We start from the raw sequence: 282,812 nt of genomic DNA, 5'->3' as shown, positions 1-282,812 counted from the left end.
CGCCGAAGGCTGTCTTCAGTGTCCATGGAGCTCTGGTCTCCAGAGTGGAGGGCAGGTGTCACTATCGCTTCACTGGAGGACTCCCTGTAGGAGTCGCTGTGTCTAGCCCTGACCTGTGCTGCGGGGCTCTCTGGTTACTCACCCTCTGAGGCCTGAGAGCAGACCTTCCAAAGTAGCCTGGAGGGACTGTGAAGCTTCTCAGTGGGCAGCATGCATGTGTTCAGTCACCCACTGAGGTCCAGACGGATGCTGTGTTAGCATCACACACCCAGCACAAGGCTAGAAAACACTCCTCCCCTCCTACACACACACACTCACACTCACACACACAGGTATCCATTCTTTCTCCACACAGCTGTGGCCCACATCCAGCAGAGACCAGTCTCATGGAATAGGGGTAGAGGTCACGAAGCTCTAGGAACCTTGCCTGTGTGCCTGTGTGCATGCTCACTCGTCATGTATTCCTCAGCACATGCCAGATAAAAACTGAAGCCCACGGCATCATGGGTCTTTCTCCAGGGCTGATGTAATAGTAGAGGCTTGTAGCAGTTGAGGCAGAATGGACCTTAAAGCCCTTTAGGTGATGGGAACTCACTAGAAAGCAAGAGGAACAGGCGGGGAGCCAGAAGCGAGGTCTGGGAGGACTTGAGTTACCTGGAGAGGGAGTTGGGACTCAGCTCTTTGGACAGAAAAATGGCTTTTGAGCTGGGAGAGGCCCTGGCTTTGGGTGGTATTGTGTAGCTGCTCTTTGCAAGGTGGCTGAGCTGGGAGAGGTGACCGAGTGGAGGGCACCAGAGTCTGTCATCCCAGCCTGGGCCAGATGTCATGGAGGCTTGGATTGGGGTGGATGGTGGCATGGGACAAGAGAAACAAGACAGGTATAGGTCTGCAGAGGCTCTCTGGGCTCCCCACAGTGGCCTCCTCCTCAGCACCCCAGCCCTTTCCAGGCTCATGTTCTTTCCTCCCTTTTTGGGCCACACTGTGTGGCACAGGGGATCTTAGTTTTCCATTCAGGAATGGAATCTGTGCTCCCTGGAAACGCAGTAACCATTGGACCTCCAGGGAAGTCCCCCAACTTTTTCAAGCATTCATGTTCATCCTTATTTATTTATTTTTGTGGGGGACTGAACCCAGGTCTCCCGCACTGCAGGCAGATTCTTTACCAGCTGAGCCACCAAGAACACTGGAGTAGGTAGCCTATCCCTTCTCCAGGGGATCTTCTTGACCCAGGAATTGAACCAGAGTCTTCTGCATTGCAGGTGGATTCTTTACCAGCTGAGCTATCAGGGAATCCCAGGCACTCAATAGATGTTTATTAAAAGAAAGATTCTTTAAATTCTATAGTGCTTTACAATTTTCTAAAGTTTCAGACAGGGTTTTTCCTGGTGGTCCAGTGGCTAAGACTCCGAGTTCCTGAGGCAGGGGGCCTGGGTTTGATCTCTGGTTAGAGAACTAGATCCCACATGCTGCCACTAACAGCTCTCACAAGCCACAACTAAGACCTGACACAGCTAAATAAATAATTTTTCAACAATTTCACGCATGTGACTTCATATAATCGCATAATAACCCTTTCCCTCCGCCTTTGTATTGCCCCTCCCCCTTCCCTCTCCCCACTGGTAACCACTAGTTGTTCCTATATCTGTGAGTCCAGACGCCTGTTCCTTACTCTCAATGACACATCTGCCTGCAATGCCCCTCCCCCTCTTCAGATGACACTCATTCTCATTACCCTGCCTAGACGTCACTCCTGGGAAAGGGCCTCTCTGACCAGCACATCCGAAGTCATCCTGTATCACCACCCCGCAGTAACTCTGTCACAACACAGCCTATATTTTCCTACGTATGTGTTTGGTAACACGTCCCCCTCTCTCAGAGGGTCAAAGGGCCTCCAGGGTTTGCAGGCTGGTTGGCAGGGAGGATGGGATGTCACTGCTGGAGGCTGAAAGGGGGACAGAGGAGCCTTGGGCTCATTCTTCATAGACACAGGAGAGATGGGTCTGTGCCATCCTTTCTACAAGTCCCAGCTGTGGACAAAGGGCAGGAACTCCACAGAGATGTCCCTTGGCTTCTTTTGAAAACTTGTTTCTCTAAGGCCAGAGCTCATTCTGGCCCCTGAATTCCCAGCTGCTGCTGCTGGGGAGCAGCTAACCTGAGATGGGGCGCAGCTTAGAATCCAGAGGAAGGAAGTGGGGGAGGGGAGAAGGAAGAGAGAACTCCCTGTGTCTTCCCCGCTCCCCATAGATGTCACTTCTGCTTGTGAGTTCCAGAAATGGACAAACAAAATACTTTCCCCAAGAAATCAGAGCATCCAGATAATTTCTGGGGAGCAGAAGTGGTGCACCCCCAATACTTAGGTGCCCCTGGGCTTGTTTCAGCCTGCTGCCCTGTACTCCAGGGGCGTGGCGGGGGGAATGGGGGTGGGGGGAGCATGTCCAACTGTGCTCGAGTGACTTGGCTCAAGAACCATAAAATGGTGATAGAAGCTGTCATTCCTCTCCTTTTGCCTTTCTCCAAAGCAGGAATCCTGGGGCCCCTGGGAACATCGGTTGTGGGCCAGCCCTGGCATCCCATGGCAGCACAGTGCCCAGCATGACTGCAGTTCTGACACGTCCACGCCAGACGGGCCTTTGCTGTCACCAGGTCTCAGGCTGCCTCAGGCCTCTTCAGCCTGCAGCCTGCAAAAACCCAAGAACTTTAGACACAGCAGAGCTTGGGAAGAAGGTGGAGCCAAGAACAGCCCTGGGAAAAGTATATGGGTGGAAATTTCCATGACTCTTCTGCCAAAGCAGAGGCTTCAGCTGAGGCCCAAGACAGAGACAGACCTGGGAGCTAGAAACCATCGAGGTCACAAAGGGTCACCCTTCCTCATTCTCCCAGATCTTTGTCACCAGCTGCCCCACCCTGTACCTGGGCCATAAAACTCAATCAGTTGTGTCCCCTCTATTCCAGCCCCACTTGATATCAGTCTCCTAGTTTCATGAGACATCCCACCACCTCTCCCTCAATGATACGGCCAGCCTCCCAGCCAGTGGAAGCCCCTGCTTTAGGAGCCACATCAAGGCCCCTTGCCTCCTGCAGGAAGCCTTCCCTGCTGAATGGCCCATCCGTCCTTTGGTCACCCGTGGCCATCATTGTCCAGTGACCTCCCCAGCACTCTTGTGATCATGCCCTTTGCTTAGTGACTCATCTGTTATCTTCAGCCATGGTCTGTGACTTTTATTGCTGTTTATCACTTATCCTTGAAAACACAGTCTAAGTCTTCCTATACCCCTGCCTCAGCTCAAAATAGTGGGCACACAGCTTGTGTAGCATCCACACAGAACATCCTGTGTGTCTTCCAGCTGGTGAGACTCTTGAGAGGTTCACCCCAGATTCCAACTGCTGGTCCCCAGGACTCATCCTCAACCCAAGCCTGCACTTCCCCAGCAGGAGTCCAGCACGAATATTTACAGACTTGACCTCTTTCCCCACTCCACCCCAACTCCTGTCCGAATCCCAGAGAGGATGAATGATGGGGACTCAGCCCGGGGTCCTGACCTTCCCTGGGTCCTGTGTGGCCATGCCCACCAGCCCTCAGCCCCAACCCAACAACATGGCAACATGGGTGTCCTGGAGCCAAGCAGGTGTGTCCTCTCTGTTCTTCCACTCAGTCAAAAGTCACCTTCCCTCAGTCCCCCAGAAGATCATGGATCTCTCCCCCTCTGCACCCCATCTGGTTCTATAACTCTTTGGCCTCTATAGAGGGATCATGGAAAGAGTGGCCTTGAGAGTCCCACACACTTGTTCTTAGCCTGGCTCCCCCCTTGCTGGCTATGCCCTGTTATGTGGCAAGTAAGTTAACCTCTCTGAATCAAGTTTACTCCTCAGTGAAATAGGGGTGATCTGTATAGTATTCCCTTCTCAGAGTTGTGAGGATGTCCAGAGCTTGGTATAGCGCCTGGCTCAAATGATGCACCCTGTAAATGGTGGCTGTCACCACCTTCCTTCCCCCCACTCCCATACTAAGTAGGTAGCCCCCTCCCAGATTCCCAGGTCTGACTGGAGCCAGGCACATCTCAGGAAGGGGTTAAACACTGCAATGACTTCATCCTTGCCTTGGAGGAGGAAGGAGGCAGAGAAAATAACAAAATCAGGCCAGAGACTGGGTGGAATTTTCCAGTGCTCATAAACAGGGCCATCTGGGTTGCTAACTGTGGTCACCATGGAAACGGTCACGTGTGCCTGCCTTCTGGTTATTCCAACCTGGCTCAAGGCCGATGACACAAGCCCCAGGCCTCTTCATTGGCTGCCACATTCTCTTGCCACCAAAATCTAGCAGGAGATTGGCCAAGTGCAGTTACTGGGCTGGAGTTAGACCTTCCCCACGCCACTGCTGGAACCTGCTGGAAGCTGTTGTTTTAAACCAGAGGAAGATGGAAAATAGGCTGCCAGAGATGTTGCCATAGCAACTGCTTTCCTTTCTGCTCTCTTAGGAGTTAATAGTTGACTTCTTTGTAGTTGAAGTACTTTTCCAAAGGCAGAAGGAGTGGCAGCCATTTTACACTGACTTAAGCATCTTCTTTGAAGGGGAATACTCTCATCATCCACAGTAGTCAAGGAATTTCTGAGCCTCTACTTATGGCTTTGGTTATCAGTCCACTCCTGCTTTCTTTTTGTGAAATGGAGTATTCATTCAGGACACCCTATCTTCTAGGGCTGGAGTAAGTTTGCAAATGGGCTTCCCTGGTGGCTCAGTGCTAAAGAATCCACCTGCTAATGCAGGAGATGTGGGTTTGATTCTTGGTCCAGGAAGATCCCTTGGAGACTGAAATGGCAACCCACTCCTCTGTTCTTGCCTGGGAAATCCCATTGTCAGAGAAACCTGGTAGGCTACAGTCCACGGGGTCACAAAAAGTCAGGCACGACTTAGTGATTATTTTTTTTTAAGTCTGCAAATGCTCACTGTAAACTGTAAAGCTCTGTGCACTCACTATGTGTCTTTAATTGACCAGCGTTGACATTAGTGTAGGGTGGAACAACCCTATGAAGTGGAGTTGGGGGCCCTACTGACTTGTTTAGCAAAGCCCAGAGCCTTGGGACCCAGGGACCCCTTGGAAGTCCACTTACTGTTCTGTCACTGGGACCATCAGCAGTTCACTTAACTTCCCAGGGACTCCCTTTCTCTTTCTGTAAAAGAATTCCTCTGTAGAGGACCTTGGAAAGCCCATTCTAGCTCTGACATTTCATGAATCTAAGTTAAAGGCCTGCCTGGTTGTTGCAATGAAAAGGAAGAAAGAGGAATGCATTTCTCTCTTTCTCTTTCCTAAGAACAAAGTAGATAAAGAGAAGTGTGAGCAGGCCTGAACATTCCAATTTTTTTTAAATTTTACTTTAACTGCTCCTAACTCTACATGTCTATAACTGAGTTTGCTTTTCTGCTCCCTAACTCTGCAGGAGCTATAATTCAGTTTTTCCTTTGACTCCATGCTAAATACATCCTGTATCTGGTGTTTACCCTTACAACAGCCTTCCCCTTGTAGTTACATATCAGAAAGGAGGCTGAACTGAACTACCAGACTCAATTACTAGGTTACTGATGCCAGACTATGACTGTCTTAGAAAGAATGCAAGGGGAAGACATCAAGATCTTATCACCTTTGTTCCTCATCACCGAATCCTGACTTCGAGCCCTTGCCTTATATAAGCCCCTAGACTCCTTATGGGGGTGGGGGCCACAATTCTTGAGGCATGAACCCTACTGCCAGCTGAGAATTAAAGCCACCTTTCTATTTCCTCCAAATTCTATTTTTTATTTGGCTTCAGTGCGTAGAGAAAGCCAAGATTTTGGCCAGCAACACGTTCTCCACAATAAATCTGTGGACCTGATCATCCCCACAGGAGGTAAAAACATAGGCAACTGCCGTACACCTAGAACTGTTTTCTGCGGCAGGCACTGCTCACGCCCAGTTCAATCTTCACTGCAGCCTTAGAAGGGAGGATCATTATTACAGTTCCCACTCATTTTACAGGTGAGGAAACTGAGGCCCTGAGAAGATAGGGAGACCCAAGGTCACACAGTAGCAGGTGGCAAGATTTAAAGCCTGGTGGTTTGGCAGCAAGTCCATGTAGCTGTCTTTCCAAGCACCAGCTGAAATGAAGGCAAAGACAACATGAGTCAATCAAAGAAGGTAAGACATTGGGTGGAGGGGACACTGGCATAGGGGTCAAAAGTCCTGGGCTCAACTGTGGGCTCTGCCATCAGGTCACTCTGTGTTGTGTAACCTCTAGCAAGTCACTTTTGCTCTCTTGGCCTCAGTTTTCCCATCTGTAAAAATAAGAGGTTAAACCAGATCTCTGAGGGCCTTTCTAGGTTAAATACACAGATTCTTCGAGAAATTGACCAAGAAGAGACAGGTGACACCCTTCCCAAGACACAGAGGAGACAAGTGTGAGAAGGCATAAAGCCTTCTGCAGCTGTGCTCAAAGGACAAGTCCAGCTCCAATGGACTGTCCACTAGCTTAGACCTCAACTTTTGAAAAACACAAGGTTTGGGAGGGATTGGTTGAAGCTGGAGCCCACTGACCAGTACTGGTCCATGGTAGTGTCTGCTGTGATTTTTGCAGAAAGCAAAATACATTCCATTTTGATTGGCCTTTATCAGAGATCCAGCCTTTCTTGCATCTTTGATTTGATAAAGTCCTTTTTCTTATGAAACGATGATGATAGCAGGCGGTAGCCATTTTGTTGTCATGTTCTTATTTGGTAAAAGTTGGCTAACTGACAAAAGGCTAGCCTTTTGTCAACATATCCAAATTTCTTGGCTACAATGGGTCTTTGCTGCTGTGTTCAGGCTTTCTCTAATTGTGGCAAGAGGGGCTGCTCTCTAGCTGCAGTGCTTGGGCTTCTCTTATTGCTGAGCACGAGCTCTAGGGCTCTCAGGCTTCAGCTGTCACAGCAAGGAGGCTCAGTAGTTGTGGCGCACAGAATTACTTGCCCCACAGCATGTGGGATCTTCCTGCGCCAGGGATTGAACTGGTGTCCCCTGCAATGCAAGGCAGAATCTTAACCACTGGACCACCAGGGAAGCCCAACATATCCAATTTTTAAAAACGTTGTTCAGCTTTTTGTTTTTTTTGGTGCACCACACAGCTAACAGGAGCTCAGTTCCCTGACCAGAGATCAAACCTGGGTGGGCCATGGCAGTGAAAGCCTGGAATTTAAACCACTAGACCACCAGGGAACTCCCTAAACATGTTTTATTGTGGAAAATTTCAAACATGCAAAAAACTAATATGAATAGTTTAAAGAATCCCTGGGTTAGGCAACTTCAAAATTCCTAACTGCTTGCCACTTTTGTCTCCCAATAACATGTACCCTGGGTTATTCTAGAACAAATCACAGACATCAAATAAATTCATATGTAAAATAATAAAAAAGATCTTCTAATATAACCATATGAGCATTTTCATACTTTAAAAAATAATGTACTTTTTAAATATTAGTCTTCAGATATATAATTTATCTCTCTGTTTTGCAGTTTGTTAGTTCAATTAGACATTGTACAGGAGGCAGTGATTCAAGACCATCCCCAAAAAGAAGAAATGCAAAAAGGCAAAATGGTTGTCTGAGGAGGCCTTACAAATAGCTGTGAAAAGAAGAGAAGCGAGAGGCAAAGGAGAAAAGGAAAGATATAAGCATCTGAATGCAGAGTTCCAAAGAATAGCAAGGAGAGATAAGAAAGCTTTCCTCAGTGATCAGTGCAAAGAAATAGAGGGAAACAATAGAATGGGAAAGACTAGAGATCTCTTCAAGAAAATTAGAGATACCAAGGGAACATTTCATCCAAAGATGGGCACAATAAAGGACAGAAATGGCATGGACCTAACAGAAGCAGAAGATATTAAGAAGAGGTGGTGAGAATACACAGAAGAACTATACAAAAAAGATCATCACCAGATAATCATGATGGTGTGGTCACTAACCTAGAGGCAGACATCTTGGAATGAGAAGTCAAGTGGCCCTTAGGAAGCATTACTATGAACAAAGCTAGTGGAGGTGGTGGAATTCCAGTTGAGCTATTTCAAATCCTAAAAGATGATGCTCTGAAAGTGCTGCACTCAATAGGGCAGCAAATTTGGAAAACTCAGCAAGGGCCACAGGACTGGAAAAGGCCAGTTTTCATTCCAATCCCTAAGAAAGACAATGCCAAGGAATGTTCAAGCTACCAAATAATTGCACTCATCTCACATGCTAGCAAATTAATGCACAAAATTCTCCAAGGCAGGCTTCAACAGTATGTGAACCATGAATTTCCAGATGTTCAAGCTGGATTTAGAAAAGGCAGAGGAATCAGTGATCAAATTCCCAATATCTGTTGGATCATAGAAAAAGCAAGAGAGTTCCAGAAAAACATCTATTTCTGCTTTATTGACTATGCCAAACCCTTTGACTGTGTGGATCACACACAGAAACTGTGGAAAATTCTTAAAGAGGTGGGAATACTAGACCACCTGACCTGCCTCCTGAGAAATCTGTATGCAGGTCAAGAAGCAACAGTTAGAACTGGACATGGAACAACAGACTGGTTCCAAATCGGGAAAGGAGTACAAGGCTGTATCTTGTCACCCTGCTTATTTAACTTATATGCTGAGTACATCATGAGAAACATTGGGCTGAAAAAAGCACAAGCTGGAATCAAGATTGCCGGGATGAATATCAATAACCTCAGACATGCAGATGACACCACACTTATGGCAGAAAGCGAAGAACTAAAGAGCCTCTTGAGAAAAGTGAAAAAGTTGGCTTAAAACTCAACATTCAGAAAACTAAGATCATGGCATCTGGTCCCATCACTTCATGGCAAATAGATGGGGAAACAATGAAAACAGTGACAGACTTTATTTTGGAGGGCTCTAAAATCACTGCAAATTGTGACTGCAGCCATGAAATTAAGAGACACTTGCTCCTTGGAAGAAAAGTTATGACCGGCCTAGACAGCATATTAAAAAGCAGAGACATTATTTTACCAACAAAGGTCCATCTAGTCAAAGCTATGGTTTTTCCAGTAGTCATGTAGGGATGTGAGAGTTGGGCTGTAAAGAAAGCTGAGCACCAAAGAACTGATGCTTTTGAGCTGTGGTATTGAAGACTTGAGATTCCCTTGGACTGCAAGGAGATCCAACCAGTCCATCCTAAAGGAACTCATTCTGAATATTCATTGGAAGGACTGATGCTGAAGCTGAAACTCCAATACGTGGCTACCTGATGCAAAGAACTGACTCATTGGCAAAGACCCTGATGCTGGGAAAGATTGAAGGCGGAAGGAGAAGGGGACAACAGAGGATGAGCTGGTTGGATGGCATCACCGACTCAATGGACATGAGTTTGAGTAGGCCCTGGGAGTTGGTGATGGACAGGGAGGCCTGGCGTCCATGGGTTCTCAAAGAGTCAGACATGACTGAGTGACTGAACTGAATTGAACTGAGTTCAATTAAGATCTTAACAGAGTCCAAACATTTCCTTTGATTATGTCTCTTAAGACTTTCTTATATTCTATAGGTTTCCCTTCCCCACTTTTTTTTTTTTTCCCCTTGTAGTTTATTTGCTGAGGAATCTAGGTTGTTAGCCCTTGGAATTTTCCACATTGTAGATTTTGCTGATTATACCCCTGTGGTATAGTGAGACATATTCTTCTGTCTCTTCTGCAGTTTTTGTAAAGAGGGGATTAGATCTTGATCCAATTTGGGTTTGTTTTTTTTTTTTTAAACAGGAATATTTTATTGATATCGGTAGCAATATTGGTGTTGAAAACATCCAATTTGGAAATAAAATTATTGACCGTGTAAGCCCAAAAGCTGAGAGCCACACTGTTTGGAAAGGAATTGGGTCCCTCCATCCCTCTTTGATTTGAGGTCTCACATGCCCCCGCGCCCCGGGTCTAGCCAGAGCCCAGAAAACCCCTTTGTCCACCCTGCAGCACTGCATGTGCTGAGTCGTTCTTGGCACCCAGCTCACTGCTGATGCTGCAGTGCTCTGTGAACAAGGCCTTTAGCTTGAAACGCTGCTGTCAAGAGCATCCCCATCTGAAGGCCTATGTGAGAAACTTCTTAGATATTAACTACCCGCAAAAAGTTTGCTTTCCCTGAGGAACTGGGAAACTCTTCATAGACAAGATAAATCATGTAATAAATACTGTTCCCTTTTCCTTTAGCTCTCAGGAAGCTCAAAGCCATAAGTGAGGCACAAATTTGGCAATGATAAAGGACTCTATGGCCTTTACCTTGGTCTTTTAAACTGGCCTGAACTTTCTCTGCCTGATTTTTCAATCTAGCTGCCTACCTATCTCAGGCTCACTGTATATTTAAAAGCTGACTCCAGTCCTTTGTGTAAAAAGTAGGTGTAAAGAGAAAATTTTAATATTTATTTGTTTGGCTGTGCTGGGTCTTAGTTGTGACACTCAGGATCTACGATCCTTATTGTGGTGTGAGGGGTCTTCAGTTGCAGCATGTGGGATCTAGTTCCCTGACCAGGGATCGAACCCAGGCCTCCTGCATTGTGCAATATGCAGAATGGGAGTGCAGAATCTTAGCCACTGAATCATCAGGGAAGTCCCTAAGATAAATTTAAAAATTAGTATCAGAACAGGATTTGGTTTTCCCAATTTCTAGCTTCATTCTTTTTATGATTCTAGAACAGAACTTCATTCATTCAACAAATACCCTCTACGCAAGGCACAACTAATGGAAATAAGGCAGATGAAAGGCAAGGTTTCTACCTTCATGCAGCTTATTTTCTAGCGGAGGAGTGAGGCAACAATCCCAGTGAGTAGCAGCAGTGTAAGTGTTCTGAAAAAGGTAAAGTGATGGGATAAAGGGAACCAGAGGAGGGAACCAATTTTAGATAGGGTAGACCAGGAAGGTGACATCTGAGCAGCAAGTCAAAGGATGAGAATGAACTGGCCTTGAGGAGAGATAGAGGAATTTCAGCTGTAAGGAAAAACAAGCGTAGACAGAGGAAGTCAGGATCGCAGAGATGTACTCTGGGAGATGGGCTGTTTCCCAATGGGGAGAGGGGGTTCCTTCCCCTCACCCTTGGGGAAGTCTCCCAGCATGGTCATCTGAAGCTCCAGTACTTTGGCCACCTGATGCAAAGTGCGGACTCATTGGACAAGACCCTGACCCTGATCCTGGGAAATATTGAAGGCAGGAGAAGGGGACGATAGAGGATGAGATGGTTGAATGATACCACGGACTCAATGGATATGAATTTGAGCAAACTCCAGGAGATGGTGAAGGACAGGGAAGCCTGGCATACTGCAGTTCATGAGGTCACAAAGAGTCAGATATGACTGAGTGACTGAACAGCGACATGGCTATCTGCCCTTGGCCAATGAATGTGAAATATGCAGCCGCCCTCCCTGCTCCTAGATTCCAACCACCACCTGTGTGAAAACACATGCTCACCTCCTTGTTTGTGGGTGGGGGCCCCAGGCCTTTCGACCTGTGGGCTTCACCTCAGACAGGCAACCCCTGCAATCCTGGCTTCCTGTACCACACGTTTGTCAGGATATCTGCTCTAGGGTCTGTGCTTCAAGGCAAGACCCGGTTTCCCCTGGACAGCCTACTCCACAGTGCAAAGCTGGAAGCTGTGGGGATTTCTCAAAGCTCAGGATTCAGCTTTCATCGGGCGTTGGTGCGTCAGTCATCACTAAACACCTTGGTCAAGTCCAAACCAGAAGAGGCTCTGCCTTCTCCAAATTAAGGAAGTGGAGGTCTGGTGGATGCTGATGAAGGGAGAGGCTGAGGGCTACTAGAGCAAAGAAAGTGAAAAGTGAAGTCGCTCAGTCATGTCTGACTCTTTGTGACCCTTTGGACAGTAGCCTGCACCAGGATCCTCCATCCATGGGATTTTCTAGGCAAGAGTACTGGAGTGGGTTGCCATTTCCTTCTCCAGGGAATCTTCCCGACGCAGGGGTCGAACCCAGGTCTCTGGCATTGTAGACAGATTCTTTACCATCTGAGCCACCAGGGAAGTCCTGTACAAAGAAGAGGGGCTTAAATCAGAGGGCAGAGCTAGGAGGGCTTCCAGGGGGAAGTGATCCACACACTCAGAAGAATCCTGGAACATCAACCACAAGGCTCGATTTTATCAGGGCTAAATTAATCCTCATTATCTAAACCAGTGCCCAGCCTCTGCCACATAGAAGGTTCTTGGTAAATATCTGTGGTGTGAATGAATGGGCAGGGGCTGTTAAGATCTTTCTTAGCAGTAATAGCTAGTGAGCACCTTATTACTGGGAGAAACCCTTTGGCCCTGTTGGATGGCCACTGGTCTGGGGTCCTGCCTTGGGGAGTGGTGAGGACCTAGGAGAGCCTTCTATCCCAGGGCGGTGTGATGTTAACTTTGAATAACCTGGGGTGAGGAGGTCAAGTCCAACAAAGCAATATACACAGAGACTGCAGGCTCAGTCCCCTAGACCCCTCTGCGTCCCCGCAGCCGCCGGCCTCGTTCACGCAGTCATGCCTCCCGGGCCCCCAGACTTGAGACGCGCCCACCCCTGCGCGGAGCTCATGCTGAAGATCCGCGTCAGGAGGGCGGCGGAGCTGACGTAGCTGCGGACGTGCTCGCGGGCTCCTAGGCGGGGCCGCGGGAGCTGCAGTTGGAGCACGCGCGTCACCGCAGCTGAGTGAGCTCAGCCCGCGGCTGCCACCGAGCCCCGGGGGGAGAAGGGGTGGAGGGGAAAGAGGAGAGGAGGAGAGGAGAGGGGAGGAGGGGGAGAGGAGAAGGGGAGAAGGGGGAAGAGAAGGGGGAGGAGGGGGGAAGAGGGGAGGAGAAGGAGAGGAGGGGGAGGAGGATCGGAGAGGGGAGGAGGACTGGAGAGGGGAGGAGGACCGGAGAGGGGGAGGAGGACAAGAGAGGGGAGGAGGGGGGGGGAGGAGGGAGCGCGGGCACCAGCCTGGTACACAGTTCCGCATATCCTCCTCCACAACCTGGGGCAGGCAGAGCCCCAGAGCACCACACCCCTCCTTCCTTCCAACACTGTCCCCCCTCCACCCCGCCCAGATTCCCTTGACACCCGATTCTCAGAGGCCGAGTGCCCTGCCCATTCACCCAGAGCCCTGTGCGGTTCCCAAAGCCTTTTCTCAGCAAGTGACAGGCCCCCCGCACGCTTGGGTCCCCCGTCTGAGGGAGGTCTGAAAGTGAGGCTGAGAGTGGAGCTGGTGGTAGAGGCTCGCAGAGAAGGCATTCCGGAGAGTGTGCTGCTCTGTAGCTGGGTGTAGGGCTGGCTCCAGCGTTCACCAAGGGGAGAAGAGGGGCTTGAGGGAGGGCAGTGCAGGTGCAAAGGCACCAGGTTTCCCAGTCTGTAAGGCCCAGGCAGAGACCCTGGGCAGAGAAGGGGCCTGGGCTCCTCCCACCCCACCCCGCCTCGGGATCTCTGGGTGGGGAGAGACACACAGTCTGCAGGTTGGCCAGGCCCCGACCCCACCAGATCCTCCGGTGGTTCAGTCAGAGTGGCTCCTCCCGTGACTGTCCCAGTAAACATCCACTGGACGGCTTCTAGGAGTCCCTGGTGGTGGTGGTGGTGGTTTAGTCGCTAAATCGTGTTTGACTCTTTGCGACCCCTTGGACTGTAGCCTTCCAAGCTCCTGTCCCTGGGATTTCCCAGGCAAGAATATTGGAGTGGGTTGCCAGGGGATCTTCTCCAGAAGATCTTTCCCAGGGATGGAACCCACAGACCCACATCTCCTGCACTGCAGGCAGATTCTTTACGTCTGAGCCTCTGGAAAATCTATTGTCGTGTCTAACCTGCCTCTGTGCAGGCTGGGGCTGAGACAGGCACCAGTGGGGCGGGCCCCCTCTCAACTGCACGGTCCCCTCGCCTCTGTTCCCTGGTCTGCCACTTGCTGGTGGCCCCATGTCTGAAGCCTGGCCAGTGTCTGAGTTGACTGGGAAGGAGGGGCTTATGGCGAGGGAACTCCTGGGTCCCGGTGGGCCTGGGTCTTTGGGAACTGCTTTTCCTATCTGCTTGGCCCATCTTGGTGTCTGCACAGTGTCAGGCGGGTACTGTGGTCTTGATCCAAAGGTGCAGTAACATGATTGGGGCAGGAGCACAGAAGCCAAAGGGTTCTCGAAGGACCCAGAGCTGGGCCTGGTTCTGGGCGGTGCAGGAAGGCCCCAGGGTGAGGCAGGGCTGCCCTCTGTCAGCCTGGGGCCGCCTGCTTCCTCACTTGAGCCTGACCTGCTGAGTCGGCCTCCTCCGCAGTCCCCTTTCCCCGCACCCAGGCCAGGGCCTCTCTCTTGTGCTGCACACCTCCTCCCCAGAGCCCCAGGCCATCTGCCTTCAGGAAACTTGCTGAACCAGTCTTTGGTCCTGTCCCACCCCAGCTTTTGAGTAAACCGGGCTTCTCTGGGTTTATTCTCCTTGTGTTCCTGGCTCACCCAGTTGCCCCCCGCCCCAGTCCTGGTGAATTCTAGTTTGTCCTTGAGTCTCGGCTCAGCCCTGCAGCCTCCTTGAAGACAGGAGTGAGAGTCCTGCTGCAGGGCTCCCTGACCTTAGGCGGAGGGCTGTCTGGTTCCTGCTCCCTCAAGGCAGGAGCACCAATGGCCCCAGAACTAGAGTAGCCTAGAGCGCTGCCACCAAGTGTGGGGACTTTACTCTCCACCCAGCGCAGACCAGTAGCTCTGCGAAAACTTGGGATCCACAGAGGTTCGCAGCAACACTCTGCAGTTAAGAAGAAAATTCAGAATTTGAAAAGGCAAAAGGATGACTGTCAGCTCCAACTCGGTGTGAAGCAGACTGTGAAGCTGTAAATAACTCTAGCAGGCAGAGAAGATGACCCCCAAGGTAACAGTGACCCCTGTGGGTCATTAGCCAGTTTGTGTGTAACCCAGCAATCTTACTCCAGCATTTTTGCTTTTGGTGCCGTCTCGCCAATTCTCTTTGAACTAGCTCTTCCACCATATGGGTACCTTCCTTAAGGCGTTAAGTAATCTTTGACACATACCCTATATTGAGAGTCATGCTTTTAACTTTGAAAATTATATACTGTGACTCTTCCAGAAACTGTCTAACCAAGATGTCCAAGCGGACTCAGCTGCCAGGGCCAATTAAACTTTGTTGAAGTGTCTCATGGGCTCAGCTGAGACGATGCCTCTCCCACCTCAGGCTTCCTGATGGCATCCTGTGATGTATTTATATTATTATTTATTTAGAAATATCCACCACTTTATTGTTACAAAATTTAAACAGTGCGGTCAAAGCCCCTTGGACCATTGTGTCCCGCTCAACCTATCCTAAAGTTGACAACTGTTTATATATATGATATGTAGATATCATATATATAACACAAATATGTCAGTGTGAAGAATATATATATACTCTAGTTTGGGTATATATACAGACATACATATATTAATGTACTGTATATATATATATATATACACATATACACACACATATATATATGTATATATAGCTATACAAATATATATACACCGTATTTGATACATGTGTGTATCACATATACATATATACAAATGTAATATCATTTTAGTGGCTGGAGATTTTCTTCTATAAAAGGTATTATTCTGAAGAATTATTTTGCAGCCTGCTTTTTCTCAAAAATAGAATTGAAAATCTCTTTTGGCACATAAGACCTACCTTATTCTTTTTAAGTGCTAACATGGCAACACAAACCATAAAATACCTAGGAATACATTTAAGAAGTATGTGACATTTCGTGTAGAATGTTATTAAAGATGTTGTTTTCTAACAAATTAAAACAAAGGGTTGTAATATTTACAACCTTGTAATACTGATAATTTTATAAACGATGAAATGTATGAAGCAAAAAGTAGAAGTACACACACACACCCTACCCAAGGCAACAACATTGTTTTTTCCCAGGTTCCTTCTGTACCTTCCTAAGCATATTTCTAGAACTTGCTTTTGGGGGTTGAGTCGGTTTCCTTCCAGGGAGCTGAAGACTTCTATAAATAGTTGTGATGCGCGTGGGCCTGCCAACGCTGTAACTGAGGCACCCGGCGCATTGGGAACCTGCGTCAGGGAGATAGTCATGGTCACAAGCTTGGAAGAGGCTTCCGAGAGTGGGTGGCGCTTTAATTAGGCCAGGAAGGATGAGCTGGTGGATAAGTTGAGCAGGGCACTGCAGGCAGGGGACTTGGTTTGGAGGTGGGAAAATCATTTCTAAATAGGAGATCCAAGGCCCACGGAGGCTGGGGGAAGTGGGGGGTGGGCGTGCGGAGAGCCATGGCCAGGACCACCGGACTGTGGCTCAAGGTCTAGCCCCAAGGAACCAGCAAGGTCCAGTTTGTGAATCTCCCGTGCTCCTCAGAGTGGGGGCCCACGGAGGAGCCCCTCTTTGCTGCACAGAGGGATAGTCTGAACCCTGAAGGGGCTTCCCAGTGTGCCGGCGCTGGAGACAGGCCGTCACAGAGATGAGTGGGAGCTAGTAGGCAAGGCAGCCTGGCCTCCCCTGCCTCTCCCATCTCGTCAGTTGGCAATGGATGTATCTGTTCTGAGTCACGAGTCCGAGTGAGTTCTGACCCCAAGAGTCTCCTGGGGGGGAGCGCACATTACCCTCTGAGGAGCGGGTGGCCGTGGTGCAGCTGGCAGCCTGGGCAGGGGACATCGAGGCCGAGCCTTCGCTCCCTCAGCCTCTCCACAGCATGGGAAACACAGGCCCAGAGACAGCTCAGTGAGGAGGTAGCACAAGCCAGTCTAGAGTTCACGTTTCCTGCCCCACAGCAGGCCAGGTCTGGGACGGGTCTTTTTTCTCCCCTCAGGACACATGCCCTCTCCGTTGTTTCGTGCCTGACGCCGCACGCCTGAGGCATGTCAGCACTGGTGCACTAGGTCCACGCCAAGGTCTCCCAGACCGCCTTGAGTTTCACCTGGAACTTCCACACCAGCTTAAGAGGCTAAGCAGAAAAGGCTATTTATTGAATTACGTTATTGAAAAATGCACAGGTGGTCTCCGCCTGGGGCAGAGCTGGCCCCAGGGCTCTCCAAGGCTCCCCACTGTGAGGCCCTGCTGTCCTCCAGGAGACTTCCTTCTCAGACCAGCCTTCTCACATCACTTAGCAGCGATTTGTATTGTACAGAAGGACAGGAAACGCTTGTTTAACTGGCCGAACAAGGATGTTCACTGTGATTTCCTGCTGTGGAATGCTATACCTGGAAGGACGCTAAAGGAGGTATTTCAAAGTTATCCAAATACTGGATTCATCAGACCCCCGGAGAGTGAAAGGGAGAAGCTGATGTCAGACTTTTTGGTGGTCGAGGGGTTAAGAATCTGCCTGCCAGTGCAGAAAACATGGGTTTAATTCCTGGTCCAGGAAGATTCCCCATGCTTCAGGGCAACTAAGGCCACTCCCCACAACTACTGAGCCTGAGCTCAGAGCGCCGGTGCTTGGCAACGAGAGAAACCACCACCATGAGAAGCTCGCACACTGCAACTAGAGAGTAGGCTCTGCTCACCACAACTAGGGAAAGCCCGCGAGTAGCAGCAAAGACCCGGAGCAGTCAGTAAGTCGATAAATGAAAAGCTGGTGTCAGGGTCAAAGCAAAACAGAGTCAGGCCGGAAGAAGTGCAGAGGGGGGATCAGAGGACAAGGAGAGAGGCCCAGGAATCTGGGTGCTGAAGTTCAGTGTGAGTTTAGGAGATGAAGGCTGAAGTGGGAGGAAACAGCAAGCAGCCTCTTGGCCCGGCCCAGCCCTCAGCCCTCAGCCCTCACTAGAGATGGGGACAGAGTGACCTTGACTCGTTTTCCAAGCTCTGTAACTGGAGGGCTGGGAGCACACAGACCCAGGGTGTGGGTAACAGGGGGCTTTTCTGCAGCTTGCTCTGTTCGTTTGCCTCGTGTTTGTATAGTACGTCTGGTTCTCGTGTGTTCATTTTCCTGCTGAGCCCTGCTGAAATATAAATGTAGGGAGTTCCCTGGTGGTCCCGTGGCTAATACTCCATGCTCCCAATGCAGGAGGCCTGGATTTGATGCTTGGTCAGGGAACTAGATCTCACATGCCGTGATTAAGAGTTCCCATGCCACAACAAAAAGACGAAGATCAAAGATCCCGAGACAAAACTGAGAGCTGGTACAGCCAAATAAATAAATAAAATAAATATTTTAAAAAGAGAAATTTCTATTGTACCCTGGGGTTCCCTGTGTCCCCTTGCTGTGAATCTACCCACTACCACCCAGCCAGGCAACCACAGGTCTGATTTCTAGAATTTCTATAAATAAGATCATAAAAAGTAGGCAAGTCTTCTGTGTCTGGCTTGTTTTTCAATATTTTTGAGATTCATCCATGTTATTACATGTGTGAATAGTTCTCTCCTTTTTATTCCTGAGTAATATTCCATTGTATGGACATACTGAAATTTGTTTCTATATTCATCTGTGATGGATATTTCGGATGTCCATTTGGGGGTTTTTATGAATAAGACCACTCTGAACATTCTTTGTGTGTAAGTCTTTGTGTGGATATGTGTTTTCATTGCTCAGTCATATGGTAATTATATGTTTAACTATAAGAAACTGCAAAATCATTCTCAATCATTGTGTTATTTTATAGTCTCACCAGCAGAGCATGAGAATTTTTGTTGCTTCACATGTTTGCCTGTGCTTGGTATCGTTCCAACTTTTTTTTTGGCTGCAAAATGCAGCTTGTGGGGTCTCATTTTCCCATCAGGGATTCTACCTGGGCCAAGGTAGTAAAAGCCAGGAATCTTAACCACTAGGCCCCCAAGGAACTCCTAACTTCTACTGATTCTGTCATTTGTTGCTAGATCCAGCTGAGCTTGAAGATGGAGGTTGCCTTTCGTCTTTTATGAAGGCCTAGTTGCTGCCCTTTTCTGGCAGTGTACTTTGAAAAGCTAGTTATTTTCCTCGGTATTCTTTGTTTTTTTTTTAATTAATAAAACTATACCAACAATGAGATGGCTCTTTGCATCAGGTAGCCAAAGTATTGGAGCTTCAGCTCCAGCATCAGTCCTTCCAGTGAATATTCAGGGTTGATTTCCTTTAGGATTGACTGGTTTGATCTCCTTGCTGTCCAGAGGACTCTCAAGAGCCAACTCATTGGAAAAGACCCTGGTGCTGCAAAGATTGGGGGCAGGAGGAGAAGGGGATGACAGAGGATGAGATGGTTGGATGGCATCATCAACTCGATGGACATGAGTTTGAGCAAGCTCTGGGTGATAGTGAAGGACAGGGAAGCATGGTGTGCTGCAGTTCATAGGTTTGCAGTCAGACACGACTTAAGTAACTGAACAACAACAATACCAATAATAGCTACACTAAGGGGTTATTTTTTTTTGGTGGGGTGAAAGCACAGAAGCAAAGCATCAGTACTTGGCACATAGCAGGTGATCAATAAACATTAGGCTCTTTCTGTTTTCTCATGTACCTTGTCCAGTGTCTTATTTATGCTGCATAATACCCCTGTATTTATGCTGCATTTTAACTGCATATATACAGTGATTTTTTTTCTAATTAATAGGCAGGACAAAGGTTAATATTTCTAATCAAAAACTAAAAGACTGAGGACAAGTTCAGTGACTCACTGAACGTCACACAGTGAGACTGTGACAGTAGACAGGCCAGGCCCTCCTGTGGTGGTTTGTGGATTCCCCAGACGTGACCTCATCAGCCTCTGGTGAAGTGTGCCACGCTGCTTGTCCTACACTAAGTGGCCTCTGCAGTTGTACCTTTGGAATTCTGCTTTTTAATTTCTCCCTGTTTTGAGTCTGGCAGCCTATTGCCTACCTGCAGCAATCCTGCTACTCGTGGTAATTTGTTATTTCTTAGTGGCTCTGGCAGGCTTCCCTGGTAGCTCTGCTGGTAAAGAATCCGCCTGCAAAATGCAGGAGACTCTGGTTCACTTCCTGGATTGGGAAGAACCCCTGGAGAAAGCATGGCAAGCCACTCCAGTATTCTTGCCTGGAGAGTCCCCATGGACAGAGGTGCCTGGCAGGCTGCAGTCCATGGGGTCACAAAAAGTCAGACACGACTGAGTGACTAAGCACGTGCGTGCGTGCACACACACACACACACACGCACGCACGCACAGTGGCTCTGGCTTTGGAGGAAATCAGACCCCACTTGATACAAATATATGTAAAACAGAAATCAGGAAGCTGTGAGGTGGGGATTCCAAGAGCTATGTTCTTGCTTATTTTATTTTTACTTTATTTGGCCACACCACGCAACTTGCAGGATCTTAGTTCCCCGACCAGAGACGGAACCCAGGCTACAGCAATGAAAGCAGTGAGTCCTAACTTCTGGTTGTTGTTATTCTTTAGTCACTCAGTCATATCCAACTCTTTGCAACCCTATGGACGGCAGCATGCCAGGCTTCCCTGTCCTTCACTATCTGCTGGAGTTTGCTCAAACTCATGTCCATTAAGTCAGTAATGCCATCCAACAATCTCATCCTTGTCATCCCCTTCTCCTCCTCCCCTCAATCTTTCCTAGCATCAGGGTCTTTTCCAATAAGTGGGCTCTTTGCATCAGGTAGCCAAAGGATTGGAGTTTCAGCATCAGCATCAGTCCTTCCAATGAATATTCAGGGTTGATTGCCTTTAGGATCAACTGGTTTGACCTCCTTGCTCTCCAAGGGACTCTCAAGAGTCTTCTCCAGCACTACAGTTCAAAAGCATCAATTCTTTGATGCTCAGCCTTCTTTATGGTCCAACTCTCATATCCTTACGTGACTACTGGAAAAACCATAACTTTGACTATATGGACCTTTGTCGGCAAAGTCATGTCTGCTTTTTAATATGCTAACTTCTGGACCACCAGGGAATTTCCCTATTAATTTTAACTCCTCAGAGGCCTTCAAGACTCCCTTTTGGGATGCAGGAAGCCCCCTGCTGGGTATGTAGTACCCTGCCCGGCTGCCTGATCCAAGCACAATCTTACCAACAGCAATGGAGCAGTCAATGCCTACTGAATAAGTAGTCTACAAGTTCTGAGACAGTGTCAGCTTTGATCTTGCCCCTAATAACACCGCCAACGGGCTCTCTCCAAGGTCATAGGGATTCTAGTCTCTAAACCCAGTGGACAAGTTTCAATGGCTGTGGGCTATGGAGAAGAAAGGAACCGAGGAGAAGGCCAGGGTCTTCGGTCTGAGCAGTAGGAATACCAGAACCACCTTCAACTGCAGCAGGAGATTTTGAAGAGAAAAATCAGCAGCTCTGTTTTGGAGTTAGGAAAGAGAGGTCTAGCGGGAGGTACAACTTTGGGAGTTAGGAGCACATTAACACCCATTTAAAACCAGGAGACCAAGAGAAATGTGCATCAGGGGAGGGAGTATAAATGAAAAAGAACAGAGCCTGAGGAGCTATATAACATTTAGAATTTGGGAAGTGACAAAGAATCAGAAAGGAGGCTGAGAAAGAGTTGCCAATGTGGTGAAAGGGAAGCAAAGGACATGTTTTCAGAGGAGGGGGACATCAACTGTGTCAGATTCCATTATTAACCTCCCCAAGACTGCCATGCTGGAGAGCTCATGTATAGCCAACTGGAGCGCCCAGCTTAAACCACGACCACAGCTGGTTTGCCATCATGAACATCCAGCCCAGCTAAGCCTTCAGACTGACTGCAGCCCCAGAAGACAGCTGACTGCAACCATGAGAGACTCCAAGAGAGACGAGTGTTGGCAAAGCCTTCACTGCAGTTTCTGCAGGAAGGAATGGGCAAGGCAGAACGGCTGGGTTTAGGATTGGTCACTGTGAATAATTTCATCAGGCTCTGAGTCACAGGGCCTGGCCTTGAGGTGACTGGATATATGGACAGTGGCCTAGAGTGTGAGAGCCTGATAAAGGAAGTGGTTGTGGGTATAGGCTCTGATTGGTTAGTTTATATCCCTCGGGATTGGCTAATCTTGGGAGGAGAAGTTCCTTTAGGGTCAGCACAGCCCCAGATGTTAGAGCATCAGAACACAGAAAATAAAATACATGATAAATACAGTGACCAACAGAATAAGACAGAAGCGACGGTGTGTCGCTTTCAAGATCAGGTTATAAAGATACTGTGTCTTTCTTCAGTGTGTTCTCTTTTTCTCTTTCACACCATTTGCTTCAGGAAAGTCAACTACCATGTTGTGAGCAGCCCTACAGATAGGCCCAGGTAGCCAAGGACTGAGGCCTCTTGCCAACAGCCATGTGTGTGTGCCATCTTGGATGCAGATCCTCTCATCCTGCTAAAGCCTTCAGAGAACTGCAGGCCCAGCTGACAATTTGATTGCAAACTCTTAAGACACCCTCAGCTGAAACCACCCTGCTAAACCACTCCCAGATTCCTGACCTAGAAATACCAGTATAATACTTGTTGTTTTAAGCCATTTCACATTGATATAACTTGAATGCAGTAACAGAAGACTAATATGTGCAGTAATAGCCTCATTTTATGGATAAAGGTAAAGCTCAAAGGGACAAGGTAACCAGATCAAGGTCAAGGAATGAACAAAAGACAGAACTGACTTGAACTCAGAGTAGGGCCTGAGTATATATACTATATGCATATAGTATATTGCCAACAAATATTTGTTGAATTGGCTCAATCATTTTTTTTTTTCCTGTTATCAAGTTAGCTTAGGGAATTCTCTGGCAGCCCAATGGTTAGGACTTCATGCTTTCACTGGCATGGCTTGGGTTCATTCCCTAATTGGAGAACTAGGATTCTGAAAGATATGTGGCATAGCCAAAAAAAAAAAAAAAAATTAGCTTAAAGTTGAGGTACAATAGTTATCAGTTAAAACCAACTATTATAAACATAATTAAGAGTCTGCCTAATTAAGTGTTACAGGTCCTAGGGACATCTGCTTTTCTTTAGGTGATTTGCTGACTCAAGTAAAGGCAAAGACACAGGCAAAGGCCTCTTTGTTGCCCAGAACCCAGTCTTATTTTGGGGGAATCCCAAGACAGATGAGAAAAAATAGGGTCTGAATTTGTCAGGGTACAATGAGGAGAAAGAAAACACACAGTAACTTGAACAGGGACAATTTCATATAAAGAATTAACTACAATGGGCATAAGAAAAACTCTAAAGAAAGAGCAGGTACAAGAAACAGCCACTACCCCCAGGGCTGAAATAGGTGCCTAAGGAAGAAGTTTCCCACTTCAGGGCTAAATTCACACCTGGTTGGATAGGGTATGGTTCAGGCTTATGGAATAACAGAGAAATAGCTTCTGTCACAGTGAAAGAATTTTCTGGAAATAGGGAAAGTTGTTCATGAGGAAGTGTCTCAGCAGAAGGATTCAATTATGTAACTGCTGGAAGCAGGGGAAGCTGCTGGTTCTTGGGGGCTGCTGACTGCTGGGCACTGCAGGAGCCTGGTACCTGCCATCCGTCACCCATACTGTATGAAACTGCCAAGTGAGCAGACCAGAAAGGAAAACTCCTTTCTTTGGCAATGTGCGTCCAGTGCCCTCTACCGACAAAGCTTAACATCATGCCAGGTGTCAAAGGAAAGATATTTAAAGGCCCAGATCCGTTTTTGGAGAGCAGACAACGAAGGATAAATTTGGGGCTGAGGCAAGAAATTGATAACAGCCACAATTTCATTCAAACAGCCACAGAAACTCTACAGCTCAGGTACATTTTGCTCAGGGTGTGAGACCAGTAGAAAAACACAAAAAATAACTGTGGTAACAATTTTTAAATTAAACACAGTATAAGCACATAACATACAAAATTTATAATACCAGATATTCCAAAGATAAAATTTAGAAATACACATTTTCAAATAGAGATCTTTAATTATTAAACATTTCTTTTATTAGCTGTTACTCCTTTGATTGGAACCAGAAACCTGACAACTTTTTTTTCTGCACCAAGATATCAATGTCTGGTCTCATATTTTGAACTTCAGTGTGTAGGACTGAATTCAATCTTGTATCCTTTAACTGGGAGCAAAATTTAGTTTTACTCAATTCCATGACAGAAAATAGCTGTTCACAGACATAGGTGCTTCCAAACATGGACAGAATCTTTGCACAATGGTTTCTATATCTAGGGTAACTCTTGCTAAGGGATCTATAGAATTCAGGTATCCCAATCTCATCATATTTAGTCTTCAGTACTGTATCACACTGCAGTTCAGTGACTTCCATTTGTAATTCTTTGTTAAAGCTCTCAATGTTAATTAAGAAAGGTGAGCTAAACAATGTGAGCTCATTTTCATAATGTTTGAAATCAAAAGATCTTTTTTGGGATGCAATGTTCAACTCTACAATTTTGGGGATGTAGATTAAACCATAACTTTTATTTCTGTAAATGAATCTCAATGTGAGCCAGATTGTTTACTGCCAAATGAGTATCCCAAGTTTCAGTTTTACTAGGAAAGACCAAACTATCACACGTTTGTGTAACTACTTGGTGAACGTCTTTGCAGAAAAGTATTCAAAATGCTTAGATGGTCTGTAATGTCACCCAAAAAGGCCAGACCTCTGATCCAATCTTCACTGGTAAGGAAGATTCAGCTGGGAAAGGGATTTGCCCTTGGATGACAGGAACAAATCTATCTCCTTTATCAATTCAAAAAAATCTCTTCAATACCATGCCAGACTAAGCCACCTTACTTTTGTATAGTAAAGGAGATTATCATATTGTATATCCAATTCCTCAAGCAAAACACTGAATTATCTATGACTGGAGCCATGAGAGTGTATCCAGTTCACTGTGTTAATGAACTACATCCATGACGTGTTCTAGTTTTAACTTCTTAGTATAAAACAATTCTTGGGGAATAATGCAGTGAATGGATTTAAGTTCTGCATCCTTGCAAAAACATTTTGACCTTGCATTAAAGTTTTACAGCAAGTCCAGTGTTATCACAGACCATCACAGGGGCACCATTGTGATCACACTTACTAATTTTGACTAGTCAACATCAAATTTTTTGAGACTTTTCTAAACATGCAAAAATAAGTCATCTTCAGATGCTGAGTAAGTCATAAAGTACTAGGTCCAAAAGTTCTTCAGTGATGTCAAAATTCTCAACACTGCAGATGAATATAATTAACTGGCTCATATCATTTATGTATGTGCTGTCATCAACTGCAATAGAAAATGTCACAAATGATTTATTTCACTTTTTCTCACAACTTATCCTGTAAGTTCTCAGCCATATCTTTTACTCCGTGAGCAACAGTGTTACCTTTGCAAACGCTTGTTTCTGTTCAAGTCACATGATTTCAGCTGCACTGGATAGACAATCTTTTATAAACTCACCATCTGTGAAAAGTTTTGATGCCTGGGCAATTTTTTCACTTATGTAAGTGTACTTCATAGCAGCATCACTTATTTTATTTGTATTTGATGATAAATGCTGTAGAAAGTTTAGTCTTTTTTTTGAGTACATGAAGTTTTTCATCATGCATCTTTTCTGCATACCAGTCAAAATTCTTACTATGGTTTGTTTCATAATGGGTGTCTTAAGTTGTATTCTTTTGACACAAGGTTTGGTTGCATATTAAACACACGGGGCTATTCTTTACTTCCAAAAAAAAATAGGCTCCTTTCCACTTTTCTTGAAACATGCAATGCCCTGGATCTGTCTTTCATTTTCCTTTTGATAGAGATACAAAAAGAGAGTTCATTTTTCTTTTCTCTGAGAGAAGCAGCAGCACAAACCTGCTGATAAATGGTAACTGACACCGTTTTGAGGAGTAACAGGGAGGAGGAGGGACTATAGTAAACTGGAGAGCCTTCCAAAGGGAGCAGCTCTTAATCAGGTAGAGCAGACTGTTGGTATTTGATAACACAGGTTATTGTCACCAGATCGTCCCAATTTCTGAAGCCAGATATTGCATTTTATCTGGAGAAGGCAATGGCACCCCACTCCAGTACTCTTGCCTGGAAAATCCCATGGACGGAGGAGCCTGGTAGGCTGCAGTCCATGGGGTCACTGAGAGTCAGACACGACTGAGCGACTTCACTTTCACTTTTCACTTTCATGTGTTGGAGAAGGAAATGGCAACCCACTCCAGTGTTCTTGCCTGGAGAATCCCAAGGACGGGGGAGCCTGGTGGGCTGCCGTCTATGGGGTCGCACAGGGTCAGACACGACTGAAGCGACTTAGCAGCAGCAGCATTGCTTTTTATCACAAAATGTGCTGGGTCATTTAGCTATTGTAAATTAAAACAAAAAATGTTAAGACGCTGTGCAGGGCAAACAAAATAAACCTAAGTCACAAACACCCTCTGGGCACCAGTCTGGGGCCTCTGTAGCTCCACTCACCTCCTAGCATGCGGCCCACCACTTCCAGGGTAGTCAGGGCTTCCACCCCACACTGGCCCACGGTGGCTTCATCCTGAGGGGAAATCTGCCAGAAGCACACCCTTAGCCTCAGGAGTGAAGCCCTCCAGGGAGGCTACATGGGACGAGGAAGGAAAGGGAGAGCCAAGAGTATTCTCTTGGGAAGCCACAGGATTGGCTAAGGGTGGATGGCTCAGTGATACTCTGTTATCTTTGCCTAGATCTGGACAACAGTTTCCAGGCCCGGTCAACTTCAAGAGTGTGCAGCTCCCGGCCACAGACAAGCAGCTGCATCTTGGCGACTGGAGGACAGAGAATAATGAGGTCAGGAGCTGGGCGAGGTAGGGGGAGGAGTATGGGAATCCAGGACAGTTCGTGGCTCTTAAGGGTGTTTGTGGACCAGACAGCAGCCTAGAGAGTCACAGAAGGGGCACGTGCCGGGCAAGCCAGGCCTCCTGGGATCCAGGGTAAGGCACTGCTTTCCCGTTCCTCGGAGCCCTGAAGACTTCAGTCTCTCAGGTTTCATGTTTCAGTTCTACCTAGATCTTACCTGGGACACTGTCTCGCAAGGCCGCCGTAACCGTGGGAACGGAATCCAACGGCTGCAAAGCCGGAGCAAGAACACACCCGCCACTAGGGGCGCATTGCATCACTGCCTCACGCCTTCCGCTGAGGCCACACCCCCATCCCATTCGCCACGCCCACCGCGATCCACGCAGGCGCAGGCAATGTCCTGGGCGCCCCACGGCTTTTGGAGGGCGTGTCCAAGATGGCGTCCTCAGTTCTCGGTCCGGCCTTGAGGAGCTGGAAAAGTGGCACCCTGCCGGGCTGTGGAACGTCGCAGATGATGGGATCTTAACCACTGGACCACCAGGGAAGTCCCCAAGTTAACGTATTTATAAAATATTCAGAACAGTGTTTGGCACAGAATAGATAAATAGCCTCTTGAATTAGACCTGTAATTCAAACGTTTGTTCAAATGCATCTCCTTACTCGAGTCCCACAGGTCGGAGAAACAGACACATCAGAGCCCAACCCTTTTTCCAACCTTGTTTGCAGCCCACTAGTCTCCCAGACTCCCGGCAAATTGAACCCAGTGCTTTTCTACCTCCAAGCCCCTGCCGCCTTGCTTCCTACTTGGAATGCTCTGCTTTCACCTGTTGAGTTTCTTCCCGTCCTTGGAGGCCGGTGGCTGAGAGAAAGGTGGTTGTTTCTTTGCTTCAGACAGACCCAAGGCCTGCCTAATCATGCTGTCATGGTGTGATCTGTGGTTGAGGGCTAGCTTGTGGAGCTCCTGCCCCCAGCAGCCTCCCACAGCAGCTCTAGATGAGGAGAGGGAGAGACATTCGGCCAGTGGGTGGGTCAGACTTCTTGGTCTCTGCCTTTTCAGGGATAGGGGATTAGGAACCTAGAAGGCTAGACTGCTCTCTGGAGGAAACCCCTGGTGAGGCCTGCCTGACCTTATCCCTGGCCCACAGCAGGACGTGGAGGGCTTCCCCTCAGCCCCGCTGGGTTTAATGCCCATCACCCACATCAGTGAGGTAATGGGGACCATGCTAGCCAAGGGCGGCTCCCTCCTGGCCCCTAGGGAAGGGCTTCTGAAGTTTGGCCAGGCAGCCAGCATGTCCCCTATATTACAGACAAGCTCAAGGGGCCTCTGAGCTGGGGAGAGATGCTGGAAATGTGACTGAGGGAGCACAGTGATTGGATCCTCGGAACCAGGCTCTGCCCTGAAAGGGCTGGAGGTGGGAACCCACAGAGGGATCAGCAGCAGAAGACAGGCTCTGAGGGTGGGAGGGGGGTTCATGTTTGGGAACGCATGTACACCTGTGGTGGATTCATGTCAATCTATGCCAAAACCAATACAGAATTGTAAAGTAAAAAATTAAAAATAAATAAATTAATTAATTTAAAAAAAATAAAGAAAAATAAATAAATAAATAAATAAAAGTGTAAAAAAAAAAAAAAAAGACAGGCTCTGAGTACCTTCAGGGAGGGGTATTTATGGAGACCCACCAGGAGTAGCCAGGCAGTGTGTGGGAAAGCTGCTGGTGGTCACTTCCTTCCTGCTTCACTAGTGGGGCCATTGGCTCTTCTGCTTGGTGGAAGCATGTATCCTAACCCAGCTCCCACAGGAGGCAACTTAAACTCTGGAAGTGGGTGTGGTACTCAAGACGGGGCGGGCTTTCCTCCTAGGCCAGCTGCCCCTACAGTCTCCTGAAGGAATGGCTGAGCCCCTGCCCTGGGCCCCGCTAGGTGGTGCTGGGCCCTGCAGAGCTGGCCCAGAGATGGGCCTGAAGGACAGTGCCCTTGTAGGGCTCTAGGGTGGTAGACCAGCTGTGGTGCCCCCACCAGTCTCTTCTACTTGAGAGCCCTCTCTTCACCCAGACATGGCAGCTTTGGGTTCTCACGGACCTGAGTTCAAATCCCACCATAGTTTCCCTGATGCCTCAGTGGTAAATGCGCCATCGCAGGAGATGCTGGAGACCCGGGTTCGATCCCTGGGTCAGGAAGATCCCCTGGAGAAGAGCATGGCAACCCGCTCCAGTACTCTTGCCTGGAGAATTCCCTGGACAGAGGAGCTTGGCGGCCTACAGTCCATGGGGTCACAGAGGGTCGGACATGACTGACCGTGCACGCACACATGCAAACTAAGCAACATTAGCCCTGATTTTCTCAACAACCCTGCAAGGAGGTATCACTGACTCCATTTTGGAAATGGGGAAACTGACTCTCACAGGCTAGGTTGGACTCAAGAGACCTAGTAGGTTCTTTTTGCCATGTGTTGGCTGCCCTCTGGCATTAATTCTGGTGCCTCTGTGCCTTTGCTCATGCATGCGCATAAGCCTGTCAGCCCCCACCAGGCTGATAGTGTCCAAGCACAGCAGGTCGCACAGCTGCTTTTTGCCCTTGCACCTGCCAAGCTTCAGATGGATGGGCACTTTGGTGGACATGGCGATCTCACCACCCAGGCCTGGACAGTCTGCTCATTGAGACCATGGCCTCCTCTGTCTCCTCTCACCACCCTCAAGAAACACCGTCTCCAAAGAGGGATTCTGTCACCAGAACTTGCCAAGGGGCTGAGGCAAGTGATGGCAAAGCAGCCACTGCTCTCATTCAGGAGGCCCAAGCCAAGGCCCCTTATTAAGGAACTCTTTTAACCAAGGCTGGCTGGCCCACACCCTTCTCTTTCCTAGTTCTGCCCCCATCATCCCTCCCCACACCCCACCCCAGGTTTGTAGCCTGTGTCTCCCTCAGGCTTGTCCAGGTATGGGAGCCCGGCTTCCTGGGAGAAACTGTCTCATCATGTGACTGGAGTTTGGGCTGAGACAGGGGCCTGGTGTTCAAACTGGGCTTCGAGAGCCCTGTGTCCCAGGCCAACTTGGCATACCTCCCCTCCTGCTTCCAGCTGTTCTCTATGGGATGCGTGGTGTTAAACGGAGAGATTATTGCAGTGATGGGCAGGGGCTCCCTTGGGAATCACAGGGTTTGACTGGAGCCCAGGCAGCCCTGTTCCAAGGTGCAGACTGTCGGCATCAGGTCCAGCAAAATGGGTTGTGATCCTCTTGACCTCTTGGAAGGTGGGAATGAGGGAAGTTGGCCAGTGTTAGGGGAGGGGCAGAGGGAAACTCTGAGGCTGAGAGATGAGGCACCCAACGTCAGCTTGTGTGGGGGCTTGCCTAGGGTCACAGCCGCCCGTTGGGTCCTCAGCTAGGGTCTCCTCGGGTCCTGCCTCCAGTCTCAGGTGCCGGGAGAGTGCAGGCTCAGGGCCGCTCAGGCTCCTCTTGCCTTTTCTGCACTGAGGCCTCCTTGTTGGCCTCTCTTCCCGCTCCCCAGGGCCACTCCACGACCTGCCCACTTCGGCCAGGCCTACCTTGTCCACCCAGCCCTTCCTGGCCCTCAGAGGCAGAGAGGAGGGCAGTGGTGAGTTCATCCCGGGAGCCCTGGGTGGATAAGGCCAGGTGGGGAGCACACCCTGGCTGTCCTCTCCTTCCCGTGTCCGCCCACCACACGTGGCCCGGGGGAGGGGGCTGCAACCCGTAGAGCCCTTGAGCTCCAGCCACCTTCCGTGTTTGCTCATCTCAGCCAGGCCCCTTCAGAGGATGAGGGGCCGAGTGGGGCTGGAGGGCTCCTGGGAGAGGCCCTGGGTGCCCCACCCCAACACCTCTCCTTTGGGACCACGATGCCTGATGAGGCGGGAAGGGCCTGGAGCGGGGAGCCGGAAGGAAGCAGGGACGCTGCAGGGACTCGAACCCCAGCCCAGCAGTGCCAGACGTGCCACCACCAGCGCCTTTTGCTTTTTCCTGCTCATTTTCTCACAGACTCAAAGGTGAAAAGCAAAACCTGGATGCGGCCATGAGCCGCATCCAGGAAAAGAAACACCTGCGGCGGCTCCGTGACCCCCGACCCCCCAGGCTCACTCCTCCCCGGACACCCGTTTCACAGGCAGAGCCAGGGGACACGTGTCCCCTGGGCTTCGCAGAGATGTGTCTCCTGTCGTGCTGCGCTGCACAGCATCCGGGAGCACGTGACATCCGATGGGCAGACCCACCCACGAGTCACAGTCCTGATATTTCTAGGACAGGGCCAGCGGTGACAGGATGTGTATGGGTACAGAAACCTCCAAGACCCTGAGACACTTGAGAAGTCACCTCTGCGTGGTAAGGCTGGGATGGGTGAGGAGAAAGGAATTTTACTTTGTTTTCTAGCTTTTCCATGGCTTGATTTTTTAACTCTATGCAGATTACTTTTATAATAAAAGACAAAAATCTTAAATCTTTCATCACAACAGGAAATCTAAGAGCCAGGGGAAACTTTGAGCACTCTGGCCTAGCACCAATGCCAAAGGTCCTGCAGATCTGCTGTGCCCCAGCTGCCTGGGGTCAGAGACATGCCCACCTGCCTCGCCTGCTGTCCTCCGTCTCAGCCATCGTCAGCTGTGGAATCCCTCCTGGGAACTGCCTTGACTGGAAGACGAAGTTGGAAGTACAGGGTCCCCACCAGTCTCTCCCCTCACCAACTCAGCGGGGCCTGCGTTCCGGGGCCCAGAGGTACAAGGGGCTCACTGTGGACCCTGGGCAGTACCTCCCCGAGCTCTCCCTCTCAGCCCCTTGCTCGCAGTACCCACTGCTCCCAGGCCAGGCTCTGCCTCCCCTGGCCCACGACCGGTCCAGTGGGTGCACCCCTCCCAGCTCCGTAATCTTCAGCCAGAAGTTCTGCCCCGGCCTCTCACAGGGAGAGGGCTCCTGGCCCCCTGCTGTCAGCCCTGAGGAGCTCTGAAGCCCCTTCCTTTGCAAAGTCCAGATGAAAAACTGAGAGGCTCAGAGAGGACCCAGACCTGCTCAGGGCCACAAACATCAGGCTGAGAGGTGTGAGCAGAGCTGAACCCATTCACACACACACACCCCACACCCCAAGGCCTGGGGCCCACCAAGTGAGCTCAGAGCCAAGCCTGTGGCCCAAGCCTTCATCCCCTCACCCACATCCCTTGTGTCCCTGTGCCTCTCTCTAGCCCATCTCCCCTCACAGCCTTCCTTCAACTCACCCCGCCAAACATGCAACAAAAGGCAGCACTTACTTATTGAAGCAGGAGAGAGAGACGTGCATGGCCATCTAAGTCCCAACCTGATGATGAAGCAACAAAGCTCTGACCTTAAAAGGCCCCAGAAATGGGGGTAGTAACACACTCTGCAAGATGAGCAAAGAGTTAATTTGACACGTTAGTGACAAGGCCCTCACTGTTTGTACTTCGGGAAACCCAGAGGGTGATCTACACAGGGAAACATGCCACCAGCTAAAGGGGTGAACATTAAAGTGGTGTCAGGAAACCACCACACACTCGTAGTGTGAGCAGATGTGAGCGCGTCACTGGCCACAGAGCCATCTGGGGGGCACAGGGCAGTGAGCAAGGAGGACTAGGCGACTGCTGCTTCCCTTTGGGGTTCCAGTGGGGAATGCAGGGCCATGAGGGATTTGCCCAAAGGCGTTTGTGACAGTCATCTGTCATCACAAAATGCTGGACCCCAGCTGCTGTAGCCCACAAGGCAGCAGTGATAAGTCTCCCACCTGGAATGTCCAGGAGCCTCAATCAGAACAGGTGCATGGTTTCAGAGGGTAACTGTGCCCACAACATAACCTGAAGTGGAAAGAGCAAAAAAGCTACCAATTTAACAATGTAAAATGAACACACATACATAGGCAGAAAGACGTAAAAATAGTTGCAAATTTCAGTTGAAAATAACTTTCCACAGGTACTTCAGTCAAATGCAAATGAGACATGGCCAGGCCGGGGGTGGGGTGGGGTGAAGGTCTGCCCTGTCTACATCAGACAAAGTGAATTCCAAGCAGGCAGCAGTCAAACAGGCAGATCTTGTTCCAGTGCTGCTGCAGCTTGGGGGAAGTGGGGAGAACCAGAAGAGGTGCTGAGAACGCAACCACACTCCTCACATGCAAAACCACACAGTGGATTTGAACCAGACCAACACACACACAAAGGGACTGACCCAGAACGTGGAAGGTATCAGAGAATACCTTCTTGAGTGCTGTGGAACATTTATAAAAATAATACTTTTAAGCAATGAACAAGGGGAACCATAGATTCAAAAAAGCAGTAGTGTTTAGAACTACTTCTCATCAGTTTTTCAAGTAACCATTCAGTAAATCACAGCCTGATTACCATAGTTTAAAAAAAATGTGTACCATGAAGGCAGGGCCAGTCGTCATGTTTACCTGTGTTCCTGGGGACCAGCTCAGGGTCTGGCCATGGAGATGAGTGTTAGAAGTCAAAAGCTGAAGGAGGCGACAGCGGTTCACTGCTTCTCTTTGCTGAATTCCCTCTCCATGTGTCTGCCAGGCCCCAGCCACCAACTGGCATGGGTACATCCTCCTGGGTGGCATCAGTAGCCTCTCTCAGACAGGTCCCACACCTCAGTAGTGGAGGGCCCTGTCCAAGGTCACAGGGATGACAGAACCTCGGGGCTGGAGCAGGACCTCAGGCCACAGCCACCCCGTGCCATTCTCCAACTCTTTCCGTTGTTAAACATGTGTGAGTCTGAACATGAGTGAATGAGGTATGCAAGACTCTAGAAAGAGAGTAACAGAACAAAGTCCAAGGAAAGCTGGAGAGAAGAATGAAATAAAAGCAGAAACTTATGAATTACAAATGAAAACAGTAGAACTACCTATTTTATCTAAAGCTGCTTCTTTGAAAAGGTCAGTAAGATAGAGTTCTTAAAAGACTATTCAAGAAAAAGAAAAACCAGCAATAAGAACATAGTAAAGGACTTCCCTGGTGGTCCAGTGGTTCGGAGTCCACCTGCAGGGGACACAGGTATGATCCCTGGTCCAGGAAGATGTCCTGTCCATGCCCCCGGGCAACTAAGCCCGTGCTCCACAACTACTGAGCCCACCTGCCCTAGAGCTGGTGCTCCACAGCAGGAGAAACCACTGACAGAATTCTGCGCGGGGCAACTAGAGACAGCCCTAGCTTACCGCAACTAGAGACAGCTGTGCTCAACAACAGACTCAGCACAGTCAACGATAAATTGATTTAAAACAACAAAGTGAAGAAAACTACTACTAAGGATATTAAAATGTAAATGAAATATAAAAGGATATTGCACACTAATACAGATGAACGACATAATTTTCTTAGAAAATAAATCTGAAAAGTGTATGATCAGATAGAAATATTGACTAGTCCAGGACTCAGTTTTCAAAGAACCACTCAACCTCCAAAAAGCACCAGCAGAACACCCCACGCTATGCAATCTGGGAACTTTCTGTTACATGTTTCTATCATAATGGACGGGAAGGGTGGCGCTGCCACTCACCTCCCAGCACACCCCTCACTTCAGCTTCACACTGTTGGGAGAGTGATGCATGTTTTTACCCCCATTCTCAGGAAACTGGCTTTAAGAATGTAAGGAATTTGGCCAAAAGCATGTGCCCATAAGCAGCAAAGCAGGGAACAGGGACCAGCTGTCAGAGCTGAGCTCAAACCAATAGCCTGCAGTTATGTCTGCCCTTCCTGAGATCCCCACACCTGCCTGCCTGGCAAGGCCCCAAGTCAAAGTCGACCCTATGGTTCATTTCTGTCGACAAAATAGAGCTCCAGGCCTGGAAAAGTTTGTTTCATAAGTCATAGGACGGCTTACTATCCCATTAATTTTTTTTTTTTTTAAGTTCTACCAGTTTATTGCTACCAACCTGTCACCCTCCACCCTCATGCACACATACTCAGTCATGTGACCCCATGGACTGCAGCCTGCCAGGCTCCTCTGTCCATGGACTTTTCCAGGCAAGAATACTGGAGTCAGTTGCCATTTCCTTCTCCACCATTAATTCTTAATCATTAGAAAATGAAAGGAGAAAAACCTGATGCTCCATCTCAAAAGATGAAGAGGAGACATTAATAAATCCCTATCACTGATTTAAAAAATAAAATAGAAGCTTTCTCATTATCTACTGCTACTGCTAAGTCACTTCAGTTGTGTCCGACTCTGTGTGATCCCATAGACGGCAGCCCACCAGGCTCCCCCGTCCCTGGGATTCTCCAGGCAAGAACACTGGAGTGGGTTGCCATTTCCTTCTCCAATGTATGAAAGTGAGTGAAAGTGAAGTCGCTCAGTCGTGTCTGACTCTCAGCGACCCCATGGACTGCAGCCTACCAGGCTCCTCCATCCATGGGATTTTCCAGGCAAGAGTACTGAAGTGGGGTGCCATTGCCTTCTCATTGTCTACTAACAAATGATCCCAGTGCATCTAGCAGTGAGCCCGCTGACATCACTATGGAGGGACAGTGCTCCTCATTCACTTACTTCTCATTTAAGGTTCACACTTTTCTCCCCAAACACTTGTGGTTTCACAGAAGACTCTTTCCCAAACCTTAATTCACACATCTTTTTGCCACATCTGAATATAGCAGTCCTATTTCCCCCCCTTAAATCAACTAACTTTTAAAATATAAATTATTTCAAAACATAGTATCAAGAAAGTAGAGTTGCAACCCACAGAATGGGAGAAAACATGAGGAAATCATATATCAGATAAAGTTTTAGTGTCCAGAATATATAAAGAATTCACAGCTCAATGATGAGAAGACAAATACCCAATTAAAAAGATGGCAAAGGATCAGTATAGACACGTCCTTAAAGAAGATACACATGACTAACAAACATGTTAAAAATGTGCTTGACATTATCAGTCATCACAGAAAGGCAAGTCAAAATTATGAGATGCCACCATCATTTTCACTCAGATGGCTACAACCAAAAAGATAAGAACAAGTGTTGGCAAGAATGTGAGAAAACTGGAACCCTCATAAATTACTGATGAGAACGTAAAACAGCATAGCTCCACTGAGAAACACTTTGGATAAAGTTAAACAGAGTTGTTGTATGAACCAGCAGTTCCACGCCTGGGTATATACCAGAGAACTTAAAACTTGTGTTTTCACAAGAACGTGTACACAAATGTTCACAGAAGCATTACTTCTAATTGCAAAAATAGTGGGACAATTTAAATGTCCAACTGATGAATGGATAAACAAATATGGTATATCTATACCATGAAATATTACTCAGTCACAAAAAGAAATATTGCCTGCCTCAACATGGATGAACCTTGAAAACACCATGCTAAACCAGATAGACACAAAAGGACCAACATCATATGATTCCACTCACACAAGGTCTCAAGAAAAGGCAAATTCACAGAGCCAGAGAGTATGATAGAGGGACCAGGGATGGGGGGCGCAGGGTTGGAAGATGGGAAACTGCAGGGGTAGAGAGCTTCTGTTTGACATAATGAAAAGTTCTGGAAATGGATAATGGAAATGGAACATTAGTGTATGTGAACTAATGTGAACACACAAAACATTCACAACATACTGAACATACTAAAACCCACTTAATCATACACTTTGAAAGCATGCATTTTATGGTACTGTGAATATTTCAGTTAAAAAAGGAAAAATAAATCTAGAGCTAAAAGGAAACTTTGTATTACCACAAGTGGAAAACAAGGAATTTCAAAGTACATGTTAAAAAAAAAATACATAAATACTGAAATTTGAAAGGTATATCAGCAGATCACCCCAACTCATCTTGAGGACCACCAGCAGAACCTCACTCCCTTGGGCAACTTGGTGTGGGCTGCCTGCGTGGGCTCCTCCATTTGCTAATGGGTGACTCAGAAGGGAACAGGATCACAATGTAATTACAGACAATGCAAACAAGACAGGAGAGAAGCATGAAAAAGGAACAAATCATATGGATAATATGATTAAAGATGACATTAGTTACTTGGAAACCACTTTGAACAGTGCTCACCCCATGGCAGGCCAGCACCAAGCACAAAGCTTACATTGCTCCGTTAGTCCTCATCCCACTTCACAGATAATACGATTAGTACTCCTCTCCCTGTACAGATGGGGAAACCGAGGCAGAGAGATGGTCGCACAGAAATGAGGCAGGCCCAGCATGAAAGTAGGGTCACCTGACTCGAAAGTCCACACTTTTAGCCAAGATGCTATACTGCGTCTCAACTGGCTCTAGTAATGAAATTCAATGTGTTTATAAAATACATAAAACCAGTCTTACCATATGCTACCATAGTCAGAAATTTTAATAGAAAAATGTATCCAACCACAATACAGAATGCTTCTAGGAACATACTTCATAAACGTGCTTAATTTGAATAAAGTCTAAAATTCCCAAGAGATGTGAAAATCATCCTATCCTGAATTAACAGGGAGGCCAGTTCCTAAATGAGAAGTTTCAGTAACATATATATAAATGCAATTCAACTCCAATAAAATCCAAATACTTGAAAAAAGAATGGCGGGGGCCTGTATTACTTATATTAAAGCAGATACTATAAAACTAAATACTTAAAACATTGGGTTGGCACAAGGAAAGACATCAGTGGAGCAGACTGAAGAGTTCATGAACAGATTCAGAGTATTTGGCCCATAATTAACAAATCAGTAGAGAGAGCAATTATTTAGTAAAGGTGTGGGAAAATTTGTTAGCCATTTCAAAAGATCTAAATTAGATTCTTACCTCATACTGTACACCGAAACTTCTAGATGGAGTAAAACGTTAAATGTCAAAAATGAAACCACAAAAGAACCAGAAAAAGGACTTCCCTGGCAGGTCAGTGGTTACAACCCTGCGTTTCCAAGGTCTGGATTCGAACTAAGATCCCACAGGCTGCGCAGCGACACCGAAGTACATAACCCTAATGATAAAATCAGATTTGGTTACAAAATTTAAAACCAACAGCAAGATCCAAGATGTAAACTTAAAAAGCAAATTACAAACTTGAAAAACATTTTGTAGTTATCTACAGTATGTGTCCTCAACGTAAAAACGGTTTCTCAGGAAGCGACGAAAATAAAAGTGAAGCACAAAGCAGATGCAGAGATCAACAGACACAGATAGTGTATATTCAGCCCTAGAGTCAAAATGTGCAAATTAACACACTAAGACACTGCTTAAACTGCCGATCAATTTGGCTTAAACTGCCAAGGGCAGGGCTGGGCTGAAGTGTGCTGGCCTTTCAAGAAGGCACTCAGAAAGGTGAGACCAAAGCCTTCACACTGGCCATGCCCACTGAGCCAGTAATGTCACCAGTAAGAAATTCCCCTAAGGAAACAATCAGATTTCTGCACAATGACATTTTCCAAGACAAAAGCATCCTGGTGTATTTCAACAGTAAATGAGAAAAAATCATAATCAGAAAACAGAATTGTGTTTGGTTGAAAAACAAACCCATACACATTACCTCTGGAGAGACGCAGGCCACCGCTGATGCACAGGTGAAACAGTAAAATAACTGAAGGGAAGGCCTGGCTGTCTCACCTCCAGTCACCTTCAGTTCGCCCCTAGTATAGACACCGCAAGTCTGGTACAGGAGGGGTGGGCCAACCCCGAGGAAGGGATGGGCTGGGGAGGATGGTCAGTGAGGGGACAAACAGGCCACTGAAGCAGACCCCAAATCAACTGCCGTGTGCCAGACAGGACAACGTGGATGTGGATGGTGGCCTTGAGACACTAAAGCAATGGTAAATTCTAGTTTGCATAACCACTCTGATAAGGCAGGAAAGCATGCAAGACAGTTTGTAAACTGTCAGGTGTGGACAGGAGAAAAAGGCAGTTCAGGGTCAGGCGCTGCTTTCCAGGACAGGATTCCCCTTAGACAATCTGGGTACACAGATCATCCTAGCTGACAGGAGTCAGCCACACAGGGACAGAGGTTCAGAATGCAAATCCTCCAGCTGAACTCCCTTCCTAGGAGGTGACCTCCTAGAATATGCCCAATTCATTCTTCACGCTGGGTCTGCAGAAAGCTATTGGCATTGTTGGCAGTATGTTTTGGAGCATTTCACCTGTAAAGTCCACTGAACAGGACACTGTCAGTTCAATAGTGACAAGTAACCATTAGGCTCAGCAGGAAAACATGAAGTGCTCTGATGGGGGTGGTCCTGAGGGTGGGTGCTGGGGGCTCTCTGGAAGCAGGTTAGGACGCCCAGACACACAGTAAGAAAATGGCTAAAACAGTCATACAAATGTGCGAGAGAAACCCTTACAGAGTCATGAAAATATCAGTTACTGACAGATTAAGATCAGTCTAATGGGCCACAGCTTTCCACATCCTATGGACCCAAATCAAAATAATGGGAGTAAACGGGAGGACATGCCTTATCCTTGCACAGGGAGGCAACAGCATGAAGACATCATACGGAAGGAAAAGTAGACAGGCACGAACCCCAGGAAAACCTGCGAGTGAAATGAGGCAGGCCTATCCTCACCACAGTGGGGCACAGAGCCACAGTGTGGAGGACTGGAGCTGCAACCTGCGCAGACCAACGGTGAACAGGCACGTAAACCAGTAAGTCGTGCAGGGATGATAGGCTGATTGCCAGTTACTCATTATGACAAGATTAAGTCCAGATGGAGCTAAGATTCAAACAAAAATAAAACCTTAAAAGAACTGGGTAAAACACAAGGTTTAACAAAAAATAATCTTGAGCTGAATTAGTCTTCCTAAAAGAAAGACAAGAAAGAAAGTGAGGTCACTCAGTTGTGTCCAACTCTTTGCGACCCCATGGACTGTAGCCTACACCAGGATCCTCCATCCATGGGATTTTTCAGGCAAGAGTACTGGAGTGGGTTGCCATTTCCTCTCATAAAATCCAGTAGTCATAAAAGAAAACACTCATAAAAAAGCTTAAATATATTTAAAACTCTTTAACATCAAAAAAAAATCTAGAAGCTTAAAATTTAAAGGTAAATGACAAACAGTATTTGCAGCACAAATGACAAAGGGTTATTAACTAATATATTAAGAGCTCTTCTTTACCAGCTGAGCCACAAGGGGAGCCCCAAGCACTCTTAAAACCCCAAAGTACACACCCCAATAGAAATGCAAATCAAAACTGCAATGACATAACTGTTTTTACTTTTCACATAGACAAGTTCAAGAACAGTGTCGGTAAAGGTGTAGGGAATGGTCAACCAGAACAGCCTTTCTGGAGTGTAAGCTGAGGGCTCCCTCATTTTGGAAAGGAACGAACTACTGGCCAGAATTTCCCTCAAAAGAAACGTACGGCACAGATGTAGCTGCCATGTATTATTGAAACACACAGAAACGGATACTTAGTATAGATTTACATACAGTAAAAGTTGCTGGAAACCACCTTAGTTGTTCCTCAAAAGGGGAATAGATAATTCAAACATGGACCTGCACACAGATACTACACCAAGGCAGACAAGAACACAGGTACACGGTGAGCTCAATGCACCGTTATCTGAACCACCCAGTGTACCATAGGGCCTCACAGCAAAATACATACAAGAGCTCTCCAGAAAGCTCCAGCAACTAACTGGCCACAATAGCAGTCTCTACGGGAAGGGAGGCCAGGGGTTAGAGGGAAAAACATCATGGATTTTAACATGTGCAGGTTTTACTCTGAACATTTTTACACTTTTACGTTGAATTAGAGGAGTCTTTGCCCTTAGGGTCAGCTCAGGGCAGAGGCAGGGCCTGGATCTGACACCAAGACAGCGGGTCACACAGCTGTCACATTGACAGAAGAGTAAGGGGGACACTGCAGCCATCACCCCAGAAGCTGCGGGGAGAGAACAAGGCTGGGGGGACAGGCCCCGAACTCCTAGTGACCCTATGAGGAGAGAGACAGAGGGATTCACACCTGTGTTCCTGCCACTGGGTGGCCTCTCAGAGGAGAGCGAGCACATACTAAGCCAGAAAGCAGCCAAGGCAGTGCTGAGAAGACAGGGGGTAGACTGTGCCTCACCTGAACACACCTCTTTCCCCTGAGGACAGAAATGCTGCAGACAGCGGCCAGTCAGGTTTCAACAGACCAAACACATAAGGTAATTTTGCAAATGTCACAACTGCTTTTCTAGAAGAGTTTGTTTTTCAACCTGCTTAGGGGAACAACACTGGCAAAGATTGAGGTCTGTTAGGCCTGTCGTGTTTTGTGCTAAAAAGTCGGACACCATCTTCAGTTAAAATCTGGTTATGAACAAGCAGTTTCAACTGAATTCCACAGCACATTAGGAGAAGACCAGCATTATTCTACTTGGGCAGCAGAAACTCTCAACCCACCTCACAAGACTGTGAGCCCCAGACCTGGACAGCGCCAGGGCAGGAGAGCTGGCTCCAGGGCGTGTGGAGCAGATGTGCCTGGAGCTCACGCTTCCTGCAGGCATCATGAGCTGAGGGCTGGCATAGCCCATGCGCAGAGGGATCTACAAGACGCTCACTGCAGCACTGTCTGTATGGCCAGAAAACCCTGAAAATCACCTTAAAAACTCATCAACAGGAAAACGGTTAAAATGACTCTGCCAACATGCGCAAGATTAAATATTATAGAATCATGAAAGTAATAAAGATGTTGCAGAACAGTCATACCGCATGTTTGCAATTGAGCAAATAATAACAGGATAAAACTGTTGTATGTCCACGGAGGGGAAATGTCTGAAGGACAATAAATGAAGTTTCTAGTAATAACTACTCTTGGGAGAAGAGCTACAGAGAAGCATCTATCTTCTATGTTTTTTTTTACATACTGTTTAAAATTTAAATGCAAAACTAGTGATTTATAAAGGGATTAATATAAATTCTGCCACAAACATACATTCTACAGTCCCATCCATTACCACAGTACACAGTATAGTAACATTAGCCATGAACTTACCCAAATCTTCCAAGTTCTGGTCCCTTCGAGTGTTGCTGCAATGCAGACAAGTGGAGAACAAAGCCACAGGGTGACGTGGATGGAGAGTGTTTGGCTGGGTACTCTCAGTAGCCTCATGACATGAATAATTTAAAAAATTATACCTCAGGAAAATTACAAATGACTATATGCCTTGGATTCTGGCACCTCCATCAGCGTCAAGTCCACCAATGTAAACCCACAGATGGCAAGAGTCTATTGTACCCATTAAAGTCTCAGTGGGTCACTGTGAATACATGACAGATCAGAGACAGCAACTGGCAGGAATCTTAGAGCTTGCTTTTCAGACTGTCAAAGAGGATATGGACATAGACACTCATACCCTGGCAAGCAAATCTGTACACCCACTCTAGAGAACCGGGTAGAATTGAGTATACAATGTCTGACATTTTGGTACCTACTCTGAGAAACATTCATGTGTATGCACACAGGGTGTGACGACAACGATCACACAGCATCCAAAAGGACTGGAAATAGGGTAAATATCCACCAGCCGCAGAAGGTCTAAATAACTCATGGAACATCTAAGGACAGGTACCCAGCAGCTTAATACAAGGCAGGCAGTTCAACACGTACTCACAGGAATCTCCCTACTGCCAAATGAAAAAAGCAAGTCAGTAATGATATATAGTATAGAACAGTATTTTCCCACTTATATAGATTTTTTAATATTAAATGTGGATTAAAATGTATAGAAAAAGGTCTAGCAAGAAACAGCACTCAAGGTGGGGTTGTTTGGGGTCAGGGGGTGGTGTGACAACCTAGTCAGTCAAGCTTTAATTCTGTGTAAGAGAGCATCCACCTACCACTTATCCAATTACACTGACCAGAATAAAAAACAATGGGAAAAATGGAATCATTAACTATGTCCATATAGTCACATTAGAGACTCCAAAATAACTACACACAAAGGATGAATCTTAATATCATTAAATGAGAAAAATTCCAGAAGCTTATACTTTTTCTATAAAGTTGAAAACTACTAAAATGAAAATTATAGTTCATTTAGGTAAGTTTTTTTCTTTTTCCAAAGTTATATGAGAAAAGAAGTAAAAGAGAAACTTAGTATTCAGGATCATAACTACTTTGGCTTAGAGGGAGGCAGGACAGGAAATGAGTAGAACCACATAGGTGGCCAAAGTCACTGTCTAAAAGTCCTAGTTATATACTAGAAGATTCAAAACTGTTTGCCACAGCATTAAAACATCACGGAACCAAATATAAGACAGCCATGTTTTACGTCTCGAACCAAAGATTAACCCAGTTCTGTGTGCTCAAGTTCCAACAAAGAGAAGGAATATTCTGGCCTTACAGAGTATCATATCTTCCACTTCCTAGACTTTATAATGAACACTTAGTCATTAAAATCCAAAGCATTTGATTAGAAACAGCAAAAACTAAAGACTAAAAATGTGAGAAGTAGATTCAGGCAGATAATTACAAGCAGCTAATACGGACAGACCCAGAACAAAGGCGTGATGACAGTATTTACTTGAAGTCTGATAATTCAACTTTATCAGTGTAATCAATTTAGATACACCAAGTAGGCTGGATACATAACTCCTTAAATGGAGAAGAGCATTTACTGTAAGGTGGGAGTACACACATGTTTAGCTACTAAAGAAAAAGTAATCAGAAGCAAACATATTAGTTGTTACTATTAGTCTTGTTACATCAATCTTTAAAATGTCTTTGTATAATACTTTCTAAGCACAACAGTAAAAGGAAAAAATGAGAGTAAGTTTGATAATCAATGGCAAAAGCTTCCCTTCCCAACTATACAAGGAATTCATGATCTTTATAAAATACAGAAATTTTATATGGTAAATGGTCAAAGAAAAAATACAAATGGAAAACCAAGTGGTAAAACAGACTAAACAGTAATTACAGAAATACAGGCTGACCACATAAGTACTTTTTCAATAAAGTAACAATAAATACTTTATAGCATTCAACGTGGCAACAGTTTCTTGGACATGACACCAAAAGCAGGGGAAACAAAAGTAAAAACAGATAAATTGAATTACATCAAAATTAGAAACTTCTGTGCATCGAAAGACACAATCAACAGTGAAAAGGCAACCTATGGAATGGAAAAACATTTGTAAACCATGTATCTGATAAGGGGTTAATATCCAGAATATGTAAATAACTCCCATAAATCAACAACAAAAAACAAATAAACCATTTTTTTAACTGGGCAAAGGTGAAAAGACATTTCTCCAAAGATACAGAATTGGGCAGACGGCATATGAAAAGATACACCACCACTATTAGGGAAGAGTAAATCAAAATCACAATGAAATATCACTTCACACCCATTAAGATGGCTACACTAAAAAAACAAGTGTTGGTGAGGCTATGAAACCTTGTAAATTGTCCACAGGAGAATAAAATGGTGCAGCTGCTACAGAGGATAGTATGAAAGTTCTCCCCAAACTTAACATAGCAATATCCTATGAGGCAACAATACCCCTTCTGGGTATATATCCAAAAGAATTGAAAGCAGTGTCTCAAAAAGGCATTTGTACACCCACGTTCATAACAGAATTATTCACAACTTAAAAGTAGAAGCAACCCAATGTTCAAGGATGAGATGTTCAACAGATATGTCCAATGGATAAACAAGTTGTGATGTATACATACAATGCAATATTCTTCTAAAAAGGAAAAAAATCTTGACACATGGTACAATATGGATGAACCTAGGGGACATTATGCTACATAAAATAAGCCAGTCACAAAACACAAATATTACATGATTCCACTTAATACGAGGTACCCAGAGTTCTCAAACTCATAGAAACAGAGAAGCAGAATGGTGGCTGCCCAGGGTTAGGGAGAAGAGGATGAGTTTAACGGGTACAGAGTTTCAATTCTGCCAAATGAGAAAATTCTGGCGATTATCTGAACGCTACTGAACTGTAGAGTAGAATGGTTAAGATGGTGATTCACGTTATGCATATTTTACCACTCATTTCTTTAGAAAGTAGCAATAAATAAAACAGAAAAACCTGATGCTAGCAATTATGAAGCAAAACTGATATTCTCACAAAAGGAAGTGTAAGGGATCTGGAGAGTATCTGAGAGTCTGCTCAGTGACCAGGCTGTGCCACCCTGGAGAACAGACATGGATATACATATATATATTTCTACCAATACATATTTACATATTTTCACAAAACTTAAGAGATGCTCATACTAGCACAACTGAAAATAGTTAAAACACTGTTTACAACTTAAGAAACCGGCTCAACGTCTTATAGCATATGCACAACAGGATAAAGTAATGCAACTGTTCATTCATGGTATTTTCTTGAGGTCATGAACTCCCTTCAGCAAGCTTATGCTTTCTGCGGAAAAACACAGTTTCAGAGCACTCACAGGCTTCTACAAGAGTCCTCCATGGGATTTCTGTGGGAGAATTAATACCCCTGAGAAAAAGCACTTCCAACACATTTGTGGACTCTGCTGATACAGGGAAATCTGCATGGAAACAAACTTAAGGTGGAAAACCAGAACAGCCCAGAACATGCACACAGATTACACTACATGAAAGGCCCAGAGAAGGTGGTAACTAGTGGGAACCAGAAGGAAGAGGCTGGACCTAGGCTGGCCACGAAGGAGGCAAAGGAATCACCACCACTCAATGAGGAGCGGCCACGTGCCAAATACAGACATCCATTCATTCTCCCACCTCACACAGGAGGAAAACCAGCCCCGCGAGGCTCAGAAACTGCTCCCAGTCAGGAGTAGATCTGCACATTTGTCTGCACCAGAACCGCCCCCACCCAGGGGTACCAGTTGGGCTCAGTTAACACAACGGCCACCTGCCCCCCAAGTCTTCAGTGAACCGTCCAGTTGTGACAAGTCTTCCAGCTGACAGCATTCTCTGCCACTCCATCATCCAGCCACAGGGAAGGAGCAAGCCCAGGGGCTCTGAGGGGGCACCAGGCCTCCCCTTGTACACACACACACACACACCCCCCCAGCCCCGTCTGCTAATAAACTCCAGTTGGAGTGAATGTTTAAATGTAAAAAAATGAAATCATACAATTGTCACAAAATAACAGAGATTTATACTTACATGCTTTGGGGTTGGGAGAGATCTAAACTAACACAAGTACAGAAACCACAGGAAGAATGACAGACTCAGAAAAACTGACTTTTGCGTGACTGAAAAACAAATGAAAAGGCAATCTACAAACTGGAAAAATATTTGCATCAAACAGAAGGAAGAATTAGTAATACATAAGTGCTTTTACAAAATCGAAAAACAAGCCATTTCGAAGTACAAAGTCACACATGGATGCACACACAACACTGCAGATGTCGAAACACACAGATGTTCAGTGCACTAGCAGGGCTCACACACGCAAAAAGCTGCCTGGACCCAAACGGGGAGCAAAGGCTTTTAGTGTGAAACTACCTCATTTGAGAAAAAAGTAGGGACAACAAGGTTTACCTTAAGATTGAGGACACCATTTACAAACCCCTCCCAGGAGGGCAATTTAGCAACATGAACTTGGACCTAAGAAGTCTGACAAAGGCAATTCATGTGTTGAAATACATTCATGTATCCCAAAGAAATACTATCAGATATGATAAAGTTTGAGCTAGAAAGAGAGTTATCACAGCATTACTTACTAAGAAAAAGTGGAAAATAACTTACATGTTGTGTAAATGAAGGTATTTTAAATTGATAAAGTCACACAATGAACATTATGTCACCACAAAGATGCCTAAGTGACAAGAGTTGCACAACAGAATCGACAGTATAATTCCAATTTTGTGTAAAAAGGTATATATCCTATGCATAGGAAAAAAAAAAACCACTAGAAGCAAAGAGGCCAATAACAATTATCAATAAGATTACTGAGGAGTTTTTATCAATTTTCTTATTTGTAAACTTTACAATAAACCCATTTTACAACATAAGAACTAAGTTATTTAAAATAAAAGAAAGGGATGTTGGTGCAATGCTGAGGGGCCCTGGAAAGTAGAGCCTTCAGCAGGCGGCGTCCTACTTGGGAGACCAGAGGGTGGGAGTGGCTGCCTTCACCCAGAGGAAGGTCAAGGCCACCCTCCCTAAACACAGCTTTCTTATTTTTGGTTATTTTGCTATCTTTCTCTTGTCATTTCCAGACTGCATCTGTATATTTTTGCATGTTAAACTTTTTTTTTTTTAATTTTAATTTTTATTTTCTTTACAATACTGTATTGGTTTTGCCATACATTGACATGAATCCGCCACGGGTGTACATGAGTTCCCAATCCTGAACCCCCCTCCCACCTCCCATAAACATTTAAAACTTACCACAAATATCCAAAGCCTGTCTTGCCATTTCATGTAATATCAGCACGGCACAATAGCAAGTACTGCCCAAGGCCAGAGGTTAACATTTCCTCCAGAAACTTAAGTACACAAAGACGTTAGCCCTGGCCACGGCCACAACCAGTAAGACAAACCAAGGGCAGCCAACAGAGTGAGTGGGGGTGAGGAACCCCTTCTGTTAACACAGGCCATTTACAAAGTTCTCAGGGTGTCCAGTCTGGGCCCACAAAGGAGCCTCAACCAACACTTCCTCTCCGGCTATTTCTCTTTGAAAGAACTTCCAAATTCACCTCTTGCTATTTTTATACCCCATTACATTTAGCTGCACCAGATCTCCATTTTCTACCTAAATGCTACAAGCCCACTCACTGAATTTCATTGTACCATCCACTGCCTCTGAAAGTTCAGAGGGAAGGCTGAATTCAGATCTATGTATAAGGATGCAAACCAATCAGCAGTGATCACCAACATCATCAACAATACCTTTGACCTATCCCACCTGACCTGTGAAGAGAGGGTAAAGAACAGGCAGGGCCCTGGGACAAGGCAGAAGCCAGGAGAGCGTGGGTACAGCCTCCAGCTGCCTGCTCTGCTCCTGTACCATCAGGGCCACTTCACAGTCCCTTTTCAACGACAAACATTTACACCCCTGTGGAAAACACCTTCATCAGCCCACCAGTCGCTAGGTAACAGTAGCCAGAAACACTCATAGCAGCTACCCTTGAGTTTGGTAATCACTGTATAAAAACAGAAGAAAAAATAAGTTCCGAAAAAAGGCAAGGCAGGCAGAAAAGAACTGAGCAAAAACAAGAAGGGCAAGGTAGGAAAGGAAGCCTAGATTGTTTTGGGGAAATCAAGAACAGGGTGCCGAGCAGGGGAAAGATCCTTGAACCTGCACAGCTGTGAGCCTCAGGACAGGCGGGCACCTAATTCCAGTCTCTGCAGAGGCCACACCTAGGTGCTCTCCCAGCCCCTCACTGTGGTCACAGCACAGCCTGTCCCTGTCCCCTTCCCACTCCCTTGGACATAAAAGCCGCCTCAGCAGAGGCGGGTGGTGGTTTCTATTCCAAGTTCATCTCCTGTAAAGCAAAACCTTAGGGCCCCAATGAACACAGAACAGCAGCACAAAAACGAGCTCCCAGCATCACTGCTGGGCTCTCCCCACCCAGGACACAGGGTCAGCTTAGACACAACACACACCCTGGATTCCAAATTGCTTAGCACAGCACTTATGCAATTAGTAAAATGAGAAGTATGTGCTTAAACCCAAATCCTAGACACATTCCAGCCTCCCAAAGACCACAAGTATGTCAAATGTATATTACATGTTCTTTCCATTCGTTAGGCTGCTTACGGTCATCAAGAGAGATCCCCTTTTTGACAAACCATTTGGAAATATAATTGGGTAAAATTCCAGGAAGTTAGGAAATAGTCTCCCCACCCTGACAATGACCTTCATTGGCTTGTGGTCTGTCATCACATTTTGCACAACCATCACACACTCCCAGTCAGCAGAGTCCATCCCCACCTGCCACTGGGGATGCAGGCCACTCAGGACCTACCAGTTCGGTTGAGGTTACCACACCGAGCTCAACGACCTCAGTCTGGAGTTACATTAGTGAATCTAAGCCTAAATCTACAGTATGAAGGTACATTTTGCTTCATAATATACAGACAAAATCAGGGTTGAAAAAATATAGCAATACAAGCAATTCTAATGAGTTGAGAACGCAAACCTTTATTCGTGCTGTAAAGGGGAAGGAAAGTGTTAGTCAGACATGATGCAAGGACTGGTTCTCACCATACAGAGCAACAGAGAAGAACCCTCTCCACCTGTTTTTACAGTTTCAATTTCACAACAGCTTACTGGAACATATTTCCCCATACACGCATGACTAATGCTCTTTAAATTCCAATGACAGTAATTGTATCACATGCCCAAGTTACAGGTTCAAAATGTAACTATCAGCATACTTGTAAACATTAAAAAGAGAGAACCCAGAAAAATTCCATGTCATAAGTATTGAGAGTTTAAAATTCTCAAAACGAAATTCAATGGGAAAATGGACAGGATAAAGTCACTGGTATTACTTTATCACAAAGGATTGATACTTTCCTGAATTTTTACAAACACCATAATCCAGGAAAGAAACTCCCCACCCCCAGTTTTGCTCTTATTTCCCTACCTGATTTTGGTTAAGTTTCCCCTCTAGTACTCCTTCACTTAACACAAACATTCAAACTGAAGATGGTGTGAACTATTAACTGGAACCTTAAGGGTACATAGATTGTTTGCTACCAAATATTACCATAGAGAGTGATCACGATTTAAGTTCTCTTTGTTACAATGAGGATGAAAAGAATGCGCTTGGGCTATTACTAATTACTCATCACAAAGAAAAGATGTTTATAAAGCAGGAAGTAACATACAAAATTCCTGTAGAAATCATTGCATTATCACTTTGCTAACAACTTTCAACTGCAAAATACCAAGTGAACAAAAATGTTACAAACCCAGAAGAGGGCATCTAAGCGTACCAAAATCTCAAAATACTTTAAGAGCCCACAATTTGGGTAAAGTATTTTCTGAAACTAGTCCCTGAACATTGCACACCTTCAGATAAACCACTTAAGAAATTTGCAAAGGAGTGAAAGATGTTAATCTGCTGATGCAAGTCCCTGACACCAATGTTTCAAGAGACTGATACTCAGGTTTGTTACCTTTTCAGCCTTCCCCTTCTTGTAGCAAAGCAAAACAATTTTGCTTTTTTCCTTCCCCACTCTTAGCAGTTTTAAGCATTGTAGAAACTTTTCAAGTAACAATTTAACTATCATTAACAATATACTATTAACTACCATTCTCTTTGCCTTTGAGCTCTATTCCCCAGATTTCTGCCTACTGATCTTTTCTCCAGAGAATTCCCTTCCATCCACTTTCCCTAGCCCTCCCACCCTCCGCAAGCCACACCTAATCACAGCCTTCTCTTCAGCTCACCCTCCCCAGCGCCAGGCTGTTTCCCACCCCCCAACCCCTCACCTCAGGGCCCTCCCCTTTGAACACGAAGATTCCTCTGAAATCTAATCAAGTAAGATAAGTTAAGAAGCAAGATGAACAGAAGATTACTATCCGTACCCCGACTATTCCCTTCTGGTAACAGAAGTGACCAAACTAAACCTGCCATTTTATCACAATCTGGATATGACCATCTCGCGCCCTCCCACCTAGCACAGCACAATGACACCCCACCCCACCCCCACTTCACCAGTTGGCTTTATTTAAGTCAGTTAGCTTCATTTAAGTATTTGCCTAATGCATTTCAATCTGGAACGCTTTCCCAACACACACATTATATATCACACTAAGAACTCCGACAAAAGCATAGGCAGGCAGGTGGGTAGATGAGGGTCACTGGGATCCATGTGCAAGCTCCATCTACAAGGCATCATCTGAGTTGTGGCATCAGCGTTACAATGTTCTACAGCTTAAGAGTCTTCTGGAAACAAGGTTCGTGGCACACTATTAGGACAGGAGACTCAATTTAGAAGATGGCAGCATCTGAAACCTCCAACCCAGGAGACGTGCCTGCTGACATTCACGTGCCCAGAGATCGTTGCTCCCGGATCAAACACTCAAAACAACACATCTGCTGATGGCCCCGGATCCATCTGCTTTGGCCTTTTAAAGGCTGCCCCTCAAAAGCTCATGAAAACCTTAAAGGATGGCCTCCTGAATACAGAGCTTCCTGAGCAAGGCCTGGAAACATGCCACTGGAGAACTTCCTCCTCCTAAGCCTCTGGAAATTCACTCTGCAGACAGCAATTTAGACGAGCTCTTTCCTCCAGGGTCTCCCCTCCTGCACCGCTACGACTCACACTGGCCAGGGGCTCCATTTCTCCTGGTGCCATCAGATCGCCATGATGAACACTACAGTAACAAACCACCGTCCATGAGGCATTTTCGTAGCTTTTAGATGGTACCGTCGCTGCGGGCCCACCCAAGGGTGCACATTCAATCCCCACCCTCGCCACTGGCAAGCAACACCACCCCGCCCACCCAGAGTCTCAGCAGGGGCTGCCTCTCCTCTTCACGGTTACCAAGATACCGACTCCAATGGCAACAACTTTCCCGGCTTACCAGATTACCAGAAGCAATGTTTTAAGTGAATGGGTAACCTCGAGAGTGAAGGGGAGGAGGAGGGGCAGAGTGAGCTCACAGAACAGGTTAGTGCAGAACCTAGAGGAAAAGTCCAAAGGGGAGCACTGCCACCTGGAAAATAAAGTGAGGGTCAATTTTGTCCGCCTACAGCCCCCGCCTGCCAGACATACCAGTAACCGCTTGGACCGGCACCTTACCTCCTCACTCACTCCCTAGGACCACCCTCACACCCAGACCTGGGTTTCACCAGGCTGGGCCTGGCTGGGCCCTGTCCCGGGCCGAGCCAGACTTACATACCGCCCTGGGCCAGAGCTGTCAGCCCTGCGAAGCTAAGTGCAGCTTCCACCACACGAGGCCGGGCTCACAACCCTTTGTCTGGAAAAAAAGGGACTGCTGGTATTGACAAGTTCAAGTCCTCCCCTCCCTGCCCACCTGCCACCCTGCACCCCACTGCCTGCCTTCCAGCTCCTTTTCAAAGCATCGACTGACCAACTCCGCCTCCAGCAAGGGAGGCAAGACCCTCAACCTCCACCTCTCCATCTCTGCTTTCCTTCTCCTACACAAACCAGGGCACCAGGGGCCCGCTCAGCCTACGCAGGAGCGGCGCCCACCCAAAGTTCAAGTTCCCCTTCTCCAGCAGACAGCTGCGACAGCCAGGCCTAGGGTGTCGTCCTCCCCTTGGGTTACTGCGGGCCCTGTCAACGCAGCTCTCCCCAGCACAATTTCCCCAAAATCTAGTCCCCCCGTTAACCTTCCTTCTATTGGTACCCCAAGTTCCCCAGCCTCATCTAACGCTGCCATCTCTCTCATCTGTCTTCTAAAACCCTAAACTGGCCAACTCCGCCCTCAACAACTAAGCCCAAGCCCCTGGCCCTCCCTGTAGCTAACTCCTGCTGGACAGGCCACAACTTTTGCTTTTATAGCCCTGGGCCGCGTCACTGGGGCACTGCTCAACGGGACGATTCCTCCACTGCCAATGGAAAAAAAGTCCCTCCCCAACCCTGGCCAAGGAGACGACTCCGGGCGGCTCCCAGTCTCCCGGGTGTCCAGGTCTCGAATTCCCCGATTACCCCCACTCCTCTAAGCAAGTGCTTCCTGAGATCGACGACAGATCTCAAGGTCACCTTGGGGGGAGGCGGATTCCAACGGGGACGAGGGTGGGGAGAGAAATCCCCTTCTCAGCCTGTGATGGAGCCGAGGGTTTAGAGGCTTCCCGTTCCTTGAGGGGAGGTGTGGGTGGGAAGCGGATGAAGCGGGTTGGGGCTGCTCTCTGGAAGCGAAGGGAACTGCTGGGGGTCGCCTCAGGTCACCCCCGCCCAGCAGAAGCCGGAAAGAAGCGCCGGCAGAGCGTCTGGAAAATTCCGGGCGGCGGCAGCGGAGGGATCTCTGCAGAGGACGCATCACTCCCTGGCGGCGGGGGTGGGGGTGGAGCGGCAGCGCGTGACTCCTCGGGCGTCGGCTGGGCCTCGTGAGCGCCGGTGACGTCAGCGCTGAGGCCTGCGGGTGGGAGCGGGGCGGGGGAGGGGCAGCCCGCGGCCCGCCGGGCTGGAGCCAGGGTTCCGCCTGTGGGTGTCGTGGATCGTGAGTACGTCTGCACCGGGGCCGCTCTTAGAGAACCGCACCCACAGCTGTGCTCAGTGTCTCTGACTAAGACACATGGCTGTGATTTTTAAAAAGTTGATTAAAAAGTTAAGCCCCCATGTTGCTGCTTGGTAGTTGCAGGGGCGTGTGTCATCGCTTTGTTATTCTGTTACCAGGGGCCTGGAGGCTTGAAGTATTTCATCAGAAAAGTTGTGCCTGTTGGGTTAGAGTACTTCATGATTATTCATTCTCTATTAACTGGGAAAAGGTAGTTGTGAGGTAAGGAAAAGCAAGATCTTGTTTGTGCAGAAAGCAAAACGTGTAATTGGATGGCAACAAGACTAAAAGTATATAGAGACTTAACCCTTTTTTCCTTTGGGGTTGGGAGGTGAGGAAAAACATTTGGGGTGCGAAGGGAACTAGTTTGTCCAAGCTACTTTACAACTTGTGATGGGCCTCAGGGAGTCTTCCTGATGATTGTGGGGGGCACGTCCCGGTGACTGCCTACAGGGAGCAGGCCCTCAATGTGGCTCTTTCAAAGTGGAAGCAAAAGCAACCCCGTGAGCACCTGTCCCCTCCACCGAGGCCTGGCAGCACCTGCGGGACTGGTGAGAATTTGGAAAGGGTCACTGGCATCTCCCTTGCCTGTTAGGGGTCAGAGTAAGGAGGAGTCGCAGCCCCAGACCCCCACGGGGCGTCCTCTCAGCCCTGCTGCATGGGATGGAAGGACAGTGGTCAGGAGTAAGGAGAGCTGAGAAGGGCCTCTTGGACCAACTCCAGCCAGGAAGTCTTCTCCCAGGATAACCACCCACAGCCTAAACAAACTCACCTGTGACAACAGGCTCCCTTGGCAACAAGGGGGAAACTGGGGAAGGAGGGTTTTTTCCCTCAGCCTCTACAAGGGCATCAGCAGCTGCTAGGCGGTGGCTGGGGCCAGCTGCTGCACCCTTCCTGGTTCTCGGAAAACTGCTGTTGCTCATGTGACCATCGTCCCAGAAGGTTGAGTATGTGGCAAGCCCAGGCTTGTTCACAGGGCAGCTCAGCTGCTCTCTCCAGCCAGGGAAAGATTATGGAAGCTCACTTTTCGCCAAGGTCTGGCTCATCTGTCTTGTCTTGACATTTCCATAGGTGGGTTGGGGAGACTGGACCTGAAAGAACAGTGTGAAAAAAGGGAATTGCATGTCAGAATGTTCTAGAAAGGCTGAGAGGTGTGTGTAATACCAAGCAAGTACCTTCTCTGCTGAGTCACAGTACCAGGCTGTGGGCTCAGCTCTGTATTTATCTACAAGGTGCCTGAGAGGATGTAGTCACTGATGTGTATCTGCTTGATGTCTCAGCTTGCTGCTTTCTGTGTGTTAGTCTCTCGGTCGTGTCTGACTCTTTGTGACCCTGTAGCCTTCCAGGCTTCTCTGTCCATGGAATTGTCCAGGTGAGAATACTGGAGTGGGTTGCCATGCCCTTCTCCAGGTGCTGCTCTCTACCTGGTCTAATAACCTTTCTCATTCACACATATTCCCAAATTCCAGAACCACACTGTCTTAGCTTTTCTTTTTCAGGAGAGCAGGAGTACGTGGAAGTAGCCACACAGAAAGCATTAGGATCCTACAGATCTGAGGACTCCCAGCACGAAAGGAACGGCTGACCTCCTCTGTGCCCCTATGTCTGGAGGAGCCCAGCTCCATTTTGAGGACAAAATGACACAGTTGCAGTGGGTCCTGGTTTGTTTCTCCTGGCCATGGACTTTTCCACAGCTAGTTTTCTTTGGAAATGGGATGTGTGACATGTTTGAGCTCAGATGGGGGTAGAAAAACCACACAGGGACCGCTCTGTGCTGCCTTAAGGGGCCAAAGCAGTGCTCAGGGTATGGTGGACAAATGTGGGACTTGGGTTCTGCCTCTTTCTCTGCAAATAAGGCTAAAAATACTTCCATCCTGACAGAGGAGGACGGGCAAGGCAGCCAGTGTGTCAGCAGATTTCTGTAGATCAAAACAAGCTGTTCCAGGAAACAGCTGGTAAACAAGATGACCTTGGATCTCTGGGTGGGGCTGGGTAGTGATGGGTCCGCCACACCCCGGTGGGTGGCTGAGGCCTGCTGCTTCTGGCCAGCCAGCCAACTTAGGAGCTCATGGTTGGAGGGGAAAGGAGGTTAGGAAGGACCCCTTGGGCAACCCGGTGTCGCCCAGGATTTCAGGGTCAAAGTCCAGGCTCAAGTCTTTTTTCACAGCCAGGGTTGCCTTCCTGACTTGTTCCGCAGGCAGCTCAGCTGGATTGTTAACAAACATACACACCAGCCGGAGGAAGGACCCAGCAGGCAGAAGATGAGGGGTGAGGGACATCTTTGGTCCAGTGGTTAGAACTCCTCACTTTCACTGCAGGGGGAACGAGTGCCATCTCTGGTTAGGGAACCAAGATCCCATAAGGGGTGAAGTGTGGCCCAAAACGGAGAAGAAGAGGGGTGAGAAAGGGATGGTACTTCAGGTTCAAGATGGGGACAGGATGACAGTATTGCTGCAGCCACTAGAGAATGTGCCAGAACCCTGCCCCCCACTCCCCCCCGCCAGGTCCAGTTCCAGAGCCATGGCCTCCTGGGTCACCTTGGGCTCACCACTCACAGGAGACCCGCGGCCAGGAGCCCTGAGGCCCCTGGTCCCAGGGCCTGAGTGAGGAACTGCACAGTCACCGCCTGCTGGCCCAGAGCCCTTCCTGCCTTGGCCAGCCTCACTGCAGCCCAGCAGGAACCACAACCGGGAACTCTTGCCCAGCCCGCCCTGGCCTCTCCTGCCCTGGCAGGAAACGGGCCTCGGCCTGGGCTTCAGCCTGCTCCCCACACCCCCTTGCAGCATGACCCTGGCAGGCCCTCACACGCTCACAGCGCGCCTTCCTGTTCTCACTTCATAATTCTGATGAATACTGTCCTGTCTAAAAGCACTTCACCCAGTGGTCACCTGGCCCAGTCCACACTCAGCTCCTCCTGGCTTCTGCTGGGGTCACCTTCTCATTGAGTCCACCCCACCCTACCCCTTCCCTTGTGGCTCAGATGGTAAAGAATCTGCCTGCAATGCAGAAGACCTGAATTCCACCCCTGGGTGGGGAAGATCCCCTGGAGAAGAGAATGGTAACCCACTCTAGTATTCTTGCCTGGAGAATCCCACGGACAGAGATACAGTCTATGGCATAGGAAAGAGCTGGACATGACTGAGCCACTAACACCTTCATCCTACCCTACTCCACCCCCGCTGGGACTCGAGCTCCTCAGTTCAGTTCAGTTCAGTTGCTCAGTCGTGTCCGACTCTTTGCGACCCCATGAATCGCAGCACACCAGGCCTCCCTGTCCATCACCAACTCCCAGAGTTCACTCAGAGGGGTTTCTCTCTGTTTTGTCCTCCACTGGGCCCGGCAGTCTCTGAAAATGGCCCTGGCATGGAACAGACCTCCAGGCATGTGTTGACCAAACAATTTACGTTGGTTTGGTTTTGTTATTTTGTCACTCAGCATGCAGGATCTTACTTCCCTGACCAGGGTTTGAACCTGTATCCCCTGCAGTGAAAGCACAGAGTCTTAACCACTGGACTGACAGGGAAGTTCCTAACAATTATGTTTTGTAAAGGTCACTTTGCAAAAGGAGGTTATGGTTGGGTGGCATCACCGACTCAACAAACATGAATTTGAGCAAACTCCAGGAGATCGTGAAGGACAGCAAAGCCTGGCAGGCCTCAGACCATGAGGTTGCAAGGAGTCGAACACAACTTAGCAACTGAACGACAAAAAGTTTGCTGTCCACTGTGAGGCTCTCAGTAAATATTTGTGATGTTTCTGGACAGATGGAAGGAAGGAAATGAGTTCCTAGGTCAGCAGCAGGCCCACAAGCTCTATTACAGGTCCAGTTCTGGCGGCCTGTCCAGCCCTGGACTCCCAGGTCTTGAGAGGAGGAGAAGGGAGAGGGGTTGCTCCCTGTGGCCCCCGGCCCAGCAGTTCACATGAAGGGTGGCCCTGGCCACTGCTGAGCAGCTCCAGCCGGGCCTTCCAGGTGGTGCTAGTGGTAAAGAACACGCCTGCTACTGCAGGAGACATAAGAGAGGCAGGTTCGATCCCTGGATCTAGAAGATCCCGTGGAGGCAGTGGACAGGACTGAAGTGATTCAGCAGCCAAGCTCTTTTTTATGGCTCGCCTGGCAGCTCAGCTGGTAAAGAATCTGCCTGCAATGTGGGAGACCTGGTTCAGTCCCTGGGTTGGGAAAATCAGCTGCAGAAGGGAACGGCTACCCACTCCAGTATTCTGGCTGGAGAATTCCATGGACAGAGGAGCCTGGAAGACTATAGTCCATGGGGTTACTAAGAGTTGGACACGACTGAGCGACTTTTTCACTTTTTGGGCTGCTAAGGGAACCAGGCAGAGAAGGCGATGGCACCCCACTCCAGTCCTCTTGCCTAGAAAATCCCATGGACGGAGGAGCCTGGTGGGCTGCAGTCCATGGGGTCGTGAAGAGTCAGACATGACTGAGCAACTTCCCTTTCACTTTTCACTTTCATGCATTGGAGAAGGAAATGGCAACCCACTCCAGTGTTTTTGCCTGGAGAATCCCAGGGACGGGGGAGCCTGGTGGCCTGCCATCTATGGGGTTGCACAGAGTCGGACACGACTGAAGTGACTTAGCAGCAGCAAGGGAACCAGGGGGGCCTCTCTGGTAGGAGGCATTCCAGGGAGAGGGTGCCAGGGGTGGATACTCCCAGACCCTGTGTATAAGACAGAGGAGGAGACAGGCCAGCCCACCTGCAGTTCACACTCCTTTACAGGTTCATGGTCCTTGTGCCCTGAAGCCCTGCCTCCAAGTGCTGACCAGATTCAGTTGTCCCCTCCACCCCACCCTGAGCGGTTGTGTCCTCAACCCCAGCCCCCAGCAGAGGGAAGGCCTGTGGAATGAGCGACTTGGTCCCACAAGCCTTGCCCCCCTTGACCATTGTTGCCCCACTAGTGGCTTCCAGATCTCCTTGCCAGCCCCCCTCTTGCAGACTCTCAATTACAAATTGGTACTTGCCAAAAGCCTTGCCAAGGACTGAACAACAAGGGCACTTGCCATCTGCCTCTGTGGAGGCTGAACCCTGTGCAGCTGCAGCTGGTGACCTTCAACCCCTGGAGGGAGTTCCGGATGGAGTGAGGCACTCTGTACCCTGGTAGGGCAGGTCTTTAGATAATTGGATATTTTCAGGAACTGATTTCAAGGTCCCAGTCCTGCATCTCCTCCTATCTAGAAAAGCACTAAATCCCTTCATGATGACCTCAGATGCTCGTGACTGGCAGAAAACCTCTTGTAAAGTAAGTGCTTGATTGCATGGAACTCCCCCTTCACGGAATCTTACATATTGACCTTCCACCACTGCCTCTCTTTTGGAGAAGGAAATGGCAACCCACTCCAGTATTCTCGCCTGGAGAATCCCATGGACAGAGGAGCCTGGAGGGTTATAGTCCATGGGGTCGCAAAGACTCGGACATGACTGAGCGACTAACACACACACACATCCGCACACACACACACACGCACGCACGCACTGCCTCTTTGGAGCAGTCTCTCAGAGCTGTCTGAGGGGCTGCCTCCCAGCTGCAGTCCTCATTTTGCCCCAGATAAAACTGAACTTGCAGCTCCCAAGTTGTGCATCATTTTTAGTTGACGAGACCAAGTCAGTCCCAGCTTTTGTAGCCTCCTTCCACCCTTTGGCCTGTGTCCACCTTGCCAGACTCACGCCAAGCCCCACCCACCAGGCGTCCACCTGTGGGTGAGGGGCTGGGCGCCGTGCCAACACCCAACACCTCCCATGTCTGGGTCTGCACAGCCCCCCTCCCCCTCTCCCAGGCCCACCTGCAGACCCCACTGCCAGAGCTCACTTAGGCTTAGGCTGCGTCCCTGCGGATGGGACCATCTTCGGGCCTGAGCCTGTCTCACCCCCTCAGTGACCCCGCTGGAGCACTGGTTGTTCAGACTCTCCTTGACCCTCTGAAGGAGGACTTTTCTGTTCCGACTGCCTTTGGCGCCTGAGTGGCATCGGAGAGAGAGGGAGAGACAGAAAGGCGTGTGTGGTGCGGGAGCTGCCTCTGGGCAGAGCTGCTGCTGCTAAGTCGCTTCAGTCGTGTCCAACTGTGCAACGCCATAGACAGCAGCCCATCGGGCTCCCCGTCCCTGGGATTCTCCAGGCAAGAATACTGGAGTGGGTTGCCATTTCCTTCTCCAATGCATGAAAGTGAAAAGTGAAAGTGAAGTTACTCAGTCGTGCCCGACTCTTAGCGACCCCATGGACTGCAGCCTACCAGGCTCCTCTGTCCATGGGATTTTCCAGGCAAGAGTACTGGAGTGGGGTGCCAGAGGAACCCCTCCAAATGGTCCATCTGCCCCTGGAGGCTGCTGACCTTGATGCTGGGAGCGAAGCCTGTGCTTACTGACCCAGAGAGTCCGCTCTCACCACTTCCTCCTCCTCCCCAAATGCCAAGGTCAAAGGGGCAGAGGACACAGAGGTCCTGGGAAGAGCTGGAGCTATTATTATTCTCCCACTTGCAAATTATACCTAAGACAAGTAGCTCAAAATAGCTGAGGGCAGAGTACGGGTGGGGGAAGGGAGGTGCTGAGAGATGGGCGGGACTGCCGGGAAGCTGCGTGGGGGGAGGGCTGGGGCTGGGACAGTCCCCAGGCAGGGGAGCAGGGCGGACGTGAGCAGCCCCCACGTGTGCCCACCCCATTTCCTGGATTCCATGGTTTTAAATATTTTGACTCTGTTTTCATTCCACACACACACACACACACACACACACACACAATCCCAAAGCAGAATCTGTTTTCATCACACACACACACACATAATCCCAAAGCAGAATGTTTTCATCTCACACACACACACACACACACACACACACACACACTCCCAAAGCAGAATCTGTTCTTGGGATGTAGATCCTGATCTTTGAAAAATGGGGTCCTTCACCAACCTAGACAGCATATTAAGAGGCAAGCAGAGAGATTACCAACAAAGGTCCGTCTAGTCAAGGCTATGGTTTTTCCAGTAGACATGTATGGATGTGAGAGTGGGACCATACAGAAGGCTGAGTGCCGAAGAAGTGATGCTTTTGAACTGTGGTGTTGGGGAAGACTCTTGAGAGTCCCTTGGACTGTAAGGAGATCCAACCAGTCCATTCTTAAGAAGGTCAGTCCTGAGTGTTCATTGGAAGGACTGATGTTGAAGCTGAAACTCCAATACTTTGGCCACCTGATCCGAAGAGCTGACTCATCTGAAAAGACCCTGATGCTGGGAAAGACTGAAGGTGGGAGAAGGGGACGACAGAGGATGAGATGGTTGGATGGCATCACTGACTCGATGGACGTGAGTCTGAGTGAACTCCAGGAGTTGGTGATGGACAGGGAGGCCTGGCGTGCTGCAGTCCATGGGGTCACAAAGAGTGGGACACGACTGAGCGACTGAACTGAACACCAACTGGGGACCACAGGGAGAAACCCTGTATCTGGTGCTCTTGAAGGCCCAGAACCCCTGATCGTGGACCAGAAGAAGGTGGCGGCGGTCAGGAGCCAGGGGGGCCCCCTAAGAAACAGCAGGCATGCAGCGCCAGACCCGAGGACCGCAGCGCTGCTCCGGGTTCAGGGCTGCGTAGGATCCGGGCAGGAAGTGTGGGCTCCGCCTCTGCCGCTGAGCTGGAGAGGAAAGGGCGGGCTCAACTGCCCCCTGCTGGCCACAGCCGGACCAGCACCCTACAGGCAGCCGCTCCAGCTCCCCTGGCGACCGCATACGGAGGCATGGTCCGAGCCCGCTGAGAGGAGGCAAATCTATTGCCGCATGCAGCACAAAGCCGTGGGTGAGGTGCTGTGGCAGGAAGGATGGCACGGTAGACAGAATAAGGACTCCCAGGATGTCTGCATCCTAACCCCGGAGCCTGTGAATGCTAGGTTACATGGCGAAGGGAAATTCAAATTGCTAATCAGTAGACTTTAATTGATGGACTTCCCTGGTGGCTCAGATGGTAAAGCGTCTGTCTACAATGTGGGAGACCGGGGTTCAGTCCCTGGGTCGGGAAGATTCCCTGGAGAAGGAAATGGCAACCCACTCCAGTACTCTTGCCTAGAAATCCCATGGATGGAGGAGCCTGGTGCAGGCTACTGTCCATGGGGTCGCAAAGAGTCAGACACGACTGAGCGACTTCACTTTCACTTTCAGACTTTAATAGGGAAATTATCCTAGGTTATCTGCCTTAAGTTCAGTCGCTCAGTCGTGTCCGGCTCTTTTGCGACCCTATGGACCACAGCACGCCAGGCTTCCCTGTCCATCACCAACTCCTGGAGCTTGCTCAAACTCATGTCCATCCAGTTGGTGATGCCATCCAACCATCTCATCCTCTGTCATCCTCTTCTCCCGCCTTCAATCTTTCCCAGCATCAGGGTCTTTTCCAATGAATCAGTTCTTCCCATCAGGTGGTCAAAGTGTTCTAGCTTCAGCTTCAGCATCAGTTCTTCCAATGAATATTCAGAACTGATTATCAGCCTTGGCCCAGTGTAATCGTGAGGAAGAGGAAGGCAGAAGAGCCAGAGAGAAACATGGAGAGAAAAGGCAGAGCAGTGCTGTGAGGACCCCACTGGCCTTCACTGGCTTTAGGGATGGGGGAAGGGGCCACTGAGCCCGGGAAATAGATTTATTCTCCCTAAAGGAGTACGTCAAGGCTGTATATTGTCACCCTGCTTATTTAACTTATATGCAGAGTACATCATGAAAAACGCTGGGCTGGAAGAAACACAAGCTGGAATCAAGATTGCCAGGAGAAATATCAATAACCTCAGATATGCAGATGACACCACCCTTATGGCAGAAAGTGAAGAGGAACTAAAAAGCCTCTTGATGAAAGTGAAAGTGGAGAGTGAAAAAGTTGCTTTAAAGCTCAACATTCAGAAAACGAAGATCATGGCATCTGGTCCCATCACTTCATGGGAAATAGAGGGGAAACAGTGGAAAGAGCGTCAGACTTTATTTTTTTGGGCTCCAAAATCACTGCAGATGGTGACTGCAGCCATAAAACTAAAAGATGCTTGCTCCTTGGAAGAAAAGTTATGACCAACCTAGATAGCATATTCAAAAGCAGAGACATTACTTTGCCAACTAAGGTCCAACTAGTCAAGGCTATGGTTTTTCCTGTGGTCATATGTGGATGTGAGAGTTGGACTGTGAAGAAAGCTGAGTGCCGAAGAATTGATGCTTTTGAACTGTGGTGTTGGAGAAGACTCTAGAGTCCCTTGGACTGCAAGGAGATCCAACCAGTCCCTTCTGAAGGAGATCAGTCCTGGGATTTCTTTGGAAGGAATGATGCTAAAGCTGAAACTCCAGTACTCTGGCCACCTCATGCGAAGAGTTGATTCATTGGAAAAGACTGATGCTGGGAGGGATTGCGGGCAGGAGAAGGGGACAACAGAGGATGAAATGGCTGGATGGCATCACTGACTCAATGGACGTGAGTCTGAGTGAACTCCGGGAGTCAGTGATGGACAGGGAGGCCTGGCGTGCTGCGATTCATGGGGTCACAAAGAGTCGGACACGACTGAGCAACTGAACTGAACTGGGGCTTCCAGAAGGAATGTGGCCCTGCTGACATGGATCTCAGCTTGGTGAGAGTTCAGTTCAGACTGACCTCGAGAACTGTGAGATTATGAATGTGGATTATTTTATTTGTATTTATTTGGCCATGCCACATGGCTTGTGGTTTCTTCATTCCTCCACCAGGGATTGAACCCGGGGCCTCAGCAGTGATAGCAGTGAGTCCTAACCACTGGACCACCAGGCAATTCCCTGTGGGTTGTTTTATTTACTTTTCATCAAGTATTTTAATTGATTTTTTATTTTAAAAAATATTGATTTGGCTGTGCCAGGAGTCAGTTACAGCACATGGGATCTTTGATCTTCCTTGCAGCACTTGAGATCTTAGTTCCCCAACTACGAATTGAACCTGTGCACCCTGAATTGGGAGCATGGAGTCTTAACCACTGGACTGCCAGGTAAGTCCTTCTTCATGCATATTTAATAGAAAGCAAATATGCAGCCTATAATCAACTCCCAGACTGTAATTAACACACTCTTATTATTTCATAGCATAAACCACCCCACAATTTGCTGGAAATGGATTTTATTAATAATAAGTCACATGATGAGATGGTTGGATGGCATCACCGGCTCAATGGACATGAGTTTGAGCAAACTCCAGGAGATAGTGAAGGACCGGGCAGCCTGGAGTGCTGCAATACACACTTAGCAACAGAACAATAATAAAGTTTGCTGGAAATTGATTTTAATAAGTCACATGATACAAAAGGATAGGAATATTCAAAGGGCACTTAGTGAAACATTGCTTTTTCCCACAAGGGCAGACAGAAAAAGTTAAGGCACAATGGATGCTCAGAAAACAGGAAGAAGCTGAAGAATCAAAACAAGTAATCTGTGTACACACACACCCATCATGTCCCTCAGGCCCCTCAATCTATCAGATAAGAATTCACCTGGCATCAAAACAGTGTGTGGGAGCAGATAACCAGAGGGCTAGGAGCTGGAGGGGCTGGGAGCCAGTGAGGTCTCCAGGAGAGATGAGAGGTCCTCTAGCTGGGACATTCGGAAAGGCTGGAGATACCTATTCATTATGACAGATAACAAAGGCCCTACTGCTAGAGGGCACGCCCCCCCCCCCAACATCTGGAGTGTTCAAGAGCCAACAAAGGGAGGAGGAGGTGAGTAAATACTCTAGTAACTCCGTGCGGTGACAGATGATAACTAGACTTAGGCTCTGACATCCGGAGGCAAGAGGTTCACATTCCCTACCCCACATTCGCCACCGGGAAGGGAAGACAAAGCAAACCCTGTGTCAGGCTGGATCTGCCTCCTTCCTGTGCAAAGTCCCTGGAAGCGCCCCAGGGGTGGTGGTAGGGGGGTGACCCCTGAGAAGGAGCCCAAGGCTGAGAGGCCAGCTCTTCTGGGAGGAGGCAGGAGGCTGTGGGAAGAGCCCCACCCAGGCCACATCCACCTCCCTACAAGGTGCCCGAGAAAGAATAGACCCCTCCCGGCCAGGGACTTCCCGTGCATGGGCCTAGGGCTGGATGAAACCTCAGCACCATCCTGGAAGGAGCACCAGCAGCTCCGAGATGGTGGGGGCACCCTCGTGAGTAGCCTGAGTTTGCAGGCTTCATGGAACCAAAGCAGATCAAAAAAAGATCAAAATTGAAACTGGAAGCCCCAAGGGGGTTTGGGAGCTCCTCCGGGTGTGGAGTGTGTGCCCGCAAGCTGGTGGGTCCACAGGGCAGCCACCTCTCCGCAGTGACATCAGCGAAGATCAGCAAGCATGCTTTCCTGCTGGTCAGGGTCTCCTGCTCACAAGGGAGACCACAGTGAGGGGCACAGGGTCCCTCCAGTTCCACCGAGCTGGAGAGGGCTCTGTGGGGGCCTCACTGTCTGTGGAGGCCCCCGACCCTCTCCTTGCAGGGCCACGTCCCAGCCTGGCCACATGAGCTGGAATGTGGGGATGTGGTCACCAACGTCCAGAGAAAAAAACCGAAGACACACACGCTCCTCTGGAGTGTCCTGAGCCGCGCTTCAGGCAGCACGATGCCCCCATGCTCTCCCGCCTGCACGGCGGCCCTCAGCCTTGCTCCAGGCTGTCGGCAGCCTGGACCACAGTGTAGCTCCCCTGGCCCAGGGACAGCTGCCGGCTGAAGAAGGATGTGGTGCGTTTCGGTTTCACCCGCTTGATCGTCTCGCCTGTTGGGGGAACAAGAGGGATGCACTGAGGAGGCCCCCCCCACCCCCCACCAGGGAGGGCCCGGCCCCAGGGGAGCCCCTTCTGGAGCCTTCAGGCTGAGCTCCCCTCTTCACTCCCACCAGCTTCGTGAGCCTCAACCCTCCCCCAACCCTCTCATGGTGAGAGGATCGGGGTGGGGCGGGGGGCGGCCAGTCTCCTAAATCAGGTCACCAGGGTTTCCATTGGATGGTGGGCCTGCTGTGGTGTCTAAACCTGTTCAAAAAGAGACTGGGGAGGGATACAAACGTCCAGCTAAAAAAGAACTCACAGGGATGTCCTAGATAGCACAAGGAATATGGTCAGTAAATACTACAGTAACTCTGTATGGTGACAGATGATAACCAGACTTAGGATCACTTCATCACATATAAAAATATTGAATCACTATGTCAAGATCACTATATATACGAATATATAATATGTCAACTGTAATTCAATTCTGGAGTAGGAAAGGGCAGCCCACTCCAGTATTCTTGCCTGGAAAATTTCATGGTCAGAGGAGCCCGGCAGGGTATAGTCCATGGGGTCGCAAAGAGTCAGACATGACTGAGCACACACATAATTCAATTACAAAAAAGAAGAAGAAAGAACAGACCAAAGTCACAAAATACCTATAGTACATACTACTGCCTGAAAATGATCCTCGATGAGACAGACAGACTTTTTCTGGGGGAGGGAGAGAGGGTGGCGCTTGTGGAATTTTAGTTCCCCAACCTGGGATCGAACTGGGCAGTTGAAGCCTGGAATCCTAACCAGTGGACTGCCAGGAAAGTCCCTAAAAAGACTTCTTAAAAGTTAAAAATTTCAAGCTGGGTGATCAAGGTCAACATCAAAAGTCACGAGTCATGCTGATAATGAATATGATATGGTAAAAACGGCTCATTACCTCTGTGATCTTCCTCCCCCAAACCCTCACTCTCGTCTAACAGTGAGAAAACAGGAGAGACTCCGGGAAAGGGGCATCCTGCACTATGCCTGAGCAGTCCGCCTCAAGACTTCAAGGTCCTCAGAACCAGGAAGGTCTGAGAAACCGGTCACAGCCAAGAGGAGCCTGAGGAGACACAGCAGGCACCGGAAGTGTGGTGTTCCCGACGGGACCTGGGGTCTGAAAGGGGGCTGAGGGAGGGTTGAAACGAAGCACTTCAGTTAATTTACTGCATCGTGTCCGTTCACTAATTCTAACAAACACACCGTATTAACATGATACGGTAATTTAAAAAAACAAGCGACAGAAGAAAAACAGGCAACAGAAATAAATGGTGATGCGTGAAGAAACTGCACAGAAAAACGGCCCCGCTTCCCCAGCATCCGAACACCAACTCTGACGAGCTCACTGCCCTCAGGGTGATAACACCTGTCGTGGGTGAGGATGGAGAGGCAGGTGCCTCCTTCTCTCCTGGAGTGGGTCCAGTGGGTGCACACTTTGACCCGGAAACCCCATTTCCAGTAATTTATCCTGAGGAAACAGTTATGGATTCCAGATAAGGATTTGGCTACCAGGTAAGGTATGCTGTTTAGAGTAGCTGATGAACTACAAATACAGCTGGCCCTTAGATAACAGGCGGGTTGAGATGCCAACCCTCTGTGCAGTCGAGAACCCGAGTCTGACTTCTAGCTGGCCCTTCAGAGACCCATGGTTCCGCCTCACCCACCAGTTCAATCAACTGCAGATCACGTGTGGGTGTGTCTGTTAGCCGCTCAGTCCTGTCTGGACTCTGTGACCCTATGGACGGTAGCTCGCCAGGTTCCTCTGTCCACAGGATTCTCCAGGCAAGAATACTGAAGTGGGTTGTCATTCTCTTCTATAGGGGATCTTCCTGACCCAGGGATCAAAACTGTGTCTCCTGCGCTGCAGGCGGATTCTTTGCCGCTGAGCCACCAGGCAAAGCGTGCCTTAGGGCACCCATGTCATCTTTACCAGCTGCACTGACCCCACAGGGTGTGCATCCCTCCTTCCTACACCCACAGCTTTAGTAACAGACACTAGTCGTTTCTAGCTTTTCATGTCTGGATATGCCTGTGGACACAGCAGTGAGGGGCTCTTGCTGCTGGGGGCCCAGAGGGAAGCCTCCGACTCTCCATCGAATGACAGGATGCTCGCACCCAGCCCTCGGCCCCCGCCAGGTCCTGCCGGCTGGGAGCGAACTCGCTGCATCTGGAACTGCTCCCACTTCCAGAGCTCCCCGTGGTGTGCGTGTGCACACGTGTGGGTGTGTGTGCGCAGCCCGAGGCGGTCACTCACCCTCCTCCACGTAGTCGATGGTGGAGAGATGCTGGAGGCGGCTGCACACCACGCTGCCCTGCCTCCGCAGCTGGGGGCGCTGGTGAGGGGGTGGTGAGGAGCCAGAGGCCGGGGCGGGGCCGGCCTCCTGCGGGACGGCGGGCTCGGCGGCCTGGCTCAGCTCGATGCAGTACTCGATGAGGCTGCTCATCAGCTCGGCCTGGGGAGGTGAGGGGGCCGGCGTGAGGCCTGGGGGGCTCTCTGTTACCTGCTGCAGAGCGAGAGGATCCAGACCCACATGCACTACCTGCTGGTGGGGGAGGCCAATGAGGAAACAAATAGCTTTTATACAAGAGAAGAAGGGAAGTCTGCTCTGTGGGCCAGGCGAGCCACCCTATTTGGGCTGACTTCAGCGGTCAGATTGTTGTTGTTTAATTGTGTAGTTGTGTCTGACTCTTGAGACCCCATGAACTGTAGCCCTCTAGGCTCCTCTGTCCATGGGATTTCTCAGGCAAGAATACTGGAGTGGGTTGCCATTTCCTTCTCCAGGGGATCTTCCCGAAAGAAAGAAAGGAAAGTGAAAAAGCTGGCTTGAAACTCATCATTAAAAAAATAAATTCATGGCATCCGGTCCCATCACTTCATGGCAAACAGATGGGGAAAAAGTGGAAGCAGTGACAGATTTTATTTTCTTGGGCTCCAAAATCACTACGGATGGTGATAGCAGCCACGAAATTAAGATGCTTGCTTCTTGGAAGGAAAGCTATGACAAACCCAGACAGTGTATTAAAAACCAGAGACATCACTTTGCTGACAAAAGTCTGTACAGTCAAAGCAATGTTTTTTCCAGTAGTCATATATGAATGTGAGAGTCGGATCATAAAGAAGGACCATAAAGAATTGATGCTTTCGAACTGTAGTGTTGGAAAAGACTCTTGAGAGTCCCTTGGACTGCAAGGAGATCAAACCAGTCCATCCTAAAGGAGATCAGTCCTGAATATTCATTGGAAGGACTGATGCTGAAGCTGAAGCTCCAATACTTTGGCCACCTGATGTGAAGAACTGACTCACTGGAAAAGACCCTGATGCTGGGGAAGATTGAAGGCCAATGAGAAGGGGGTGGTAGAGGATTGGGGTAGTAGGATAGCATCACCGACTCAGTGGACATGAATCTCAGCAAACTCCAGGAGATAGTGAAGGACAGGGGAGCCTGGCTTGCTAAATAGTGAGGTCAGCTGGGTGGGGTAGGCAGTTCCCCTGAACACATTCCTCAAGCCTTCTCAACAGACTTGAAACATTACACACATTGACATAAAAGGTAACGTGACCAGATGCTAGCGGGCAGGGTCTGGGCACCTTAGGGCGGGGACAGCCAGGGCTGGCAGAAAGTTGCCAGCAGGTGGCGTTGCCTAGGCAGGGCGTGTTCAGGGAGCCGGGCACAGCAAGGACTGGGGTAGACACAGGCTGGCCTTGGACCCCAAGAGGAGAACCCACTGGAGAGCAGGGTCAAAGGCCAAGGGGGCAGTTGGTGACTGCCCGCCCAATGGGGTGACCCGAGGCTGCTCCAGGGCAACACACGCTGCCCTGAGGAGGGCAAGCAGGGCAGGAAACTGCACAGGAGGTCCAGGCCCCACACATCCTCCTCTCCTCCTTGAGGGAGCTGCACGGAGCTGAGCACAGCAGGGTGCCCTCTGAGATCCTCCAACACCGCCTGATGCTCCTGAGGTTGGGGGAGGCTGCCATTACACCTCAGCCGCCTCCAACAAAATGAAATATTCATCCAGGATAAGACTCAGCAAGCTAGAAATGGAAGAGGACTTCCTTAACCTGATGAAGGGCCACTATGAAGAACGCACAGCCAACACCACGCTGACTTAGAGCAAGACTGACGGCTTTCCCCTCAGGCCCAGGATGCCTGCTCACCCCGACTCACCAGGTGAGACCAGTGCTGCAGGCAAGACCAGGGAGAGGCACGCAGCCTGCAAAGTTAGAACACAGCTGCCCCCTTCACAGACAACGTTGAACAGTCCAGAGACAATCCCAAAGGAGCCTCAGAAAACCTGCTTTCAATGAGTGAGTTTCACAGGGTGACAGGATATGAGGAAAACAAAATCAACTGTGTTTCTATACGCCACAGCCAACAACTGGAAATTGAAATTAAAAAACGGTGTACCATCTCTGGGAGCACCAAACAAATAGGGAGAGGGATAAATCTAATAAAAGACAGATATGATATGTATGCTGAAAACCACAGAATGTTAGTGAAAGAAATCAAAGACAAATAAATGGAGATGTGCCAGGCACGTCCCTGGTGGATGAGTGGTAAAGAATACACCTGCCAATGCAGGAGACGTGGGTTCGATCCCTGATCCCGGAAGATCTCACGTGCCAAGGAGCAACGAAGCTGGTGTATCACAACTACTGAAGCCCGTGCCTTAGAGCCTGGGCACCACAGCAAGAGAAGCTGCTGCCATGAGGAGCTCTGTACCGCAACTGAAGCAGCCCCCACTCGCCACGGCTAGAGAAAGCCCCCGCAGCAACGAAGACCCAGCACAAAGTGAAAGTCGTGTGTCCGACTCTGCGACCCTGTGGACTGTAGCCTGCCAGCCTCCTCTGTCCATGGGATTTTCCAGGCAAGAATACTGCAGTGGGTTGCCATTCCCTTCGCCAGGGATCTTCCTGACCCAGGGATCAAACCTGGGTCTCCTGCATTGCAGGCAATTTCTTTTACTGTCTGAGCCACCAGAAAACCCAAAAGTAAATAAATAAAATAAATAAAATTATTTTTAAAATGTCATTTAAAATAAATGGACTGGAAGATTTAAAAACATCTCTTCAAAAGACATTGTTAAGAAAATAAAAAGTTGTAGACAAAGTTATGGTCTTCCCTGGTGGCTCAGAGGTTAAAGTGTCTGCCTGGAATGCGGGAGACCCTGGTTGGATCCCTGGGTCGGGAAGATCCCCTGGAGAAGGAAATGGCAACCCACTCCAGTACTCTTGCCAGGAGAATCCCATGGAGGGAGGAGCCTGGTAGGCTACAGTCCATGGGGTCGCAAAGAGTCGGACACGACTGAGTGACTTCACTCAGACAGAGTTATAGACTTTGTCAAGTTATTAGACAAAACACTTGTAAAATATTTATCTGATAAGGGACTGGTATGCAGAACATATAATGAACTCCTATAGCTCACTAAGAAAACAAATAAGCCAGTTTAGGAACTTCCCTGGTGACACAAGGGATCAGAATCTGCCTGCCAATGCAGGGGACACAGGTTCGATCCCTGGTCCAGAAAGATTCCACATGCTGCAGAGCAACTAAGCCCGTGCGCTGCAACGATGGAGCCTGTGTGCCACAACCAATGCTGCCCTTAGCGCCTGGAGCCCTTGTTGCTCTGCAATGAGAGGCCATTGCAATAAGCCAGGGCGCCGCAATGAAGAGTAGCCCCCACTTGCTGCAACTAGAGAAAGCCTGCACAAAACACAATAAATACCAAGCACGGTCAAAAACAAAACAGACAAATAAAACTAGTTTACAAATTTCCCGATTTTAACCAAGTGGAGAAATGATTTGCACAGACATTCCATCAAAGACCTACAGATAACAAATAAACACAGAGAAGGATATCAACATCATAAGTCATAATGAAAATGCAAATGACAGCCACACTGACCTGTCACTACCAGTCATTATAATGGCAAACAAACCAACACTGACACCACCAGTGTCAGTGCTGAGCAAGGATGCGGAGTACCTGGGACTCTCGGACGCGGCTGGAGGGACTGTAGGATGGCACAGTCACTGTGGAAAACAGTTTGGTAGCTTCCAGTAAGGCTGTTATGACACAATCCTGTAACCCCCAGTCCTAGGTATTTACACAAGAGAACGGAAGGCATACGCCCACCCAACAGCCTGCACACAAATGTCTAGAGCAGCTTTATTCACAAAAGTCCCAAACTGGAAATATGCTTCAGTGGGTAAAGAGCTAACCTGTAGTTATATCCACCCAATGGAACACTACTCAACAGTCAAAAGGAAAAAACCAGTACATCGTGAAATGTGGACCATCTCAGGGGCGTGAATCTTAGTGAAAGTAGCCAGGCTCAAAAGGCTGCAGAGAGTGTGTATACTGCAGGGTTGGATCGCTATTTGTTTATCATCTACCAGTTGACAGGCGTTCGTGTGGTTTTCAGTTCTTTGGTTATGACACACAAAGCTGTATGAACATCTTAGTGTAAATCTGTGTGTGGACATGTCTCTTTCTCCTGGGTAAATACAGCGTGTTTATATGACATTCTGGAGAAAGCAAAACTCTAGGTACAGCTAAGAGGAGGTATCAGATAGCAAGTGAAGAGATGAGTCTGAAATCAGAAGTGATATATATAAAACAATTAAAAAAGAGAGAGAAAACTCCAAAGAAAAATTGGCAGACTTTAACAAACAGGACATCCAGATGGTGGATATATATGTAAAAGGTGCTCAACCTCATTTGTGTGTGTGTGTCGGGGGGGAATGCCAACTAAAATCACATGGAGATTTGGGGGTGATGGAAATAACGCCAATAAAAAATGGGCAAAAGATGTGAAGAGACGTTTCACTTCTAGGAGGATACATGGACGGCAAATAAGCAGCTCTGTAGCTTGCCTGTGGAGGCGGTGGTCATGTGAACATGTTAAAACTCACCTCTCAAGACGGGTGCATTTTATTGTAAATTATATCTCGATAAAGTTGACTAGCAAGTAAAGAAAAGAAGCATGAGGAGATATCCCTCCTCAACCACCAGAGTGGCTGAAGGGACCAGTCGGCTCCTGGGCCTGAAGCTGGGCGTGAGCACAGAGGACGCAGGCAGCACCTTCTGCCAGTCAGAATTGGATGCCCAAGGGCCCGTCAGCAATGGGACAGAAAAGTCAAGGAGGGTAACGTGGGACCGCCCAGTGCAAGGGGGAGACCACGGCACTGGCACCTACAGTGGGGACGAGGATGGAGCTCCCAGATATAGGGCTGAGCGTGAGACTGGGCAGAACAGAACGCTCCGTGGGGACCCTCTGCAGGAAAGTTCGAAGCCAGGCACAAAGACTCTGGGATGGCACAAGTCAGGATGAAGGGGTCCCTTGGCGGGGGGGCACGGCTGGGAGGTGGATCGAGGCGGGGTCTTTCTTAATCTGAAAGGTGTTACATGGGTTTCTTTTTTAAATATATAATTTATTTTTGGCTGCACTGGGTCTTCGCTGCTGCTTGGACTTTTCCCTAGCTGCGGTGAACGGGAGCTACTCTCTAGGCACGGGCTTCTCATCGCGACGGCTTCTCTTGTTGCGGAGTGTGGGCTCAGCAGCTGTGGCACATCGCCTTTTAGTTGCTCCTCGGCCTGTGGAATCTTCCTGGACAAGGGACTGAACCTGGGTCCCCTGCACTGGCAGGCAGATTCCTACCCATTGTACCACCCGGGAAGTCTGTTACATGGGTTTCTTTTAGGAAATGTGTTGAGCTATATACACTTAGGAGTTGGGCACTTTTCTGTATGTATATTGTAATTCAATAAAATGGAGACTTCCCTGGTGGTCCAGTGGTTAAGAATCTGTCTTGCAATGCAGGGGACACAGGTTCGATCCCTGGTCAGGAACTAAGATTCCACGTGCTGCGGAGCAACTAAGCCCGTGCACTGCAACTACTGAGGCCGTGTGCTCCAGAGTCCACATGCCACAACTAGAGGATCCGTGTGCTGTGACGAAAGATCCCGCATGACGTGACAAAGGTCACGCGTGCCGCAACTAAGACCCAGTGTGGCCAAATAAGCATATTTTTTAAAAGAAAAGGATGTCTGAGATTTAAAAAACAAAAAACTGTGCTAAAGAAATAAAATAGAACACTTAGATTAAAAAACAAAGAGACCTGGGTAATTCTCTGGTGTTCCAGTGGTTGGGACTTTGTGCTTTCACCACTCAGGGCCCAAGTCTGATCCCTGGTCAGGGAACTAGAATTCCACAGGCTCCAGTGTGACCAAAAAAAAAAGTCTAGGCCAGTGATAAGGGAGGGGCAGAGGGAGCAGAGTGGCCGGGAGGGTTTAGAGGCTCAAGGTGGTGGCAGGAAGGGCTGTGTGCTTTCACCGATGGGGAGTCCCTGGAGCACATCTCTGTGCTTGGGGAGAGGAGCGCCGAGGCACGCAGTCCTGGAAGGGCCCTTGGCCGTGACCAAGGTGGGAGGAGAAGGGGCAGCAGTGGAGACTGGGGTGGGAAGACAGGGCGCTGAGCGCACAAGAGTGAAACAAAGGCACGCTGGGCACACAGCGCTGGGCAGGCCCCCACCAACCACTGCCCCAGCTGCCCCACCACCTGGCCAGGCCTTCCCAACCCTCAAGGGTGGCTCCCAGTCGGCAGGAGTCAGCTCCGGGGTGTCCAGGCCCTCAGCAGCCCTCTCACCTCTTTGCTAGCCAGGCTGAGACCTCCGATAGCCTGGAGGCCCCCTAAGTCCACCCTCTTCATGCCCACCCCCACTGGGATGCGGGCAGCACCCACCCTTACCTGCTTCGAGTAGATCTTGAGGAGTTTGTTGACCGGTGTGCCCTCGTTGTCCCCGTCGAACTCTAGCCACAGCACAGACTCCTCCTCCTCGGGGGAGGTATGGTCCCAGGATAGTTCCTGGAAGCGCAGGCCCAGCAGGACGTGCTGGCCAGCGGGAGACAGAGCTTGGACTCCTCTGGGCTGAGGCCCACTGCCCTACCCCATCCCTGAGGGTGTCACCAGGAGGGGACACCTGGCCAGGCTATATTTACCTCCAAGGCTGAGCTGAAACTCATGTATGAGTTTCTCTTGGGAGAGGAATCCCTGCTTCCATCAGACCCTCAAGGAGGGCTGTGGTCCAGGATCTGAGACCCCCTAACCCACAGCCCTTCTCATCAGTGGGACAAGCCCCTAAGAGCTGGGATGGGGGGCAGGGGAGACCCTCCTTCCCCAGAGATCAGCTGGGTGGCATCTCGGCAGGAGGTGCAGCTGGGTCCGGCATGTCGGGGAGCAGGTGCCCAGGGAGGGCTGGGGTCCCTCTCTGGGGACCACGAGAAATCTCCCTCAAACTTGTCTGCTGGCATGGGAGGGACTCCCGCCCAGGTGCATAGAAGGCCCTGGGGCGGGCTGCCGACACCACTTCTACACAGGCTGAGACAACCAGCGGAGACAGCCGGTGCCAAAAGCAGGAGGCAGAGCCAGACTCCAACAGCCAGGAGGGCTCCCAGTCGTGAGGTTTTTCCAGAAAACCACCAGTGTCCAGCCACTGGTCGGGCAGAGCAGCCAGGCCCTGCCAGATGCTCTCCACCAGCTGCAGCCCCTTCCCCCGGTCACCTCGCTGCCCTGCAGGCTGGGCAGGAAAGCTGACCCACAGCAGGCTCAGCAAAGCCCCCAGAATGACAGTGGAAGCCCCAGAGACATCTGAGAAAGGGAGGCCAGAAAGGCTGCCCACCCTGCCCGAGGCCAACCACAGGCCCAAGGGAACCAGGAAGGCCTGGGTAAGGACCCCCCTGCCCTCCTCTCTACTGAGGCTCCCGCTCCAGGTCCCCCCTGGAGGAGCAGGACGTACCTTCTCCCTGCAGTCGATGACGTGCACGCCATCCAGGCTGATGGCCACAGACACTGGCTTGCGCCCGCCCCGGTGCAAAAAGCCCTGGGCTGGCTTGTCAATCTCGCCGTGGAAGAAGGCACACCTGGGGAGGGAAACTGGGGTTAGTCTGTCCCCTCCAGCACCAAGAATAAGGCCAGGGTCAGGGTTCAGCCACCAGTGGGTGCACTGGCCAGGCCGTGTCCCAGGCATCTGAGGTACTTACGCTGTTTGGGTGACTAAAGGTTAAGTGGAAACCCATCCCAGGGAGGGAGAAACAGAGGAGGTGGGTGAGAGGGAGGCTTTGTGGAGGTGGTGGCCTCTGAGCTGATCAGGCAGGATAGGAGGGCTGGAATAGACAGAGGACAGGAGGGGAACTGGGTGGCACAGAGCGAGCTGGGTACCATGGACAGAAGGCAGAGCATGAACACAGGCGTGAGACAGAGTGAGTGACATTCCAGGAATGGCCAGGAGCCTGAGAGCTCAGAACTGGGCGCTGAGGCTGCTGGAGGCTAGGAGAGCCTGGGGGCTGAGGCTGCCCATTGTCCCCCAACGGGCTGCTCAGGCAGGGAGGCCACTTCAGGACTCGACGTTGACAAAGGGAAGGGGGCCAGGGGCCTTGGGACACCCAGGCACTGAGCTGCCACCCTCTCCCTCCTGCCTTGTTGTGGCCTGTTGCACTCCGGCTGCCCTGGGCCCTCACCCCTGGCTAAGCCAGTGAAAGCAAAGGTGTTAGTCGCTCAGTTGTGTTCAACTCTTTCAGACCCTATGGACTGTAGCCTGCCTAACTCCTCTGTCCATGAGATTCTCCAGGCAAGAATACTGGAGTGGGTTGCCATGTCCTCCTCCAGGGGATCTTCCCAACCCAGGGATCAAAGCCGGGTCTCTAGCAAAGCCAGAGCCATAGTTAAACCCTGCAGCCCCAGGAGGGGACTGGAGACAAGCCCGCTCCGCCTTTAGTTCTGAGCTCTGCGGAGGGCTCCCCCTCCGGGCAGACTCCTGACTCCACTGAGGGAACTGAAGAGACCGAAGAACAGCCACTAGCCCGCCCTCACCTCAACTCCTCACTCGATCGGGTCCTCCCTGTCCGCACACACACCTCTCACCCACCATGGCAGTGGAAGACCTCCGCCCACACCCACAGTGGTTCCACCCCTGGGTTCCATCTCAGAGGGAAGCTCCCGAGAGAGCTGGTTCCATGGACTGTCACCGATTCTTTCTCTCTTGCTCCTCCACCCGCTGCCACCTTCACTATGCGGGAGCCAAGGTCAGCGATCAGCCACGACCGGCCATGCTGAACTCGACCTTGCAGCAGCAGCACCTGAAACTTGGTCATTCTTCCTCCTCAACCCTTCCCTTCGCAGTGCTGGCTGGCATCCCCTACCTGGTCCACACTCACCTCTGTGGCCATTCCTTGGGGCTCCTGGCTGATGACTCATCCACTACCTGACTCTCTTCCCAGAAACCCAAGGGCTTGCCCAGAAGCACCACTTGAGGGTCTGGCAAGCATCTCAAAATCAACACATCCAAAGACAAGCCCCTGATCTGCCTTGACCTGCACCCCTCCCGACCCTGCCCGTCCCGTCTCAGCTGGTGACTCCACCTCCCAGCTGCTTGGGCAGAAATCTGGAGGCCCCTCGGCCTGCTCCCCTTCACCTCCTCTCCTGCACACCTGGCGAGTTCCTTCAGCTCCGCCCGCAACACCTCTGGAACCCAACCACCTCTGGACTCCCCCCGGCCTGCGGCAACACCACCGGCCTGAGCCTCGGCACTCTCTGGAGTGTGGCCACTGTCCTCACGGCTCATCCTGCCCGCCCGTGGTCTGTTCTCTGCTTCTACTGTTCGCTGTCCCTCTTGCCCTGAGAACAGCCTCTTCACGGGCAGGAACGGTGGTCACCAAGGGGTCTCTAGCACCTCAAGGGTGCTGGCACCCAGTAGGTACCCAAGAGCTAAGGGCTAGAAGTGCCTGTGTGAACGAGAGCTGGCAGGTCCACGGGCCATGTGACTGTAGCAGGAGGGAGAAGACCTGCCCGGTGTCTGAGCTCGTGACAGGGGAGTGGGAGGAAGAGTGTCGGCCCAGGACCCATGGAGCCTGAGGTGCTGGCCTCTAGACGCACCTCGAGTGAGGACAGAGCTCAGTGGGACTGGAGATGGGCTCACGGGCCAGGGAGGGACACAGCGCCCAGGACTGTGGCCGCACTTGGGAGCTGCTCACCCGTAGAAGGGCAGCTCGTGGCACTTGAGGAGGTAGGCGCGGTAGTGGGGGCTCAGGGAAGCCTCGCGCTCGCTGTCGCTGCCAGCCGCCTCCTGCACCCGGCGGTAGGCGTTCAGCAGGCCCTGCTCGCCCGTCCCGGCCTTGGCACCACGGCCCCGGAGAGCAGCGAAGAGCCCATGGCTCCGCTTGCAGAGGTGGGCAGGGAGGAAGGAGTCCAGCTTCTCCCTGTGGAGGAAGGGAGACGGAGCTGGGCTGAGGATGGCTCTGTGTCTGCAGGCTGGGAAGATACCGCGGTCCTGGGGTGCGGGGAGCACAGGGGGCGCCTGGACACGAGCCCCCAGAGAGCCCACTGCCCCCATCCCTGCAGCACGCCTGGTTGGTGAGAGGCCAGAAGGCAAAGCCAGGAGACAAGATGAGAGCTGAAACCAGGCCCACCCCAGAAGCAGACCGTGACCAGAGGGTCTCGGGGGCAAGTCTGTGTCACCGAGTCAGGAAGCTTTGGATTCCTAAGCCAGCAATTTTACAATCAAAAGGTAGTGCAAATGACCTAGCTACATCAATGTTTTGTTCTGCTAAACAGAGATGTTAAAAAAAATCACCACCAGCACAGGCTCATGAAGGAAAGGGCATTTTCAATCACAGACTCAAGAATCCTGGTGTGACAGCGCCGTGTCTCCCCCTCAGGCAGCCCTCTGACTGTGGGTGGGCACCGCCCCTTCCAGTGGACCACAGCTGGGGCTCGGGGCATGAGCACCAGTTCAAGCCCGTTTCAATGACAGGGATCGCTACTCATACAGATGGGTGCTGACATGTGCTTGGCACATGGCAGGGGCCGAACAAACACAGTTGCGGTTGTCATTTTCACTGAAGAGGGGAGGAGGCTTCTGGAGGAGCAAGACTCCAGGCCACGGGGAGGGGTGGCCAGCCCTGCGGCCCTGACACAGAAAGGAACGTGATGCGGGGAGAGGCCTGGCCGTAGAGCAGCAGGAGGAGGGGCGTCCAGGGGGCTGCCCCCCCACTTCTCTGCTTCCAGCCACAGCTCCCCCTTGTCGTTTGGAAATCTGGCCTCCTACCCTCAGTCCATGGGGTCTGTGCAGGCTCATGGCGGGTCCAAGGGAGGATCTGGACCTCAGCCAATCAGTGTCCCGGCCACTCTGTCTCCTTTTGGTGGACCTGGGCCCAGCCGTCATCATCAGATGAGTCTCAGGGCTCTGGTCACGTGAGGGATGAGGTCTCTTCTTGCGAACGTGCAACTACTGTGGCCACCTGGCCATTGTGTGGCAAGAGCTTGCCTGAGTGCAAGCTGGTCCAAGCTGTGCAAGAGGACAAAGGGCTGGGCAAGGAGAGCGAGGACCGGTCTGGTGGGTGGGAGGGCCCCAATCAGAGCCCCTGAACCTCAGTCACCCTCCATTGTCTCAGTTGCTCAGTGGTGTTCGACCGTTTGTGACCCTGTGGATTGTAACCCGCCAGGCTCCTCTGTCCATGGGTTCTCCAGGCAAGAACACTGGAGTGGGGTGCCATTTCCTTCTCCAGGGCATCTTCCTGACTCAGGGGTCAAACACGGGTCTCCTTCATCTCCTGCACTGCAGGTGGATTCTTTACCCACCGAGCTACCTGAGAAGCCCTCAGTCACCCTGGACTGGTCTATTTCCTGGCAAAGTCCCTCAAGTCCAAACAGTCTGAGCTGGGTCTGCTGTCACCTGCAATAGGACCAGACATGCCATCACAAGAGCCGGGATTTCTATGGCTGCCAGCCTCAAGCCAGCTCAGCTGGGAGCGTTCAGTGGGTGGCCCTGCTAGGCCCCAGCTGTTAGTCATCGGGCACAGGGCCCGGTCTCTGCACATCCTTCCCCCCGCAACACAGCTATACACTGAAGGGCTGGTGTGTATAGGGGAACCCTGAGTCTAGGACAGGCTGTGTTTCAAGTACATCATCATTGCAATTATCGCTAAACCTCAGGATTCATCCACGGAGGTCAGAGGCAGGTCTGGCCTACTTCCCGGGTAGACTCAATTGTCACAACCCCAGGCTCTGCAAATCAAGGAGCACAGTTTCTTGAGAGACAGATAGGAAGCATGGAGCCAGCACACTGGAGTGTCAGGAAATGGGGCCTCTTCCCTGGAGTTCAGGACTAAATCAGACAATCAGTGGCAACTGGGACTCAGAATGTGGTCAGTCCCCGGCGATGACTTCCAAGAGAACAAGCCCAACTCCCTCTGACCTCAGACGGGGACTGGGCTCCACCCTTGTGCACAAGAAGGGGTCCTCTCACGGGTGTCACTTCACCTGTCTCCCACTGCCCAGGCCGCTCAGCCCAGAGCAGATGAGGAAGAGGAGGTCAAGAGAGGTGGGGTGACTCACTCAAGGTCACATAGCATCAGGGCCTCCTGACTCCAGGACCTGGCAAGACCACCTGCAACCAGGATTCTGAGACCAGGGGCTCCCCTCCATGGGCCCTCACCTCAGGGCGCAGGCGGTGGGCTGGCCAGGCTGGTAGGGCCCGAGCTGCACACGGCACACCAGGGCGCCCAGGGCCTCGCAGTCCTCCACATCGCAGGGGTACCGGGCGGCCAGCACGTTGCCCTTGGCTTCCTCGTAGAGCAGCCGCAGGACCTCCTTGTCCTGGATCTGCAAGCCAGTGCGGCAGAGAGGAATGGCTCAGTCCAGAGGGACACCCGTGTCCAGGGGCCAAGGGACAGCTGGACACCCTGGGGAGGTGGTACTACCTGGGGTGCTCTGCCTCACCTGGAGCTCCCGCCGTTTGGGGAAAAACACGTTTCTCCGGAACTGTAGGGAAGGCTCATCTGGGGAGAGAGGAGGGGGTCGCTGGCCGCCCTGCACAGCCACCCTGCCTTCCCCGCTGAGTGACCCAGTCTCCTTAGTTCCCGAGTCTTCTCCACCACCGCTCAGGAAACCCCAGAGCCGTCCAGAGATGGGGGTGTGTGGCTTATCTCGAGGTGCTCACTGTTCCCCCCAGCCCACCCTATCTTGGGCTCCCCTCCCCTGGGGAAGATGCCAGCCCTGCTCTCAGCGAGTGCAGCTCCGTCTGCCAGGGGAGGCCTGGCTGGGCCGGAAGGTCACACCCCAGACCCAGGTGGGCCCCCGAGCCAGGGGCGCACAGGCAGTAGCACTGACCCATGGCCACGTCGTCATCTGGGGCGTCGGTGAATCGCAGCAGCAGCTCCTGCCATTGGCGGCCCAGCTTGTAGGGCTGGTGCTTGGGCTTCAGCTGCACCTCTGCGGGAGGAGAGGGAAAGCGGCCGTGAAGCCGTGAGCAGCGCAACTACCCACACTCACAGCAGCGACGACGCACTCAGGGCCAACGTTCACCGAACCATTTCAAGTGCTTTACAGTAACTGCCCTGAAATAACCCTACTCTCACTTCATCTACAGGGAAAAATGAGGCTCAGAGAGGTTAAGGTGTTTGTCCAAACAGCAAGTGAGAGGGGGTCAGGTTCCAGGCAGCCAGTCCGACTATTCCCTACCAGGGTGGGCTGTAGCCGAGAGGCTGAGGCAGCTGGAAGGTGCTGGGGGTGGCTGTCCTGCTCCCCCTGGCACTACCTGGTAAGCAAAGCCCAAAGCTGGTGATAGGGTCAAAGGCCCAGGGAGCTGTTCTCCCTGCTCCCAGCCCTGCCTGGGCCTCTCCCTTGCCAGCCCCCACCCAAGCATGTCCCCTGGGGGCTCCGGGCTCCAGATGGCCTTACCCCAAGCCCCGGCAGCTCAGAGGACTCCCGTTATCAGTACGGGACTGTGGTCCCACACTTCCAGATGAGGCCTTCCTGCCTAGAGGCTGTCCCCTCAGCAAGACAGACTGTCCCTGGAGACCTGTTCCATGCGGACTGACAATGGCACTCAGAAGGTCAAACCCTCCCAAACATCCAGCTTGAAGGGTGGCTCCAGCAGGCGGCACCCCTCCCTGCCTCACGGCCCTGGGGCGTGGGTCACCGCCACACCCACTCTGGGGGCGGACTGGGGCCAAGAGTCCTGAGGGCCCACGTCAAAGCTGAAATGGCCTTTCAGCCTTCCTGAACCCAGCCTGGGAACAGAGTGGGCGCTGACCCCATGCTGGGGCCTCTTGGCTGGGGTGGTGCCCAGCATAACCCACTGGCCACACAGGCAGCCCATTCATGTTCTTGTGAGGGGGCAGACGGAATGCGACAAGGAGGGAGTGGGGGAGGAAGTCAGCTGGCTGACTGCAAGGACAGGAGCTAAAGGCCGGGCAGGGGCCACATGAAACCACCCCCCCGACCAGTTTTCCAGAGACACAAGCAGAGGGGCCTGCAGTCCTGCCCAATAGCCAGAGGGTGAAGGTGGGGTGGCTGAGCTGGGTGGGGAGCGGCCGAGAGAGACTGGTCAGCAGGAAGAGGGTGGGCGACAGCAACAGCTGGGCAGGAAGCTCCCACCGGTGGGTGGGGGTGGGGAGACAGGCATTCCCCTTCCCACCAAGCCAGCATATCTTCCCTCCAGGGCAGAGACACAAACTCCTAGGGGCCCAGGGACCAGGCACACCCTTCTGACCCTGCTTCTCTACAAGGGAGAGTATCTAATCCCAGAACAAGCCTGGCCCCGGCACCAGTTGGAGCATCCTCTCCCTGGCCCCTTTCCCAACCAAGTCAGCAGGCTAGTGGCCCTGTTCGGAGGCCCCAGGGGGCTCTCTGCAAGCCTGCCACACATCCCCCAGGCCTAAGGGCTGGAGAGCCCCCACTGCCCTCACTCTTGCTACACCCCCGCCTTGGGATCTCAGCCTGAAAAAGCAGCACAAGGTGATCAGAAACCGGGGAGAGCTGGAGGGTCCCTGCAGAGAGGCTGGGTTCCCACTCGTCATCCCCTCCCTCAGGAAAAGTCTCACCCTTGGGGTGGCTGCGTCCTGGGCCAGGTCCCACCTTCCTCCCAGCCTCCAAAGAGCAGGGTACAGTTCAAAGAGGCTGGCTGGGGGCCCACCCAGGCCTCTGTCCCAATCTCCGTCCCACCACCCAATGCCCCTGCTACTCCAAACCTCAATTTCCTCATCAGTATGACCAGGCTGGGCCATGAGGATAAGGTGAAATTCTCCTTGCAAAATGCCAGCTCAGGTTGTGGCACGGACCACATGCTCTGTGCACGTGCACGGCTCCCTCCCTGTCCCCCATCCCGTTCCTCCTGATGCTCTGGCTCCAGCAGCCCTGAGGTAAGGGGCAGGCACAGCCTCTCCTCTGCCACCAGCACCAAGAAAGGAGACGGGGGCAGAGGAGCTAGGCATCATTCCAGGGCTCTGTGTCCTGGAAGCCATGGGTGGCTCCAGGACACATGTGAGTCCCACCTTTCCCTGATGTATAGTGGCAGAAGTTCTAGAAGCTGCCCCCTCCTCCCCTGCCAGTGCCCTTCCAGCCCCCTCACCTGGGCTTCTCAGTGTCAAGCCTTACCCAGCAGAGGGGAGACAAGCCAGAGTGCGAAGGCGTCCAGGGCGATGTCTGGAAGCTGTAGGACCTCGCGGATGGCCCGATGCAGCTCGTGGGCACTGAGTGAGGGCAGGTTCTCCACAGCCAGGGGCACCATCGAATCATCCGCCAGGTACACCAGCACGTCGGCTGCTGCAATGTGGGCCGGGCAAGGTCAGCTGGGGCAGCTGGCACAGGCATGCCATCTAAGCATCTTCCATTCCCCTGCTGGGGTTGGACCCTGTAACCCTTGGGGTGACCAAGGCTGCACTCCGGAGGCAGAGCCCCAGCATCCCCGAAGGACCCTGTGAAGAGTGCTTGTTAGCTCCATGCTGTCAATGCAGAGGCCCTGGGTTCGATCCCTGGTCAGGGAGCTAGATCCCACGTACCTCAACTAAGAGTTTACACACCACAACTAAAGATCCTGCACGTGGCAACTAAGCTACGGTGCAGTCGAAATAAATGCATTTTTTTTTTTAAGTCTGTTAGGACTTACTGGAGACCCTCAAACCACCCAGAAAGCCAGCAACTCTGGCCCAGGAATCAGGCTTGTCCCACCCTAAGCTCCCAAAGTTTCAAACTGGGGCTGGCCGCTTCACCCTCAACACACTTCCCCTGCAGCCCCAAGGACTCTGCTGTGCTTCTCCCCTGAAAGAAAACATTCCACAGGTGGAACTGAGGCAGAGAGAAACTGAACCCATCCTGAGGTTACAGCAGTTAGCAAATCGAGCAAGGAGGGAGAGAGCTGGTGACACGCTATTACCTTAAACAAGCCACTATCTCTCTCTGGCCCAAGCTAACGTGGGGACAGAGGATTCCCAAGGCCACCCTGCGGTATAGCAAGTTTCAGGGTTCAGTCTCCTTAGGATTCTTCAAGCCTCAGGACTCAACACGATGGCCTTTCAAAAGGACTTAAGTCTTAAACAGGCCAGCTGAGGTACAACCCTGGAAGTTGACTGTGGTGACAGCGTGTGGATGCCTCTTTGGAGCCTGGAGCCCAAAGGAAATCCTTGGAAGGGCAGCTAGATTCAAATCTCCATCACTGGAACCACAGGCACCGTGAAGAAGCCCTGAGGGCTCCAATCCTGACTGGCCTCTGGCTGGCTGACTGACTTCAGCAAGTCAGTGCATCACATGCCTCCGGTGCCAAGTAGGGCTAATTCCCATCCCCCACTACCCCACCCAGAGCTTCTGTGAATCAAATGAGGTGAAGCCTGTGAAACACAAAGGTATAGTTTATTACTAACACAAATGAAGGTGCTTTTTGGATCTCCAGTCTGTTTGGTTCTAATAGTCACTTTCTTGACAGATCATAAAATAATGTCCAGTTCAGTCAGTTCAGCTCAGTCCCTTAGTCGTATCCGACTCTTTGCGACACCATGGACTGCAGCACACCAGGAGGCTGAAATTCAGAGGGACATCTGGGGCAGTGAAGGCTCCAGTGTCCTGTACTTAACTTCTCTAGGGCCCAATTTCCTTCCTATAAAATGTAAATAATGATTCCTGTTTTCAAAGCACTATTTACCAAACAGAGAAAGTGAATATGTCACTTTTCATTCATAAGATTTCATGTGAATTTCACAGCTACCTAAGGTTTTACAAGTGAGGAAGATTTACAAGTGAGTACCCAACTTTGCAAGTAGCCTAGTGACAGAGCCCAGGTCCTCGGACTGACTTGTCACTTTTCCACATCCCAACACACCTTACTTGTTAATTAATAAACAAAATTCTCTTCAATGACAGAGATGATAGCCAGGGCCACTTCCTCGGGGCTGGAACCCTAGGAAGGTACGGCGGGGTGGGGACTGGGGTCAGGGACCCACCTCGGGCTCCCACGGAGGACACACTGCTTCGATGGGACCGATCAGCTGGGCCGGGTTGCCCGGTACTGCCTTCCGGCCCATCCATCTGCAGAAGAAAAGAGAAAAAGTTGTTCCTGGAGGGTCCAAGGATGGGGGTGCTGGGAAGCCCTTCAAGCTGTCACTGAGGAAGGAAGGGGTTCAGAACTGATCTACGAAGGTGAACACCAGGGCTGAAGGCACAGGTGTTTCAGACTAGCGGGGTGAGGGGTTGGGGGGGTTCCTCAGTCAACTTTAGATGGGGGCTGGTGTAAGGAGTCGGGGCCGTGGTGGTCAGGAGAAGGGTCAAGCTCGGCTCGCCGAAATGCCCAGGCAGGACACAGCACACCCCTGTCCGGGGCGGAGGCCCGTGCAGGGCGTCGCCGCTCTCTCACCTCGCAGGAACGCAGCGCCCGCTGCCTCAGTCCAGGTTCCTGCCCTGACCCGGGCCCCCAGGTGCCGCTGCGTCCTCACTGCCAACCGAGACACAAGATCCCGCCCGCGCTCGGGTTCCCGGGGCTGCGACACGGAAGCCCGGGCGGAGGAAGCGCGGCGCGCACGGCCCCGCCTCTTCGGCCCGCGCGAGCCAATCGGAGCCTGGGTCCGCCGCGCACGCGCCCTGCCTCCCGCCCGCGCGCGCACGCCCGTCGCAGGCTAGCGCTTATGCCGGCCGCCCGCCTAAGTCTCCTGGTGGCCGACTGAAGAAACTGACTCGCCACCTACCAGAGTGACGGGGGAGCCTGTGATCCCCACACACAGGCCCCGTCTGTTGGCCTGTAACAGAACGTGGCGAAGGTTCAAGGAAATAGGGAATGGGGGCGCGAGCTCTGGCGCTCACACGCGAGTGACTTTGGGCTAGTCCCCTCACTTGTGAAAGGGAGATGCCTCGTGGGGACGCGTCCCGGAGCCGCACTGTGCTGGCCGCGGGGTAAAGGTGATGCTGGGAGCCTGCTGTACCCCAGTGCCTCGAGGCCGGGAGGGGGGATGAGCTCCCCACGGTGGGCAGAACTGGGGTACCTGTCTTGACTATTCCAGACAAGCTCTTTCCCCTCGGGTCCTCAGTTACGCTCTCTGTCAGACAAAGACATTGGACTCGATGACCTCCAAAGATCCTCAGATTACGTATTAGGAATCCAGGCTGGGCACTCTTGTTATCCCAGGGAGCAGTCACATGAGCCTTCACTATCTTAGACACACATCCTGGGACACCTTGCAGCATTCCCAGGCTGGGTAGAGGGGTTGGGGCCCAGAGGAGGCAGGTGTGAAAGCACCTATCCCCAGGGTCATGTCACGAACTTGTCCTGGCAAGGCCAGCATGTGTGTACCTGGGGTGTAGATCTCAGAAAAAAACAGGTCCATGGATTGCCTTCCCGAGACAGAGAAGCCAGAGATTGTTCCAAATGACAGCAACGGGCTGGGTGATCAGGAGGTGGGGTGAGGGGTGGAGGGTAGAGGGCTCACCTGCCCTGATTGCAGCATGTTGGAAGGCGGCTCCAGCCTAACAGTCCAAGTCTCAATATTTGAAACAGCTCTCTGCGTACCCTCCAGGACCCAGGTTGCCCCACAATTGGCCCATTGCATCTTGTCTTCCTTCCCAAAATGACCTAAGGACTCAGGGAAGCTCAGATGTGAGCAGTGGGAAGCAGCACCCAGCTTCAGGTTCCCAACTCTGGGATAGGACACGATGGCTCAGTGTCTTCCCTAAACTGGCTGGGGTAGTGCAAACACAGTTCAGTGTGTTGAGTGCTTACTGGAGTGTGGAGCTTGGGCTGGGGCAGGGCGTGGAGACCTGGGCGAGACATGGCTCCTGCCCTCCGGAAGGTTATATTATGGTTTCACTGTGGGGTGGAGGGAGAGAGGAGAGAACACCAGGAAAGATGCATGGTTTTTTGTTGTTGTTGTTGTTTTTGCATTAAAAATTTTTTTAAATTGAAGTATAGTTGATTTACAATGTTGTGTTTATTTATTTATTTAAAAATGTTGGCTGCACCCTGTGGCATGCTGGATATAGTTCCCTAACTAGGGATTGAATCCATACCCTCTGCATTGGAAGGCAGAATCTTCACCACTGAACTGCCAGGGAGGTCCCAAGTTGCGTCACCTGGGAAGCCCTGAAAGCCCCATAAGGTGACAGAATTGCCTTAAGAGCAATAAAATGTCAAAAGCAGGAAGAACAGGGTCCTCAATTCCTGAGCACCTACTGTGTGCTAGGCCCTTTCATGTGTGTTTCCTCATGTCAACCTCAGGGACCCTGTGAGTGATGATAAGAATAATGGTAGCTGCTATTTGTGGAGCATAGAAAATGTGCCAGATCCTTTTCTAAGTGCTATAATCTTTCTAAGACATAAAGAGGTGAGCATCAGATTTCCATTTCATGAGAAAACAGGATCAGAAGGTTCAATAACAAAGCTGATGTCTGGCAGTATGTGTGGTGGTGGTAAAGAGATGAACCCAGGTCCAGTGAGGAGGGGAGCTGGAAGAGATTCCTAAAAGCATTCCAGGTAGTGAGAGCTGCAGGAGCATGGTTAGGACACCAGGGAAGGCCTGAGCAAACAGCACAGCAGGTGGGAAGGTGGGGTGGCACCCAGTGGGGGTCAGGGCTGGCATGAACACCAGGAGTAGAAGTATGTGGGGTGGGGGGCACGGAGGGGGTTGTTGGCAGGCAGTGAAGCCATTTTGGAGGTTGTGAGCTAGAGAATGTCAAGACCTGAGCTCTGCTTTGCCAGGCCGAGGGTTAACCTGGTGGACCTTGCTGGAGAATTGGAGAAGAGCTAGCCGGGCTTGGGACTGCCCTTCTGTAAAGCTCTGGGGACTGGCTGTGGGTCTCCCTTGAGCTGGGGACGTGTGTAGGCTTAGAGGACAGAGTGGGGCCCATTCAGAAGAGACAGGCAGCCTGATGGCCTTTACAGCCAAGAGGCCTTGGACTCAGCTATCTGCTGGGCTGGTCCCTGACTTTTGCAAGCAGTAAAAGCCCACAGAGGGATCACCCGGCATCACTCAGAAGATAACAAGTTGCAAAACTAGGATTACAACTTAGCCGTCCATGAGGGACCAGGGCTCGGGAAGGTCTTTGGGGGTAGCCCAAGGAGCCTAGGATCGTTCCAGGGGGAGGAAGTTGGAGGTTCTGCTCCCTAGAACCTGTCCACCCATGAGAAAGTGGTGGTGGGGGATGCGTTCTGCTTTGGCAGCTGCAGGAGAGAAGCACCATCAGGACTGATCCTCAGGCAGATGGGAAACTAAGAGCTGGAGGAGATCTGGAGGGGCAGGTAGGGGGTGTTTGGGAACTGTACATTCTTTGGGGCCCTTGAAATAGGGAGAGAGAACTGGAGACCCAGGCCCATCTAATGCTCTTCCCTGACTTGTCCACTCATTCATATCTCATTCATTGCCTAGTCTGTACCACGCATAGTTCTAAGCCTTTAAGATACATGAGGGAACAAAACAGCCAGAGATACCTGCCCAGACAGATAAGTTAATTGCTTAGTGTGTCAGAAGCTGATGAATGAAAGAGAAGGTTGGGCTAGGGAAGGGGCACTGGGAACGCTGGGCAGGTGGGGCAGGCGACAACATTCACCGAGCCAGTCAGGGCGGGCTCACTGCGTAGGCGACGTCTGAGCCCAGCGAGAGGAGGCCAACTGGAGGAGGGAGGCTGTTGGGAGAAGAGATGGAAGCCAGCGTGGCTGGAGGTGCTCTAGAGCCTAGGGAGGCTTTGGCTTTTTCCTTTTTTGCTGCAATGCAAGGCATATGGGGGGAATCTTAGTGGCCCCTGGAGTGGAAACACAGAGCCTTAACCACTGGACCATCAATCAGGGAAGTCCCTGGAAGGCTTCGTTTTGTTTTTAAAGGTTTATTTATTTGGCTGTATGGGTCTTAGTTGTGGTGTGGTATCTGGTTTCCTGACCAGGGATCGAACCCAGGCCCCCTGCACTGGTAGGTGGATTCCTAGCCACTGGACCACCAGGGAAGTACCCAAGGCTTTGGTTTTGACTCTGAGCAGGATGGGGCCATTGCAGGGCGTGGAGCAGGGGAGAGACATGGTCTACTTTAATTCAGTTGCATCATCGGGCTGCTGGTGGAGGACAGGCTGGAAGGGGAAGTGGAAGGGGTGGGGCGGGGACAGGGAGGCCAGCTGCAGGCAGGTATCCAAGTGGCAGTGGTGGTGGTTTGGGGCCGGGGCAGAAGCAGCGGGGTCTGTTTTGGAGGTACTATGAATGTGTTTCCTCATGGAACGGTGGTGAGGTAGAGAGAAAGGGAGGTGTCCAGGAAATTCCAGGGATTGGGGCTGCCTTTGGGGCCATCACAGCTTTCTCTGGGCAGTGACACCTGAGCCCGGGGTCTCTGTGCCCTTGAGAGAAGACCCCTTTCTCCTCAACCTCCACCCCAAGGCCCCAACTACCCAACATTCCTGAGAATAGAAATCTGACAGAATATTTCATATTTGTCAATGTGAAGCACGTGTTCCACTGGAGTGCCCCCACGCTCTCCTAATGCCGTATTCCTCCTGGTTTGCAGTCAAACTTGTGGTCAGCACCTTGCCTGCATCCATGGGTCTGCCCCACCCATGCCTCCACATCCCCACCGCTGCTGTCTTCTGGGCTTACCTCATAGGAATACATGTGAGATTAACAGACAATCAGAAACCTGATCCTGGATGATGTGGTCCTGAACAGGGACACGGACAAAAGGAATGTTCACTTACTGAGGTGTGGGGGAGTCATTCTGGCTTATACATGAGTTAACTTGAATTTGATGCTAATTAGAACAGCCTGTTTGTGGCCTATCAAACATACACTGTAGATCTGCTTTAATAATTGACCAGAAGTAAAGAACGTCCGTGTTAAGGGACGTCCCTGGCAGTCTAGCAGTTAAGACTTGGGGCTTCCACTGCAGGGGGAGAGGTTTCGATTCCTGGTCAGGGAACTAAGATCCCACATGCTGGGCAGCCGGAAAAAAAAAAAAGAATGTCCATCTTAATAATAAAGATGAAATGCCCCTCTTCCTGGGACATCAACGCAGGTGCTCCTTCAATGATAAGACACCCTTCCCAGGCACCAAGGCCGTATTGGCTTACTGTGTTTGTACTGATTTGTTTTTCTGAAACTCTGAAGGAATATATCACTGACTCGTTTGGTGTTCTTTGTCCTTGTCGTTGCTCAGTCGCTAAGTCTTGTCTGACTCTTTGCGACCTCATGAAGTGCAGCAGAGCAGTCCAGCAGAGCAGAAGCCAGGCTTCTCTGTCGCTCACTATCTCCCAGAGTTCGCTCAACTCATGTCCGTTCAGTCAGTGATGCCAGCCAACCATCTCATCCTCTGTCACCCGCTTCTCCTCTTGCCGTCAATCTTTCCCAGCATCAGGGTCTTTTCCAATGAGTCAGTTCTTTGCATCAGGTGACCAAAGTATTGGAGTTTCAGCTTCAGCATCAGTCCTTCCAATGAATATCGAGGGTTGATTTCCTCTAGGATTGACTGGTTTGATCTCCCTGCTGTCCAAAGGACTCTCAAGAGCCTTCTCCAACAGCACAGTTCAAAAGCATCAATTCTTTGGCACTCAGACTTCTTTCTGGTCCAACTCTCACATCTGTACATAACTACTGGAAAAACCAAACCAAAGACTAGACGAATCTTTTTCTGATCAGACATAAAAACTGTGCTGAAAACCATGCTTCTCCAGAACTATTCCTCAGAGTTATCTGAGGCTGTCTTCTGGGGTATAGTCCTCAGTTTGGCTCAAATAAAACTTTTCAATTCTTATTACAGATTGTCGTTGATTATTTTTGTCTACAACACCAATACCTGGAAAGCCCCTTTGATGACCTCCCAAGCCTCCCAAATGACATGGGACAAGAGATCCTCAAAAAAGCACGTGCCTGGCCGGATCGCCCTGTTGACTGAGGCAGCTGAGACTGGAACTCAGTTAGAAGATGCCAGACCCTGTGCTTCTTTCACTCCATGTACATGTCTCCCCTTGTGGGGCAGAGAGAGATAACAGAGTAGGGAAAACCAAAGTACCAGACACTTACAGAAAACATAACCTATGAGCAATCATCTGATTTATAAAAAGAGGCAACACAATTTATTAAGTTGAAGTATAGTTTATTTATTGGAAAAGACCTTGATGCTCAGTAAGATTGAGGGCAGGAGGAGAAAGGGGTGACACAGAATGAGATGGCTGGATGGCTTCACGGACTCAATGAACATGAGTTTGAGCAAACTCCAGGAGGTAGTGAAGGGCAGGAAAGCCTGATGTGCTGCAGTCCATGGGGTCGCAAAGAATGGGATAGGTCTTAGGGACAGAACAACAATAACATAGTTGATTTATAATGCTGTGTTAGTTTCCAGGTGTAAGGCCAAGTGGCAACACATTTTTAAACGATACAAAATAGCATTTTCAAAACAAAGCATGTGTGTTTTGGGGCTTCCCAGGTGGCCCTAGTGGTAAAGAACCTGCCTGCCAGTGCAGGAGAACTAAGAGATACTGGTTCAGTCTCTGGGTTGGGAAGATCCCCTGGAGGAGGAAACTGCAATCCACTCCAATATTCTTGTCTGGAAAACCCTATGAACAGAGAAGCCTGGCGGGCTACAGTCTGTGGGGTCACAAAGAGTTGGACACGACTAAAGTGACTTAGCATGGCACAGCTCATAACAGAGCAAGAGGGTGACTGGAGTAACCATTCGTTTAGTGAGCTGGCAGCAGCGGAAGTAGGTTTAAGGAAGCAGAGAGGAAGACCGGGATTCCGGTCCCTGGCCCGTTGGCTTGGGTTGTTGTCCACAGAGAAGTGGGCATCATAGCCTGGTCACCCCAGGCAGAGAGACACACCATCCTTTGTACACCAAGTCCCCAGCTCTCCCCTGGGAAAGAGGCTCCAGGGAGAGAAGGGAGGCTGTTTCTGACACATGCTGGGGAGTCAGTGGTAAACAACCCTCGGAGAAGGCGGCTTCCGGCCCTGGTGAGTCACTCCTCTCGGCTGGGCCTGGCTCCTGGTGGCCAGGCCCCACCTACCCCGGCTGGGGTGAGCAGCTTGCTGGGCAGGGCTGGGGGATGAGCAGGGGTTGGGCCGAGGGGGGCTGGCTCCTTAGATCCTTGTCCACTGAGGCAGCCCCGGAGGGACCGCCCCAGGGCCCGAGCCCGCCTGCCGGGCCTGGTCACACTGTGAGGCCCTCGCTGGCTGTCGGGGGAGCTCAGGCCACGGTGGGCCATCCTCCCTGCCCCATGAGCTCTCACACTCTGCACATCTCTAGAGCTGGTTGGCTCACCATCCTGGTCCCCTGAGGTCTTGGCACCCGGCCCTCACCCAGGGTTAAACATTAGTAGTAGATTATCAGTCCAGGGTCCGGGGAGGGTGGAATTACACTTTCACCAGCGTTTTCTCTGCTGGAGCCACCTGTGCCCGCCCCTGCCAGACATGCCCGCGGAGGAGTTTGTGGCCGGCTGGATCTCCGGTGAGACACTTTTCTTCCCTCTGTCATATCAATGCCAATTGCAGGTCACTCATCCTGGGGAAGGTGGGTGACCTGAGAGGAGCTGAAGCCAAAGTCCTGGTGGCCTGTGAGTGCCCAGAACCAGCTGTCCCTGGGCCTCCTGGGAGTTGCCCGAGGGGGCGAGGAGAGGACGGTGCAGTGGGCGGGGGCTACTGCCAAGCTCCAGGCTGCGCCCCCCCAACCTGGACACCTGTCAGAGGTGAGGCCATGGTGAGCGCTCTCCCAGACTCACCTGCGCCACCAGCTTCATCTCCAGGGCTCAGAGGACCCTCAGTTCACCTTTGACATCACCTGCTGTCCTGCATTCTTCTCTGGACCTCTGTCCTACCTGGCAATGGGCTGTGACCCCTGAGGCCAGCTGAGCTGTCGCCTCGGCCCAGCATCTGAGTGGCATTCCTCTTTGGGAGAAAGAAACATCAGAACTCGCCTTCCAGTGTTGTGACCTCCCTGAAGCTGCATGACCAGCTTTTGCTAAGTAGGACAGGACCAGGAGGTGGGGAGATGCTGGGGGGGCTGGATCCCCCTGGTGCCAGCAGGCGTCCTCTCAGAGCCCCCGACTCTGCACTGCCAGGGCAGAGTGCTGGGAGGGCGGGGCCTGGACCAAGGCAGTTGGTGAGCTGAAGGGAGGCTGGAGCCCTGGAATCCCCCAGTTAGACAAGTCAGCAGGATGCTCGGGGGTCAAGTTCAGATGGGCGATGACCCTGTGTGTCTGGGGTTGGCTCCTCCCCGCCGCATGTGTGTCCTCCAGACAGGGCCAGGCTCGCTCTCTCTCTCTGCTCCCCACACCTTCCCTGCCCGGTGTCTGGCATGGAGGAAGGTGCCAGGGGGCAACTTCCACTCCCCCCGACACACCCTGGCTTCCTCGGCCCAGCCTGAGGGGCCTTACTCCTAGCACCTTATCATCCCCACAGGAGCTCTGGGCTTGGTCCTGGGACACCCCTTTGACACTGTGAAGGTGAGTCTAGGGGAGGCACCCAAGAAAGGAAAGATGTTACCTGAAGCAGACATCAGGGAGAGAGCAGGGCCTGGCTCGCGGAGGCTTTCTCCGCCTCTCCCGCCCTACTGGGGTCCTGCCCAAAGGGTCCGAGCGATGAGCCGGCTGGACGCCTGGCCTTCCCACCTGCTCTGTCCTCCCTGTCCAGGTGCGGCTGCAGACCCAGACCACATACCAGGGCATCGTCGACTGTATGGTCAAGACTTACCGCCATGAGTCGGTGGGTGACCTGTATTGGGGGGTTTGGGGGCGGGAGGCCTCCGGGCGGTCAGGGCTAGCTTCCTTCTCCCCCAGCAGGGCTCTGCCCCCCGGGAAGAGAGAAAGAAGACCCAAGTCTGGGGCCACCGGTGGTGGGCTGAGCAGTAGCTTTGTGCCCCCCAAAGTGGAGCCGAGGCCATCCCCGGCCTTAGCTGGCCTCCATCTGCCTGTGGCCGGACTTGGGAGTGGTTTCCAGCCAGAAAAGGCCGTGCCAGGCCTGGAGAGGGCCAGGGGAGGCTCCCAGAGCCCCCAGCCAGCTCACACCGTGTCTCTGCAGCTCCTGGGCTTTTTCAAGGGGATGAGTTTCCCCATCGCCAGCATAGCTGTGGTCAACTCCATCCTGTTCGGGGTCTACAGCAACGCCCTGCTGGCGCTGACGGCCACCTCCCACCAGGAGCGGCGGGCCCAGCCGCCCAGCTACACACATGTCTTCATAGCCGGCTGCACCGGGGGGTTCCTGCAGGTGAGGGGGTGCACAGGCACACACAAACACACACACACACACACACTTGCATTGTGATGATTAGTTCACTCCTTTCCCTCCAACCCGCCTCTAGTGACCCACAGCCGCAGACCCCTGGCCTTCTCAAGAGGAACGTGAGGAGTGGTGGGGAAAGGCCTGCTCCTGGGACCTGGCCTGGCTGAGCAGTGGCCTTCTAGGCTACAGGTCTGGAGGGGAGAGTCATGGAGAAAAAAAGGGGCAAAGGGGCGAGAGAGCTGGGGTGAGGGGGAGACAGTGCCAAGAGGACAGCCGTTGGTGCCCACCTTGGGGGGTGTCTGTTGCCGTCTCTGACCCTCACCCATGGCCCATCCACAGATCTCGCTGGGAGAGGTCCAGGGTGTTAATTATTAAGTGACTAACCATTTGGTTCTGGTCTTTGTTCTCGGTGCTCGAGTACTGGGTTTTGAGGGGTGGGGTAGAGGGGAGAGGGCAGCAGGGGGAACCCCAGCTAAGGGGGGTCTGAGTGCAGAGCCCCAAGGGCGTGAACCTGGCTCCACCCCCCCATCTAGTACCCCAGGTCACCCTCTACTTACACCTGCCCTGATGCTCTGTCCACTTCAGGGCAGAGAGCAAGGACAAAGAACAGAGTCAGGGGCTCACTGAGCGAATTAATAATTCATGAGACCCAAAAGGCCCTGGCTTTGCTTCTGCCCCTAGTGCGGGGTTCATGCCTGAATATTTCCCAAACCCTGAGACCTGCATCCCACAAAAACAAGGAAGAGAGTGAGCCCCCAGGCCAGATGGCCTGATTTAGGCTCAACTGGGCCCAGCTTCTCCATTCCCCTCCTCTCTGGTTCCTCAGAAAGCAGAACAGATGGTGGAACTGGGGACTGTCCGGTCGCTGAAGGGGACAGGGTCCAGGGACCACGTGGAAGCCCGTTTACCACCAAGCCCAAGGCTCTGATTTCCACCCTGGAGCAGAAAATGTATATTTTGCATGGAGATGGGAAGGAAGACTCTAGTTAGCATAAAGCAGGGAATGACAACCTCTTGTGTACAAAAGTTGCATTTGACTCGGCTAAGGCTGGTAAAGTGTCTGACGTCCCCACGGCCCCTGTGGGCACAGGGTGGGGAGGGCAGGGACCCAAGCCCACCCCTCCCTGCCACCCTTCCTTTGGCCCAGCCGTATCTTCACCCCCAGGGACCCACCCCCCAGAGCAGCCCTCAGCTCAGTACTGCCCTTGGCCTCTGCTAGGAGGGCAACATCACAGCACCACCTCACAGGGAGGGACCCCAGCCCACGGCCCTTCCTGCAGGGGAGGAAGTAAGCCAACTGCCACCCTCGAAAGATCGCCACAAGAGCCAGCCTGCAGGCTCCGCCGCCGTCAGCCATCTCCAGGGCTGCGAGCTTGGCTGCCTTCCACAAAAGAGAAACAAAAAGCACCCAAGTCCAGAAATGTTGTGCTAATCTCGGCTGGGACCTCAGTCCCAGGGTGAACTTGCCCTAGTTGCACCCCTGACTCACACCTTGGGCCCTCCCTTTCCTCCGAGCCCCCAGCACCAATGTTACCCCAGATCTGTCTCGTCCGCCTCAGCCATCGTATTCGAGGACCCTCAGATCCCACCCTGTCACCCACCTTCTTGGGACGCTAGAATCTAGGGCTTTGTGAGGTGAATTTCCCCATCCAGGGGCCTCTGAGAGGCGTCTGGCAGGGGGTGAGGCTGGAGGAGTCTATGAAGTCGAGTCCCCAACGCTAGCGAGGTGACCTCTTTATCCGTGGGGAGGGGTCCATCCCCTGCTGTTTCGTGGGCACAGACAGAATTCTCTTTTTGTTTTTCTGGGCCCCAGCCATGGCAATGAAAGCACCAAGTCCTAAGCACTGGCCCGCTTGGGGAACTCTTTCTCTAGCGCCATGGGTGTGTCAGCAAGTCCGGCCGAGGGGAGGGGCAGGGCTCCTTGCTGTCAGGGGTCTGATGGTAAGGGCGGGGACTCTGGCTTGTTCCCCACTGCGCGTGAGAGAGGCTGAGAGCAGCCACGGAGCCCGCGAGGTCCTGCAGAAAAGATGCTGCCCTGTCTGCTCGCTGCCTTCCTCCTGTCAAGACAACTCGGAGGGATTGTTCCGGTCCCAAGGTCTGCCCAGACCCTCTGTGCTTCCTTCCCTACAGGCCTACTGCTTGGCTCCTTTTGATCTCATCAAAGTCCGGCTACAAAACCAGACGGAGCCCAGGGCGAAGCCAGGGAGCCCCCAACCCCGGTACCGGGGGCCCGTGCACTGTGCTGCCTCCATCTTCCAGGCCGAGGGGCCCCGGGGGCTGTTCCGGGGAGCCTGGGCCCTGACCCTGAGGGACACCCCCACTCTGGGAATCTATTTCGTCACCTATGAATGGCTGTGTCGCCAATTCACGCCGGATGGCCAGACCCCCAGTAAGTGAAGTGGTGTCAGAGGGTGGGGGACAGAGAGGAGGAAGGAAAGGGGAGGACGGGGAGGGAGACTGCGGATGGGGGGCTGTTTCATTTCTCGGCTGAATGCCTCCCCACTCCTGTCCCCCAGGCTCGGGCACGGTGCTGGTGGCAGGGGGCTTTGCCGGCATCACCTCCTGGGTCGCCGCCACCCCCTTGGATGTGATCAAGTCCCGGATGCAGATGGCGGGGCTGAAGCAGAGGGCCTACGGGGGGCTGCTGGACTGCATGGTGAGCAGCGCCCGGCAGGAAGGACTAGGGGTCTTCTTCCGAGGGCTCACCATCAACAGTGCCCGCGCCTTTCCCGTCAACGCTGTCACCTTCCTCAGCTACGAACACCTCCTTCTCTCCTGGGGGTGAGCCGGCCAGGCAACTCCAGCAGCTCCCCGGTGGGACCACTGCCCACCTGCCCAGACTGGAGGCCAGGCTGACAGCACCAGCTCGTGGGTCTGATGCAGAGGGTGAACCCCCTTTTAACAAGTCACCTCCAGTGCTCAGACCAGATGGGGCTGGGGAGACGGTGTGGGAGCAGGAGGCCTGGGGTCCTTGGCGCCCCCCCCCCCAAATTCCAAGGCTGGCCTGGGCCTCTCGGCAGCATGTGCCAATTCTTTGCTTCCTGAATCTGAGAAGTAAACCCAGAGCCAGCGGTGCTGGTGACATTCCGGCCCCCCCGCAACCCTGTCCTGTGACTTCGCCCCTTTAAGAGCTGCCTGGTGCTAACCACCCTCCCTGGATTCCAGTGAGGAGATCCTCATTGCCCCCCCACCTCTCTTCCCTTCAAACCTCTCCATGCAGGACTTGAGGGTAGCCTTTATGCCTCCTCTAGTCCAGAATCCTTCAGTGACTCCGTCACCTTCAGGAAAAGGCCCCCTCCTCCCCTCTGCACCCCCGCTTTCCTCTCCTTCTGTTCTCAGCAGCCCAGTCCTGCTTGAGGTCCCTGAATAAGCCATACTCTCTCATCGCTTCCCACCTAGAAGGTTCCTTTCCTCTCAGCCAGCAGTGGGCAGTGCTTGCAGGCTGACTCCCCAATCCCGGGGCTGAGCCAGCTCCAACCTGGGCCTGTCTCCTGGAGTCCTTCCTTGGCTTGCCTCTCCCTGCCCAGAACTGATTTTGGGGTTTCCAGACCTTTCTGCTCATCGCCATGCCTTGATCACAGCCTTGGCCTGTACTTAATTATGGTTGCGGGTTTGCTTCTCAGATTCCCAATTAGACTGGGTGCTGTTTGAGGTCAAGGGTCATATTTCTGGTCATTTCCCAGCACAGAGCCCCGTGCTTGAAGGAGCCTGATAAATGCTTGTGAAATGAAGCGTGCTCCCAGCCTCCATCCTCACTCCAACCACCACATCCCTGCCCACCCTGGCACCCTCTTCCCGGCTTCCACTGAGAGATCCCCTCACCTGGCCCCTCTTGGGGTCTCCAGCGGAGCAGTGTCTGCCTCGCCCACTCCCATCGAGGGCATTTGTTTTCTTCACCATCTCTATTGCTAAAGGGGAATTAAAAACTAGCTGAAAGGGTTCACTTAATTGGCAAATAAAGTGAGCAGACATCCTAATCTAGTCTGAGGTCAACCAGGGCCGCCCTCCACCCGCGCATGGTGCCCTGAACGCCTGGGATTCCTGCCATTTACTGGGGACCCCGTACAAAGACAATCTCAGTGTTATCACCACAGTTTACAGAGGAGGTGGCCTTGGCTCAGAGACAGCATGTTACCCATCCCAGGCCACACGGCTGCTGCTTTACACAGCTCAGCTGCACGTATCTGTGCCTCCGCCTCCAGAGCTCAGTTGCTCTGCTACCCTGCTCTGCCTGGGGCTTGTGACAGTCTCCCACGAGACACCTAAGCTCAGATTCACCCAGACTCGACCTCCCCGTGTGCTCTTCGGATCCCTTGTTTATAGGATCATGTATCACAGGCAACAGATGGTATCCTAAGCATTCTTCCCTGCTCACAGCGTGGCCGCTGTGCACGCGGCTGCTGAGTGAGGCTCTGATCCCCTCTGTGGGGACTGCTGCTTGGCTTCTTGCTAGCGACATGTGAGCAGAAGAAATGTGTGCAAATTGCCCATCGCTTGCTTCAGAGGAGTTTCCTCACTGCTGGCTGGAAATAAGGGCCACTGCGGAGGCTCCTGGAACCCAGGGACTCAGCGAGCACTGCTGACCGGGCCGCCCTGGGCTGCTGCATTCTGACATCTCTTTATCCTTCACCTGAACTAACACAGTGAGTAAGGTCAGGGATGATCCCAGTGTGGTCCATGGAGCAGCAGCAAGAGGACTTCCTAGAGGGGGTTAGAAAGGCAGAGTCCCAGGCCCCACCCTGAACTGACATAATCAGAATCTCTGAGGCTGGGGCCTAGGAATCAGTGTTGCATAAAACTCTCACTGTGATCTCTTGTTGTTCAGCTGCTCAGTTGTGTCTGACTCTCAGTCTTGTCCCGTGAACTGCAGCATGCTAGGCTTCCCAGTCCTTCATTATCTCCCAGAGTTTGCTCAAACTCATGTGCATTGAATTGGTGATGCCATTTAATCGTCTCATCCTCTGTCGCCCCTTTCGATCTTTCCCAGCATCAAGGTCTTCCAACAAGTTGGCTCTTTGCATCAGGTAGTCAAAGTACTAGAGCTTCAGCTTCAGCATCAGTCCTTCCAATGGATATCCAGGGTTTCTTCCCTTTAGGATTGACTGGTTTGATCTCTCAAGTCTTCTCCAACACCACAGTTCAAAAGGATCAATTCTTTGACACTCAGCCTTCTTCTATTGCCCAGCTCTCACATCCATACTTGATTAGTGGAAAAGCCATAGCTTTGGCTATACGGACCTTTCCAGGCTAAAGTTTAAGAAACGGTGTGCTGGATGCTTCTAAGGGAAGAAACGCCCCACCTTTTCAAGCTGAGGAAGTTGTCATTCTGGTGACTTGAACTCCAGTTCCAGTGGCCTCCACTCTCACACAGATTCAGGCAGCCCATGTTCCTGGTGTGGAAAAACAGGGTCTGTCTGAGGCAGCTGGTGCCCTTTCTGTGCCCCAGTTTCCTCTGAGATCCCTTCTAACTGGTCTATCCTTGAGCACAAGTGGCCAGCCCCAGATCTCCAGGACAACTGCAATGTCAGGGATTTCAGGCCAGACACTGCAGTGTTGGGGAGCAGTCATCGGACCTTCTCAGGGGAGTCGGTGGCTGGTTCAGAGGGAGCAAACAGCATGCGTGTGAGAAAGGAGGTGGTTCTTAGAAACAGGGCAAGAAGGTCAGAGCGGTCCTCTGCAGTTTGTCATTTCTCACCACCTCACCAGTTAGCAAGAGAAGAAAATTTTAAAATGCTTTTTTTGGGACTTCCTTGGTGATCCAATGGTTTAGTTTCAGCACTTCCAATGCAGGGGGCGCAGGTTTGATCCTTGGTGGGGGGACTAAGACCCTGCATGCTGTGTGGTGCAGCCAGAAAATAAAAAATGAAACAGAATCACACAGCTTCAAAAAAATTAAAATAATAATGATAAATTTTCCAAAATTATTTTTTGACTTTTTCTCAAGATTTTTTGATGCAGACCATTTTTTAAAAGCCTGTTGAATTTGTTATAATATCGCTTCTGTTTATGTTTTGTTTTTTTTGGCTGTGCTGTATCTTCCTTGCTGCAAGCAGGCTTTCTCTAGTGGTGGAGAGCGGGGGCCACTCTCCAGATGCGGTGCACAGGCTTCATTGCAGCAGCGTCTCTTGTTGCGGAGCACGGGCTCAAGGCGCTTGAGCAGTTGTGGCACAGGGCTCGTTGGTTGTGGCTCACGGGCCCCAGGGCATGCAGGCTTCAGTCGTTGTGACTCATGGGCTAAGTCACTGTTGCTTGCAGGCTCTAGAGCACAGGCTCAATAGTTGTTGCACACTCGCTTAGTTGCTCGGTGGCATGTGAAATCTTCCCAGACCAGGGATCAAACTCATGTCCTCTGAACTGTCAAGCAGATGCTTATCCACTGTGTCACCAGGGAAGTCCTGCAACTTTGTTTTAATTAGATCCTTGTTGCTGCTGCTGCTAAGTCACTTCAGTCGTGTCCGACTCTTTGCGACCCCAGAGACGGCAGCCCACCAGGCTCCCCCGTCCCTGGGATTCTCCAGGCAAGAACACTGGATGGGTTGCCATTTCCTTCTCCAATGCATGAAAGTGAAAAGTGAAAGTGAAGTCGCTCAGTCGTGTCCGACCCTCAGCAACCCCAGGGACTGCAGCCTTCCAGGCTTCTCCATCAATGGGATTTTCCAGGCAAGAGTACCGGAGTGGGGTGCCACGGCCTTCTCCGAATTAGATCCTTTGGGGGCTGTAATTCCACCCACAAGCTTGCCTTTGCACTGCAGGGCACAGAGTTTCTGTTTCCTCGCTGTGTGGAGGGGCGGGAGCTCCCTTCCTCTGTGCTCCTCGTTAGAACCAGAGAGAGTGGCAGGCCCCGCTCTGGCTGGCCATGCGGTCCCAAGCTTGAGTCGCTTCCACTGGCCTATGGCAAGGGCTGCCCGTTGGCCTGGAGAACAGTGCTGCGGTGAGGTGAGGGTTAAGCGCGGTGTGATTAGAGAGAAAACAACTCACTCCTCTTGGAAAGGAGGGTGGAAAGACAAACAAAGATCAGGCAGGAAATGACCAAAGATATTTTGAAAAGCCAGATGTTTTTATTTCAGCAGGGGCTCAGAATGTGCCTGTTAAACTCCTTAAGGAATTAACACATGTTGTTTGGCGTCATTGGGCTTCCCTTGTGGTTCAACTGGTCAAGAATCCACCTGCAAGGCGGGACACCTGGGTTCGATCCCTGGGTTGGGAAGATTCCCTGGAGAAGGGAAAGGCTACCCACTCCAGTATTCTCTGGCCTGGAGAATTCCATGGACTGTATAGGCCATGGGGTTGCAAAGAGTCGGACATGACTGAACGACTTTTACGCATCAGTATTTGAGACTGATTCAGAGATGAATCCCTGAGAACTAGGAAATAGTAAAGGAACCTGCTTTGAGGTTGAACATGGGGGTTGTGTCTGAAGGTCACAAGTAAACGGTTTACAACTTGGGTAAATATGTTAAACAGTGTCTCATTGGATTTGGGCCATCAAATGTCATACTTATTTTTTTAAGTTCTTTATTGAATTTATTACAATTGTGCTTATATTTTTTGTTCTGGTTTTTTGGCCCTGAAACTTGTGGAACCTTAGTTCCCTGCCCAGGGATTGAACCTGTTCCTCCTGCACTGGAAGGTGAGGTCTTAACCACTGGACCATCAGGGAAGTCCCCTGTCATATTTATTCTTACAGCATCAATCACAGTAGGAGAAATGGAGGAGACTAATTTCTGGGTATAGAGACTCGAGGGCTACACATGCCGGTAAAGGGGGACAAAGCAGCACCCTGGGCTGATTCTGGTTAAATCACTTTTGCCAGACGCACTGAGCCAAGAGGAGTTGCACTGCATTGGCGTCTCTGGCCTGAGTGCTGTCCCGAGCTCCCGGCCCATATGACCAACTGTCTCTGGTCGCAAATCCTTGAGCATCCCACACGTGCCTGGAGTTTCCGGAGGCCAGAAGAGCAGCGCTCCTTCTCCCCTGCTCCCACTTCAAAAGGGTCCCCAACCTCTGTGAATCCTGCTGCTAAGCTTGGGACTGATTCTCCCTTTTCCAATCCTACTAACACACCCCAAGTCCTGTCTGGAATCTGGACAAATAACTTTTCAAATGCAAATCTGATCAGGTCCCTCTACGCCTCTTGCCCCTCGATGGCCTCCCATTGCTCTGAGGAATCGAGGCAGTTTCCTTCCACGGCCTGTAAAGTCCTCGGACATTCGTCTTCTCTTGGCTCCCTCCCATTGCAGGACATTTGCATTGCGCACGTTATTCTCACTATCTGTGTGCCTCTGGCTCTCAGTTCAGCATCACTTCCATAGTGAAACTGTCCTCAGCTCCTCTTTCTAGGTCAGTGTCCTTTGGTTTAGGCCAGTGATTCAGAATTACCTGGTGGGCTTGTTAGAATACAGATTGTTGGATCCCCTCAGAGTTTCCGATTCAGGAAATTTGGAGAGGGTCTGAGAATTTGCTTGGCACAGTATATTCCCAGATGCTGCTGGTTTCAGTCACAGTTGGAGAACCACCGGCTTGTCCTTTTCGTGTTCTCTCCCCTTTTCAGTCTGTAATCACATACTTTCATTTGTGTGACCCTGGTGGTTCAGGTGGTAACAAATCTATTGCAATGCAGGAGACCCAGGTTCAATTGCTGGTTGGGGAGGATCCCCTGGAGACAAGAATGGCTACCCGCTCTAGTATTCTTGCCTGGAGAATCCCATGGACGGAGGAACCTGGTGGTCTATAGTCCATGGGGTTGCAAAGAGTCGGACATGACTGAGTAACTAACATTTTCTCTTTGGTTATAACTGTCTCTTCTCTAAACTACAAGCTCCATGAGGCAGAGACCTTGACTCTTTTGCTCATTAAAACGCTAGTGGGCTTACAGAAGCTCAATATATAATTGTTGAATGAATGAATGAGTGAAAACTGGTCTTTCCCACTTCCTCCCAGCAGGCTGGCACTCTAGATTTTACACAGAGCCCTCCTGCTCTAAGGCATTAGGTTTCAACCATGATAACAAGCGTGATTGTAAAACCATTGCTAACTTTGCAAGAAGTGAGGGAACTTTCCAAAGACCCCTTCAAAACAAGGAAGTGAGTATGTGTTGGAACTGTGCTGCCCTTGAGGCAAACGGTGACACTGAGAACTTGAAAGAAACACACAGAACAGAAGACTTTGGCCCAAATTAAGTCAAGATCCTGGAAAGGGCTACACCTTTAGTGAGAGGAGAGCAGAAAGACTCCACCCACCAGTAAAGGGAACCTACAGAGAAAACTGCCTTTCCCTGTGGTGGGAAAAAATTCACAATAAGATGGGCTCCTGTAACTGCTCAGTATTATGTAATAACCCAAATAGGAAAAGAATTTGAAAAATAATAGATACATGTGTATGTATAACTGAATCATTTTGCTGTACACCTGAAACTAACACAACATTGTTAATCAACTATAAGCCAATTCAAATAAAAAGTTTAAAAAAAGATGGGCTCCTATGAACCACAGCATCTGCTACCAGAGTGTCCTCCAGCTCTGGGACACCTTCCTTCCAGAAATTAATTTATCATGAATATAGTGCCCCCTTGTGTCTCATAGGAATAACTACATGTTTTTCCAAAGGAGAGTCCCCAAAAGGGGATTTTCAAGTTTTCCAGAGATTAAGTACAACCAATAAAAAAAAAATTCCAGGACCAAAAAACCACCAGACCCACTAAGAAAAAAGCTACCACGAATTAAGGCGTCAGGAGAAACAAAAGCAACAGATTTAGCCCGCCAGGATTTCAGGTATTACACTCAGCAAATACAGAATTTAAAATAACCATGCATGAAAGATATTTAAAAGAATTAAAAGAGAGGAAACAAGAGAGGAAACAAGAGAGTACGAAAATGACTATAGGGCTTCTCTGGTGGCTCACTGGTAAAGAATCCACCTGCCAGTGTAGGAGGCATGGGTTCGATCCAGGGATCCAGGAAGATCCCACATATCTCGGGGCAACCAAGTCCATGTGCCACAACTACTGAGCCCACACTCTGGACAAGAGAAGCCGCTGCAATGAGAAGCCTGTGCATGGCAGCTGAAGAGTAGCCCCCACTCCCTGCAGCTAGAGAAAAGCCTGCGCAGCAACAAAGGCCCAGCACAGGCAAAAATAAATAAATAAAATCATTTTTAAAAGTTTTTTAAAATGATTTGTTGTTGTTGTTCAGTCGTGTCTGATTCTTTGTGGCCCCGTGGACTGCAGCACGCCAGGCTTCCCTGTCCATCATCAACTCCCAAAGCTTGCTCAAACTCATGTCCATCAAGTTGGTGATGCCATCCAACCGTCTCATCCTCTGCTGTCCCCTTCTCTTACTGCCTTCGGTCGGGGTCTTTTCCAATGAGTTGGCTCTTGGCATCAGATAGCCAAAGTACTGGAGCTTCAGCTTCAGCAACAGTCCTTCTAATGAATATTCATGACTGATTTCCTTTAGGATTGACAAGTTTGATCTTGCAGTCCAAGGGACTCTCAAGAGCCTTCTCCAACAACAGTTCAAAAGCATCAATTCTTCAGCACTCAGCCTTCTTCATGGTCCAACTCTCACATCCATACATGACTACTGGAAAAACCATAGCTTTGACTAGATGGACCTTTGCTGGCAAAGTAATGACTCTGCTTTTTAATACGCTCTCTAGGTTTGTCATAGCTTGTCTTCCAAGGAGCAAGCGTCTTTTAATTTCATGGCTGCAGTCACCATCTGCAGTGATTTTGGAGCCCAAGAAATTAAAGTCTGTCACTGTTTCCATTGTTTTCCCATCTATTTGCCATGAAGTGATGGGACTGGATGCCATGATCTTAGTTTTTTGAATGTTGAGTTTCAAGCCAGCTCTTTCACTCTCCTCTTTCAGCTTCATCAAGAGACTCTTTAGTTCCTCTTCGCTTTCTGCCATAAAGGTGGTGTCATCTGCATATCTGAGGTTGTTGACATTTCTCCCAGCAATCTTGATTCTGGCTTGTGCTTCATCCAGCCTGGCATTTCGCATGATGTATTCTGCATATAAGTTAAATAAGCAAGGGGACAATATACAGCCTTGACGTACTCCTTTCCTAATTTGGAACCAGTCTGTTGTTTCATGTCTAGTTCTAACTGTTGCTTCTTGATCTGCATACAGGTTTCTCAGGAGGCAGGTAAGGTGGCCTGGTATTCCCATCTCTTTCAGAATTTTCCACAAGTTTGTTGTGATCCACACAGTCAAAGGCTTTAGTGTAGTCAGTGAAGCAGAAGTAGATGTTTTCTGGAATTCACTTGCTTTTTCTATGATCCAATGGATGTTGGTAATTTGATCTCTGGTTCCTCTGTCTTTTCTAAATCCAGTTTATACATCTGGAAGTTCTTGGTTCACGTACTGTTGAAACCTAGCTTGGAGAATTTTGAGCATTACTTTGCTAGCATGTGAAATGAGTGCAACTGTGCGGTAGTTTGAACATTCTTTGGCATTGCCTTTCTTTGGGTTTGGAATGAAAACCGACCTCTTCCAATCCTGTGCAGTTTCCAGTCCTGTGGAGTCCCTGCCAAGTTTTCCAAATTTGCTGGCATATTGAGTGTAGCACTTTCACAGCATCATCTTTCAGGATTTGAACTAGCCCAGCTGGAATTCCATCATCTCCACTAGCTTTGTCCACAGTGATGCTTCCTAAGGCCCACTTGACTTCACACTCCAGGATGTCTGACTCTAGGTGAGTGATCTCACTATCATGGTTATCTGGGTCATGATCTTTTTTATATAGTTCTTCCGTGTATTCTTGCCACCTCTTCTTAATATCCTCTGCTTCTGTTAGGTCCATACCATTTCTGTCCTTTATTGTGCCCATCTTTGCATGAAATATTCCCCTGGTATCTGTAATTTTCTTGAAGAGATCTCTAGTCTTTCCCATTCTATTGTTTTCCTTTATTTCTTTGCATTGAAAAAAATGATTATATGTATTAAAAAAACAATCCAAAAGAATTGTCACAGCTGAAGAGAACTAGAAGGTAGATGGGGAGTGATTTCTCACAGGACAGTGCAGATATAAGAAGACAAGGAACCGATCTTCCGGTTTGGGGATCTCTGCATCCCACGCTCATCACCTCCATACTGATGCTGATGATGAATGTAGCAACAGCAATAATTTCTATTGTGTGCATGCCTGCTCAGTCGCTTCCAACTGTTTTCCAGCCCCGTAGATGGTAGCCAGCAGGCTCCTGCAGCCATGGAATTTCCCAGGCAAGAATACTGGAGTGGGTTGCCATTTCCTTTTTCAGGGGATCTTCCCGACCAGGGATCAAACCCTTGTCTCCTGCGCTGGCAGGAGGATTCTTTACTACTGAGCCACCAGGGAAGCCCTCTCTAGAACGCCGTTATTTTAGTTTCATCTTGCACTTATTGCTGTCCAAAATGATGGTGTGTATTTCTTTACTTGTCTCTTCTTTATCCCCTCTACCAGGAAAGAAGGGCTTAGCGAGGAAGATCCTTTCTTTTTTTCTCTCTGTCTTGTTCAGCACTAGCTTCAGGTCCTGGAACAGGACCCACTTCACAAGCAAAGCATTCAGTAAATGTCAGTGAATGCTGCTTAAATGAGCACATGGAGCCACCCAGGAAGAGGTATGATATCTGGTAACAATACAAGAAAGGAAGACGTAATGGACAGGTTTTAAAAAAAGGAAAAAAGAAAAGGCTCTGAGATGAAGTCAATGAGAAAACCCTATGCTGTATCCCGCTCCTCCAACAGGAATAGGAATCCCTGGTAACAGAGCTCATCTGTCCCCTCTGTTACTCTGGTCACGTCTTTACAGATCCTTTAAGTTTTGGCTTCAACATTCAAGAGTTATGTCAGAACTGGAATGACTTCAGAAAAAGGACAACTTAAATGAGTACAGGCAGGGGGACTTCACTGGTGGTCCAGTGGCTAAGACTCTCACTCTCAGGGCAGGGGCCCCAGGTTCCACCCTTGGTCAGGGAACTAGGTCCCACATGCTGCAACCAAGAGTTTGCACGCCTCAACTCAAGACCCAGAGCAGGGAAATAAAATATAAGGAAAAAGGAATGAGTGCAGGTAGGAAAGCACAATCTGTGGGGAAAGGCGGATGATTTGGGATCTTATGCTGGGAATGGAAAGCTGGCAACAAGCTTCGGAACAGTTTACGAGTGGACCGTGACGTACCTTTGTCTCACTGTTGAGCAGCCAGGCGTGGAGGTGGTCAGTGAGGACGATGAGCCAGACTGAAAGAACAGTCCCTGTGAGGAGCAGAAAAAGGCACCAGCTCCCCAGGGGCCCATTTTCACCAGTCTGGAGGGGAGGGTCAGATGGCAGGCTGCTGAAGGGGTTCCTTCCACTTTATGGACTCTGGGGGTCGGAGTGGGGGAGGGAGGGAGAGAAGGGCTGGGAGTGAAAGACACTGCATCAAGGTGGAAGGAGTGTTTCAGCCCACAACCCCAGTAAGGATCCCAGCAAGACCCAGTAAGGGTCTTGGCTGAGGCCCTATGGGGAGGGGCCTGGGCTGGAGATGCACAGCTGGCCTGCATCCTTGCCAGCAATGCCCCCAGAAAACTGCACTGTGCTGGCTTGATTCCTGCAGTTGACCTGAAAGGCCACATTTATGATTTCTGCCAAGACCTGGACTCCTCACCAGCCAGAGTCTGTCTGCATCCAAAGTCCCGATCCTTTCCAGGTAAACCATCCCCTTCCCGCCCTGCTCCCTCGATCTGGCTCGGGCTGCCCCATCTCTCACGGGGACCAGTGAGAGTCTCTCTTCCTCTAGGTCTCACATCTCTGACCCATCCTCCACATCTGTTTTCTAGAACCTTACAAATAACCTGAAACTCTGGGGGTGCCCCACCACTAGGCTCAGTGGGCTCCAGGCCCCTCCTGCTCCCCCTGGGCCTCCCTGTGCGCTCTGGGAAAAGCTGCCTCCATGCCCGCTGACTTTTGGCCAGGACTGTCCTTGTCTTTCCTGTCTGTCTGTCCTTCAGCTGCAACTCAAATCTCCCCTCCTCCAGAGGCTTCCTAGGCTCACAGCCCTGTGCACACGCCTTTAGGATGACCGTTAATCACACTCCACTGCCACTGTCCGCAAGGTCCTGCCTGGCAGGGACACGACCTTTGCAACCTTGCCCTCAAGAAACCTTGCTAAAGAGATGTGAAATAATCAGATAAATGAAAAAAAAAAAAAAAAGAATGAATGACTTCTATGTTCTGGCTCCTTCTGTTTCCCTAGAATGTTCCTAGCCTGCTCCTTTTTCTTTCTCAGACAGCACCCCAATAGAGATGAATTCGCCAAAGAGAGAGATGATCAGAGAAGCAGAATGTCCTGGGAATCTGTCTGTTAGCCCATGAGGAATCCCCATGCCCAGGGTTCCTTCTTGCTGGAATTCTGAGAGAGGAGGTTCACTCCTGGTCATTCTCAGACAGCTCTAGACAGCTGCATGGCAGCAATCTCTGGCAATCAGTTTAAAAAATCTGAGTCTTGGGACTTCCTTGGTGATCCAGTGGTTAAGATTTCGCCTTCCAATGCAAGGCATGAGATCCTGGTCTGGGAGCTAAGATCGTGCATACTTTGAGGTCAAAAACCAAAACATAAAACAGAAACAATATTGTAACAAATTTAATAAAGACTTTAAAAGTGGCTTGCATAAAACACAACCAAAAAAACCTGAGTTGAAAGCTTCTATACCCTCCTCTCATGAAAATAATGGGCTTCCCAGGTGGCGCAGTGGTAAAGAACCTGCCTGTTAATGCAGGAGATGCAAGAGACGCCAGTTCAATCCCTGGGTCGGGAAGATCCCCTTGGGGAGAAAATAGCAACCTACTCCAGCATTCTCGCCTCGAAAATTCCATGGACAAAGGAGCCTGGTGAGCTACAGTCCATGGGGTTGCAAACAGTCTGGCATGACTGAGCACGCATACGCACATGAAAATAAAACCTTGGCCTCTTTTCTGATTAAAAGCTTTATTTCCAGAAGCAGAACTGTTTTGAACACGGAGTTCAAGGGGTCGGTCTGTCTGTAAATTCCTATTCCACCTTCCTAAGTCCCAGCCTCCACAGAGGTTCAGAAACTATGCAGCTGAGCTTCACTGCCCTACCGCCCTGTCTTTAGACTCTCTTCTCTAGGGCTTGGACAACTTTCACTCAGAGCCTAGACTTGGTCTTCCAACTTGTCTCCCCTCAACATCTTTCACAAAAGCTCCATTTCCACGGGAAAGAGACCAGCCCCCAACCTGCCTTCTGAGAGATGGCGTTTCCATGGGAAACAGGAGAGGAGGGGGCTCCGGCAGGAAGAGCCCTTCACAGGCAGCAGAGTTGCTCCACCCCCTCTTCACAGGCATAGAAATTTTCAAATAGCTCCGGGGTGGTGCCACGGCACTCCAACCACCTCCTCAAGGTGCCCAGAGCCCGGAGGGCATCAGCCTTGGTGGGCAGGGGCTCGAAGCTGTCCTCTCCGCCCCCTGCCTCACCTGCAGGGCCCACCTCCTCTTTGCACGCTCCAGACACAGGCTCCTCACTCTCCAGATCCACAAAGCGGGAAAATTCCTCAAGGCTCAGCCCACCGGGGACCTGCAGCACCTCCGAGGCTTGGTCCCGGGCCAGTGGCGTTTTGCCGGGAGCCAGCCCTTCCCGAATGAAGCTGCTCACAATGAGCTGGAGAGGCACCTTGGCCCAGGCCGCTGCTGCCATGTGCAGAGCGTCCAGAACTGTGATGCCCGCCCCGACATCAGCCAGCGACGTGTCAGCCCTCTCGCTCTGGGCGGCAGCCAGCTTGCTCAACAGACGCCGCCGGTAATGGGCCTTAAATGCCCGGACCACGGAGCTGGGCAGGGGTGGTGTGGGGCTCGCAGCAGACAGAGGCAAGAGCCTCACGTGGCAGAGCCCAGGCAGGCCTGCCACCTCGTCCACCACTCGGGCAGCCACCAGCAAGGCCACCTGCCGGCCCTGCCGCCCCATGTCCCGATCGAACTGTGACAACCACTCCGACCAGGGGATGGCCAGGTCAGGGTGGTAGGAGGCAGGCAGGGCCTCACTGCTGACCCCAAAGAAGCATCGCGGGGCAGCCTGGGGCCCGCTGACCAGCAGCCGCCGTTTCTCTGTGCCCCTGCTGTTGGCACACAGCAGCACCTGCACCTGACCACACGTACCCGCTCTGCCGGGCACTGCCCGATACAGCAGGGGCACTTCAACACAGCCAAAAACGTCCTCTGGGGAAAAATCTTTAAGAGAAAGAGGCAGCTGGGCCTGGGGAGTGGGAGCTGGGGGAGGCGGCTCAGGGGGGAACGGAGGCGCCAATATGTGGCGGGCCCCGAAGCCCACGTTGTTTCGGCGTTTCCAGCGGACCAGCCAGCCGATGCTGGGCACAAAGTCCTGGCCCAGGATGTCGGCCAGCTCCTTGGCTTTGTGGAGCAGCATGGGCCCCGTCACGTCCCAGGCCTTGGCCCGGGCAATGTGGTACCAGCAGAGCAGAGCCTCATCGATGCCGCTGTACTTGGACTCCCGCTTGCGCTTGCGCTCCCGGTTGGCTGTGCCGCTGCACCAGTCCGCCAGCAGCTTCTCTTTATTCTTGCAGATGCGGGAGATCTGAGGCTGGGAGACCTGGAAGCGCCGGGCCACCTCCGACTGGGACATCTTGGATTCATCCAGGAGTTCCAGCACCTGGATCTTCTCGGCCAGGGACAGGGCGTGAAGCTTCTTCTTGCCACACAGCTCCATGGCCTCTCAGCGGCACCTGGGCGGGGAGGAAAGGGTGAGCAGGGGACCGATGGTGGAGGCCACACAGGTTAGGAGAGGAGCACAGCAAGGAAAAGACAGTATATGGGGCAGGGAGACAGGTTGGTGTGGAGGGGCGGGGGGCAGTCCAGGGAAGGCTGGACCAGCTGGGAGAGGGCGAGGGTACCCTGGATAGGAGATGAGAAGGCTGGGCTGAAAGGAAGGGAAAAGGCCAGGCTGGGTGGGCAGTGGGCCTGGCACTGATGGGAAGAATGACAGAACGGAGCCTGGAGGGGATGGCCCCTGGTCAGAGGGAGAAAGGGGTCCGCGGGAGAAGGATGAATAGAGCCGAGGGGACAGCTGCAGACACAACAAAGGAGCATGGACGGGGGAGGACAGAGGGCTGGGGCCGAGGCAGGCAGGTGTAGGGGATAATCAGAGCGGGCAGGAGGAAACCCCAGGAGGGGGAGGGGGCGGTGGGCCTAGGCTGAATTTAGATGAAGATGTTGGGGGCAGGGTGGTGGAGTGAATGAACAGAGTTGGGGTGACAGGTGTACAGACGACAAAGAGGGACGGACTAGGGGCTGAAGAAGCAAGTCTAATTTGGGGCTGGGTCCTGAGCAGGGAAGGCTGGGCCGAGGTCCGGTCTGGAGGTGGGGGTGGGTGGGAGCACAAGGCCGAAAGGCAAGTGCACAGGCGACAAAGGGCAGGAGGGGTTAGGAGGCCGCGGGCAGCGGGAGGGGCGGGTTGTCCTCAGCGGAGAGGCTTGTGGCCTGGGAGGGCGGGGGGACGAGCGTCCGGGACCCAGGCAGGCCAGGAGTCGGGCTCCGCAACTCGGCCGGCCTCTCCCTCTGGTGACCCGGAGTCCATCGGCAGGGCGGACCCAGTCATCTGCCTGCCAGGCCTCCCCGCCTCCCTGCTTCCAGCCCTTCCGCTCCTCACCCACCTCAGGCGCTCGTCCCGCGGCTGCCGCCCCGGTCCCAGCCCTGCCTGGGGTCGGACTCCCGAGCCCCTCTCCCGGCGGCTACCGAAGAGCAGGAGAGGGACGCGCCGAGCGGACAGAGGGGCTGCGCGGGCGGCGGGCGCGCGCACCCTTTGCGCGCAGCCCGCGCGGGGGTCTCTCCAGGCTGGGAAGACCGCGGTCCGCCGCTCAGCTCCCACCCGCCGCAGCCCCGCCCCGAACCAATTAGATTGGCCTTCGGTGGAGTCGGTCCCGCCCCCGGCTAAGTCTCATTGGACATTGAGAAAGTGGCGGGTCGTCAGGTCCCCGGGGGGACGGAGCTTTCAGCAAGAAGGGGTGGCGAGGCGGAGACTAGTCGCGGCGGGAGTCCTGGATGCGCCGCCAGCCTCAGGGGACCCGGCCCTCGGAGCCTGACAGGACTCGGCAGCGTGGACGCAGGATGTCTTCCTGGCCGTGACCTTAGGCAGCTTCCTCATCTACCAAACAGATCTCGTTCCTCTCACCCAGTGGTCTTTAAAAAATAGAAGCAGGTTATAAGCCACACAAAAGATGTTACCATGGACAGTACTGACCTCAGGTCGGTCAGCCAACGTACAACAGACTGTTGTAGCCTCGCATTCTGGGAAACAAACTCACTCAGGACAATGCAGATAGTGGAGTGCAGTTTATTACACCAGCTGGCCCAAGGCAGAGTCTCCTCTTAGCCAAGGACCCCGACCAGTTTTTGTGAAAACCTTATATATCTGTGAAGGAGGAAACAGAACAGGCTTCATCTTGAAAGCAGGACTCCATCTTGGGCCGGACTGTGGACTTTGAGCTCTATGCCCAGTATCTATGGAAACGACATACCAATTGGAAAACCAGACCCCCAGATGGAAGAGCCCCAGGGTTCTTACCTAGACTCTCTGTCGCCTGAAAGAATACCCTAATTATCTGTATAATCCAATGGAATCATAAATTTTATTATGCTTATTGGGGTATGACTACAGGCCTATTGATAATTGTCCACTGTTAACTACCTGGGCTTAAGGCATATGAATCACAGGTTAATTTTGATTGTATCTTTCTTTTCCTTTGTTCAGACTAGTTTCAGGGAATTTGGGGAAGTGGGTTTGGGTACATACATTTAGGGTATTTAAGGTTTTCACAAAAACTGGTCGGGGTTCTTGGCTAAGAGGAGATTCTCCCTTGGGCCCCCCGGTGAAATAAACTGCCCTCCACTATCTGCATTGTCCTTCTGAGTGAGTTTGTTTCCCGGAATGCGTGGCTATAATACCCTAAGTGTATCTGCCCAAACCCACCTCACCAAATTCCCTGAAACTAGTCTGAACAAAGGAAAAGAAAGATACAAAGTTAACCCGTGATTCATATGCCTTAAGCCTACATGGTTAACAGTGGACAATTATCAACAGGCCTGTGGTCATACCCCAATAAGCATAGTAAAATTTATGACTCTATTGGGTTACACAGATAATAAGGGTATTCTTTCAGCTGATGGAGAGTCTAGGTACGAGCCCTGGGGCTCTTCCATCAGGGGTCTGGTTTTCCAGTTGGTATGTCGTTTCCATAGATACTGGACATAGAGCTCAAAGTCCACAGTCCAGCCCAAGATGGAGTCCTGCTCTCAAAATGGAGCCTGTTCTATCTCCTCCTTTAAGACTACTTGCTTGGGGCTAGTTCTGAGTTAGGGCATGTGGAGATTAATTTTTTAGTTTTGGTACCTTTTGGGCAAGACTCAAGTTCCAAAAGTCAAGATTTAGTAGTATTCCTTTCCTTGGTAGACTTCAGCTCTTTGAAATCCAATAGACTTTTTAACCCCGCGTCTAGAGTGCCGAATCCTCAGCTCTAGCCTGCTTTCCTCTCCCTTCAGTCAATTGAAAGGCTGGGGCCACAGGTGAGTCCCCCTTCTCACAGGCTTTCCTTCCCATCCCATCCCTGATCCCTCTTCCATCCTTCTATGTCCCATCCTAAATCCTCCTTCAGCAACCTTTCCAAATCTCTTCTCAATAATACACGGTTCTCAGCATTCTTGTCTTCTACACTTACTCCACCTGCAAGGATCGTTTCACTGCTTTACTCCCTCTGCTCTAGGCCTACTTCCAGGTACAGACAGGATGGGGGCTGTGCTGTGTCCCTAATACAATTCCAAACTGGAGCACCCGGCTTACTTAACTGAGCACAGGGGCCCAGGCCACTCTGCCTTCTAGGAGGAAACAAGCGGCTTTCAGGCTGGCCCAGAAAACCCTAAGCATATTTCAGGGGGTTCATAACTGATTCATACCTTTCACATGTTGGCTGGAGGGAAAAGAAACCCATTTCTGTGCTCATAAATCTGTCTGGAGGAAGGCTGTAGGACTGCACTGTGGGCTCACTCACACTGCATTCAATTAAATGAATGAATGCCAGGCAAGCAAGGTTGGGGTCTCTCATCTCATGTTCATGGCTTATGCAAAAAGTCCTGTGTCTCATCATGATGTCACGAGTCTTCCTGTCATTCTATTTATATAATAATCAAGCTTCTGGACCTATTTTTAAGTATCTTAAATTGCAAGGTCAACTGTTATAAAGCTGTTATTACTTGCATGTACAAATCCAGCAGAATTTCCCCCAAAGACACAAAAATACAGAAACAAACAGGATTCTAAAGTTAAACTACAATTTTAAAAAATTATTTTTGCCTGCGCTGGGTCTTCGTTGCTGCACAGGCTTCCCTCTAGTCGCAATGCTCCAGTTTTTCACTGAAGTGGCTTCTCTTGCTGGGGAGCATGGGCTCTAGGGTGTGTGCCTCAGTAGTTGTGGCTCCCAGGCTCTAGTGCACAGGCTTACATAGTTATGGCCCGCGGGTTAGGGTTAGTTGCTCTGAGGCATATAGAATCTTCCCAGACCAGGGATCGAACCTATTTCTCCTGTAATGGCAGGTGGATTCTTTACCACTGAGCCACCAGGAGTGCCCTCAAATTTTGTATTAATCAAAACTTCATTTTTCTTTATAAGAAATTGTCATAACTTAATTTACATAAAAGATTAAAACAAAGTATCCAATTTTGTATCAACTTAATCTACTAAGGTTAAGCAAAAATTTTAAGTTGGGTGAAAAGCTATGCTTCAAAACATTTAAAAACCACTTTTGGATAAAGTGGCCTTAAACAGGAAAGGAGATCTGGAGATAAAAGAATCCAGCAGAAGGCTCTGTGTAAAAATGTTTATTTGTACTAATGCTTAGAATATAGGAACTAAGGAAAGAAAGAAAAAAAAGACACCTCAACTCCAAAGTGACAGTGAATTAGGGCCTGCCCACAGCCAAGGGGAAGGACATTCCAGGCTGTCCTGGGATGAACAGTCCCCCCTATTACTTACAGTGTCACCAGGCAGAAAATTAAAGAATCAGGGTGCGAAGACCTTACCAGCTGCTAACAAGTGTGCGAGGGAAGAAAGAGATGTCTAGGTGGCTTCCCCACGACCCAGGAGCCAGGATACACAGAGCAGGCGGCAGAGGCTCCCAATTCAGTTAAGGACAGGAGCTGAATGCCCAGGTCCAGGAAGAACAAAAACGGGATTTCGGAGGTAGGCTTTTTCATAGAGTTAAAAAACAGGCACATTATCCAATATCTCCCAGTGGCCCCCAAGCTTCTGGCCTGGCCCCGTGATGCTTCCCCTCTCCCCACAAAACCAAAGGGAATAAGGAGGGTGGCGGGGCAGAAGACAGAAAATAACAAGGGCGGGGAATGCTCCAGTCACCGGAGACCAGGGCCTGTGAGAATGAGACAGGCAAGCACAAGGAACCATCAGGGTGAGGCTGCTACTGCCCCTGGGGTAAGGTGGTGGGACCGGGGTAGAGCCAGGAGCAGGACCAAGAGCATCCTGGCTCAGGTAAAGGATCCTGGGCTGCAGGAACAGAGGGCCGCAGTAAACCACTCTAGGGGAAGGAAGCGGTGAGGCTAAGCAGCATGAGGGCATGGGCAGCTGCTTGCCAGCTTGCTCAGTTCTCACTCCCAACTGCTCTGGCATATGCCCCAGTCTGACTCACCTTCACAGGAAGGGAAAACCCTGGGACCAGAGTGGAGGCTGAGCTGAGAGAAGTGAGCTGCTCTCCCACTCTTTCCTGGAGGACACTGCTTGAACCCTGTGATCACCAGGGCCCACGGCAGACAGAGTCAACGCTCTTCAGGGAGAGCAGGGAGAAGCTGGGCCCACAGCTATGCCCTGGGGCAGCGTGCTGCTCCGTTCTCCCCGAGCGCCTGGGGCCAGAGGTGGTCAGAGCTGCCACCTCAGCTTGCTGCTGCCAAAGGGAGGTTGGCATGACCACCCTGCGATTCTCTGGACTTGAGAAAAAGGAGGGGAAGGGAAAGTGGGTATGAAAAACAGAGAGGAGGAGAGAAACAGCCCTAGATGTATGAGGGGTCGGGGGTGGCCACATCAAGAGGAGTTCTGATTCTGGTAGATGGAAGCTTTTTCCTTCAACAGGTCCAGACACAAGTGGCAGCTCCAACTTCCTGCAGAGAAGCATGGAGGGTTAGGAGTGCTCCACACCATCCTCCCCTGCTGTCCTGTGACCTCCACCCCGCACTCCAGTGGCAGACCTGGCTACAGGCAGGACTGGAGATGTGCTGCAGCAGCAAAGTTTCAGTTATCTTGAGCAGGGACAAGCTCTAGGAAAAATAATTCTCAATGGAGATGAAATAATCACCTGGAGGCCCATTTTAGAATACAGATTCCCAGGCCCTCTGGGCCCTATAATTATAATCACTAAAGAGGACCTGGGGAGACAGAGAACTTTTTTTAAAGCAACCAAGCTTTAAACTTTGGATTACAGAAGAGCCAGACTTTTGTTCTCATGACCCCAAAGGCTAGAATAAAGATCATGAATAGAGGATCTAGAGAAACCAATACTGATTCCACAGAAGACAGTTTTCTGCAAAGCGCACAGACAGAAAAGAAGGGCTCGCCACCATCACCAGGTGTCTGAGAAGAGGCTGAGGACCCAGTGAGAGGAAAAGGGGGCCAGCTATGATGATGCAACTTATTGTGACCCAAGTCTGGTTTCGTTAGGGGAAAAAAAAAAAAAAACACAGGAAATAATATTCCTTATAAGCAAAATAACTGGTTTATTTTGCTCATTTGTTAATACTTGCTACAGCTAAATTCTTCTATGCCTTTTTTTTTGAGAAACAAAATTAGCCCTTAATGCCTTAAAACTATAAACATCGTACATATGTGTATTTCAACATCATTCTGAGGAAAGAATCCATAGCTTTTAACAGCTCTTCAGAGGTGACTCTCAAAAAGCTAAGGTCCTTTCTGACCCAAAGGTCAATATATAGCAGTTGATAAATTTTTTCCGTAAACTGCCGGAAAGTGTTAACTACTTTAGGCTTTGTGAGCCACACAGTTTCAGTCATTTTTTAAAAAAATTCTGTTTAAAAATGTAAAAATAATTTTTAGCTTGTGAGTTATATATGCCTGGTTCAGCCTTGCTTGGCCTGGGGTCATGGTGTAGAACTCCTGGCCTAGAGGCTAGACCACCTGATGGTTCTGGCGGGTACTCCCCAGCTGCCTGCAACCCTACCACCACGGTGTCTGACAGCACTTCCACAGGAACGCCTTTCTATAGTTCATGCAGAATTGTGCCTGTGAATTGGTATTTTATGGTTAAAAAATAATAAAACACAAAACAAGCTACTTCTCCCTAAATGTGGCCTGACAGATAAAACAAATAAATGTGGTGTGACAGATGAAAGATCGAGGGAGTGCTTCCCTGCAGCTGCTAAAGGACCCTCAGACTTTGTTAGTGGCATCCTCTTCTAGGGGGAGACAGCAGTCTGACCTACACTGCAAGTCAGCTCACATCAGGCAGTGAGCTACTTCCTCTCGCCTATAATGCTGGCCCACATCCTCTGCCACACTAACAGCTCCTGGGCTTCATGTACTCCTGAGTAAGCTTCTGAATTTCTATAAAGGAGGGACTTCAGCACAGAAATCTGGTAAGAGGACTTGCAGAGAGGTAGCCACTTTTTGGTATCCCCAGTGGTTTCATCAAAGACCTTCCATAAGTTTGAAGCATCTTACTAAGCACTGTTGGAGGGCCAGAGCAAACTGTTCAGGTCCCAGGTTCAGCTCCCTCTCCCAGTTGGTGGAAATGAACACTCAAATCTGTCAAGCATGGAGTGGTGAAACCAAAGTCCCTCACTGGACAAACTATGACTGAGTTTTGTAGGCTGGTTGAAGGATAACAGATCTCTCCTTCTGGTAATCATTTTCTGCTCAGCATTTGTTTTCTTTCAGGCTGTCTGTTTTCTGTGGCTGTGCATGTTATCTGGTGATAATGTACAAACGCTAAACCCTAGAAGTTGCAATGCTAGTAAAGCACTCTGAACTGAGTGAAGGCTAAGAGCCTACTCCCTAACCTCGAAGACTGTATCACTGATACAGGAATACACTCACTGTATAAGTGATTTTCAAGTCACTAATAAATACTTGTTCTGAGTAAGAGTACAGGGAAACCTACCTTCAGGAGGCTCAGACATGGACGGGGTTAGACAATACATGTGGTAGCCACGATCGCAGTCATCACAGAAGAGCAGCTGGTCCTAGAGGAGGTGAGATGGAAGAGGAAGGGGGAGGTGAACGACTCCCCTTGGCTGGGCCGCTGGGAATGGGTTAGGAGGGCTCTTCCAAGAGGGGCAGGGGCAGATGGCACAAACAGATGTGGGACCCTCTGGCCAGAAAACCACTGCTGTCCCTCTCCATCCAGAAAGTCACTGTCATCCCACTGGGACCCCAATGGCCTCAGAAAAGACCTCTCTATCTAAATCAGTTATTCACTTACTCTAACAGTTAACCACGCTACTGCATGGAACAGTCTCTGCAGGGAACAGTATGAAGATGCCACTCATTTCTTTGCTAACTGTTTGCTCACACAAGCATGTGAAGCCCATGAAAGTAGGGACGTTGTTTAGTGTCTTAGTGCCTAAAACAGGGTCTGACACAAAGCAGATACTCAGTGAACACCTGCCAAACAAATCACAGTGCCTGCTGGTGGGGAGGACAGGGAAGCCGAGCGGGAGTGGGCTGGGGCACGCACGTCGTTCTCGGAGGTGCCGCAGATGTTGCAGCACTTGCACTCGATGCACTGCCAGCGGTAGGTCTTCACTGCCGCCATCATCACGGGGGTGAACTGGAGGCAGGACGGGTGCCCTGTGAGGAGAGCGGGCGGGTCAGGGAGCTGAGGACTGTGGAGCAGCGAGGGGGCCCGGCGATGGCAGCCACCGGGATGCTGGTGAGCCACGGGCCCTCCGGGTCTGGGTGCCGCCAGGGGCTGCACTGGCTCAGATACCTGAGCGGCCACAGTCAGAACAGGACACCAGCTCCTCAGGCTGTCCTGTCTTCTTGTTGATCTTGGAGTCCCCCAGGCAGAAGTCGCAGTAGTTGTTGGGCAGGGCCAATCCATCAGGACCCTTCTTGGCTATAACAAGAAAGGGAAGAACTCAGATGATACCCATGCGGGCCTCCGGGTCTCCTGACATCCCCGCAAGGGTTTTTCACAGCCAGGCCGACTCCTGCTGGCCTCGCCCCTGACACCAGCTTACATTTCTGCTCCTCGGACCTCTGGGAAACTGGGGTGGGTGGCTGTGAGTCTTCCTTGTCCTCGCCCTCCTCCTCAGCCAAGTGGGAGTGGGCATAGTGGTAACTCAAGCCTGGTCGGTTCTTGTAACGTTTTCCACAAACTGAGTGGGGAGAAGATTGCAGAGAAAGGTGTTAGGATCTCAGGGTACCTCATCCCTGCCCCTCTAAGCTGTGGGCTCCACCAGAGGCAGAGGTAACCGCCCCCATCAGCTCTGCTCAGGGACAGACCTTTACGGAGAGCTGCCTCCCCATGGCCAGAACAGCAGGCCCTGGGGTCTCAAGCTCCCACAGCTCCTCCACTTACTAAAGCCCAGAGCACGGCCACCTCTGCTCCTCCACTCAAGCTGTCTGGGAGACTGAGCCGTTGCCTTCTGCCTGCCTTGGGAATAGTCTGGGGAGCTCCAGGTCAGGAAGGAAAGGGACCTTCCATAGTATTGCAATAATTCTGCAATAACGGCAGGCAGGAGGAAAGCTAAGACTCCAAACGTTTTCATCCTCTCAGTAAATGTAGGCTCACGCTACTCCCTACATACAGCACAGCCCACCTCTGCCCAAATAAAGAAGGAAGCGTGGATCTCTTGGGAAAAATCTATCAACTGAGTCTGCTGGGGTAGCTGTCCCCCAGAGAAACTCAAAAGACATGCGCACAGCAGTGCTCTGTCCAACCAACAACCCCTCAACCACCAAGGAAAGCAGATCCCCACGAGGCACCCTGTACCTTTGAGCAGTGATACCAAGAAGAATAGGGGGTGGCGGGAAAGGAATGGGGAAGGGATGGAAAGGGTGGCGGGATGGTGGGGAACGTCAGCTGACCACCACGTCTTGTTTTGGGGAAGCGGAAGCAGAGGGATCTGGGACAATGGGTCCCTCAGAATGCTTCTAAAGCCACCCCATGCAGTGGGCCCAAGCAGCCCTAGAGCAACGTGGTGGGAGACAAGCAGGGAGAGGCAGCTTCTAGGACTGTGAGGAGTGGACTGCAACAGAAGGGCCAGAGCTCCTCTCTCCATGCCATTCCAGGGACCTTAACACTAGCATCACAGATGAGAAAGGCAGGAACAAAGGGAGAAGGGAAAGAGGGATAGGAAAACCAAAAGTCTGAGAAGTTGAGAGAGCTACCTCTCTGGGGCGCTTTCGAGGTATGCTTTTGTTTGAAACTATCTGAAAGACAGAAAGAAAAGTCATGAGAAGAGGGCCTTGGTACACTTTAGACAGGTACAGCAGCAGCAGGAAAGCAGAGCAAACGAGAGAGAAACCCCAGCGGCGACGGTGCTCCCAGGGTGGAGGAACAGAAGTGGGGCGAGTCAGAGAAAAGGGGAAGAGGGAACAGACATTGGAAAAGTCAGCGTTGGACTCCTGGGGCCTGACTTGACTGGGGCCAGCAGGCCCAGATGTCATCTACTGAGAGGCCAACTTTGCCTGCTGTGTGTCCCTCATGGGCACCCCCACCCCAGAGGACAGCATAAATCTCCCCCAGAGCATGCAAGGCTCACCCATCGTGCAGCAGAGGCTGGGGCCTCTCAGGGATCTCAGAGGGAACCAGTCAGCAGGCAGGACAAGAGTCCAAGCTTGTGTTACCACTTTGAGCAAGAATACAACCTTCCCTCCTCTCATATCCCGAGGAGCTGGGTCGAAGGCAAGGACTACCCACCCACTCATGAGGCACTCACTGTCACAGGCATAGGGTTTGTCCCGATCCTCCAGGATGGAAGCATCCAGCTTCTTACGGGCACTGCCCACACCTTTACTCTGCAAAGAAGAGCAAAAAGATGCCCTTACTAAGGTGTCTAGGCCTGCAGAGTTATTCTCCTGGTAGTGGCTGCTAATCTCATTCAGGAAGGATGATGGCAACAACAAGCAGTAAGACAGTGGGACTCTATAGGCTCCCCAATCCCCTGGGCTGCCCCTCACCTTGGACTTCCCCTTGCCCCGACGCTTGGGAGTGTCTTCTTCATAGTCCTCATCATCAAGGTCATCCAGGAAGTCATCTGGTTCTAGGATCCGCTGAGTAGACAGGAGGATTAGGATGGGCAGAAATGAGAACATCCAACAGCTCCCCCACGTTGGGACTGGCCAAGGCTGCCAGAACCGCCTCCGTGACCCAGCGGCTTCACTCCAGCCTCACTCCTCACTGCTGTTCTTTCAAGGCTTTGGGCTCTCCTTCCTCTGGGCCTTTCTTCATGTTGTTCCCCTAGCCTGGAATGCCTTTTCCACCATCTCCAAGTAGCTAAATCAAACGCCACGTTTTCATAAAACTTTCCCTGATACCCCAAGTAGCATGCCCTCTCCTGCCTCTGATCTGCCACCTGGGAGCATGTCAGCAGCGGTTCCCTTCCAACACCTAATGTCCTAGAGTTAAACCGGAGCTATGCTGCTTACTTGAGGCAGGTTTTTCTTTTTCCTAATGTGCTGTAGCGCGCCACCCCTCCTTGTGAAATGGGCAATGGTACCTATTTCCTAAAATTGTACAGACTGCAGAAAATGATGGAAAAGCACTTAGCACAGTGCCTGACATATTTTTATGTATAGTTTTCGCTTCCTTGTTGGCAGAGACATCACCTAGGTAACCCCAGGCACTAAAAAAACTTGGGTGGCAACAGAAGATGAGAGCCTATAGTTACTAGAAAAGGAGCAGGCAAGACGGGATGGTGACAGTGCAGCCTGTCAGTACGCAGTGCTCATTAAGGAATGGAGCAGGCAGAACAGCAGGGGCCCCTCCTGGCCCATAGCTCTTGCTTCTATCCTGATTACTGGATGGCTTCGGATGAAAAGGAGACTGGTTTCCACCAGTTTCCTTAACCACAGTGTTAATCGTGTACCTTCCGTGCTCGACTGTTCGTCACAGGAAACTCGCCCAGGCTGTCATCATCAACTCGGGGATCGGGGGCACCTCGCTTCTCCAGGGGGTCGGTGCGTAACAGAGCCTCTAAACTACTGCCGTCCTGAGAGATCAGCCCCTCCTTCTTCAGGGTCTGGTCTGTGTCTGCGGGCAAGGTCAGGAGGAGGTGAGGCTCAGAAGGGCTGAACGCAGATCTGCCTGACCTACAGTGTCAGACCAATCACAAGCCAGTCACTGTCTTCTGGTCTCTGGCTGCCCAGGAACCAAGATGCTTTCATTTACTTGGCACCATAACTTATCTGTTTACTTGTCTCTTAACTATTAGACTGAATTCTTTACAGAAAGACTCACATGTCATTCATTTTAGTATCTTCAGAATCTAGCACTGGGCCTGGTATATAACAAGTAATTAGCAGGCCTCTGACTCTGCAGCAGGGTATATCCCGCTCAGGGAGGACTGTGCTTCACCTGGTTTAATAGATGGGAAAGAAAGCCTTGGATCCTCAGGAGGGTGGGCTCGCCGCTTTTTCCGCCAGCGCCGGGCAGGGTAAGAGTACAGCTGCCCAGAGGCCAATCCTAAGGAAGGAAGGAAAAGAGAGAAATCAAACCCTAACCCAGCTCTAGAAAATAGTATCAAACACTTTCTACATGAGTAGCGTTCTAGAGCAAGGGAGGAATATGGATGGTGAGCACCTGGGGCGGGAGGAGGCATGGCTTATGGACAAGAAAACAGATTAAGCTCAGGAGCCTTGGCTAATACATAGCTCTCCAGAGCCCAGCAAGACCCTGAGCAGTGTAGCCCTGTGGACAACAAAAGGTGTTTCAACCTCTTCAGGCTTCTAATCACGGGAAGACCGTATGCATCCCTGGGTGGAAAGCAACAGGGAAAACCTATTCAGCTGGCTCATCACCTAAGATGAGGAAGCTGGTTCCTCCTTGGGCTCCTGACTGGATTCTCACCTGGACCCCGATGTCGCTTTTCCATCCAGATATAACAGTTGCTCTGGGCTACTCCCGTCTGTGAGTCCAAGAAAGGCAGGCGTACGCTGCGCTCAGCACAGAGGCGGGCGTTGTAATTGTGGCACTGCTCCATGGCATCTTTGTAATACTGCTCCCCAAGGCTTCAGGAAAGACAAAACTCAGGTGTGACTGCGCACGTGTGTGTTTATGTGCTGGGCTATCCCTTTCCCTTGCCATCTGCTTCTCTAGAAGGCTCAAGGGACTGGGGGAATGTCACTCTGCTTTTATTTGCTTCCATTTCTGCCTCATGGGACACCAAACCCCTTCACTAGGCCATTATGAGGAAAAGTACCTTACAAATAAATTACCGTCAGAGCGCATAATTGCACCCTGTGTCTAATCAGTCCTTAGTCTAACCCACAAAGAGGGCAAGAAAATAATGTTTGTTCTGTGCCTCTCATGAATCCAACCCTTTGGTAACCAAAGTGCTACTTATCTTAACCCTCAGGATTCTGAGAAGCTGAAGTTACTCCTGTTTACAAATGAGAAGAGTTCAAAAGATCTGGGGGGACTTACTAAAGTTTATCAAACTCCATCTATACAAAGAAATTCAACTCAGCTATAAGAAAAAAAAGAAGCTCTTCATGTACAAATATTAAACAATCTCCAAGATAACTACAGAAAAAAAAAGGGGGGGGGGGCATAGGGCTGAGCAGTGTTATGGGATGTCCCTAAGTGGTGGAAAAGACACTGTAGGAGTCCAAGGAGAAAAACCAGGTGACTAGGGGACTTTCTCCTTTGTGCCATTTTATATCTTTTGAGTTTTAAACTAGGTATTTGCAAAGCAGCTAATTCTATATACTAACTTTACAATCAATATAAAACATTTGGAAATATGTGAACACCCTTGAAGCCTACTTTCTACTGAGTACCACTACACTGATACAGAACCTGTTTGCAGAAAGGCCTATTCTAGACCCTTCTCCATTCTCACACCAACAAATTTTTTAAGAACCTTTTTGAACTCAAAAGACCTCCTCTGAAATTTGAATTTTCTAAGAGCGATTTCACTTTGACTTTTCACTTTCATGCATTGGAGAAGGAAATGGCAACTCACTCCAGTATTCTTGCCTAGAGAATCCCAGGGACGGGGGAGCCCGGTGGGCTGCCCTCTATGGGGTCGAACAGAGTCGGACATGACTGAAGTGACTTAGCAGCAGCAGCAGCAAGAGCTTTAAAAAGCTGCAAAACTGCAGTGCCAGGAGTAATCTGGTTCTAAGAAGCATGTATATAGAACCAACCTTGTTCTCATCCTTCAGGGTTTAACAAGCACAGTAATACTAGAGCTTAAACTAACACAATTCACATTTATATATTCGAGCAAACTTTTTCTTTCTTCGCACTACGTGGCTTGAAGGATCTTAAAGTTTGCCAACCAGGGATTGAACCTATGCCCTTAGCAGTGAAAGCGCCAAGTCCTAACCACTGGACCGCCAGGGAATTCCCCTTGATTGATCTTAAAGTAAACAAACTGAGGGCAGATGATTTCTTTCCCACAATATCCTCAGCACCCATGAAGGTATCTGGAAAATCCTGACTCAGAAGTAAAAAGATCAGGCTTGGCTGCAAGTCACCACATATATGGATCTCAGGTATGCTATTGACTAGGGAGGATGAACTAGATAAGCTCTGACATATTCTACAAGAGGGAGACTCCAAGCATGAGAAGTTGAACACAGTAAATCTCTGTCGCTTATGTTTGTAACTCAAGCTGCAGCAACAAACCCTGCTCTGGAATCGAAGAGAGGCTTTCATGGGGCAGCCACTGAGGCACAGCTTAGAACGTTCCCAGCAACCAACAAAGACATACATTGCACGCAGGCAGTGACACCACAAGATAGTCTGGCTTGATTCAACGTGCTGTAATGACTGTAATTTGAGGTAGGCATGAAGCCTGTGCTGGAAAATAAAGAGAAGGAATAGGCTCATATTTGCTCGCCTTTAGGAGGCAGCCATGTCCTCACTAAACAGAGGAAAATTGGATAAACAAGGCCGAGTGCGGCAGCGCCTTTGTTTCTGCTGATGGAAATTGATACTGACACTGTAAGTCAGATGGAAGGAAGGGCTAGACAGGCTGAGAACTGCAAAGTCAGAGCAAGGAGGCTGGAAACTGTCGGGGGTGGGGTTGAGATATGGATGAGAGATGTTCTATCAAAGCTCCGGTGAGTTAAATGGGGTTTCAGAAGGTGGGGCAAACTGCATTGTGAGTGAGAAAGCTGATAACGAAATACAAGTTGGAGGAAGAGAGGATCTGATGAGGATAGAGCAAAGAAGAATGAGAGAGCTCTCTTAAGAATCTAAGGCTCCTACTACAAGAAATTTTAAGCTAACATTCTCCAGATCTTGTTACCTAACTCAGAGGATTTCAGCAACCACAACTCTTTTATACTATTATTTTGCCCTGTAAGGTCCCTTTAAAGATTGTTTCAATTTTGACACCACATTTGGGAGGGATGGAGAATTTACAAATAGGAAAATTCTTCTCCCAGAACAAGATGCAAGTCAGAAAAGATGAGCTAGTAGTCCTGACCTCAATGTAAAACCTCAGCAGTCAGAAGACTAGGCACACCATGGTCAAGAAAACCGTCTCTTTACAGGATGAGAACGGTACAGGAAAACTAGAAGTCTCTTTTTAAAGAGCAGGTTCTGTAGGAAAATGTATTAACTGTGGTCCACAGCTCTTTACAGCTAGAATTGAGGAGCAGAAAGTTGGTTATTTATTACTGGTACTCAGGAATCAGCAGTTGGTGACCTTCACTATCTCTACAGATCTTTAAAGAGAATTAAGAAGTCAAGCTCTATTTAAACGGGCAACTCCTCACTTCCAATACTGCATGAAAGGGTTGGTGACCTTATTTCTCAGATGAAAGTCTTCCAACATAAACAATCTCACTACATAAAACTCTTAAACCTAGGCAAGTTTTGACATTCCCCCATTACAGTAAGCTTTCCAAGGTAGAAACTTTGATTCTTTTTTTGAGAGGCATGAAACCTGTGTAAAACCTCCCTTTAAAATGGGACAAGGGCAGTCAACAAAGAGAAAGACAGGGAAACAAAGAAAGAACATCTGAGTCAGTATGGATAACATATAAATGGTAGATCAGCAGCGTCATTTCTAAATTGAGGGAAATGTCAGCTTGGAGAGAGTGCTGGGGAAACTGAAGTGGGCAGATCAGAGAGGAAGATAATAGTGCTGGGAGTAGCAGTGGCTGAAACAGGCAGCAGGATGGAGCTGAAAGCATGTTAGAAAAAAAAAAAAAAAAACCCACAAGGAGAAGGCACTTAGCTTAATGGAAGTGGGAAAGCATTCTCAAAGAAAAGGATCCAGGCAGGGGGAGGGAGAGAAGCAACATACCATTAGAAAAAAGGCTCTTGGGAAGAGTGGGGCTCAGCCTACTACAGACAGTTGGGAAGGTATGTGCCCCTTAGAAGAGTTCCCAAACCTTTACCTTCTCACCCAGTCAAAATCCAAAAGCCAAGCTGGACAACTGGTCACCTCATTTTTCCTACCCCTGCACCAAGCCAAATGTGTCCACTAAAGAGCTTGCTGTATTGGCCGACGGGGCTGGGGGTGCAAGAACCTATTGGAAAACTCATTGAGATTCTTCGGGGAGGAGGCTGGATTAAATCAAGTCCCAAAGCATCTTTAACTCACAGCTAACAGGCCATTCTCAGTTTGCCAAACAACCATGAACTTTAACTTTGCTTGAAATCTGCCCAGTCCAAGAGTATTGCAGAGCGAAGACGGTCGACCCAGATGCCCCTCGGGGCGGCCAGGGCGTCCTGGACTGCGTCCGTCCAGTGCCCACTTTCCGATGGCTGGGGCTGGCCGGCGCCAAGCCCCTCTTCCCCGAAGTTCTTTCCCTCTGTATCTTGCTCTTCCACAAATTCTCCCCAGGAATATTTTTGGTCTCGGGTACCTGATTCTCAAGGACCACCCCACCCCCGCCCCCGCCCGCCCAGGAACGTCACGGGGCTGTTCAGAACAAAACAGCCCTGAGCGCTTAACGGCGCCAGGGCTGCCGAGGCTGCTCCTCCGGGGCCCGCTGCGGGCAGCCGACGGGGAGGGGCCGGCGGCCGGGCTTCGCGGGGGTCAGCCCGGCTCTCCCGGACGGAGGCGAAGCCGGGACCGTCTCCCGTACGCAACAAGGGCGCCATACTCTGGAAATCTTCCGCCTGAAGGAGCGCCCAGCCCCACAGGGAGGCTGCCCGTCAGGGGCTCCCGTGTGCCCCCCTCAGGGCCTCCACAAGTTTCTAAAGAAGCGCAGCGTCTTTCCCGAGTCTCCTGTTGCCCTCCCCTCTAGGAGTCGCAACACGGCCTCTCTGGGCACGTCCCTCTCTCCGCCTCGTCCGTTCCCACACCGCCCCCTGCTTCCAGGTCCCTTACAAGACCTCCCAGCCTAAAAGAGAAAGAAACGGCCACTCACAGCTTCACTACATTTTCCACCACGGCCGCCATCTTCCCGGCTCCTCTCCCTCAGGCCGGGAGGCCCGGAGCCCGCAGCGCGCAGGCGCTGGGACCGCAGAGGGAACCAATTTCCTTGTCCTTCTGCGCAGGCGCCACCCGGGCGCGTGCGCCCGAGAGGGAGCGACGGAGAATGAGCTTCTGGCCGGTTCTCCCCGGCCTGGAAATCCGGGGACGAATGCGCAGGCGCAATGGAGGCGGGCGCGCGCCCCGAGGCTTCTGCTCCAGCTTTGCCTCGTCCGTTTAGTGAGAAGGGAAAAGGGAGAGGATCTGACCAGGTCCATAAATGAGAAGGTGAGAGGTTGGTGAGAACTGGCAAGCCCAGAGGTGGTCTAGATGGAGGTCATGCGTCCTGTTACCTCGCTGACCTTTAACCTCGTGGTTAATAACCCTTTGCCCTCACGTACAAACTAAGGGTTGGTGGGTAGCCGAAGGTAAGAGCAGTGCACACTCTTCTTGGGCTGCGCATTTTAGTGAGAGAAATATTAACTCCAAGAACCTGGCAGATCTTTGGTCTGAATATTGGGGTCTGACAAAAGTTCCCCCACCTTCCTGCCACCAACTTAATTGATCCCCACCTCTTCTCCCCTGCTTCCTACCCCTAAGCTCTTTTCCTTCTCTGAAGAGCTTCTCTCCTGCAACTTCCTCTCCTGTACCATTCACTTCTCCTTCACTATTGAATCATGCAAATTCATCTGCAAACATGGCTTAATATCCTCTTTAAAAAATATCAGAGCCCTTCCTTAAGCCCTTTCTGCCTTTATCACTCTTTCAGAGCACGTATTCTTGTTTATACTTACTGTCTCTGTTGATTTATTTCCAAGGGACTCTCTGCCCAGTTTAATGGGGATTTTGTTCTCATCAGTTCATTGAAACATCTAACAAAGACACCACCATCTCCATTTCAACAGATTTAAAGATCCCCCTGTCTTTATCAGCCTATCAGCCCCCATGACAACACTGGCCATTCACTTCTTTTTCAAACTCATCTCTGAGACACACACTCTCCTGGCTGTCTGCCTATCACACTGCCAGCTCCTTCAGCTTCTTTTGCTGGCTCTCTATCCTCACATCTACCTAGCCCCATCAGAGTCCCCAGGGCTTGGTCTTTGATCCTGGTAATAGGCCGTATTTCATCAATTCTAAGATGCACATATTCTCTGCCCTCCCCCCATTTTAGTATTTCAGAATCAGGACACATCTTACCATCATTGTGCCTTAAAATCAGGTTTGGCAGGTGAGAGTTGAGTGGTATTTGTCATTGTTTACCCTGCACCAAATTTGCAGAATAGATGTCAGCAGCTTGGAAGGAAAACCTAGGGACAATACTGTTGCACTCTTGTTCCCCAAATGATTGTGGGAATCAAAGGTGATGCCAAAAGAACTCAAAAGTATGTGTTTCAGCATGAATGTGAAAAGTAGAAGTGTTAGTTGGTCAGTTGTGTTCGACTCTGTGACCCCATGGACTGTAGCCCATCTGGCTCCTCTGCCCATGGAATTCTCCAGACAAGGACACTGGAGTGGGTAGCCATTCCCTCCTAAAGGGATCTTCCCAACTCAGGGATCAAACCCCAGTCTCGTGCATTGCAGGCAGATTCTTTACTGTCTGAACCACCAGGGAAGCTCCCACCCCCAAATTCATAGGTTTAAGTCCTACCCACCAAGTCTGATAATATTTGGAGGTGGGATCTTTCAGAGGTAATTAAGTTTACATGCAGTCTGAGGGTGGAGTTCTCATGGTGGGATTAGTGCCCTGGTTAGAAGAAGAAGCTGGAGATCTCTCCGTGAGGAAAGGCCATGTGAGGACCCAGCAAGAAAGCAGATATCCACAAGCCAGGAAGTGGACTTCCACCGGGAACCAAATTTGCTGGCACCTTGATCTTGGATTTCCCAGCCTCCAGAATTGTGAGAAATGAATATCTGTTGTCTATGGTACTTTGTTACAACATCCTGAGCTAAGACAGTGTGTGAGCACTGAAGCTGAACACACACATACCCTCTGACCCAGCAATTCTGTTTGTGCATGCATATATGGAAAACCATGTGTAAGAATGCTCACAATAGCATTAATTGTATTAGCCCCAAACTAGAACATTCCAAATGCCCATAGCGCTAGAGTGGATTAAGCAACATGGAAAAGAACAAACTATTGCTACACAACAACATGAGTGAATCTCAAAAACTTAATATTTGAAAAAAAAAGAAGCCTCCAAAGAGGACATATTGTGTGATTCCATTTACATCAAATTAAATAATCACACATGCTAAACTATGGGGGCAGAAGTCAGGAAAGTGGTTCACTTTGGAAGATAATAATGAGGGGGCATAAGGTGGCTACAAAGGTGCTGGTAATATTCCTTGTCTGGGCTACACAAGTTTGTTCACTTTGTAAAAATTCATTGACCCACCCAAGATTTGTCCACTTCTCTGTAGCTGTCTCATTAAAGTTTTTAAATAAAAGCTATTGATAAGGTAATGATAAGTAGCCTAGTTCTCTGTTATTGGAAAGGCAGTTTATGAGCCCAGTACCAATGGCTTTTGATTCTTTCAGGATTTTTTCTTTCTTTTATTAATTTATTTGGTTGTGCTAGGTCTTAGTTGCCACATGTAGGATCTCCGGTCTGTGTTGCAGCATGTGGGATCTTTAGTTGTGACATGTGAACACTTTGTTGGGGCATCTGGGGTGTAGTTCCTTGAGCAGGGGTTAAACCTGGGCCCCTCTGCATTGGGAGTGTAGTCTTAGCCACTGGACTGCCAGGGAAGTCTTTCTGTTAGGATTCTTTTAAGAAATACTCCATCATTGAACAGTAGGTCCTCTATATCCTCTGAACCAGTGACTGATACATATAGTGTTTTTCTTACAGACAGGAACCAAGAAGTGGAAGTGGGGGTGCAGCCTCCTGCAATCTCAGCTGATGGTTATTTCGCAAAATGTTTGTTTTCTGTTCTCGCCACTCTGGGCTCTGGCTGATCCAGAGTCTTTAGGACACAAGGGAGGAAGGCTTCCACCAGGGGGCACAGTAATGATTTCTCTGAATTATTAATAGGATCTGAGATTGCCAACGGGCTGTTTTGAGTTCTGCCTGTCACTGGGCAAGAAAGTAAAAAGGAAGTGTCATTGATGGCTGGGGTGATTGATTCTAATGGTTTAGGGTAAGCAGGATTGCTGTTACCCGTTGAGGACAAAGAGAAATGTAAACAAAACCCAGGAGATCTTTCTAATATTGCATTCACGTAGTTAATGGGAGACAGGCCTCCTGGTTGGGTATTTAATTCCAACCTTTCTACTGAATAGAAAATAAAAAAGGGAGAAATAGAAAATAAAAAAGATTTTTCCTCTTTTTAAGAGGAAAAAAATCTTAAAAGCATTGACAAGCTAATAATATAGTGAAGAATTACTGATCCAACATTTAGAAAGTTGAAACCCAGAGTAAGCCCAGAATTAAGACAGTTTTTGTCTTGGGGACATTTACTGATCTTGAAGATATAACTGAAACTGAGCTCTTAGTTGGTGATCTTTGGTGGGAAGGGTCAAAATCAAAACTCAGAGCCTGCACAAGGTCAGATACCCCAAGTCAGATACCCCACTACTAATATATATATACTTTAAGATGTGCTCCCAACATCAATGGACTAGTGGTCCCGGGAACTCAAGCCTTGAATTTGGATTAAAGTGGACCCATCCTTATAAAGCTCAACATTCAGAAAACGAAGATCATGGCATCTGGTCCCATCACTTCATGGGAAATAGATGGGGAAACAGTGGAAACAGTATCAGACTTTATTTTTGGGGGGCTCCAAAATCACTGTAGATGGTGATTGCAGCCATGAAATTAAAAGACGCTTACTCCTTGGAAGGAAACTTATGACCAACCTAGATAGCATATTGAAAAGCAGAGACATTACTTTGCCAACAAAGGTCCGTCTAGTCAAGGCTATGGTTTTTCCTGTGGTCATGTATGGATGTGAGAGTTGGACTGTGAAGAAAGCTGAGCGCCGAAGAACTGATGTTTTTGAACTGTGGTGTTGGAGAAGACTCTTGAGAGTCCCTTGGACTGCAAGGAGATCCAACCAGTCCATTCTAAAGGAGATCAGCCCTGGGTGTTCTTTGGAAGGACTGATGCTAAAGCTGAAAACTCCAATATTTTGGCCACCTCATGCGAAGAGTTGACCCATTGGAAAAGACTCTGATGCTAGGAGGGATTGAGGGCAGGAGGAGAAGGGGACGACAGAGGGTGAGATGGCTGGATGGCATCACCAACTCGATGGACATGAGTTTGAGTGAACTCCGGGAGTTGGTGATGGACAGGGAGGCCTGGTGTGCTGCAGTTCACGGGATCACAAGGAGTTGGACACGACTGAGCAACTGATCCTTATAATGTCTCTGTTCACCTAGTAGAGTGAGCATGTTTGGGATGAAGCAATATCCTTTTTGAAAGAACATACTGTCATCCAAGGCCTTAAATTATGTCTTAAAAGTACTTTTTCATATACAATATCCAGCACTTAGTCAAAGACAACCAGGCACAGAAAAAAACGAGAAACCTTGCATAAGAACTGACTGCACCCAATAGAAAGCGCAAATTGACCTAGAGATTACAGATGCTGGAATTATCTGATACCAAACATAAAAGAACACTGCTTACTGAGTTTAAAGAAGATAAAGACAAGCATAAAAATATCTGCAGGTAACAAGTTTCTGTCAAGTGTCGCAACAGAATTTTTAAAGAATCACATTGAACTCCTCCAACTGAAAAATACAATAACCGAAATTAAGAACAGGATAGATTGGTTAAAAAGAAAATTAGACACAGCTGAAGACAGAACGAGTGTGCTACCAGAGTGGTCCCCAACCATTTTGTTACTAGGGACCCACTTCGTGGAAGACAAGTTTTCCATGGACTGGAGGAGGGTGGGATGGTTTCAGGATGATTCAAGGGCATTACATTTATTGTGCACTTCATTATTCTTACATCAGCTCCACCTCAGATGATTAGGCATTTGATCCCAGAGGTTGGGGACCACTGAACTGTATGATATGCAGGAAGATATTATCTTGTCCTTAATACAGCATGGAAGACATATTGACAGGAAATACAGAATTAGAGTAGAAACAGAGGATAAGTATAGAGATCTAAGACATATTTAATTGGAGTCCCAGAGGGTGAAGAGAAAGAAAAGGTGTAAAGGCGATATTTAAAGAAAAAATGATCAATAATTTTCCAAAAGTGATGAAACACACCAATTCACACATTGAAGATGCCAAATAAAACCCAAGAAAGCTAAAGAAAGACTTAATAGAAAAGATACTGACAAGTTGTGATGTCTGTAACTTACTTTCAAAAGGTCAGGAAGAAAGTTTTTATATTCAAGAGAGAAAGCAAATTAGGAAAAATGGTAATAATTGGCAGATCTAGATGCAGATATGTGGGTGTACATTCTTACTGTTGTCCAGTGGCTACACCATGTCCAGCTCTTTGCGACCTCATGGACTGCAGCATGCCAGGCTTCCCTGTCCTTTCCTATCTCCCAGAATTTGCTCAAACTCATATCCATTGATTCGGTGATGCCATCCAACCATCTCATCCTCTGTTGCCCCCTTCTACTAGCCTTTCAGTATTTCTGTAGGTTTGAAATGTTTCAAAATAAAAAGTTTGGAGGAAATATCAGTTCTCTACAGGGAGATCCACCAAGTGCTCAGATTCTTGAAAACAGTAGGTCTGGGATGTGTCAACCTGGTGAAGAACCCTGAACAGGCAAAATGCAGGCTGGAGACAAAGGGAATAGGAGCTGGGTAGCAAAGAAGGGAGGTTATTCATACCAGCTACAGCTTTGTTGTAGAAAAGTCTATAGCTTCTACATATATTTCTTTTCTTGCTGTGTCAAGTATATTTTTTAATATATTTTAATTCTCCCATTCTCTGTTTTTCTCCACTGTTGTACACAGTGGTGATTAACTTTACAGTGTAGTTTATAGTTTGCAAACTATTGAGATGAGCTGGTAAAGAACTGCAGGGGTAATGGACATCACCTCCACATCCTGGACTTGAAAGTAGATGTGATCCTTTACAAGATTTTGAGTTGTCTCCCTTTGGGAAATGAGTGAATGTATTTTTAAAATTGTTATTATAATAATTAATGAGTTAGTATTTATTTGGCTGTCCCAGGTCTTAGTTACAGCATGTGGGATCTTTAGTTGGAGCATGCAGACTCTTAGTTGTGGTACGTGGGATCTGATTCTCCACCAGGGATCGAACCTGAGCTTCCTGCATTGGAAGCACGGAGTCTTAGTCACTTCTCACCAGAGAAGTCCTGAGTGAATGTATTTTTGACAGGGATAGACATATTATACCAGAGATTATATATATAGATTATATAAAATAATACACGTAATATTTTTAAGAGTAAATACTCCAATAAGGACATGCATGGATGTCAGCTATTTAAAACAGTGGACTGTGGGGATATTTGCTTTTTTGGGGGCTGTACCACGTGGCTTGGAGGATCTTAGTTCCTCAACCCGGGATTGAACCCAGGCCCACAGCAGTGAAATCACTAGTCCTAACCACTGGGAAACCAGGAAATTCCTGGGGGATTTTTTTTTTTGGCCATCCAACAACTTCACTTCCTATATAGGGGTATTTCTTTGTGGGAGTGGTATCTGTAGGGAGTTTGTACAGCTCTATACAAGCTGAAGAGGGAAGGTCCTTCACTCCATCTCTGCCCACCTTAGTCCCAAGTTTAGATGGTCCGATGCTTCAGTGTCTCTTCCCTTTCTCCGCCCAGGCATGGTAGTCCTTTGAATGTGCCTGCTAGGTAGGGAACACTTCCGGGGACCCAGGACAAGAAGGTCCGCCTTCCATGGCCACTTTATCCTCATGGCAGGTCCAAGGTGACGTGCTGTTTTCTGGCTGGGTGAAGCTATAAGGAAGGTGTCGTGTTTCCTGTCTTCCCCTCCAGGGCAGGTGGGGCCAAGTCACCCAAGAACTGACAAGGAGCCTGCAGGCAAAATGGTGCTGGCCTTCAGCTCCCCACCCTTTGCCTTCATACGTCACCAGGGTCTGAAGCTGAACACCAGTGGGAGTAGAGGGTTGCAATCAAGTATGGGCTTTGGAGCCTCACAGACCTGGGTTCAAAACCCCACTACAGATACTGCAACTCCTATTCTCTAAATGATGGCCAAATTTTCAGATTAAAAACAAAAAGTTTGGTGGTGGGAATGTAAAATGGTACAGCTCCACTGGAAAAGGGCTCTTCCTTAAGAAATTAAATATAGAGTGATGATAGGGTTCAGCAATCTCACTTCCATACACATAAAGAAGTGAAAGCAGAGACTCAGATATATGTACACCCATGCTCATAGAAGCATTATTCACAATTGCCAAAGGGTAGAAGCAACCCAGGTGTCCATTGATTGGATGAATGGATAAACAAAACGTGGAATATACAGACAATGGAATATTGGGTGCTAAGTCACTAAGTTGTGTCTGACTCTTTATGACCCATGGACTGATTTCCCAGGCAAGAATACAGGAGTGGATTGCCATTTCCCTCTCCAGGAGATCTTCCTGACCTAGGGGTTGAATCTGTGTCTCTTATTTCTCTTGCGTTAGCATGTGGGTTCTTTACCACTAGTGCCATGTGGAAAGCCCAATGGAATATTATTCAGCCTTTTAAAAGAATGAAATTTCAGTGCCTGGTACAGCATGGATAAACCTTGAAGTTGTCATGCTAAGTGAAATAAGGCAATCACAAAAAAGACAAATAACATGTGACTCCTCTTGTGTCAGGTCCCTAGAGAAGTCAAGGTCACGGAGACAAAGTAGAAAGGTGGTTGCCAGTGGCTGGGGTTAGGGGATGGGAGTTGGTGTTTAATGGGTATGGAGTTTCACTTTGGGAAGATGAAAAAAATTCTGGAAATGGATAGAGGTGATGGTTGCAGAATAATATGAAAGTATTTAATGCCACTCAACCATATGCTTAAAAATGGTTGAAATGGTAAATTGCATGTTATATATGTTTTACCACAGTTTTTTAAAAAATCACTGAAAAATAAAAAGGTAGTATGGCCAAGAAAAATGTCCCCTGCTCCAATTCTGCCTCTGCCTCTAGTATGAAATGTTGGCCTAGAAGCAGGAAAGGCTGGAGGTGAGGTGGGAGTCAGATTGGTAGGGTCAAAAGGATGGAAGACAACCAGCAGAGTGGAAGAGGGGGGTCACTGAGGCCAGCACACGCCTCCAGACACCAAGCCCCACCCTTTCAGTCCCCACTTGAGGCCAATTCTCTTCCTGCAACAGCTTTTTCCTCTCTAATCTGTGATCCATCTCCCACTCAGCCCCTGTAGTGACCCTTCTAAAACCTGGGTCTGACCACGTATCTCTCCTTAAAACTCTTTCAGCGGCTCCCACGGCCTCAGCTCAGTCTTGCAAGTAGAACTGTTCTAAACTGACTCTGAAACTGTTTTTCCAGCTTCACAGTCCTGTCTTTCCTGAACCCTAGGTTCCTTTAAGTCACACATCATAACCATGTTTGAATACCTTCTATCTTCAAATAAATGTTATCCCTGATTTTCTCAGCAACCCTGCAAGGCAGGTGTCACTGATTCCCATTTTAGAGATGGGAAAACTGACTCAACAAGGCTAGGTTGGACTCAGAGACCTAGGCCCTTTTGGCCAAGCTTTGGATCCTCTCTCATTCACTCAGGTGCCTCAGTGCCTTTGTTCAAGAATGAGCATAAGCCCGTCTGCCCTCAGGTTTGGCTCAGAATCCTGACACCACCTCACCCTGCCCCAGGCATTCATGATCTTGGTGTCTTCTTCACAGTGTTCAACACGATTGAAAATGCACTTGATTACAGATTTGCTATCCTTCCCCCCACTAGACTGCGAGCTCCAGGAGAGCAGGGGGTCATGTCCCAGCCCCTGGAGCACATGGGATGCACTGTAGACCAACAAGCAGCACTGATGAGATGGGTCCACTGAGGAACACAGTCGGATCCCTCCCAGCGCCAGGTCTAGCCTGGCCTTCTGCATGCTCCCTCAGGCCTCTGACGCCAGAGAAGCTGTTGGTCCCTTGCACTAGGCCTGTGGTTATTCCTTGGCTCTTGGGCCTCTCTTGCTAGACCTCAGTCTCCCAGGCCCAGTGCCTGGCCTACTCCAGCTAGCTCTCATCAGACACCCCAATCAATGTCAGAATATCCCCAGTTGGCACTTGGTTCCTTCCGGCTTCATTCTCACTAGGGGTTCAGAATGTCGTACAGTTTCTTCCAGAAGGCAGGCCTTTCCCCCACCCCATCCCACCACATAAAGCCCTCTGGGACTGGAGTAAGTGAGCCCACATCTCCCAGAGCCTGGCCTGTCTTGAGGAGGGGCCCAGAACAGAGTACCGGGAGTACAGGTACCAGCAGCAGCAAGTTTTATTGCAACTAGAATCCCCTGGTCATGTGGGAGGGCTGGGGCGGAGGGACGGCGGTCACCGACGGCACGTTCCCAATCCACAGCACGGAGCCAAAGGTCCAGCTGGCTGTGCCCCGCCTCTTCCCTGGCCCCCCCTCCCATCAGGGTGTCATCGAGGCTGAGTTAGAGGTGGGTGAAATGTGGAGTTCATTTCAGCAGAGCCTTCGTCTGAGGGATCTGAGGAGCATTTGGCAGTGGGAGTCCAGGTGGCCCGAGACGCACGGGGTGCTTCCGGCTGACGTCGGCACGTGTCCTTGTGGGGCTTAGGGGGAAGCAAAGAGCCCACTCTGTCCACACGGAGAGGGTGGGAGAGAGGGAGACAAAGGCTCAAAGTGAGAAATCGCTGGCCAGCAACCACACAGGTGGGACCCGGGGACCCCAAGTCCTAGGCCAGGGTTGGTGTCCACCCCCTGCCTCCGTGGCATTCACCCCACTAGCCGCTCTCGGGTCCTATGTGGGGATCTGCAGGTGGCCGAGGTCTTGGTCCATGATCTGGAGGACGTCGTCCAGGATAGAAGGCCCCAGGTCCACGTGCAGGGACAGCAGGGAGCTAGCATGGGACAGGAAGGGCTCCTCCACCCCGGACTCGGGGGTCAGCCCGCTGTGGGCGGCGCCAGCCTCTGGGATCCTCCACACGTCCACAGTCCCCGCCTCCTGCGGGGAGGGCTGCGGGGTCTCCAGGTGCAGGCGAGGGGGCTTGGGGGGGGCCTGGGCAGCGGGCAGGGTGAGGGCCTGGGGCCCGCCGATGACCGGCAGGGAGATGGCATTCTTGAGCAGAGGGGACGGCCCGTCCGGGAGCTCCCGCCCGCACAGCGTGGCTGTGCGCGTGAACTGGAAGGGCATTTCGAAGCCGCTGTCCTCCTGGGTCTCGTCCACCGCCGTCCCCGGCAGGAGGTGGAACTTGCCCTGCAGGAAGGAGATGTCACCGAACGTGTCGTTGCCGCCTCCGCTGCCGATGTGGATAGTGTGGCGGAAGTCTCCTAGCGGCGGGCTGATCATGTCCGAGGACAGCAGGTCCCGCAGCTTCTCCTTCTTGCCCTTGCGGCTGCCGCGCTTCAGATAGATGGGCACCTTGGTGGACATCCCGACCTCACCCCCGGGGACCGGGACTAGCCACTCGCAGGACCGCACCCTCCGCTGTCTCCTCTCACCCCTGTCCACCACAAACAGCCAGAGCGAGGTGTCCAGACAGCAAACACTTGCCAGAGGGCTAAGAAACGATCAGCGAAGTCAGAGGGTGGAGATAGCCAAAATCACTTTCTCCCGAGAAGGCTGAAAACGCTTCTGAAAACTGGAAGCAGGCAGGCAGCAATGCTCTCCGGGCTTGTCCTCGATTCTTTCCGGTCCGGGCTGAGGAGCTGAAACACGAAGGATACGAGTAAGAGATGGAAGGACAAAAGCAGAGGCGCCTGCCTGGTTTCCAGGTGCCCTTCAGGAGCCCCAGGAGCCTAGGCGGGGCCTACTCTTGTGGGGAGCCCTCCTGGAGAGCTCCTGTGTTCCTCCACAGACTTACTGCGGCCCCAAGGCCTGGATCCCAGGGCCAAGCCCCTCCCTCCGTGAGTGGGGACCCTGCGTGGCAGGCCTGAAGTCACATACACTGCCCTGGTTCTGGTCTCCTGCTGAGTCCGCAGCTCTGCTCATCTTCATCATCTGCACTCAACTGTACCCGAGATGGGACCAGTGCCAAGTCATCGGGGTTGGGGGCGTGGGGGCCAGACAGGGGCACTTGTCTCAGATTTGTCTCAGCTCCTGACTTGACCGAGGATGGAGGTCTTGTGACCTCTGTCTTGGCCACCTAGGCGGGGCCCAGGACTGGATGCACAGCAGGTGTTCAGCCCACCAAGCCAAAAGAACACCGGTTTGGCCCAATCACATCCCACCTGGAAGGGCGATGCCTGCTCAGAGCTTCCCTTTTCTCCTCCTCCCAGTTAGGAGTTCCTTATGGGCAGGAACTCAGTCTACTGTAGTTTCTGCCCCTCCTTGCTGTCCCAGCAGCTAAGGGGAGGAGGGAGTGGGGGATATAAATACTTGGGGAGTGAAGGCTCTGCTCCGTGCCTGGGATTTTGTTGAGTTCTTTGCAAACCCATCTCATTCAGTCATCACAAAGGCTCTCCTTTCATTCCCATTTAAAATTAGAGCTCTCGGAAATTCATAGTAGTCCAGTGGTTCAGGACTTACAGTCACTGCTGTGGGTCCAGGTTCAGTCCCTGGTTGGGGAACTAAGATCCTGCAAGCCACATGACATGGCCAAATAAATAAATAAAATTAGAGCTATCAGACATTTTGGAGAGATTCCCATAAGGCATTGCAAAATGAGAGAAGCAAAATGCAAAAATGTAGTCTAGAAGATTCCATTTGCTGAAAGCGGTTCCGCTCCCCACTCCCCATACATGCATGTATGTGTACCTACATATACAGGTCTGCATAGGATTATATCTTATATTGGAGCAGGAAATAATATAGAAGGCTGGCACGAAGTTGGCATAAGGGCTACCTAGATGCAGGGAGGAGCAGGGATAGAATTGTGGGGCCTGTGACATGGGAGGAAAAGTTGCCCTCAATAAAAATTATATTTAATATCTGGTCTCATTACTAAAAAATTATATACATAAGCTAAGTATGAAAGGATGGTTGCCAAATGTTATGGTAGTTCTCTCAAGATGGTAGAATTTCAGGTGACTTCCCCTTTCTTGTTCATACTTCTATAAGCTCAAATTCTTAATAAGAAGCATGTATTATTTATGAGCACATATTATTCATGTAGTCAGAATAAACACAGATATTTTGAAGGTGGAAAAAATAAATACACTCTGGAGGGATGTCATACAGGTTTAACAGAAAAAGAAAGTGGAACAAGCACTCTCTCTAGTTCCCGCAGCAGGGGACTGGCCTGATGTGTGAAATCAGCACGAAAGGCAAAGAAACTCATCCAAGGTCGCCCAATGGGTGACCACGTGAGGCCACCCTCCTGGGGCCAACAGGGGCTGAGCAGGTGGGAAATCGCTGGGGAAGGGTCAAGCAGCCTCTGCCAGTTCCTCTGGCCCATTCTGCTTCATCTTTTTCTTTTTTCTTTTTTTAATATTTATTTATTTATCTGACTGTGTCGGGTCTTAGTTGTTGCACTAGGGTCTTTAGTTGCAGTAAGCAAACTCTTACTTGTGGCACATGGGATCTTTTAGTTCCCTGACAGGGATCGAACCCAGGATCCCTGTATTGGGAGCACGGAGTCTTAGCCACTGGACCACCAGGGAAGTCCCCTCTGCCGCATTCAGCCTCAGGAGTAGGGTGAGAGAAGGAGGGGGCTGGCAGGAGGGAGCAGGAAGGAGGAAGGAGGATGCAGGAGAGGCAGAATCCCAACTACAGCCCTCCCCCCAGCCAGGCCCTTACTCAGGAAACCCCACCCCAGGACCGGACAGCTCGGGTCAGTGGTGCTGAGCCAGAGACCGGACATCTTGCCCCTCCCAGAGCACCTGCAGCTTGACAGGAAACAAAGGAATGACTCTCCAGTGGCAGAATTCCAGCTAAGCTTGGAAGGAGCTGGTGGGGAAGGGGAGGGAGGCAGGATGTGCTCTGAGGTCCTGGATTCCCATCACTCATTTACCTAAAAGACATTTATCTGTGCCCACCATGCCAGGTCTGGAGGCATGCTGACATATATCCTATCTGTCCTCTTGGCAGGCGAGAAATCCTGAGATAGTTTTCCTTCCTTTTCACTCATGGAGAAGGAGGCCAACTGGTGGGATCTGCCCAGAACTTGGGCCAGACCTCCCCCCTCCCCCCACCCTCCATCATTCCGGGGCGCCAAGACAGCCTGAGTGTTTCCACAACAGATCCGGCGTCCCCGACAGCTCTCGCGCTCTGAGCCAGATGTATCCACCCAATTCCAGATGTGAGGAGAACTGAGGCTGGGGGGGAAGGGTTGGGCCAGTGTCAACCACCAGGGGAGAGCTGGGAACTGCAACCATCAAGCCCCAAATATTCAGATTTGGCAACTCCAAGACCCCAGGCTCCAGCTAGGCTTGCATGGTTTCCAATTTAACCTCCGAGGCACAACACAGTGTCATCACTGGCCTTTACAGAAGCAGAAGCTGAATCTCAGAGACATCAAGCAACTCTGCCCAGGTCACCCAGCTAGTAAGAGGAAGAGTGGGCACTGCTACCCAGCTGAGTCCAGTGGCTCTGATACAATGGGCCATGCCAAAATATGTGCACTGCCTGGGGAGCAAGAGGGAAACGGATCCACCTGGGCTGGGGTTGCCAGGTCCCCAAGCCTCCTCCATTTAAGTCCTACCTCTTGGCTGCTTCCATCTCTCAATGTGCAAGTGTCCAGATATATGAGAATGAGCTGTCCATCAGGACAAGGCTCTAGGGGGTGGGCTGGGCTGCACCCTGCAGCTTTGAGAGGAGCAGATAGGAGCCATCCCAGCTCTGTGGGCCTACTCTGGAAGGAGCCCGGGGCCTCCTTTAGAGAAAATGACTTATTGGAGGCAGAGCACCCTCCTCACAAGGAATACTAGGCCACTCCCCACCAGGGGTGATCCAAAGGTAGGGCCCTAACCTTGAACCCATGCTACCTGGAAAACATCTTTTCTCTCTGGTCCTCACCTTCCTCATCCATGAAATTGGATGATAACAAGGCCATTACCAGGGAGTTACTGGAAGTCAGAGAGAGTGTGGATGTAGGAGGGGGCTAGCGGGTCACTTTCAGCCTCGACATTTATTCAACAATTAGCTATAGAGACTTCCTCAAGCATTCTGGTTCTCTGGGGACAGTGCTCCAGACAAGACCGAAAAAGAGCAGCCCCTGGGCGGAGGGGTCCTCCGGTACAGGCGCCCTCGCTGGCCGCGGGGTCTCCCAACTTCCCTGTGCAGAGCAGCGCTCGGTTCCGTGGCCACCAGGTGGCGCGCGCTCTCCCTCTACCGCCCCTTGTCCCGGAGGGGTCCTGCACGCACCGGGGTCTCGGGCGAATCTACAGTTCTAGGCGGGCGCCTCCCAAGGAGAGGCACGCACGTTCGCGTACCAGGTGCGGACTGTCTGCAGGATCTTCTTCCCTTGAAGGATTCTGGGCTCACAACCAGACAATCGGGGGAAGAGGGAGCGATCGGGGACCCTGCCCGGGTATCCAAGCTCAGGGAGGAGCCTCCCCTGTGCTTTCCGGCCTAGGCGATGTCCGAGTGTCCGCTCGGCGCAAGGCCAGAGTTCGGGCGTGCGGCCCCCGCCCCGTAGCTCCGGCGGGTCCTGGTACTCAGCCCCAGCTCGGGTTCCGGGGCCGTCCCCCTCCCCGCCCTCTACTCGAGCGCAGCCCAGCCCAGTTCGGATCCGTTTCAGGACACTCGCGGCCACGGCTAAAGATAGGAGGACACCTCACCATCTACTAAAAATACGACCCCGGGTCCAGGCGAGAGCGCTGAAAGGCAGGAGGGCACTGCCGGGTCCCGGGGGTGGGGCGGGGGACCCGGCGCAGCATGGAGGACTGGACCCGGAATTCGAGTTCGGGATGCGCGGCGCCCCGCAGGCCGAGGGGAACGCGGGCGTAGCCGCCGGGACGGAGGCGCGGGTGAGAAATGCCGTGCATCTCACGGCAGAAAGGACCTACGTAGAGATGAGCTGGGGCCCGAGGCGCGATCGGGGATGAGGCGCCTTAAGGATGGGCCTCTCGAGGGACACCCCCCCACCCCCCGGCCCAGGAGCCGCGGTCTGGCTGCAGAGTCCGGGCCTGAACTCACCTTGACGCGCGTGAAAGGCGAAAGCGCAGGAGCTGGACCGCGCGGCGGTGGGATAGACCTGAGCTGCGAACTTACAGGGAAGACCGTGGCCCCTGAGGCCCCGCCCCCTGCCCATAGAGCCAATGCCGGGGCCGCCCCATCTAGGCCACACCCACAGCCTCGCCCCACTCGCGGGCCCGCTTGGGCTCCTTCTTCCCAGGCGTAGCGTAGGGGTCCAGCAGCCGCGGGGACCCGGGGGTCCAGCCCGAGCTCGGGAGGAGGCGGGCCGGGCCGCGTCGGGTGATGGAGCTGGACTCCGCGGACTCCGGCTATGTCCGTCAGAGCCAAAACTCTCGGTTCTAGGAGGGCCGAGGGGGCAGGTAGCCGGAAGACCGAATTCTTTAGAATTCAGAAGAGGAGCGTCCCCGGAGGGTTCCCTCCCTGGAGGGCACTGGCATAAAAGTATTGAGTGACAGCTGAGGAAATGAATGAGGCCTCGAGGCGCTTACGTCAATATATTACAGACTTCCGAGAGCTTTCAAAAGTTTGCGGTCTCCTAGAAAAGAAGGCTTTGGGGGTGTGCGCGGGATGAGTGGCCCGGCCACGCCCGTATTTACCGTATTTATCTTCAGGCTAGGTGGCTTCCGGGGCGGGGGTGGGACTGGTACTCAGACTCTTGACAACGTTGGGTGGGGCTTGAGCGGCTGCAGGGTGAGGTTCTGGGGCTCGCCGATGATGGTGACCAGGAGGGTTATTGATTGGTTGGTTGGTGGGTTCATTCATTCATTCCGTGGAAGAAACATTTACTGAAAGGCAGGCCCTGCAAAGGGTGGATGGTAACGAGGTAAGGGGACCTGAGAGCTGTGACAGTACAAAGTGAAAAAGATGATAAAATCTTCCATTCTGTAAATGTGGGAGGGACTCGAGGAGAGGGGGGTCAGGAAGGCATCCTGAAGGAGGGAGGTGATGGTCAGCTAAGCCGGGGGGTGGGGGGGGGGGGGGGGGGGGGGGGGAAGGATGGGGAGAAGCAGAATCCAGTAGGCAGAGTAATGGCTGCCCCTAAAGAGGGGCAACCTGTGAATGTGTTTTGTTACATGGCAAAGAACAATTAAGTTTGCCAATGGAATTAGAGTTACTAATCAACTGACTTTAAAACAGAGAGATTGGGACTTCCCTGGTGGTCCAGTGGTTAAGAAGCCACCCTTCAATGCAAGGGGCATGGGTTCTACCCCTGGGTATGGAACTAAGATCCCATGTGCAGCAGAGAAACTAAACTGGTGCGCCTCCAACTAGAGAGCCCTTGTGCTGCAACAAAAGATCCCACACAGACAAATAAATGAGTTTTTAAAAATTGTGTTGTGCTTTTAAAAAACAAAACCAAAAACCAGAGAGATTATCGGAATTATCTGGGTGGGTCCAGCACAATAATGATTGATGGTTCTTAAAGTGGAAGAGGGAGACTGGAGCGTCAGAAAAAGAGATGTGATGATGCAGAAACGCTGTGTTGCTGCTTAGGAAGACGGAGGAAGGGGCCACAAGCAGGCAGCCTCTAGAAGCTGGAAAAAAACAAGGAAGCGGGTCGTCCCCTCAAGCATCCAGAAGAAACACAGCCTACTGAGTTTGATTTTAGACCCATGTTGGAACTTCTCATCAACAGGACTGGAAGTTTATAAATTTGTGTTGTTTTAAGCCTCCAACTTATGGATGTGAGAGCTGGACAATAAAAAAAGGCTGAGCACTGAAGAATTGGTACCTTTGAACTGTGGTGCTAGACAAGACTCTTGAGAGTCCCTTGGACTGCAAGGAGATCAAACCAGTCAATCCTAAAGGAAATTGGTACTGAATATTCATTGGAAGGACTGATGCTGAAGCTGACGCTCCAATACTTTGGCCACCTGATGCGAAGAGCCAATTCATTGAAAAAGACCCTGATGCTGGGAAAGATTGAAGGCAGGAGGAGAAGGGGATGACAGAGGGTGAGATGGTTGGATGGCATCAGCAGTTCAATGGATATGAGTTTGAGCAAGTTCTGGGAGTTGGTGAAGGATAGGGAGGCCAGCATGCTGCAGTCCATGGAGTCCCAAAGAGTTGGACAGGACTGAGCGACTGAACAACAAGCCCCCACGTTGGTGGCGATTTGCTACAGTAGCAATAGAAAACAAATGCAGGGAAATTTCAACTTTTAATCTAGAGCCTTCCTGGCTGCTCCTTCAACTCCCCAAGGAGCATCAGTTAGGTGGATTCTGCCAGGACTGGCCTAGTGGCTCAGAGGAAAGCTGAGACCTGGACAGTGGAGGAAGGGGGCCCTAGGCCAAGTTGTGGTGTGGGTGGGTAAGTATTGTACCTTCCCCCTTTCTACCACCCAGGCTTTGTCAGCCACCAACTCACCTAGGCCGGCCTACGCTCCTTGCCCAGTGCCTTTTGCCCTTGAGCTCCTCAAATCCTCTGAGAGCCAGTGAGATGGACAGAGCCAGCATCACTATCCCCCTTTATAGAAGTGAAAACGGAAACTCGGGGCACTGACAGTGATCTACTTAGCCTGAAAGGGCAAGACCTGCTGGCTCTGGGTCCTCCTCCCTGCTCAAGCTTCCCGCCCAGCCGTTGTCACCCTTGCCATCCCCTCATTCCTACAAAGCAACCAGGTTGGGGGGACAGCTCGATGTCCAGCCCTGAGCACTGTCTCTGAGCCACAGACCCAGGTTCTGAGCTGGCTGTGCTGCCGACTTGCTCTGTGGCCACAAGAAAGGGCAATCCCTTTCTGAGCCTCCTTGCCTGTAAAAGTGGAGTTCCATAAGTCCCAAACAAGATAAGGGACTTGCGCTTGTTTTGTTGATGAAACACACAGTCCCTGCAGGCGGGAGTTTCGTGGAAACATTATAACTGGAGCTTTGGGGGATGGCGGATGGCCTTGCCACCTGACTTGGAATGAGTCTAATGATGAATAGCTGACTCTGTTAATGACTCCTCTGAGCCTGTGGGAATAAGGCTGAGCCGTGGCCCCCACTCTCTGCCCATCAGTGAGCATCCTCCGTTGGGGGAAGGGACTTGGGAAAGGTCAGGAGCTCCATTCAGGGCTGGTGACAAAACAAAATTACAGGGACAAAAGCTTGGAGAGGCAAAGACCCTTATCCAAGGCCACTCAAAGCCAGGAAGCAACTCCGGGGCTCTTTGGAGAAGTTCTGGTGTATGGGGGAGGGCAAATGGAAAGCACTGGGCATGGCAGAGCACTTGGGCGATGATTTGTCCCCCAAGCCTGACCCAATCCTGGGCCCTTTCCTCTGCAGTCAGTCATCTGCCCAGCCTGGCTGTGCGGTCAGGGCTCCCAAGCAGGGCCCAAAGCCACAGGAAGTGCCACCTGTGCTCTGGGGCTGTTCTAAGCCCACCTGGATGTGACATTTTTCCACCCAGAGCTGGCTCCCTGGACAGTTCCTACTTCCCTTGTTATCAACCAGAGTTCCGGCCCGTGCAAAGCCTACATCCAAGGCCCACTCTGTGCCTGGCACTGGGTTCTGCGCTTTGCAAGCACTCAGGTAGGCGGTCCATTCTCCCCATTCACAGAGGCAGCTGTGTTGCTTGGCCGGGGCCTGCGGAGTCCCTGGGGAGCCTGCTGCTGGCTGCTCTCAGCTCTGCTGAATGGACGGGATCCTTGCAGACACGCCCCGTGTTGCCACGGTAGCCCTGCAGTTAATGAGCATTTATAATACAGGATTTCATTGACTAGAAATTGTTTTTTTTTTTTTTAATGCAATGTCTCAGGCCATGTGTAAAGGCCTGAGTACGGGTGATGAGGCTGGGATCCTGGGCCAACGGAGCATCGAGGTGTCCTGCGTTTCTGACCCAGTGGACGCTCAGGCCAAGTGCCTCCTGTTCAGGGCCTAGGCTGGTCTTGCCAGAAGGGGTCCCGGACAGCCTAGGGCCTAAGGGGTAGGACCCTGGGGGACGTTCAGGGGAGGCAAGAGGTGAGGAAGCCTGGAGGGAGAAACGCCCCAGTGGGTCATTCAAGTCCCTTCCCCTCAGCCTGGAGCCTCGCCTTGATCCTGAGCTAGGCCCGGTTGCCATAACCCTGCCCCTCAACCCCACAGCTGCTTCCCCCACCCAAGGACCTGTAATCGCCACACAGGGACTGACTCAGCCCTTCCTTCCCCTCCTGGCCTCTTCTTCCTGGAAATCGCCCGTGTCAGCAGCCCCAGCCCCTGAGGGCCCTGAGGGATAGAGTTGGAGGCCCCCTTCTCCAAGGTCATCTGGGGAGAATGATGGAGGAACCGAGCCGGAGGGTAAGACTCGCAGGCTGGAGCCAGCTCTCCTCGGCGCCTCCCACCGGGGACCTAGGGAGGCAGGTGGAACGAGGGGGACCAGGAGTCTGGGGACAGGTCTGGGGACAGGGCATCACAGGGGAAGAGACATCAAGGGGGCAGAGAGAGGAGACAAGGTCCCCGAAAGGGCCTCAGCTCCCCCCACCCCCATCTCCTGCTAGTGGAGGCAGGGAGTGGGACAGGCTGCATCCGCCCCTAGGAAGCCTCCTCCGTGGCGGCCTGAGGTCAGCCTGCAGGGCCCTATGGCCCGAGCCAACCCCTGGCCTGGGATGGATTTTTCCTTGATTGTTTCTTGTTTCCTTCCTCCCCTGGGCTCCTGCCAACTCCAGCCCTGCCCTCCTCGGTTCTCACCCGCCTTTAGGGAACTCTGACCCAACGGAGGCTGGGACTCCAGATGAGAGCTCCCCCAGAGTGCCCCCAGCTCCTGCCTCTGCCTTGGTCCCCTCCGTGGGAACTGGGTGGTAGGGCCCGACTCGGGGACTTCTCTGTGGGTCTGGATTTTTGGTCCCAGGCCCAGGGCCAAGGGGGTTTCCAGAGTCGTGACAGCCCTGTCCTAGAAGGGACCAGTCCAGGCACTTCCTTGGGAACCTTTGAGCCACATGGCCGTCTTTTGGTCTGGGCAACACAGAGTTAGCAGAAGTTGGGTTCAACACTTCCCACCCTTTTGAGACACTTTGTCATTATTCATTTTGAAAACTCATTGGTATCTACCTTGTGCCTAGGGCTGTGCCAACTGGAGAAGAAAGACACAGATGGCCAAGGCTGGGTTCCAGCCCTCAGAAAACAGATACCCCGGGTAAAACAAATGACCAGTTCTGTGCCATAATGGAGATCCTTGAAAGCAGAGGCCAGCTCTGATTTATCTCTTTCCTTCCAGGCGGCATGGATGAGGCCCAGTCAGCAACAATGGATTGCATGCGTACTATTAATAAGTCACCTCAGTCGTGTCCGACTCTTTGCGACCTTATGGACTCTAGCCCTCCAGTCTCCTCTGTTCATGGGGTTTTCCAGGCAAGAATACTGGGGTGGGTTGCCATGCCCTCCTCCAGGGGATCTTCCCGTCCCAGGGGTTGAACTCCCATCTCTTAGGTCTCCTGCATTGGCAGCCAGTCTGTTTACCACTAAAGCCACCTAGGAAATGGGTTGAAGGAAGAACCGAAAAGAACAGCAGTAAGACGGGTTTGTTCTGCTAGTGGTGGGGAAGCAGGTGGAAGAGTCAGGAAGGCTTCAAGGAAGAGGTGATATTCGAGCAGGATATTAATGGATAAGTAGGAATTTGCCAGTTGGAGAATGGAAAAGATATTTCACGGGGAACAGGCAAGGGCAAAAGCAGAGGCCAGAAGGAGTGCGAGTAGATGCGTGGTGTGATCAGGAAACAAGAGATGTCTAGCAGACCGTGGCATAGCAGAGGGGGAAAGACCAAGAGGGTAGAGGGCACCATTTGCCTTGCCCACCTCCCATCCTTCTTATTCTGGGGACCACCCATCAATTTTCCAGAGTCTCTAGTATGATTGACCCCACTGCCAAGCTCTAAAAGTGGGTCTGAGACCCTGGTCTACCCAATCTGAGTGATGGGGATGGTTTAGGGATCGGCATATATTGGCAAGGGCTTCCCTGGTATCTCAGTTGGAAAAGAATCTTCCAGGCAATTCGGGAGACCTGGGTTTGATCCCTGGGTTGGGAAGATCCCTTGGAGGAGGGCATGGCAATCCACTCCAGTATTCTGGCCTGGAGAATTCCATGAACTGTATAGTCCACGGGGTCCAAAGAGTCAGACACGACTGAGCGACTTTCACCACCGTATATCAGCAATGAGCTTCAGCCTGTGATTGATAGGGCGACAAATGGCAAGACGTCAACTCAGGGCTCCCAGCAGCCAGCTCTGCCACTCTGAGGGAAGAGCCTATCTGAGAATAAATCCAGCACAGAGAAAAACAGAGCCAAGAGAATGACTTTCAATGACATGGCTTGTGCTCCTGGATCCAGTCTTGCCTGAAGCAGACATCCATTATATGAACCAACAACTTAATGACTTTTGTTTAGTCCAGTTGGAATTGGGTTTCTGTCACTTCCCACCAAGAATCTTGCCTATTAAAGAATAATTAAAAGCAGGACTTCTCTGGTTGTACAGCGGATAAGAATCTGCCTGCCAAGGCAGTAGACATGTGTTTGATCCCTGGTCTGGGAAGATTCCACATGCTGCAGAGCAACTCAGCCCGTGTGCCTCAAAGGCTGAACCTTGGAGCCCCGGAGCCCGTGCTCTGCAGCAAGAGAAGCCACCGCAGCGAGAAGCCCTCGTGCTGCGTTGAAGAGTAGCCCACGCTTGCTGCAACTAGAGAAAGCCCGCTCATAGCAACGAGGACCCAGCACAGCCAGAAAAAAGAATGATTAAAAACAGACAATAGCTCCGGCTAGCTGCTGAATGGGAATCAAGGATCTGTGTAAGTGCGATATGACCAGAATTGCATTTTTTCATTGAAATTACTTTTTTTTTTATTTGACATGGTAGCGCTTTCATTCGGTTCACAATTTAGAAATCACAAGGGGCAAAACGTCTCCCTCTCACTCTTGTTTTCCAGCCACCAGTTCTCCTCCCCACGGACAACCAGTACTGTTTTTTGTAAACACTTCTAGAGATACTCTTTGCACAAGCAAGGCCTCTCTCATCTTTTTTTTTACACAAGTGAAAGTTGCTCAGTTGTGTCTGACTCTTTGCGACCCCATGGACTATACAGTCCATGGAATTCTCCAGGCCAGAATAGTGGAGTGGGTAGCCTTTCCCTTCTCCAGGGGATCTTCCCAACCCAGGGATCAAACCCAGGTCTCCAGCATTGCAGGCAGATTCTTTACCAGTTAAACCACAAAGGAAGCCTAAGAATACTGGAGTGGGGTAGCCTATCCCTTCTCCAGGGGATCTTCCCAACCCAGGAATCAAATCAGGGTCTCCTGCATTGTAGGCGAATTCTTTACCAGCTGAGCCACAAGGGAAGCCCCCCCCTTTTTTTTTAACACAAATGGCAGTACTTAGACAAGGAGAGCCCCAAAGTACAGCAGGCCATGGTGGGAGCAGGGAGAGGAGAGGCCCCATTGCCGGGGGTGGTGGGGGAGAATTTGCAGGGGCTGTGGGAAGCTGCATTTTTTTTAAACCCCTGCTATTCACATTGTCCTGCACCTTCCTTTCTTCAGTTAACACTATACTCATGACCACTTCATATCCGTTCATAGAATATGTCCTCAGTGTAATTTTCTCACAGCTGCATAGTATTCCACATGGGGTGCCCCATAATTTACCTAAACTATGGCCTCTCCAGTCTCAAGCTACTTCTCTGCTGCAGACATGGGCTTTCAGCTCATAATGGTCTCAGCTGATAGGCGTTTAGCTTGTCCCCAGGACTTTCTGTGACAAGCGGCGCTGCAGTGTGTCATCTTGTATAGACGCTGTTTTACACACATGTGAGCACAGCTGCAGAATAAGTTCATAAGAACTCAAGAGTCATATGCTTCCCAGGTGGTGCTAGTGGTAAAGAGTTCACCTGCTAATGCAGGAGACGTAAGAGACGTGCGTTTGATCCCTGGGTCTGGAAGATCCCCTGGAGGAGGAAATGGCAACTCATTCCAGTATTCTTGACAGAGGAGCCTGGTGGGCTACAGCCTATGGGGTCACAGAGTTGGGCATGACTGAAGCAACTTGGCATGCAGGCACACGAGTGTCACGGGATACTCGCAGTTGTCACTTGGTCAGCTGTGTCCACTTGTCCTTCTCAGAGGATGTACCAGGTCCAGGGTCCCCACATGGACCACAGGGCCTGTTTCTCCTCAAGCTTCATTGGTATCAGGTTCTCAGCTTTTTTGATTATTTTTTATTTATTTATTTGCCTGTGCCAGGTCTCAGCTGAAGCATTGGGGATCTTTAGCTGTGGCCTGTGAGATCTAATTCCCTGACCAGGAATCGAATCTGGGCCCCCTGCATTGGGAGCGCAGAGTCTTAGCCGCGGGACCACCAGGGAAGTCCCAATCTTTTTTATTGTTGTCACCATGGTTGGCAAACACTAACTAAAGACAAGGGAAGCTTGAAAAGTGAAAGCAAAAGTGTTTGTCGCTCAGTTGTGTCCGACTCTTTGTGACCCCATGGACTGCAGCACGCCAGGCTCCTCTGTTTATGGAATTCTCCAGGGAGAATACTGCAATGGGTTGCCATTTCCTTTTCTAGTGGAATCTTCCCAACCCAGGAATTGAACCTGGATTTCATAGCAGGCAGATTCTTTACCATTTGAGACACCAGGGAAGCCTTGGTATGGTTTTAACCTACATTTCTCTTATGATAAATGAGGTTGGCCATTTTTCATAGCCTTCAGGGCCAACTTTCTTTCCTTTTCCATGAACTGACTGAGAAGTATGCTTCGGAGGGTCGATTCAGAGACGAGTATAGGGCAAGAGGCCTGTTTGGAGGCAGGAGCCACTTTGGGGACAGCTGGTTCAGAGGAGAGACAGAACTTGTCTCTAAGCTATGGTGTAAAAGCCGGCGCTGGAGATAATGAGGTCGAAAGATTGGAATTTGGTGATAGATGGGCTATGGGAGCCAGGGAGGAAGGAGAAGGAGGGGTCAGGCAAAGTCCAGGGTGATGACTTGGTTGATATGAGGGGGCAGGGTAGGAAGGGGAGGACAGGTGAGTCATCAAAGGTGGTGGAGGATCCCAGTGGGTCCCTGCCCACTCTCCATCACACGTCATGACTGATGCAAAACACCGAGCTGATAGCCACACACCCCTGCTCACATGCTTCGGTGGCCACAGACCCTGGGCAGTGCCCCTGCTCGCCTCCAACCCCAAGCCACTTCTTGGCTCCCTCTGCTCTGGACCCAGCCTGCACACACCCAGGCTCCAGGTGCAGGCGCCTTGCATGACTTCTCCTTTCTCTGGGCCATCTCCCTTTATTCTGCAGCTCTCAGCCATGGGGTCAACCCCAGCTGATGTCACATTGCCTCGGAGAAACTCTGGACCATCGTTCTCTCTGTGCCTTCGTCATCTGATTCATGTCCACTCCCCCCACCCCCCCACTGGGCTGTAACCACGGTTGTCTCCCCAGAGTGGATGCCCATGAATGTGAACGAATGAATGAATGAAGGGCAGGGCGCTGGAGGCAGCAGACAGGGGGCAAACAGGAGACGAGGGTCTAGGAGGCCAAAGGGCCTGGCACCGGCCACCTCCGCGTGAGGCACAGCCGCCCGGCCCCTTCCTGGCACCCCCTCCCATGTGGCTTGCTTGGATTTTCTGCTTAGCATTTGTGCTAGTGCTTGCTGGCTTGCAGTTTCTACCTTGGAGTGGAAACTCCAGGTGGAGCAGGGGTTCTCTTTGGTTGAGGTCTGCATTTCGATGCTGAGACGAGATCCCGACAGGAGCTGGCGGCACGGCAGGCGTCTGAACAGGAGAGGGTGTGGAAACTGATGGGCTGAGGCCCAGAGTGGCACGCTGCTGTGTCCTTCTCTCTAAGAATCTGTTTCTGTGGATGGAGGTGAGGACGTGTTATGACCCTGCATTCCTTCGGTGGGTATCTCTTGTGGGTCGACAGTGTCCCAGGCACTCTACAGGGACAGGACAAAGTCTTTGCCCTCAGGGGACAGGTTTACCAAGCTGAAGGGCGAGAGAGTTGTATGTATATCTATATGGGGCTTCCCATGTGGTGCTAGTGGTAAAGAACCTGCCTGCCAGTGCAGGAGACTTATGAGACTCGGGTTCGATCCCTGGGTCGGGAAGATCCCCTGGGGGAGGGCATGGCAATCCACTCCAGTGTCCTTGCCTGGAGAATCCCATGGGCTGAGAAGCCTGGCAGGCTACGGTTCATAGGGTCACATAGTCAGACACTACTGAAGCAATTTAGCATGCACGCACATATATATATACATTATTTTCTTTCTTTAAAAAAAAGTTCATGCATATGGCAAAAGATTTTAAACAGGATGTGAGAATGGACATGACTAATTCCCTGAGACCTCCTGCTCCTGACCCTGCTTATTCAATCCCCAGCCCCAGAGGAAAACCACTGTGATTGGAAATATTCTTTTCTTGTTGTTTTTTAAAGACTTTTTTTTTTAATGTGGATCATTTGAAAAATCTTCACTGAACTTGTTACAGAATTGTTTCTGTTTTATGTTTTGTTTTTTGGGGGTGTGCACCATGTGGGATCTTAGCTCCCCTACCAGGGATTGAACCCACACACCCTTGCAGTGGAAGCCAAAGTCTTAACCACCAGACCACCAGGGAAGTCCCTGGAAATATTCTAAGAGCAGAACATTTGAGATTTTTTTGTTTTGCTTTTAATTTAATTTATTGAAGTATAGTTGATTTACAATGTTGTGTTAGTTTCTGGTGTAACAGAAACTATTTCTGTGTATAACAGCCCAGTGGTTCAGATATATTATATGTATATATTATACATATATAATAATCTGCATCTGCTAATCTCAAACTCCCAATCCATTCCTCCTCCACCCACCCCTACTCGGCAAGTCTGTTCTCTATGTCTGTGAGTATATTTCTAATTTGTAGATGAGTTCATTTGCGTCATATTTCATTTTACTATTATTTTTTTTGGCATGCCACAGCATGCAAGATCTTAGTTTCTGGACTAAGGGATTGAACATGTGTCCCCCCCCACCCCGCCCCCTCAGTGGAAGCCCAGAATCCTAACCGCAGGATCTCTGGGGAATTTCCCATTTGTGTCATATTTTAGATTCCATGTATAAGTGATATCATATGGTATTTGTTTTTCTCTTTCTTACTTCTTCTGTTAGTATGATAATCTTTAAGTTGTTGCAAATGGTATATATGTCTGTGTGTATATATATATATATATATATATATATATATATATATAATTACATTAAAAAAAAAATTTGGCAGCATGTGAGATCTTAGTTCCCTGACCAGGGATTGGACTATTGCCCCCTGCTTCAGAAGTCAGGAGTCTTAACCACTGGACCACCAGGGAAATCCCTATCATATTTTCTTTATCCATTCATCTATCAATGGACATTTAGATTGCTTTCATGTCTTGGGTATTGTAAATAGTGCTGCTATGAACCCAGGGGTGCCTGTATATTTTTGTGTGTGTGTGTGTGTTTTTAAATTTGCATGCATCCTTTTGAATTATAGTTTTGTCCATATATATGCCCTGTAGTCGGATTGCTGGATCATATGGCGATTCTGTTTTTAGCTTTTTGAGGACTCTCCATACTGTTCTCCATAGTGGGCGCACCGATTTACATTCCCACCAAAGATGTAGAAGCTTTTCCTTTTCTCCACACCCTCTCCAGCATTTGTTACTTGTAGACTTTTTTTTGGTAAACTATTTAATGATGACCAGTGACTTTTTAATGATGACCACCATTGACTTTTTAATTTCTGACCACTTCTGAGAGGTGGTACCTCATTGCAGTTTTGATTTGCATTTCTAATAGAGTCTGGCAGGCATGTTCAAGGGGTCGCAAAAAGTTGGACACGACTTAGCGACTAAACAACAGCATATAATTAGTGATGTTGAGCATCTTTTCATGTGCCTATTGGCTGTCCGTATGTCTTCTGTGGAGAAATGGCTATTTAGGTCTTCTGCCCATTTCTTTTTTTTTTTTTTGCCCATTTCTTGATTGGGTTTTTTGTTGTGGTTGTTGTTGTTGTTGTTGTTGTTGTTGAGTATATGAGGTGTTTATATATGTGTGAAAGTGTATGTCTGACTCTTTGTGACCCCATGGACTGTAGCCCACCAGGCTCCTCTGTTCATGGAATTCTCCAGGCAAGAATACTGGAGTGGGTTACCATGCCCTCCTCCAGGGGATCTTCCCGACCCAGGGATTGAACCCGAGTCTCTTATGTCTCCTGCATTGACAGGCAGGTTTCTTTACCACCAGTGCCACCTGGGAAGCCTGTGTGTGTGTGTGTGTGTGTTTTAGAGGTTAAGTTGGGGGCAGAACATTTGAGGAGGATTCCAGATCTCAGGGGAAGGTGGGCCGAGGGCTCAGTCAAGGTGAGCCTTCCAGATTCTGGTTGAGGCCTCCTCCAGCTCCTTGGAGCAAAGAAGCCGGAGGGGCTGCTGCGGGGCTGCCTCTGCTGGCCTGGCTCTCCTGCGTCTCACTCCTTGGGGTGGGGCCCACTGACTCAGCCCTCCAGGCCTCCAGTTCTGTTTCTCAGCGAGAAATGCTTCAGATCCTGGGAAGATCTGGGAGCAGTGGAGCTGGCAGGAGAGATGGGGCTCTTCAGGGCCCCACCAGCCTCGGGGCGGATGCCTGGGCTCTCAAGGAGCAGTGTACAGGGGCAGGGGTCAGCGGGGTCACAGCTGGCAGCTGTCCGGAGACTCCTGAGGGGCCCTGGGCAGCTGCACGGTGCTCAGCTGTCAGGAGGGCTCTGGGCTGACAGGAGGAGGAGGGTGGGTCTGGGTGGGGGAGTCTGGAACTGGCCATGGGCCTGGTGGACCCAAGAGCAGGCCAGCCCTGAGGCCCCCAGGGCCCTAGCATTTCCAGGAAGACCCTGAGGGAGCAGAGATAGGCCTGGCTGCTCAGGGATAGAAGGTCTAGAATGATGGTGTCAAGGAGCCAGAGGCATCCAGATCCCTGAGTGCAGGTGATGAAGTGCCATCCTTTTGACCTCTGGACTTAATGGCCAGACAACGTGGCCTGGTGCTGACCTCTCTCTCCCCCAGCTTCCGGTTCCCTGTCCTTTGGTTTGATCCATACTCGGGAGGCGTTTCCCCTCATGGAAGCAAGATGGCTGCAGCAGCTCCACCCTTGTGGCTGGGTATTTTCTCCTACCTCCAGCAGAAGCCTTGGAGCCATCGTGTTTACCATGTCTTAGGTTGTGTCTATCCCTGGCCAACCACTGAGGCCGGGGAAATGCAGCATGCAAGGGAGGAGGGGAGAGGTCCCCCCCACGGAAACTGGGGTACTGTTTCTGTAGGAACAGAGGGTGCTGGTGAGGCTCTGTCCTCTGGGTTTTTTTTTCTTTCTTTCTTTTTTGGGCATGTTTGCTGCTATGTGGGCTTCATTAGCTGCAGCACGCTGGCTCAGTAGTTACGGCGCACGGTCTCAGTTTCCTTTCTGCAACTGGAATCCTCCTGGATTGGGGATCGAATCCATGCCCTCTGCATTGGCAGGTGGATTCATAACCATTGGCCCACCAAGGAAGTCCTGTCCTCTGACAGCTATTACAGTGTCTCCCATCTCTCTCAGCTTCACTTTGCCCTGTGTGGCACTGCCAGCCCTTTCCTAAGTTACAGGCTGGATGTTGTCTGTCTACTGTAGCAAAGCCTTCAAAGATCCCCTGAGACACACAGAATCTGTCCAAACTCCTTCACAAGTCTAGACTGTTTGAGTCATCTGGCTCTAAAACACGGCTCCAGGTCAATCACTCAGTTCTCTTTTCTTTTCTTTTTTTCCCCTTCTCCCTCCCTTCCCTTGTATTCCCTTCCTTCATAAATTTAGAGCCTGGGTGTATACACAAGAGCATTGAGAACACGTTCACACAAAAACTTGTACATGAGTGTTTATAGCAGCACTACTCACAATAGCCCCAAAGTGGAAACAACTCTAATGTCCCTCAACTGATGAATGGATAAACAAAATACAGTCCACCTGTACAATGGGATGGGGCTTCCCAGCTGGCGCCAGTGGTGAAGAACCCACCTGCCCATGCAGGAGACCTGAGAGACTTGGGCTTGATCTCTGGGTCGGGAAGATCCACTGGAGGAGGGGATGGCAACCCACTCACTCCAGGATTCTTGCCTGGAGAATCCCATGGACAGAGGAGCCTGGTGGGCTACAGCCCACAGGGTCACAAAGAGTTGGGCACAACTGAGGCAACTTAGCACGCATGCACATACAATGGAATAGGGTATTCAGCCGTGAGAAGAAACGAAGCGCTGACAATGCTACAACTTGGGTGAACATCGAGAACATTATGTTACGTGAAAGAAATCAGACACCATAGAGCACACTGGTACGATGCCATTTATTCGGTATGCCTGGAAGAGGCAAACCCGTGGAGACAGAAAGCAGATTGGCGTTTGCCAGGGGATGGGAGTGGGGTGGAGGCGGTGAGTAACTGCTAGTGGGTATGGGGTTTATTTTGGGTGATGAAAATATTCTAGAAGTAGTGGTGATGTTTGTACAACTTTGTGAATGTACTAAAACCCACTAAATTATATGCATTAAAGTGGTGAAGTTTTGGAATTCCCTGGCTGTCCAATGGTTAGGACTTGGTGCATCCACTTCCGTGCTGGGGACCCTGGTTCCATCCCTGATTGATTAGAGCTAAGATTCTACAAGCCCCATGACAAAAAAAAAAAAAAAAAAATCTCTGTTACAATTATAAATTATTCGAGTTTTTTGTACTGACAATCTGAATGAACTTTCTGGCCAAACAATATCTCAGTAATTAATTTAAAAAACAACAAAAAAAAACTATCTTCCTCTACCCTCCACCAGTCAAGGTTTTTCTCATCTACTTACAGGGTTCTTTGGGGGAGAGGCCACGTGTGTCCTGCCGGGACTGGCTCTCAGGTGGCTCAGCCAGGAGCCCCAGGGTCAGGGGAAAGGAAGTATGTATCAAACAGAGAAGTGAAAAATCAGCCCAAATGGCTATTCCTAGCACCAGGGGAAGCAGCGAGGCTGGGCTGAGCTGGCCTGGGTGACCCTGAGCCCAGGGAAAGGAAACACTGAGGTTGAAATGGCCGCAGGAGGCAGGAAGGATGGATGGCAGAGAAGTCACGGCCCTGCCCAGGTCCTCACCCCCCAGGACCTCCAACCCCCAGGACCCCCAGCTTCCTGGTTGGTATACACTTGGGGTCCCAGACACAGAGCGATGAGGGGCTTTTGTTCCCTTGGCAGCTCTCCCTTGACCTTCCTTGATACAGAGCCTGAGCCTAAAGGGTGGCTGAGCAGGGGCTAAAGGAGGCTGGGCAGGCCCCCGGGCCAGCGGGTGAGAGGGCTGGGGACCCTGCCAAGGGCAAGGCTGGGGCATCAAGGCATGGAAGGCAAACTTGGTCCGAGTGCAGTACTTTGCTTCTTCAGAACCACCTGCTTCACCCTTGGGCTTATGTCTCAAGGGCCTGGGGCACGACCTGGACTAGGGAAGATGCCACCAAAACGGGTTCTGGAGCAGGTGGGTCCCAGGAATCCAGGCCCAGCTGGACTCCTCTGCTTCTCCCACCCTTGTCACCAAGGGGCCCCCAGCCCCCAGAGCCATATTTTAGAGTCATGAGTGAGAGGAATGAGGCTTAAGGAAACTGCTGAGCCAGCTAGAGGGGGCCCGAGGAGCAGTCGGCTGGCAGTCATTGGGCACTGACTTCCTGCTGAGAGCAAAGGAAGTTTCTGGCGTGGGGGGCGCGTGTCTGCCAGACCTGTCTGAATCTGGGGTTCTCATCCTGCTCTTTCTGTTTGTTTTCAATGCCTGCCTAGGCCCTCCCAGAATGCTGCCCAGTCACACGACTTGTATCCACGCAACGGGCTCTTGTTCCCATTCATGCCAGCTCCAGCTTTCTCCCCCGACCTGCCCTGCGCGTGCTTCCCTCCCTTCCCCCCGCCCTGCCCCCACCCCCACCAGGATACAGGTATTGTCTCCCCTCTGTTAACCACCCCCATCCCACTGGGATCTCTGGACCGTCCTTGCTAAATGGGCACATTACCATTCCCCACATGGCTTCTCCAGCAGCCATGTGGAAACCATTGCCAGGGTTATGGCACCCTGGAAGCCACACGTAGCTCACACGATCAGGGTCGTTTTGTTTGTGGCCAAAGGCTTGTCATCTTCCCAGGCAAGGGTTTTCCAAGGTGGGGGCGGGATGGGTTTTTAGCTGACGTTTGGCTTGGTAAAATGCAAATAACATTCTTGAGTGGCAGCAATTCTATGGGGTTGTGGAAGAGGGGCCTGGGCTCCAAGAATGCCAAGTCTGGAGGCTGGTAAGTCACGGTGGCCTTCTGGACCATGGTTGGGTGCTTCACATGTGGGGGACCCTGGGGAGGAGTGAAAACCAGCCTCCCCAACCCCCCCAGGTGGGGCTTGTCTCTGATTGGGGTCCTCAGAGGAGGCGCCTGTAAAATGAATGCAATGGAACAGCAGCTGCTTGTTTTCAAAGGGAGACCGGTTCTGCCCAAGCCTGGTCAGATCTGTTGATTCCACTTCACCGGGGAGGCAAAAGTTGGACACAGTTAGGTTACCTATTTATCTCTGACTCAAGGCATTGGCCCTTGGCCTGGCAGCTGGGGGTTTCCAGCCGTGGCTCTGGAGTCTGAGGCAGGACAGCCACCAGCTGAGAACAGAAACCCACTCCTCATTTAGCAGCAACAGCCTCTTGCCAGGTGCCGGGACCCCCAGGAGTGGGGACGTGGCGGGGGCCCTGGAGGGCCTGGCCTTGTCCGAGCATTCTGGGCTGGAGGCGAGACCCGGGCAGTGGTGCAACTCGGCCGAGCCAGCGCAAGGGGATCTGGCTCTGGCACAGCTCTGGGAGGCACCCCTCCAGATGCAGCGGTCGGGCTGGGACCACGCTGGGCCCGAGAGGACCGCGCCTGGCGGGCCCGGCACACAGCCAGCTGCACGCTCCTTGGTCGAGCCCAGCGCCTCCTCAGCACAGAGGTCATGGGGGCCTCAGAGGGTCAGAGCTGGGGCTGGGCGGAAACCCAGCGTGACAGACACTCTGCTTCTCTGGACAGAGGTCAAGGAGGCAACATTCTTTGTTCACTACCAGGAAAAAGAAGGAGCAGAAGACAGATTCAATGCAGAAGTTACAGAATTTATTCTATTTCTCCAAAAGTTATTTTTCTGTGTGACTCATATATGAAATCGTAAAGCCTTGACCTTCCTGAGCATGGTGCACGCACGGCCAGTTCTCTCTGGACTCCGAGTGTCCAGGAAGAAACAACAGTTTTCTTCCAGAGAAGCTGGACTCAGGGATGGGGACCAGCTGCCTGAGGCCTTCCAGCAGGGCCCCGGCCCCTTCCACGGGTGAGATCTCATCAGAGGGTTACTCCTAGGCCCGCCTGTGAGGCCTGCGCAACAGGGCTGACGAAGGACGGTGGCTCAGATCCTGACCACCTGGGCGGCAGCACACGGACTCTGCCGCCCCCCACCGCCCGCGGTCTGCCTCCTGAGGTAGAGTCGGCCGAAGGTGCCCCCCACCTGCCCTTTGGTGAGGCGCCCCGGGTTCACACAGACGCAGCCGAGGATGTCCTGGAGGGGAGGAAAGAGTGACTATGGGTCTGGAAAGGCTGAAACCATGGGCATGGATGTGAAGAAGCTGGACTCATCTAAGGGTTCAGCCCCAGAGGATGTTACAGAAACTGGAAACGAAGGCAAACAAAAACCATCTTCGGTCCAATATGTTAATTTATTACTAGAAAACTCTGAGTCCCTCTTGTGTCTCCAAAACAAAATGAAGAAGGTGACTCAGCCAATTCCCAAACGTGGAGACAGACTTGCTCTATTGGTTTCACAGCATGAAAGAAGGTTTACCCCTGGAGGTCGGACTGGCTCTGGTTTGGCAAGAGGAGGTTGATGGGGTAGATTCCTCCCCGAGGGCCCAAACCTGAATGTGCCCCAGAGCTGCTGGGAGCTCACCTCAGAATTTGGGGAGGGGACAGGCAAGCCCAGGTCACCCGAGGTGGCTGTGGGTGAGCGCCATGGTTAGAGGGCCTTCCTAGCTGCCTCCGGGGCTCCCAGGCTGGGCTGCCTGAGTGCCATGCCGCAGGTGGGATGGGGTGGTAGTGGCAGGCAGCAAGGGCGCGTCATTTACTTAAGCACTATACTAACAGATTTGTTTTCTCCTCCCCTCTCCCGCAAAGGAACAAGGCCACTGTCCCCACCAGCAGACCCGAGAGGAGTAAGTGCCAGGGGTCCAGAAAGGAACTGGTTCTGGCATTGCTGGGAAATGGCTGAGTTCAAACCCACCTTCACGAAGTATCTCAGCTCTGATGGGGCTATGAAGACGTCAGGGGTGACGGGCAGCTGAGCGTAGAGGTAGAAGTTCTCATAGTCGATGACCACGTCCTCCTGGGGTGGGTAGAGCGGGTAGTAGCTGCAGAGAGGAGAGAGAGTCAGCAGCAGCGGACTTGGGAGCCATCCCCAGACGGACTCCTTCTCTGCCGCTGGTTTCCAGGCTGTCACACCCTGCCTCTCCCTTCCCTCTGTATTTGGGGGACAGAACAGGCCTGTCATGCCAGGAGGGAGCTCCCTGGTGGGGCCTGGGGAAGGCTGTTGTTGTTCAGTTGCTGAGTCGTGTCTGACTCTGTGACTCCATGGACTACAGCAGGCCAGGCTTCCCTGTCCTTCACCATCTCTAGGACTTTGCTCAAACTCATGTCAACTGAGTCAGTGATGCCATCCAACCCTCTTACTCTCTGTCGCCCCTTTTCCTTCTGCCCTCAATCTCTCCCAGCATCAGGGTCTTTTCCAATGTGTTGGCTCTTTGCAGCAGGTGGCCTGGCCAAAGGATTGGAGCTTCAGCTTCAGCATTAGTCCTTCCAATGAATGTTCAGGGTTGATTTCCTCTAGGATTGACTGGGTTTGATCTCCTTGCTGTCCATGGGGTTGCAAAGAGTTGGACACGACTGAGCCACTTTCACTTCCATGGGGAAGGTTCCTGAGGTCAAATCTGTCCGAGCTCTCTGACTCCAAAGCATTCCGGGCACGGGCAGATGCCCCATAGGGCGGGCTCACCTCCGCTGGGTCAGGATGTGTTTAAGAATTCGGCTGAACCGGTCTGAAGTTCCAGAAGAACTGTAGAAGGAAGAAAAGCAAGAAACAGAATGTGGAAACTTGTTTCTCAGCACCTGTTTCTCTTCGGGGAGGATTTCTTAAACTAGAGAGAAGCGATGTGGCCAAGGTGTGTGACAGGAAGTTGCCTCTGAGGAAGTTTAAAGACGTGTCTGTAAACAGCTCAGTCTGTTGAGCAGGACACTGGGTTGAGAAGGGGGAGAGCGGGAACGCCTTGCGATCAGGGCCCAGGCAGGCCGTCATCAGCCCCACACCGTGCGAGAGCACATGGGGTCTGCCCCTCGAGGGGCCAGCTGTAGCTGGGTGACCCTTGCACCTCCAACCAGAGCCAACCTGCACACACCCATCTCGCCTAACACACGAATGGCTCCACACTCCTTCCCATCACGGGTGATGGAAGAACTGAACCGCTGAGCTCCGGCTCAACAGACCTGGTAGTGTCTGATTCCCTGCAGAGTAATACCTTGTTCTGGGAGGGGGAACACCCTCCAGGGTAAATACAGTCACGCCACGTGCACGGACAGCTTGGTTAGGTCACACAAGTGGCAAAGGAAGCAAAGTAGATGAATGTCTATGACTAGAAATTAAGGGCAAAAATAGCATGGAAGGGGCCCTGCAGGGCCTCAAACACTGTAGACAAGTGGTGATGGACATGCGCACGTCCCGCCACCCCCTTTGGGTACAGAGAAACTCAGTGGCCAAAGGGTTCAGCAGAAAGTGCTGCTCTAGGGACTGTCCATTCGAGACTGCCCAGCAGGCCTTTGGCCAAGGACAGGACCAGGGTCTAGAGGGCCAACAACTGCCCGTGGAACTGGAACCCCCTTCTCACCTACTGATCTCCTCGGCCCCCATGTGGAACAGCAGGTCGGTGGACGTCAAACCAAAGATCACTCCGTTTATGGAGAGGGTGCAGGGCTCGGACACGAGCTGCACTCGCTGCAACGAGACAGGCAGGGCAGGTGTTAGCGCGCCGAAGTTAGAAACTTCTCTGGGCAAGTGGGGGGTCCACAGGGCTGGGGAGACCACAGGAAGTCCAACACACAGTACATTAACACATGTGCTTGTGATAAAGAGAAGCTGAAAATCAGGCGCTCCATCTCCCCACCCTCCACTTCCAGATGGAGCTGGGTGGTCGCCGCCAGCACGTTGCATTCGGCTGCCTGCTGTTAAGGAGGGGAAGTGTGTACCTTTTTGTCCTCTCGAAGCAGGTCGGAGCAGCTGAAGGGAGGCTGTGGGTACACGGGCTCATGGTGCACATCTCTCAGCGACGGGACAAAGATGAGGTGGGAGCCGGAGCTGGTTTGCAAAAAACAAAACAAAACAGGTCAGAAGGAAAATGAACACAGCTCATAGCCAGGTGACAGATTCCAAGTGTCAGGGCTTCAGACAAGAGCCTGCTTCCGAGGGGGATGCTCAGAACGGAGCTCTTCCACGAGGAGGGGGTGCTGTTCCCCATAGGGTACTGGGTGTGAGAGACGGTCTGTCCTATCACACGACCAGCTCGACGAGCTCAGGACATGCTTTCTCGCAGCTCCGTGTCATGTTCTACTGAGAGAGGAAGAGGACGACCAGTAGAAAAAGGGAAGACGAGACAGAGATCTAGAAAATCAGTAAAGACAAGGATGTAACTAGAAATCCTCAGAGCCCAGATGGCGCAGTGGTAAAGAATCTGCCTGCGATGTAGGAGACCCGGGTTTGATTCCTGGGTTGGGAAGATCCTCTGGAGAAGGGAATGGCAACCCACTCTAGTATTCTTGTCTGGAGAATTCCATGGACAGAGGAGCCTGGGGGGCTGAAGTCCATGGGTTTGGAGAGTCGGACATGGCTGAGAGACTGATACATCTTCACTTTCCTCAGACCAAGAGCTGAAGCCAAAGTCCTGACGCTTCACACTGGGTGAACAGATGTGGCTTTTAGGGGTCCCGTTGCCTCCCTGACTGGGGGCTCTTCCCTCGGGAGGGACCAGGCAGGCAGACTGGATCCAGGAGCGGGAGAAACGGTGCATTCTCCCAGAGCCCATGCCCCCTCCCTGCCCCTCCGCCTCACACAGGGAATCAGTGCTGGTTTTTATTCCTCAGCTGAGTGTCTGACAAACATGAAAGAAATATCTAACAGCAACAGTAAAAGCAGAGATGACAGATCTTCCCTCTGGTGGAGGGTTATAACACAGAAGTGAAGAAAAACCCCATAACTTAGGGGCCGACGCTTTATCCTCTCCAGCCACACACGAGAAGGGAAAGGACCCACTCCTTGACTCCCTCGCTGTCCTTGGCAGGGGGGCCTGTGGCAGAAGGTGCTATTTTGGAGGCATGTCTAACATCCGCTGGGCTTCTCTGGTGGCTCAGTGGTGAAGAATCCACTTGCCAAGCAGGAGATTCGGGCTCGATCCCTGTGCGTGCTCAGCTGCTCAGTCGTGTCTGACTCTTTGTGACCCCAGGGACTGTAGCCCGCCAGTTTCCTCTGTCTATGGGATTTCCCAGGCAAGAATACTAGAGCGGGTTGCCATTTCCTATTCCAGGGGATCTACCCTACCAGAGATTGAACCTGCCTCTCTTGCGTCTCCAGTATTCTTGCCTGGGGAATCCCATGGACAGAGGAGCCCGGCACGGCAGGCTACAGTCGATGGGATCATAAGAGTCGTTAACAACTTAGCCACTAAACAACCACCACCACTCACCACTAGCTTTCACTTCTAGTGCCCTCTCTTGCTTAAGACGAGATGGCTTCCCAAAGGTGGGTACAGGCAGGTACCCACCTGTGCAGGTATAGAGACACAGCTGCCTCTCATGTGGGATAAAGGTGCTGGTGATGTTCATACACGTGCCACTTGTTTATCGTACCTGCTCAAAGCGTGAGCCGATACTTCTGCAGCGGAAAATCTGAACCTCGAGACCAAAGGTGCTCAGCAAACTAGTTACTGCTCCTTGGCCACTGAAAAGTCCCTGTGATTATCCAAGACTACCAATTTGGGCACGGAAGCCTGGCAAACGAGCGGGGGGTGGCATGGAGGGGACAGTGTGTGTTCCAGACCCCCGGGGCTCAGTCTGTGATGGACAAAAGAGCCAAGAAATGCAGCCGGCCGCTGTTAAGATGTGGACTTGCTCTGTTTCCTCGCAGGAGCCGGCAGAGCAACAGTTAAGGAGGAAACGGGCCTCCTGCTCTGGGTTATACATGGGTTGTAGGGGGAGGGATCCGAGAGAAAATTCCAACTATGCTGAGCATTGCACAACTTCACACATCATGGTGGGCAGGGCCTCGCAGCCGCTCCCTCAAGCTCCGGGGCTCTGCTGGGCTCCCAGGAGGGAGGCAGCGCTTCCTCATGGGCTCTGGTTTTCACTGATAAATGGGCTCAGTGCTCTGTGCTGCTGACCTCTCAGAGTAAAAATAAATCCCCCCAAAGAGGGCCATTTTTATACTGTTTGGGGAGGGTGGGCAGCCCCTCTCCCTGAGGCGCATTCTGGCTGCAGATGAAAGTGCCTGGTGGTGCTGGGAGCTCACCCCCAGGGCAACAATGCCCGGTCTGTTCTTTGTGTGGCACTGCTGTCAATACCACATGGGGTGAGGAACCAAAAACAGAACCCCATCTCAAATGGAAAGCACTCGGCTGGCGAGCGGGGCGGTCCCCGCCTCTCCCGGAGGGGACTCGAGGGCTGACAAAACAGGGACACCAAGCCTGCCCCTGTTTTTCAGGGGTTTATCTCCCGAGGAGCCTCCAGGTCTGACAAACTCATTCAGGGTCCCAAACAGCCCTGGGGGTGCAGAGGGAAGACACCTGTCGTGTCACTTGCAGTGGGGGAGGGAGAAGGGAGCGGCAGGCCCGGCTGCAGGCTGTCACACCGCACGATCCGAGCCCCTCGACTCTGGGGTTGGTTGAGTTTTTCCCCAGTCCGAGAGGCCTACCCTGCTGGGACAGAAGGTAGAATGACAGCTAATCATTGCTGGGATCAGTTCTTACCGCCAAGGGCGGAAGACTATACATCTTGTTTCAAAAACCACCCTTGTTCCAGACGCATTTTACACGTAGCCTCAGGAATGTTTGTTTTCGATGAGCTCAGCTCCTGGCAGGCAGATCCCCGGAGGAGGAGATCACCACCAAGAGCAGCTTCTCTCGAACCCGGGCACTGCAGGGGAGCGACAGGAAATGGGGGTGTCAGCTTCCAGAAAAACTTTCTACTTCTGGCTTAGGCTCTTCCTGGAATAGCGGCTTTTCTCTCAAATTAGAACTGCCCAGCCCTCATCACCGCTATGACCTTTCCCAGTCCCGTCCCTCCAGTCCGTGGCAAGGGTTCAAAATCCCCACCCTCATGCGTCCCACCCACGTATGAGCTGTCGCGGGGTGCCGTGAAACCAGGACTCGGGGAAGGACTTGGGCTCACCCTCCAACTCTCACTCACAGGAGATGTTAGGCCCCCTGGGACTCTGTGCTGTAAGCCATCAAATACTCTCTGGCCCCACCCTGGGAAGATTCCCAGGGAACATGAATTTCTACAAAAGGGAGTGAGAAAAGGAAGGAAATACAGAAAGAGCCAGGGAAGAGCGAAAGTCTGGGCAGCCTTGTCCTTTCAAATGTGTTTATCTTTGTGTTTTACAAAGATGCCTCTTCACTCAGGGTCGGCGCGCTTGAAGTTTAAGGGTTCTAGCTGATCTCTGCAGTTCAAAAGGATATAAGGATGGGAATTACCACGACTTTTGAACGGTTTCAATTTCTTAACGGGAAGCCCTGGAGAAACTCAGGAAATGTAAGGTTCTGCCCAGTATTTTGAATGCTGACCTTCGTGTTCCTTCAATAATTGTTCGGAGACATTGCTTGAAAACATCTTCAAATGAGCTCGTCAGCAGACAGCTCTGCAAGAAAAGAAAGATTTACAGGGTGAATGTTTGGTGTCTATTCACTCGTTGAGTGCTGGTTAGACGGCCCTTGGGGCAGATGCTGGGTGAGGAGCTGAAGGAGATGCAAAGATACACAAGACAAAGGTCTCTGTCCTTTCAAGAACTGAGTCTAGTTGGGAGCAGGCAAGCAGGTCAGGGAAGAATCAGTCCTGATGGTGAGCCGAGGGGAGGAGTAGGAAGAGAGCTTTGAAGCCTTTGCTGTGGCTGGTAAACCTCCTGAGAGGGCTTCCCTGCTGGCCCAGCGGTAAAGAATTCATCTGCCAATGCAGGAGATCCCTGGTCTGGGAAGATCCCATATGCCAAGGAGCAGCTGAGCCTGTGTGCCACAACTACCGAGCGTGTGCTTTTAGAGTCCAGGAACTGCAACGGCTGAGCCCACGTGCCGCAACCACTAAAGCCTGCATGCCCGAGCGTCCGTGCTCCGCAACGAGAAGCCACTGCAATGAGACGCCTGCACACTGAAAGTGAAGAGTAGCCCCTGCTTGCCCCAACTAGAAAAAAGCTTGCACTGCAGTGAAGACCCAGCAGTTGAAAATTAAAAAAAAAAAAAAAACAAAGAAACCCCTCCAGAAGGGCCATTTGTGTTTTAAGTTCAAAGGACAGTGACACTCAGGGCCCAGAGCTGTCGCAGCCAGGAAAGGGCTTTCACAGGCACAGCTCCGGGGGACCATGGGCACCTCCCCCACCTTCCTGCCCCAGAGCCACACGTGTACATGAAGGGGACCAGGACTCAGATATTTGGATCCCCTTCTCCACCCTCCCCAGCTTCCAGATGGCTCTGTATTCTGGTGAAATGAAGCCCTCACATTCAGTACCTTTATTAAACTTGCCCTGCAATAATGTTTTTCTGATCAGCCACAGGGATTCATTTAGGCTGTTACAGAAGCAGGATAAACTCCAAGAGATGAAAGTAACAGTGAGGCCTTGACTGAATCCGAGTACCCAGTCTCTCCCTGACTCCAGCCCCAGCCACTTACCTCAACCTGTTCATGCTTAGCATCCAGGAAAGGTCCAAACTGCAGATCAGCCCGAAGTGGAGAAACGAAGGTACCAAAAGAACACATCAGAATTGCACGTGCCTCTGAGTACCCTCACATACCCGATCCTAGCAGTTCTCTGCCCAGGGTCCATCTCTCCCTCCAAGGCTGCCTGTACAACCTGGGACACTGGCAGGTGGGTGGGGGTGGTGCCCAGCCAATATCACAGGCAGAAGGACACAGCCTCCTGGATGGACAGGCACACTGGGCCGTCACTGGCTGCTTTGCCTCCTATAATACTGGGCTTTTGTTCCCCCTTCAACCCAGCAAGGGCAATCTACCTCCAAGAAGCAGTACTCTGAGCTTTCAAAAGAGATGAGTTCACAGATGGGAGTAATTAGACAAAAGGTGAAATACTGAAAAAATCAACGCAGGTGGCAAAACACCCTGGGCTTTTGGATTAAGACCATGCACACAAAGGGACTTCCCTGGTGGGCCAGTGGCTAAGACTCTGCTCCCAATGCAGGGGGCCCGAGTTCCATCCCTGGTCAGGGAACTAGATCTCACAGGCCACAGCTAAAGATCCTGCATGCTGCAATGAAGATAAAAGACCCCACGCACCACAACTAAGACCCGGTGCAGCCAGATAAATAAACATTAAAACAAACAAAGACCACGCACACCTCGCCAAAGAGGGAGACCAAGAACTCAGAAATACTTTTAAGGAGGAGAGTTTGACACTCTTCTAAAAATTTAGAACCTCATCAGACCTTTTTCTAAGATTACCCCCGCCCCATTCTTCCTTCAGTGCCTCCCTAGGTGAACTGTCCCCGGAGGGGCCCTACCAGGATGCAGACGTCCGGTCGATCGCGGTTGATGATGGTGATCAGGTCGAGCAGGGGGTCAAAGGTGATGCTGTCAGATGTGGTGTATGGCCCACAGGCCACCAGGACCATGAACTGCTCAGAATCTAAGCCGGAAAGGATTGTTAAGGTGTTGATGAGATGCTGGGATGGTGGGAGAAAGGACAATGAGGGCAAGATGCCTCGGGACTCAAGAGTCTCACAGGTGCAACTCTGGGAATTGAAAGGAATAAGACCTCACTCTGTCCTCAAAGAGCCCTCCATGAGCTGCACACAGCCAAGTGCGCAAGCAAACAGAACTCCAGAGATGATGGGAGGAAAGTGGGACTCTTAAGAGAATTGATCAAAGTGACATTTGCTTACGTGGTTTTTCTCTTCTTTTTGATGGTAAAATTCATATAACACAAAACTCAACTTTTTTGGGGGGCGGAGGAGACATGCTGCATGGCTTTCAGGACCTTAGTTTCCTGACCAGGGATCAAACCTGTGCCCTCAGCAGTGAAAACTCGCAGTGTAACCGCTGGACCACCAGGGAAATTCCTCCTGATCATAGCCATGTTTAAGTCAACATTTCAGTGGTATTAGATAAATCCATAATGTGGTACAATTGTCACCACCTTTCAACTCCACAACTCTTTCTATCTCATAAAAACGAAACTCCGTACCCATTAAACACTAACTCCCTGCTCCCCCTCCCCCAGTCCCTAGCAACCACCTCTATGATTCTGACGGCTCTAGGAACCTCATCTAAGGGGAACCATATGGTATTTGTCTTTTTGTGACTTTGCTTACCCTTGAGAGTAGAGTTTTTCAGGAGCCAGGGCAAGGCAGGTCCCCTATAGCACTGAGGTTTGCGAGCTCAGTGGGAGGGACCATCAGTGGTGACAGCAGCTGGAGAATTTGGTACATCAAGAGGTCCAGGAAGACAAGCTAGGGGGCAAGGCTTAGGACGGAAGACTCTCGTGTTATGGGGTGCAGCGCCTTGTTTCGGGGTGCCCTTTTCCTCAAAGCATCTGCTTTCCTTTTAGAAAACCAGCCTTGGCATCCATAAGGTCCCCTTCCCCGCACCCTCTGCCCTATGGAGATGTAAGTTAGGTGCACCGTCCTCCACAGCCAAAGAGCAGGCATGCACCGGCTTAAGCCATTCACTGTCTCCTCTGGATTCCAGAATCTCAAGGTGTACTATCCAAGGACAGAAAAGAGACTGGCGCTGACCCATCCAGCTGAGGTGCCTGGTCAGTACAGCCCAGGACTCCCTGCTACCTGGTGTTACTGAGCCGTGATCCGGGCTGTAAGCCTGTTCCAACCATTTGTCCGGTCTGTGTGCTGAATTTCCCCTAACAAATTCTCTTAAGTTACTCTGAACCAGGTTCTGTAGCTTACAACAACAAATCCAATGATCCTGGACTTCTTAACAGGCAGCTTTATTAGCTTCCTATGGTTTTGGTAACAAACTACTACAAACTTGGTGGCTTAAAACAATACGCATTTGTTATCTTACAGTCCAAGAGGTCGGAGGTCCTAAAATCAAGGTGTGGACAGGGCAGCATTCCTTTTGGAGGCTCTGGGGAGAATCCTTTCCCGGCCCCTTCTAGCTTCCAGAGGCTGCCTGCATCCTTGGCCCACAGCCCCTCCTCCATCTTCAAAGCCAGAACCTGACGTGTCCATCTCTGTGACCCGCCCTCTCCCGCCCTTCCTTATAAGGACCCTTGTGATTACACTGAGCCCACCTAGACAGTCTCCATCTCGAGAGCCTTAACTTAGTCACACCTGCAAAGTCCCTTCTGCCATATAAAGTAATATGTTCAGGAATATATTCCAGGAATGAGGGCCACTGTTCCTCGAGCGTGGCAGTAACTGAACTAAGACAGAGAATTCAAGGAGGAGAGCAATCCTGGTGCTGTGAAGAGGGGAAGGGACAAAGCTACATTCAGTTCCGAGGAGCCCAGGAGATGCCGGCCCCAGGTAGACGGTGAGTGCCCGGCGGACAGGTCCATGTTGTATTCCGTGTCTCCACACCCAGGTGTTGAGCCCAACACCTCGCTCACAAAATGTCTATTAACAACTTTTTCAGGGACTTCCAGCAGTTAAGATTCTGCACTCCCAATGCAGAAGTCCAGGTTCGATCCCTGGTCAGAGAACGAGAGTCTGCATGCCACAATGCAGACCCAGTGCCGCCAAATAAATAAATAAAAATAAATGACTGTTAACAAAACCAAACCAACTTATTCAACTGCTTCCAAAGATTTCCCTGGCACAGCTCTGGCTCCGGGCAGTTCAGCCCTGTCTGTTCCCTTTGTTACCTGAACTTGATTCAATACCAGCACTCTAGCTTCCATAAACACTTACTTCCTGAGAGAATGTGCAATGTCATAAACTCCTAAATCTTGCTCCCAATTCCAGGCCGCCTCTAAGAATGACCTCACACAATATTAACGTGGAGGGGGTGTTCACAATACAGCTAACATCAGCTATCTTCCTGCTAATCCTCAACAGCCTACTGCTCTGCTTACAAAAATGCTTGGAATTGTTCTGAAGCCAGGTTTACTGAAATGTTCATCTTTTCTCATCTAGGTTAGCTAGGCTTCCTGAGAAATGTGTCTAATTTTTAAATACAGTTTTCTTTTTGGAATAACTTTAGAATTGTAGAAATGTCCCAAACAGAGTCCAGAGTTCCCATATGTACACCTTTTTACCCAGCAACCACAAATGCTAACATCTTACATAACTAGGGTACATTCATCAAAACGAAGGCATTAATACTGGCATGTTACTGTTAGCTTGTGACTTTATAAATGTCACTGGTTTTCCACTAATGTCCCCTTTCTTTGTCCAGGATATCACATGGCATTTAAAGGAATTCTTTTTTAAATTGGTGCTCTTTACCCTGTTCTTGTTTTTTTCCTTTTCTTCTCCCTCCCCTTTCATTTTTTGGCCGCACAGCATGCAAGATCTTTCCCAACCAGGAATGGAACCTGTGCCCCTGCATTGGGAGCTTGGAGTCCTAACCACTGGATGGCCAGGGAATTCCACTGTTTTCTTTTTCAAAGCAACCTTCAAACACCTGTTAAACATTAGTCTTGAAATGACAGCTCTTGTGGAATCAGAGCACAGGAGGTAAGGCTACCAAGCCACACAGGCTCAGAGCCCTGGCCTTCCACAAAGGGCCTGTGAACCCATGAATCTGCAGTCGCCCTTGGAGCTCCAGAACGGTTCTCTCAGCTTCTGAAGCTTTCCCAGGGCCAGAGGAACTGTGCTCCAGACCCTAGCCCACCCCTCTCCACCGGCAATGTTGGCAAAATACCCTTGGAAGTCTGGCTCACCTCCATCCTCTTCATCGGGCTGATGGAACGGGAGCGGCACACCCTTCAAACAGGAGAGAAAACTGTGGTGAGGTTTTGCCTCAGGCTCTGCCTCTGGTCAGGAACAGGGTGGGCACTGAATGGGGGCTTGTTTGTGGGTGTCTTGCGCCTTGCAGCTAAAAGCCCACAGAGTTGATGAAAGTGAAAGGCGCTCAGTTGTGTCTGACTCTTTGAGACCCCATGGACTACAGAGTCTGTGGAATTCTCCAGGCCTGAATACTGGAGTGGGTACCTTTCCCTTCTCTAGGGGATCTTCCCAACCCAGGGATCAAACCCAGGTCTCCAGCATTGCAGGTGGATTCTTCACCAGCTGAGCCATCAGGCAAGTCCAAGAATACTGAGTGGGTAGCCTATCTCTTCTCCAGCTGATCTTCCTGACCCAGGAATTGAACCAGGGTCTCCTGCACTGCAAGTGGACTCTTTAGCAGCTGAGCTACCAGGGAAGACCACAGAGTTGATGACCCTTCCCTTTTTCTTTACTGCTCAGAGTGGCCAAGACACCTGGTAGCATGAGGTCACGGCTAAACTCAAAAAACACCCAGGAAAGAGCAGGAGCAAAGCGGGCGACTGCAGGATGGGTGTCCTGCCTGGGAGGACACGTGCTGCTATTTCTTCCACGTCCCCTGGAAGCCGGCAGAGGATGACTGCAGGAGCAGGGGCTGCTAAGCTACGGGCGAATCTAGCTACCGCCTGTTGCTATAAGTAAACTTTCACTGGCACACAGCCATGCTCTTCGGATAATGGGCTGTTCGTGCCTGCTTTTGTGCTACGATGGCAGAGTCGATACCGTATGAAGACCAGGTCTGTGGAGTCTGAAATATGTATTGTCTGGCCCTTTAGGGGAGCAGTTTGCTAAGCCCTGACCTAGAGGTAGGTCATACCCTACAGAGAATTGAGAAGCGAATCAACAGGCCTTTACAGAGGATGGGCTCCAGGATGGAGAGGAGCCCACACACTGTACCTCGTAGAGTCTGGTGGCAACGAGTTTTCTACCCGTGGTGTTGATTCCTTCCATGACCACCACCTGAAAGGCAGGCAGCAGACAGACGTGATCAACAGGTCTGGGATAAGCTATTGTCATAGAGTTACAAGTACTGTCCAGCCACTCTCATTCTGTAATTGTAAACTTGGGGGTGTTTTTCTAGAAAACAAATGAAGGGGGTTATATTAGTGTAATAATCATTATGCTTTACATGGTGATCTCATTTTTACAACATTCCTATAAGGTGAGAATTATCACTTCCATTTCACAGATCAGGACACTCTGGGTTTGGGAGGTTAAGTAACATCGCCACAGTCACGCCCTGCGGGGTGGAGCTGGGGTTGAAGTCTGGCGGCAGATCCCAGAGCCAAGGTCGGAGCACACAGGGGATCGGAACCCCCACACTGGCGTCCACTCTGGCACCTGAGCTCCAGTTACACCTCTTGGCATCAGACGTCAAAAGTGTGGGGCACCTGGCCACAATCCACTACACACACCAGGAGCAAATAGCATAGCCGCACCCAGAGGGGAGACACGGCCCTGATCTCACCTGTCCCGGAAACAGAGAATATTCTTTGAGCTCAGATAGATCCACTGGAATCTGAGTGCCTGAGGAATGTTCCAGATCTCCCTCCAGAATCACCGACTTGTGGTTCAGCTTCCCATTGCTGTCACAGCCGATCTGGCCTAGCAGGGTGACGGGCTCCTACCGAGACACACAGGAGAACAAGTCTTTGGGACACAGGAGCTTAAAATCTGGTCCGCATGATGGAGAGCAAAACAGACCTCCAACAACAGCACTCATGTTTTTGGTGGTGCATCACTTTGAGCCCAAGATGACCACAAATATCATCACTGGCTCCCAGGGGTGAAAGGACCCTTAAGGGGCATCTAGCCTGCCCACCATCTAATGCCTCAGTCCCTCTAAGTGGCTGTCTGAGCCACAGCATCTCCAGTGAAGGGGAACTTGCCCTCGAGCCCACCGTCCCCACCGGCAGCCCACTCACATCTCTCTCTCTCTTTTTTTAAGTTCCACCAGCTTATCTCTACCAACCCATCCATCTCCCTCCACCTTCCTCAGACATGCGTGTTCAGTCATGTAAACCCGTGGACTGCAGCCCGCCAGGCTCCTCCGTCCATGGACTTTTCCAGGCAAGAATACTGGAGTGGGTTGCCATTTCTTTCTTCACACGTCTCCTGAATAACTGTTAATGACAGCTCTGGTTTACTGGGCTCACTAAATACCAGGCACTGTTCTAAAGGCTTATGTGTATCAACTCACTTAACTCTCACAATAACCGTGAGGTGGATATTATTATTGCATCCATACTAGAGATGAGAAAAACCAGCAGCAGAAAGGTTAGATAATTTAATCAAGGTCAAACAGTGGGCAAAGTGTGGGTTTGAAGCCCAGATGTTTGGCTCCAGGGCCATATCCTTTAACCACACACCACACCGCCTTGTAACAGGAAGTTCTTCATTAAACTGAGCTGAAATTCCTCTCTCGGTGGCTTCCTCTATCCTGTTCTCACTCCCGGGGGCAAACCGAGGAAGTCTAATCTTTCCCCAAGAGATCGTACAACCCAGCCTCCCCTCCACTACTTCCTCCCAACTCCCCCGAATCTTCCTTATATGACATGGTTTTGCATATCTTCCCCCGCTGGCCATTCTCTGAATGCAAATATGTGACAGGGGCGCCGTAAAGAAACTCTGAGAACACATCTCCCCTTAAAGTACACGCTATCGAGAAAACACTATACACGAGCCAGATTAAACTATGACGTAGACACTGTTCACAGCACTTGATCCCTGATGACAGAGACCACAGAAGGGGAGAGACCATGAGTCACCATTTCTGGAAATCCTCACTTTGCTGCTGTTCTCATATCCTGACACTTGAGTGCTTAAGGCCCTCAATCTTGTTTACATGCAAGACTCTAACCCAAGCACAAAGAAAACGACCTAATCTGGTCACAAAACCAGGCAGCAGTTATAACCCATTTTACCAAATTCATCCAAGGTAGATGTTCTAACTAGAAGGTAGACAGTTAGTAAAAAGCAAGCCGGAGGCTGACTTTTCATCATTGATTTAAAAAAACAATATCAATCAGAAAAGACTATTAGAACAACTCTTACCTGTGCTGGGATTAGAATGGGAGCAAAAGCCTCAATCTTGTAATGTTCCTTGAGTTCACTGCCAAGTTCTTCTATCTTACAGGTCAGAACTGAAATCCCAGAGGGAAAAAGCATGTTTAAGACATTTTACTTGCCAAGCAGAGAAAACACAGCACCTTGTAAAACATTAAAGTCAGTCATTTTACAGAAGCAGGCAGGCTGCCGAGGATACCAGCCGGTTTGTAAGTTTTTCAAGCCCGAGCCAATTGCCTGATATTTGGTTGCTGAACCTGGCCTTCCATTTGGCCATGGAGGGGGGAGGGAGGGGGTCACGGATGAGGTCACAGTCCCAAAGTCGGCCTGGCTCCCTCCCCAGCCTCCCTCTTACTCAGGTGGTCAGGGGGGTTTCAGGGAAGCCAAGAACAACCCAAAGAGCCTTCCAGTCTTTCCAAGGAAGAAGCCATAAATGTCTCTGCTTCCTTTAACACTGTAATTGGCTTCCTTTACACAGTTCAAGTGGCTGTTACTGGGAAATGGTTATGTGCTTTTTCTTAGCAAAGTGATTGTGATTCAGGAGTGGTGGGGAGTGGTCATCTTATATCTGTTTCCTAATAGGGGCGCCCAGAGGACATCTATCAATCAAAGGCAACCTTGAACTTGTTCTACCAGCCTAGCTGACACTTTGTTACTGATTCAAGCCCTTCCAGGTGATTTTATACCCTCCAGAATGTCAAAGGGAAAAACAAATACCTTCTCGAATGTCTGGGAGCTTCTGAAACATGTATTTGTAGCTCCGGGTGAGCGGCTCTGGATGTCCCAAGACCTTCAGGCTGAGGTGACTAGTTCCTCCACTCCCGGACCAAGACACCCCCTGTGCCAAGCCAAAGGAGGTAACCACTTCTCCCCGGTTACTTCTCGAGCTGTATTTCTGAGGGGGAGTAGCGCTGATTGGAAGCAAAAGACATCAACGTTACCGCATTCATATCTAAAAGGAGAGAGGAGTCTAAGATGAGGTTACCTCTTGGAAATTTGGGATTGGAGGCATGCCAGCCTGGCCTCACATTTTATAAATCTAATCAGCTTAATGGGGTTGGACATTCTGGACCTTTAAGGAATTTCAGGAATGAGGGGGGTTGAGGAATACCAAACGTGTTTAGAAAAGCTTAGACACAGAGACGCAGTTTAAAAGGTCTTCTCCTGGCTTAAAACTAACAAAGTAAAACAAAACCCAAACTCTGAATTGATTAAAGAGCCAGTTTCGAGTACTCTTTTCTTTCTTATGAATTTTTAGCACTTGTTAGAATATCATCAGAGCCTGGAACTGTGGATAAGCCAAAAGTTGCTCTGTGTACACATAACACCTCATGATATAGTTCAAGGTAGAAACAGTAACAAAATGAAGTTAAATGAAAGGGAATCAGCTTTCCCCAGTGTCTCTGGAGGTGGACAGGTAATGAATTCCGTCAGCTAGTGAACAAACACTCCCATTCTCCAAGTCTCAGTCGGCAAGTTCTCGTATTTCTCCTCACTCGCTGATAAATTCCACCTCCAGGGACACATGAGTGTTGCTGATCTGCTTAGAGGACAGCAAGGTCTTCTAAGCCTTTGGTTGTGAACAGTGCACCGAGAGGCCTGCTTACAACAGGCTTCATTTAATGCGCTGAAGCCCTGCGGGAGCCAGTTCTACGTGGGCACTGTCACAGTGGGTGCTGCCAGTTCCTCCTTTGCACAGAGGCTGCGGCAAACGAGCTCGACTAATGACCTCTGCCTCCACTGCTGCCTCCACCTGAATAATTTAGAAGTGACTTTCATAAATTACAAAGCCAGTTTCTGATGTCAGCTTTACTGGCGTGCATTACAGAATGACGAGGCAGGGCATCTCGACTGCGCCAAGCTCCTCCCTGTGAAGCTCTGTGAGGCGCACATTACAGCCGGCCCTTTAACCCAGGGAGATGCTCATGCGGGGCCTGTTGCAAACAGATCTGCAAGTTTCAAAGTCTTGCTGTTGAGAGAACAGAACTGCTGCCATGGTGCTGGCCCCTACGAGAACCACTCTGTAACCAGCCATCTCTGTGCATCCAAAGATGCCCTGCTAAGTCTACAAAGTTCTATTCGGAAGCCAGGGTGAAAACTCCTGAAAGCAGGAGTGGGCCACACTAAAGTCAAATCCGCCCTCGGGATCCAACTACCTTTCAGGGGACTTCCCCGGTGGTCCAGGGCCTAAGACTCTGTGCTCCCAATGCAGGGGGCCCGGGGTTCAACCTCTGGTCGGGGAACTAGATCCTGTAAGCTGCAACCAAGAGTCCACATGCCACAACTAAAGATTCCACGTGCCACAACTAAGACTGCTGCTGCTGTTGCTGCTAAGTCGCTCAGTCGTGTCCGACTCCTAGCGACCCCATGGACTGCAGCTACCAGGCTCCTCCATCCATTGGGGTTTTCCAGGCAAGAGTACTGGAGTGGGTTGCCATTGCCTTCTCCGACAACAAAGATTAGGCCGAGCCAAATAAATAAATTAAAAAATTGAAGAAAAAAAGAAGAATCTGACCCCACTCTGATCTTGAACAATGCTAGCACTCCCGTTCTTTCTTTTGTGTGTTTTGGCCCTACCAAGTGGCTTGTGGGATCTTAGTTCCCTGACAGGGATCAAACCTGGGACTACGGCAGTGAAAGTGCTGAGTTCTAACCACTGGACTCCCAGGGAGGTCCCCATCACCTCCTTTCTGATGTGACAGAAAGTCTTAGGTTGGCAAGTCTTAAGCTCTGCTTGGTCTAGAAGCGACTCCCGGCAGCCAGTGTCGCCCTAAGTGGTTCACACTGCCGTTCCTTTGCCCCACCCCGATACGGCAGCACCTAAAGCCCTTTCTTCTCCTCAGCAGAGCTCCCACTATGGAAGTCTCTCATGGAACACGTGTCATTTATGGATTTCCAAAAGTCACACGTGATCCCTGTGGATTTATGTGCAGAAGTGGCAGCAGGGATAAAATACCAATGAAGTTGGGGTAGGTTCACGGACAAGAAACTCTCAGCAACTAGTTGTAACCTGAGTGGGGAACAAACAACAAGTTACGCAACATTATGAACAAAGATATGTGCTTTTCTTTTTAAAAAATAAATACCTAAAAAAAAAAGAAGAAAGAAAGAAACCCAACAATACATGAACTAACAGAAGCAGGTGGAAACCTATTAGCCTCCTCCTGGCAAGAGACTCGCAGGCTCCCCGACTTCTGAATAGATAGGTTGTTTTCGGTAGGAGATATCAGTTTCTGAGCTAGGAAATGAGCCCTAGAAAAGAGGGTGGAAAGTGAGTTTCCTTAACTACCAATAAGAAACAGTAACTTTCCACACAGGATGAGGGGTGTGGAGGGGAGGGAGCAATCAGCCTTCCAGCCAGTCGACTGCAGAGGGAAACGTCCACCTCTCTTCCGCAAGTCAGGCTGTAGTGTCGGCCTCCACCAGGTAACCAGAGAGAGGGGAGGGCGGGCCTGCTGCCTGACAGCTGAATTAGCAGGATCCATACCTTGGAGAGAAACTTGACGGTGAGAGGAGCTGATGGGGGCTCCGAGCAGACACACTTCTTTTTGTGAGGGGGGTTTCTGGGGTGGTGATAGTTCGCTTCTGAGAACCCTAGAAGCAAAGCAGGAGAAGGGCACAGTTACTCGAGACCCGGGTTGCTAAGTGAAGCATGCATATCCTTAGGAAGAAAGCGAGGACGTGCCCAGATGAAGGGCACAGACCGCATAGGGCTGGGTTTCTTCTGAAGGCCCCATCTTTCAAGCAGAATCTCAGACTTCAGCAACTGTAATACAGTCCTCGGCAGTACGCTGTCTCCATTTGGGAGGCAACTAAGAAACAAATGCCAACAACATCCCCCGACAGGACTGCCAAGCAGGCGATCTGTCCTGTCAAATTGCTCGCGTGTTCATTTTCCTTCCCCACCTCTCCGCTTTACCACAGCTGGGAGTTTGGCTACACACATAGTTTTAACCTGCACGGACAATTTTCCTGTCAAGGGATGGGACCACGTTACTATTTATTCTGGCAAAGTCTACCACACATTTTCAGAATTAAAGAAGGGAGTGACTCCAGGCAGATAACACGGGTGAGCTCATACTTGGAGAGTATTTAGCACACGCCTCACTGATGGTCAGTTTTGTTTTCTGGGTGGTTTTGCTCATCAACAAGAATCCAAAGAGATGCCTGGAGTGGAGGGTGAAACCGGCAAATCCCGAGATCCCTTGCTCCCCAGAGTCTGGGACAACGGACTGTGGTTGAGCAAAGACAAAATCCTCGGCTGGAGGGAAACCAGGCAGCCGGCTAGTTGGCTGGCGTTCCCCTGCCCTTGAGCTCCTCCTGGCTGCGGGTTTAGGTTATGCCACCAAAGCTGCCTACAGGGTGACTACGGACAGGCAAGGAGAGAGAAAGCAGGATTCGAAACCACCCTTAAGTGGCTGGAATGGAAACTAGATTTTAAAAGGACCCTTCCTTATGTACCACACTTATACAATAGCCATTTAAAAATATTCCTTTCTAGTATTTCAATATTTTTCCAACTGAAAAAATTCTAATAGTTATAATCTTAGTTTGAATATGATCCTTCATTGAAGTATTGTATATACTGAGTTTTTTGCTCTATATTAATTCTGAGCATTTCTCCCACATTGTCAGTCTTCATCCTTTCTGGTAGCTGTGTTGATGGAATTGATATATAATAGTTTACGTAACTACTTCTCTATTGTTGGGTGTATCTGTTTCTGGAGACAACAAATACTGAGGTGCTCACTCTCACATGTAGCTTTTCCTGGAATTTGGATAATTTCTTACAAGAGATTCTTACTAGGAGCGATTACTGGGCCAAACGATGGCAAAGATTTTATGGTTTCAATAGGTTTTTCTCAAACTATTTTTCCTGAAGCCCCTTCTAATATATAGGGGGCTACAGAGCTTCAGGTCCATCTCCCAGGATGAAGCAAGAGGACAGGACTCTGGGAAAGAGCAGAGCCTTGGGGCTCAGCCCTCAGCCACGTGGTGAAGCCTGATTGTGTCAGCAAACCAGCTCGAGACGTTCCTGGGGTGTGCTCACTCGCAGCAAGCTCAGGAGACTCACTGCTAATACTACAGGCTGGTTTACCCACCCATAATGAGACATACAGAGGGACTGCAGTCTCATACTCTGGGGGGAACTCATCCTCACAGCACACAGGAACCCAAATTATAGCCAGATTATTCACTTATTAGAAAAAAGATGCCAGCAGCATGGGAACCTCAAATCCTCAGGCTGACACATCTTTCTCTGTCAGGCAGGACATGTGGAGAGCCGGACTACAACCAGAAGATTTATGGTGAGCACAGGAGCAAAAGAGTAGCTGGTGGGACTTCTCTGGTGGTCCAGTGGCTCGAACTCTGCACTCCCAATGGAGGGGAGCCTGGGTTCAGTCCCTGGTCAGGGAACTAGATCCTACATGCTGCAACTAAGACCTGGCACAGTCAAATAAATAAATAAATATTAAAAAATAAAAAAAGAATAGCTGTCATTGCACAAGTTAAATATTTAATGATGACAAGCTAAGACCACTGACATACTCACCTCTGCAGCATGGGCCCTCCTGCCCCTGGCACCAGTCTGGGTGGGAAAGGCCAGCCCTGGGCTCTGACCCTGTCATTGTGCTGCGCTGATGCCCGAGTTCCCACGTGCTGGGCACTGTTCAGGTCTTTTTCCTGTTTCTACCCCAGATCCAGTCTGCCTCTCCTCTGAGCTCCAGATGCATATTTCAAATTGTTCACTCATTTCAGCTCATCTCTTAGCTATGATTCCATGGCCAAACTCTGATCTATGATTGAGCCTCCTGAGTACTTTTGTAGCAGGAATGGGGTGTCCTCAATATGGTATTTCAGCCATCAGAAAGGTGTATACTTCAACAGTAAATTAAGTAAATTTGTATCTGATTTATGCGTCAGTCTACTGAGAGCTGAGTTACCACGAGTCAGTTCCCAAATATGAACAACTCTGATGCTGTGAACATTTTAGCTTTCTTGCTTTCCACAGGCACATTTAAATGACTCACCTTTCCTTCCTTCTTTTTTTTGGGTGGGGGGCTGTGCAGCGTGGCTTGTGGGATCTTAGTTCCCAGATCAGAGACTGAACCCAGGGCCCTGGCAGTGAGAGCACCAAGTTCTTGCCACGGAATTCCCCTATTGTCTTCTTTCTTACAGTATAATTTACTTTGATAGATTAAGGCTTGCTCCTGATAGATTAAGGCTTGCTCCTTGTTTAAGGATTGCCACAAATTCATTTTCTATAAAGACTAACTATGATTACTGAATACATTGCTTTGGGTTTGGCACTTTACATGTTCATTTAGTTTTCAAGCCCTTCAAGATATTCAAGATAATATCACAGGGTATTACCTGCTGGCTACTGGCTTCTTGAGGGCAGAGCACAACCTTGCCTGCTCCATCCACCAGTTCATCCAGTGTCTGGCACACAGTAGTTGCTCAGTAACTGAATGAATGAACCCTGATTATGTAGGAAAGGACATGGCAGCTCAGAGAGATAAAAGCAGCTCACTCAAGGTGACTGAGGTCTTTGACTCAGGCTTTGAGGACAGTGCCTTTCCACTGCTCTATTCCACCTCTTACTGTGGGGTCCAACACCTAAACTGGATAAGCAATAGTTATAGTGCCTCCACTTGAGACAAAACTAGACACCCATTAAAAAAGAGTAATTATAGAGAAACTACATTGATAAAAATTTTATGATATGCTCACTGAAAAAAGCAGGATAACTATGTGTCCACAAGGATGGCCATCATGTAAAATCATCTACGCACATGATCGGAAAGGAAGATGCATATGTGGAAATAGAGTAGGAACTGTATGAGTGGCTAATTTTCTCCTTCAGAACTTCAAATGCTGTGCTGATATTTTTAGAATAAAGAAAAAAAATGCTACGTGTAGAATGCAATTTCCAAACAGGGTACACGTACCTTAGAGGGTGTGGTGTAAGAGTTCAAGAGGGTCTCCTCTTCCTCCTCCACCTCAATTCTAAAAACGTTGGTTAAGAGAAACAATAAACTTCCACCCAAAATCTAAGGCAAGGATCGATCAAATAAGAAATCTGAATACTAGGCATATTACTTGTTGCGTTTTTTTTTTTTAAATTTGAGTTTGTTCTCATGTTTTTTGTGGTTTTCAAAAAATTATTTATTAAAAAAATTTTTTTTTTTTAGGCCATGTCATGTGGCACACCAGATTTTAGTTTCCTGACCAGAGATGGAATCATGTCCCCTGCATTGGGAATTCGGAGTCTTAACCACTGGACCACCAAGGAAATCTCTTATTACTTGTTCTTAACTTACACATGCAACTATAGACAAATGATAAAATACAATATGTAGTTTGATACTGCTCAAGGGCCTTGAGCAGAAAAGGATACAGCTCTTGTATGGAGACAATGTCTCTGGCTCCAGCGTGCCTGTACCCTCTGTCCTTGGAGGCGCCATGCCAGGTTTTGGATACTCTTTTGCTCAGAAACTGAGGAATAAAAGATAATGAATATATTATTCCATAGTCAAGTAATAGAGGAAGTGTTTCCCACAGTCATGAGGTAATAATGGGCATTTGAAACATAATCGAAAATATAAAATTCCTCAAAGGAAGAATGAAGATGTACATGATAAACTAAAGATTAAAGACTTAACCTGTCACTGTTTCTCTCCAACACATAACAATTCTAATATTAACACCAATTATTTGCTGAAGAACTACCACCTGCTGAGCATAGTTTTAGGAGGGATTTATAACCATTCTCAATTCATTCAATAACCATAAAAAATACCCATCATGGGGACCACTGACTGAAGAGGAAACTGAGGTTAGGCGTCAATAAGGAGGTGGTCCATGCTGACGTTGGGACTGGAATCCAGGTCTGATTCTAAGGTACACACTCTTCTCAATACAGTACTCCACCTTCCGACAGAGCAGACACAGAAATTTACATTATTAGTTTGTCTACAGTTTCTTCTTACCTCGTGCTCAAAAGAATTCAGGGTCTCTAAGGTGAGGCAGTCTTTACGTGTGCTGGTGCAGAAGGCTATAAGCTCGCTGGCCATTCCCTCTTCATTCTGTCCATACTGAATGCACAGTTCTACCACTGTAGGGGGAAATTGGACACATAAGAACTTAGTTCATTTCTTGTGGCTTTCACCTTGAAAAGTGAAAATAATCCTTTATTTATTCAATAGTCATTTATTCAGCACCTACTAGGGACAGGCACTGTTCTAGACACAAGAATATATTAATAGCAGTGAATAACAAAGAGACAAACCCTTGTTCTCACTGCTCACTATGGAGGAGAGACAGAAAACAACCAAATAAGTAAAAAATGTATGTTAGCTGGTTAAATGTGTTTTGTAGAAAAAATAAAGTCTGGAGAGGGACCAGGGGGCTGGGGGGAGGGGCTGGCAATTTTAAACACAGTGATTAGGGAAGGCTTCATTGAGGGCATGACATCTGAGTAAAGACTTGGAAGAAGTAAAGGAGTGTGGCAGGCAGTGTTGAGGGGGAAGAGCTTTCAGGCAAGGATCCTGAGGGAGAAGCAAGACCTCCACGGCTGGGATGCAAAGAGGAAGGAGGAGACAGAGACAAGCTGAAAGGGTAAAGGCGGTGCAGATCGTTGGCCCCTGTAATCATTCTAAGCAAGCTGAGAAATCACTAGATGGTTTGAACAGAACAGTAACACAACCTGACTTCCACTGAACAGGGTCACCCTGCCTGCTGTGTTAAGCAGATGGAAGGGGATGAGGGCAGAATCAGGGGGACCAATTAAGAGAACCATGGCAAAATCCATGGTGAGAGATGACAGCTGCTTGGGTCAAGGTGGTGTCAGTAGAGGAGGGGAGAAATGGTTGGACCTTAGACTGGAAGCATCCCGAAGGTAGAGCCACTGGGATTTGCTGACCGGATGTGGGGTGTGAAGAGAGAAAGTCATGAGGATGATGCTGTGGGTTTGGCCTGAGTTTCTAGAAGGGGCCAGTTACTATTAACTGAGGTGGGGAGGCAGCAGGAGGAACTCTGAGGAGAGGGAGCAGGAGCTTAGCTTCAGACACCTGAGGCTGAGATGCCAATCAGACTTCCAGCTGGAGACATGTGGGAGGCAGACTGGCCTGCAGATCAGGCAAAAGGTCTGGGCTGAGTTATAAATTTGGGGACCACCAGCAAACACATGAGATCAGGCGAGATCATCAAGGAGCTGAGTGTATCTTGGGGCTTAGGATGCAGAGGAATCTGCAAAGGCTAAAAGGTGGTGACATGCACGTTGGAACACCCAGGAGGAATGTCCAAGCAGCTAAGAGGAAAATGCATTTTAAAGAAGAGGACCGGATGAACGGCATCAAATGCTGCTGCTCATCCAAAGGGGGACTGAAAAATGCATCTGTGGCTTTGGGCAGGTGAAGGTCGCTGGTGACCTTGGGAGGAGCAGTTTCAGTGAAGTGGTGGGAATGAAAAAGTTGACTGAAATGGGCTTAAGGAGGAAAACTCTGAAGGCCATCATTCTGAGAAGATTTGTTGTAACTGGGAGAAGATAACTGGAGTGGGAAGGAGCAACAATGGAGTACTTAAAGGTTGGGGTAAGAGTCACATTCCTAGGCTACTAGGAAAAAATATCTTACGGAGAGAAAATAGAAAATAAGAAAGGGAAGAATTACTGAAGTGATGTCCTTAAGGAGGAGAGAAGGGATGGGATTCAAGACTAAAGTGGAGCGTGTGGCTTTTGCTGGAAATATGGAGAATTTATTCACTGTAATGGGAGGAGGCAAGGAATATAGCATAGACACAGGTCCTTCTATTTTTCCCAGTGAAACAGAAAGTAAGTTCATCAGCTGAGAGTGAGCGTGGGACAGAAGACTGTCAGAGGAGGAGCAGGTGATGAATGTCTCCCACAGGAGACTCAGAGTGAACAGATCAGGGAAATATGTTATGATATGTCAGGCAATATTAAGGTCCAGGTGAGGTTAGCAATTATGAAGTACAAGTCTAGAATTCCAACATCACTGCCAAGGTAGTCCTACATGAAATGGAACCAGCAGGCATCTTGGATTGAAGCCTTTACAAACTTAGTTCACACAACTAATTTCTCTTGTTTTGACTCTGCTGCTGCTGCTAAGTCGCTTCAGTGGTGTCCGACTCTGTGCAACCCCATAGACGGCAGCCCACCAGGCTCCCCTGTCCCTGGGATCCTCCAGGCAAGAACACTGTTTTGACTCTAGGCTCACCAAATAAACTTCTGACTATGATTGGTTTTCTCATTCAAGTCTCCTGTTGAGAAGAGAATGCCCTGGAGATAAAAATTTAGAGTATTCCAGTCTTTCATAAATTAACGTCTGCATTCAAGAAGTTCAATGTGCTGATGAAGGGTAAAGGTAGATGCATGAATCATCTTGATTCTAAAACCGGTAACTCCACACCTCCCAAGAGTTTGCTTCCTGACACTGCCCTAGAGCATCATCAATACAACGGAGTACTGGGCGCAGGAGATGTGCTTCACAGACCAGCTCAGGCAATTAACTCTCCTTATCTGTTTCTCTGTGGCTCAGTGGTAAAGAATCTGCCTGCAGTGCAGCAGACATGGGTTCGATCCCTGGGTCGGGAAGATCCCCTGGAAAAGTAAATGAGAACCCAATCACTGGAAAATCTCATGGACACAGGAGCCTTGCAGGCTACAGTCCATGGGGTCGTAAAACAGTTGGACACTCCTAGCCTGCAGAGGTCGCTGAGAGTTGGATGCAACTGAGCGACTTCACTTTCACTTTCATGCATTGGAGAAGGAAATGGCAATCCACTCCAGTGTTCTTGCCTGGAAAATCCCAGGGACGGGGGAGCCTGGGGGGCTGCCATCTCTGGGGTCACAGAGTTGGACACGACCGAAGTGACCTAGCAGCAGCAGCAGCAGCAGCAGCAGTAGCAGCAGCAGCCTCTAAACAACAATAGGTTTCTCCACCTGTAAACTTTGTCAGCATTAGCTGACAAGCTCCTTAAAGTTCCTTGCAAAGCTAAAATTTAATTTTAGGAACCCACGTCAGGGACTGTTAGTTGCACAGACCACCAACAGTTTTGATGAGAAGTGATGGATCAGCAGAAGTTTAGGTGTAGGCTGGAAAGGGAGGAGCCAGGAATAAAAAGCTACATTTCAAAATCCCAACATCTCTTGCTTTGCTGTTGAGCTTTAAACATTTTCCAAATTCTGTGCAACTGCGCTTACTGAAAATCATTCTTCACATTCTTATTTTTCAGTTGGGATCCAAGCAGTACCCTGTGAGCATTTCAAAGTCTCAAACTCAGTTTCACTCATCTCACAAACACCGACAAGCCCCATCTAGGGGAGGTGAACCTCGGAACCGAGCAGGGGGGGTGGACCTGGGGTGGGGTCCAGAGAAGGGGCAAGGAACTCACATTTCTCAATCACAGCCTCCTCGCATTCTAGGCCGAAGATCTGCAACTCCTCCACCAAGAGCTGGGCGGACACAGCCATGATGACCCAGGAAGGGGACCGGGGCCGGGCCCACCCTAGCTCCGACCTGACGCCAAGAAACCCCCAAGAGTGGAGATCGAGGAGCAGAACGAGGTCCCTCTGATCCTTTCACCTTCCGAGGGCCTGAGGCGGAGAGTGACCAAATGGCCCAAGACCTCAGGCGGTCAGAAGGCCCCAGTCGTCAGTCACGGAGAAACACTTTTTCTTTCTCTTTTTGGAAGCCCTCAAACGCCTAGAGGAAGAAAACAGAAAGCTTGAGAAGTTCGTTCTCCTGGGGGGAACGTCCTACTTCCTAAAAGCCACTGTAGAGCTTCTCAGTGATGGGAGCAAAACAGAATAGCCCGGAAAAACCCGCCAAATGCTTTGTACGGCGCACGCATGCGCGAGACCCGGGTTCAACCCCACCACTTCCCTTTGCTTCCGGCTGTCGGGTCCCTGAGTATGCGCGCGCACGCGCGTCCGAGCTTGAGCACAAACGCCTGAGCGCCGGCTCGCGCGCCCGTGCCTGGCTGCCCGCCCGCTCTACCCGCGGCTCCGCGGTTAGCCCTGGTGCTTGCGCTAAGTCTTCAGTCATGTCTGACTCTTTTCGAGCCCATGGACCATAGCCCGACAGACTCCTCTGTTCTTGGGCTTCTCGGCAGAATACTGGAGTGGGCTGCCATTTCCTACTCCAGGGGATCTTCCCAACCCAGGGATCCAACCTGAATCTCTTACTTGTCCTGGGTTGGCAGGCGGATTCTTTACCACTAGCGCCACCTGGGAAGAGATTCCTTCGGTTCAGTTCAGTCGCTCAGTCGTGTCCGACTCTGCGACCCCAGGGCTTACCACGCTTACCAGGCTTCCCTGTCCATCACCAACTCCCAGAGTTTACTCAAACTCATGTCCGTCGAGTCGGTGATGCCATCCAGCCATCTCATCCTCTGTCGTCCCCTTCTCCTCCTGCCTTCAATCTTTCCCAGCATCAGGGTCTTTTTCAAGGAGTCAGTTCTTTGCATCAGGTGGCCAAAGTTTTGGAGCTTCAGCATCAGTCCTTCCAATGAAAATTCAGGACTGATTTCCTTTAGGATGGACTGGTTGGATCTCCTTGCAATCCAAGGGGCTCTTCTCCAACACCACAGTTCAAAAGCATCAATTCTTTGGTAGTCAGCTTTCTTTATGGTCCAACTCTCACAACCATACATGAAAAACTGTAGCTGGAAAAACCATAGCTTTGAGTAGACGGACCTTTGTTGGCAAAGTAATGTCTCTGCTTTTTAATATACTGCCTAGGTTGACCATAGCTTTTTGTCCAAGGAGCAAGTGTCTTTCAATTTCATGGCTGCAGTCACCATCTGCAGTGATTTTGGAGCCCAAGAAAATAAACTGTACTATTTCCATTGTTTCCCCATCTATTTGCCATGAAGTGATGGGACCGGATGCCATGATCTTAGTTTTTTGAATGTTGAGTTTTAAGGCAGCTTTTCACTCTCCTCTTTCACTTTCATCAAGAGGCTCTTTAGTTTCTCTTTGCTTTCTGCCATAAGGGTAGTGTCATCTGTGTATCTGAGGTTATTGATATTTCTCCCGGCAATCTTGATTCCAGCTTGTGCTTCATCCAGCCCCACATTTCGCATGATGTACTCTGCATGTAAGTTAAATAAGCAGGGTGACTTACCTGGCACGAAAGCTAGCCTTCTGCATGCAAAAGCTGTAACTGGTTAGTTGCTCAACCATGTCCGACTCTTAGCTCACCAGGGTCCTCCGTCCATGGGATACTCCAGGCAAGATTACAGGAGTGGGTTGCCATGCCCTCCTCCAGGGGATCTTCCCAACCCAGGGATCGAAGCCAGGTCTTCCACATTGCAGGAGGATTCTTTACCATCTGAGCCACCAGGGAAGCCCATGAATACTGGAGTGGGTACCTATCCCTTCGCCAGGGGATCATCCCTATCCAGGAATCGAACAGGGGTTTCCTGCATTGCAGGCAAATTCTTTACCAGCTGAGCTACCAGGAAAGCTCAAAGCTGTAACTGCCAGCACCCAAATCCCGGGTTTGTACCTTGCTTTCTGGGCACCTCTGCTCCATTTTACTCGTGGAGGTGTGCCTGTCACTCTTTCATCTTGTCCTTTGGTGCACAGCTGCTTCGAACACATGCTGCTAAGTGTCCCATTCTGTGCCCAATGCAGGAGAGGAAGGCCTGTAGTTCCACTCGGTCTCCTGGGTCATCTCTGCCCTCAGTGTGATTTCTTTAGGAAATCTGGTTGCCATGGTTATCATCATGGTTACTACCATGGTCCCAGTCACAGTGATAGATCTGTTTTCTGGATCTGGAGCATTTCAATGGAGAAGAAATGGAAAGGAGACAAGTGATTTAGTTTTGGAGACAAGCCAATTGGAATTTTCAGGTAGAGGTTCCCAGTGAGTTACTGGAAGCTTGGGAGTGAAGATGAGTCAGTAAATGGGAGAGAGTTCAGAGGTAAGATGAGAAGAGTGTCTTCCCCCAAAATATCTCTTAATTTGTTGAGCCAAAAATCTCCATTGGCTCAGCTTAGATCAAATAACCTTAGACATCATACTTCGGTAATGGGATGGTAGGTTGGTAGAGTCTCTAGAAAAACTTGGTGTTATATATCAGGAGCCTTAAAAATATTCATCCCTCTTGACTCAGCATTTCTTATCCTAAGAAAATCAGCCAAAATTCAAAGTTTTATAAACAAAGACACTCTTCATTTGTTGTTGTTGTTGTTTGTGAAAAAAAAAAAAAACAATTAAAAAATGGGAATGGAGTGTCCAGAGGTAGGAAAGTATAGAGTATCACTAGAGCAGTGATTCTCAAGACTGTACTAGAGAAACTTTCCAGGTGGTGCAGTGGTGAAGACACGGCGCTTGCGCTGCAGGGGCACGGGGTCTGGATTTGATCTCTGCTTGGAGAACAAACATCATTATGCCTTGGAGCACAGCCAAAAAATAGAAGCAGAACAACAGCAACAGACCGTTAAAAAGAGACTGCACTAAAGGGGTGGAAGACTTTTAGGGGGCACCTGAGGACGTGAGGGAGGAGCCCTGTCTTGGCCTCAGTCCAGCCCTGTGAAACAGGGTGTACTCTGCATATTAACTGCAGTTGGGAGAGGGCTGGAGAGGGATAACCACTTTACATTCCCCTAAGACTTATTACTGGTGGGTACCAAGGACAGAGGGTGGGATCAGTTCCGCTGGTACAAGCAGTAGAGCATATATTTTTCTGTTGCTATGTAATAATTTATCACCAATTTAGTAGCATAAAACAATATTCATCTATTAACCCACAGATCAGTAGGTCGGAAGTCTGAGCACATGTCTGGGTTCTCAGTAAGGTAGAAATTAAAGTGTTGGCTAAGTTGCATTCCTTTCTAGAAGTTTCTGCCACCAGCTAGGGACAGTGCTTTTAGTGGGCTCATGTTATTAGGTTAGGACCACCTAGATAATGTCACTTTCATAAGGTCAACTGATTTGGGGACATAATTACATCTGTAAATCCCTTGATAGCAGTGTGAGGAGGGCACTGCTCCAACAGGAAAAGACATTGACCCAATCAATTCGGTTCAGTCGCTCAGTCGTGTCCGACTCTTTGCAACCCCATGGACCGCAGCATGCTACCCCCGCCCCCCATCACCAACTCCTGGAGTTTACCCAAACTCATGTCCACTGTGTCGGTGATGCCATCCAACCATCTCATCCTCTGTCATCCCCTTCTTCTCCCACCTTCAATCTTTCTCAGCATCAAGGTCTTTTCAAATGAGTCAGCTCTTCGCATCAGGTGGCCAAATTATTGGAGCTTCAGCTTCAACATCAGTCCTCCCAGTAAACACTCAGGACTAATCTCCTTTAGGATGGACTGGTGGGATCTCTTTGTGGTCCAAGGGACTCTCAAGAGTCTTCTCCAACACCACAGTTCAAAAGCATCAATTCTTTGACACTCAGCTTTCTTTATAGTCCAACTCTCACATCCATTCATGACCACTGGAAAAACCATAACCTTGACTAGATGGACCTTTGTTGGCAAAGTAATGTCTCTGCTTTTTAATATTAACCTGATAGAGCACAACAACAACAACAACAAAAAAAAGCAGAAGAGGAAGTTAAATGAACAATGACATGATCTATTTTGAAATATATAATGCCTTCAATATTGGATATGGTTTCATTACATGGTAATTGCCAAAATAGTGTTGTATAATGGTGAGAGAGTTAAAACATCATCTGTTCTGGGTGTTAAACAGGCTAAGAATGACTTTGACCCCTCCTCTCTTTCCTTTTCTGAATTATCGTGCTTAGTTGCTCAGTCGTGTCCAGCTCTTTGCGACCCCACGGACTGTAGCCTGCCAGGCTCCTCTGTCCATGGGATTCTCCTGGCAAGAATACTGGTGTGAGTAGCCATTCCCTTCTCCAGGGGATCTTCCTGACCCAGAGATCAAACCAGGGTCTCCTACATTACAGGCCAATTCTTTACCATCTGAGCCACCGGGGAAGTCCCTCAGTGTTTTTTATTAGCTGTTATTATCTGGAGACGAGTGATGAGGGTTAATAGTCAAAGAACTGGTTCTGGTCTCTTCTAGAAAGCTTTCAAGAGCATGTCAAGACTTTCTTTTTAGAATGTGGGATCACTTGTCATATATTGTATTCAGATAAAAGGAAAAAAAAATCTCATTCTACATCCTGTAACAAATGCTTAGTGACCGTTTGGATTTTTTTTTTCCTGCAGATTTACATCTGTTGTCCTTTGCCTTTTCTTACCAAGCAACAGGAGCTTTTTGTACATCAAAGACAGGGGTCAAAAGCTATGGCCCTTAGGCCAAATTTGACCAGTTATTTTTTTTATGAAGCTTGCAAGTCAAGAATGGTTTTTATATTTTAAATTATCTGTTTATTTATTTCATTATTTATTTTTGACCGTGCTACATGACTTGTAGGATCTTAGTTCCCTGACCAGAGATTGAACCTGGGTTCACAGCAATGAAAATGTGGAGTCCTAACCACTGGACTGTCAATTCCCAGTTTTTGCATTTTTAGTTTTTTAAAGGGATATTCCTTTATTTTGCATTATTACCAACAATGATTACCAATTTTATTCTGATGCCATAATTTAAAAAATAATTTTATTCATTAGTTGTTCTGGCTGCCCTGGGCCTCTGTTGCTGTGCACAGGCTTTCTCTGGTTGTGGCGCGTGGGGGCCAGTCTTCACTGCGGTGAGCAGACTTCTCTTTGCAGTGGCTTCTCATTGTGGAGCACAGTTTCTAGAGTGTGTGGGCTTCAGTTATTGTGGTGTTTGGGCTTAGTTGCTCTGAGGTGTGTTGAATCTTCTGGGACCAGAGGTCAAAACTGTGTCCCTAGCATTGGCAGGTGGATTCTTAACCATTGGACCACCAAAGAAGTCCCTCAGGTTTTACATTTTTAAATGGTTGAAAAAAAATGATTTGTGGAAATTATATGAAATGCAAACTTCAGTATCCATATAGTTTTTTTTAGAACATAGCCGTGCGTATTTGTTTATGAATGGTTTATGGTTGCATTTGTGCTACAGAGAAAAACTTGAAGGGTTATGATTGAGGCCCTGAAGCCTCAAATATTTACTGTCTGGCTCTTTACAGAAAATGTTTGCAGATGCTTGCCATAGACAGTAATCACTGTCCATTAAATGTGTTGCACGTATATTTTTCCCAGCTTTTTTTTAAAATCAAAGGTATTTTTATCCTATTTTCTTCCAGGTTTATTGAGATATAATTGACCTACAGCACTGTATAAGTTTAAGGTGTATGGCACAATGATTTGACTGACTTACATCATGAGAGGATGACCACAACAAGCTTAGGGAACATCCATCATTTCCTAGAGATACAACATTATAGAAATAGAAAAAAAATTTTTTTCCTTGTGATGAGAATTCCAAGGGTTTACTCTTTAACAACTTGCATATATGATGTACAGCGGTGTTAGTTATATTTATCATATCACACCCTGAGCGAAATCATTAGGCCACATTTGGGGGTGGTCCAAGAGGCTCTAGTTCTTTATGTCTCGGTGCAGAAAGAACTCAGTGAGAGGCGAAGTGATAGATAAGAAATAATTTACTAAAATAGAACCCTTGTGAGGCTTACAAGTGGGTGGGCAAGAGAGTGTCACGCCCCGAGAACTTATTGGGCTACAGTTTTATAATCAAAGGAAAAGTGGGGGAGGGGAAAAGACCACTTTCCTCCTCGTTCTTTTTTTTTTTAAACTAGTTATTTAATTTGGGGCTGCAATGGGCCTCACTGCTGCACCTGGGCTTTCTCTAGGTGTGGGGTTTGGGGCCACTCTGTGTCGAGGCGCTTGGGCTGCTCACTGCAGTGGCTTTTCTTGCGCAGAGCACCGACTCAAGAATGCTGGCTCAGCGGTTGTGCTGCAGGGGCTTCATTGTCCCCCAGCATGCAGAAGCTTCCCGGACCAAGGATTGAACCTGTGTCCCCTGCATTGGCAGGCGAATTCTTTACCACTGAGCCAACGGGGAAGCCCCAATCTGTCTTTTAAGGTTTTTAGGTTTCCTGCTTTACTTAACAAGATCTTCCCAACCTAAGCTTATTCAGCTATCCTTCTAATATTTCCTTTGTTAACTGCTTTACAGTTTACTTTTCATACTGATCTGAATCTTTAACAATTATTTATTTATTATTTAGGCTGTGCCAGGTCTTCGTTGCGGCATGTGAGATCTAGGTCCCTGACAAAGGAGTGGACCCAGGCCCCCTGCGTTGGGAGCGCAGAGTCTCAGCCACTGGACTGCCAGGGAGATCCCCACAGCTTGAACTCATTATGGAACAATAGTGCACGCCCATGCCTTCTTCCCGGTCTGATGGCAGTGGCTCCAGGATGGCTCATTTACTTTGATGTTTGCTACTTGTTCGTCCTAAGGATTCATAATCAGAGTCTGGTTTATTTCTTCTAGTTCTGTTTTGCTCAAAGTTTATTCGAAATGGCTGCTGAATTGGGCCCAATTCCACAAAAGAATGATTTCCTCTTTTAGCTTATGAGTGTAATAAAATGTCACTTTTATAATGATGAAATAAAGATTCACTGTAATTTAACAGATTGTGTATTAAAAACATTTATGAATCAAAGAATACTATCAAGAAAGTGAAAAGATAATCCATAGAACAGGGGAAAATATTTACAAATTATGCATCTGATAAGGGTCTAGTTTCCAGAGTATGTAAAGAACTCTTACAACTAAGCAACAAAAAGACTCAATTTAGAAATGAGCAGAGGACTTCATTATACTTTTCCCTAAAGAAGATATACAAATAGCCAATAAGACATGAAAATATGGTTAACCTCATTAGTCATTAGAGAAATGCAAATCATATTACTTCACACCCACCCACTAGAATGCATAACAAAAAAGGATGAACAATAGCAAATGTTGAATTTGTGAAGAAGCTGAAACCTTCATACGTGCTGATAGGAACGCAAAATTTAGAGCGAACAGTCTGATAGTTCCTCAAATAATTAAACGCAGAGTTACCATGTTGCTGTGCTAAGTTGCTTCAGTCGTGTTTGACTCTTTGTGACTCTTTGGACTGTAGCCCACCAGGCTCCTCTGTCCATGGGGATTCTCCAGGCAGGAACACTAGAGTGGGTCACCCTCCACTCCTCCAAGGGATCTTCCTGACCCAGGGATCGACCCTGCAGCTCTTACGTCTCCTTCACTGGCAGACATGTTCTTTACCATCAGTGCCACCTGGGAAGCCCCTGGGAATTATCATATGATCCAGCGATTCCACTCCTAGGTACATACTCAAGAGAATTGAAGGCATATGTTTATACAAATACTTCTACAAGAATATTCATAAGGGCACTATTTATAATACCCAAAGAATGGAAACAACCAAATGCCCATCGACTGATGAGTGGATAATAAAATGACATACCCATACAATGGGATATTATTCAGTGAATAAAAAGGAATAAAGTTACTGATTCATGCTACAACATGGGTGAATCTTGAAAGCATTATATTAAGTGAGAGAAGACAGAAGCAAAAAAAAAAGAAAGAAACAAAAAATACATACATTGTATAGTTCCATCCATAGGAAGTGTTCAGAATAGATACATCTGCAGAGACAAAGAGTAGATTTGTGGTTTCAGGGGCTAGGGAGGGAGATGAGGAGTGACTGCTAACTGGTAAAGGGTTTCTTTTTTTCTGGTGATGAAAATGTACTAGCATTTGATAGTGGCGATGGTTACACAACAGTGTGAACATACAACATTGTGAATGTGCCGCTGCTGCTGCTGCTGCTGAGTCGCATCAGTCGTGTCTGACTCTGTGCGACCCCATAGACGGCAGCCCACCAGGCTCCCCCACCCTGGGATTCTCCAGGCAAGAACACTGGAGTGGGCTGCCATTGCCTTCTCCAATGCATGAAAGTGAAAAGTGAAGTCGCTCAGTTGTGTCCGACTCTTCACGACCCTATGGACTGCAGCTCACCAGGCTCCTCTGCCCCAGGCAAGAACGCTGGAGTGGGTTGCCATTTCCTTCTCCAATGCATGCATGCATACATGCTAAGTTGCTTCAGTCGTGTGTGATCCTATGGACAGAAGCCCTGCAGGCTCCTCTGTCCACGGGATTCTCTAGGCAAGAACACTGGAGTGGGTTGCCATTTCCTTCTCTGAACATCAAATTGTACACTTTGAAAAGGTGAAGTATCTCAATAAAGTTTTTAAAAATGGTCACGTGGCTGTGTTTTGTAATAGCATAGACCAATGTAAATACTCATTATCTGGTATCTCATTTCTCTTGAAACCATCAGGTGGCGTTTTGGGGGGCTCTGAAGAGCTCTGGTCTTTTATATCCTAGTTCAGAAGGAATTCAGCAAGAAACAAAGGGATAAGTGATTTATTAGAATAGGACGCTTGTGAGACTTACATACAGGCAGGCTAGAAGATGCTGCCTGAGAACTTAGTGGGTTACAATTTTACAATCAAAGGAAGAAATCATCAGTTTCTCCTCCAAGTTGGGCAGGGAGTTTTCTTGTCCCTACATGGTCAAGCTAGGTCTACAAATTACTGTGTTTTTTATGTGTGCAGAGAGAGTGTCCTAACTTGCTGAGCTCACTGGGCAGGATGTGGGTCTCATGGCGCCCATTGCTGTGTGTCTTCGGTTGTGCTGGGTCTTTCTTCTCTAGTTATGGTGAGCAGGGGCTACTCTCTAGGTGTGGTGCAAGGGCGTCTTGTTGCTGTGGCTTCTTTTTGCGGAGCACAGGCTCTCGGGCACGTGCGTCAGTAGTTGCAGCTCCTGGGCTCCAGAGCATGCGCTCAGGAGTTGTAGCCCAAGGGCCTAGTTGCTCCACAACATGTGGGATCTTCCTGGATCAGGGATCGAACCCATGTCTCTGGTAACCCACTAAGTTCTCAGGTGGATTCTTAACCAATGAACCACCAGTGAAGCCCCCACCATTGTTTTATTGTTTGGGGGCATGTCTCACGCTTCTGTTGCTAAGCAAACCTGCTTTCTCGAGTGAATATTAACAGGGGTCTCCCATTTTTTTCCACTTACAATTTCCTAGTGGGATTAACTATTTAATCACCTATTTTGTCCCTTTACTCTGTCCCTATCACTGTTAGGCTGTAAAAAACCCATAATATCCTGAAAGGCTGGGGCAGAGAGGGTTTATCATCATTATTATTATTTTTTGAATGGCTTGTCATCTCAAAGGAACAGTTTGGACAGTTTGCAATGTCCCATGCTATGACATGCTGTTCTCTCCATATAAAGTCTGCCTGTGGGTGGAAAGCCCAGGCTGTCTATGGTGGAGGGAAGAGCAGTTCCTGGTCCAAGTGGCCGTGGCTGGGAGCCACTCTCTGGGGAGGCTGCCCGACCAGCCTGTATTTTCTAACAGAGCCCTTGGCTACCAGATATTGTGAACCTGCTCTCAGATAGCTCTTTGACCTTCGCTTTGTCATGCAATGATGATGCAATCCCTGAGTTATTGGTATTGTTATCTCTATTTCCCACATGCAAATAAGGAAACTCAGAGAGGGAAGTGACAGGCCTAGGGAGAGTTCTCTCTGGGCAGAGGCAGATCCAGTCCAGCCCAGATCTCAACCTCAAGTTCATGCTTTAAATGCAGCCCTAAACAAACAAAACTCCCAAGATGAAAAAAAGAAAAGAAAAGAAAAACAGAGAATCCCATCTTAATATAGGAATACAATTCTTGCATAGTGCTTTCCAGCTTATAATGCTTTTACTATACGATGTCATTTGATTTTTGGCACATTGGTTGTTAACCCCATTTTACTGATAGGGATTCTATAAACTTGAAGAGTTTAGATAATTTGCTGAGAGTCACATTGCTGGTAAGGAACAAGGTAAACAGTTCTTTCATACTGCAGCTCTGAGTAAGTGTAGAGAAACCATCATGGGGAACTCCCAGGGAACAATGAGGTGAGATTTAAAACCAGCTCCTGTTAGAGATCCTGGACTTTGCAAATCGGGACCTCATGTACCTCACCTTTGTTAGAAATGATTTAAGGAGTTAAGGTCAAGGCCAATGGCACACTGCTGTCGGCTCAGGCAGTGGCTAGGTCACATGTATTCTGTACCTCAGAAGGAGCTCACGCAGTGGGAATCAGATGGAACACGATGCTGAGAGTTTATGCCTGCAAACTTAATAAAGGGTGGCTTTTGAGCCAAAGAACAGCAGTATATATAAACATAACATATAATATACTGTTGTCGTTCAATTGCTGGGTTGTGTCCTACTCTTCCCGACCCCATGGACCGCAGCACGCCAGGCTTCCCTGTCCTTCACTATCTCCTGGAGTTTGCTCAAACTCATAATACATGTTTAATAGTATATAGTTATATACACCCCCAAGGATGCCCAACAGAAATTATAAAGGGCTTGAGGGAAATGTAGAGATAGGACAGAACTGTCATGTAATAATACAGTTTGTAATAATGAGAAGTAAATCTTGAGACTACAGCATAATCCCAATATTAGACAATGCTATATTCTAAATGAAGAGATAAAGGATTTATTTCACACTTCTAATTTTTATTATTTCATTTATTTTTATTGTGGTAAAAACATAAACCTAAAACTTACCATCTTAATCACTTTTATTTGTATACTTCATTAATATTACCTTCTATTTCCTTTTCATTATAGGGGACTGGAATGCAAAAGTAGGAAGTCAAGAAACACCTGGAGTAACAGGCAAATTTGGCCTTGGAATACAGAATGAAGCAGGGCAAAGGCTAATAGAGTTTTGCCAAGAGAAGGCACTGGTCATAGCAAACACCCTCTTCCAACAACACAAGAGAAGACTCTACACATGGACATCACCAGATGGTCAACACCAAAATCAGATTGATTATATTATTTGCAGCCAAAGATGGAGAAGCTCTATACAGTCAGCAAAAAAAAAAAAAAAAAAAAGACTGGGAGCTGACTGTGGCTCAGATCATGAACTCCTTATTACCAAATTCAGACTTAACTTGAAGAAAGTAGGGAAAACCACTAGACCATTCAGGTATGACCTAAATCAAATCTCTTATGATTATACAGTGGAAGTGAGAAATACATTTAAGGAACTAAATCTGATAGATAGAGTGCCTGATGAACTATGGAATGAGGTTCGTGACATTGTATAGGAGACAGGGATCAAGACTATCCCCATGGAAAAGAAATGCAGGAAAGCAAAATGGCTGTCTGGGGAGGCCTTACAAATAGCTGTGAAAAGAAGAGAAGCAAAAAACAAAGGAGAAAAAGAAAGATATAAGCATCTGAATGCAGAGTTCCAGAGAATAGCAAGAAGAGATAAGAAAGCCTTCCTCAGCGATCAATGCAAAGAAATAGAGGAAAACAACAGAATGGGAAAGACTAGAGATCTCGTCAAGAAAATTAGAGATACCAAGGGAATATTTCATGCAAAGATGGGCTCAATAAAGGACAGAAATGGTATGGACCTAACAGAAGCAGAAGATATTAAGAAGAGGTGGCAAGAATACACAGAACTGTTCAAAAAAGATCTTCACGACCAAGATAATCATGATGGTGTGATCACTCACCTAGAGCCAGACATCCTGGAATGTGAAGTCAAGTGGGCCTTAGAAAGCTAGTGGAGGTGATGGAATTCTAGTGGAGCTATTTCAAATCCTGAAAGATGATGCTGTGAAAGTGCTGCACTCAATAGGCCATCAAATGTGGAAAACTCAGCAGTGGCCACAGGACTGGAAAAGGTCAGTTTTCATTCTAATTCCAAAGAAAGGCAATGCCAAAGAATGCCCCAACTACCACACAATTGCACTCATCTCACACGCTAGTAAAGTAATGCTCAAAATTCTCCAAGCCAGGCTTTAGCAGTATGTGAACTGTGAACTTCCTGATGTTCAAGCTGGTTTTCGAAAAGGCAGAGGAACCAGAGATCCAATTGCCAACATCCGCTGGATCATGGAAAAAGCAAGAGTTCCAGGAAAACATCTATTTCTGCTTTATTGACTATGTCAAAGCCTTTGACTGTGTGGATCACAATAAACTGGAAAATTCTGAAAAAGATGGGAATACCAGACCACCTGACCTGCCTCTTGAGAAACCTATATGCAGGTCAGGAAGCAACAGTTAGAACTGGACATGGCACAACAGACTGGTTCCAAATAGGAAAAGGAGTACGTCAGGGCTGTATATTGTCACCCTGCTTGTTTAACTTTTATGCAGAGTACATCATGAAAAACGCTGGGCCAGAAGAGGCACAAGCTGGAATCAAGATTGCCAGGAGAAATATCAATCACCTCAAATATGAAAATGACACCACCCTTATGGCAGAAAGTGAAGAGGAACTAAAAAGCCTCTTGATGAGCATGAAAGTGGAGAGTGAAAAAGTTGGCTTAAAGCTCAACATTCAGAAAATGAAGATCATGGCATCTGGTCCCATCACTTCATGGGAAATAGATGGGGAAACAGTGGAAACAATGTCAGACTTTATTTTGGGGGGCTCCAAAATCACTGCAGATGGTGATTGCAGCCATGAAATCAAAAGACGCTTACTCCTTGGAAGAAAAGTTATGACCAACCTAGATAGCATATTGAAAAGCAGAGACATTACTTTGCCGACTAAGGTCCGTCTAGTCAAGGCTATGGTTTTTCCTGTGGTCATGTATGGATGTGAGAGGTGGACTGTGAAGAAAGCTGAGCACCGAAGAACTGATGCTTTTGAACTGTGGTGTTGGAGAAGACTCTTGAGAGTCCCTTGGACTGCAAGGAGGTCCAACCAGTCCATTCTGAAGGAGATCAGCCCTGGGATTTCTTTGGAAGGAATGATGCTAAAGCTGAAACTCCAGTACTTTGGCCACCTCATGCAAAGAGTTGACTCATTGGAAAAGACTCTGATGCTGGGAGGGATTGGGGGCAGGAGAAGGGGACGACCCAGGATGAGATGGCTAGATGGCATCACCGACTTGATGGACGTGAGTTTGAGTGAACTCCGGGAGTTAGTGATGGACAGGGAGGCCTGGCATGCTGTGATTCATAGGGTCGCAAAGAGTCGGACACAACTGAGCGGCTGAACTGAACTGAACTGAACTGAATTCTGAAACTAGTATTGCGCTGAGGGTCGGACACGACTGAGTGACTTCACTTTCACTTTTCACTTTTATGCATTGGAGAAAGAAATGGCAACCCACTCCAGTGTTCTTGCCTGGAGAATCCCAGGGACGGGGGAGCCTGGTGGGCTGCCGTCTATGGGGTCGCACAGAGTCGGACACGACTGAAGCGATTTAGCAGCAGCAGCAGTATTGCCTGGAGGCATTGCCCTGTAGTGTAGACATGTTGCCACCAGGTGGCGGCAGTGCGGCACAGTCCGAGGGATAGAGTTTTTGCAAGATTATTCAACCTCTGTCCTTCCCGGACTCCCCAGGCTGTTGCTATGGGAAACTAAAACATTCTGAATAGAGGGAGGCAAGATTTTAAAAAAGAAAGCTATGAACCTTGAGATAATTAACTACACTTTATTGAGTTCCTATCATGTCTGAGGTGCAGAGTTGGGGAGGGGGTGGGGGGGAGGGAGTGTTATAAAGATGGTACATCCTGCGTGGGCCGAAGGCGGGGGTCATAATAACCGCAGTGGGTGTCTCTGCGGGTGCCTGTCCTGAGTTTTCCTTACTCCTAAGGCAACCTGTGTGGCATTACTGCAACCAGCCTCTACTCCCCTGTGTGTGTGTGTGTGTGTGTGTGTTTTAGTCGCTCAAATGTGTCTGATTCTTTGTGACTCCATGGACTGTAGCCCACCAGGCTCCTCTGTCCATGGGCTTCTCCAGGCAAGAACACTGGAGTGGTGTGCCATGCCCTCCTCCAGGGGATCTTCCCAACCCAGAGATGGAAGCCTGGTCTCCTGCATCACAGGCAAGTTCTTTACCGGCCTGAGCCCCCAGGGAAGCCTACCCTGGCAGTCAGTTGCTTCCTTATTTTGGCCTCTGTGATCTGTTTGAAATGCAAGTGTTGTCATGTCAGTCCCGCACCTTGGGTAGAACCCTTGCCGTGGATTCCTCTTACCTCTGGACCCCCACCCCCAGGCCCGGCCTTTCTCTCCTTTCTCAGGCCATGCTGGTCCATCCTCTGCAGAGGTTTTGTTCCCACTCTGTTTTGCACCTGGAATGTTCTTGCGTCCCCTCTTCACGGATTGACTCCAACTCCTCTTTCTCAAGGCCTCTTCCTTGACCTCTAGAATCTCTCCTTCATGACCCTCAACACAGCTTTATTTTCACATTTGTCATTTGTTTGTCTTGGATTTGTGTCTCTCCAGCTCATTTTCCCGCAGGCTCCCTAAGGCAGATCACATGTCTGCGCTGACATCTCGGTGCTGACCCTTGGCAGGTAGATGCTTTCAGGAGGTGCTTATTGACTAAACAAAGGGAAGAAGCTGGCAGCTGGAGGGCCTTGCTTAGGGTCCTGCAGCCAGTAGAGGTGCCGGCCGAGACTGAGCGCCTGTTTCCACTCTGTGCACTCAAGTCGAGCCCTTTGTGACCTCGGACTGATGAGCTGACCCCCGCAGTTCAGTTTCCTCATTGGTCAAATGGGTATAAAACCAGGTGGAAGGATTGCTGGACTCCAGGATGGCTACAGAAATGAAATGAGTTGACACATGTGGAGGAAGGATATAGGCATTGGAGTGCTGGCTAGAGACCAACGAAAGAATGTAAAATAGCTCATTAATATGGCTTTATATTGGTTACAGCTTGAAATGGTAATATTTGGAATATATTGAGTTAAGTAAAATGCCATATTTTATTATACTGTATATTATAAGTTGATTTCTTTTTCCTGTCTTTGGCTGTGCAGGGTCTCTGTTGCTGCAAGCGGGCTTTCTCTAGTTGCAGTGCACGTGCCTCTGCTTGCAGTGGCCCGGGCTCACAGTTGGGGCACACAGGCTTAGCTGCGCCTCTGCGTGTGGAATCTTCCAGGACCAGGAACTGAATCTGTGTCCCCTGCATTGCAAGGTGGATTCTTCACCACTAGACTGCCAGGGAAGTCCCTGTTATTTACTTTTTCAAATGTGGCCACTAGAAAATTTTAAATTACACATGTGACCTGCATTATATTTCTACCAGCCTAACTCACCAGGATGGCTGGATCGGTCCCCACACCACTCTGGCTCCCTTTCAATCTATTTTTCTATTAATACTACGTAGCCAGAGCAATCTTTTCGAAAAGTAATGTAATCCTGTCACACCTGTTACCTCTTGCATCTTGCCCCGTCTTACGTAAGACCAATCCTTCATTTCCCTTTGTTAATAGGATGAAGAACCACATCCTGCTGAAGCCTTAAGCCTCTGCCCAGACTGGCCCCAGCTACCCTTCTCCAGGCGGCATGTGAACACTTAATTGTGTGGCATGTGGGATCAAGTTCCCTGACCAGGGATTGAACCCCAGCTCCCTGCATTGAGAGTTGCAGGGTCTTAGCCATTAGACCACTGGTGAAGTCCCAACAACCTCCTCTTTAAAAAACAAAACAAGAACGTTCCCAGTGGCACAGTGGATCGGAGCTCGCCTGCCAATGCAAAGGACATAGGTTCCATCCCCGACCTGGGAAGATTTCACATAATACTAAGCAACTAAGCCTCTGCACTGAAACTGCAGAGCCCACGCTCTAGCACCCGAGAGCTGTAAACACTGAGCCCGCGTGCTGCGACTACCGAAGGCTGTGTGCCTGCAGCCTGTGCCCCGAGACAGGAAAAGCCACCGCAATGAAGCCTGCTCGCCGCAACTACAGAAAGCTTGTGCACAGGATCAAAGACCCAGTGCGACAAAAAATAAAGAAATTAATACAATAAAATAAAAATTTAAAAAGAAAGAAAGTAGCTGTTGCTGTGAGGTTTTTAAAAAATATTTTTTATTTTTATTTATTTTTGGCTGTCCTGGGTCTTTGTTACTGTGTGGCTTTTCTCCAGTTGCGGGGAGCGGGGGCTCCTCTCCACTTGCAGTGTGAGAGCTTCTTATTATGGTGGCTGCTCTTGTTGCAGAGCACAGGCTTTAGGGTGCTCAGGCTTCGGTAGCTGTGGCGCGTGGACTCAACTGGAGCTCAGGCTCAATAGCTGTGATGTATGGGCTTTGTTGCTGTGATCCCACAGCATGTGGGATCTTCCTGGGTCAGGGATCAAACCTGAGTCTCCTGCATTCACAAGTGGTCTTTACCACTGAGCCACCAGGGTAGCCCTGCTGTGAGGTTTTGAGAATTTTCAGTGAACTGTACACAATAGGAATTAGTCCAGGCAAATTGTTCTCCTCCTACAGTTCAGTTCAGTTCAGTTGCTCAGTCGTGTCCGACTCTTTGCGACCCCATGAATTGCAGCACGCCAGGCCTCCCTGTCCATCACCAACTTCCGGAGTTCACTCAGACTCGCATCCATTGAGTCAGTGATGCCATCCAGCCATCTCATCCTTGGTCGTCCCCTTCTCCTCCTGCCCCCAATCCCTCCCAGAATCAGTGTCTTTTCCAATGAGTCAACTCTTTGCATGAGGTAGCCAAAGTACTGGAGTTTCAGCTTTAGCATCATTCCTTCCAAAGAAATCCCAGGGCTGATCTCCTTCAGAATGGACTGGTTGGATCTCCTTGCAGTCCAAAGGACTCTCAAGAGTCTTCTCCAACAACACAGTTCAAAAGCATCAATTCTTTGGTGCTCAGCCTTCTTCACAGTCCAACTCTCACATCTATACATGACCACAGGAAAAACCATAGCCTTGACTAGACGGACCTTAGTCGGCAAAGTAATGTCCCTGCTTTTGAATATGCTATCTAGGTTGGTCATAACTTTTCTTCCAAGGAGTAAGCGTCTTCTAATTTCATGGCTGCAATCACCATCTGCAGTGATTTTGGAGCCCAAAAAAATAGTCTGACACTGTTTCCACTGTTTCCCCATCTATTTCCCATGGAGTGATGGGACTGGATGCCATGATCTTCATTTTCTGAATGTTGAGCTTTAAGCCAACTTTTTCACTCTCCACTTTCACGCTCATCAAGAGGCTTTTTAGTTCCTCTTCACTTTCTGCCATAAGGGTGGTGTCATCTGCATATCTGAGGTGATTGATATTTCTCCTGGCAATCTTGATTCCAGCTTGTGTTTCTTCCAGTCCAGCGTTTCTCATGATGTACTCTGCATAGAAGTTAAACAAGCAGGGTGACAATATACAGCCCTGACGTACTCCTTTTCCTATTTGGAACCAGTCTATTGTTCCATGTCCAGTTCTAACTGTTGCTTCCTGACCTGCATACAGATTTCTCAAGAGGCAGGTCAGGTGGTCTGGTATTCCCATCTCTTTCAGAATTTTCCACAGTTTATTGTGATCCACACAGTCAAAGGCTTTGACATAGTCAGTAAAGCAGAAATAGATGTTTTTCTGGAACTCTCTTGCTTTTTCCATGATCCAGCGGATGTAGGCAATTGGATCTCTGGTTCCTCTGCCTTTTCTAAAACCAGCTTGAACATCAGGAAGTTCACGGTTCACATACTGCTGAAGCCTGGCTTGGAGAATTTTGAGCATTACTTTACTAGCATGTGAGATGAGTGCAATTGTGCAGTAGTTTGAGCATTCTTTGGCATTGCCTTTCTTTGGAATTAGAATGAAAACTGGCCTTTTCCAGTCCTGTGGCCACTGCTGAGTTTTCCACATTTGATGGCCTATTGAGTGCAGCACTTTCACAGCATCATCTTTCAGGATTTCAAACAGCTCCACTAGAATTCCATCACCTCCACTAGCTTTGTTCATAGTGATGCTTTCTAAGGCCCACTTGACTTCACATTCCAGGATGTCTGGCTCTAGATTAGTGATCACACCATCGTGATTATCTTAGTCGTGAAGATCTTTTTTGAACAGTTCTTCTGTGTATTCTTGTCACCTCTTCTTAATATCTTCTGCTTCTGTTAGGTCCATACCATTTCTGTCCTTTATCGAGCCCATCTTTGCATGAAATATTCCCTTGGTATCTCTAATTTTCTTGACGAGATCTCTAGTCTTTCCCATTCTGTTGTTTTCCTCTATTTCTTTCTACTGATTGCTGAAGAAGGCTTTCTTACCTCTTCTTGCTATTCTCTGGAACTCTGCATCCAGATGCTTATATCTTTCCTTTTCACCTTTGCTTTTTGCTTCTCTTCTTTTCACAGCTATTTGTTAGGCCTCCCCAGACAGCCATTTTGCTTTCTTGCATTTCTTTTCCATGGGGATAATCTTGATCCCTGTCTCCTGTACAATGTCACGAACCTCATTCCATAGTTCATCAGGCGTTCTATCTATCAGATTTAGTCCCTTAAATGTATTTCTCACTTCCACTGTATAATCATAAGAGATTTGATTTAGGTCATACCTGAATGGTCTAGCGGTTTTCCCTACTTTCTTCAATTTTAGTCTGAATTTGGTAATAAGGAGTTCATGATCTGAGCCACAGTCAGCTCCTGGTCTTGTTTTTGTTGACTGTATAGAGCTTCTCCATCTTTGGCTGCAAAGAATATCAATCTGATTTCGGTGTTGACCATTTGGTGATGTCCATGTGTAGAGTCTTCTCTTGGGTTGTTGGAAGAGGGTGTTTGCTATGACCAGTGCGTTTTCTTGGCAAAACTCTATTAGTCTTTGCCCTGCTTCATTCCGTATTCCAAGGCCAAATTTGCCTGTTACTCCAGGTATTTCTTGACTTCCTACTTTTGCATTCCAGTCCCCTATAGTGAAAAGGACATCTTTTTTGGGTGTTAGTTCTAAAAGGTCTTGTAGGTCTTCATAAAACTGTTCAACTTCAGCTTCTTCAGCGTTACTGGTCGGGGCATAGACTTGGATAACTGTGATATTGAATGGTTTGCCTTGGAGACGAACAGAGATCATTCTGTCATTTTTGAGACTGCATCCAAGTACTGCATTTTGGACTCTTTTGTTGACCATGATGGCTACTCCATTTCTTCTGAGGGATTCCTGCCGGCAGTAGTAGATATAATGGTCATCTGAGTTAAATTCACCCATTTCAGTCCATTTTAGTTCGCAGATTCCTAGAATGTCGGCGTTCACTCTTGCCATCTCTTGTTTGACCACTGCCAATTTGCCTTGATTCATGGGCCTGACATTCCAGGTTCCTATGCAATATTGCTCTTTATAGCATCGGACCTTGCTTCTATCACCAGTCACATCCACAGCTGGGTATTGTTTTTGCTTTGGCTCCATCCCTTCATAATTTCTGGAGTTATTTCTCCACTGATCTCCAGTAGCATATTGGGCACCTACTGACCTGGAGAGTTCCTCTTTTGGTATCCTATCATTTTGCCTTTTCATACTGTTCATGGTGTTCTCAAGGCAAGAATACTGAAGTGGTTTGCCATTCCCTTCTCCAGTGAACCACATTCTGTAAGACCTCTCCACCATGACCCGCCCATCTTGGGTTGCCCCATGGGCATGGCTTGGTTTCATTGAGTTAGACAACGCTGTGGTCCTAGTGTGATTAGATTGACTAGTTTTCTGTGAGTATGGTTTCAGTGTGTCTGCCCTCTGATGCCCTCTTGCAACACGTACCATCTTACTTGGGTTTCTCTTACCTTGGGCGTGGGGTATCTCTTCACGGCTGCTCCAGCAAAGCACAGCCACTGCTCCTTACCTTGGACGAGGGCTATCTCCTCATTGCCGCCCTTCCTGACCTTCAACGTGGGATAGCTCCTCTAGGCCCTCCTGTGCCTAGCACCGCACCTCAGGTGGCTCCTTCCGGCCCCTGCCCCTGGCCTCGGGTGCGGGGTGGCTCCTCAGAGCCACTGGAACAGCTTAATGTTTAGTGAGTAAGCAGAACCTCTGAGTGCAGTTGTGCAGGCTGTTCACTGAGCAAGGAGGCCTGGCCAAATGGGTGGGAACAGGCTGTGGAAATCGAGCTCATGTTTTTCTAGGCAAGCTGTGGATCTCCCTGGGGGTGGAGTGGGCACTACCCACCCACCAAGTTGGGTGCTGAACATGCTGCATCTGCCTGGAGGGGGTATCTTTTCTAAACTCACCCATGGGTGGTGTATGGACTAGGTGGCCCTGCATTTATGGTTAGCCCAGTGGTATGTTTTAACTGAGTCAAGCATTCTATTGTAAGAAATTATGAAGAAAAGACAACTTGTTTATTTGGGGTGCATGCTGCATGCCAAGTCCCTTCAGCTGTGTCCGGCACTTTGCGACGCTATGGACTGTAGCCTCCCAGGCTCCTCTGTCCTGGGAGTGCTCTGTATAAATGGGAGAATACAGCAATGACATCAGTCTTTCTTTCCCTCACCTTCCCGGCTGTGCCCTCGAGCTGCGGGACCTTCTTCCTTAGCACATGATGTGAACTAGAACTGGGCTGGACTGAAGTGGACCCCAGTTTTGGCTGTTTATCTTGTCCTTAAAGGTGACACTGTGGGAGATGAGTTGTGTCCCCAAGGATCACGCCAGCATACAAGACAAACTCTGCTTCTCCCTTTAACAAACACTCCCTGAGGGTCAACCCAGGTGACTCCTTGCCACTGCCGTCGCCCGACCTCCCCCACCCCCATTTATCAAAGAAGGGCTGTTCTGAGACTTCCCTGGCGATCCCGCAGGGAGCATGGATTTGATCCGTGGTGGGAAAACTGAGATCCTGCATGCCATTATTGACAATGAGAGCCGCTCAGTCATATCCGACTCTTTGCGACCCAGTGGGCTACACAGTCCATGGGATTCTCCAGGCCAGAATACTGGAGTGGGTAGCCATTCCCTTTTTCAGGGGATCCTCCCAATCCAGGGACCGAACCCAGGTCTCCTGCATTGCAGGCGGATTCTTTACCAGCTAAGCCACAAGGGATGGGGCATGGCCAAAAAAAAAAAAAAAAAAAAAAGCCTGTTCCTCCCCAACCCCTCTCCCCCAAGGCTGGGGATGGATGGGGACAGCAGCCAAGGAGGGGTGCCATTTCCCTTCTGAGTGTTTCACCCTGAGGTCCAGTCAGACTGGAGCTGCTGTCCTGACTCTTCCAGTTTCTTGGGCTGAGGAAAGGGCAAGTTTAGTGAGTCCAGATGTTTTTCTGACTGGTTGCGGGCACAGTGTAAGTGTTCAAGAAGACAAGGAGGTGTGTGTGAGGTGGGCTGGGAAGATGGCGCTATCAAGAAGGCAAATTTTTTTTTTTTTAGAATTAGCTAATTTTTTTTTTATTATTAATGAACAAAGCAAAACAAATACCTGGAATACATGAGGTAGCTAGCAAGTGGCCACAAAGCTGAAGTGCATTTTAAGCTCCATTTATACAGAATTAAACCTACAGCTGTTACATATTCTCCTGCTTTAGTAAACAGCAGATTTTCGATTTGTGTTAGTAGATACAATGAGCTTCTTCCTCAAGATGATCAGGCTGACTCTGACATTCTGTTCTGTTCTTTCTCTTTTTTTGTAGGCATAAAAAAGTTTTATCTTTTTTTTTTAAATTGAAGTATAGTTGATTTATTTTCTGTTTCTTTATCTTGTTTTCTTTTAACTAACATATTTTCATAGTTTATTATTTCTTCTTTTCTAATCAGGCCAAAAGACAAATCTAGAACATTATGAGTCTTTTTCAGATACAAGAGGACATTTAGTTATTTCTTCTTCTTTGTGTAATATTTGGGGCTTCCCAAGAGGCGCAGTGGTAAAGGATCCACCTGCTACTGTAGTAGATTCAAGAGACTCGGGTTCAGTCCTGGGCTGGGAAGACTTCATGGAGTAAGGAAAGACAAGCTACACCAATATTCTTGCCTGGAAAATTCCATGGACAGAGGAGCCTGGCAGGCAGCAGTCCATGGGGTCTCAAACAGACACGACTGAGAGCACTCACACACACACACACTCCTACGTGTAATATTTAAGTAACCTTTTATGTTCTAAAAGGTTGGAGAAGAAAATGGCACCCCACTCAAGTACCCTCGCCTGGAAAATCCCATGGATGGAAGAGTGTGGTAGACCACAGTCCATGGGGTCTCGAAGAGTCGGACATGACTGAGCGACTTCACTTCACTTCACTTTATGTTCTAAAGTCACATTGCTGTTGTTTAAACCTTCAAAACTGTATTGCATGTAGCATGGCTTTCTGAAAAATAACAATGTCTTGTTTGAATGAACTTATGTTTTATTTTTGGCCAAGCTGGTCCACTGCTCTCTAGTTGTGGCCAATGGGCTTAGTTGCCCCACAGCTGGTGGGATCTTAGTTCCCTGGCCAGGGGTCAAAACTGCATCCCTGCATTGCAAGGTGAATTCTTAACCACTGGACCACCAGGGAAGTCCCTTGAATGAAAAAGTATCATTACAAGTTTGTTGGTTGAATTTACTTTCAAATATTTCTTAGCTTTTACCTGTTAACATGAAATCAGGCAAAAGTTTGGGAAGAGAATAAACTGTGAACATCATCGTAAAACAGATTTACAATACGGAAGTCCTTCCTATGTGTAATCAGAATTTCTCTGAATAGTTATGTTTTTGCAGCAAGCAAGCATTTACCCCTCGAGTGTCTGGACCCCAGGGGCCCCTGGGGTGGCTCTGTGGCTCGCTGACTCCTGCTTGGTGCTCCATAGCTGCTGTCCAGCTCTTCATTCCCCCCATCTCCTCTCCAGGCTCCCCACTTGCTCATAGATTAACATGTTCCATGGAGAAGCTCAGGCAAGATCAGCTACATAACATGTGAAATCTAGTGCAAAGTGAGAATGTGGGGCTCCTCGTTCAGAAATGACTGAGCATTTCAAGATGGTAGCAGCCAAGCATTATGCCCAAACGTGGGACCCTTCTGAGCGTGGAGCTCCGAGCATCTGCAAGGTTGCACTCCCATTAAGTCGGCCATGTTCACAGTCCTTCTCGATAATGCCAGAGTCTTCCTTTGCTTGAAGCCAGCACTGGACTAGGACCACATGGGCTGGCTGCTCTTCTCCTGATCTGGGCTCTTCAGCTGCTTCTCCTCTGCCTGATGGGTCTATTTTATAATCTTAATTAAGTCCTTCTGAGACCTGAAGCGGCTCTGTGAGAGGGGAGGGGTGTCCTGGGAGCAGACATGGCTGGGGAACCAGGAAACCTGGCTGGGTTCTGTCTCCAGAAAGGGCTGGGTTGGGGCTAGGCTTATGTGACAACTGACCTTGGCTTGCCCTTGGGTGAGTGCTTGCTAAAGAGAGAAGTGGTCTTGGCACCTGGGAGCTGATGAAAATCTGCCCGAAAGAGACAACAATGGTAGCATTATTTAAATTTTGGGTTTGTTTTTTTTTTTTTTGGTGTTTTGCACAGTCATCCTGTCTTGCACAGAGCTACTCTGGAAACTTGTCTAGAAATAGTTGGAAATCACCCAGGGAAGTCATGTGTATCCATCACCTTATCATTAAAAGTAATCAGGACTCATTAAAAGAGCTGCCTTCTTGTAAATAAAGGAGACTCTATGCCCAATGCCCCTTCAATATCCCAACAGTAATGATCCTGAGACAGCTGGAGAGGAAGTACCTAGAGAAGGGCCATAGTGGAAAGTTTCTAGATCTGTGCTGCCTGGTACAGTAACCTCTAGCCACATGTGGTTACTGAGCACTTGGAATGTGGCTAGTGAAACCCAGGAATTACATTTAAATTTTATTTAATTTTAATTAATTTCAATCTCGGAAGCCACAGGGAGCCATTAGCAACTGCATTGGACAATGCAGACTAAATCTGGAATCTAGATTCAGAACACTGTAACCCTAAACAATTTTTAAATATTTGTAAAGACCCAAATAATGTCAAAAAGTGGGTCTATTAAATGTTTTAGGCAGACAAAGCACAGCACTGGGAACAGCACAGATGGAAGAGTCTTGTATTGACAAGGAGACAGATATGGAACATTGACTAAGATGTAAGAATTGTAGAGTTCGTGAGCTGATGAGACCTAAAGCTTTTTAAAGTCCTTTTCCAATTGTGCTGGTAGACCCTGTTGCAGAAACAACCTTGCAACATGACGATGGTGGTAATGTGTTGTCAATGTCATCCACCAAGAGTCATCACGGACAGTGGTCCTTCCAGTGGAGTAAGTAACTCCAAAGTCTTCTCCCCTATAAAAACGTGTGAACACTGGCCAAAGATGTTGAAATCAACTTTTTCAGAACTCTGAAAATTAATTAATCAAAGGCTTGCAACAGATGCTCAACAGATCTGTCATTAAGAAAATGCAAATCAAAACTGCAATGAGATACCACTTGACACCTACCAGGATAACTATAATAAAACATGGGAAATAAGTACTGGCAAGGATGTGAAGAAACTGGAATTCTCTGCTTTGCTGGTGTGAATGGAAAATGGCAGAGATGCTGTGCATGTTCTCAAAAAAATTACCTGATTACCCACAAATTCCTCTCCTGGGTACTTAACCAAAAAAATTGAAAACAGGTATTCAAACAAATATTTGCACATGAATATTTGAAGCCACACTGTTCACAGTATTCTCAAAGTGGAAGCAACCCAAAAGACCATTAGTTGATGAATGGCGAAACAAAGTGTGATTTATCAATGCAATGGAATATTATTTGGGGATCAAAAGGAATGATGCACGCATACATGCTGCTACACAGATAACCCTTGAAAGCATCACACTAAGTCAAAGAAATCAGATACAGTGACCAGATTTTACATGATTCCCTTGTCCATCTCTCTCTCGAAAGGTAAGTACCACTCATGGTTCTTTATGATTGGTACTTAAGGCAAATTTATAGAGATAGAAAAGTGGATCAGTACCTAGAGGGGTGGGATGGGAGGGTGGTGGGAGGCATGTTCGAGTGGGAGGGGACGTGGATAAACCTATGGCTGATTCATGTTGGTGTTTGGAAGAAATCAACACAATACCGTAAAGCAATTATCCTTCAATTAAAAATAAATAAACTTAATAAAAAGAAAAGCGGATTAGTGATTGCCAGGTGTTCGGGGAAGGCAGTCATGGGGCTTGCCCTTATAGAGTTCGCAGTCTAGCAGAAAAGGCAGACGCTGAACAAGGAGGACAAATGAGATGATAAAATGTTCTATTCTAAGAGCACGTGGTCCAGTCTGGAGGGGATCCTGGCAAGGGGTGGGGGTGCTTCCTGAGGGAGTGATATCCACCAGGACCTGCCAGGCGAGAAGCCATGAGCCAGGGTAGCGGCGGGGGAGAGAGGAGGGCCAGCCTTCAGTTCACCTCCTTCTCTTGCTGCCTTTTCTTCCAACCCTGACACATCTGACCCTCCCACTGCTGCCAGAGAGGCTTTCTTAAAATTCCCATTTGTGAGAAATGACAGAAACGTGACTCAAAATAATGTATGCTCTTGGCTTTGGTTTGTTCTGGTTGGTTTCGTTCTCACCCTGGCTTTTTTTGTGTGTGACTGGCCTGCTGGGAGCACTGCCCTACCTGTTCCATGTCTGTTTTCTATTTGACTGTCCTATCCGGTAGGCAATGCTTATTACTCTCATCTCATAGAGAAGAAAACCAAGACGAGAGAGGCTAGGCAGCTCCCCCAACGTTTCACAGTTAGTAAGGGAGCTGGAACCAGACTGTTTCTGTCATTTCTCATTCATAGGTCCTGACTAAAATACTGGAGCACCAACTGGGATTGAAAATTGGGAGATGTGAGGGAAGGTCGTATTTGCTAAACAAATGGCTTTTTCTCCAGGTGGCAGCAGAAAGTCAGAGAAGAGCGTCTTTGCCTCCAGAGCCTGCCACCCAGGACATGGATCTCCTGCTGAAGACCTCCAGGGTCAGGATCCAGAGGATATCTTCCTCCAAACCCTCATAAAGTGAATCTGATTGGTCCTCCTTGGGTCACATGGCCTCCCAGCACCAAACCTTGGTGCTGAGGAAATGGCATGTTCTGATTGGTCAGGCTGGCCATGGAATCAACCTCTTTAACCACAAGTACTGGGTTTTCCCACCTGAAAATAGGGGGCTTTGTTACCTTTGCTCTGAGCTCATCTAGCCACAGGATTCCATCTTGCATCTTCTAATATGCATCACACTCTCTTTACTTCTTTGTCCCTGCTTATGCCCTTTCTTCTTCCTGGGACTATTCCCCAATCCCTTCCACCCCGCGCCCGCCGCCCCCGCCCCCGGCCCCGCCCCGCCCCGTCCGCAGCCCCCGCGCCCTGCTCCCGCCGCTCCCCACCAGGCTAATGGCAACTTCTCCATCAAGATTCAGGTCTCTCATTCATTTTCCGCAGGAAATACTTTGTAACCCAGCAGGCTGTCAGACCCACAGTTGTCCCATGGCTCTGAGCAGGCTATACCCCATCCTGGTTGAGGCTTTCTGATCCATGTGTTCAGGATGCACCAGAACCAAGCAAAGCAAGTCAGATGCTATCCAAGGATTTGAAAATGTTCGCGAGGAATCAGAGGCAGAAGATGCTAAGAGCTGCACCATCACCCATAGGGGTCCTGGTTGTCTACTAAGGCTGGGGCACTCTTGCTGAGCAGCCCTGGGGCTGCTCGGATCCTTTCGCTTTTTCTTACAGCTGTCCAGAAAAACCTTCTCTGGGATTCAGTTTGCTAAGTCACTTCAGTCGTGTCTGACTATATGTGAACCCATAGACGGCAGCCCACCAGGCTCCCCCGTCCCTGGGATTCTCCAGGCAAGAACACTGGAGTGAGTTGCCATTCCCTTCTCCAATGCATGAAGGTGAAAAGTGAAAGTGAAGTCGCTCAGTCGTGTCCCACTCTTAGCGACCCCATGGACTGCAGCCTACCAGGCTTCTCTGTCCATGGGATGTTCCAGGCAAGAGTACTGGAGTGGGGTGCCATTGCCTTCTCCATTTTGTCCTCTAGAGAAGGGATATAAAACTTCTAAAGGAATAAGATGATTTTGTTGTTTAGAGCCAGAAACTAATGAGCCATTAAGTATTTTGTGAAGGAAAAAAGTGAAGAGTGTTTTGCAGAGGAAGTAAAAGGAAAGAAATATTCAGTCTTAGCTTAATAGCTCAGAAAGATCATTTCCTTTGACCAGAAAGATCCAGTAGGAATGTAATGAAAGAAGAAAGAATACAAGACGAGAGTAGAGGGGAGGGGAGGAGAGGAATGAGATTATCTGCCACTTATCTAATGCAACCTTCCTAAACACTATGAAGAAGTGAAGTCACTCAGTCGTGTCCGACTCTTTGCGACCCCATGGACTGTAGCCTACTAGGCTCCTCTGTCCATGGGATTTTCCAGGCAATAGAACTGGAGCGGATTGCCATTTAGCCAGAGTCAGTTTCTGTTGCTAAAAACTGGAAGAATCTTAGTAGACAAGTGCCTCTTGCTCTGGTCATACCTGTGCACACCTGTCATACATCTGCAGAGCTGAGTTATTTGCTCGCTAAACCAGTTTCCCTGCATACACGGTATTGTCCCCATCTTACAGATGAAGTAAGCTAAGCTTTAAAATGTTAGATGCCTTGCTCAAGCTTACACACTTAGTAACTGATAGCATTGGGACAGATAGGTACTTGGAATAATGGGAAATGAATGGTTTTATGGAAATGCAGTTGTCGTTGTTGTTCCATTGCCTGGTCGTGTCTGAATCTTTATGACCCATAGACCGCAGTACACCAGGCCTCCCTGTCCCTCATCATCTCCTGAAGTTTGCTCAAGTTCATGGCCATTGCATCGGTGATGCCATCCAGCCATCTCAGTCTCTGATGCCCTCTTCTCCTTCTGTCCTCAATCTTTCCTAGCATCAGGGACTTTTCCAGTGAGTCGGCTGTTCACATCAGATGACCAAAAATAATGGAAATGCAGACCTGGGTTCAAATTACAGCTCTGCCACCAGCCAGTCAGTCAATCAAGTTACTGACTACTTAACTTTTAGCCAGGAGACGTTTTAACTGAACGTTTGATGGTTGCCAGGTAAGGTTATTTGTATATATGTCGTTTAATCCTTATGACGACTCTGTTGGGTAGGCCTTATCTCTTCTCAATTTACAGTTGAGGAAACTGAGAATCAGAGCAGTCAAGTGACTTGCCCAAGATCACAAGAAGAAAAAACATTCTGAAAGAATTTACCTCTAACTGTGAAGAGAGCGTGGGAATTGACAATGTACGGGGAAGAAAATTTCACGTTTTTTCCAGACACTTGCCTCTCAAGTTTGAATTTTTACAACATGTGAATTGCTCCCCAGGTGTCACTAGCAGTAAAGAACCTGACTGGCAAGGCAGAAGACTTGAGAAATGTGGGTTTGATTCCTGGGTTGGGAAGATCCCCTGGAGGAGGGCTCGGCAACCCATTCCAGGATTCTTGCCTGGAGAATCCCATGGACAGAGGAGCCTGGTGGGCTACAGTCCATGGGGTTGTAAAGAGTTGGACACGACTGAAGTGACTTAGTGCACACACATAGAAAAAAGATAAAAATGTCTGAATAATATTATTGTCACTGTCTGAAAGCTTTACGGTGGTAGGTGAAGTCTGGGGAGGAAATACCCGGCCATAACCACAGTCAGAGTGTTGGGGGAGAGTGTGGCAGCCAACCTCCAAAACCTCCTCCCCCAAACCTTCACCTCCTGATATCCACGGCCACAAGTAGATTCATTTGGCATGAGTCAGGGCTAACTTGAGTGATTAGTAGAATGTAGCAGAAGGGTGTGCTTTCTGAAGCTAGGGTCACAAAGGGCTTTCATTCTGGACTGTGCCTTGAGCTCTGGATCACGTCTTATGGAGAATGCCAGTTGCCATGTTATGGGACTGCTTCAACAGTCCAGTGGAGGCCTTCGGGGAGAGGAATTGAGGCCTCCCGCCAACAGCCAGCTTCAAGTTGCCAGCTATGTGGGTGAATGACCTTGGAAATGGATCCTCCAATGCCAGTCAAGCCTTTAGATGACTGCAACCACATGAAATTCCTGAGTTAGAGCTACCCAGCTGAACCCTTCTTGAATTCCTGACCCACAGAAACCATCAGGAATTATAGACATCTATCATTTGTTTAAGCCACCAGGTTTTGCGATGATTTGTAAAGCAGCAACAGATGACTAATTATGAGGGTGAGTGGAGTGGGGTGGAGGTCATGGTTGATTGTTTCACTTTGTTTTTCAAACTTGCCATAGTGTCATATTCCTAAGGACAGAGTAAGGGACAAGGTAGGTGATGAAATAGTTAATCCCACTAGGAGATTGAAATTAAAAAAAAAAAAAGGAGGCCCCTCTAAGTTAATGATTACACAAGAAAGCAGGTTTGCTTAACCACAAAACCAAGCAGGCTTGCTTAGCAACAAAACGATGTAACAGAAGCAAGAACTATGCTCTAGAACGCTGAAACAAGGCAGCATGAGGCCCACGTCCTTCCCTGTGAGCTCAGTAAGTTAATGATCCCTAGGACATGCTCTCTGTATACATAAAAATGATAATTTACAGAGAAGTACTCACTGTTACAAGGACCTGAAACAATTTCTACAGTCCTGACTGGACCATGTAGAAACAACAAAAAACTCTCCTGCTCAACCTGGAGGAGGAGCTGATGTTGGAAGCATGACGTCTACACAAGAAAGACAAAGGTCTTGTCCCCTTCCCCACTCTTCTTTTGATTATAAAACTGTAGCTCGCTAAGTTCTCAGGGCAGCACCCTCTCCCCCGCCTGCTTGCAAGCCTCAAAATCATCCTGTTCTAACAAATCATTTCTTATCTATCACTTTGCCTCTCACTGAATTCTTTCCGTGCTGAGACATAAAGGACCAGAGCTCTTCGGAGCCCCCCCAGAATGCCACCTGTAGTTTGCTATAACTTAAAAAAAAAGTGGCAAAAATCATTTAAAAGAAGAGAGAGAAACAGGTTATCTCTATACCTCTGTATTTGTTCCAATACTCCATGGAAATACCCCACGAAAATATTACAATGTCTTAGTATTTACTTCTTTTTTTTTTTTTTTACTAAGATAATAAAAATAATGCAATGTATCAGGAAAAGCATTTGAATTTGTGTTGTACTTTTTTCTGCTGCTAAGTCACTTCAGTCATGTTCAACTCTTTCTGACCCTGTGGACTGCAGCCTGCCAGGCTCCTCTGTCCACGTGATTCTCCAGGCTAGAACACTGGGGTGGGTTGACATTGCCTTCTCCAACTTGTCTCTAATCTTTCAAAATATATTTAATATTGGATCCGAGCTCCGAGGGGTGCTGTGTCATACCAGTGACTTGATCTTCTGCCTGACTCCTGGGAAACCAAACCACATCCCATTTCTGCAAAGTGGAGTTGCTAGGAATGCCAGTGATGGGTGAGGTCTCTATCCATTGCCCGAGTCTGGCTGCATCATTTACTCATCAATTGTGTGTTGAGACGGTACTATATCCGAGGCCCGTTGCTGGGGAGACATTTGCCAGGGGAAGATACAAGTCACACACCGGGGAAGAGCTTTAATCATATAAGGCAGGAAAGAGTTAATGCCAAATGAGTGAGCACAATGAGTCCTGAAGTTCCCGGAACCCAGCAGGCAGGGGCTACTCCAGGGACAACCGGGGGCAGAAATCTCACCTTGACCCTCCAAAGACACGGCATTTCCACGTGGGACAAGGAGGAACAGAGAGGTTTTTAAGGGGCAGAGTCAGAGACTGGAAAGGAAGATGGTGCCTTCTTTGGCCCCTGGGCACAGTTTCTCTTTTCTATACCTTCACAAAGCCGCCAGGCTGCTGCTGGCTGGTGTTCTCCAGCAGCCCCAGCCTTGCTGTCAGGGCGGCTCTCTCTCACAGCTCTGCAGAGTCGCCCTGGTCCTCAGCCAGTCTTGCCCCCATCAGCGCCAGGAGAAACTGGAGGATACTGGACACTGGCTGGGGCGCTGCCAGCAAGTGCCAGGCTGTTGGCAGCTTAGATGGTTTCCTTGAGGGGCGAGACTCCCAGCTGCTGAAGAGAAACTTCTTCACCCTTCTCTTCTGCATCCTTCCTGGACAGGCGTTCTTTGACTCTGTTGAAATGAAAAGACAAATGACATAAAAAGGAGGTGATGAGGGGCAGGGGTGGTGAGCGTCGTGGTCAAGGGTGTATTTGCTCCACATACAGGAAGTGTATCTCCGCTGTCCCAAAGTCCCCAAAGAAGGCAACCCGTCCTCTCGTCCCTGTGAGGAACCTCAGCGGGTGCCTCCCACCGTCCCTTCCATTCCCTCGCTCTCTCCTGAGGTCCACAGCCACCAGGGGCTGGCCTGGCTGGTATCAGCCAGACTTGCAAAGGATGCCAAGTCAAAGAGTCTTCGGATGAGGACCTGAGGCCAGATACACACTCCAGCTCACACAGCTGGTGAACAGGGCACCAGGCTCAGCCCACTTTCTGCTGTTGGGCCGGGCTTGCCCGGGGACCAGGGGCACCAGTGAGACTCTGGGACTGGGCCCTGGCCCAGGTAGAGTCGCTCAGGAAGCAGGGAGGGAGGAGTCAGGTGAGGATGAGGGCAATAGCCTCCTGGTAGCCCGAGGGCTGCCCCCAGGGCTGCCTGTACCTGACCATATCTGGTTCCGCTGTTCCTGTTCGAGTCTTTGAAATCGTTGCGTTCTGACCTTCTGTTTATTTCATCCTCCCCTTGCACAGACTAAGAACTATCTGTTTTTCTACTTAGTTTTTCTTATCTTCTTGTCTTAATCACTCACATAGCTTGCCAGATTCTCCTGTCCAGTTTCAGCTGGTTCCATTTTGGGAAATTTTTCCACGTTCAAAACATTTCATCAGTGTTTTTTTAATTTTTAATCCTTACCTATTCTATTTCTGATCTTTTAGTTCAATGGTTTAAGCCTGTGCGTGTGTGTGTGATCATGTCCTAACATAATCACAGAGAAACATTTTTCTTCTCATTTTACTGTTCTGCATCTCTCTTTTCTGCCCATTAAGCCTCATTTTCCTGACTTCTGTCCCTTAGGGTCACTGAGGGACAGAAGCTTGTTGGTTTTCTTTGCTAAATGCCTGTGGTGGGGAGTGAGAGGTGGTTGTCCCCAGTTTTATCTAATAGATTCCTCTTCCCTTTCAAAGATGATTCCTAAAAACCCATAGGCAGACATTCTCCACATTCAACTGCTGCAACGGGTAGGCTTGCTCTGTGTTATTTTTTAAACTCATCAAATGAGCAAAGATGACCAGAGGCAGCCTCTTCATGTAATCCATAGCCTTTTTTTTTTTTTTTTTCCGGCCATGCCTCACAGCTTGCAGAATCTTAGTTCCCTGACCAGGGATTGAACGCAGAGCACAGCAGTGAAAGTGTGGCGTCCTAACCAGCGGACCCCAGGGAATTATCAATGGTCTTTTGATACTTTTTTTAAGTATCTGAAATACAGTATAAAATATATATATAAGTATCTGAAATATAGTATTGTATATACATACACACACACACAGTGATTAGGACTCCATGCTGTCAAGGTAAGCATTAAAAACATGCTTGGGTCAGCCACGCAGCTGGTGCTCACTATGGGTGGGAGGGCAGCAGGAGGTCCTAGCTGACCAAGACCTGGCCCTTGGCCTTGGTGGAAACCAGACCTCTGCTGAAAGGCTGAACTTTTCTCTCCACCCTTCACCTCTCCATGCCCCCACCAGTGGGAAGAGCTCCATGGAAGGTCACTGGTTGGACCTTCGGCACTTTCTCAGGCCAGGGTACCTCTCTTCCGGATTTTCACGACACCTCACAAGCTTAGGGGAGCTTCAGCTTCACCCAGATCCTTCCCTCACTTCTAGGCCTGGGAAATGGGAACTGGCCTAATTGAATTCTTACAATTTTTTTCACTGTGTGACTCATCTCTTTGATTACAAAGAAAACCTGCTCAATGCAGATAATTTGGAGAAAAAAATTCTAAATATAAAGCAGCCAGGAAAAAAATAAAATATTGCTTATACTTTGAGACAACCACTGTCACCATTTTAATATTTTTTTTTTCTCTTTTGAGTCTCTATTTCTTGACATAACACACTGTTTAACAGCATATTGTAAACATTCCCCATGCCATTAAAAACTCCTCAACATAACATTTAACTAGTGCACAGTGTATCATAGGTTATCTAAATTGCTGGATATTTGGAGAGTTGACATTTTTTTCTGATACATTAAGCATGATGATGAATATCCTTGTAAATAAACTTTGTTCACATTTCAGCTAATTTTTTTAGAGCAGAGTCTTGGAAATGTCATTGCTGCCTAGAAGCTTGTGAAAAACTTTCCAACTCATGGTCAGTAATGCCAAAGAATCTTCCAGAAAGCTGGCAGGAGTTTCCTCCTTGCTACCTGTACATCTCCTGCATTGAAAATGTTTCCTTAGTGAATATTTAAAACAGGACATCATATGGTTTTATTTGCATTTCTCTGATCATGACTGAGGTGGTTATTTTTCCTCTGTTTACTTCCTACTGACATTTCCTTTTTTGTGAATGTTCTATTCTTACATAAAAGGGCTTTTTTTTAAAAAACAAAACAAAACAAAACAGGATTAGTCAACTGCTCTTTTGCTATGTTACTCCAACAAACTAGGGCATAGACCCAACTGGGGCTGAGCCCTGGACCACATCAGGCATTCAGATACTCTCAGAAGCAGTATTTGGTCTCATGATTAATGAAGGATCTTGAGGATGAGCAACTTCAACTTTAGAAACAGGCATTTTCTTTTCACCTTAATCTTTAACATCCTAGGCCTGTGACCGGCATTCATAAGTATCTGATGAGATTCGAAGCAGAAAAATGAGAGGGGCTGAGAAGTTCTGAATTCTTATTATCTAAATGTCTGAAACTCCACTCGATTATCTCATCAGAAAGGCTGTCTCTTGCCTCTCCTTCCCCAACAAGCCAGAACAAATCCAGATGTTGCCATCTCATGTTTGGTTAGACAAGAACAGTCAAGAAGAACCCTGGACTGGTCACTGAAGAAGCCCAGTACTACTTCTATAATTTATAATATGCTGGTCAAGTCTAAATCTCCTCTTGGAGGCAGCCTCTTACCAGCCTGTCTACACTGTTGATTGAAAATTATAGATTTGTGGTCTGCATCTGGTTTACCAGATTACACAGGCTGGTTTGGGCTGTGACCAACAGAATGGAAAAGACCCCTCAGCAAGCTTGTGCTTGGCCTCCCTGAGCTCGAGACCCACATCCTGATGGCTTGTGATTCGGGAATGAATGGCATCCTGGGGGCTCTGAGGACCCCAGCAGATGCGCTGGGTGCCCTGGCCCTTCCCAATGTTAGCCTATATTTTCTTCCTCCTGCCATATTGTATCCTTTGAATTACGACAACCTTAAAGAAGTTGCTTTGTGGAGTCTTATGAGTGCTTCCAGTTGTAAAATCCTGTGTATTTGCTGGAATAGCGGAAGTCAGAGAGGAAAGGACCTACTCCAGCCCAAAAGAGACGCGACAGCTAAACGCCACTTGTGATTCTGAACCCGACCCTCCCGCTCTGTAGGACGTGGCTGGCGAGGACGTGAGTGAGGTCTGAGGGTGAAATGGTAGTCACATAGCAACATTAACTTTCTGCGGGGTGTGGTGGCTGTATTGTGCTCATGCAGGAGAACATCCTTGGAAAAACTACACGTGAACATATTTGAAAGAGATTTCAACAACATTCTCTGTATGGTTCAGGAAAAAAAAAGTTCTTTGTCCAACACTAGCTAGCACTTCTGTTTGAGATTGTTCCAAATCACACAAGCGTGTGTGTATACATATATATATACAACTATAAAAATAAACAACAAAAGCAATACAAAATACAGGACTACTTTGTCATGCTTAAGAGAACTTCTCGTACTGTGGCCATCACAAGCTCTTCCTCACCCCTGGGAGGAGGGGACTCCTGCTAGATCAGACCCAAACAGTAGATCGTTGTGAGAAAGAACCGCTTGTTGTCAATTGCTATAAAAAAAATTATTTGGGGCGAGTGGTGCCCCAGATTCAGTTGGTTCATAGCCAGTAACAACATACTGTAGTTTCATAATTAATTGTTCCTGGCAAGATCTAAGGAAAGTATATTACCTAAAACCAGAATTGCATTTGGCATTACTCAGATTTTTCTATAGCCAGGGCAAGCAAAATCTGATTTTAAAAATGCCCGGTCCAGACCATTACAGTGGTTCTCTTTGTCTTATTAGGGAAGGACACTTCCCCAGTTTCTCTTCCAAGTACCTGGGGCCCTCAGGCAACATCTCAGAGCACCTGCGAACAGGTTCCAGACTGGGTTATTGACAAATACTTACCAGCCCCTGGAATACCTGGACCTACATCTGTTCTGTGGGACGAGTAGGGGCTAAGAGCAGAAGGAAGAGCATTCCAGGCAGGGACCCCTGGTGGTGGGCAGGGGTCGACCATGGGAGGGTGGGCAGAGACCAGATCCCGAGAGTTTTGTAAGGTTTCAATTTTTATCCTCAGTGCAATAAAGAGCCGAGAAAGGGTTCTGAGGAGAGGAATGCTGTGATTCTACTCATAGGATAAATCCTTCACACCAGCACCTGTGTAGAGAGGAAAGAGGAGAGGGGCAGGGAAGGATCTGAAGTTTTTTGTGATTTTCAGACAAAAGATGATGGTGGCCAGGAAAGTGGAGAGAGATGGACAGATTCAAAATATATTTTGGAGGTAGAATTGACAGGACTTGTCAAGGTCTATATCCTTGATCTATATGAATCCAGACATTGTCCACAGCTCAGGGTAGAAATGGGATGTTTACAGTTTGGGTTATGGATCCTGCAAGGCTTACAGGATCTTAGTTCCCCCACCAGGGATTGAACCTGTGCCCCCTGCAGTGGAAGCACAGAGTTCTAACACTGGACCTCCTGAAAATTCCATGGTGGGTTATTTTTAAGGGATGCAAACACAGTCCACACACACAGGCCTCTGGGCACAGATGGTTCAGCTGTGGCATCAAGCTAGACCCAGAGAGGTCTCCTGGCACCCTAAAACTGAGGCTCATCACAGAGCCCTTGTTGGTGAGAAATGCCTCAAGAAGCCACACAAGTCCCCTCTGGCTCTTATTTTAGAAACGTTGTCAAGGACATCCCAGTCAGCTCACACAGTGATCTCCCTGAGAAGACACGTTAGAGACACGTCTTCCAGTGCTAGCTGCTGAGAAAAACCTCCCTTTCTCGGAGGAACTGGTGTTCCTCGTCCTCTCTGAAAAGAGTCATCAATGAGGGGTCTCCCTTTCTGCTGCCAGAAAGCTTAGAGCCAAAGTGGAAAGCCGGCGGACAACCTCGTGGGCCAGTCTCCGCTTCAAACTGGGGCACCTCTTCCTCCGGCTAAACATCCACCACTGCTCTGCCACATTTTGCTTCAACTCGTCCTATTTTTCCTGGTCTATAGGTTATTCTTATTTCTGTTTCACCGTTCACTGTGGAAAGATGGAGGCGGGCAGGATGCTGGTCTCTTGGGCTCTGTTGTTGCCACCAGACCACGTGTTAGCAGCACGTGGAGGACTCGCACTTGTCTCCGCTGCCCACCCCGACTGTACCCAGAGGCCCCTCACCTCCTCTCCATCGCCTCGATGGTCTCCACCAGGGGCACATTGCGTGTCTCAGCCAGGAAGCAGACGGCCAGCCCAGCCAGGATCGAGGGGGCCCCGAAGCCCACGGGTGGCAGGATGGCGCTGAACTCCCCGAGCATGGTGAGCAGCGGGGCCGCGAGGCCCCCAATCCGGGCGTTGACTGAGGCAAAGCCCATTCCCATCTGCCTGTCGGAGCAGTGGGGCCGGGTTAGCCGCTGTGGCCTGGACGCCCGGAGGGCCGGGCGCGCCGGGTCCTGGGTGTTGGGGGCAGAGCAGAATGGAGAGCGGGTCCTGCTTCAGCAAGCCCAGCAGGCGCCAGCCTGGAGTGAGGTCCTCCCAGTTTGGGGCCAGTACCCTTGCGTACCGCCTCACATGCCCCCAGGCCCCTACCTGATCTCCGTAGGGTACAGCTCTCCCGTGAACAGGTACACGCAGATGAAGGAGCTGGCCAGGCAGCCTTTGCCCAGTGCCGCCTGGGCCGTGCGCAGGCTCTGCATATCTGGGGGACAGGGGGACAGAGTTGCAGGGGGCGCCCAGAGCCCAGAAGGGGAGCAGGGAGGCACAGCAAGGTGGGGCTGGAGGGGGAGGGACTCCTGGGGAGGAGGGTGGATGAGGCTCAGAGCCTGCAGAGAGAGAAAGGAGGCAGAGCCCCGGGGGTAGAGGCTCAGGTTGCAGAACATGCAGGGACGATGGGGGCTTTCTACCTCCCGGGACCCAGAAATCTGCACACCGCCCTTCTCTGCCCTCTGCCTCCTTCCTGCCTTATTCCATCTCTCACCAGTCCTGGGGAGGCAGGCCAAGCTGCAGAGTTAGGCCTGGGTTCCAACCCCAGCTCTGACTCAGCTGGGTGACCTGGCCACTGTGACTCAACCTCTCTGAGCCTCCCTGTCCTCATTTGTAAAATGAGGAAAAAGTGCTCAGTGTCATTGAAAGTTTGCTGTTACCATCATTATTCATCATGCAGCTGGTTATAAACAGCAAAATTCCAATGACAAGCCCAACATCAGGGTGATGGTCAAAGAAATTATGACACGGCCTCTGGATTTGGGGGCAGCTCCCGCTGCATGCTGGAATCAGGAGAGGAGATTTTATAAAACACCCACACCTGGGCCCTGCTCCATCTCCAGTACATCAAAGCCTCTTGGGGCTGGTTCAAGTTTGGGTATTTTTAAAAGACCCCCCCAGGGGAGTCTGATGTGCAGCTAGAGTTGAAAAACACCAATCAGGTTAAATACTAAATAGTATAGAAAATTAGGGTCATGAAACATTTGCATTAATGTGGAAAAGCAAATTTGTTTTACAACAAATAGTGAAAAGAGATATATGTTTTATATAGATAACTATGTACAATATATACATGAAGTGAAGTGAAGTGAAGTCGCTCAGTCGTGTCCAACTCTTTGCGACCCCACGGGCTGTAGCCTACCAGGCTCCTCTGTCCATGGGATTTTCCAGGCAATAGTCCTGGAGTGGATTGCCATTTCCTTTTCCAGGGGATCTTCCCAACCCAGGGATCGAACCCAGGTCTCCTGCATTGTAGACAGACACTTTACCGTCTGAGCCAGCAGGGAAGTCCACACAATATATACATATATAATCCTATTTATAGTATATATATATTTATCTCAATTATGTCAAGTACAAAATCTATGAATAGGATAAAAAGATTGGAAGAAAATAAGTCAAAATTTCAATAGTAATAATCTATCTATTCTACCATTCCCTCGCGGCTCAAACACTAAAGAATCTGCCTGCAATGCAGGAGACCTGGGTTCAGTTCCTGGAATGGAGGATGCCCTGGACTAGGGATGGCAACCCACTCCAGTATTCTTGCCTAGAGAATCCCATGGACAGAGGAGCCTGGTGGCTATAGTTCACGGTTATCGCAAAGAGTCAGACATGACTGGGCGACTAATGCACGCACACATCTATTCTTCAGGGAAGGAACTGAAGCACAGAGAAAGCAAACAACCTGCCCAAGGCCGTAGTGGCAGAAGTGGGGCTCACAGCTGGGCCCTTGGCTTTGCTTGGGTCTCTGATATGTAAGCCTGGCTTCTTGCTGTGATCACTGGACTAAATACTGAGGTTTGGGTCCCTCTCTTTGAGACTGGTTGCCTTGGCCTGGAGCCCATGGGCTTTGGGAATTTTCAAAGGTCTCCAGATTGGTGATGATTGCAGCCAGCTTTGCAAACTACTGTTTCAGATCCAGCTGGTAGAAGTTCAGACCCTCAAGTGCCTAGCCAGCCTCCAGGGGGACATGCTACCCTGCACTCTGCCTCTCCAGCTCATCTTAGTGAAGTGAAAAGTGATAGTGTCAGTTGCTCAGTTGTGTCCAACTCGTTGTGACTCCATGGACTATAGCCACCAAGCTTCTCTCTCCATGGAATTCTCCAGGCAAGAACACTGGAGTGGATAGCTATTCCACTCTGGAGTGGATCTTCCCAACCCAGGGATCAAACCCAGGTCTTGTACATTGCAGGCAGATTCTTTACTATCTGAGTCACAGGGAAGCCCTGGTGTTCTTATCCATCGTTCTAATCTCTCTGGCAAGACAGTAAAGCCTCTGAGGGCGAAGACTCACGTCCTTTGTACATTCTCCACTGCAATACTATCAGTAGGTCCTAGTGCTTATTAAAAACTCAATGGAGTATTACTCAGCCATTAAAAAGAATACATTTGAATCAGTTCTAATGAGATGAAACTCGAGCTGATTATACAGAGTGAAGTAAGCCAGAAAGAAAAACACCAATACAGTATACTGACACATATATACGGAATTTAGAAAGATGGTAATGATGACCCGGTATATGAGACAGCAAAAGAGACACAGATGTATAGAACGGACTTTTGGACTCTGAGGGAGAGGGAGAGGGTGGGATGATTTGGGAGAATGGCATTGAAATGTGTATACTATTATGTAAGAAACGAAGTGCCTGTCTATGTTCGATACAGGATACAGGATGCTTGGGGCTGATGCATGGGGATGATCCAGAGAGATAATATGAGGTGGGAGGTGGGAGGGGGATTCAGGATTGGGAGCTCGTATACATCCGTGGTGGATTCATGTCAATGTATAGCAAAACCAATACAGTATTGTAAAGTAAAATAAAGTAAAAATAAAATTAAACAAACTCCAGTAGTCAGTCTGTAGTCACTTTCTTTCCAGATCCAGAATATCCCTCAGCCTTGTTCCCGCACAGTGTCTGTTTGCCCCTCAAACCCTCAATCCCAAAGGCAGAAGCAGGCAGCTCACCTTCCGGCACAAACATGTTCGAGATCACCATGAGCCCGGCCAGGATGAGGAAGGAGGCCACTGTGGCCCGGCGGCCCACGTAAATCATGGTGGTGGTGGCCACCAGCATGGCCGGGATGTCTATGACGCCAAACAGGACCTGTACCAGATACACGCTGAGCCCAAACTTCTGCAGGTCCATGGCCAGGCTGTAGTAAGCCAGGGAGTTGGAGAACCTGGCAGAGGGGGCAGACGGCCCTGCTTCAGCCCAGAGCTCACTGTCCTGGATCTGAGAAGGGCACCCAAGGGTGAATGGCATAGGACTCCTCTGCTGGCTCTACCACCAAAATATTCCCAGAACCTGACTACATCAGTGGGGAGCGAAAATGCCCCGGCTTGGCAGGACACTCTCCTGATCCCCTAAGCCTCTGATTTTGGCCTTGGAGCCCACGCCCCTGCATCCACATCCCTTCCCAGCCACCCTGAGTCCAGCCAGCACCATTCCAGCCCCTCCGTCTCCAGGTTTCAGCGGCTGATCTGATCTGGACAGGACATCAAGAATTAGAGGGAGGTTCAAGAAAAAGCTTGTGACTGTTTAATATGGCTTGTCTCGAAACTTCTGTAAATCCTATGTTTTAGTAAAATATTTTTGTTATTCTTAAAAAAATAAAAAGGAATTGGAGGGGACATCCCTGGTGGTCCAGTGATTAGGACTCAATCCCTGGCTGGGGAGCTAAGATCTCGGGGTTCACAGCCAAACTGACTACACTGGCCTGGAGTTCCAACACTTGGGGTCTCCACAGAAACTTACAAGGTCCCTGAGACAGTGTCTCAAAGAGTTACTTGTACATCCATGTTTATAGCAATGTCATTCACAGTAGCCAAAAGGTGAAAGCAAGCCAGGTGTCCATCAACAGCAAGTGGTCTACACATGCAATGACTCAGCCTGAAAAAGGCAGAAATCCTGACCATGCTACAGCACAGATGGACCTTGAGGACATTATACTAAGTGAGATAAACCACCCACAAAAAGATAAGTATCGTATGATTCCATTTATGGGAGGCCCCTAGAGTGGTCAAGTTTATAGACATGGAGGGTAGAATGCTGGTTGCCAGAGGTTGGGGGGGGAGCAGGAATGGAGGAGATATTGTTTAATAAGTACAGAGTTTCAGTGTCAAAAGATGAAAAGAGTTCTGCTGATGGTGGTACAACAATGTGATAGGTACGCAACACGGCTGAACCACACAGTTACAAATGGTTAGGAAGCTGTGACTTCCCTGGTGTCCAGTGGTATAGATTCCACACTTCCACTGCAGGGGGCACAGATTTGATCCTTGGAAACTAAGATCCCATTTGCCACGTGACATGGCCCCCCAAAATGGTTAAGATGCTAAAGTTTATGTTATGTGTGTTTTATGACTCTTTCTGGATGTGAAACAAAATAAAATATCCCTGAGGAAGGGGCTTGAGGTAGGCCCGCATGACCCACCTGCATGGGTCTTGTTTCTCTGTAGGACAGGCTGGCACAGACCCAGGAGTGTAGAGAGACGGGAAGTGGAAAACCAGAAAGTGGCAGTGGGCTCTCTCCTACCAGGGCCCAGCATCAGCCCCCAAACCTCTTACTGAGAAACTCCTGCCATCCCTCCCGGTTATCCCCAGCCGTGTGAGTCAGTGAAGATGGAGAAAAGGAGAACAGACTTCAGGAAAAGGTGACAGTCATTCTTGTGGGCACTGTTGACAATAGCCAAGACATGGAAGCAACCTATATGTCCATGGACAGCTAAATGGACAAAGAAGTGGTAGGACTTCCCTGGTGGTGCAGGGGTTAAGAATCCACCTGCCAATGCAGGGGTCATGGGTTCGATCCCTGGTCCAGGAAGATTCCACATGCTGTGGAGCAACTGAGCCTGAGTGCCACATATAAAGCCCGCGTGCCCTAGAGCCCGTGCTCCACAACAAGAGAAGCCACAGCAGAGAGAAGCCGTGCGCCGCAACTAGAGGGTAGCCCCAGCTCTCTGAAACTGGAGAAAGCCACTGCAGCAATGAAGACTCAGTGCAGCCAAAAAAAATTAAAAATAGAATGAATAAATAAATTTTTTAAAATAAAATAAAGAAGGTGTGGTATATTTATACAGTGGAATATTACTCAGCCACAAAAAAGAATTCAATAATGCCATTTGCAGGAACATGGAAGGACCTAGAGTTTATCCCATCAAGTGAAGTAAGACAGAGGAAGATAAATATCATATGATATACTTATATGTGGAATCTAATGATACAAATGAGTTTATATATGGAACAGAAAGACCCACAGACATAGAAAAGAAACTCACAGTTTTTATAGGGGAAAGTGGAGGAATTTGAGATTAACATATCGAGTCTGAGAGAACTCCGGGAGTTGGTGATGGACAGTGAGGCCTGAAGTGCTGCGATTCATGGGGTCGTAAAGAGTCAGACACGAATGAGCGACTGAACTAACTATATACCTACCATAGACAAAATAGATAACCAACAAAGACCTACTATACAGCACAGATAGCAGATCCAATACTCAATATTTTGTAAAAACTGTAAGGGAAAAGAATCTGGAAAAAAAAGATAATGTATAACTACATCACTTTGCTGTACACCTGAAACTAACACAACATTGTAAATCAGTTATGTGCTTCAATTTAAAAAATGAGAGAGAAAAATGATGGATTTTTCTGGGTGAACCTGACCTAGTCATGCTGCTGCTGCTGCTAAGTCGCTTCAGTCGTGTCCGACTCTCTGCGACCCCATAGACGGCAGCCCACCAGGCTCCCCCATCCTGGGATTCTCCAGGCAAGAACGCTGGAGTGGGTTGCCATTTCCTTCTCCAATGCAGGAAAGTGAAAAGTGAAAGTGAAGTCGCTCAGTCGTGTCCGACTCCAGCGACCCCATGGACTGCAGCCCACCAGGCTCCTCTGTCCAAGGGATTCTCCAGGTGAGAGTACTGGAGTGGGGTGCCATTGCCTTCTCCAGAAATCCTTTAATTCTGGATATAGAGGTCAAAGGTGGGGAAGTCAGAGACTCGAAATGTGAGAAGGATTTGCTGTGATGAAAACCCTCCTTTGAGATGGAGGTGGCCATATGGCAAGAATATAAATGGCCTCAATGACCTGAGAGAGTGGCCCTTGGCTAACAACTAGTGGAGAAATGAACATGTCAGTCCCACAACAACAAAGAACATGTCAGTCCCACAACAGCAAAGAACGCAGCCAACAATTTGAATGAATCTGAAAGTGAATTCTTCCCATGCAGCCTGACCACCATCTTCATTTCAGCCTTGTAAGAAAATCCTGAAGAGAGAATTCAACCATATTATGCCTGGACTTCTGACCTATGCAACTATAAGCACATAAATGGGTATTTTGTGGAATCTAAAATATGACACAAAGGAGCTTATCTATGAAATAGAAACAGACTCACAGATGTAGGGAGCAGACTTGTGGTTGCCATGGGGGAAGAGAAGAGGGAGAGGTTGGATTGGGAGTTTGAGATTAGCAGATCCAAACTGTTACATACAGGATGGATAAAGAGCAAGGTCCTACAGAATGGCACAGGGAACTATATCCAGTATCTTGTGATAAACCATAACGGAAAAGAACATGAAAAAGAATGTATATATATATGTAATATAACAGTCGCTTTGCTGTACAGTAGAAACTAACACACCATTATAAATCACTGTAAACCAACTATTCTTCAACAAATAAACTCTTAAAAAATGGTATTGTTTTAAGGGCGGTTCAAGAGGGACAGGACATATGTATACCTATGGCTGATTCATGTTGATGTTTGACAGAAAACAACAAAATTCTGTAAAGTAATTATCCTTCAATTAAAAAAATAAATAAAATTTTAAAAGGGGGAAATTGTTGCTTAAAAGACAATGTTAGTTTATTGAACCTGGGTATTTCTTAAGACTGCAAATGTACTTCTGTATCATTAATATTTCATTAAAGAAACTCAATTAATAAAAAAATGGTATTATTTTCAGCTGTTAAGGTCATTTGTTATGTAGCAACATGAAACTAATACAGCATATGAAAACCAAAGTGATTGCTGAGAGGGTTGAGGGACACCCAGTCAAAAATTAACTGGTTTCCATTCATATCCTTTGCTCAATAACACGTTTGCTCAACCGGGGATTAGAAAGTGGGGAATGTAAGGAGTGGCCTGTGACGACGTGAGCGCCCCAGCTGAAAGTCTTCCTAGAACCTGGGTCCTGAGGAGCCGTCTGGCTGCCCAGGCCCAGAACGGCCTCACAGGCAACACTTTTGGGGCAGAAGCCCTCTGGATGCTCAGTGTGGGGGACAACCCCACATTTGCAGGGCACAGGGACACAAGTGTTTTTCCGGAGTGGGGAACTTCCCAGAATCCCCTGGAGGCATATTAGGATGCAACCAGGGGTATTTCATTCAAGTTGCCTGGCTGATTTCAGTCGGTGCCCCCAGCTGGGTGAGACCCATGTCCAGATGTGGGTTCCCTAGGTCAGCAGGGGTATCTTATGCACGACCTTAGGTCTTAGCAACCAGCAAGGGCCCAGAGGATCCTGGATGCTCAGAAGACCTGGGAAATAGCATGGGGAACAGGACTGACTTCACAAGGCCCTTCTGTGCATTGCATTAAGTGTTTGAGAGTTTGTCATTGGGGACACTGGCGTGTCCTGGGCTTGGGTCAAAGTCCTGGACAGGAGCCCAATACCTACCAGACCACCATGAGACAGCACGTGACTTTACGGATGGCTGGGGTTCGGAAGAGGTCCAAGACTGAGTTGGAGGGGCGACCAGTTGCAAACTCACTCTGGATGTAGGAGCTCACCACCTGGGCGAGGAAAGTCTGATCAGAGGAAGGCAGGATCTGTGATCCTATTCCCAGGGGAGGGCCAAGGTTGCGAGCCCTGGCAGGATGGTTAACCCTTGTCCCCTCCCCAGACTGGTTCCAGGACTCTAAGGTGAAGCAGAGGCTCCAACCTGAGTCCCAGGGCACCTGGGCTGCCCACTCATTAGGCTGAAATAACCAGGGGCACCCTCAGGCCCCACTCTTGGCATCAACTCTGAGACGGTCTCAGCCAGTGGTTAAGAAGGCAGGTTCCCAGGGGTTCTGCCACCTCCTATTGTGTTTTCTTAAGCAGATTGCCTAAGTTATTATTTCCCTGTCTGTTCCCTCTGGATCCAAAGGGTTGGGTGACTTGGTAATCCAAACATCAGATTCCTCATCTTTAAAAGTGAGGCATTAGGAAATCCCCTAATGGTTCGGTGATTAGGACTTGGCACTTTCACTGCCATGGCCCCAGTTCAATCTCTGGTTGGGGAACTGAGATCCTGCAAGCTGCGCAGAGCAGCCAACAAAAAAAAGTGAGGCATTAAATGAGATTGTGTATGGAAAACCCTTAGCACGGTATCAAGCAACTGGCTAGATAAATGTGTTTATTTATAATAAGTGGTAGCTATCTTACCATAAATGGTATGCATGGTAAATGGTACTTTTATTATTGATTATTTGATAATTTCATTTTAGGATTTTTATTTTATTTTATTGAATTTTTGGCTAAATGTGAATGGGTTATTTCCCCATCAAAGCAGTGAAATGATTTACCCCAGATCACAGAGCCATTCTGTGGTTAAACATCTTCGTCTCACTGGAGCTCTTCCCACTCTATTTATTCTCAGCCTGTTCACCTGGATGGTGAGTCCCGGCAAGTCACCAAATCCTAGCACATCTTGAGGCTGCCAGCAAGACTGAAAACTGGCGCTCCCCGAACTTGCACCAGACCTGCCTACCTCCTTGGTCAGCCTTTCCCCTTCCTCCTTTCTCCCGTTCATCGCAGCCACCTTCCGCAGGTTCCTCAGAGCTGCCTGGGTCTTGCCATGGAGGAGGAGCCATCGAGACGACTCTGGCAGCCACCTGGGGCCAAGAGAAGGATGGAGAATGAGTGGCACTGAAATGGCCACCGTGATGGCCTGTGATGGCCACTGGGGCACTGAATGAGCAGAGTGGCACTCATGCCATTCCTCAAACCAGAGCACACCCTCTTTCACCTTCCAGACCCCAGAAAAAAGGAAAAACCCTCCTGTCAGCAGAATCGGGAAAACTGGGGGACACGCGGCCTCTCTCGCAGCACGTCTTTCAGAGAATCTCTACAGTGTATTTAGAGATGACATGGGCCTTCCAGTGTCCACAGATCTGGTTTTGAAACTGGTTCTGACCCCAGTAAACGGCTTTTTTGTTTGTTTTCCTTTGGTTGTTTGTTGTAGTTAATTTTCTTTTTTCCTTAAAATTTTTGCTGGAGTATAGTTGATTTATAATGTTGTGCTACTCTCTGCTATAACAGCAAAGTGAAACAGTCACACGTATACCTAAATCCCCTCTTTTCTAGATTCTCTTCCTATATAGGTCATTACAGAGTACTGAGTAGAGTTCTCTACGCTATATAGTAGGTCCTTATTGGTTATCTACTTTATATATGAAAAAAGAGTGAAAGTGTGTTGCTCAGTCGTGTCTGACTCTTTGCAGTCCCATGGACTGTAGCCTGCCAGGCTTCTCTGTCTATAGAATTCTCTAGATATGAATACTGGAGGGGGTAGCCGTTCCCTTCTCCAGGGACTCTTCCCGACTCAGGGATTGAACCTGGGTCTCCTGCACTGCAAGCATATTCCTCACCATCTGAGCCACCTGGAAGCCCTAACTTATATATAGTAGTGTGTATATGTCAATCACAGTCTCTCCCCGTATGTGGCTTTGAAGAAGTCATGGATCTACCTGGGCTGCCTCAGCGATCCTCCTATAAAATTCCCTGGGGTTGCTGTGAGGTGCAAAGGAGCTGATGAAGGCAAAGCTCTCGGTGTGTTCTGGAGCCCCGCAGTTATGTAAGGGGTCCTAGCCTGAACCTGCCCACAGCCATGCATGGTCCTTGTGAGCCCATGTCCCCACCACGTCCCCCAAATTCCAGTCGCTGCCCACCCCAAGGCTCCCCCAGGGACAGGTGAGGGCCCGGCTATGCAGGTGCTCTCTGCCCCAGCTCTCTCTGCTCAGGACGTACCAAGAGTAAAGGAAAAAGACGAGGAAGGGGACAGAGACCGCAAACTGCAGCCACCGCCAAGGGCGGATCAGGTACGCCACGCCTGCCAGGATGAGCTGACCGGAGGTGAATGAGTACCCCAGCAAGATCCCTGCCACGGTCCGGCCCCGGGTGGGCATCCACTCCACGACTGCGGAGAAAACCACGCCAGGCTCAGTGGGGCTCGTTGCTCACGTGGGTGTTTAATTCAAGACTCCCCACTCCTTTAAGAATGACTCTGTGGCCACTGGAAATCATTCCAGAGAGGCATTGAGCTCGGCAGCGACGTCCCAACCTCAGTCCTTACCCTTAGACAAATGCCAGGTGGACTCAAGAGCTTCACATAGGGCTTCCCTGGTGGTCCAGGGTTAGGAATCCACCTTGCAAGGGAGGGGACACGGGTTCGATTCCTGGTCCAGAAAGATTCTACATGCCATGGGGCAACTAAGCCTGTGCACCACAACTACTGAAGCCTGAGCCTAGAGCCTTTGCTCCGCAATAAGAGAAGCCGCTGCAGTGAGAAGCCTGCAAACTGCAACTAGCAAAGTGAAGTCATTCAGTTGTGTCCGACTCTTTGCGACCCCATGGGCGGTAGCCTACCGGGCTCTGCAATCCATGGGATTTTCCAGGCAAGAATACTGGAGCGGGCTGCCATTTCCTTCTTCAGGGGATCTTCCCAACCCAGGGATCAAACCCGGGTCTCCTGCATTGCAGACAGATGCTTTACCGTCTGAGCCAAGCATAGGCCCAAAACTAGAGAAAGTCCCTGGGCAGCAACAAAGACCCAGCACAGCCAAAAATAAATAAATACATATTAAAAAGGAGCTAGATATAACAATGAAAGCATAACAATATTAGAAGAAACCGTGCTAGATGTCTTTTCAATCTTAGAGTCAGGAAAGGCTTTTCCAAGAATGTCACAAAATCCAGAAACAACAAAAGGGAAGACCAACAAAGAGCTTCATAAAAATAAGAAGTCTCTGCTTAAAAAAAAAAACTGCCCATTGTAAGCAGAGTCATAACTTCAGCAAAAAAGATAGGGAAAAAAATACCATTTCAAATAATAGTCAAAGGGTGAATTTCCCTAATCTGGGAAGAATTCTTACAGATCCGTAGGAAAACAACTAACAAGCCAAAAGGAAAAACGGGCAAAGGCTGTGAACAGTTGGTCGAAGAGGGAATATAATGACTCTTAATTACACATGTGTTTGTCTATGGTAGTTGCTCAGTTGTGTCCAACTCTTTGTGACCTCGTGGACTATATATAGCCTGCCAGGCTCCTCTGTCCATGGAATTCTCCAGGCAAGAATACTGGAGTGGGTTGCCATTCCCTTCTCCAGGGGATCTTCCTGACCCAGGGATTGAAGGAACCCAGGTCTCTTGCACTGTAGGCAGATTCTTTATCATCTGAGCCACCAGGGAAGCCCCTTTAATTACATGATTTTCTTGCAAATAGCAAAACTTGGAAACGATTTAAATGTCCATCCATGGGGGCCTGGTGACGTAGAGCAGGCCCAATCTCACAAAGCAACCAGGATAAACGGAAGAGGATGCTGCTTTCAGGCAGCAGCCAGCTCGTGTGTCCAGTCCATTGGCAAACCCTGTGGCTTCTCCCTGCAGAACCTCAGAGCCTAACTGCGCCTTCCTGCCTCCCCCTGTGCTAACCCCGGCTCACTCCAGCCTTGCCTCTTGCCAGGAGACCGGATGAGCCTCAGATCAGCCTTCCTGCTCCTGTCCTCGAGCCGCATGCAGCCTGAGGAGTCCTGGCTGATGCTAAGTGGGACCAAGTCAGGCCTGTCCTCAGCTCAGGACCCTCCAGAGGCTGCCCCCTCACTCAGAGTCAAAGCCAACGTCCTTCAAGGCCAGCAGGTCTAAGGGTCTGCCGCTGTCACCCTAGCCCGTTTGTCACCCACCTCAGCTCTGTCCAGCCACGAGGCCCTCCTTGCTCTTGAGTCCACTAGACACACTCTCCCCTCAGGGCCTTTGTCTGGACCGTTCTCCCCCGGTGGCCACAGGTCCCCTTCCCTCACCTTCCTCAAGCTTTGGTCAAAGTGACCCCTTCTCAGCGAGGCCTGCCCTGAGCCAATAAAGCTGCAGGCTCTCTCCGCCTCAGGCCGCCGCCGCCTGGCCCCCTCGCCTGGCCGCTCTCATCCCCTTTCTGGGCTTTAGTTTTCCTCTGTAGCACTTACCACCTTCTAACACACTACGCAGTTCGCTTATTTGTGTTGTTTATCTGTCTTCTTGCAGGAGAGCACGGGCTCTACAGAGCAGGATCTACTTGTTCGCCATCTCGCACACCTAGTCGTGTGTGTGTGTGTGAGTGTGTGTAGGGATGTGTGTATACGGTGCATGTCTTGTGGTTAGGAGTGTGCATGGTGCCTGTGTAATGGTTAGGAGCCTGTGTGTGTGTCTGTGTGTAGGAGTATGTGGATATGGGTGTGGGTGTTATGGTTAGGAGTGTGTGTGTGTGTGTAGAGGTGTACACATTGTTGTGTATGCAATACACACATTATATATTGTGCAGCGGTGTGTGTTGTGACCTGGAGCATCCTAGTTCTCCGGCCCCAAGATTCCCCACTACCCTGGGATTAAAGACCCCAACAAACCAAGTAATTAGAGGCAGGGGGCGGGCCTGCATCCAGGGTGGGCTTCCTCTGCCCACACGGCTCTCTGCCACAGCCACTGAAACCAGCCTGGAGTGACAACTGACCCTGTCACTGTGGTGTGGGGACATTCCCACCTGGCACCCAGTAGGCCAGGCCGCCAGTGGCCCCAAGGGGAAGCCTCGCCTCTTTTGGATCCACATACCTTCGGGATTCCTGCCACCCACCCCGGGGACCCCTGTGTCTCACCTCGTTTCCATGTCCCCACACTAAGCCCCACAGGAGCCTGGCACACAGTAGGTCCTTAGTAAGTGGTTATTGCTGATTAACTCACACAAGAAGGGAACCCAGCCCTCTCAGCTCACAGACAGGCAAATCGCAACCCAGGGTCCCCGGCTCGCTGCTGGCAGGCCACCGCTGAGAACCCAGGTCTCCTGAGAACCCTGGTGGGAGGCTGTGAGTTGAGGTCACCGGATGAGAATCCCACCACAAGGAGATGGGAAAGATGCCCACCCGTGGGGCTGCCACTGCCCTCCTGCCCCTGCCAGCCCCCTCCCCTCCAGTCCCCTCCATGGCTGGACTCACCCAGAGAGAGCGAGTTTAGGATGATGCCGGAGAAGGTCATGCCCGTCAGGAACCGGCAGAAGCAGTAAGTGCCAAAGGAGCTGAAGTACGCCGTGGCCGCCCCCGAAACTGCCAACTGCAGGTATGACCAGACCAGGGGGGCCTTGCGGCCCAGCCTGAGCCCGGCCATGGGCGCAGGGTTAGGGTTCTGAGGTGGCAGCAGCTTCCCCCATGGCTGTCGTGGAGGGAGGATGACAGGAAGCTACTTACCCCCACCCCCTACCCCCCAATTTGAAAGCCACTCATCCTAAGAGAAGCACACTCGCTGGGGCCCAGGCCCCAGCAGAGGCCAGGGAGGGAGAACACGGTGTGGAAGGAGAGCGGGAATGAAGACACCTTCCCGCCTTTGTTCTTTCACTCAAGGAGAATTCTAGCTCCCGACCAAGCCCCCACTCTCCCAGGATTTGAGGGAAGCCAGAGATTCTGCAGAGGCCCAGAAGCTGGTGCAGAGGGTTATGAGAGGGTCCCCTGAGTGACTTCCTGGCAGGGGGTAGCCATCGAAGCAGAACTCATGGGGGTGTGAGCCCTTGAGGGGGCCCAGGCTGATGGGAGCCGGACCCCAGGGGCTGGTCTTCATTTGGATTGGTCATTTTGCGGGGGCCAGGGTGAGGTGGGGCTTGTTATAGCATAAAGGAGTCCAAGGCCAGGGAAGCAGGGCCTTGGCATTGCTTCATTTGTAAGTGAGGGTCCGGGGCTGGAGCCCCAGCTTGGCCAGGTGGGCAGCACCTCTTGCTCACACACCGCACGTTACACTCATTCATTTCATCACTCATTCATTGATTCTGTTGCACAGATGTCCATTGATGACCTCTAAGGGGTAGGTCTGAGCTGGGGGCAAAGAAGACACTATGCGTAAGATATAGGCTCATACAGAGAAAGACCCAACGTATGATGACACACGGTGACAGGGGCTACGACAGGGCCACCCACGAGGCGGCTGAGCCACACAGCACAGTCCAGGGTGTGGGTCTGCAGTCCCGGAGACCCAAGAGCCTGAAGATTGAGAGGATGGGCCGTGGGGCGGGAGAGGAGGGGGGAGGGAGAGAGAAGGGGAGGCGAAGCAGGGAGGGAAGGGAAAGAGGACGGAGGAGGGAAGGATGCCAGCTCCATCAGGGCCGCGGTGTGCACTGTGCTTCGGGGCGTCTCTGTACCCTCAGGGGCCCTTATGGTCAGCAGTGGCTCACCCACACAGTGGGGTGCAGCCTGGATGTAGGCAGGATGGGATAGCTGTCTGAAGCAATGCGCAGAGGCCACGAATGAAGTAAAATCTTGATAGAGAACCATGTGTGGGCTGCGCCAGCGTTTGTATGAGAAAGGGGGACGGAGCACGTGTGCGTGCTTTCTCGCACTGTTGTTGTTCAGTGGCCCAGTCGTGCCCGACACTTAGCGACTCCCCGGACTGCAGCTCGCCCAGCCTTGGATTGTATAAAACCATAAAACATCTCTGTGAGATACACAGAAACCAGGCTGCCCTAGAGGAATTACTGGAGTGCAGGGCAGAGGGGGGAACGCTGGCCTGCATACCCACTTGTACCTTCTGGAATTTTGAACCATGTGAATGTATTATATGTATTATAATAAATTATATAATACAACATATAATACATACATCTACTTTAAAATATATATTTTAAATACATTAAAATACATATTATTTTAAAATTTAGTTTAAAATAAACTTTAATAAAGAAAAGTTAATGAAGAGACTGGGGAGACCCTCGCCCCCAAAGGCTCACCTATCTGCAATACTGCCAAACACAGCGGCGCCTGCCAGCACCCCGGCCATGTAGACGGACTGAGCCAGGTCGCGGAGGGTGCGGGCCTCACACACCAGGTCCCACTGTGGGGGAGGGAAGGATGCTCCAGCCTCGGCCTGGGGTACAGCCCCTACCAACCCCGCAGCCCCTGGCCCCACCTGACCTCCGTCACGATGGTGGACAGGAAGACACTGCGGTCGTAGACCCAGCCGTCCTTGCAGCCCTCCATGGCTGCCCCGTGGACAGAGGCGTTGGGGCTCAGGAGGGCCCACTGAGGCCGTGTGAAGCGCCGGCATGGCTCAGGGAGCCCGAGTGGGTCCAGGGGTACAGTGGCTCTCAGCCAGGCCCCCGAGCTGTAGACGGAGGCCGCGCTGTGGTTGGCGGGGCTCTGGCAGTGGTGGGGGGGCACGGCGGCCGTGAAATTCTGCAGGAAGTTGTGGCAGGCCAGCAGGCTGCAGGGAAGCAGCAGCAGGGCCGTGGAGACGAGCTGGAAGCGACCCACGCCACCCAGGGCGTCCAGCAGGTCTGTGAAGGCCATGGCCCCGGGCCCGACCTGAGGCCCAGGTGTGGGGCCTTAAGTAAAGGAGCTGGGCCCTGGGAGGTGGAGGAACGGGCTGGGGTTAGGACCACAGATGCCCTGTGTCCGGAACTCACAGGAGTCCGGTTACACCTCACAGGAGGCCTGGGGCGTCCCCACATCTGTAGGTTCCCCTACTGCCAAGCCCTTTCTCCTCGTTTCTCCTAATCTCTCACCTCCCGGGTTAGAAAAGCGAGGGGTCCCAGGGGGCCATCTCACAGCCCCCTGCCCAGATCTGCAGGCCCAGGCCCCTGCCCACGGCCCTCATGGGGGGACCCCAGCAGTAAATGTGGCACCATCGTCACCCTCCCCTTTTCTCTGGAGGCCGCTATGAGGCATCCTCAGGAGCCCAATTCCAGCCTCAGCACATGGGACCCAGGCCTGTCACTGGTCTCCCCTGAGGCCAGAGCCTTAAAAGCTTGGAGATCACGTAAGGGGGTGCCAGCGATTACTGCTGCTTGCCTCTCCCCCATTTTCCTGGAAGTCGGGGGCTGCACAGGAGATACTCAGAAAAAAAGTCCTTTAAAAATGCCCAAATAGGGCAACCAAGAGGAAGGCCTGCTTTCCCTGCCTCCACCCCAGGCATCCTCAGGCTGGAGGTGGGTGAGGAGTAGGGCCTCCGCACTTGGGCACCCACAGTGTCCCAGCCTCTCATCAAAGGAAACCCACTACAGAGAACCAAGAGGGTGGGGCTTTCCACCTGCCCCCTCTCACAAACCAGCCCTGGCGCCCAGGAAATGACGGGCCACTCCCCTTACTGATGAGACCCAGCAGACAGGCCCAGGGACTCCCAAAGGCAAAATGCAGATTCCAGGCCCTGTCTGCCACTCGGGGCTCCGCCTGGGTCTCCCGGGGCCAAGGGTGGTCCCCACCCCCCACCTGGCTCCATCAGTTTTTGCCCTGTAGGTTGCTGCCCTAGTTTGCAGTTCTCCCCTTGTGGCACTGGTCCCAGCCCCTCCTCTACCGCCAACTCAACCTACTCTTTTATCTGGTAAGAAGAGCCTGGATCCTTAGGGCCGGAACAGCTTATATAAACCACAGGTGTCTGGGTCACAGGGCAACTCCCCTCCCCCAGCCTCAAGAAGAGTTCCAGGAGGCTCTGTGCTCTGGGGAGATTCCTGGGGGTCAGGTTGGAGCTAAGTAGGGCTTTGGGTCTCAGCCAGAGCCTCGTGTTCCCTGCAGAATGTGCAGGGAAGGAAGGGGTCAGGGCTCAGAGGAGGGAGGCATGGAGGACCAGCAGGGCCATGTGGGACCTCAGCAGTGTGGCCCCACCCCCGCCCTGCCCCCCCAACCAGATGCCCAGGACTCCAGCAGAGGTGCCAGCCACTGGGGCGATGGGGAAGGAGACAGAGGGCAGGGCAGTGGCGGGTGCAGGACAAGGTGCCCTCATGGGCCAGCAGGTTTAGGCAGAAGCATACTCCAGAGACAAAAGTGGGGTCTTTTCCTTTATTGTTCAGGGTTTCTCCACATGTAAACATGAGACCCCTCCCACCCCATGCCCAGGTGCCTCTGGTATCCCTGTAACTCAGTCCCCACAGAGTCCCCTTTAAAATCACCAATATAAAAAAGGAGAGCAGGAGGGAGGGAGGGAGGGAAGGCCTGACCACCCCCCAGGCTAGGCTGCTTCTGGTCAGCTGGCAGGGACAGGCTGGGGGGGTCATGGGGCAGAGGGGAGCATTGGCTTCTGCACAGGCACAAACAGGCGTTCCCAGTCCTGGGGAGGGGGCTCCAGCTGGGAGGGGGCTCCACAGGTCTAGACTGCAGACTGTTGCAGAGCTAGTGGTTATAAAGTGTGCAGGTGGGGGAGGGGGCGGATGGGTGGCCTGTGGGGGCAGGAGAGAGGACACCTCAGGATGTGGGAGGCCAGCGGCCCCCAGCTCCCCGGGGAGCCCCATCCTGAGGCAGGAACTAGCGAAAGCTGCCTCCCTGGTCTGGCGACCGGAGGGGCTGCGGGAGTTCACGTGCGCCTGGTGGAGGCAGGGAGGGCCCCATGGCTCTGCCCATAGCAAATGAACCGCAGCGGCTGAGAGGAGAGGTGACAGGAGGTTGAGGCCGCCTCCTGCTCCAAGGAAGGCACTTGCAGCTGGTGTGGCCTGGTGTGGCATCGCAGGAAGGCATGGCTTGGCAGACGAGGAGGGCAGAGGAGCACAGCAAGGGGGCCCGAGCCCCCGCCTCATGCAAACATGGTCAGCTGTAACCACTGCCGGCAGACAGGGCATAGAGAGCGGTCAGCCAGGGCAGAAGCCCCAAGTCCCGCCTCCCAGCTCCATGGCTCAGGAGCTGCTGTCTCCTCCCTCTGTCAAGGGCAGGAGGGAGAGGGACCCTCCTGGGGAGGGGGCCACTCTTACCTCCTCTACCCCTGGGAGCCCAGGCTGCTGGCTCCTGTGCAGGCCTCCAGGGGCCTGGGCCTTCCTGCCCCCACCCTCAGAAACCAGAGATCCTTGCTGTGTCCATGCAGGATGCAGGTGGCCAGCCTCAGGGATGACTCTGAGGCTGCAGGCTCCAGCCCCGCCCCAGGGTGGGGGGCGGGTGAGAAAAACCCACTGCCCCTCAGTGCCTTCCCCGACCGACCAGAGGAGAGTCCCACCTTAAACAAGTCAAAGGTCACCACTCCATCCAGATCAGTGTCCAGAGTTTTGAAAAACCCTGTGTGTTCAAGAAACGATGGGAGGAGGGCTCGGTGAGACATGAGTTTGAGGGCCAGCCCCACCTCCAGCCTCACCCTCCACCTCTCCCTGCTGCCCGAGAGCCCCCTCCAAAGTTCCCTCCCTACTCCTCATCTCCTGGCACTCAGCCTGTGGGGACCCCCAGCTCCAGTCCCCGAGACCCTCATGGGAAGGGGGCGCCCACAGGGACACTCACGGAACATGGTCTCCAGCCGCACCAGGCAGCACACAAAGTTGTCGAAGTCCACGGCCAGGTCCGGCTCCGAGTAGCGGGTGATAATGAGCTCGTACAGCTTCTTGTTGAGCTTGAAGCCTGGCCCAGGAGAGCGGGTGAGGCCCCGGGAAGTGCGGGAAGGGGGACAGAAGGCTGGGCGGAGTGAGCCCCCACCCTGGGCGCGGGGGCAGTCCTGGGCAAGTGCTGGCCCAGAGAAAGCTTGAGGACCCAGAATGCCCCACCCAGGAGCTGGCCATCAAGGCCCACAGGTCCAGTTTCATCTGCTCGGAAAGCCCTGGCCTCATCCTGAAGTGGGACTATGAGGGTGAGCCCTGCATGGCTCCCATTGGAGCCCCTGGAGGCCGGCTACACTTCTCCCTGGCTGTGTGGCTCCAGTATCCAGTATCTGAGCAGATACTTTTCTCTGTGCTCAATGGGATAATAAAAGACCCTATCCTCAGCAGGCTGCAGTGAGACAAAATGAAATGAGTGAAGTGAAGTCGCTCAGTCGTGTCTGACTCTTTGAGACCCTGTGGACTAGCCTACCAGGCTTCTCTGTCCATGGGATTCTCCAGGCAAGAGTACTGGAGTGGGTTGCCATTTCCTTCTCCAGGGGATCTTCCCAACCCAGGGATCGAACCCAGGTCTCCCGCATTGCGGGCAGATGCTTTAACCTCTGAGCCACCAGGGAAGTCTAGTGAGGACAAAAGGAAATGCTAACAGTCACCGGAGAAAAAGGCAGTAGATGGCTGTTTGTTATCACTTCCCCACCATTGCCATCAACAACCCCCACCCCCACCCACTGACAAGGCCCTGTGGGTGGGCCACTGCCCTGGGAGCTGTCAGGGAAGTGACCCGGGGCCATCTCCCTGGGGGCTCCACAGGTCCTGCCCGCCCTCAGGCCTCACCTGCAAACTCAATGGCCATTCGCATCTCGTAGGCACTCATGCTGCCCGACTTGTCCAGGTCAAACTTCCGGAAGATGGACTGGGGTGGGGGCAGAGGGTGAGGGCTCAGCAGGCATCCAGCCCTTCCCATCCGCCCAGTGTGGAGGGTTAACGAGGGTGGGGGGCGGAGAGGGGGTGACCCACTGGGACATGTGGGCTCGGAAGGGCAGAAGCCAGGGTGAGGGCTTGGGAGCCGGAGGCCTGCCGCCTGCTGTGACTGAGGCCGCAGAAGAGGGGAGGGTGCTGCTGGCAGGAAGCACCTACCAGGTAATTCCGGATCCGGTTCCATAGGATGTTGAACTCCACCAGGCCCAGTTTGCCATTGCCGTCACGCTGGGTGGCAGTTAAGAAGAAAACTCCACAGCTTAAACCAGACACTGGGTGAGTGAGTCCTGAGCACGGACCGGAGGGGAGACTGGCCGTGGAGCGAAACCCGAGGGAGGGGAGGGGAGAAGCTGCAGGAGCCGCCCAAGGCCAGGCCTGAATTGCGGTAGGCCGGGAGGGGCGTTCACTGAGTGCCAGCCTGTAGATGAGGCCCTCCCCTGTCACTTGACATAGCCCTGCACCTCAGTTTCCCCCCCCAGTCAAGGGGAGGATGCCAGGAAGAAGGAACTGGCTTGTCCACACCTGTCCCTTTCCCTGTGCTGCTCCTGGGACAGGTCTCCCAGAGCCCTTCCTATGCCAGCATCCCAACCCGAGCCCCTCCTATGCTGATAACGCAACCCCGGGCCCTGCTCAGGAGGATACATCCATGAGGTTGACCATGCTGCGGCAGGACTCCACGCTGAAGCCCGTGGTCCGCAGGTCTTTGTCTGCAAGAAAGACCAGTCTCAACACCTCAACCTGGCCAGCGTCCCCAGCCTGCCCCACGCTGGGCGCACTGGGTGGGACTAGGGGCAGGGAGGCACCATTCCTGTCCCCTGGTATCTAAAATCTAGCTGAGGAGGTGCGTAGGATTGTTTTTATCATCAGAAAAAGGAGTTTAAAGTACTCTAGTAATCAAGCTGCTGACCCAACAGCCACATCAAAACCACGATTAGATGCAGATAAAAAGGAACAGTGCTAGACAGAAGTGAAGGAAATGCAATAGAAACATGGAGGGAAGGTGGTCACGGCAGGGCTAGGGGCTGCTGCAGGTCCCGAAGGGTGAGAAGAGCAGGAGAGAGGGGTTCTGGGCTGAGGGAAAACCATGGACACAAGTCAGAGGTCAGAGGTCAGAGGTAGGGGCAATGGGAAGGCTGAAAGGCAGCTGCCTTCAGTTGTACACATTGGGGAGTGAAGCCAGGCATCTGTCACCTGCCTTCTGGGAGGAAGGGGGCTGGCACACTGGCCCTAAGGTGCCACCAGCCAGCTAAGCTGCTGCTTTTTTGAAATATCCATCTATTTATCTATTTGGCTGTGTCGGGCCTTAGTTGCGGCATGCGGGATCTTCCCTGCGGCACATGGATTCTCCAGTTGTGGCGCAAGGGCTTTGTTGCCCCTTGGCCAGGGATCAAAGGTGGATTCTTAACCACTGGCCCACTCCCCAGCTAAGTTCCTAATCACACCAGGGCCTGGAGCTCAGGTACAGAGAATGGGGTCCGGCAAGAGGAATTCAGGAGGAAAAAGCGGGGTGAGCAGGGCTCTGAAAGTCAGTGGAGGGTGCCCGCCCTCGAAGACCGAGGGGTTGGGTTCAGCCCAAGGTAGGAGGAGAAGCCTAGATCCTGGAGTCTGGAGGAACAGGGACTGGGGGCGTGGAGGCAGGACACGGGGTGGAGAGCCTCCCAGGAACGCTCACGTTTGCTGATGATCCTGTTGAGGATGGTCCGCAGCTCCTTGACGCTGATCTCCATGTCCTGGGGGGAGAGGGAGGATGGCACCTGCCCTGGGGAAACCCCTCGGTGCCCCAGACACCCACCACCAGGCCCAGCCTACCTCCCCTGCCAGTTGTCTGAAGAGAGACTTGAAGTTCTCATCAATCTCCTCTTCTGAGAGCACTTGCTGGAGAGAGAAGGCGGGGAGAGCAGGTCAGGGGCGCCCCAGCCCAGCCTCTGCGCGGTCATCAGCTAGGTGTCACTTCACTTCAGAGCCTCACTCTCCTCATCTGTAAAATGGGAACCCAGCCCCTACTCTATTCCTGTCTAGAACTCATGTGGTCTAAATGTGGAGGCAGAAGTTCAGCCCAATGATGAGGGGTGAGGCTGGATCCCTGCTGCGCAACCTTGGGTAAATTCCTTAACCTCTCTGAACCTGAGTTTCCCTCTGAGAGGAGAGATGGTGACAGTGCCCTGACACGGTTGTTATGGAGGAAACTGAGTAACCCAGGTAAACAGCTCAGCACAGACCTGCAGAGAGCAAGAACCCAGGGGCCTGGCACCATTACTATCACAAAGTCCTTTGCAAGCTGTGAAGTGCTTGGCAAATGAGGGGTGTGTATCGCTCCTGCCAGGAGGGGCTCTGCCCTGCCGGCTAGAGGCCAAGACACAGGACACCCGGGTCCCCATCGTGCACCCAGGGTTGGGGCAGGGCACGTACCTCATCGGGGAGAGTGGCCTGGATCTGGTCATCCAGCTCTCTGCAGAGGGTGGGAGAGAGAGGGGCCAGTCAACGGGGGTAGGGGCAGCGAGGGCGTGGCGGGAGGAAAGGGGAGTCGGGGGAGGGCTTTCTACTCACTGGGTCCCTGCGCTCTTCTCTGAGAAGAAACGCAGCACAAAGTCGCCTTCCTTGTTGGGCTCGAAGGTGGAGGGCACCACCACGTACTCCCCAGGCGGCAGGCGGAAGCGGGTGCTGACCTCCCGCAGGTTGATGAACTGCTCAGACCGGGCCCGGGAGGCATTGGCCAGGAAGAAGTCTCGCTTCAGATGCACGGCCGGCTGGCCCACCAGCTGGTGGGAAGGGAGGAGGAAGTGGGGGCTGCAGCTCAGCCCACCCTTAGGAGTTGCCCCCAGACCCAGAACTCAGGCTCCAGGTTCTGGCCAACGGGCCAGAGAGCTGGGTCACGGTTCAGTCACCCGCAGGCGATGCAACCCTGATGAGTCAAATTGCCTGCTTCCTCATCTGTAAAATGGGTGTAAGAGCCCTGCCTATTGCACAAGGGTAAGGGGAGGAGACACCAGGGAGGTGAATGCAGACAGTAAGGGAAAACCACTAGACCATTCAGGTATGACCTAAATCAAATCCCTTACGATTATACAGTGGAAGTGACTAATAGATTCAAGGGATGAGATCTGATAGACAGATTGCCTGAAGAACTATGGACAGAGGTTCGTGACATTATACAGGAGGCAGTGATCAAAACTATCCCCAAGAAAAAGAAATGCAAAAAGGCAAAATGGTTGTCTGAGGAGGCCTTACAAATAGCTAAGAAAAGAAGAGAAATGAAAGGCAAAGAAGAAAAGGAAAGATATACCCATTTGAATGCAGAGTTCCAAAGAATAGCAAGAAGAGATAAGAAAGCCTTCCTCAGTGATCAGTGCAAAGAAATAGAGGAAAACAACAGAATGGGAAAGACTAGAGATCTCTTTAAGAAAATCAGAGACACCAAGGGAACATTTCATGCAAAGATGGGCACAATAAAGGACACAAACGGCATGGACCTAACAGAAGCAGAAGATATTAAGAAGAGGTGGCAAGAATACACAGAAGAGCTGTACAAAAAAGATCTTCATGACCCAGATAACCACGATGGTGTGATCACTCACCTAGAGCCAGACATCCTGGAATGCGAAGTCAAGTGGGCCTTAGGAAGCATTACTACGAACAAAGCTAGTGGAGGTGATAGAATTCTAGCTGAGCTATTTCAGATCCTAAAAGATGATGCTGTGAAAGTGCTGCACTCAATATGGCAGCAAATTTGGAAAACTCAGCAGTGGCCATAGGACTGGAAAAGGTCAGTTTTCATTCCAATCGCAAAGAAAGGCAATGCCAAAGAATGCTCAAACTACCACACAATTGTACTCATCTCACATGCTAGCAAAGTAATGCTCAAAATTCTCCAAGCTAGGTTTCAACAGTACGTGAACCAAGAACTTCCAGATGTTCAAGATGGATTTAGAAAAGGCAGAGGAACCAGAGATCAAATTGCCAACAACCATTGGATCATAGAAAAAGCAAGAGAATTCCAGAAAAACATCTGCTTTATTGACTACACCAAAGCCTTTGACTATGTGGATCACAATAAACTGAAAAATTCTTTAAGAGATGGGAATACCAGACCACCTTACCAACCTCCTGAGAGATCTGTATGCAGGTCAAGAAGCAACAGTTAGAACCGGACCTGGAATAACAGACTGGTTCAAAACTGGGAAAGGAGTACGTCAAGACTGTATATTGTCACCCTGCTTATTTAACTTATATGCAGTGTACATCATGAGAAACGCTGGGCTGGATGAAGCACAAGCTGGAATCAATACTGCAGGGAGAAGTATCAACAACCTCAGATATGCAGATGAAAACACCCTAATGGCAGAAAGCAAAGAGGAACTAAAGAGCCTCTTGATGAGAGTGAAAAAACTGGCTTAAAACTCAACTTTCAAAACACTAAGATCATGGCATCTGGTCCCATCACTTCATGGCAAATAGATAGGGAAACAATGGAAACAGTGACAGACTATTTTCTTGGGCTCCAAAATCACTGCAGATGGTGACTGCAGCCATGAAATTAAAAGACACTTGCTCTTTGGAAGAAAAGTTATGACAAACCTAGACAGTTTATTAAAAAAGTAGAGACATTACTTTGTCTACAAAGGTCCATCTAGTCAAAGCAATGGTTTTTCCAGTAGTCATGTATGGATGTGATAATTGGACCATAAAGAAAGCTGAGTGCTGAAGAATTGATGCTTTTGAACTGTGGTGTTGGAGAAGACTCTTGAGAGTCCCTTGGACTGCAAAGAGATCAAACCAGTCCATCCTAAAGGACATCAGTCCTGAATATTCATTGGAAGAATTGATGGTGAAGCTGAAGCTCCAATACTTTGGCCACCTGATGGGAAGAACTGACTCATTAGAAAAGATTGGAGGTGGGAGGAGAAGGGGACAACAGAGGATGAGATAGTTGGATGGTATCACCAACTCGATGGACATGAATCTGAGTAAGCTCCTGGAGCTGGTGATGGACAGGGAAGCCTGGCAGTCCATGGGGTTGCAAAGAGTTGGACACAACTGAGCGACTGAACTGACTGATAACACCATGAAATAACTTTCTTATCATCCTTACCAGGAGTTTCCCATATAAGATGCTGCAGGGCCCTCTACACAAGTACCTCATTTATGCTCATGGGAGCCCATGAGGCTTAGAGCTTAAGCAACTTGCTCAAGGGCACAGAACACTCAGCCCACTCACTACCCTGTTCCCAACCAGGGTCCCAGATGTCCTCAGTGTAAAGAGTCAGACAGGAAGAGCTTTGTGGGTGTGGTTCAGGCAGGGCTCTGAGGGTCAAGGTTCAAATCCAGCCTCCTGACTTGTTACCTGCTCTGACACGCAGGAGGACAGTGTTTGCTCTGCCCACTGGATAGCGGGCAGGGGGTGGGGGCACCGTGTGAGCCCCCAGAGGAGGTGGCGTCTTAGCTCTCTACGTGTGGGCGTGCCGCTGTCCTGCTCCCTCTGGGCAGCATTGGGCCACGTGTGTTCAAGGGTGTGTAAATCCAGGTGAGTCGGGTGCCACACCTACCTCCGGAGGGACCTGCCAGAGAAATGAGGGGAGTTAGAGATACACGCTTGGCCCAGGGCAGCGAGTGTGGTGTGTGCCACACAGGGGCCCAGAGTTCTTCAGATGAAAAGGACGAGATGGGGAGACCAGGAGGGTTAGGGATGGGCCTGGGGCTACTGTTGCCTCAGACCTGTTTTCATGCCAGAGAGGGACCCCAGGAGGGAGGCCCAGGCAGGGCCCTCTTGGTCCCTAGAATGCCCTGCATCTCAGCTCTGAACTGGAGTCTCCAGGATTGCCCCCTGCAGGGCCAACTGTGAAGTCCTCCAGCCCAGGGACATCAGACATCCACACGAATTTGCTGTCGGGGGGCTGTGGGCCTGGGCAGAGGCTGTGACTGTCCTTTACCCCCATCAGGGAGATCCAGAAGTGTCTGTCTGTCTGTCATGAATACAGAGTATGTAGCAGGGTCCTCCACTGCCAGCATCTGCTTCCATACTTCCCAGATGGGGAGCTCACTACTCCTCCAGGGCAGACCACTTGCCCACTTCTTTCTGAAACTGAGCCAGGCGGTCTGTCTCCCAGGCGTCAGCTAAGCCAGAGGTCTGCCCAAGAGCAGCCTGCTGGCCTCCGAGGACAGGGAGAATCTCAGGATCTTCCGTTCTCCTGGCTAAACATTTTCCTCATTCACTATCCGCCTCCTGGGAAGCATTTTAGGCCCCTGGCTGCCCTAGTCCTGGTGGAGGCCTCAGCAGGTGCCTCCCCAAGGTCAGGTCTAGGACTGTGCACCTCAGGGGTGTGACTGGCCCCAGTTGAACCATGATTGGCAGGTGTCGCCAAGTCCTCCGGAGACCTCCCCCACTGGCGCCCCCTGGCGGAGCTCGCCGGGAGGCCGCTTTCTCTGCCACGTTCCGCGCAATCCGCCTGCTCACCTCGTAGACAGCGAAGCCTATGGTCTCCATATCACGGCCGAATCGGCGCTCTCGACGGCGGTGCTTCTGCATGAGGGCGAGCAAGAAGCTGCAGCCTGACTCGCGACCCCCGTAGTCATCGGGGTCTGGGTCATCCGTCTCCTCCAGCCGGATCTTGAATTGGGGGTTCACCCAGAAAGTGGCTGCAGGAGGTAGAGAGGCAAGCATCAGAGGAGAGGCGGAGGAGAGCAGCCTCCCATCAAGCCTTCCCTCCTGCATGTGTTCATTCAACAAATGTCACTGTGTCCACCGGGTGCCAGGTGACATGTGTGCAGTGGGGACGCACAAAGTCCCTGCCTCAGAAGCTCACATTCCAGAAGGAGAGGCAAAGTGCGAGCAAGTCAGGCTAGTCAATGGGACAATTACAAAGCAAGCAAGCTGGAGTTAGGCAGGGAAGGAATCTTCCCGGTGACCTGTGAGCTGAGACCTGAAGGAGAAGGCCTGGGAAGCAGGACAAGGCAGAGAGAGAAAAAAGACCCACAGCGGGGGCTCCAGTGAGCAAAGGGGGTCTGGGATGGTGGCAGAGGTAAGATGTGTGGATTGAATCAGGGAGTAAAAAAGACCCCCTGACAGGTCTGTACTGGGAGCACGTGACTGGATTAGGGTTGTACAAGGTAGCTGCTGTGTAGACAGTGACTTGGAGCAGGGGCAGAGAAAGAGGGTCTGCAGGGGGGCCCACAGGGCTGAGGGAGCCTTGCATTTCTGGTTGTTTAGTAATTCAGCTGCCTGAAACAACCCCCCGACTAGAACAGCAAAGTGCTGGACAGAAAATACAGAACCTCCTTTTAAAGGCACCAGTAAGTCCAGCATTCCCTCCCCCACAAACCAAATGAACATTAATCAAAAAGATAGATCATAAGTGAGCATATAGAGAAATCAGAACCTCACAGCTGATAGGAACATAAAATGGTACAACTACTTTGCATAATAATCTGGAGGTTGCTCAAATGGTTTAACATAGAATTATCACGTGACCCTGTGATCCCACTCCTAGGAATATGTATGTATGTGTGTGTATATATATGTACATATACGTATGTATCTCCAAGACTAATGACAACAGGTCGTGGTGGTGGTTTAGCCGCTAAGTCATGTCTGACTCTTGCAACCCCATGGACTGTAGCCTGCCGAGCTCCCCTGGCCATGGGATTCTCCAGGCAAGAATAGTGGAGTGGGTTGCCACTTCCTTCTCCAGGGGATCTTCCCGACCCAGGAATCAAACCCGGGTCTCCTGCATTGCAGCAGGTTCTTTACCAACTGAGCTATGAGGGAAATCCCTCTACAAAAGCTATGAGGGAAGCCCCTCTACAAAAAGTTCTACAAAATGGGAGGTACTTTTTGTCTCAGCCAGGAAGTCTTTCCTCAGACCATCTTTTCTAGAGTAGTTTCCACTGTCATCCTAGCAGACTTCAGTTTCTTAGCACCTGCGTGTGTGCTAACGCTCTTCAGTCGCCTCCAACTCTTTGCCACCCCTTGGACTGAAGCCCACCAGGTTCCTCTGTCCACAGGATTCTCCAGGCAAGAATACTGGAGTGGGTTGCCATTTCCTTCTCCAAATGACAACATATGTCCACACAAAAAACTTGTATGTGACTGTTCAAAGTAGCATTAGTTATAACTGACAAACGATAGAAACAACCCAATTTAAACAAAATGTGATATAACCAGATAATGGAATATTATTCAAAAAAGGAATTGGACACATGCCATATAACGTGGATGAACACTGAAGACATTATGCGAAGTGAAAGAAGCCAGTCACCAAGGACCACATGTTGTATGATTCCATTTATATGAAATTATTTTCTGGAACAAGCAAATCCATATGAGACAGAAAGTAGATCAGTGGTAGGATAGAAATAAGGGGGAGAAGTGACTTGGGAGTAACAGCCAGGGGTGTGCAGCGCTTCTCTGGGGGTAATGAAAATATTCTACAATTGATGTGATAATGGGTATACAACTCTATGAATACAGTAAAGGCCACACTGGATTTTATGCTGTAAAATGGGTGAAATATATGGTATGTGAATTTTATCTCAATAAAGCTATTTAAAAAAAATAAAAACTGGGAGCCATGAAAGGTAAATAATGCCAAAGGACTTCTGTGGACTCATAGAGACCCTGAGTCCTGCCTGGGCACAAGGGCAGGAGACAAAGTCCGACAGGAGATCCCAGCAATAAAACTGGGAACTCTGTGCGGAATGCCCGCAGCGGAAGCATGAAAGAAAATAAAACCACTGGGAGGAATGAAAGCATTCTCTGAGAGTTTACAACCATAAGCAGCCTTCTCGTGAGCCTGCAGTTTTAATTCATGCTGCCCATGAGGTAAAAAAAAAAAACTTAAGGAGAGAATTTATTTTTCAGAGTCATGGCTTTGGAGTATCCTAGGTGACTGGCAGAAACACTCGAGGAACTTAACTTCATCCAAGAACTCAAAGAATTCCCACATACTTCTAGGTCAAATAAGCCAAAAACCTCTCAAGCCTGAGAACAAGCAGCCACAGTGGACAAACCTCATGATGGCTGAGACTGACAGCCATGATGGATGAAAAACAGCTTGCCAAGACTTCAGACGCTGAAATGATTGGACATGGACTATGAAAGACTAAGCTTACTACGTTTGAAGAAATAAATGAGAAGCTGGAATATATGAGCAAGAACGAACAGATTGGAAAAAACCACTAACACTTCCAGAAATAAATTTTTCAAGGGAAATTAAGTATTTGTTGGAAAGATTAACCAACTGCAAAAGAGAAAATTCAAGTGAATTGAGAATGGATCTTAAGAAACTACCCAGAATGCAATCTAGGGAGATTCAGAGAAGGGCCATTTAAGAGATGTTAAGAGATCTAGAGGATTGACTGAGGAGGTCTAGCTTACATTTGACTGGCATTCTCAAAGCAGAACATAAAGAGACTAGGCAAATGGTATTCTAAAAGAGCACGGCTAAGAATTTTCTAGAATTGCTGAACGACATCAATCTTCATATATAGGGAGCTCAACAAATCCAAAACAGAATCCTCAACTCAACACATCGTTGTCTAATTGAAGAATATCAGAGAAACATATCTCAAAAGAGGAAAGACAAACATTTCAGAAGACATGGTAGATGGACAGATTCCATACTCAGACAGCAACAGTGGCAGCAGAGTGAAGAGGAACAGCACCTCCAGGGAGGTGAAAGTAATGTCGATTCAACATCCAGAGAATTACCAAGAATGAGCACATCACGAAGGCATTTTACACGAGTTCTGAGAAAATTTATTACCAAAGACCCTCACTAAAAGAAATTCAGAAGTATATATTGAAGACAGACAGAAAAAGATCTCAGGTGAAAGATTGGAGTATGGCGAGCAAAAATACTAATATTATGTGGGTACTCAAACAAACATGGATTATATCAAATAATGGGGATGATGATGGTGCTTACTTTAGGACAGGCAGGAAATAGTTCAGGATTAAAGTGCTAGCTAAAGACAGCATATTGAATAAAGAGAGGATGTGATCCAGCTGAAACATTTTCAGGTCTTTATACTTTATACTGTTCAGGTAGAGGGTAAAGATACTGACCAACTAACTTTGGAACTTATTAAGCAAGCTCTTATATCTTCCAAACTCATAGAGGGAAAAACTAGCTAACAGAAAAGAAAAAAACTCACTCCAAAAGAAGGCACAGCAGGAGGGATGAACACAAAATGCATAGTAAGTCTGCTGAAATAAATACAAACATATCAGTAACACTATGAATGTAAATGGATTAAATTTTCCAATCAAAGGACAATGTTTTCCAAATCTGACCATTAAAAAAGTCATATGCTATTTATAAGAGATAACTAAAACACTGAGCTATAGAAAGATCAGACATCAAAGAGTATAACAAGACAAACCACAAAAACAGTAATCAACAACAAACTGGAACAGCATAGTCCCACAGACTGAAACAGACTTCAAAGTAAAAAGAATTACTAAGATGAAGACGGGCACTGGAAAATAAAAAAAAGTTTAACTCACTAGGAACTTAAAACAATTTTAAACTTGATACATCTAAAATAATAGCTCGATATTTGTAAAGAAAAATAAGTGACAGAAATAAAGGGAGAAATTAGCAAAGCCAACAGGATGGTGTGAGATTTTTATTATCCCTCTTCCAGTAATTGATAGATTAAGCAGACAAAATAGTCAGTAAGTTTGATACAATGAACACTTGTAGAAGATCCCTCTAACATTCAGAGAATAGTCAAGCAAACAGGCCTGTCAAGAAAACAGACTCCAGATGGGGTTAAATCTCAGCTCAGCCACTTACTAGTGACTTTGGTAAGCTATTTAATTTCTCTGTGCCTCACTTTCTTCATCTGTAAAATAGTGATAATATAGTACATCCCTCAGAGGGTCAGTGTGAAAGTTAAGTAGATTATATTTTAAATATTTACAGAAGTGCTTAGCATACAGTACACAACATGAAAGTGTTCGCCAGTCTCTAAGAACACCTGAATACCCACCCTGTGCCATTGTACCAGCTTCCGTTTATTTCAAAGTTATGACCTATATAGATCATATTTTCTGAATGCAAGGAAATTAAATTATAAATCAACAATAAAATAGGGAATTCCCTGGCAATCCAGTGGTTAGGATGCCACGTTTCCACCGCACAGGGCCAGCTGACTGCTGGCTTCATTGATTTTCCTCTGTTGTTTCTCTATTTCATTTATTTGCCTCTTCTGCTTGCCTTGGGATTAGTTTGCCCATTTACTAGTTCCTTAAGGTAGAAAATTAGGCTATTGTTTTGAGTTCTTTTTTAATATAGGTACACAGTGTTCTAATTACTATTGTATGTGATTTCTCATTTACATTACTATTTCTTTGAGATAAACTCATTCTATGGGGCAGCATTACCTTGACACCAAAGCCAGATAAAAACATCATAAGAAAAGAAAATGACAGACCAGTGTCACTCATGAATAGCAATATAAAAATCCTCAACAAATACTAGCAAACCAAATCCAACAGTTTATTAAGAAGATTACACACTATGGAAGATTTATTCCAAGAATGTGAGAACAGTTCAATATAAGAAAATCAACCAGTGTAATACATCACATTAATAGGACAAAGGGGAAAAAAATACATGACCATCTCAATTGAGACAGAAAAGGCACTTTAGAAAATCCAACACAAATTCATGACAAGAACGTACGTAAATTTAGGAATAAAAGAGAACTTCCTCAATAAGAAAAAGGGCATTTAAGAGCATTTAAGTAATATGTTCAGTGGTGAAAAAAATGAAACCTTTCTAAGATCAGGAACAAGATGCCTACTTACACCACTATTATTCAACACTGTATGGCAAGTTCTAGCTAGATCAATTAGTCAAGAAAAAGAAAAAGTAACCAACTTAAAAATGAAGAAAAAAACTATCTCTACTTGCAAATGACATGATCCTGTATGGAAAAGCCTGAAAAATTAGAATATTAGAATGAATAACAAATTCAGTGAAGTTGCAGATTACATCAGGACACAAAAAACAGTTGTGTTTCTATACACCAACATTAAAAAAAAATCCAAAGAGGAAATTAAGAAAACAATATGTTTATAACAACATCCAAAACTATAAAATACCTAAGAATAAATTTCACCAAGGAGTTGAAAGACTTATACACTGAAAATTACAAAACTTTGCTGAAACAAATTAAAAAAGACATAGAAAAGTCAAAAGATATAATACTCAAGGTAATCCACAGATTCAATGAAATCCTTATCAAAATTCCCACAGAAGTGAAAAGCAGATCCTCAAATTTATGTGGAATTTTAAGGGGCCCAGAAGCTAAAATAATCTTGAAAAAGAGCAAAGTTGGAAGACTCATACCTCCTGATTTCAAAACTCACTACAAAGCTAAAATAATCAAAATAGTGTGATATTGGAATAAGAATAAACAGACGCATAGACTAAAGGAATAGAACTGAGAGACCAAAAGTAAATCCATACCTAAATGGCCAAATGATTTTTGACCACTGGGTGACAAGATCATTCAATGCATAAAGAATAGTCTTTTCAACAGATCCTAGGATAGCTGGATTTCCATAATCAGAAGAACTAAATTGGGCACCTATCCCACACCATAAACAAAATCTAACTCAAAATAGGTCAACACCTAAATATAACAGCTAAAATCATAATGTTCTTAGAAGAAAATACAAAGATAAATGACCTTGGATTTGGCAATGGATTCTTAGCTATGACACCAAAAGCATGAGCAATAAAAGAAAAAATAGAAGATTGGATATTGTCAAAATTAAAAACTTTGGTGCTTCAAAAACACTATCAAGAAAATGAAAAGACATCCAACAGAAATGGAGAAAATACACATAAACCATCTACCTCATAAGGCTCACATCCAGAATATATAAATATATGTATGAAGAATATATGAGAAGACAAACACCCAATCTAAAAATGGGCAAACGATTTGAATAGACATCCCAGAAAAGATACATAAATGGCCAATAAATACATGAAAATATACTAAACATTATTAGTCACTATGGAAATGCAAATTAAAACTGCAACATGATACCACTTTATACCAGCCAGGACGGCTATCATAAAAAAGGTGGACAATAAGTGTTAACAAGGATGTGGAAAAAAAAACAAGGATGTGGGGAAATTGGAACCCTCATGCACTGACAGGAGGAATGTAGAACAGTGCTGCCACTTTGGAAAACAGATCACAGTTTCTCAAAAAGGTAAACATGGAGTTACCATACAACCTAAAAATCTCACTCCTACTTGTAGACCTAAGAGAACATATGCTCATACAAACACATGTACAGAAGTCTTCAGAGCAGCGTACTCACAATACCCCCAAACTGAAAATAATTCATCAATTGAAGAGTGAATAAGCAAAATGTGGTATATCCATGTCATGGAATATTATTCAACCTTAAAAATGAAATGAAGTATTGATCATCCTGCAACATGAATGACCTTTGAAAACACAATGCTCAGGGGAAAAAGCTAGGCACAAAAGGCCACATATTGCATGATTCCATTTTTATGAAATGTCCAGAACAGCAAATCTATAAAGACAAAATTAAATTAGTGGTTACCATGGGTTGGTGAATGAGAGGGTTAGGGAGTGACTACTAATGGATATAAGATTTCTTTTGCAGGTAGTGAAAATGTTCTGGAGTTAGGTAATGGTGATGATTATATAGCATTGTGAATATATTAAAAACCACTGAATTGTACCTATTAAAAGTGTAAATTTTATAGAATGCAAATTATATTACAATTCTTAAAAACATTATATATCAAAATTGTATAACTCAAAGGTACACACAGAAAAAAATTAATGAAGTAAGAATCTGATTGAAGAAGTCATAAAATTACAATTGCATCAAAAAGAATAAAATACCTAGGAATAAATCTGAGTAAGAAGGTAAGACCTATTCTCGGAAAACTGCAAGACACTGATGAAAGAAACTGAAGAGGACACAAACAAATGGAAAGCAATACCACGCTCATGGACTAGAAGAATTAATACTGTTAAAATGACCATACTACCCAAGACAATCTACAGATTCAATGCAACCCCTATTAAAACACTAATGGTATTTTTCACCGGCCTAGAACAAATAATTCTAAGATTTGTGTGGAAACACAAAGATCTTGAATAGCCAAAACAATATTAAGAGAGAAGAACGAAACTGCAGGGAGCACACTCTTACTTCAAGCTATACTACAAAGCTACAGTAATCAAAACAGAACGCACAGGTTGCTTTGTATCCCACTTTGGACACCATGTATTGTCAACTAAAAAAATATAGAAAACTGCTAATAAGAATAAAGGATTTATTTGGGTTCTTTAAAAAAAAAAAAACAATATGATACTGGTATAAAAACAGACACACAGATCAGTGGAACAGAACAGAGAGCCAAGAAATGAACCCACACTTATATGGGCAATTAAACAAAGGAGTCAAGAATACACAATGAGGAAAAGACAGCCTCTTCAATAAATGATGTTAGGAAATCTGAAGAGCTACATGCAAAAAAAACAAAACTCAACTATTTTCTCACACCATATACAAAAATAAACTCAAAAAGGAATAAAGATTTAAATGTAAGACCTGAAACTATAAAACTTCTAGAAGAAGCCATAGGCAATACAGTCTTTGACATCAGCCTTAGTAATATTATTTTGGATCTGTCTCCTCAGGCAAGGGAAACAAAAGCAAAAATAAACAAATGGGACTACATCAAACTGAAAAGTTTCTGCACAGCAAAGTAAACCACCAACAAAATGAAAAGACTGCCTACTGAATGGGAGGAAGAAACTCACAGGAGATCACGTTTGTGGTAATCAGTGGCGAGGGATAGAGGCAGAGAGAATTGGATGAAGGTGGTCAAAAGGTACACATTTCCAGTTATAAAATGAATAAATACTAGGGATACAATGTATAGCATAATAAATAGAGCACTGCTGTATGTTAGATGTGAAAGTTGCTAAGAGAGTACATTCTAAGAGCCTAAGAGTTCCCATCATAAGGAAAAAATACATTTTTTTCTATTTCTTTAATATTGTATCTATACGATATGATGGATATTCACTAAACTTATTGTGGCCATCATTTTATGATGATGTAAATCAAATCATTATGCTGTACATCTTATACAATGCTGAATGTCAACATATCACAATAAAACTGGAAGGAAAAAATGTCATAAAATAAATTCTAAAAATAAATCCAAAGAAAGCAGATGAATGAAATAACAAGCAAGAAAGAGTCATAATATGGAAAAAAATACTATAAAGAATAAAGTAAAAAATCATTTTATTTTAAAGACATATTGACAAACCCCTCATAGGATTAATAAAGACAAAAGAGACAATGAATAAATGAGATGTTATCATTACAGATGAGGTATAGTATATTAAGGATAACTTCATGTTAATAATTGAGAAAACAAGATGCAAAGGATGAACTCCTAGAAAATAAAACTCCTCAAAATAGTTTCAAGAGGAAGTAGAAGATCTGAAAAATTCAATGACCTTAAAAGATACTCAATATCAAAAGTTAATCTTCACATAAAAGAGCAGGCCTGGTAGTTTTCTAGACCAGTTCCACCAAACATTCAAGCAAGAAATCATCCCCACCTTATGCAAACTCTTCCAGAAAAACAGGAAAAGACAGAACATTTCCCAGTTCACTTTGCCAGCCAAATATAGCACCCATATCAAAACTAGATAAAGTAAGTATGAGAAAAGAAAGCTATTAGCAAACCTCACTCATGAACGTGGATGTAAAATTATTGTACAAAAAATTTATATCATCACTGTTGTTTTATCTCAGGAATGTAAGGTTAATTTAATATGAGAAAAGTGATCAATGTAACTTATTGTTTTAACAGGTAATTTAAAACAGCTAATTCTAATAATAAAGTTATTTCATAACATTAAGTTTCATTACTCTGATAAAAGGTGCATACACACACACAAAAAAAACACCTAGAGTAGAAAAGTTTTTAGTGATGACATCTACAGTCAACGTTTAATAGTAAAAACTTTTCCTTTGAGAGAAGGGTAAGACCAGAACATAGTGAGTGCTAGTGGGCATGCAGCAAGCCTGGCCAGCACATTAAACAAGAATGAATATGTAACCAAAGTTATAAGCATTGGAAAAGAAACAAATTTATCATTATTGGCAGATGCTATACTGTCAGTTAGAAAACCAAAAAGAATACAGAAAAATGAGTAAAATTCATTATGGTTTAACAAGCTTGCCAGATGTAGAATAAACTTGAAAGGTCAGCTGCATACTACAGTATCAGGAATGACCTGGCAGATGTTATTTAAAAAGAGATACTATTTACAACAGCAACAAGATGATAGAGTATCTAGGAACAAATCTCAACAGAGGTATAAGCCCTTTACAATGAAAATTATAAAATTTTATTGAAAGACACTAAAGACCAAAATAAAGAGACATAGCACATTCTTGGATAAGAAGAATCAAGATTGGAAAGATGTCAATTCTCCCCAAATTGGTCTATGCAATCCCAAATTAAAATCTCAAAAGGGCTTTTTGTAGGACTTGATAAACTGATCCTAAAATTCACACAGATAAAACAAAACCAAAAAAAGAAAACCAGAAGCAAAGAGCAAGAGGAGCTAAGAGACTCTTGAAGAAGGAATTCATCCTGCCCAATTGCAGGATTTATAAATCTTAGTTCCACAACCAGGAATCAAACATGCACTCCCTACACTGGAAGCACAGAGTCTTCACCACTGGACCACAGCAAAGTCCCCAGGACTTATAAATCTATAGCAACTAAACCAATGCAGCAGTAGCAAAGAGACAGGCCGAGGGACAGAAAGGCAACTCAGAAACAGACCCAGCTACGTGGGAACATACAACAGGGCTGGACCTGCAGGGAGAGGACAGACTTCTCAGTAAACGGTACAGAAAACAGTGGTCATCTGTTTGGGGAAGAACTGAAATTAGATTCCTGCGAGGGAGAAGAATGCTTGAACACAGAGGGCTGGGAGCCAGGCTGAAAACTGTTGGAGGGGGCAGGACATGAGAAGAGAGCAGCGGTGGTGGATTTGGCAAAACCCAGGCAGACAAGGAGCAGCCGCGGCAGCGTGGTGGGGACGCAAGGTGGACTGGAGCGGGTTAAGCACTGAACTTGGTGAGGAAGGAAATGGGGAGGCTGGCCATCGTGAGAAACTTCACTTTGAATGGGAGCAGAGAAATGAGCGGGGAAGTGGGTTCCAGAGACAGGCAATTCTCCCCTGTGACCCGGAGAGAGAGGCGACGGGTGAAGGAGCCCGAGGAGAGCGGGGTCTAGAGCAGAGGTGGGGGGCGGGGTGCCCCTGAGTGGGGACAGTTCCGCCACTGTCCCAGGCAGGAAGGCAGCAAAGATGGGCACAGGTCCAGACGGGCTGGGGGCCTTGGAGGTGGGACTACAGGGGGTGTCCTGTGAAACTGGAAAACACTGACAGTGGAGGCAGGTCTGAGGAGAGACTAGGAACATACTAAGAGCGGAATTGCTAGGGCCACACAGAGTGCACATCTGAGGTCTGTGGCTGTGAGTGTACAGCGAAAATACTGCCCCAAGCGTGTGATTTCTCTCCAGGCCCGGTCAGTGGATCTGGAGCCGGTCGAGAGGGTTCAATCAGGATTATGGGTGTGCCAGGTAAAAGGACCAGAGGGAGCTAGGAGCCAAGAAACTTGAGTGTTTGCAGGGACAGCATTAAAATGCTGACTCCAACCTGGGGAGGATGAGGATGCTAACCTGTTAAGAAGAGAAGGCAGGGTGGGAGAGGAAGGGTACCCATGGACCCCAGGGAAAGGCGACTGAAGGACCAAGGACGGAGACAGTGGGCCAGGAGGAAGGCCCGGAAGGAGGAGTGACTGGAGGTGGCCGGGCAGCAAGAAGTCTCCTCTGTCCGCACCCTGAGCTCAGGCTCCAGCCAGGCAGTCAAAGGTGGCTCTTGGGAATTTACACTTTTTCATCCTCAAAGCAAATTTGCAAAACCAGTACAACTACCCCTATCTTACAGGTGAGGAAACAGTCTCAGAGAGAAGATACGTCTTGTCCAGGGCAGCAGGGCCCAGGACCCCACCCCCCAGGTCACCTGGGTAGTTGCGGCAGCCCCCCGCGGTGCTCCCCCGCCGCCAGGTGCCCTCGTACAGGGTGGTGTTCCAGTTGCGGAACCTCTGGCTCTTGAGCGCGTCGGGCGTCAAGTTGCAGATCTCCAGGCGGGTGAATTCACGCATGAAGTCTCGGAATGACATCCTGGGGGGTCGAGGTGAGAGTGAACCAGGGTACCCAGTCGGGGCATCAAGAGACATGGCACAGCTGGGTTTCGGGGCGGGGGGGGAGTTGGGAGCTGGGTGCCCACTCAGACTGAGGAGGGGGCTGCTCACCAGAACTCCCCATCCTCCATCTTGATCCGGAGCTGCTCCCGCACATAAGGGTCCACGCCGTTCCACTCCGAGGAGCTGTGGGAAAAGGGCACTGCCAGGGGCTGGCGGCCACTGACCTGCCCAGCCTCTATCCCTGGGGCCTGTCCTTCCCTGGCCCGTGTCAGGAGGCCTCCACAAGGTCAAGTCCAGAGACCCCAGTCCCAGGGGTTATCTTAGGAGGGCTAGGTCAGATGCCCCAAGGATGCTTGTAGGTGGGCACAGCCTGAGCTTTGCCAGGGCAGTCCCCAGACCCAGTCATACGCAGATGGGCCCCTCTGTTCAAGCCTGAGTCCACTGTGGGCTGGCAGAGACCCCAGCAGAAATGCCAGTGGCACTGAACAGTCTTCCCTGGCCTCCCCGGCCAGTGTCCATGACCCCTCACCCGTCACTCCAGGCTCCCGTCCACTCCACCTCGCCCCAGGGGTTCCGCATCCGGATCAGGTTCACCATCTGGCCCTGGTAGTTCACCTGTTCCCCAGAGCTCACGTCAGAGTCTGCTTGTGGCACACACTTTAACACCCCTTCCCGCCACCTCATCCTCACAGAGCCCAGCTCAGCACCCAGCACCCACCGTTGGAAGCACAGCTGAGAAGCCTGTCTGGGCATAAACTGCTGAGAGAGGCAACTCTACACACAAAGTACAGTAAATCAGGGTGGGACAAGATAACCATCTTTGGGCGAGAGTCCCTGGGAGATAGGAAAGGTGCTGCTGAAGGTCATGGGGAGAGTCGGCCTCTCCCACAGCCTTGGCCACAGGCCAGAGAGGCAAGGAGGCTGGAACCACCCTTTGGGGAAGACCTCCACCTGGGGCGGTACCTGCTTGGCCCCAGTCACAGAGTAGGCGTGGCCCTTCACCAGCTTCTTGAAGGTGACAGCCTCCATGTCCAGAATGCTGGAGATCTGCAGAAAGACACATGGGCTGTGGCCGCTGTCCCCACCCCCATTCAGGAGATGAGCCCCGAGTCTTGGCTTTCCCTTGCATATACCCACAGTTACTGGGAGTGATGGGCAGGACCCCTGACCCCTTCTCAGTCCCTGGAAGGGGGACCTGCTGGCTACTCCACCAATGTTACTGCTGGTGAGGGGGCCTGTGCACCCCACTGACACTGCTTTTGGCCAGAGCTGGCCAGACCCTGGGCAAACACACGTGAACACAAACATACAGCCATGCAAAGCCTCTCCCCTCACCCAGGAGCCACGAGGTCCTCAGAGGACCTCATGTGGAGGGACTCAGGGAGGCGGAAAAGAGGGGTGAGCAGAGACTAGAGTCGGGTAGGGCTGGGGAAGAGCATGGCGGCGGCGTTAGAGTGGAGAATGCAGTGATGGTGGGGGTGGAGGCCAAGATCAAGGATGAGGGAGGTCTGAAGATAAGTCGGGGAACAGAAGAGCAACTGAAGGAACGAATGGGGAGTCTGGGGCCCACAGGAACTGGGACTCAGGAGCTGAGGCCAGGCTGTGAACTGGATAGTGCATGGGCATGGCCTCAGATGACAGGAAAGAGGAAGTCGGAAAACATGCTGAGGTCTGAGGTTTTGGGGACCAGGAGGAAGCCAGGCATGGAGGTGGAGGACAGGACCGAGGAGATGAGTGAGGCTGGGTGAGGATCCAGGGATGGTGTGAGGTGAAGGACAGGGTCTGGAGCCAAGCCTGTGGCAAGTCTGAGGCTGGGCTGAGTAGAGAGAAGGAACCGCTAGGAGACTCAGGTCCCAGGATGGAGGAGGCACTTACATCGATGGAGCAGCCCAGCAGGGAGCCGCGCTCCAGGGCCTTGAGGATGATGTTGTAGAGGTCACTGGGTGCCTTCCGCAGCTCGTACCACTCGGTGACTCCGCCGGTGAAGTCCTCAAAGCCCTCAGACGTGCTGCCTCCTGAGAGGGCCTCGTAGCTGCCATTCACCCTGTGGGCGGCCCAGGTCAGCACTCTGCACCGAGCAGGACCCCCAACCCAGGAGTGGCCTGGAGCTGTCCCTGGGCCCCCACTCACTTGGCATAGGCCTTCTCCAGTAGGGCGCTCCAGAACTCGTTGCCTTGGGCAGAGTGCACGAACACCAGCTTCCCATCCTTGGTGGGCAGCAGGTCATCCACCACCACATCCACCCACTCACCAAACTGCCACAGCTGGGGGAGGAGGGGCACGGTGAATCCCTGCTTTGAGATCCCTCGGGCCTGAGGTCAGGCCTCAGCAGCTCTGCCACTCACTAGATACCTGATTCTAGGCCATGCATCCTAGACACAGGATCTGAGCAAGTCGTCCTCTCCGAGCCTGTTTCCCCTCCACAAAAGGGAACAGTAATGCCTTCCTAATGGGAAAACTAAACAAGATTAGGAAGGTAACGCTTGTAAGGCAGCATTGTTCATATTTTTGAAACAGACCAAGGTGCCTCTTCAGGTACAGAGACGTTGCAAAGCCCTTAAACCTTGACTCTACCATGACCCCAGACTTTCCCCCTCCCCACCATTCTAGGCCAGGGTGTGTGTGTGTATGTGTGTGTAGGGAGTGGGGATACCTAGGTAAATTAGATGTGGAATGAAAATGCGGGTGTGTGCGTGTGTGTGTAGCGGGGTGGGGATACATAGGTAAATTAGGTGTGGAATGAAGATGCGGGATCCAGATCCTTCAACCACAAGGAGGACAGGATTCCCACAATCGCGGGCTTGCCTCAAAGATGCCTTGAAAGGCAAGTTTCCCAGTGCGGGAAGGACTCCCCCCCCCCCACCCCCCCCACCCCCGCCTCCAATCCCAGGCCAAAAGTGACTGTGCTACAGCACTGAGGGCCGTGAGTGTGCAAAACAATGGGGCAAAAGGGAAGAGATGCGCCCATAGTACCGTGGAGAAAGTGAACGGGCCAATCAGAGGCCGCGGAGGAACGGATTGGAGGAGTAAGAGGAGAGGGTGGGGAAAGGGCAGCGAGGCCACGCCCCTGCGGACCAGCGCGGGCAGGTGCCGCTCTTGGCCCCAGTAGTTCGCCGCGCACTGTGGGTCCCGCAAGTTGAGCCGTGTGCGCCAAGGCGGGTGAGGATGAAGTAGGGGGCAAGGCGCTCCCTGACCAGACGGAAGGAGAGGACACCACACCGGCGCCAGAGGTTCTCATCCAGGGTTGCTGGGCGTGTCTCTTCCCCAAAACGAGCCTACTGAGAATTCATCAGTGTAATTTGAAAACTGGGCCCTGTGCGCAAAGAGCATCAGGAAAAGCTGGTTTAAATAAACTTTATCCAGAGTTTTTCTTTTCCACAGGGCTCTCTCAGTGGCTGGAGACGGATAGAGTGCAGGAGGAGTTGGGAGTGAGGGGGTCGGGGAGAGACTGAGGCCAAGGGTGTAGATGACCACAGGTGATGGCCGATTTTCCCCAGCAGAACACTATTTCTCAGACAGCGAAACTGAGACCCTGGGGAGGAAAAGGGTTTGTCCCACAGGACATAACCCAGAGAATTTTCTCTTCTAAGCACTTTTTTTTTTTCTCCAGTGTGCACAACCAGCCAGGAAAATTGCCAGCTGAAATACCTGCCCAACCATTTCACACACGACAGATTCTCACACATGACAGACTTGAGATGGAATCAAGAGGTCAAATACTTTCGGGGAGGTGGGGGAGCTGGCCTCACAAGGTGCGGCCCTGAGTCACCCTACTTCAGGGTCCCCCTGCCCATCTCCGTTGCCTGCTACCCCTCTCTCCCTCACCGCCCCCCTCCTTGTCCAAGGCGCATGTAGGGCTCCTCACCTGGAAATGGAAGATGCCAGCGTAGCCATCCTGGAAGCTTTGGCCATGTGGAACTACTCGGTGCAGGAGGGTGTCATTGAGGGTAAGGGAGGCGATGGCAGCCAGGAGCCAACAGTCCCCTGGGATGGGAAGGATCCATGTCAGATCTACTCTACCCGTCTTCGCCCAGTCAGTGCCATACTGCGGAGAACCTGGGACTCCCCAGGCAGGGTACCCCTTAACTTACAGAAAAGACCCAGGAATCTGGGCAAACCAGCCCCAGCACTGAGAGCCAGAGCCTGCTCGGGCTTGCAGGAGGGAGAGGCTGAGGCAGAGCAGGAAGGAACGGGCACAGGGAACTACGGAAAACACACTCGGAATCCCCCAGGGCCTACCCAGCGCGCCCTGGCAGATGTCTGTGCGGGTGGCTCCATCCACGATGAACTGGGGGTTTGAGAACAGCTCCTGCAAGAGACCCAGAGTCCTGTCTCTGGGCCAGCCCCTCCTAGAAACTGGAACCCAGCCATCCCAGACCCCACTTGAGGGACCTGGTGTCCTGTTCCCACTCCTCACTCAGGAAGGGGGTAAACTGAATCCCATCCAGGGTGGCCCCTCTCACCGTGGGACGCTTCCACTTGATGCCATATGTTTTGGAGGAGTTGGGGCCCAGCTCCTTGAAGCCCAGGCTCTGGGGCACTGGGGGGAAAGCCTCGTCACGGAAAAGGGCCCCCCTCTGCAGGCAGTGAACCCGCAGCTGCTCGTAATCCTGGCCCAGGTACTTGATGGCATTTTCATGGCGGCCCAGGCCCAGCTCCTTGGCCCGCTGCTTCTGCACTTGTGCAGACACCCCGGTGCAGTACACCGGAGTGATGAACTCCTCGGCCATCCTGTGGGACAGAGGGGCCCTGCTCAGAACCCAGGCCTTCCCAGGACTAGACCTGGGGCTCCTATCTGCTAACACTGCTCTCTGGCCCGCTGCCATCCTTTCTCCCCAAGCCTGTCGTTTCCCCACCTCCTCACTAAATTAGGGCTGGCAGCCATACCTCTCTGCTCCCAGAATCCACCAGAGGGGGCTTCCCATCCCCCAGGTGCGCTGGCCACCACCTCCCAACCCCCACCCAATGCTACCACCTCTCCGTTCCCAGACTCCCATTGTCCCGGGTCTGCAGGCCTGCGGTCAGCCAGTCAGGTGGGGAAGGGCGGGGCCCGAGATAATAGCATAAGGAACGAGGAAGGTGGGAGACCCCGAGGCAAAGCCTCTGAATGCCTCTCTCCCCAGCCTAGCCAAGCTCCTAGGCACTGGCCCCTCTCCCAGCTTGGGGGCTGATAAGTCCAGGCAGTCCGGGGTTCCCCTCCCCAGGCTCCTGAGACGGGTTGAAGGATCAGGGAGGCTCGGCCTCAGTCCTTTCCCCTCCCGCCAGCCCCCAGCCCAGCCCCTGGAGACAGTGAGGAACGCAGCCTGGGGCGGGCTCCGGAGCCTTGCGGTTCCCGAGCCCCCGCCCCGTCGCAGGCACTCAGAGAGCTCGGGGGGAAGGCAGCCCCGCAGCCGGGATCCAGGCCAAGCTGGGGGAACGCCGGGCCGGCCTCACCCTCCTTACCTGGGGGAAGCGTGTTGGGGGGTCGCTGCGGTCCCTGCACTGGCTTCCCGGGTGGCTACTGAGGACAGGGCCCAACCAGGAAGAGCGCTCCTCCCCGCCCTCCTCCGCCCCTCCCTTCTCCTCCTCCTCCTCGGGCTTCCACCCCGCTTCCTCTCCGCCCTCCCTTCTCTCCGGGCACCTTCTCCGACGATCTCTCTAACTCACGTTATCTCCCCGGCCCTCCTCCGCAGACGCCGGGCCAACTCCGCGAGAGGACAAATTAGTCAAAGGCAGAGTCGTCCCCGGGGAGGGGCCAGCGCCTATCGGGGTGGGGAGGGCTGGGGCCCGGACGCCAGGGCAGCGCGGGGGAGCGGAGGAGGAGGACAGGACAGGGGGTATTTTTAACCAGGGGCAGCAGCTCGAGTTGCAGGGCTGGGCGGCCCCACCCCACGCGGCGGCCCCGGAGGGCATTCCCGGGAGTCCAGCCCCGCGGCGCCACCTCCCGCAGCCGGGGGTCCGTCCCCCTCCCCTCCGCGGAGCCGCGGCTGTCCCCCCAAATGGCCCCCGCCCCGCGCGCCACTAGCGCGGGGCCGAGATTACCTCGGGCTGTGGCAGCTGCTCGGAGGAGGGGCCGGGCCGGAGGCGGGCAGACCCCTGCCGGACGCTCTGCAAACGGCAGCCCCACCCCGCCGGGTCCCCGCCGCAGCCCGGCTCCTGGGCCAGGCCCGCTCCCCAGCCCCACCCCGCCCCCGCGCCCCGGGGCGCAGGCTCCCGGTGTCGCCACCCCGCCTTAGCGGCTCGCGGCATCCAGGCGGGGCTCGGGGAATCCGTCCCCCGGACCCGGGCTGGCTGCGTGACCTTGGATGAGTCTCTGCCCCTCTCGGCCTTAGTTTCCCCATTTGCGCCGCGAACGGGATGAAATGAGGAACTGCGGGATCCCATCTTGCGCTCTGAGGTTTCCTGTGCTCGGAAATTGCGAGAGGCCAGCATCCTTGCCCTCTCCTCCTTGCCCTCCCTCTCCCACCCACCTGGGAACGCCCGTGTGCCGCTTTACCCAGGAGGGGGCGGCAGAGGCTGCGCGGCGGACAGCAGGCCCACCCGGGACCCGGAGAGACCCTGCCACCTGAGATGCAGAAGTAGGAGGGACGGAGACTGCAGCGGACCCTCGGCTCAGGGCTTTTGATTGACTTTGGCGGCCCCAGCCAGGAAGGTCGCGGCCCTTACATGATGTTTTCTTGTTGTTCAGTCCCTAAGTGTCCGACTCTTTGTGACCCCACGGCCCTTACACGATGTTTTCTTGTTCAGTCCCTAAGTGTCTGACTCTTTGTGACCCCATGGACTGTAGCCCGCCGGGCTCCTCTGGGGATTTCCCAGGCAAGAGTACTGGAATGGGTTGCCATTTCCTTCTCCAGGGGATCTTCCTGATCCAGGAATCGAACCCTGCGTTTCCGGCACTGGCAGGCATTGACAGGTGGATTCTTTACCACTGAGCCCCCAGGGAAGCCCCTTATGTGGTGTACACACAAGCCTTTTGTTGGGGAAACAGTACTTAGCCTTCCTCGAATTTGAGGGACTGTGAAGAAAGCTGAGCGTGGAAGAATTGGTGCTTTTGAACTGTGGTGTTGGAGAAGACTCTTGAGAGTCCCTTGGACTGCAGGGAGATCCAACCAGTCCATTCTAAAGGAGATCAGCCCTGGGATTTCTTTAGAAGGAATGATGCTAAAGCTGAAACTCCAGTACTTTGGCCACCTCATGCAAAGAGTTGACTCATTGGAAAAGACTCTGATGCTGGGAGGAATTGGGGGCAGGAGGAGAAGGGGACGACAGAGGATCAGATGGCTGGATGGCATCACTGACTCGATGGATGTGAGTCTGAGTGAACTCCAGGAGTTGGTGATGGACAGGGAGGCCTGGCGTGCTTTGATTCATGGGGTTGCAAAGAGTCAGACACGACTGAGTGACAGAACCTAACTGAACTGATCCCAAGAAGGTTAAGGGCTACTGATCTAATCTGACTCCATTCTCACTCCTAGTGTACAGATGAGGAAAACTGAGGCCTAAGAGTGCAGCTTGCTGAGCTCCTTCAACTGGTGAGTCAGGCCTGGAACCAGCTTCTGAGCTCTTTGCTCATCACCATTGGGCATTTATGTGTCCGATCTTGACCAAACCCTTCTGACAGGTCTTTGCATAGCAGATCCATGACTAAGGCAGACCAGGCCCAGCTAGAGGAGGCTGCTCTTCTGATTCAGCTTTGGGGTTTAAGAAAGGTGAATCTTATTGGAAAAGTGGGGTTAACTAGGCAGTGAGGTGCTGGAAAGGGCGTTCCAAACTGAAAGAACTGTGCGTGTGCAAAGGTCCAGGGACTGGAGGGACACAGGTCAATCAGGAGACTGCAACTGTTCCTTGTGATTGGAATGCAGGGAGCAGGAGCCTGGGAGATGCTCTGGAGAGGTAGCCAAGGCCCCCCTTCCCCTCAAAGCACTCTGGCTCAACCTATGCGCCCCAGAGTCCCCAGATTATTTTCACTAAACTGTCACTCCAGCTGACTGCGTTTGACTGTTCCCCAAATGGGCACTGACCACCTCCTGTAAGTGCAAGGTGCCGTGGTCACCTGGACATCAGATGCTGAAGACCCAAGGCCTTGGCTCCCTCTGAAGGAGGCAGACATTGACTCGACTCTTATACCCATGATTAACTGGGAAGAAGAATGATGTGGAGGAAGCCCGTAGCTGAAGCCCTCGCTAATCCAGGGTATTAGAGTAAAGATAAATCAGACAAAGAGGTTATGGCAGGGTTGGGATAGGTAGGGGAATTAGTCGCCTTGGCGTATGGAGGAACTAAAATATTCTGAGTGTTGCTTGAGCTGAGAGAGAAAGAGAGAGGAGAGTTGTAGCAGGCCTGGGTGGGCTGTGGAAGATGGATTTTGTTCTACCTGAGGTAGAAGCCTGCTCAGATTTGTACAGATGATGGAGGACACCTGGAAGTGGGTGGCTCAAACTCCAGAGGTGGTAGACAGAAGAGGGAAAGAGATGGATTTGAAAACTATTTATTAATAGGATACACCATATCAAAATTTAACTCAAACTGGATTATACACCTAAATATAAACCCTAGAACTATGAAAACTCTAGAAGAGGGACTTCTCTGTTAGTCTGTGGCTAAGACTCCTTGCTCCCAATGCAGGGAGACGGTTCAATCCCTGGTCAGGGAACTAGATCCCACATGCCACAGCTAAAAGATCCCATATGTTACAACTAAGACCCGGTGCAGCCAAATAAATAAATTAAAAAAAAAAAGAACAACAACCTCTAGGAGAAAGCATTGTTGTTGTTCAGTCACTAAGTCATGTCCGACTCTTTGCGACCCCATGGACTGCAATACTCCAGGCTTCCCTGTCCATCACAACTCCCAGAGCTTGCTCAAACTCACGTCCATTGAGTCAGTGATGCCACCCAATCATCTCATCCTCTGTCTTCCCCTTCTCCTCCTGCCTTCAATCTTTCCCAGCATCAGGGTCTTTTTCAATGAATCAGTTCTTTGCATCAGGTGGCCAAAGCATTGGAGCTTCAGCTTCAGCATCAGTTCTTCCAAAGAATAGTCAGGACTGATTTTCTTTAGGATGGACTGGTTTGATCTTTCTGCTGTCCAGGGGACTCTCAGGAGTCTTCTCCAGCACCACAGTTTGAAAGCATCAATTTTTTGGTTCTCAGCTTTCTTTATTGTCCAACTCTCACATCCATACGTGACTACTGGAAAAACCATAGCTTTGACTACGTGGATCTTTGTCAGGAAAGTAATGTCTCTGCTTTTTAATATGCTGTCTAGGTTTGTCATAACTTTTCTTCCAAGGAGCAAGTATCTTTTAATTTTGTGGCTACAGTCATTGTCCACAGTGATTTTCGAGCCCAAGAAAATAAAGTCTGTCTTGGGTTTGGTATCACATTGCTGTATATTGTAGTGTACTAACATATGACATACGTAGGATTTTACATAGTTCCTTTGACATCAATTAAAAGAAAATTGTATTCTGCCTTTTATTCTTAAAGCATTAGATAAACAAGTGTTTTTCTTTGTTAATGTTAATACGAACTGTCTTCTGGAATCCCTAGTGTTCAAGCTGAAGAACTCCTGTAATCCCTGTGAGGCAATTGGCTATTAATACATTTTTTTCAGTTGTTATTGATCTGAGAGGATCTTTGTTTTGTCTCTATCTTTCAGAGGTAGTTTTGGTCAAGATGGAATTCTGGTTGATAGGTTTTTTTCTTAGCATGCCTTGAATGCTTCCCTCTGCCTTTTGGCCTCACTGTATTTTTGCTGCGATATCACCTAATTTTACTGGGGTAATTTTACTGGTCATTTTTCAAATGCCCTTTTTTCCTACTATATGGTTCCAACTCCTATTTCTATGCATGTCTCATATTTCTGTTAAAAACTAGATATTTTAGGCAATATAACGTGAGTACTCTGGGTGCTGGACATATTTCTTCTGGACTTTGTTATAACGAGTACCAGCATTATCATTTTTTTTATTTGTTTTTTGGTAGAGAGTGTAAGTAATGATCCAGCCTTATTTTAATGAAGCTTGATCCCCACATTTTGAGAGGCCAGAGCTAGTGTATTGAATTAAGGATATGCAGGTTATGATCTGCTTCCCTGGTGGCTCAGCTGGTAAGGAAACCACCTGCAATGCAGGAGACCTGGGTTCGGTCCCTGGTGGAGAAGATCCTCTGGAGAAGGGAAAGGCTACTCTCTCCATTATTCTAGCCTGGAGAATTCCATGGACTATACAGTCCATGGGGTCACAAAGAGTCGGACATGACTGAGCAACTTTCACTTTCACTGGGTTTGGTAAAGATTTCTTAAATATGACACAAAAGCCCAGATAATAAAAGAAAAAAAAAATGAAATGTATTGAAATAAAACACTTTGTTCCTCCTCAAAAGGCACTATTATAAAAATGAAGAAAAACCACAGAGGAGGAAATCATTGCCAAAAAATATATCTGATGAAGGACTTGTAGTTAGAATGTATAAAGAATTCTTACAATTTAAAAAAATAATCCAGTAAAATTGGGTGAAAGCTTTCAATAGACATTTCCCAAGAAGACGTGTGATGGCAAATAAGCACTGAAAAAATGTTTATTCATTGGAGAAGTGCAAATTAAAACAACTAGAAGGACCACATTACAAACCTAGAATGGCTAAAATTAAAAAGACTAACCATGCCAAGTGTTGGCAAGGATGTGGAGGAGTTGGAATTCTCATACGATGCTGGTGGGATACCACTGCTTTGTTAAACAGTTTGGCAGTTTCTTTAAAAGTTAAACATATATTCAGCAATAAATGGAAATAAACTATCAAGCTACAGAAAGATGCCAGAACCTTAAATGCATATTGCTAAGTAAAAGAAACCAGTATGAGAAAACTATATACTGTATGATTCCAACTATATGACATTCTGGAACTGGTATAACTAGAGATGGTAAAGAGATCAGTGATAGCCAAGCTTTCAGGGAAGGTGGGGGAAGGGAGCACAGGGCATGTTTAGGGTGCTGAAACTATTCTGTGTGATACTGTAATGGTAGATACATGATATTTATTAAACCCATATAATGTACAACACCAAGAGTGAACCCTGGGGACTTCCCTGGTGGTTCAGTGGCTAAGACTCCAAGATCCCAATGCAGGGTCCCCATGTTCCATCCCTGGTCAGGGAACTAGATCCCACATGCTGCAACTAAGAGTTCAAATGTAACTAAAGATTCCATGGGCTGCAACAAAGAGGGCAGATCTTGCCTGCAACTAAGAGCTGGCCCAGCCAAGTAAAATAAACACAATTTTCTAAACAAGCCTGAACCCTAATGTAAACTATAGACTTTAATAACAATGTATCAATATTGTTTCATCAATTGTAACAAATAGATCACACTAATACAAAATGTCAGTAGAGAAACTGTGCCGATGGGAAAGGGGCTACTGGAACCCTCTATACTTTCTGAGCAATTTTTGTGTAAACTTAAAACAACCAGTCCATCCTAAAGGAGATCAGTCCTGGGTGTTCTTTGAAAGGAATGATGCTAAAGCTGAAACTCCAGTACTTTGGCCACCTCATGAGAAGAGTTGACTCATTGGAAAAGACTCTGATGCTGGAAGGGGACGACAGAGGATGAGATGGCTGGATGGCATCACTGTCTCGATGGACGTGAGTCTGAGTGAACTCTGGGAGTTGGTGATGGACAGGGAGGCCTGGCGTGCTGCGATTCATGGGGACGAGTCGGACATGACTGAGCGACTGAACTGAACTGAAAACTACTCTAAAAAAAATTAGTCTACCTTAAAAAAAAGAACAATGAAGTTAAATATGGGCTTCCCAGGTGGTGCTAGTGGTAGAGAACCCGCCTGCCGGTGCAGGAGACAGACCTGGGTTTGGTCCCTGAGTTGGGAAGTTCCCCTGGAGAAGGGCATGGCAACCCACTCCAGTATTCTTGCCTGGAGAAACCCCATGAATAAGAGGAGCCTACTGGGCTACGGTCCATAGGGTCGCAAAGAGTCGGACACAAATGCATCAACTTACAGCATACGTGTTAAATATACACCTATCATATGACCCAGCCATTCCACTCCTAGGCATTTACCCAAGGGAAATAAAAGCATGTGTCCACGCAAAGACTTGTGTATGAATATTCATAGCAATTTTTAATTGTAACAGCCCAAACTAGACATAACCAAATGTTCATCAACAAATTGTGACTGGATAAGCAAATTGTGGTGCCACATATATACCACAGAATACTACTCAGTCATAAAAAGGAACAATGGCTTAATCTCAGAATAATTATACTGAGTGTAAGAAACAAGACAGAAAGGGACGTGAAAGTTGCTCAGTCGTGTCCGACTCTTTGCGACCCCATGAACTATACAGTTCATGGAATTCTCCAGGCCAGAATACTGGAGTGGGTAGCCTTTCCCTTCTCCAGGGGATCTTCCCAACCCAGGGATCAAGCCCAGGTCTCCCATATTGCAGGCGGATTCTTTACCAACTGAGCTATCAGGGCCTGCTATATAATTTCATTTCTATGAAAATTCTAGGAAAATGATAGCAATTTAGTGATAGAAAGCAGATCAGTGATTGCTGTGGGGGATGGGGGGCTGGCAGGTGGGAAAGGATTACAAAGGGGCTTGAGGAAACTTTTGGGGGTAATGGATATGTCCATTATTTGACTGTGGTATTGGTTTTGTGGGGGTATATATTGTCAACAAAAATGAACCTTGAAGTATACATAGTTTATTTTATGTCAACTATACCTCAGTAAAGCTGCTAAAAAGACCTGTAGAACTTAGCCACTGATAGGATATGGCTCTTGGGAGACAGGGAGGAAAAAGACAACTCTAGACCATCTGAGTAGATTCATGGTGTAGGGGACTCTTATCTGGAGGGGATACTGGAGGTTCAGGTTAGGGAGGTACCTGTGGGACCCTAAAGGAAATCAGTCCTGAATATTCATTGGAAGGACTGATGCTGAAGCTGAAACTCCAATACTTTGGTCACTTGATGTGAAGAACTGACTCATTGGAAAAGCTCCTGATGCTGGGAAAGATTGAAGGCCGGAGGAGAAGGGGACGACAGAGGATGAGATGGTTGGATGGCATCACCTACTCAATGGACATGAGTTTGAGCACGCTCTGGGAGTTGGTGATGGACAGGGAGGCCTGGAGTGCTGCAGTCCATGGGGTTGAAAAGAGTGGGACACAACTGAGTGACTGAACTGAGAAAGCTGTGGGACCCGCCCTCATCCAAGGGGAGGTGCCTGGAGGTGGGAACAGCCCTCCCAATAGAGGAACAAATTCGGGAGTCATTGGCCATCATGCCGCCTGAAAGAAGTAGAGGCAGGGGACAGACATGTCACTCTGGATACAAAGATGCTTCATAAAGATGTCTGTTCTGAAAGTAATCTATAGCGTGATCAAAATTAAAGATTCTAGGGACTCTCCTGGTAGTCCAGTGTTTAAGACTCTGAGCTCCCAATACATAGGACACGGGTTCCATCCCTGATTGGGGAACTAAGATCCTGGATGCCACATGAATCCGGAGAAGGCAATGGCACCCCACTCCAGTACTCTTGCCTGGAGAATCCCACGGACGGAGGAGCTTGGGTAGGCTGCAGTCCATGGGGTCGCTAAGAGTCGGACACGACTGAGCAACTTCACTTTGACTTTTCGCTTTCATGCATTGGAGAAGGAAATGGCAACCCATTCCAGTGTTCTTGCCTGGAGAATCCCAGGGGCGGGGGAGCCTGGTGGGTTGCCGTTTATGGGGTCGCACAGAGTCAGACACGACTGAAGCGACTTAGCAGCAGCAGCAGCAGCATGCCACATGACTCAGCCAAAAAAAAATTTTAAATTCTAACAAGTGAAAAAAAAAAATTCTAACAGATGATTTGGGGAAAAGAACTAGAAAAAAATGATTTAAAGTTTCTATGGAAAACTGAACAAGCAAGAATAGCCAAGGACTTCTGAAAACAAGTTAGGAGTCTAACCCTGTGAAAGTAAGTGTTAGTCACTCAGTCAAGTTTTGACCCTGGAGACTTTTTGTGACTCCAGGGTCTGTAGCTGCCAGGCTCCTCTGTCTATGGAATTCCCCTAGGCCAGAATACTGGAGTGGATTGCCATTCCCTTCTCCAAGGGATCTTCCTGACCCAGGGGTCAAACCCAAGTCTCCTGCATTGCAGGCAGATTCTTTACCATCTGAGCCATCAGGGGGTCCATTAGGGAGCCTAACACTATCAGGTATTAAATCCAATCTATGATGATTAAATAATTGTTATATAATAATTAATGAAGAGGGGTACTGATACATATAGATCAATGAAAGATAGAATCTAGATACAGGTCCAAATGCATATAGGAATTTAGTATATAAGAGCAGCATCTCAAATGTGTTGAGAAAAGATGAGTTTTTCATTAAAAAGCATTAGGAAAATGGGAGGGAGTTTTGTGTATGATCAATTCCAGATGAACTCAAGATTTAAATGTAAAAAATGAAAACAAAAATACAGCCAGCAGCTAAGGGAGACATTCTTTTAACCTTTTAATCATCTCAGTGTGGAAAAATTCTTTTTAACTGTGACACGAAACCCAGAAGCCACAAAAATTTATTTTACCACACACAAAGTTAAAAGGATAAACTGAAGAAAATACTTAAAATTTACATCCTGAAAGGCTATTTTTCCTTACATATGAGTCAAGTATCAAAAAACAGTGGAGAAATGGGCAAAGATAAGAACTGTTCACAAAAAAGACACACAGCTCTTTCATGTATGAAACAATGCTTAAGCTCACTTGAAAGAAAAAAGAAATACAAACTAAACCTTCAGCAAGACACGATTTTCTCCTTAGCAGTTTGGCAAACATAAAATAACCTTGTTCCTCATTGATTGGTGAGTGTTGTGGAAAACAGCCTTCACACAGCTGGAGGCTGGGGAGGTGTTTCAGACACAGCCCCAACATATGGACATGTGGCAAAGTTCTTCAAGATGACAATTTTGGAGGCTTTCCCTGGTGGTCCAATGGTTAAGAATCTGCCTGCCACTGCAGGGAATGTGGGTTTGATACCTTATCAGGGAACTAAGATCCCACGTGGTTCAGGGCAGCTAAGCCCTGAAGTGGTACATTGAAACTACCGAGGCCTCTCCCTCTAGAGAATGACATAATTAGAGAAGACTGCATCCCACAGTGAAAGCCCAGTGCCACCAAAAAATAAATTAAATGGTCCTTGAAAAAAAGATGACAATTTTGACTTAACCTTTGGCTGAACAATTCTTCTAGGAATTCACTCCGTTTCATATTTGAATAATGCTGTTCCTACAAAGTCTTCAGTCAGTTCAGTTCAGTCACTCAGCCATGTCCAACTCCTTTGCTACCCTGAGGACTACAGCACACCAGGCTTCCCTGTCCATCGTCAACCCCCAAGCTTGCTCAAACTCACGTCCGTCGAGTCAGTGGTGCCATCCAACCATCTCATCCTCTGTCGTCCCCTTCTCCTCCTGCCTTCAGTCTTTCCCAGCATCAGGGTCTTTTGCAATGAGTCAGTTCTTCACATCAGGTGGCCAAAGTGTTGGTGCTTCAACTTCAGCATCAGTCCTTCCAATAAATATTCAGAACTGATTTACACAACTTTCACACTTTTACAGAGTCTTAGTGACTCTCTACAGCAGGGATCCCCAGCACAGTACCAGTCTAATGGAGCTGGGCCGTACAGCAGAAGGTGAGTGGTTGTCTTCCACAAAACTGGTCCCTGGTGCCAAAAAGGTTGGGGGCCACTGCTCTATGGCACTGTTTGGAATAGCAGAAGTGTGGAAACATGTGCTAGTCAATAAGAAAAAAAGAGTACACCCACACCGAGGAGTACTATACAGCTGTCAAAAGGAATGTGCAGATAGGAATCCATGTGATTCGTCTACACCAACTCTAACACCATCTGCTGCTAATTCACTTCAGTCGTGTCCGACTCTGTGTGACCCCAGAGACGGCAGCCCACCAGGCTTCCCCATCCCTGGGATTCTCCAGGCAAGAACACTGGAGTGGGTTGCCATTTCCCTCTCCAGTGCATGAAAGTGAAAAGTGAAAGTGAAGTCGCTCAGTCGTGTCCAACTGTTTGCGACCCCATGGATTGCAGCCCACCAGGCTCACCCCGTCCATGGGATTTTCCAGGCAAGAGCACTGGAGTGGGGTGCCATCGCCTTTTCCCTAACACCATCTAGGCACCTACAATTCAATTCCGATACCAGTTCCCAGAATTAGCACAGGCCCCGTGCATCTCAGTTCCACAAGAGGCCAGCCACAAACGGAACCCCCAGGTGACCATACTCCTGTCTGGCTGACTACAAATTTGGGGATGCCCATAACCCCCCTCCTCAGGACTGATAATTCAGTAGAAGACTCAGAACTCAGGAAAATGCTTTATTTACTGTTACTGGTTTATTATAAAGGATACAATTGAGGAACAGCCAAATAGGAGAGATTCATAGGGAAAGACATGCCACCCTCCCCCCATGACTGCAACCTTTGTATGTATTTTATGTAATCCACACAACAATCCTGTGAAATTGGAATCACTGTCCCTGTATTACTGATAAGAATTACTCATTGTCACTTTAGCAGTAAGTAGTAGAGGCAGGATGGAAAGTCAGATCTGTCTCCAGAATCCCAAATCTCTAGTGCCTCGCCCTTCCTGGATGAGCTGGGGAAGCTGAAAGTTCCCACCCTCTAAATCAGTTTTTTTGGCAACAGCCACCATCCAGAATAACCTCATTAGCATAAACTCTGGTGTGATCTATAGGAGCTCATTATGAGTAACAAAAGACATTCCTATAACTCTGAAAATTCCAAGGGTATTAGGCACTCTGTGCCAGGAAGCAGGGACAAAGACCAAATTTGTGTATTTTTATTATACCACATTTGGTTTCATACATTTAGATTTGTTCTCTGGATGGACATAAATGATCATTTCCATTGTTTCAAGGAAGGAGAACCAGGGGGCTGGTAGTCAGGGGCAGGAGGTGACTCTTGGTTCAAAATTCAAAACATACATGTGACTATATTACCTACTTGAAAAACTCTTAAAAATACTTTACAGTCCTTTCTCGGCTTCTAATGTCTGCAGCCTCCAGGCTTCACCCCCATGCTTCTTGGGAACCACTCAGAGAGGAGGGAGGGAAATTACATTTAGATTCCTCTGCCACCTGACCCCTTAGACATCTCTGCCTTCTTTCTGTTCCAGATACACTCCACTTTAACCTTTCTCTGGGCAGCAATTCCCTCTACTGATAACACCCACATCCGAGCTCCTTTCTTGAGATCTAGTTCTAAACCCTTCTAGTATTATCTCATCCAAATCTCAAACAGTATCCTTTCTAGTGTAATACTCATTTTACAGATGAGGCGGTAGAGGAGATTAAATCTGTTGTGCTAAAGTCATACAGAAACCTGGATTTTGATTTTAAACTGTCTGGCACCAAAGACCAAGTCTTAATCACTACTCTAGACGGTCTTTCCAAAAATCCTGCTCCTCACCACTACCACCCAAGCATGAGCAAACCTGACATAGTTCATCACATAATATGGGCTTCTCTGGTGGCTCAAGCAGTAAACAATCCCCTGCAGTGCAGGAGACCTGAGTTCAATCTCTGGGTGGGGAAGATCGCCCGGAGAAGGAAATGGCCACCCACTCCAGTATTCTTGCCTGGGAAATCTCATGCACAGAGGAGCCTGGTGGGCTACAGTCCATGGGGTCACAAGAGGCAACTGCAGCCCAGAGCAAGGACTAAGGCTCATTCTGAAAAAGACCTCACCTTGCAGGCATTCCTAGACTGACATAGAGCCGTTTTCCTTTGGAGCTCTTTTTGGTCCAGTAGGTCCCAGGCCCTCTTCTAAGGACTGCATATAGCTCATTTCATTCAGTTCCGTGGGCTCTATGTGGGTCTCAGCATCCACTAAGATGTTAAAGAGGAGAAACAATGGAGGACTGGTCGCCAGTGGGAAGGGGGATCTATTGCAGGGCCTGTGCTCAGGGGTCTCAACCACTGGTACCTAAATCTGGCAGATGCCCCCCCTCCCCAAAACTTCCTCCCTACTCCCACCCTGGGTGAAGGACCCAGACCAGGGCCTAAGCACAGCTGATGTCCTGTGGGTATGAATTTATTAGAGGAGCCAGGTCAAAGTGGGTACAAGTTGCAGGTTGGGAGGAAGGGGCAGGAGGCGTGAGCAGCCCTGCCAGCCTGAGGCCAAGAAGACAGGAGGCTGGAGGGGCCACAGTCAGTAGAGCACTGGGCCAGCAGGCAAGCAGATGGGCTGTTCACCCTGCGAGTATCAGCGCCGAGGGCACAGCAGCAGCTTAGAGAAGACTGGGGGAGGAAGGACAGAGAGCTGCTCAGAGGAAGCCTGCCAAGCTCACACAGCAAGAGGGTGCAACCTGGACACTTGCCCAAGCCTGCTGGACCCCAGGCACCATGTCCCTCCTTCCCATTCTGTTGGGCTCCGCACCTGCCTCCCAGCTCCTCCCGGCACCACCCCGCCCCCAGCTTCTGTCCACTACTCACTGTGGAGGGTGTAGGTGCCTGGCTCCAGTGGCAGCTGGGTGGGCAGGACAATGAGGAAGCCCCTACTCCAGGGCCAAGCTTGGAATGAAGGGCGGTGCCACTCAGCATTGTAGGAAAAGCACTTGGCTAAGACAGGCAAGGGGCGGGGGCGGTGGCAGCAGAGGCTGCGGCCAGGGGGCAAGGCACAGAGAGGACAGTGGGGTGGCGAGAAGCCGGGACCCCGGGGGAGGGGGATCTGGGCCTTTGGGTAGCTCCTTTGAGCCCTGCCATGGTGGGGGTGCCGCTCCCGAGTCCAGGCCCAGTGGGTCGGCTCCTTGGCCATGACCTGCATGAGAAGAGTAGATGGTAAGTGGGAGGTGGGAGGCCCAGCCTCTTTCCCCCACCCTGGGATGCTGGTCAGAGGCGGGGGGGGGGCCTCACCTCCTCACAGCTCTGGCGTCTCACAACAGCCCTGAAGCCCATCCGTGCCCACAGCTTGTCCCTCTGATGCAGGAAGTCTGACACTTGATGATGCCAATCTTGGCCCAGGGCCCACAGAAAAATCACGCTTTTGGGGTCCTCCAGGTCTTCCTCCATGTCATTTGCAAGGTACCTGGCCACAGAGGTGGGGGACAGGGGGAACAGAGGTTGTAAGCATCCGCCCTGCCCCACCCCCCCGCGACTCCAAGTGGGCATCCCCACCAGGCACCCGGGCCACTCACAGTGCCAGGAACAGATTGCTGTGGGTGTACTCGCTGAGCTGCAGGTTGGCACGCCGGAAGTAGACCAGCACCATGGCCAGGAGATACTGCAGACACAGAAATGGGGAGAGTTAAAGCAGGGCACTGCAGGCAGGGGAGGGGACTGTGCCAAGCCCATCAAGCAGGTTGTGGGCTTGGAGCAGGCCTAGAAAATCCAGGGTAAAATGGTGCGGGGGGACCTGCAAAGACAAGGGCTTAAAATGGGGGCACTCCCTCCACAAAACCAGGGGACCCAATGCATTAGCAGCACTCAGGGCTCACTAATTCAACCTTCCCCGAGTGAGCCTGGACTCTCCCCCCACTCTCACCTTGTCTGAAATCTGGAAACAGGGATCTTTGGAGAGGAAATCCTGGAGGAAACTGTGCTCTGGGGGAGAGGAGGAGAAATGGTAGCCTGGAGTTACCACCCTCACCCCCATGAGACGAGAGCAGCATTCTAAGTTCCAAAGCCCGAGCCCCCACTGAACCCACTTTCTGACATGTCTGACATGAACCGCCTCCTCCCGCCCCCCCTCCCAAACCTGCTAAACCAGAGTTACCTGAGAAGGGATGGGACCGAGACGTGGGCAGGCTGAGATCCCACCTCTCACATCAGTTCACGCTTGGTCCTCACAGTCCCTTCTGTGCTAGCCCCCAAGTGGACTCACCCAGAAGGTGGAGGAAGGCCCGGAGCTCCTGGTGTTGGTGGAGATGGGAAGACTCATCGCCCTCACCTTGATGGCTCCAGCCCCTCAGCTTCACTTGGGTGCCAGCTCCAGGGACTGTGGCCGGATCTTGGGCATCGTTCATCTCTTGGGGGGTTGGGGGTGGGTGGGGTGGGGTGGGAGAGGGTGACCTGTAAAGAAAGCAGCCCCAGGACTTAGCATTTACCCCATTAACCCTGCACAAGTCAATGGGATCAGTGTGGCTGGCCTGACAGAGGACCTCCAGAGGGTGGAGGGATGGGCATGGAGAAACAGGGGTGGGGGTGGGGGTGAGGAGACAAGAAAGGCAGCAGAATTCCTGGGAGCTACAGCACCTGCACGCCTCCTCCTGGCACCCCAGACCAGGCCAGAGAGTAACAACAGCAGCAACGAGCACCTCTGAGGGTTTCCTAAGTGCCTGGAGCTGTGTTAAATGCTTTAACTTTTTTCGTCCTGGTAAGTAAACCCATTTTGCAAACACAGAAACTGAAGCATGGAGGTCTCATGGCCACTTCAAGGTGGATCCTGTCTGACCCCAAAGCCAGAGACTCACGGTGCCTCTTGCCGCCCAATTCACAACCACCCCTCACCCTTCATCAAGCAGCCCTGAAAAAACCAGCAGACCATTACTTCACAGAGGGAAAACTGAAGCCCAGAGACAAGGACGTTATCAGACAAAAATACTGGGGTTTAGGGCGAGTTTTGAGGTGGAGCCACCACAAACATTTGGGGCTACAAAGAGAGAGACTCCAACTACAGGTCCCTTCCAAAACGGCTTGGTCAACCTAGCGGCCTCCATCTAGGTTCCCACAGGTAAGCCCAGCCTCCTCCTTCCAGAAGACTTACCTGAGCTCAGGAGTTAACCTACAGCATAACTCCAAGCCCACCGAGTGTGTTTATATAGCCCCAGAGCTGCCCCGCCCTAGAAGCCCTCCACCAATCAGGCCCCTTCCTGGGAAAGGGTGTGGTTTCTCGTCATCACCACTCACCTCCACTTAGAGTTAACCCAGTCAGTCTCCACCACGCACCACCCAGCTGCGGCTCTCCTGGTAAAGGCTTCTCTCAAGTTTCATCACCTACCAGAGGGGTGAGGGCAGGCCAGCCGGACCGCAGGGCCAGAAAGGCAGCACGAGCCCTTCTCCGCTCTTTACAAATGCAGTGCCAAGGTGCGGGACCTAGAATGCTACCGACCTGGGTTGCGGCGCGTGGCTGATGAGCAAATTATAAATATTCAGTGATTGTGCCTTGCTGGGGAAGGGTCGCTGGTTGTGTCTGTGTTTATTCCAGATACAGGAATCCCCAAACCTGGGAACCAGAGAGGAGATTGTCTTGGAGTGAGAATTCCCTGGGGCCACATCCCCATTCCAAGGTCCTTTAGGGATATGAGAGCCCCTCCAGAGGCTCCAAAGTGGAGGAAGGCTTTGCCCAGGACCACCTAGTTCAGCCCCTCCACGCCGCGCCCCGACGCGCCCCACCAAGCAGACCTTAAGCCTTTCCATCTTCACTGACTCAGTTACTCTTCACTCTAGTTTTGTAGGACAGTCAGCACCTACATGTGACAGGTGACTTCTCCCCCCTTTTTTTCCCGTAATAAAGTACACATAACTTGAGCAATATGTACTGCCTTAACACCCTTTAAGTTCACATTTTTAAGTACTCACGAAACAATAGCTTCCCATTTCAAAACTTTCAACTGAGGAGTTGGGGGATAAGAAGGAAGAGGATATTAAACTCGAAGTCATGGAACAGGAAAACAATGAGATTCACTTTACAGTGAAAACGATGACGCATCTCAAGAAACTCAAAGAATCATAATGGGTTCCCAGGAACTCAGTCAGGTTTCTCTTTGAAGATCAGAGAATTGCTGATGATCACACTCCAAAAGACCTGGGAGGGGCTTCCCTGGTGGCTCAGTGGTGAAGAATCCACCTGCCAATGCAGGGGACACGGGTTTGATCCCTGCTCTGGGCAGATCCCAGCTGCTGCACAGCAACTAAGCCCAGGCACCATGACTACTGAGCCTGTGCTCTGGAGCCCTCGAGCCACAAGTACTGAGGCCACGCGCTGCCACTGCTGAAGCCTGTTCACTCTAGAGCCCGTCCTCTGTTCCTGACAAGCAAAGCCACCGCAATGAGAAGCCCTCGAACCACAACTTGAGAGTAACCTGCGCTCTCCGCAACTAGAGGAAAGCCCTCGCAGCAACGAAGACCCAGCACAGCCAAAAAGAAAATAAATTAATAATTTTTTTAAAAAATGGACTGGGAATGGAAGAAGATGTGATCTTTTAAAAAGTAGTCCTTTTAGTAAAATACAAACTTGTATATTAACTAATATATGTGGAATATAGATGATCTTATTTGCAAAACAGAAATAGAGACACAGATGTAGAGAACAAATGTATGCACGTCGAGAGGAGA

At 49.6% G+C, this 282,812-nt stretch overlaps 9 protein-coding genes and 1 long non-coding RNA gene across 17 annotated transcripts; 2 read left to right on the top strand and 8 right to left on the bottom strand.

Moving 5' to 3' along the window:
- Positions 1 to 63,412: 63,412 nt before the first annotated feature.
- FRMD8 (FERM domain containing 8) lies at positions 63,413 to 84,249 on the bottom strand. Its single transcript, XM_040256250.1, has 11 exons — positions 84,094 to 84,249; positions 83,684 to 83,768; positions 81,846 to 82,013; positions 79,578 to 79,679; positions 79,188 to 79,246; positions 78,904 to 79,070; positions 76,442 to 76,666; positions 74,209 to 74,332; positions 73,161 to 73,304; positions 66,666 to 66,864; positions 63,413 to 64,383 (listed from the first exon to the last, which is right to left on the bottom strand). The coding sequence occupies exons 2-11, from the start codon at positions 83,766 to 83,768 to the stop codon at positions 64,265 to 64,267; spliced, it is 1,392 nt and encodes a 463-aa protein (XP_040112184.1). The 5' UTR covers positions 84,094 to 84,249; the 3' UTR covers positions 63,413 to 64,264.
- A 6,822-nt stretch (positions 84,250 to 91,071) lies between these two features.
- Positions 91,072 to 96,639, top strand: SLC25A45 (solute carrier family 25 member 45). Of its 3 annotated transcripts, XM_040256290.1 has the most exons (6): positions 91,072 to 91,138; positions 92,089 to 92,132; positions 92,320 to 92,391; positions 92,707 to 92,892; positions 95,038 to 95,296; positions 95,424 to 96,639. In XM_040256290.1, the coding sequence occupies exons 1-6, from the start codon at positions 91,102 to 91,104 to the stop codon at positions 95,690 to 95,692; spliced, it is 867 nt and encodes a 288-aa protein (XP_040112224.1). In that variant the 5' UTR covers positions 91,072 to 91,101; the 3' UTR covers positions 95,693 to 96,639. The 3 variants fall into 3 exon arrangements, with proteins under 3 accessions (XP_040112224.1, XP_040112225.1, XP_040112226.1); XM_040256291.1 differs by lacking the exon at positions 92,320 to 92,391; XM_040256292.1 differs by lacking the exon at positions 92,707 to 92,892.
- A 10,855-nt stretch (positions 96,640 to 107,494) lies between these two features.
- Positions 107,495 to 109,619, bottom strand: TIGD3 (tigger transposable element derived 3). Its single transcript, XM_040256249.1, has one exon. The coding sequence runs from the start codon at positions 109,605 to 109,607 to the stop codon at positions 108,192 to 108,194; it is 1,416 nt and encodes a 471-aa protein (XP_040112183.1). The 5' UTR covers positions 109,608 to 109,619; the 3' UTR covers positions 107,495 to 108,191.
- A 4,133-nt stretch (positions 109,620 to 113,752) lies between these two features.
- On the bottom strand, positions 113,753 to 126,642 carry DPF2 (double PHD fingers 2). 2 transcript variants are annotated; one of them, XM_040256254.1, is made up of 12 exons: positions 126,472 to 126,580; positions 121,985 to 122,145; positions 121,493 to 121,600; positions 121,005 to 121,168; positions 120,097 to 120,189; positions 119,856 to 119,934; positions 119,305 to 119,346; positions 118,152 to 118,289; positions 117,899 to 118,027; positions 117,647 to 117,759; positions 117,071 to 117,152; positions 113,753 to 115,058 (listed from the first exon to the last, which is right to left on the bottom strand). In XM_040256254.1, the coding sequence occupies exons 1-12, from the start codon at positions 126,501 to 126,503 to the stop codon at positions 114,982 to 114,984; spliced, it is 1,218 nt and encodes a 405-aa protein (XP_040112188.1). In that variant the 5' UTR covers positions 126,504 to 126,580; the 3' UTR covers positions 113,753 to 114,981. The 2 variants fall into 2 exon arrangements, with proteins under 2 accessions (XP_040112188.1, XP_040112189.1); XM_040256255.1 differs by lacking the exon at positions 119,305 to 119,346 and having other exon boundaries at positions 126,472 to 126,642.
- A 7,642-nt stretch (positions 126,643 to 134,284) lies between these two features.
- Positions 134,285 to 142,086, top strand: LOC120874721. Its single transcript, XR_005723686.1, has 3 exons — positions 134,285 to 134,538; positions 138,510 to 138,514; positions 142,076 to 142,086. It is a non-coding gene; the product is annotated as an uncharacterized LOC120874721 (long non-coding RNA).
- Positions 135,907 to 141,788, bottom strand: CDC42EP2 (CDC42 effector protein 2). Its single transcript, XM_040256306.1, has 2 exons — positions 141,692 to 141,788; positions 135,907 to 137,314 (listed from the first exon to the last, which is right to left on the bottom strand). The coding sequence occupies exon 2, from the start codon at positions 137,045 to 137,047 to the stop codon at positions 136,415 to 136,417; it is 633 nt and encodes a 210-aa protein (XP_040112240.1). The 5' UTR covers positions 137,048 to 137,314; positions 141,692 to 141,788; the 3' UTR covers positions 135,907 to 136,414.
- Positions 142,087 to 158,736: 16,650 nt separating the features above from the next.
- Positions 158,737 to 185,846, bottom strand: POLA2 (DNA polymerase alpha 2, accessory subunit). Its single transcript, XM_040256223.1, has 18 exons — positions 185,377 to 185,846; positions 181,953 to 182,077; positions 181,361 to 181,458; positions 180,912 to 180,969; positions 177,446 to 177,552; positions 174,676 to 174,869; positions 173,947 to 174,035; positions 172,361 to 172,516; positions 171,790 to 171,852; positions 170,790 to 170,832; positions 167,449 to 167,573; positions 166,604 to 166,642; positions 165,508 to 165,581; positions 161,924 to 162,032; positions 161,566 to 161,672; positions 160,680 to 160,739; positions 159,912 to 160,038; positions 158,737 to 159,194 (listed from the first exon to the last, which is right to left on the bottom strand). The coding sequence occupies exons 1-18, from the start codon at positions 185,453 to 185,455 to the stop codon at positions 159,045 to 159,047; spliced, it is 1,803 nt and encodes a 600-aa protein (XP_040112157.1). The 5' UTR covers positions 185,456 to 185,846; the 3' UTR covers positions 158,737 to 159,044.
- Positions 185,847 to 216,256: 30,410 nt separating this feature from the next.
- Positions 216,257 to 238,171, bottom strand: LOC120874657 (solute carrier family 22 member 20-like). Its single transcript, XM_040256242.1, has 10 exons — positions 237,797 to 238,171; positions 237,613 to 237,716; positions 235,838 to 235,992; positions 232,632 to 232,800; positions 231,373 to 231,496; positions 230,298 to 230,413; positions 225,586 to 225,800; positions 222,723 to 222,831; positions 222,315 to 222,518; positions 216,257 to 216,805 (listed from the first exon to the last, which is right to left on the bottom strand). Exons 1-10 carry the CDS (start codon positions 238,169 to 238,171, stop codon positions 216,709 to 216,711), a joined length of 1,668 nt encoding a protein of 555 aa, XP_040112176.1. The 3' UTR covers positions 216,257 to 216,708.
- A 1,471-nt stretch (positions 238,172 to 239,642) lies between these two features.
- CAPN1 (calpain 1) lies at positions 239,643 to 266,562 on the bottom strand. Of its 5 annotated transcripts, none has more exons than XM_040256210.1 (22): positions 266,477 to 266,562; positions 264,919 to 265,186; positions 264,695 to 264,764; positions 264,321 to 264,439; positions 262,586 to 262,719; positions 262,331 to 262,499; positions 261,419 to 261,502; positions 260,985 to 261,070; positions 260,564 to 260,638; positions 260,272 to 260,432; positions 248,594 to 248,775; positions 247,686 to 247,697; positions 244,690 to 244,901; positions 244,552 to 244,591; positions 243,952 to 244,017; positions 243,815 to 243,872; positions 242,785 to 242,849; positions 242,302 to 242,370; positions 241,999 to 242,077; positions 241,073 to 241,189; positions 240,798 to 240,856; positions 239,643 to 240,410 (listed from the first exon to the last, which is right to left on the bottom strand). In XM_040256210.1, the coding sequence occupies exons 2-22, from the start codon at positions 265,183 to 265,185 to the stop codon at positions 240,384 to 240,386; spliced, it is 2,151 nt and encodes a 716-aa protein (XP_040112144.1). In that variant the 5' UTR covers position 265,186; positions 266,477 to 266,562; the 3' UTR covers positions 239,643 to 240,383. The 5 variants fall into 5 exon arrangements, with proteins under 5 accessions (XP_040112144.1, XP_040112142.1, XP_040112143.1 ...); XM_040256208.1 differs by lacking the exon at positions 266,477 to 266,562 and adding an exon at positions 266,076 to 266,240; XM_040256209.1 differs by lacking the exon at positions 266,477 to 266,562 and adding an exon at positions 266,102 to 266,240.
- Positions 266,563 to 278,557: 11,995 nt separating this feature from the next.
- SPDYC (speedy/RINGO cell cycle regulator family member C) lies at positions 278,558 to 280,501 on the bottom strand. The gene is made up of 5 exons (XM_040256344.1): positions 280,360 to 280,501; positions 280,021 to 280,079; positions 279,674 to 279,759; positions 279,393 to 279,564; positions 278,558 to 279,297 (listed from the first exon to the last, which is right to left on the bottom strand). The coding sequence occupies exons 1-5, from the start codon at positions 280,499 to 280,501 to the stop codon at positions 278,965 to 278,967; spliced, it is 792 nt and encodes a 263-aa protein (XP_040112278.1). The 3' UTR covers positions 278,558 to 278,964.
- Between the last annotated feature and the right edge of the window lie 2,311 nt (positions 280,502 to 282,812).

Source organism: Oryx dammah, unplaced genomic scaffold (genome assembly GCF_014754425.2).
Source record: "Oryx dammah isolate SB20612 unplaced genomic scaffold, SCBI_Odam_1.1 HiC_scaffold_15, whole genome shotgun sequence".
Lineage (NCBI taxonomy): Eukaryota > Metazoa > Chordata > Mammalia > Artiodactyla > Bovidae > Oryx > Oryx dammah.
This window is presented reverse-complemented; position numbering and strand designations above follow the sequence as displayed.

Bases quoted from the DNA above. Each gene is read 5' to 3' on its own strand.
- FRMD8 (XM_040256250.1), bottom strand. From the start codon at position 83,768: ATGGATGGGCCGGAAGGCAGTACCGGGCAACCCGGCCCAGCTGATCGG. The intron at 82,014-83,683 runs GTGGGTCCCTGA...CCCACATTGCAG, and splicing joins GTCCTCCGTGGGAGCCCGAG to CAGCCGACGTGCTGGTGTAC. The intron at 79,247-79,577 runs GTCAGTGCTACT...CTCTCTCCCCAG, and splicing joins AGATGACGACGTGGCCATGG to ATGAGCCTTCCCTACAGTTC.
- SLC25A45 (XM_040256290.1), top strand. From the start codon at position 91,102: ATGCCCGCGGAGGAGTTTGTGGCCGGCTGGATCTCCG. The intron at 91,139-92,088 runs GTGAGACACTTT...TCATCCCCACAG, and splicing joins TGTGGCCGGCTGGATCTCCG to GAGCTCTGGGCTTGGTCCTG. The intron at 92,893-95,037 runs GTGAGGGGGTGC...CCTTCCCTACAG, and splicing joins GCACCGGGGGGTTCCTGCAG to GCCTACTGCTTGGCTCCTTT.
- TIGD3 (XM_040256249.1), bottom strand. From the start codon at position 109,607: ATGGAGCTGTGTGGCAAGAAGAAGCTTCACGCCCTGTCCCTGGCCGAG.
- DPF2 (XM_040256254.1), bottom strand. From the start codon at position 126,503: ATGGCGGCCGTGGTGGAAAATGTAGTGAAGCT. The intron at 121,169-121,492 runs GTGAAGCACAGT...CCTTGCCCGCAG, and splicing joins TTTCCCATCTATTAAACCAG to ACACAGACCAGACCCTGAAG. The intron at 117,153-117,646 runs GTGCGTGCCCCA...CACCTCCTCTAG, and splicing joins GCGGCACCTCCGAGAACGAC to GACCAGCTGCTCTTCTGTGA.
- CDC42EP2 (XM_040256306.1), bottom strand. From the start codon at position 137,047: ATGTCCACCAAGGTGCCCATCTATCTGAAGCGCGGCAGCCGCAAGGGC.
- POLA2 (XM_040256223.1), bottom strand. From the start codon at position 185,455: ATGGCTGTGTCCGCCCAGCTCTTGGTGGAGGAGTTGCAGATCTTCGGC. The intron at 180,970-181,360 runs GTATCCTTTTCT...CAACGTTTTTAG, and splicing joins ATTGTCTCCATACAAGAGCT to AATTGAGGTGGAGGAGGAAG. The intron at 159,195-159,911 runs GTGGGTTTGAAC...CCTCCCCTCCAG, and splicing joins AGCTGAGATACTTCGTGAAG to GACATCCTCGGCTGCGTCTG.
- LOC120874657 (XM_040256242.1), bottom strand. From the start codon at position 238,171: ATGGCCTTCACAGACCTGCTGGACGCCCTGGGTGGCGTGGGTCGCTTC. The intron at 232,801-235,837 runs GTGAGTCCAGCC...TTTTCTCCGCAG, and splicing joins CCTAAACTCGCTCTCTCTGG to TCGTGGAGTGGATGCCCACC. The intron at 225,801-230,297 runs GTAGGTATTGGG...CCCCTCTGCCAG, and splicing joins TGCTGTCTCATGGTGGTCTG to GTTCTCCAACTCCCTGGCTT.
- CAPN1 (XM_040256206.1), bottom strand. From the start codon at position 265,452: ATGGGAGTCTGGGAACGGAGAGGTGGTAGCATTGGGTGGGGGTTGGGA. The intron at 262,500-262,585 runs GTGAGTGGGGGC...GGCCGCCCACAG, and splicing joins CTGGAGAAGGCCTATGCCAA to GGTGAATGGCAGCTACGAGG. The intron at 261,503-262,330 runs GTAAGTGCCTCC...GTCTTTCTGCAG, and splicing joins TGCTGGGCTGCTCCATCGAT to ATCTCCAGCATTCTGGACAT.
- SPDYC (XM_040256344.1), bottom strand. From the start codon at position 280,501: ATGAACGATGCCCAAGATCCGGCCACAGTCCCTGGAGCTGGCACCCAA. The intron at 280,080-280,359 runs GTGAGTCCACTT...CCTCTCCCCCAG, and splicing joins GGCCTTCCTCCACCTTCTGG to AGCACAGTTTCCTCCAGGAT. The intron at 279,760-280,020 runs GTGAGAGTGGGG...CTGTGTCTGCAG, and splicing joins GTTTCCAGATTTCAGACAAG to TATCTCCTGGCCATGGTGCT.